Raw genomic sequence first — 264438 nt, 5'->3', positions numbered from 1 at the left:
CAGAAGCGTGTTCCCGGAGACGATGACCTCTTCCTCCTAGATAAGAGTAGGAAGAGGAAGATCCTTTTATGGTCAGAAGTACAGGAAGGAATACCCTTTTATGGTTAAGAATACCAGAGCAAGAACATATGTGATGTCAACCTGCGTACATAGGCTGACGTGGTTGGATTTATATGGGAAGGAGGGAGAGGGTGCCTGGAGGATATATATACTGTATGAAACTTGTCATTTCTTTGGACTTGCTGTGGACTTGATCATGCAAGTGCCTTCTGCTATCCGGAGAGCAGAATAAACTCTTTCTTTGAACCAACCTCGGTGTCATTTGACTTCCTTCCTCCTGTCCCGGAGCAACGCAGACCCAATCGGTGAACTCCAATAAGGCTACAAAAGTTCATGACAAAAATGCTACGCGTAATGTAGAAATGTACACTGTTGCAGGCCAAAGGACCTGCTGCTTCCCAGGTAACATGGAGAGAGGGAGAGGGAAACAGAGAGAAACATAGAAAGAGAGAACAAGATCTTTTGCACATTGAATTGGGCAAATGCATAATGCTTTATCCATTTCAACAACATATATAAATGGTGTAATCTGGCTGCTAGAGACTTCTTTTTGTATCATAAAAGAGGTCATTTTGAACAATTCTGCCTAACAATGTTCGATCAGTAAAAGCTGCCACTGTATCAGGAGGATCAATTGCAAAAAAAGGAAAGGGCTCCCATGCCTTTAATAGCTGTGTGAAAGACAGAAAGTTGGCCAGTTCAGCATCTTCATGAAGGGCTGAGAAAAATGAGGGCATCATTTCAGGATTCAGTAGGTGGAGGTGGGTGAGCAGTGGGGGCGGAAGAAAGGAGGGAGATTTCTGCTGGGAGGCAAGATTCTCGAAAAGACTGAAAAGCCAGCATACCCTATATATCCAATATAAAATTGAAAAGAAACAAAATACAGTGGTACTTCTGGTTACGAACTTAATTTGTTCCAGAGGTCCATTCTTAACCTGGAACCATTCTTAACCTGAGGTACCAGTTTAGCTAATAGGGCCTCCCGCTGCCGTCGCGCGATTTCTGTTCTCATCCTGAGGTAAAGTTCTTAACCTGAGGCACTACTTCCGGGTTAGCAGAGGCTGTAACCCAAGGTGTTTGTAACCCGAGGTACCACTGTAGTGTAAGAGCATTTGTAAGACTCTTGGATTGCGGGTTTGTGGGGTGTTGCTGTTGCTGTTGTTTGTCTCTTTGTTTTAGATGTAGGTGGAAACTGTTTGGTTTGGTTGTGTATTTTTTAATGTTTTATTTATTGTTTATCACTACTTTAGTTATGTTGCAGTTATGTATATTTTCATGCTGTAAGCTGTCTTGTGCATGGTTTGAACTGTGGGAATGCAGCAAACAAAATTATGTATGTATGTATTTGTTGTAGTTATTATTTTATACCTCAGAAATGAATCAGCTACAGTGAACTCAAAAGCAAGTGAATCACCCAGAGAGCAGTTTGGGGGCATACTTTGTCATAGAAACTAACCTTCCAATGAGTAGGCAGCCTCCCAAACACCAGCACCAGGTATAGGGGGTGCATAGTCATTAAGGAAGGTTTCATGGAGCAAAACCTGTGGTCTAAACCACTGCGCCTCTTGGGTTGCCAATCAGAAGGTTGGTGGTTCTAATCCCTGCGGCGGAATGAGCTCCCATTGCTCTGTCCCAGCTGTTGCCAATCTAGCAGTTTGAAAGCATGCCAGGGCAAGTAGATAAATAGGTATCACTGTGGCGGGAAGGTAAATAGCGTTTCTGTGAGCTCTGGTTTCCGTCATGGTGTTCTGTTGTGCCAGAAATGGTTTAGTCATGCTGGCCACATGACCCGGAAAGCTGTCTGTGGACAAACGCCAGCTCCCTCAGCCTGAAAGCAAGATGAGTGCTGCAACCCCATAGTTGCCTTTGACTGGACTTAACCATCCAGGGGTCCTTTACCTTTTAGCTTTACCATGGAGGGAAAGTCTAACAATGGCTACTAGTCATAATAGGCCAACCTAAAGTGTAACTAAGATTTCATTACCACCCACCCAATGCACGGAGTACGTATTGGGAATAAGTGCATAAGATGGACACCAACAGTGGCAGATGAAGCACAACAAATCTTAGGGAATCATATTACAATGAAATTAAGAGGGGAAACTGTAGGCAAGATGGGCCATATCCCCAACCAGTATCATATCCTGATAGAAAATATAAGACTTTTCCAGGTAAAAACTGGACACCAAAAGATAGAACCTTATATAAAAACATGGTTCGATGTAGAGTGTCGGAAAAGTAAACAAGCCTTGGTAAAAGCACCAAGAACCCGAAGAAAACATAAATCTGATGATAAAATTAAAAGGTTTTTACCACAGAGGAGCTTATAATGGTTGTTCCAGGAGCAGAGGAATACGATCTTCTGAATACCAGATGTTGTGAGGCAACAGTGAAGAGGGCTATTGGCTTCACGTCTTGCTTGTAGGTTTCTCAGAGCTATTTGGTTGACCATTGGAAAGCAATATGCTAGACTAGATAAGAGCTCTGTTCCTCCACAACTTGGATCTTCTAAGGATTTATTTATTTATTTTGTTGTTGTTGTTTAGTCGTTTAGTCGTGTCCGACTCTTCGTGATCCCATAGACCAGAGCACGCCAGGCACTTCTGTCTTCCACTGCCTCCCGCAGTTTGGTCAAACTCATGCTGGTAGCTTCGAGAACACTATCCAACCATCTCATCCTCTGTTGTCCCCTTCTCCTTGTGCCCTTCATCTTTCCCAACATCAGGGTCTTTTCCAGGGAGTCTTCTCTTCTCATGAGGTGGCCAAAGTATTGGAGTCTCAGCTTCAGGATCTGTCCTTCCAGTGAGCACTCAGGGCTGATTTCCTTAAGAATGGATAGGTTTGATGTTCTTGCAGTCCATGGGACTCTCAAGAGTCTCCTCTAGCAGCATAATTCAAAAGCATCAATTCTTCGGCGATCAGCCTTCTTTATGGTCCAGCTTAGCTACTAGTTTTAATGCAAAAGCCTAGATATTTATTTCTTGCTAGCTGATACCACAGAATCACATCCCTATTTTTCTACAAAGAAGGCACAGAAAGGTATCCTGATAGCCCATTACTCTGGAATTCTTTTCCTCCAGAAAACAGAAGTCTCTGGGGGAAAGGAAAGTGATGTTTATTCAAGCAGACATGCAGTGATCAGGAAGTCATTGCATAAAGTTAAGGTTGTCTTGTCTGCTCTCTAACTCTCCGCAGCATACCTAACCCAGAGTAACCTCTCTAATATACCATAATGATCGCTCAATATCTTGCAGTTTAACTTGCATTTCCCAGAGGACTTATATAGACAGAGCTTGTTTGCACACTAAACCAGTGCTCCAACATCTGTACTGCCTTTCCAGGCACAGTGCAAGCTGCTAGTTTTTTAACCCACCAAGCCCTGAAGAGTCAGGCTCAGCCCTCTCAAGCTGCTCTTTTAACAGTTGATCTGGGGAGGGGAGGCATTAAATGTTCAAAGGAGGCTTTGGTTTGGAATCTAAAGTCTACTAAACATCTGCAAACGGTAAGAGGAAAGAGAGAGAGAAATGAAAGTGGCTCAGCCAAGCAGCGGCGGAAGAAGCCGCTCGGGTGTCTGGAGTGGCGCGCCCAGGGGTGGGGCAATCCACCCATAGGGGTGGGGTGCACTGTGGGGCCTTCAGAGTCTGCCTGACTCCTCCCACTCAGCCGCCCTACAGCTGGGGGGAGGCAGCAGGCAGTGGTTTGGGCAGCGTGGAGCCTATGCACGCCCTAGCCATCGCTTCTCTCCCAGGAGAGATGCATGGCTCGGGCACACTGCAGGCCCCACGGTGAGTGCCGCACGGCATTTTGTCACCCCCGTTCAGTGGTGACACCCAGGGCAGTCCGCACCTACTGCACCCCCCTTCCTCTGCCACTGCAGCCAAGGCATCCAGGGACTCAGCTATATTAGTAAAAAAAGAAAAGGGGGAAAAAGCACTTTGAATGTGTTCTAAACATCCAACACCAGGTGGCATTGGAGAGCAAAAGATTTTCTTTGCAATTTTACACAGCGGGGGTTTTTCCCTTTTGTTATAAAGATTTAATTTCTGACTTATTTATAGCGTTTTTTCCCCAGTGTGTAGATCCACCCCAGAAGTGTCTTGGTCATGCAGCAGGAGCAAACCAGAACACACACACACACACACACACACACACACACACACACACACACAAACCTTTCCTGCTCTTGAGCAGAAAAGGAAGGCAGGTAACTTCACTGACTACCTCCATTACCTGCCAGCGTCACTTCCTTGACTTTATTGCTTCACATTTCTTCTACCTAATTCTGCTACATATTGGCCATTGTGATAGAGAAGTCTTCATAAAACTGCATGCATTCATTCATTCCTTTTAAATACACTCCACATCACCCTGGGTATGAAGTCAAGGCAAAACAATCCATTGCTTTTAATGGTGGTTATTGTATCTATTTGGATAGGGAACAACTGATTGGTTCAAAATTGGGAAAGGAGTACGACAAGGCTGTATATTGTCTCCCTGCTTATTTAACTTATATGCGGAATTCATCATGCGAAAGACTGGGCTGGATGAATCCCTAGCCGGAATTAAGATTGCTGGAAGAAATATCAACAACCTCAGATATGCACATGACACAACCTTGATGGCAGAAAGTGAGGAGGAATTAAAGAACCTTTTGTTAAGGGTGAAAGAGGAGAGCGCAAAATATGGTCTGAAGCTCAACATCAAAAAAACAAAGATCATGGCCACTGGTCCCATCACCTCCTGGCAAATAGAAGGGGAAGAAATGCAGGCAGTGAGAGATTTTACTTTCTTGGGCTCCATGATCACTGCAGATGGTGACAATTAAAACAAAAGAGGTTAATAGATATAGGAGAGGAATCCCTTGATTGCTGTCTCCCTGCCTACCTCAGGCAAGGGGGATTAAGGAGGCAGAGGAAATATTTAGAGTCTTTAGGAAAGACAAAATGGCTTTTGGATTGCTCTCCTGTAATATTTTAGGCATGTGTTTTATATACTTATGTATGTGTTTTATCTTGTGCAATTATCAACATTTATTCTATATTTGAGATATATTCTATATTTGAATTTCTATAACACATCTATAATATGCCCAAATATATTGATTTCAGGTATTTGTGTAGATAGTCCACTGACTTCACACAGGCTAGCTGTGCTTCTCTGTATACATTTTTTTTCCAGTTTCATATTCAAATAGCAGAAACGAAAGTGGACCCGTTTATGTTCTTTTGCCATTTGTGTGGTAACGCAGCTCCTCTATTCATTTGCCAGTGCGCTCTGGTGTTAAATCCCACACTAATTGTTTCCCCCTCTTATTGGCTTTTTAAGAAGCTTTCAGAATCAATTGTCTCTTGTTTCAGTACTGTCAGCTTTCGCCATCAGGTTCTCAAAGAAGTTAATCAAATTTGTTCAGCATGGCCTCCCCTTCTTATTCCAGCTGCCACCTTGGAGGAGTTCATAACCTGCTCAAGTGTTCCTTCTCTCGCTGAGCTTAATCAAAGACTAAAGAACTGTTTTCCCTCGCAGAAAGGTCAGACTCGTAGACCTATAGCCTCCCCTTGTCTTCCTCATTTTGATATCACTTCTAATGCACTATATTTACTTCATGTTTCTCCCGAGCTGCTTCTTCGGATTTCCTAAGACGTCAGTTTTATCTTCCCCACCCTCCTCGAATGCTGCTGCACAAGATAATAAATGATTATTATTAGTATCTTTTATTTTATTTTATTTTATAAAATCCTGAACTTAATGTGTCAGGCAAAGTAGCATAGTCAGACACTTCGGGTATTATAAATAAACTTGACTGACCTTTATTCGGAGGACATATCAGAAAACAAAGCTGAAGTAAATATTTGCGTACTCTCTCTCAATTTCTGATACTCATTTATATCTCTGTGATATCATGAAACCACACAAAAGCAACTTTCCAAGTTATACGGCCTTTTGTTTCAAAAATGTGTGTACTACCTAGGTAATAAAATTTATATCAATACTTCTTCTGGTAGTCTTGCTTCAATTGAAGAGATCATGCCCAAACTCACTAACCTGAAATCTGATGTATTTTATGTCAGTCTGATATCTTGTTAGTAACATGTAAACATTACATTTATTATTTGATGACATTTTTACTTACAAATGCCTAATATTGCCCACCTGATATTTTATTTGTACGGCTTTCTTGGGCTTATTTTATTCCAAAGCCATATTTATACAGCCACTAAAGGGTTAAAGAGAGACACATTTTACCTCACATCTGCACTTGATGTTTGGTAAAAGATATTTCGACACATAGTCAGATTATACGTTGGGTTTGTACAAATGAAAATTTACCAAGACATAATTTACTGCAGTACGCATGTGAGTTTGCCAGTTGACATTTATCAAGGAGGTATTCCGCTTCATATGTTAAAGGCACGTTCCTCTCCACAACACGCACAACATAATATGGGAGGTGGGTTCTCCACACAGATGCCCAAACATAACAGAGACCCAATTCCCAAGGTATATTCCCTTCAAAAGGAGGAGCTTACATTGCAAATCATTTTATCCCCAACTAACAGGAGATGCCTCTCTGTGATCCCATACAGGTTGGAAGAGGGGAGCCAAGCCACTTTCCCATTTGGCCACAGTGACGCCAGCTATACCTTCTGGCTGGCCACACAAAGACTTTTGGAGCAGATTTGAATCACTGGAGAAAACAGGAAGGCTTCCTGGACTCCCCGGCAGTGGGGTCAAGAGGCAGACCACATAGACGAAGCCCCCAGCTATGGTTCACTCCTAGAGCATAAAAGGAGAACCAGCCAGGTCGCCTCACTTCAGTTTCTTTGTGACTTCCATCTTCCCCACCTACTCTCATCAGTTGTTAGTTGAAGGCTGAAAGTTGTTCTTGTCTCAGGGAATTTGATGTACAATATTACTGTGGATCTCAGTCAGTTGCTGACTGGGGAGGAATTTTATCTGTAGGCAGATTGGCAGTGGTTCTGTGGGGATTCCACCTTCCTCGTAGCAGGGGATGTTTACAAGGTACATTTAGTTTTGTCACAACTTATTCTGGTGGGAAAGGTATTGGGATAATAATATTAATAATAATTATAATTATACCCCGCCCATCTGATTGGGCTTCCCCAGCCACTCTGGGTGGATCCCAACAGAATGTTAAACATGCGATAAAACATCAAACATTAAAAACTTCCCTAAACAGTGCTGCCTTCAGATGTCCTCTAAAAGTCACATAGCTGTTTATTCCCTTGAGATCTGATGGGAGGGCATTCCACAGGGCGGGTGCCACTACCAAGAAGGCCCTCTGCCTGGTTCCCTGTAACCTTGCAGTGAGGGAACCACCAGAAGGCCCTTGGAGCCTGGACCTTGGTGTCCCGGCTGAATGATGGGGGTGGAGATGCTCCTTCAGGTATACTGGGCCAAGGCCGTTTAGGGCTTTAAAGGTCAACACCAACACTTTGAATTGTGCTCAGAAATGTACTGGGATGGGATAAGCAGGGAAGGGGCTCCCTGATTCATCCACAGATTATCCCCTTAAGTGATCTTGAAAGGGTGTCATTACTGTCCAAAATCTAACTTGGAGGCTGACAAGCCATAATTTCCTGACAAAATGAGGACCACCAGAATCAGCACATAGACCCCAAAACAGATCAGGTCATTCCCAGCCATCGGAGGACCTGGGAAACAGTCTGGCAGGAGAATAGTTGACCATCAGACTTGCAGCCTGATGAATGGATCCGTGCCCATGCCATGTCAAGCCAAACTTACTTCTTTGTAGCCAAACAAAGTTGCAGCCATTTCTCACCCGTAACTTGACTTGTGTTTGTTCTTCATGCCTTGTTTGAGCCCACAAATGTATAACTCAGCCTTTCCCAACCTGGTCTGCTTCAGATATTTTGTACTGCAACTCTCACCATGTTGTAGTGGATGGGACTGATGGGAGATATCAACCAAAAACATCTGGAAAGTACCAAGTTGGCATATACAACGTGTGTAACAGCATGCCAAGCAACAAGGAGGAATTTATGATATATTAGGTTTGTATGTGGTAAAATCCTATTTGCTCTCCACAGTAGTTATTTCTAGGTGCTGGTGAAGGCTGGAGGAAACAGGTATTTCTATTATTTCTATTTTTTATATAAAAAAGCATTAAAATGTTTCTAATTTTCATAGGATTAAGGTTGATAAGAATATTTTAGAGGCAAGAGATCTGTAAATGTTGTAAAGTACCTAGAGAGCCACACTCAGTGTATTTGTGACTAGAGGAGACTTTGGGCTGTGTGTGTAGTCTAGTGTTTGTGTAGTTTAAAAGGACTTATATTTTATTTCTTGCTGTTTCCAAATGAATAATATATAGGGTTGCTTTTTTACCACTGATACCTATGGTGAAATTCTGCACTAATATATAGTACATAAAATCACTACATTTTCCGTAGATGTTGTTGTTGTTGTTTTTAAAAAAGCCACGCTAGGTAACACTGTTATTATTTTTAAATTGGCTACAACAATGTTGTTACCTTTCTCCTCCTGAGGTTTAATAGTGTCTGCCGGCAGGTAATGAGTTTTTGGTATGGCAACATCTCTATATTCCTGCAGCGAAATCAGCTGCTGGTGTGAGGAATCTTGCTTTTGAACACAGCTCTCACTGGCAACAAAGAAACAGAATTGCTTAAGAAAAGGAGAAGAAAATGGTTATGAAGCTCCTAATTTAATGCCATGGGTTTTTTGTTTTTTACAAAAAATATTTTAAGGAACTGCAAGAAGCTGGAATTATCTCTAGAAAACAGAGAGAGAAATCAGGTGCTTAATAGAGAACCTTTATGAATAGAAACCATGTAATACAAAATCAGACAACCCATTTGTTTTTTGGATTTTGTTTCTAAAGTCATCTGTTGTGGCAATAAAGTGAATATGTTTGAGGTGATGTGAGTTGAATAGAGAAGGTGCACACATTCACTACACCAAGAGTTTCATACGTGGCCAGATATGGATAGTCACCAGCAGATGTTAGGAAATTGTTCATACATTGCCTAGCACACATGATCCTAATGTCAATTTTGTATGCCGCCTGGCCAATAAGCTTGTCCAGAAACTGAATACAGAGACTGACCAAAGTATATATAGTGGTACGTCAAGTTACAAACACCTCAGGTTACAAACACTTTGGGTTACAGACTCCGCTAACTCAGAAGTGGTATCTCGGGTTCAGAACTTTACCTCAGGATGAGAACAGAAATCGCTTGGTGGCGGCATGGCGGCAGCAGGAGGCCCCCATTAGCTAAAGTGCTACCTCAGGTTAAGGACAGTTTCAGGTTAAGAACAGACCTCCGGAACTAATTTAGTTCATAACCAGAGGTACCACTGTAATTATCCAGCTGACATTGTCTCCTTCAGTCTGCATGTCATCCAAAGTCACATGGGGGACTGATGCAAAATTGACTGGGCAATGGACAAAATGCCCTGTTCATCGTGCACATGCTCCAAAGCTGAATATGAAAATGCACAATCACTGGCATTCGTGTGTGTGTGTGTGTGTGTGTGTGTGTATTCTACATTCAATTTGCACTATATGGAACAGATGTGCTGGTGGTGTCCAAATATACACTGTATTTTATCCAGGGAAGAAAAGCTGTTTTTACAACAGTGATGATAAAAACATGGAACCCACTTGTGTTGTTTCTGCAACTATTGTTTGAAAGTTGGTACATAAATATGTTAAATAAAATAAACATTGTAAATAAATAAGTGAGATAATAAGTGAAATTTCATCACATTGTTGGCATCTGTCTGTCTTGGCCCCTCAAATAATTTATGGGGGGTGGGGGTGGGCAAAGGGACCTCAGCCCCCTAGGAGTTGGCTTCTATAACTGCACTTCTCTGTCTCTGCGTAGCCCTTTCTGATTCCTTTACTTTATGGTCTGTAGTGACCATAATCTATTTTTTTTCTGCTGACCCTTCACTTTTCAAGCTTCAGCTTTTGACACCTTGGCTTGACAACAAGCTCCATCAGTTACTTTGTGGTTGAAAGAGTTTCCTGTTGTTGTCAGGAACAAAATGTTCAGAGATATTTCTGCCTTAGCTCATTTCTCTTGACCAGAGTGACTCCATTTTCCCAACACAATGGCTTGCTGTTAAAGACTACAAATGGCTACAAAGAGTAGAAAAGTAACCGCCAAGTCAAGAGGGATCAGTTGACCCAAGGATCCTCCTTGTCATTTGAAGCTTTTGACTCTGGTATGGCTACCACATTGAGCTTGACTATTTACTTACTATCGGTTTCTGTATGCCACTTTACTACTGCTGTTGCAAGTACAACCATCACTGCTATTACAATTATGACTACTCTCACCGTTATTACTACAGCCGTTATACCTTATATGATAGGAAATTGTTTTCAGAGGCGGGAAATGCCAAATGCTGCTTCAATAGCAATGGGTTTCTTTAGTAAGTTGATTCTCATCCCCACACAGAGCTACGAGACGGTGTCGTGACATTAAAATGAATTACAATATTGCAAGAAACTGAAATGAGCAGACAGAAACACTCTCCAAAATATATGCATAAAAATGGCAGGCTATTTGCTCCATCTGCTGTCAAAATCCAGTAACCACAGCTAAATGTAAACATTCAAATGCACAATAATAAGCTTTGTAGGACAATGATAAGATGGGTGGGTCATATTAAGTGGTGATATGTAAGGATGCCATAGAATAAAGCACTTCAGTGATACTGGAAAGTAAAGCCCTTTAATAAGCATTAATGAAAGGTGATCTTTCTCCATCCTCATTTAAAATTCATGTTATCCAACATCCCTTTCACAAAGGCTACAGTGAAAAATTATATTAAATTAATGCAATTTATATATTTATTGCTTACCTATTTGTTTAGATGCTAATCCATCTGAATTCTAAAGATTGAGATTAAAAACTAAAATCACTGCGTAGGTATACAGTCGTACCTTGGATCCCGAACGCCTTGCAAGTTGAATGTTTTGGTTCCCGAATGCCGCAAACCCAGAAGTGACTGTTCTGGTTTGCGAACTATTTTTGGAAGCCGAACGTCAGACAGGGCTTCAGTGGCTTCCAATTGGCTACAGGAGCTTCCTGCAGCCAATCAGAAGCCGTGCTTTGGTTTCCAAACATTTTGGAAGTCGGACAGACTCCCGGAACAGATTCCGTTTGACTTCCAAGGTACAACTGTATAGATAGATATAGGTATGGCTATAGATATGCACAGCACAGATACATAGATACATACAAATTCTCTCTCTCTCTCTCTCTCTCTCTCTCACACACACACACACACACACACACACACACACACTACCATTAAAAAGTATCTTGTTCATTATTCATCACTAAATAATTGTAGAAAATGTGGGTGTTTTCTGAAAGAAAGAAAGAAAGAAAGAAAGAAAGAAAGAAAGAAAGAAAGAACTGTTTTGCATTACTTCTGGAATGGATTCAAGCTTGATTTTATCATAAGTCCATAGAAAAGGAGACAACAGCCCCAGACATTGTGGTATCCCAGAAAGAAAATTTAAATGTTGGCTCTCATGGTGGTAAAAAAAAGATACAACACTAAACTGACATGATTAACCATTTGTTACTCCAAAATCAGATTCTCTGGGCTGCCTGCCTCTCTCTGCATGTGAATGAAGGGCAGATTGTAAATATTTAAAATAAATAATGACATAGTAGTAATCCCAAAGTAGTGGATTTAAAAACTTAAAACAAATACATGTGTGGACTGATGTGGTATAATAATATGTGAAGGAAAACCATGCTTATTTCAATTAAAATATTTCTCTTCTACAAGGTAGCTGTAGGCATGGCTTGAGTCCTTGGAGTGTTTCCTGTTCTTAGGCACGGGTGAATCTGTTTGTTTCCTGTCTGTGTCTCCTTTGCAAAAAATTCCGTTTTTGTTGTTGTTGTTGTTGTTGTTTTGCACCACACACACACACACACACACACACACAAACATCTCACTGCTGAGAGCTGCACCAATTCACAAAAAAGAATCCACCCTAAGAGTCACCAACCCTCCCTACACATGACAGAAAGAGGGCATGAGCTAGTGACTACACACAGCTGCTGGTAGAGGTCACAACAGCGTCCAGAAAAGGAGATGTAAGCTATGTACAGATCACTAGATTGAAATGTGACAAGGTCATTTCTCTTTGCTTCCTTTCAAGTCCCATTCTGAGGCTGCAATGCACAAGGGGTGGGGAGGTCATCACCCAGTGCCGATATCCTGATTTTTCCCCCCATGCCTAACTCCAATTAACTCCAAGTTGACATCTGTGCATGTGCAACAGTTATCTGAAATGGACGCACCTCATGGCTTCCATTTTTCAATTGGATGGAAGCTGGGTTAAGGGAAAATGCACCAGACAGGATTTCCCAAGAAGCTGCAGGATACATATGGATTGGGGCTAATGCTGTGTACACTTGGCTTCGAACACCAGTGACGGAAGCAGGCTGCACCCAGAGTAATGTGAATGCAGTTGCAGTCTTAAGGTCTATTGATAATGTGCTGATGGCAGCTAGGGAATGTTTAATATTTTGGGGGGGGGGAGGGAGAAGTTGTTATGTGTGTGTACAACCAAGGATGATGTGCTTAACTACTCTCCTGTCTAACTCATTAACTATAAATTCCACAATCCCAGGACTGTCTGCTGGTTTATGGAAAAGCACACATCCATTAGAACAGAATGCGGCTCCTGGGAATGTGAAAATACAGCAGTTCTCAAAACAAATAATCATTCGAACTATAGAAAGGGAAAAACACAGCTATCTCTTCTTCTGAAGCAACCGCTGTCCAAAAATTCTGGCACCTGCCCCGGTAGTTACAAAGCTCTGTAAGATACTGACATTTGACACAGGATAATAGCATATGTGGACGCGGGTGGTGCTGTGGGTTAAACCACAGAGCCTAGGGCTTGCTGATCAGAAGGTCGGTGGTTCAAATCCCCACGATGGGGTGATCTCCCGTTGCTCAGTCCCTGCTCCTGCCAACCTAGCAGTTCGAAAGTACTCAGTGCAAGTAGATAAATAGGTACCACTCTGGTGGGAAGGTAAATGGCATTTCCGTGTGCTGCTCTGGTACGCCAGAAGCGGCTTAGTCATGCTGGCCACATGACCCAGAAGCTGTACGCCAGCTTCCTCGGCCAGTAAAGCGAGATGAGCGCGCAACCCCAGAGTCGTCCGCAACTGGACCTAACGGTCAGGGGTCCCTTTACCTTTAATAGCATATGTAATGGGCTTACGCAACACATGAACCAAGCCACAGGCAGGCCCACAGTCCTTTTAAGGATCACTGACATGGTGCCCATGGCTAGGCCACAATGCTGTCTAACTGTTTAGGGTAAGCGGACTTATCCAAATTGGCTTCTGCAGCCCCTTCTATGGCATTTTACGTGATTTAGTGTGCATATGATGGAGTGGAGAAAACTACCACTGAAGTTTTGCAAGCAGCATTAAAAAAGAAATAGGAAATTGAGGGGTGGGATGGGGTATCAGTGGCAGCAGCATGCCAAACATGAGTGGCTGAATGAAAGTCACCCCAAATGGGGGAAACCGTAAAGGATTCTTTTTTCCAAGTGTGTTATGTTCCAGCACCTCTTCCAATGCGCTACACTGACCACCAATTCCCCACTCCCAGTAAGCAACAATGACCCACTGTGCAACGTCAGGTGAGCTGCTTCTGAACCAAACTAAATACAGCCCATGAGCATTAGATGGTGACCCAGTTGGGTCTCGATAAACCTCCAGTTTTTGCTCCCTACCTGCTAAAATGAGATGGACATCATCAGGTACCTAGCAGACCACAACACATGACCAGCAGACCACAACACACGGCTCAATGTGTTTAGCTCATGGATTTCTAAGAACATAAGAAGAGCTTCACTGGATCAGAGAATAGTCCATCTAGTGCAAGGGTGGTGCTGTGGTCTAAACCACTGAGCCCCTTGGGCTTGCCGATCAGAAGGTCAGCGGTTCAAATCCCCGCAATGGAGTGAGCTCCCGTTGCTTTGTCCCAGCTCCTGCCAACCTAGCAGTTCGAAAGCATGCCAGGGCAAGTAGATAAATAGGTACCACTGTGGCAGAAAGCTAAACAGCGTTTCTGTGCGATCTGGCTTCTGTCACAGTGTTCCATTGTGCCAGAAGCGGTTCAGTCATGTTGGCCATAGGACCCGGAAAGCTATCTGTGAACAAATGCTAGCTCCCTCAGCCTGAAAGTGAGATGAGTGCCACAACCCCATAGTCGCCTTTGACTGGACTTAACCATCCAGGGCTCCTTTACCTTCTTTTTTGACCATCTAGTGCAACAACAGGGGCAAACCAGATTATTCTTATTTTGTCTATTATACTGCCACATCACACCATGAACACACCATTATTTATATGAGCAAACTATTGGATATCACATCTGAACCATCTTATGGCTGATCTTACATCCATAGGTTGTCTGCTTTAGAGGCCCCTTCGTTATTTGCTAATTGTCAATGGGTTGGGGGGGGGATGAAGAAAGAAATAAGGAAGACAAGTGCTCATCATGCAGTTTGTGAGCAGGTGAACAAACATGGTTTAATAACTGTGCTGAGGAAAAGTAACAGGAAGGAATGATGTCCAGAGGAATAGCTGTTTGCTGCATCAAAAACAACCAAGGTTATCATGACTCCTTTGAGTCTCATCAATGTATTTTGGCATAAGCGTTCATCAACTAGATCCCACTTCATCAGATGGATGAACTATTGTCTTTAGCAAGTGTGGAGGCACATGGTTGAGGAGGAGGGTAAGAAACAATGTCAGAAGGAAAGGAAATACAAAAGGTGCAGACTGTGACAACTGTGATCAAGGCTGTCACACAATCAGTGGTCCAAATGTGCAGCACCTATGCACCTGCTCAGGAACTGGCTTCCATGCAAACACATGGACACTGAAGGCCCAGAGACTCCGTTACAGCCACATTCCTATTATGTATGTATGTGGAAACTCTTCAGATTAGTAATGCATGAAAGAGGCTATAGATAAGAATATACATCTTTTTTAAAAAAATGATTTTCATTGAGTTTTCCATATTTAATTACATTTCATTACACAAATCTATAACATAAAGCATTGCTCAGGCAGAGCATCGACTTCCTTCCCTCCCTCTTTCTGACTTCCAAACATATTTTAATAAATTCTTGCATTTCTATAGTCACTTTTTTACCTTATATCTTCTTTAAATAAAAAAAAAACCACCTTCTTATATGTAAATCAGTTCCTTATTTTCACATTACAAAGCATTTCAATTCAAACCTCCAAATGTTTTCAAATGTTTACAATTTTCTTTCATATAAAATATATAAGAATATAAATCTAATATGTCTTCAGTGCTAGCATCTTCACAAGTTTCAATCAGCATTTCATTCTTGGCAACTATAGGTACTGTAAAGCACCTTTGGGTTTCATTTACCGGTATTTAAGAGAACATTATTTTAATTACTAACTGGATACCACCTTTCCTCCAAGGACATCATAATGTCATGTCCCTCCTCTAAGGAAGTTGCAGTAGCATTCTTAAAGATTGTCCCATTTTCTCCTCAGAACAGACTTGCAAAGGTGGATGGGTTAGGGAGTAATGCGCTGCCCAACAACACCTGGTAAATATCATGTCTGAGCAGAGAATTAAACCAAGTATATGTCCAACATGATTTTACCCACACCACACAATTCATCAACGTTGTCATGAAGCTTATATAAACAAAATGTCTGACACAATTTCTTTCCCGACAGTGCACCAGTCAGTAAAAACTAGATCACAAAAAGATTGTTTTCCTAAGCTTTCTAAAGATCAATTTCTTAGCAATAACAAGGCTCTGTTGCAATCTGTTCCCTGACAGACATTTTAATTCCATGTACTGCTGAAACATCATGTAGCAAATATAGTTCTGGCTCAGATCCTATAATGTTTATGGCACTTGAGCACAATTCTCTAATACCAAGAGGTTGCCAAATAATGTGTTTCAGATTGCCTCTCGACCGCCCACGCTGTTGGTGCATAGCACACACATGGTCCGGTGGGTGATTTCTGAATAAGAGTACACAAGTCCAATATGTTCTGTTTAATTCCAGATTGCATTTACGATCTTGTACTCAACAGCCGCTTCAGCCGTGTCTGCATACTTTGACTGTATCTTGTAAAAGTGTTGAATTACATGACAAAAATTTTCCCTCGAAAGAGTGGAAATTCTTATCTGAAATTAAACTTAAGGCTTTGGGATTCTGCAAAATAAATATAAAATTCAAATGGCTGGTCATGGAGTGAATAGGTTGGTTGCTCCTAAGTAGAGATTTTGCTTGTCTCGTCAAAACTCCTTTAGCCTGCCTCAAAGTTTTCAAAGAACAGGAACTTCCACATTTGTCTTGAGCTTCCCATTAGGTAAAATTCAAGGGTACCCTAGGAATGTGTCCTGTGATAAATGTTGCTTGTCTTAATTCTTTTTAAGCAGTTTCCTTTAAAATTGCTCAGATGCATTGCTTTAGCAGGAGTAGCCAACTGAGCCCAAGGAACACAATGCTTTCCAACTGACTTCACTGGTCAAATAGTGATAGAAAAATAGCAGGTGGGAAACCATAGAAGAAGTACCTGTGTCCAGGCACAAGGCTTGGCCTTTTAATGACCGTAGGCTCCACAAAGGGAGTGAGCCCTGGGAGAGGTGGACTCCGAGGAGCACGAAACCAACTCCCAAATCCGCCAAGGTTGTTGGAGAAATGCCCTTCAGCCAAGAGTGCCTCAGGGTGATAAGCAGTCACCCTGCTCACACTAAATATATCAACAAATATTAACATCCAATCATCCAAATAATGAATGCCCTGTGGTGGTGACATGAGCTGTTGGGACCTCATCTGAGAAAAGAAGATAGCACCTACATGTACTGCATCCTCACTGATGCCAGGAAGCCATATCACTGATCAGCCACTCCCTGGCTCAGGCACCCCCAAACTCGGTCCTCCAGATGTTTTGGGACTACAACTCCCATCACCCCTAGCTAACATGACCAGTGGTCAGGGATGATGGGAACTGTAGTCCCCAAAGGGCCGAGTTTAGGGATGCCTGCCTTGGCTAGAGCTTTGGCCCTAGGGTGGATTAAGCTATCCCACCCATTTCTCTCTCTGTAACCAGTGACATCAGCTTGCTTCACATACACATACTCACACTACTTGATTTTTCATTGCTTGATCATTTGGTGTCTTGCAGCTGAATGTGTGAGCTCTAGAAATCATTTCATTTTGAGAAGATGGAGAGTCAATAGGGAAGTTTTCACTTTTTCTTTTCTGGTCTTTAACTGTTTACATATATAAACTAGGGATATGGGGGGAGGAAACTCTGTCAAAATTGTCCAAGCTATTTGTGGGTGGTAACATGAAAGGGGCATTTTCCAGATTATTCTTTGGGCAGGTGTTGTCGTTTTCACATTTTTTAAACTTTTCTCATAAATTCTCTTCTTTCGACTCACTTAATATTGAATGGAAGTCCATTTTAAAGTCATATTGGTGAAGAAAGCGGTCGACTAAGGAGCAGTGGAAAATGTAGATGCCAAGCCTATTGCTTTCTTCAACAATGCCCAAATATTCTCTAACAATTCGAGACGAGCTCAAAACAGAAAACTGACCACGCCCTTCTGCTGATGCTGCAGAACATTCATGTTTGCTAACTTATTTCCATTTGCAAACCAAACTTCGATCTTCACCAGGACAAACTGAAACAAATCTTGGATAAGATTTATGAAGGGGGAAAGGGGTTTGGATAGTTAATTTCTGCTTTATCCATTATTGCCCTTTTCTGGCTCAGCATAATTTAACTCCTTCTCCCATCTGTTCTGCTTTCCAGAAAGATTTATAATGACCAATCCTTATTCATCTGGCTTTTCATTTGAACATGCAAAATAAATAAATAATCTTTAAACCCCCTTAATTTTAAGTTCCAAATATAAGCAAGGCATTGTTTAATCATTATGTACAGTCCAATTCAAACTAATTTGTCATCATTTTCTTTCCAATTATACTCTCAAATGAGTGGCTGTGCTTACAAATACTAATAGACTGGCAGTGTCAGGAGTAGCTGGGACAATTTATCTCCCTGCTCCGGACTTCACAGATAATTTGCATTGGAGCAGCCACTAAGCTTGGAAAAGACGCTTTGTAACAACATAGCATCCTCCAATTATCAAGTCTGCAATGTTCATTTTCCAAACCTGGCGATCTGAATATCTGTAGGCTTTAATAAGCCATCATTATAGGAAGTGTTTGGCTTTTCCCATCAGACGAACGATTTGTGACAGCTACATCTGCATTCCATCAAAGTCAAGATTTGAAAATAGGGAGCTGCCCTCTGCTATTCATTAATGTAATCCAATATACTTAATTAAAACATTTTACCCTACCTCTCCAAAAGCTCAAGGGGTCAGATGTCACCCCACAGCAGGTTTTCACGTGTTGCTCTGAAGGATGACAAAGCAAAGACCCAGCATCTGCATCTAGGAAACCCAGCCAGATGAGCGAGGTATAAATAATAAATTATTATTAAATGATTATTATCACCCAGATATAACCTAAGAAAGGAACAGCAAACATAGGAAACTGTCTCATATCAGGTCAGACTTTCCATCTAGGCTAGCATTGTTTACTCTCTTGGCAACATCTCTTCAAGAACTCAGGTAGAGATATTTCATATCACCTGCTACCTGGACCTCATTTCACAAGAGAAGCTAGGGATTGAATTGGGAGTCCTTTGTGCGCAAAGCTCAAGTTCTGTGCGAGGGATGGGAGAGAGATTCAACTATGTTTGCCCTTAAAGGTGAACGTACCAAGTTTGCACTTTGCAAAGTGATATGCGAACCAGAACATAGACATACAAATTTTGCAATTCAATTCTCGGCCCAGGTACCATGCATAAAAATGCATATATTAGGGGAAAGTATGCACAAAAATACATACACTGGCGAAAATAACACACAAGCTGCATTACATTAGGAGGAATTGCTTTGCATTAAAAAAATGTGTGTATTAGGCAAATAGCATACACAAATGTGCATATTAGAAAAATGTACACTAAAATGTTGACAGATGTTGTTGTTGTTGTTGTTTAGTCGTTTAGTCATGTCCGACTCTTCGTGACCCCATGGATCAGAGCATGCCAGGCACTCCTGTCTTCCACTGCCTTCCGCAGTTTGGTCAAACTCATGCTGGTAGCTTCAAGAACACTGTCCAACCATCTCGTCCTCTGTCGTCCCCTTCTCCTTGTGCCCTCCATGTTTCCCAACGTCAGGGTCTTTTCTGGGAAGTCTTCTCTTTTCATGAGGTGGCCAAAATATTGGAACCTCAGCTTCAAGATCTGTCCTTCCAGTGAGCACTCAGGGCTGATTTCCTTCAGAATGGAGAGGTTTGATCTTCTTGCAGTCCATGGGACTATCAAGAGTCTCCTCCAGCACCATAATTCAAAAGCATCAATTCTTCGGCGATCAGCCTTCTTTATGGTCCAGCTCTCACTTCCATACATCACTACTGGGAAAACTATAGCTTTAACTATACGGACCTTTGTTGGCAAGGTGATGTCTCTGCTTTTTAAGATGCTGTCTAGGTTTGTCATTGTTTTTCTCCCAAGAAGCAGGCTTCTTTTAATTTCGTGGCTGCTGTCACCATCTGCAGTGATCATGGAGCCCAAGAAAGTAAAATCTCTCACTGCCTTTCATACCCTCTTTTAAAGGCTGAATTCCAGAAGCCTGCTACAAGGTTTCTCTATCAGTTACTCATTAACAACCACTTAAGAGAACAAACAATTCCAGAAAGAGGAAGAGTTACAAAAATGATCACCCTTTACAAGATAGAAGGGACACATTTCTAAAAAACTTTCCCCAATCTGGAATATTTGAGGGCTATCATAGAAATGGTTGCTTTGGAACAAAGTTCATGTTACTTACTGGAACAAAAGGGTGGATAATAAATGTTATAGGAATTCTAAGGTCTCATATCTATAATTCATATGTTCATAAATGGACAAGGCAAAACACATGCATAAGTGCAGTGGTACCTCAGGTTAAGTACTTAATTCATTCCGGAGGTCCGTACTTAACCTGAAACTGTTCTTAACCTGAACCACCACTTTAGCTAATGGGGCCTCCTGCTGCCGCCGCGCCGCTGGAGCACGATTTCTGTTCTCATCCTGAAGCAAAGTTCTTAACCTGAAGCACTATTTCTGGGTTAGCGGAACCTGTAACCTGAAGCGTATGTAACCTGAAGCGTATGTAATCTGCGGTACCACTGTATACGATCTGAAACAATACAGGAGAGCAATCCTGAAGCCATTTTGACTCTCCCAAATTGACCTCAAATATTTCCTTGCAAGGAGGAAGGAAATGGGAAAAGCTTTCTAGCTGTCTTCGGACTGCAGGGGCTTACACTTCCCTTTGCAAATACAGTCTGGCAAGTATCTGCTAAGCTGAGCAAACTATCAATATATGTAAGAGATTCAGGAATGAAACTATTTACCATCTCAAAGGAATGGCCAGGATGCTGAGGTAAAAGCAATCAGTGACCATTATTAGGTATCCTGACAGACAGGTTTTCTGCTGTAGACCTCCCCTTCAGTGATGTATGTATGATGTTTTGGGGGGGGGGTCTTGAACTACAGGGAAGGCAACTTCAAATTTCTATATAAGAGCTTGCACTCCATTGTTCTGGGTTCCTCCTGCTTTCTGTATGCCGCCTGCCTCCTGTTGCAAAAGTTAATAAAGATCAGGCTTACTAGCTGCCTTGTTTTTCAATATTCTTTGGTTGGCCTCTGTTATTTTCTCCTACCAATAGAGAATCTACTTAAGGATTCTGTACAGGCTCTGAGATACCCCGTAAAGCAGGCATCCCCAAACTCAGCCCTCCAGGTGTTTTGGGACTACAATTCCCATCATCCCTGACCACTGGTCCTGTTAGCTAGGGATGATGGGAGTTGTAGTCCCCAAAAAACCTGGAGGGTCGAGTTTGAAGATGCCTGCCATAAGGCAAAAGGAGCAGTATTTTTCTTATAACGATATAGAAATACAACTTTCTCTTTAGACTTATTTATGTAATTGTACATACTGAATCCACTTCCACTGCTGTTTCCATATGCAGGAAATTCCCACAGGACTCAACAGAAACCTCTTTTTGCCCCCTGACAAAAGGCAGATGTGCAAGTGCCTCCCATATTCCTTCCTAGCCAATCCCTCTCCATTAGATGCAAGTTATGCACATACAGAAACAAAAATAACTTCTATAAAGGGCAAGGAGGAGGACTGGCTAGGCCAATGAGAACCTGAAATTTTTTACTCAATTCCCGTTGGTGTCAACAGAATTGAGGCTATGCATAACTGAGGACAGAATCAGCTATTATGTGTTATTTCCCCCCATAAATAAATAAAAATAAATTGTTATCCTAACTGTGTCCAACATGTCCTTGGTTAAATGTTTTGTGGTGTTTTTTTAGACATGTTTATCTTGGCTTAATAAATTGAAATATCCACTTGGTGAGTCTGTGTGCCCCTTTTCCTGCCCCTTCTCAGTGAACCTTGATTAATTCTGAAATTTGTCAGTTAACTATAGTTTCCCAGGACATCCCAATTAGAATTGGGATTGCATTAACAACATGACGAGCAATTATGATGTAGTTTTGTTTTAATTAATACCAGATGCTGGGCCAGTACATGGGGAGGGGGTGGTTTAAGACTTCTCTCCCCGGCTGTGATCTGGGTGAGAATCACTCCCCTGCATAACAATTAGCAGGAGTGTTAAAACTCCAAACGACACTAATTGCAGGCAGGTTGTAGCTATTGTTGTTCTTTCTAAATGTTGCATGCGGATGGAACACTTGGTAGCCAACCTAGCAGCTTGAAAGCACGCCAGTGCAAGTAGATAAATAGGTACTGCTGTGGCAGGAAGGTAAATGGCCATCCTGTGCGCTCTGGTTTCCGTCATGGTGTTCTGTTGTGCAAGAAGCAGTTTAGTCCTGCTGGCCACATGACCCAGAAAGCTGTCTGTGGACAAACACTGGCTCCCTCGGCCTGAAGCAAGATGAGCACCACAACCCCATAGTCGCCTTTGACTGGACTTAACCATCCATGGGTCCTTTACCTTTACTTTTTTACCTTTGGTACCCAGTTCACAGCTGGGAATGAAAGCTTAAACGTCCCCTCTCATGCGCTGTGTCTCAATCACCTACACTGGGGTTTCGCAAACTTGGGTCTCCAGCTATTTTTGGACTGGAGGCCCAAGTTTGGGAAACACTTCCTTAATGTAATATGTAGTTGGCCTCTGAGAATCTATGGTTACCATTATTCCAGAATAAGCCAGGGTCTTAAACCAAATTCAAAATATCAGAATGGTATTTTTATTCACATAAAAAACTAACTACAAGAATGCATGAGCATTACAGCATTTAGATGCAAAGGTTGTATTAATCTCTTCAAGCTTTATAAGTAACTCAAACTTCTAGCAAACTGTATACTTTGCTTCTTTCTCTAATGTTTGGTATGTGTTAAAACTTTTTATTAAAAAATTTAAAAGTAAGCCCGAAAAAGAAATAAACAATTACTGTAGTGACAGAACAAATATAACAGCTGAGCTATAGAAGGAAAAAGCAATTTAAGTACACTAAAGAACAATAAACATAGCAAGAGTGGAAACAGTAGAAAGGGACAAATAAGATATACAATGCCAGGCGAGCAATACAAGGTGCTAGTAAACACATTAGGGTATTAATCAAGAAAAATCATAGTTTGGAATTGGATTTGCTTCACAATATAATAAAAAATAAGCCCCCCTGTCAAATATGTTTTTGCCTGCAATATTTTGTGCCCATAGTTGCTTTCGCAAAGGTGAGTACGGAGTTTGCACATCAAATCACTCCAGGTTTCTTTCCAAAATTGCCACAATCATTTCATATGACTTTAAATTTGTGTCACACTTTTGTCTGAGTGACCTCAAAATATTATGTGTGAGATAGGATAATGCTCCAGTTGTCTGTAGAAGCCTTGTGTTCTGAAATGATCCAACAGTTAAAAATCAGTGGAAACAGTTTAGTTCCCCATGGGGAGATGCAAAAGGAACAGTGCTTTGCTGGACCACAAAAAGTTCAATCTCTTCCCAAATTCATTGCAAGCACCCAGCACACACTAGGATCTCACCAGTTGGCCAAGATTTCCCTTCTAGCTTCACCACTGGGATCGAACTGTTCTCCTGTTCCTCCAGTATAATTAAAGATGTTGCTCACGTTCATTATTACCTGGTTTAGAATTCAATTGGGATGTGGGTGGCACTGTGGTCTAAACCACTGAGCTTCTTGGGCTTGCCACTCAGAAGGCTGGCGGTTCGAATCCCTGTGATGGGGTGAGCTTCCATTGCTCTGCCCCAGCTCCTGCCAACCTAGCAGTCCGAAAGCATGTCAAAGTGCAAGTAGGTAAATAGGTACTGCTTTGACGGGAAGGTAAACAGCATTTCTGTGCGCTGCTCTGGTTTCGCCAGAAGCAGCTTAGTCATGCTGGCCACATGACCCGGAAAAACTGTCTGTGGACAAACATCGGCTCCCTTGGCCAGTAAAGTGAGATGAGCACCGCAACCCCAGAGTCATTCGTGACTGCACTTAACTGTCAGGGGTCCTTTACCTTTTAGAATGCAATTGCTCATCTGCTATATTATGAATTGAGCATCATTTCCCATTGTAGGATGTTGTAAAACAACATTCTGTGCATGGGCAGTCAATGTTCAGGCTGACCAGAGTATGTTGTAGGCACGTGAACAAAAGTTATTAACAAAGTGATTGACATGAGTATCGTCTTATTATAGAAGATACTCATGTCAATCACTTTGAAACTACATGCACACTTTTTTTTTTTAACTTGCGAATTATATGACCACACCACCCAACCTAGCAGCTTTTGCTTCAGTAAGCAATCAGGACTAAAATCTAAAGCTTTTATTCATAGAGGGTGGACTTTTTTTCTTTGGCGGAATGCATGGAGCGTTGAATTTCCAAGTGGCTGTGTACCATGGCTAGTAATTCCTTGGAGGATAAGGTTGGGCTGAAATCCATAATCCATAATCCATAATCTCGTTGCCACCACCCCATTACACAGGGTGCAAAGTAACAGGAGGCAGTGGGGGCTTTTTCAAGGGACACGAAAAGGAACTAAAATACGGGGGCTTTCCACTATTCTTACTGCTGGCAACCATCTTTTATTTTGTCTCAGTAGCGATAAGCATTGCCCTCAATTTGATGTCGGGGGGGGGGATATGGCAGCTGCCAAAAGACCCAGGAGTGCCGCTATGACTGTCACAAGGACAGTGGCGTAGCGTGGGGGGTGCAGGGGGGGCCGGCCGCACCGGGCGCAACATCTGGGGTTAGGGCAAATCCATGGGTTAGGGGGCGCAAATCCACGGGTTAGGGGGCGCAAATTACTTGCCTTGCCCCGGGTGCTGACAACCCACGCTACGCCACTGCACAAGGACTATGGAGTCAGTGGTGGCTGCAAAAACAACAAAGGAAGGGTGTTATTTGCAGGAAGATTATATTACACCTCAATTTCAAACTGAAAGTTCTTTTGAAACTTGAATGTTATATCGTTCTTATGTGCTGTACTGACACTGTCAGTGTTCATGCACCGATATCATGAACCAGGATTGAACAGACGAGCTTATTTCTAAGCAACTGAAGAGAAAGATCGTGGCTACTGAGCCAATTCCAAATTAAGCCAATGACAGTTAAATCATTGATTCAAAATCTCTTAATACTGAGAATGTGTGTTGTTGTTGTTTCTTTATCACACCACCTGTAGACCAAGTTTCATGGGAAAGAACCAATAGGAAACAAACTCCATTCTGCATTGCTAATTTAGAAATCTTGCATTTTCTCAGATTATTTTTGCTTCTAGCAACAAAAAAGGAACCTGGAATTTGGTTACAAATTGCTTTTTCAGAAGTCCTCTCCATTTCAATGGGATAATGGCCATAACTATAATGGTATAGAATCAGCTATAATATACAACTGACTTCCAAAAATGTTGCAACCCTCACTGGACCAAGCTTATCCTACAGAGAACACAGAAATGTTTCCCATCCCTTGAGAAAGAAAAGAACTAGGTCAGGCAGTTTTCTTTAACAGTCAAGGAGAATCCTGGGAACTGTGATTTGTTAAGGATGCTGACCTCACAGAGCTAGAAATCTCAGCACCCTTCACAGACTACAGTTCCCATGATTCTTAGTGGCAATGTGCTGCGATGGTGCTTTAAATGGGGTGGATGTGATGGAGCATTGAGTCAAGAGAGGGGCAAACTGATCTGCAGGAACAATTGAAAAAACCACTGAGGGAGATTAACTAAAATGTTACGATGTCTCTTTTTGATAAGTTAATACCAGAGATTAAATGGATATGATTTTTAAGTATCCACTTGAAAAACAGTTGGCTTAAGTTTGCCTTAGGTAAAACAAGACTTATCAGATGATGCATCCCTTGTCCAGCTGGCTAATCTCACACTGCCTGCTTTTGTAATAACATCAAATATTGACTCAGCCTCCTTCAACTTAACATTTCTGAATGCTTACTCACAGAGCATTCTAGATGTCTTTCTATAGATGTATATACCTATCAAAACTCGGAATACAAGAGAGTAATGAAAGCTACTATGTTCATTTTAAGTCCCATCATTTGTGAACAAATGCAATTACCCAAGCAGACAACTAGAGCATTGCAAGGTATCCATGCTTCATTATCTTAATGAATATTAATGAGAAGGCTTTATTGTTTTGAAGGATGAAATGCCTTTCCCTATCCAACTGGTAAAAACTGCTTAATGCAAGCCTGAATTTTATAATTTATTTTTGAATGCAGACGGCATCAAATACATCCCAGATGGCTCTCTACATCCCCTCCTTCTAAATATGAGTTATAAATTCTTTGATATTCTAATTGCATGCCCATGTGTTACATTTTATACCATGCAAGCCCAAGCACATCTACATTTTTAATTCAGCATTGTTTTGTTTTAGAGCTATTTGTGTTAATTTAGAAGGATCCCTTATGTCCACTAGGGATGTATGAGAATAGTTACAAAAACAGAAACAGGAGCAGAAATTGTCAGTGTTTGCTCATCCCGCCCCCCCATGTCCAGAACAGAAATCAATCCAGTGATTGGTTGTTGCTTTCATTCCACAAACAACATTCCACGTTATTTTTCATGGAAAATGAGCTGAGGTGCAACGGAAATGGAGCTTCATGAAACACATGCAGGGCAGAATGGCAAGGCATGTTTTGTTACATCTCTATGGTTTTTCTGTGAGCTGCCCTGAGACCTCTGGGTACAGGGCGGTATGTATGTATATGTATGTATCTATAAATAAATGGTTTACAGACCACTGCTTGTCAAGTACAGTGGTGTGGCATTTGCCCATTCTTTTGAAAATGTCTATACAGGGGGAGAGAAAGAGTTAATGTGTAGACCAATAGAAAAGTCAGAGGCAGAGCCTATCTGTTTATAAAAGGGCTTAGCCCAAGGTTTGAGTTGGTTGGCTTGAGTTGGTTTGAGTTGGTTGGTTGGGAAAAGGCAGTTGGGAAAGCAGTTGGCAGACAGTTGGAATCAGAGAGACAGTTAGTGCAGTTGGTTCATGAGTGAGGGGAGGTAGAAGAGTTACAGACAGGATAAAAATAAGACTAAGAAGGTAAAGAGTAACAACGTTCTGAATGCAGTTGAAGTTTGTTTGTGTCTGCAATAAACTACACTCTTCTTTGTTAACTTAAGAACCTGACTGAGACTAAGTGATTTACCGGGGAGGACCTGGTTGGTGGCAGCGGATTAGTGGTGTACGGGTCAATAGTCCATGAGACGACCGGGGGCTCCGTACGAACGCCACAAGTGGTACCTTGGTTTACGAACTTAATCAGTTCCAGAAGTCCGTTCTTAAACCAAAGCATTCTTAAACCAAGAAGTGCTTTCCCATAGTAGTGGGGGATTCAATTTACAAATGGAACACACTCAACAGGAAGCGGGACATGTTCTGCTTCCAAGGCAAAGTTCACAAACCAAAACACCTATTTCCAGGTTTGCAGCATTCTTAATCCAAGTTGTTCATAAACTAAGCTGTTCTTAAACCAAGGTACCACTGTATATACAAGTTCCCAGTATGATATTGTTCCAGTATTGAGACTGGAACTATGAAATACCACCGTTGACAAATGCACATGCACATGCTTTGGGCCACATGTTACCTCACATGTACCACAGAGGACCTCTGATGGGGGAGGAGGATATGGCCCTGAACCCCCATTGTCTGTTACGAGTTTGGGCCCAGGGACAGCATGAATCTGGCCCTGAAAGCAGAACAAACTAGAATGAAAAGAGAATATCCCCTACTGTACACCAGAAATACAAAAGCTATAAATGAAAGCTATACTATGACATGAACCACATATTGTTATTGGATCCCACATTTGCATATTGATTGAAGACTGAAGAAAATAGTAACAACAATTACTACTATTCAACTTGTTATCTGCAAGAGTAATATTTTGGGACCTTGAACCTATGCATAAGGAATTTCTGTACAAGTACAGAGGTACCTCAGTTTCTGAGCATCTCGGAAGCCAAACGTTTCAGTTTTCAAACACTGAAAACTCGGAAGTAATTGCTTCCAGCTTCGAACATGCCTCAAAAGTCAAACAGCTTCTGCTGCATGTTTTTCAGTTTTCTCCATTGACTTTGGAGACTGCCCTTTGCGCCTTGGTTGTCAAATGTTTCAGAAGTCTAATGGTCTTCCGGAACAGATTACGTTTGATGACCAAGGTACCACTGTATAGTACCATTGAGGGAAGCTATCCAAGCCAAAAAGTGTTTGGGGTTCATGATTTTATACACGTTGTTGATATATGACTATTATCACAATATTAGAGTTCATGGGTTCAGCCATCTGCAGATTTTGAATCAAAAGATTCTGTTCTAGTTTGTACCTTCTACATTTTAAGATTTTTTTGTATCCTTCTTTTTACTTTTTGTGTTTCTAAAGAGGTCAAATTCTACTCTTATCACAAGCTTGTATAAACATAGCAAATGCATTTTTGGGGGATACTATAGCCATTAGGCAAAAGTGGAAAGCATTTTTTATCGATAGCTTTTTTTATCTTGACTTTTCTGTTGTTTGTTCCTGAAACCAGAACCAAATATGACACTAAATCTGGTAGTCCCATATTAAGGTCTGCTCTCCCAACATCCAGTCAGATCAACATATGTAATTTCCCCACATTTCTTTGCCCTGCTGGCAGCAGCCAGTGATGCATCTTTAATGAAATCTAATATTGTGGTACAGGAGAATCTGGTCCCAGTTAAATAAACTCATTTGGTTTCCATGAGCATGCCATACCTATCTCAGCCCCAGCTGCTCTGCTATAACACAAGGACATCAGCAATGACTGACCTCTCAGGGATTGTTGTAAAGATGGATCAGGGTATTGAAGTCCTTCAAATGATGGATAAAAGACCTCTAATAGCTCAACAGTGTCACGGTGGGGATGGGGAGTCATGCATATTATTGGATTTAGCACATGAGGAGAGAACGTTGCGCAATGTGTTCAGAATTCATTTTGCAAAACACAAGGATCCAGGAAATGGTCAGGCCTCTTATCCACATACTTGTCGGGACACATTGCTTTCACATCCCATTAGCCTTAACCTTCTCCATGACAGATTTTAAATCCAGACATCCCATTTCACGTCAAGGCTGTCTAGCATCCTTCACTTTTTTTTTACTTTTTTTTTTTTTACAGCTTGTCATAAACCATACGAACGGCTGCCTCCTTGTTCCTTGTGTCCACCACTGACCTCTTTAGGATTCAACATTTTCTGCAAAGCAGCAGAACAGTGGGTTGTGTTTGTTCTGCAATTGATACTATGTCGCATGTATTTTGCACCCAAGAACAATGATTTGAGCTAAAAAAATGATAACGTGAAGTGTCCGTAAATGAGGGAGTGTGCATGTACCAACGTTCAGCTGTCTTATACCAGGGCAGACTCTTTGTCCTTCTAGTCTAGCATTATCTACTGGAAGCAGTTTCTCCAAAATGCCAGCAATCAGCTTTTTTCCTTTTCCCTCCTCCACCTCCTCCTACTCCTCCTCCTTTATATTTTTTTTTTTATTAAATTTTCTGTTTTACAATTTAGAATATTCTTAAAACAACCTTAAATATCCATGACTTCCCTTCTTGTCTTTCCATGGTTCATTTCGCATAACATAAATCCCTGCAAATTTTACTTAAAGTAAACCATTCAGTATTCCATTGTTACATCCATCCAAACCTATTTACACTGTTGAATTTATCTTAATGCTGCGAACGTTTTCAAGTGTACACAATTTCCCCCCATATATTCAATAAACATTTTCCATGCTTCTTTAAACTTGTGTTCTTTTTGTTCTCTTATTCTATATATTAGGTCCACAAACTGCAAGCATATTCCATTCTTTAGTTGGGACCTCACTCATTTTCCATATTCTTTTTTAACTTGAGATGGCAGAAATTTAATCTGGAATATTTTCCATGCAAAGCATTGTGCTGCCACAGAGCTGCGGCTCTCACCCTATGAAACACTGGATAGAGGCTGACCTCAGCTCCAGAGGTTTTTAAACCCTATTCTAGGGAATACTCAGCTTCTTTCAAAGCTTCAGTGGTCCTTCAATGAAACAATCAGCAGTGTAGACAAGTTGCACTGAAAAATGACCATCACTACTAATGGTGCAGGATAATGTTGGGTGAGGTTTTTTTTTAATGGTGTACATTCAATTAACGTAAACCAGTGCTAAGGATCCTGAAGCTGAGGCTTCAATACTTTGGCCACCTTATGAGAAGAGAAGACTCCCTGGAAAAGACCCAGATGTTGGGAAAGATTGAGGGCACAAGGAGAAGGGGACAACAGAGGACGAGATGGTTGGACAGTGTTCTCGAAGGTACTAACATGAGCTTGACCAAACTGCGGGAGCCAGTGGAAGATGGGAGTGCATGGCGTGCTCAGGTACATGGGGTCACGAGGAGTCAGACACGACTAAACAACAGCAGTAGCAGCAGCAGCAGCAGCAGCAGCAACAACTGGTAAGGATCAACAGGTCTCACCTATGCCCTGCATAAACTGTGCACTTCCTAGACCAGTGGTTCCCAAACTTTCTTCACCCTGAACCACTTGAAAATCCTGGGAGGATTGAAACCTGCCTTGGTTGGGCTGCATTACAGCTGTGCAGATGTCAATTCTCCCGAAGTTTCTCTATTTCTGGTCCTACTGATAACTATAATGCCTAAACGACTTAAAGTTTAACAGAGATTGTTGGGTAAATTCATTCATAGGGGAAATAAAGCTTGGTTATGCAGCAGAGTATTATATAGTAATGGCAACAAGGGGGGGGTCTGGGAGCATATCATTTGCATTCCAAGCCAAGAACTTGGTGTCTTTGACTCAAGTTCCATGAGGGAAACCATGGATTGATATAGAATTGGAAGATTGTAAATTTAGGGCATGACCCTTTCTTACTATTACCCCCAAACCCATTTTTACTCTGTACATTACGTGCTTGGTGAACAATATTCAAGAAAACTACTCCTCTAATCTCCCCGCTGATTCCACTTAGATCCCACCCCAGGTTTTGTGAAGCTGAAGATATGATGCATTTGAGAAGGCTGGGAACAAGCAAGTCTATATATACTCAGGGATTTTTATGTAAATGCCCCCCCCCATGTAAAAAACATATTTTGGCTAAAATTCGTAACGTTACATAGTCATGGTTTAATTTTAATCCATTGTTTTTCTTTCTGTTGAAACCCCATATTCCAGCAGACTGAGAGTGGACTGCTTTAGGACAATTTATGGTCAATGTTCCTGATACCTAGAACATTTTCCCTCTAAAGGAATCAAATTGGACAATGCCAAAGAGGTGGAGGATCAGACCTCAAATGGAAGCCACCAGAGAATGCGGGGAATGGCAAAAATGCTGGTGGTGGTGATGTTAAGGCCAGCTGTGCGCAATGTAGGCCTGGGAATTCTACAGGAGCTCTGTAGGATGGATTTTGTCAAAGCAGTGTGTCACACAAAGCTCTCTGTAATGAAACACACAGCATGGTTGATAGTAAAAGAGGAAATGGAGAAACAGGATCTTCTAGGGGGAAAAGTAGGCCATGTTCAGCTGAAGGAAACATAGAAATGGAGTGTCTACCCACTGTTATTGGAGTAATTGGGGTCCCTGCTGATGGAAAGAGCCTGTTTGAAGTGAGTTTTGTCTTCCCACATTTAGAAACAGATGAGGGCTGCCATTTCCTGGTCTCAGCATGTCCAAGTTGCTTCAAACCAGCAGAGAACAAGCAGTCTCTCTTCACCAAAATGGCTTTGGTTAAGGCTTCGGATGTGATCAGGAAAGAAAATTTCCATAAAAACGTTCAACGCCCTTTGATTTCACCTAAGTCTCCTTGCACAGCTGTTGGCATGCAGTTGTGTTAAACAAAGTCCTCTGATGTTCAGTGTAACATTTGTCAGGTTGAGTCTTAGGTCAGATTCAGCATTCACCCTGCTTCTGCCCATGTCAACAAAGGAGGTTCAAAGACTCTCTCAAGGCAAATCTTTAAAAAAAAGTAGTATCAACACTGACAGCTGGGAAACACTGGCCTGCGAGTGCTCCAATTGGAGAACAGCCTTTACCAAAGGTGTCATGGGTTTTGAAGATGCTCGAACTCAGGACGAAAGGGAGAAACACGCTAAGAGGAAGGCACGCTTGGCAAACCCTCGCCGTGATCAACTGCTGCCAAGGTGATCAGGCTAGGTAGGGGGAGGGACCACCTGCCCACACAATATGGGGAGGATCTTACCTGGGAATCGTCAGTTGGCTCCAGAGCTTCTCCCATCCTACCCACCCTCAGTTAAGCCTTCTTTTGCAGGTTAACCTTTTCTCCACAGGTATGCGGGTGCTACGTCAAGGTCGCTGTTGAAGGGACGGAAAGGAATTCTCCTGCTTTGGCAGGTTTGCCTTTCCCGTAGCAAAACGTCACAACTTTGGTGGTATCAGGCCTTGGGTGGAATCCTTTAGTCTATCTTCCCTAAATGGGGGAGGGTGTGCAGTAGTCACCCATGCCCCCTTCCTCTTTGCAGCAGCGATACCAGGGTTTCCTGTTAAAGGGGTTGTTTGAGGGGAGGCTTTGGCCGTACGCCCAGAGGTTGTCATTGCTCTCCTTTGTGATGGCGGCATAACAGGGGGCGGCCACTCTTTGCTTGAACATATGTTCTCCAGAGCCAGCTCCCCCCCCCCCCCCCCGCACTGGATAACCCTGATGTTCCCCAGATCCCTGGCGGGGGACCGGGATGGATAAACGCCCAATGCCTGAGCCAAGGTCTACCCACATCTGAAACATAATAAAGTTGTGGCCAATTTAATCCCATAGCATGTTGTCTTGAGTCATTATTCCACACGGGGCCGCCCAGGGTTTGGGAGACTCCGCCTGTCCATGCGATGTCCTGCACCTCAGTAGCACCTCACCGCTTGAAAAACTCCAAGCCGAAGTAGATTTCTGTAAATGCCTAGCTCTCTGCATCATCTTTGACACTGTTGTACTGCTTGAGTGTTTATATTTGTCAGCTGCCTCTGCAATGTAAAACAGGAAAGAAATAATGAAAAGGAAAGAAAAATTACTGGAGTAAAAGACAATATGCAGCAAAGAGCAAATACATTACTCACCCCATTGTTAGCTTCAAAAGTGAGTTTTATGTCACTGATATTTCATCCCAAGTGTGTCTCTCAGTGTGTGACTTTTCTATATTATTCTCTGCCTCTTCTTCAGGAAAGCAGAGAATTCCTTCCCAGAGCCTGCCAGACAGCATGACAAGAATAAACAAACCTTGCAGCCAAGGCTGCACTATAATTCACACATTCTCTCTGCCACAGACCTTTGGTTTTAGCTATTTTCTGAGTCAAATGTAATACTTTATTTTTTATTTTTATTTTTAAAGGGGGTTATCTTTTGGTATCAGAAAGCAGGCCACCCTTATTACCTTGATTTCTACTAAGCTAATACAGTGCATGCAAAAATGATGAATAAGCCAGGTTACAGTCATCAGGATGAAACTGGGAAGGCATGAGAGATATAAATCAACTCTCAAAAACCTAGCCATTTAGCATTTTTGCTCTCCTGAAAATATGCCAGAAGATTAAACCTTATTATATTTTTTAAAGAAATGAGAGCAGTGGGGGTAAACTTCGGTCACTTCCTCCTCCTATATGCAGGGGTGTACCTACGGGTTGGCCAAGTTGGTCCCCACCAAGGGTACAGGCCCAAAGAAGGGGTGTGCAAAAATCATGCTTCTCCACTCTGCCTTGGGGTGGCTAGGAGCCTGCCTGCCCATTCACACACTTGCAGGTGGGTGAGTCGAAAAGGCTCCTCTCAGCACTGAAAAGCAATTTTGTGTGTGTGTTTCTGGTCCATGGTCTCTTTCTACTTTGGAAGTGCTGATACAGCTTTTTGCCAAAGGCACAAGGGATGAGGGGGCACCGATACATCTCCATGCCAGGGGCACATGGGAGCCCAGGTATGCCTCTGCTTACATGAGCCAAAAGGCATCATAGCCCCCATATTGGGTTGTGTCCAATTTCAGTCCCACAGAAATTAATGAGCACGACTTATTTAGGTCTGTTAATTTTGATTGGTTTACTCTGAGTGGGACTGACACTGGGTAAAGTAAAAAGGTAAAGGACCCCTGGACGGTTAAGACCAGTCAAAGGTGACTATGGGGTTGCGGAGCTCATCTCACTTTCAGGCTAAGGGAGTCGACGTTTGTCCACAGACAGCTTTCCGGGTCATGCGGCCAGCATAACTAAACTGCTTCTGGCGCAACAGAACACCGTGACAGAAACCAGAGCGCATGGAAATGCCATTTACCTTCCCGCCACAGCAGTACCTATTTATCTACTTGCACTGGTGTGCTTGTGAACTGCTAAGTTGGCAGGAGCTGGGACAGAGGAACGGGAGCTCACCCCATCGTAGGGATTTGAACCACTGACCTTCTGATCGGCAAGCCCTTGAGGCTCAGTGGTTTAGACCACAAGGCCATTGACTTCAGCATAGGCTGCATTAAGAGGAATGAGAGTGGGATAAGAGCGCAGTCTACCAGGTCCATGTTTCTCTGTGCATCAGTTTCAACAACACAGTGGAAGAGCAAGTAGAAGAATGACCAACAGTGGAATGGAACATTGGGTGGAGTTAGAATGAGTGGCAGTTGGAGTGGAAGGAGAGTGGCTGGAAAACAAAGAAATAGGAAATCAGAGAGATAATAAAAGCATATCTGCTATTTAGATTTGCACACTGAGCCTGATGAAGGAATGAGGGATGTCAATATCATCTCCCTCTTGCTGCAACTTGAAAATGATTGGTACACGCCTAATCACATGGTCTCTCTGATGATGCTTCCTATATGTGGGATTCATGGAGATGTAAGAGTTGGGAACCTCAAACAATCCCTGCCCTGGGTCCTATACTTCACTAATGGCAGACCTGCCCAGGCTGGTCAAACGTATTTTGCTGCCTGAGGCAAAACAGCAAATGGCATTCCACCAAATAATGTAGCACCCAAGGCCATTCAAATTATATTGGCACCCAAGGCATAAATTTCCACAAATGTATCTCCCCATCCCTGGCTACACATATGAGTTATGGTGCCAATTGTTTGGAAAATTAGATCATAACTCAAAACTCTATTTACACTGTCAAATTCAATTTAACAAGGGGATGATCACTGTCATTTAGCAAAAGAAAGAAATTTGACAAACATGTTTGTTTTCAATAAGAACGTTAAATCCCTTTCAATCAGCTGCAATAACAAATACGTGCAGAGTCTCATACAGCAGGGTGTTGAAAAGATGGGGTAAATATATCAGTCGTTATAGTGCATGCTCCTTTGAACTAGAGCATGTTAAGCTGTTGACAAATAAAAATAAACAAATCCAAGGTTCATGCACACTCATGTGGGTCTAAGGAGAGTACAGACACACACATATCATTGCACTTCAAGATTCCCCCTGCCTTCATTTCATTCCTTTGCTGCTTGAGGGGGTCTAGAAGGTCAAAGTTTGTTGTGTAAGTTCATTGGGGGAGAGTGGGAGCTCAGCTGTAAAACGTGTGTTATACGAGGAGGTCCTAGATAGGCCTATCTGTTTATTTCAGTGGTGTGTATTGAAAATTTTCATCGGGGAACAGTTAGGGCCAGAGTCTCCAGCTTGTGAGGGCGATGGGTGTGTATGTGTGACGTTGCATGGGTAAACATCACACTGCCATCCCTATGCTGGCCAGAAGCTTCCTGCATTTGGGGAAGGTGGTGCCAGGCCTCTGACAGGATGCTGGAGCCCTCCTGCCTCCTTCCCAAAGCTAGGTGGGTTTTGGGAAGCTGATGGGAGGGGTCTTGGACCCATCAGAGCATCACACCTCCCTAATAATAATAATAATAATAATAATAAACAAATAAATAAATAAATTTTTATTTATACCCCACCCTTCCCGGTTCAGAAAACCGGGCTTAGGGCGGCTAACAACAAATTTAAAACACCTAATTGATGCCACAAAAACCAGCATAAAATACAGTATAAAATGTGAATAACAATAAATTCAGAATTGAAAAATCAATTTAGGAGGGAAATCCATCCAATAAACATCAGATGATCACCAGGGCAAGCTGGCTCATTTAGTCCTATTTGGGCCAGCGAGGAGACCAGGGGAGAATTAGCTGTGGGATCCCAGAGCGGGTAACCTTCATAAAAAGGGGAGGGGGAGGGGAGGAAAGGGAATAAAAGATCAGGCTAAGTTCAAATCGAAAGCCAGGCGGAATAGTTCTGTCTTACAGGCCCTGCGGAAGGAAGTTAAATCCTGCAGGGCCCTGGTCTCATGGGACAGAGCATTCCACCAGGTCGGAGCCATCACTGAGAAGGCCCTGGCCCTGGAGGAGGATAATCTGACTTCCTTAGGGCCCGGGACCTCTAAACTATGATTATTCACGGACCTTAAGGTCCTCTGTGGGGAATACCAGGAGAGGCGGTCCAGTAAATACGAGGGCCCTATGCAAGACAGAAGCTTCCTGGACTTTGGGAAGGAGGTGCCAAGGGCACATTTAGGGGACTACCCTAGACCCCCTAGACCACCGATTGCACACTACTGGTATATTTATAGAAAGTCCACAAGCAATGGTTCTTTCCAGTTGTTGTTCCCCTGACATCTCTAGTCTGCCTGCACACAGTCCTCACCTAGTCATCCATGTGGGGACAATCCCATTAAATGCAACCATGCATTCATAAAATCATACAGCCTATTCCTAGACTGTGTCTAGGATTTGACTGTGCAATTTTAGCAAGAACACTTAGAAAGGTTTGTACATGCAGCCATATTTGGATGGGGCATCCTTCTAGAGATGTCTGGGCCTTCACCCCGCATAAACAGCATGCTGGAATGGAGTATCCCGAGAGAAGGCTTGACTGGTTGGCTGAGACAATGAACAGATGTGCGCCGCATTGCAAAGGGTGATGTGTGTGTTTTGGGTTTTTTTGCAGCTCCCACTTGTAGACTATTCATGAACTGTCAACGGCACAGTATGTACAATTTTATGTAAAGTATTGAGATCCTCTTAAGCTGATCAAAATACAGGCAGTGAGAAAAGGAGAAATAGTAATCAGCACAAATAGTAAAAGTGCAAGCGTTCAAAGTGGAAAATGAGAGGTGAGAAATGAAAATGGGCTTTTGGTTTTGTAAAATACTGCACCGAGACAGGCAGAGTGAGCAGGCATGTTGAAACCATCTGGATCACATTTGTTGGTAAGGGAGGGAGAGAAGATTAATTTACTTCTGCTCAGATGTAGCAAAATTAATCTTAATTGGGTTCTTTTGTCATTTGATAGAGTCCATATGGTTTCAGTAATATACATTCATTAGTTCTTAAGGTTTATTCCTGCTTTAGAGCAAACTTTAGAGCAGTTGTGTTCTTGGTAGTTAAACACTGACATTCTCAAGAAGTTGAGCAGAATATTAGCTCAGCTCATAAAGATGCCAACTATTCTTCTAATGCTCTTGGATCCCTTCATATTCCACTTCAGCAATGTGCATGGTGCTTTATATTTTTTTTTAAAAAAAGTCAAGACAAGTCCCTCACATTTTAAAATAGAGAAATACATTATTTTATGTCATTCAATCTCAGAAAAGTCAGGAAACTACCGTTTGTGAGGTGATGAGGGTAACTGGGAAGCAATTCACTTCACCACAGCAAATTACAATTCCCAGGATTCTCCAGAAGAATGCCTATTAAATCCATAAACCAGGAAACACTTATAGTGGCATGGCCAGAGAGAGATAGGAAAATGTTCACCAATATTTTCATCATGACCACCCATCATTATATGCTCGTGGTGCAGTGGAGGAGAGAATTTTCTGTTCTCCCAAGACATGTAGATGCCATATTCAGAAAGAGATCGCAAAGTGATTGCCCTAAACCTGCAAATGACTGGTCAGTGACTGATTCAAGGTATGGTCATTTTAGCAGCACAGTAGACCCTCTAGAGAAGTGTTTCCAAACCTGGGGTCTCCAACTGTTGTTGGACTACAACTCCCATCATCCCTAACTAGCAAGACCAGTGGTCAGGGATGATGGGAATTGTAATTCAAAAACAGCTGGAGACCCAAGGCTGGGTAACACTGCTCTAGACTAGAGGGTGTTGCTTTTCAGCTCCCACCAATCCTGGCAGACTGTAAGTTCTCCATGCAGTAACAGAAGATATATCTTCTTAGTAAATAGAATCTTTCATATTGCTAATTTTGTATTTTTCAGTGTTAAGAAGCACTAACAGAATTTCAACAGCTATTTTAATTATATTATTGACTGCTGTCTCATACTGAATACTCAAATATTATTCAATATTTTCAATAATATGCTTTTAGGATTCACAGTTATGCCATTTCCCTGCAAGGAAGAGGGAAAAAAAACTGGAAAGAAAATTTGAGGCAATAAGGATTTAATAGCTGGCACCTATACATATTCTTCCATTTGTGTCTGAAGATCTCATCCTGTATTTTTTGATGAAATGTTTCATTGTCTGCATGTCCTGTATTGTTTGGTGAATTGGATTATTGTTCACATCACGGCCTTTGCATGTAATTACTCTGCGGCCTCAGCTTGTATCTCTTGTATCTGTTTATATCAATATTACTTTTTAACTGAGTTCCTGCGACTTGGTCTCTCTCTTTTTTTACTTCTCCCTACAGGGCACTATCACATTTACTTTTGAGTGTATTTTTCATAAACAAGCTAGACGCAGCTCAAGCACCAAAGTAATTCTAACAACAGCAATGGAAGATACTTCAGAGGATGCAAGAGATGAGTTATACGGCAAATTAAAGCCATCATGTTTCTATGATATGCAAGAAAACAGATGCTAAAATTAATTTGGTTCCTGAAGCAGAGTGTAATTAAGACGTACCTGCTTTGTGTGCAGGTTAAAAAACAACCAACCCACCTCAAATCAAATGGCAATAAAAATGCAATGAAGCCTGCTTTTCCAAATTACCTCTAAGTTTTTGGCTGTAAATACTTCTGCTAAAGAATCACACTCTTTTTCTTCTCATGTTTTTCTGGATCACCCAACAACTTTTGCTCTCCGGGTGTCATTATGGCATTCACTACTCCATTTCAGAGTTCGGTGGGGGAACAGCGTTAAAACACATCCCAAACGAAAAACAATCAGCCCAAGGCATTTAGGCAGCCGGATTTTAGTCAAGCACCTGAAGGAATACAATGTTGTGGAGTGACAGATCTCATTTGGAGGGGCATTCCAGAGGGTCGGTGCCATTACTGAAGAGGCCCTGCTGCTAGAAAAAGGGATCAACTCTTCTACACAGCATTGAATTGCTGAACTGAGATGAACTCACCTGTGGGGTGGGGTGGGGTGCTATACAGGCAATGGAATGAGCATTGAGCCCGATCACTATCAGTGGTTCCAGCCCTTTCCCAACATTAGTTATGCTTTTCACCAACCTTCTTCATATTTTCATCTGTTTTCGAAAGTCTATGTTTGCAAAGAACTAGAGGCAACTTTGGGACGCAGGTGGCGCTGTGGGTTAAACCACAGAGCCTAGGACTTGCTGATCAGAAGGTCGGCTGTTCGAATCCCCGCGACGGGCTGAGCTCCCATTGCTCGGTCCCAGCACCTCCCAACCTAGCAGTTTGAAAGCACGTCAAAGTGCAAGTAGATAAATAGGTACTGCTCCGGATGGAAGGTAAACGGCATTTCCGAGTGCTGCTCTGGTTCGCCAGAAGCGGCTTAGTCATGCTGGCCACATGACCCAGAAGCTGTACACCGGCTCCCTCGGCCAATAAAGCGAGATGAGCGCCGCTACCCCAGAGTCGGTCATGACTGGACCTAATGACCAGTTGTCCCTTTACTTTTAGAGGCAGTTTTTAATAATAATAATAATAATAATAATAATAATAATAATAATAATAATAATTTATTAGTTTTTGATTACAATAATCCAGTAAAAGCCTCATTATAACAATGCCAAATTATAATACCATTAATAATGCCAATTATTCAAAAGCCAAATTATACAATTTAGGTGGCCCCCCACGTGCTGGAATTGATGGTTAGATGATTTACTTTATTTCTATGTTCCAAAATCTTATAAATTTCCATTACTCTCCCATCAGAACTAGAGACAGTTTTTAAAAGGCTTTTTAAAAGAAAAAAAAATATTAAAAGAAACCAAACTTCCAGTCCTACTGATTTTAAGGGAAGAGAATGACGCCTATGCTTTTCTTTTGAATTCCAATCCATAGATCAGAAAACTACTTAGTTCACATCATAATGGCTAAAGTTGGAGAAGATTGCCTTAAAGTTCACAACATTAAAACAAGTTTGGATTGCATTTTACTGTTGACCATGCAGAAGTCCCGGCACACTGATCTGAGAACAAGTCCCATTGAATCTAGTGGGTCTGACTTCTGAGTAGACCTGTACAGTATTGAACTGTTCTTTTTAGTACTGCATAGTACTGTTAGTTAAGATAGATCATAATTAATGATACCCCTTTCACCTGAGAATAGGACAAACTCACACTGTTTGACCTTCTCTTCCATGGGTAAATCTATTAGGGAAATATGTGAGTAGAAAAAGCTGAAGTTAAATCAGAGTTTATTAAAATGTCAAAGATATGGAGGAAATATATTTAAAAGAAAAGGTTTAAAGTTTAATTATTGCTCTGTTATATTTTAGCAATCGTTTCAAGTCTTGGGAGTTGTAATAAGAGAAAAACTGGTTTAAATTCCATATTCATAAGTATTATTTATATTTTAAATAGTACTTGAGCCTCGGAAAGATCAATAAAATGGCAATTTATACAGATACATAGACTTGCATAAGACTATTATTCAGCTTTGCAATTCCCTCTTGTTAACTGCAGAAGTCTCTAGAGATAATAATGTTACAACAAAGTTTGTGATATGGCTATTCAGCATTATTATCGAGGCCCAAACAATATTAGTTCATTAATCACATGACTTTTAAGCAATTTAGTCAAGATAAATTTATGAAAACAGACTTCCACTGGATCCTGATTCAGAATTTCCACTATCACCACTTGCTGAGGAATGTGTGGAAAGGAAAACTCACTCTTTACTGCTGAATCAGAACAAATGCTAATCCATAGAAAACCCACTTGACATTTGCTCTGATTTAATGGTAAAGAGCAGGTTTTCTCCAGGAAAAACTATGGGGCAAACAGAAGTTTGGACAAGCCCATAGTTCTGTTGGTATTTTGTGAGCGTTCGTGAAATATTTGGGAGACTCATTCAAATTGTCATTTTAAAAATTAAACAAAATGTGGAATTCTAAACAATGATGTACACTGCTAAACAGTTGTGCTGGATCAATGCTACCATGATGAGATTTCCTCCTCTATGTGTACAATCCCCAAATCTGGTCTGGAGTGTTGGGGAATCTCTAGAACAAGGAGAAATCCTTGCAATTATGGAACCATCTGCTTATTGCTATGTTGAATACAACCAAGAGCATTTGGGAAAGAGCAAAATATAAATAATATCCGTAGGCACATGGCAATGTTTCCAGCCTTTATCTAGTATGAAAGTCCCATGCCCATCTCTCACAGTGGCTTCCAGAGACCATGTTTCATGCACACAGGCTGTTCAAGCTCAGAAGCCAAGAAGAGCCGTTCTAGATCAGAACAACAACCTGCCTAGTTAGCATGCACATCTACCTGAGGGCTGTCTCAACAGCTGTCAGGGACTGGGCAGAGGAGGAATGATGGAGACCACCTCCCCAGCCTGACCCTTCCAGAGAAGAAGAAGACAGTTCAGAATTACAACAGGGGTTTGAGGGAGATCACAGCTCAGAGGTAGATGAGGGGGAAAGCTGGGAAATAATGGGAGAGGAGGAGGAGGCAGAGCAGGAGCAGCTGGCTGACACGTTATCACTAGAAAGAATTCCAGATGCTCCATCTCCCAGAACCTAACCTGGCGAGCCTTAAAAATAGGTCCCAGAAGCAAATGGCCCTCAGCGCCACCTGTAGAAGGGATGACGAATGAGGAAGAGGGAGAGAAGGGGAGGGGAGATTTAATCAAGGCAACGCCATTATTCCAAGAGGCTGCAGTCCCAAGCCTCTCTCTGTAAATATTGAATAAAAGGCAGATGGTAAGAACTTTTCCATGTCTTATCCGTTCCTGGCAACCTGCCGTGGGTGTTGGATCCTCTGACATCTGACAATAGCAGGCATTAAAAGGTGAGGTTTGGAAAGGGATAAATCATATTTATGATAAATGTGTAAAAATGCTGAGTTGAGGATCTGAGAAGCCTTGAGCAAACCTAAATAGCAGATACCTGTCATTTCGCTCTGCACTTCCTGCTCTTCTGCCTCACCAAACAGGCTGTACGAGCCCTTAGATGGACTACAATAAGATGACAAAATCAGCCCATCGGTATGTTGGGCATTGTTCAGGGCTGTTCCGTTCTTCTTGCCCCATCATGTCAACAAGATCTGCTCTTCGATCAAACAGTGCTTGCTTTCCTAATAATATCACCGGGCATCAGGTTGGCCACTGTGAGAACAAAATACTGAACTAAATGGAAGTGAAAGAGAGTTTTCCTTCTAGACTTCAGCACAAAAAATAAACTATTTTTATTCTATTCATTCTGCTCTGTATACATGGAATAAGAAACAAACTGGAGAAGGGATACTTTATACTAAATTCTCTGATTTAAGGAAAAAAGCTACATTGCAGACAGGATGAATTACCCTAGAAATCAGCAGTTCCAGAAACACATGCTGCTCAGTATGAATAAAAAGGAAAAAAAGAACTGCGAAAGTCCAGTATTAAACTCTGCTGGTAATGAGGCCGTATAAATCACATAACTCACTGTGTCAGAATAAAACAAGAGCAATTTCAAGATTACTCATACAATTCAATAAGTTCCAGATCGGCCCCAAATCAAATTCACCTACAAACTGGAAAAAAGGATGTTGAACAGCAAATACTGGTTATTTTTTTCCCAATCAGGGAAACAGATGGAGCCACATAGCAGCCTAGCAACATTCATTTAGCAAGAGAAACAACATCAGAAACAGAAACTAGGCTACCATGTATTCTGAAGGAAGGCTATTAACTGCCAGTGAAGATAAGGGGAGATCTCTCAACTTTCACCACTACAGCACCTTCAATGACAACTTAACCCTCCTAGACCTGCTGGAGTCATCTCCGTTGGGTTGCCATATAGTGAAAAAGTATATGAAGTTGCCTTATACTGAGAAAAAGAACATGGGCCTGTGTAGTGAAGTCTGGACCTCGCAGACTAGTGTGTGAATTGGAATTTAGCCACTCAAGGCTTTTGCATTTCCTGGAAGCTCCAATACAGTTCTTGGCTCAAAAATATGTCAAAATATATTCCCAAATTTCACATGTTGAGAGGAAATATATTGTAAACATATGTGTTTAGCTGCATCTTTAAATGTTTGTTTTCAGCTGAATTAAAAAAAAAAAAGATTAATGGGGAAATGAATGTGAAAATCATACAGAATGGAAATAGAATAATTCTATACATGACGCGGGTGGCGCTGTGGGTTAAACCATTAGCACCATTAGCGCCCCCCGATTCAGCGAGGGAGCCCCGCAAGGGGTTCCGGAGCGTAACGGGAGCGGCGCGGTGCTATGAGTCGACTGCTGCTTCTGCGGGGTGAAGCCGCGTAGCTGTTGCCGGAGAGCGCTGACCTTTTTCCTGTGAAAATTTGGCTGCTAAACGACTATCCGTGAGTAGGTGATTTTAAAAGAACTGGATTTGAAGAGAAAAATTTGAGAATTTGGCACTGAAGCGGGAAGGTGTAAACAGGAAGTCCGCCTTTCCGCTTTGTGAAAGATCAAAGCAAAGATGTTCCTACACTAGTACTTCAAAGTGGTGACTTAAGAACTTTAAATTCAAGCATTAGAACGAAAGAATTCCCCCCCCCCCCAAGATCAGGAGAGGGGGGAAAGAAAGGAAAGTGACTTTATTTCTTCTGGGAAATTTAATAATAAAGCTGTCTTTTGAAATCCCTGGGAACGGACTGCCAGGTGTATGAGGACTGTGACATTTGGACTTGCACTACCTATGAACATTGCTACATTTAAGATTTAACTCTGCAAGGGGATACATTTGAGAGTCTTCTTTGGATTGGAAACTGTTGCTTGTTTATATTGGAGGGGACATGGAAACTTAGGAAAGTACTTTGTTACTGTGAACTTTATGGCTGCTACAGTGTCCCCCTAGAGGACTATTGAAGAGTGCATCTAGCTGGGGAAATTTTCCATTGCTGACATTGGGGAATTTCCACAGTAAAGCCAGACCGTGGGACTGACCTTGACTGAAAGATAAAAAGGGGATGACTGAACAAAGAGCAACAAGATCCAAGGGCAGAGTGCAACAGTCTAGTACAGTCTCCCAGCAACGTAGAGCATCTGTACCCGGCCTCCCTGTGACTCAGGAGGAAGATTCGGGGCAAACCGAGATAAAAGGAATGGCCTCAGAAGGGGAATTTACATCTGTACTGAATAAAATTTATGAGAAATTGGAAGGCCTAAGTAAACAGGTCTCAGACCAATCAACTAAAATTGAAGGGAACACAGCCAGTATTAATTCAAATACAAAAGCTATTGAAAAATTGCTGGAGGAATCTGCGTCTACTAGAAAAATAGCCGAGGAAGCAAAAGAAAAAGTTGTGGCTGTAGAGGAAGAAATTAAACCTATGCGTAAACAGATTGGGGATCACCAGGCTTTATTGTCTATGATCGAATTGAAAGAAAAACAGACAAACCTGAGGATCAGAGCCGTGCCGGAACTTGAAAAGGACAATTTGAGTGATTATCTTACACAGGAATTTGTGAAATTTTGGAATTTGGAGCTGGAAAAAGATTTTAAGATAGTGAGCGCTTTTAGACTTGGAAGAGGGGGGAGGAAAAACAGGGTGAGAGACTGTTTGGTGACCCTCCGTTCGAAGGAAGAGAGGGATAAAATATTGAGTGCACACTTTCAGAAGACCTTAGAGATCAACGATTCCAGAGTTGAGATTTTTAAGGATATACCGAAATATCTCTTGGACTTGAGAACCAATTACGGAGACTTGGTGGCCCTACTGAGAAGAAACTGCATAGCCTTTAGATGGGAATTCCCCCAGGGACTGTCTTTTACCTTTAAAGGGAAAAAGTTTAGAATCAGATCAGTGGAAGACAAGGAAAGATTTTTGAGAGATTTTGAAGAAGACTTACAAAAAGAAGCGACAGAAGTGCCAAGAGACCAGAGACCAGGAGTTTTAGACATAGCACCACCACCCTTGGGACCTGACAAATCAAAAAGAAAGATACCACCGCAAGAACTGGACGAGCTTTTGGGAGCAGTTGGAGGAAACTAAAATAAACACATCATGTCTCTGCAATTACTAAGTTGGAATATTCACGGTTTTAACTCTCCGGAGAAGAGGAGGAAAGTATTTCATATATTGAAAAAGGAACAATTGGACTTAATTTGTTTACAGGAAACCCATGTGGTAAGGCTTCATAGAAAAGTCCTTATTAATAAAAGATTGGGCCAAGAATTTATTTCATCGGACAAAGTCAAAAAGAGAGGAGTTGTTATTTATGCTAAAGAAAGCCTATCACCGAAATTTGTTTTTAAAGATGAACAAGGAAGGTTTGTTGCAATTGAGATTCAATCACAAGGTGAAAAATATTTGATCGTAGGAGTGTATGCACCAAACGAGGGGAAGTCTGAATTTTTTAAGAAATTGCATGAGACATTGTTGGACTATCTGGACTATAACATCATTATGATGGGAGACATGAACGGGGTGGTATCTACAAACATGGACAAGTCGCAGAGACAGGTGGTAACTAAAGATGGCAGATTACCAAAAACCTTTTTTGAATTGGCTGACAATATGGACTTGATTGACATTTGGAGAACTAAGAACCCCCTGGGAAGAGAGGGAACATTCTTCTCTGAAGCCAATATGACCTGGACAAGAATTGACCAAATATGGATAACTAGAGGACTGGCACCTAAGACACGAAAAGTGGAAATTTGCCCAAAAACTTGCTCCGACCATAATGCAGTGAAGATGGAGATGAAACTAACGCCAACCGGTTCCTACAGATGGAGGATGAATGACACCCTATTCAGAGACCAGGAGGTGATTAAGAAGGCCCAAAAAACTTTGAGAGATTACTTTGAGATAAATCTGAACACTACGGTTGAAAAAAGGACAATCTGGGACGCAGGCAAAGCGGTTATGAGAGGGTTTTTGATCCAACAGAATGTAATAAAGAAGAGAACCCAAAATGAGAAAAAAGAAAAAATTTTGGAAAAAATAAAAGAAGGAGAGAAGAAATTAAGAGCAAAACCAAAATCGCAAGAGATTCTGAGAGAAATTAAGTTATATCAAGTACAGTATATGAAAATGATAAATCAGGAGGTGGAATGGAAAATTAAGCAGATGAGACAAAAGTCATTTGAATCGGCCAATAAATGTGGGAAACTGCTAGCATGGCAGATGAAGAAAAGACAGAAATTAAATACTATTACAAATTTGGAGGTAAATGGAAAGATCATACAGAATCCATTGGAAATTAAAAACTGCTTCCAGAGATATTTTAAACAACTATATACACAAGGGCCACAGAAAGAGGCTGAGCTAGACCAATTTCTGAGGAAAAATGGACTACAAAAAATCTCTCAAGAAAAAAAGACAATGTTGAGTGATAAAATTACAGAACAGGAAGTGGAGGGTGCCATTCAGAATATGCAGCTGGGTAAATCTCCAGGACCAGATGGTTTAACCTCCAAATATTATAGGGTTTTGAAAGATTGGTTAATTCAGCCACTAAAGGAGGTCTGCAATGAGATCTTAGAGGGGAAAAAGGCACCGGAGTCGTGGCAGGAAGCCTATATTACACTTATACCGAAAACTGAGTCTGAAAAGACGCAACTTAAGAACTACCGCCCCATATCCCTGCTTAATGTGGATTACAAAATATTTGCTGACATTTTGGCTAATAGGTTAAAAAAAGTACTATTGGAAGAGATCCATAAGGACCAAGCTGGTAGACACTTGTCGGACAATACGAGGAATATAATTAACATTTTGGAGAAGCTGCAAGTGAACATAAATACCAAAGCAGTTTTAATTTTCATAGATGCGGAGAAAGCCTTTGATAATATTTCTTGGTGTTTTATGAAGAAAAATCTTCAGGGGATGGGGGTGGGCCAAGGGTTTGAGAATGGTATAAGTGCAATTTACTCAGAACAAAAGGCTAAACTAATTGTTAACAATGTGGTGACAGAGGAATTTAAGATAGAGAAAGGTACACGACAAGGCTGCCCAATTTCCCCATTGCTCTTTATTTCAGTCCTGGAGGTATTATTGAACATGATTAGAAGGGACCGTTTGATTAAAGGTATTCAGGTCGGAGCCAAGCAATACAAATTGAAAGCATTTGCAGATGACCTAGTTTTAACATTATAGGAGCCAGAATCTAGTTCGAAAAGGGTTTTGGAATTGATTCAAGAATTTGGTCAGGTGGCTGGTTTTAAATTGAACAAGTCAAAAACCAAAGTTCTTGAGAAAAACTTAACACCGATTGAGAAAGAAAGGTTTCAGAAGGAGACGGGCTTAACAATAGTAAAGAAAGTGAAATATTTGGGGGTTAACATGACTGCTAAGAACTTAAACTTATTTAAAGACAACTATGAGAAATGTTGGTTAGAAGTGAAGAAAGATTTAGAGATATGGTCAAACCTGAAGCTTTCCCTGTTGGGTAGAATTGCGGCTATTAAGATGAATGTATTGCCAAAGATGTTATTTTTGTTTCAATCTTTGCAAATTTTGGACAAGATGGACTGTTTCAAGAAGTGGCAGAGAGATATATCTAGATTTGTCTGGCAGGGCAAGAAGCCTAGAATAAAATTTAAAATACTAACTGATGCTAAAGAAAGAGGCGGATTTGCCCTGCCAGACCTGAAACTTTATTATGAATCGGCCGCATTTTGTTGGCTGAAAGAATGGCTGCTTCTTGAGAACACAGACATTTTGGACTTAGAAGGTTTCAATAACGTTTTTGGGTGGCATGCATATTTGTGGTACGACAAGGTCAAAGCTCATAAAGCATTCAAAAACCATATTGTCAGGAAAGCATTGTTTAATGTTTGGCTAAGATATAAAGACTTACTGGAGAATAAAACCCCAAGGTGGTTGTCACCAATGGAAGCAAAGGCACTGAAAAAGTCCAATATGGAGGCCAAATGGCCGAAATATTGGGAAATATTGGAACAAGAAGGAGATAAATTGAAATTGCAGAGCTTTGAGAAATTAAAAGATAAGGTGCGAGATTGGCTGCATTATTTTCAAATAAGAGAGGCCTATAATTTGGATAAAAAAATAGGCTTCCAGGTGGAAAAATCAAAACTGGAAACTGAATTGTTAGAACCCAAAACTAAAACACTTTCAAGAATGTATAACTTGCTGCTAAAATGGAACACGCAGGATGAAACAGTTAAATCTGCTATGATTAAATGGGCACAAGATGTTGGTCATAACATCATGTTTGCTGACTGGGAACAGTTGTGGACCACAGGTATGAAGTTTACGGCATGTAATGCCCTAAGAGAGAATATTATGAAAATGATATACAGGTGGTACATGACACCAGTCAAGCTTGCAAAAATCTATCATTTGCCCGATAATAAATGTTGGAAGTGTAAAGAAAATGAAGGAACATTTTTTCACCTTTGGTGGACGTGCCCAAAGATTAAGGCTTTCTGGGAGATGATCTATAACGAAATGAAAAAAATATTTAAATATACATTCCTTAAGAAGCCAGAGGCCTTTCTCTTGGGCATGGTCGGCCAAATGGTGCCAAAGAAGGACAGAACTTTCTTTATGTATGCAACAACAGCAGCAAGAATTCTCATCGCAAAGTATTGGAAGACACAAGAGCTACCCACCCTGGAAGAGTGGCAGATGAAGCTGATGGACTATATGGAATTGGCGGAAATGACTGGCAGAATCCGAGACCTGGGAGAAGAGTTGGTGGAAGAAGACTGGAAGAAATTTAAAGACTATCTTCGGAAATACTGTAAAATTAATGAATGTTAAAATTATGCTTGGATTGGTAATAAGTGGTAACTAGTGACAAAAGTTAATAAGATTATGTAAAAAATGTATTGATGAATGGTTGGAAATATTGAGGTATAATATGTCATGACACAAAGTCAAGATATTTGAAAAAGGGTAAGAATTTGCTGAATTAAGTATGAAAATGGGAACACAAAAGGGGGGAGGTGTGAGGAGGTCAAGGATACAAGCATATGACTTTGAGGATATTGAGAAAAATGGATTTGTTTTATCTTTTTAATTTCTTTTTTTTTCTTATTTAGTTGTTTTTTGTGTATTTTGTGCGTTTTCTTTTTTGTATTGTCTATTTTTTTCTGTGGTTTTTCTTTTTTTTTTTATTCTGTAAATTTTTATTTTTTTTTCTCTTGTAAAACTCTAATAAAAATTTATTTAAAAAAAAAAAAAATAAACCACAGAGCCTAGGACCTGCTGATCAGCAGGTCAGTGGTTCAAATACCCATGACGGGGTGAGCTCCCGTTGATCTGTCCCTGCTCCTGCCAACCCAGCAGTTCGAAAGCGCATCAAAGTGCAAGTAGATAAATAGGTACCGCTCCAGCGGGAAGGTAAACGGCGTTTCGTGCGTTTCGTGCACTGCTCTGGTTCGCCAGAAGCGGCTTAGTCATGCTGGCCACATGACCTGGAAGCTGTATGCCGGCTCCCTCGGTCAATAAAGCGAGATGAACGCCACAACCCCAGAGTCAGCCACGACTGGACCTAATGGTCAGGGGTCCCTTTACCTTTTATACATGTCTATTCAGAAGTTATGTTGCATTCAGACAGCACTTTATTCCATTTTCTTGACAAACTTAGAAATCTAACGGAATCTAGTGGAACTTTGGCACTCACTTCTGTGTTGATCATTTCCAGAAGAAAAAATAATAATCTGATTGTGACCCCGTTAATTTGGCAATTCACTTGAATTTTGTGTTGGCATTTCATTTGAGGAGATTTGGGGCAGTAACTTGGCATACAGTTCTTTCCCACAATTTAAAATTTAGTTTGACATGATGGTAGATTGGTCAAAAAGCCACCATTCCATAATGCAACAGGAATGTTAGAAATCACGAAAGAAGCGCTGGCATTTTAACTTATGAAACAAACCTAATAAACTGAATGCAGTCTTAATGAATTTGTTTTTATTTGAGTTTATTCAGGTTGGGAAGCAGCAGTAATTTTACCCTCAAAAGGTTGTAAGGAAAAGTCCACATGGCTTTATCATCAGATAAATAAAAGATGCTGGGAGACCTTCTGGTAATTAGAAAATAACATGATTTCTAAGACCACCAGGCTCTACTCAACCTTCTGACTCAGAACCTTCTGAGTTCTGAGAAATCTTTTCTTCTGTTTATTTATTTGCCCATCCCTCCCACACTTCCACCTATATAGAAGGAAGGTTTATTAAGGAGATGTTATAGCATTTTGGGATGCATTCACTCATGTGATTTTTTATTTTTTTATTTTTAAGGAAGGTTAGGGAGTTTAGTCATGTCTAATACAGAAGGTCGAAACATATACTAAATTGTTGAATCTCCAAAATTGATGGGTTTCAAAGTGTTTCAAGGTAGATATAAATTTAGAAGGCTGAAACTATTTCATAGCACATAGCACACAAACTATTAGTCCAGAACATGGTTACATTATCTGGCATTAAAGGAGAACCCCCTGTGGGCACAAGATGTAGGTCACAACATTATGATGGAAGATTGGGAAAAATTATGGAAAACTGATTTAAAATTTACAGATTGTTCCCTGTTGAAGGAGAATTACATGAAGATGATGTACAGATGGTACATAACACCAGTGCAGTTAGGGAAAATGTACAAAACTAGTTCAAATATATGTTGGAAGTGTAAAGAAAAGGAGAGGACATTTTATCATATGTGGTGGGATTGTAAGGTAATTAATTTTTTTGGGAAATGATATATAACGAATTGAAGAAAATGCTCCATTTAACATTTGTTTAAAAACCTGAAGCATTTTTATTAGGGATTGTAGGGAAAGATCTGCCAAAAAAGCTGAAAAACATCTACATGTATGCGACAACGGCCGCAAGAATTTTAATAGCACAAGGATGGAAGACTGAAGAAACCCCAACTAAAGAATCATGACAAGAAAAATTGATGGACTATGCAGAACTGGCAAAACTGACATACAAGCTACAGGACAAGGATAACTGTGACTTTAAAGATGAATGGGAACCCTTTACAAAGTATTTGAAGACGCAACAAAGCGAACTGGACTCCTTGGCTGGTTTTGAATAAACATTCACAAACTTTTTATTGATAATTATCAGCTAAATAGTTTGAGGATCTATACAACTGTGTACATGCAGAAAACAGCATTTTTAGAGAAATCAAAGACTGGAACTGAGGGAAGTCGGGGGGTGGGGGTGGGTGGGTTCTGTGGGGGGAAGGAGGGGAAGGGAGGAAAAATGGGGGGAAATAAGGATTATATGTTTCTGGATAATATGTTTTGTTTTAATTTTGAATAAAAAAGTAATTAAAAAGGATAATAATAATAATAATAATAATAATAATAATAATAATAATAATGGAGAACCCCCTGTTTCTGGCATAATAGGAACATAGGAAGCTGCCTTATACCAAGTCAGATCATTGGTTCACCGATTTCAGTATTCTCTTCACTGATTGGCAGCTATTCTCCGGGATTTCAGAGAGGGGATACACCTGGTCCTTTCTTGGAGATGCCAGAGATTGAACCTGAGATGTTCTTCATGCAAAGCAAGATGCTCTGCCATGAGCTATGGCTCTTCCTCAGTGGGGAACTCTGGTTTAAAACAAGCCAAGATCTCTGTGAAACTAGCAGGTTAGAGGATGATGAGGGAGAAACAGATGCTCCACTTACTGTGTTTTCTAACAAGACCCACATCCAGAGACTGGGGTGTTCAGGTGGCACTAGGGTCACTTCCACACCATACATTTAAAGGCGATTTAAAGCACATGGCTTAGCCCCAAGAATCCTGGATACCATATTTTGTAGAGTTCTGGAAACTCTACAGCTCCTATGTAATGATCCCAGGCAGGCAAGAAAGCTCTGATAAGAATTAATGAGTCTCTGGCAGTTTTAAAAAGGTAAAAGTAAAGGGACCCCTGACAATTAAGTCCAGTCGCGAATGACTCTGGGGTTGCGGCACTCATCTCGCTTTACAGGCCGAGGGAGCCAGTGTTTGTCCACTCTGCAGACAGTTTTTCTGGGTCATGTGGCCAGCATGACTAAGCCGCTTCTGGTGAAACCAGAGCAGCACATGGAAATGCTGTTTACCTTCCCGCCAGAGTGGTACCTATTTATCTACTGGCACTGTGTGCTTTTGAACTGCTAGGTTGGCAGGAGCTGGGACCGAACAACGGGAGCTCACCCTATCGCGGGGATTCGAACCACCGACCTGCAGATCAGCAAGCCCAAGCTGCACAGTGGTTTAACTCACAGCACCACCCGCTTCCCTTCTGGCAGTTTTATGTACATTTATTTATAATTTACATCCAGAGAGCGGCTCCGAGCTTGCCGCCATTGCTATGAGTTGGTCACTCTGAGTCTCCACCCCTTTTGCAGCACGAAGGGTGCCAAAGTCCAGTCCATCCTCTCTTGTACGTCCACTGCATTTTGACCCTTTCAGCTCTTCTAGTTTGGGGAGAAGGTGGGTTAACCCCTCCCCCAGCTATCAAAAGAAGAAGCCTCGAAACACTTCCTTTCTCCTGGTTGCATAGCAACCCCCTCAATGCCATCTATCTCCTCCCCTCCCTCTGTCTGTGAGCTTTCCAAGTCTGGGAACTCTTGATGAAGAGGGGCCGGGCTAACCCACTTCTGCTCGTCTCCAGAGTCAGACGCTATCTCCCTCTGTACTGGCATTCCTTCATCTCCAGAGTCTGGCTCTTCACAGGCGTTTGATTCAGCCACATCCCTGACATCCTAGGATCTTTTGGGGGAAGGTAGGTGCTTTAAATTGGTGATGGTTTAAGTGTAAAACTAAAAGTTTCAAAGTGTGAGTGCAACAAATCCATCATTGTTCTGGATTTCTCAAGAGCACCTAACTGGCAAAGGCAGGAAAACCATCATGTGATGTCCTCATTTCACATGGTATACATCCATGAGGTGTTTCAGGGGAAGAGAAATAGACATGGAGATACAGTTTTCAGAAGCAGTGGCCTGACTTCTGTAACATTTGGTTCCCCCAAAGTGTGGACTTCATGGCAAACCCAAGTATGGTCTGAAATATTCTTATAGCAATAGATCATTGTGAGCCACATGACAACAGTACAAATAATGACCTGTATGTTATATAGGAAACATTATGTATGGAGATCCTCAGGGTTGAGATAGTTATTAGGGTCTGGAAGAAATCTCAGCAATTTCAGGTTTTGCAGAATACTTGAAAGTGGTCTCCAGTACAGGTATGCATTGCGTAACTATGGAAGAAGCAGATCGCCTCCCCAATTTGTAGTTGCTTTTATCGGTCAAAACCCAAATCCCAAATGAATGAAGATAATATGGAACCTCTTTAAAGATGGTGGGATTTGATTCCATACAGAGCTTTTTGAGCAACTGAATTTGATGAAGTCGGCTGGAAATGCTAAAACTTTTCAAACGGTGTTTGAATTTAACAGCATTTAATTTCACTTGGGGCAAATGAATCAAGATGAAAACCAAGGAGACTAGTCAGAGAAACAAGACTGCAGCACGCCAGAAAGATTGAATGCAGAGAGATTAAACTCCAAGCAATCAGCACCTATATATGGCTGCTGAAAGCACAGCATTGAATGAGGCCATCCAAGGACAGGGTGTCAAGGAATCGAGACAAATATTAACTGCAGTGTAAACAAAGAACTGCTAAGAGTTATTTTCATGTTGTGCTTAGATTTGCCTGCAGTTTAGATGACATTTCTTTGAATGCCTCCTCCCCCAACTATGACATTAAATATATAAGAGGGTAATTTTCCTTGAAGCAAATACTGTTGGGTAGAAAAATTATGAAGGTCAGCTTCTTACACTTGCATCAATACAGAGATTTCCAACAAAAGCACTCACTTTTCAACATGAAATCAACAAGACAACAATTCTCTGCACAGTGCAAGATTTAGGGCAGTGTCGGCAGCTCTCCTGTACAGGGTGCCAAGCTGAGGGGGCACAAAAGAATAATAATATCTATACAACTCTCTCTCTCACACACACACACACAGTTAGTTATATGAGTAAATATACAGGTAAACTGTACCAAAAATAATTATTGAGAAAATATGAAATATAGCTGGTTCTCCATGTGATTAGAACTGCCACTCTTGCATTGCAACTTCATCATTGGGTTTATTAAGTTTTTTATTGCCATGAAGAGCAGGCAACGTGGCTTCAAAGTTTAACTTTAGGAACTCAACACAAAGCAGTGCCAAATTGCCATTAGGCAAGACATTCCAAGAAAATAAAAGCCTTCTTTGGAACTATTGCTCAGTGACAGCTAGGAAGCTTCGCCTCGGCCTTATTTCCTCTTACCACTGTGGTCTCTGACAGTGATAGATGCAAATGTTCATTCTTCTGCACCTACCAACTGATCTATAAATTCTGTTTAACACTTCAGTGGGATGGAGGAAAATGTGGCTTTGTGATAAAGGTCTGACATTGCGGCGAGAACATAATTCTTCCTATCACCCTGTAGATTGTCGGACTCCACCATCTATGAAGGCACTGAACAAGTTATTTCAGCAAGAGAGTGAACTTTTGCAGGCTGCTACGTACTAATAAGCTTCTACTGGGATTTTTGTTGCCGCTGCTGTTCCCATCTGAAACCCTTCTAAGGATCGGAAAGCTATCTTCGCTTAATAGCATGCCATAAATTGTCATTTGATGTATTTTCGAAGGCCATAGTAAATTTTTTCAGAGAGTGCTGATGGCACGTACAGGTCTTCCTAGAAGCAGAAGTGCAAAGTAATGGAAGGTCAACCAACAGTTTTCACTGTTTTCACAATGAGGTGTATACTGGAATGCCAATGTATTGGGCGCAGCCGTTGGGACATTGGTAAGATATTCTGACCCTACAAGAAGCATCTTAAAAATGCTTCACAGTTTAGAGGGGGGGAAATCAGCAACAACTTAGGTTGAACTAACACGAAATGCCAGTTGATTCATGATCCATCTCTTGAGGCTGAAGATTCCCCAAATACCATCTGTTATCTTACCCTCCATGTTAGCTTGCATTTGGCACCCCTTCAATCTACTCCACCAGAGCAGTTCAAGAGAAGGTGAATGAAGCAAGCAGGCAGATTTGAGTAGATGTGGGGTACAACTGTGATGAATTCAAGCCTTGAATAGAGTCCTTATCTAGAAGGATTAGAGGTCTATCCTTCTGAGCATAATATCTCAGAGTGGTCAGTATCAGCTGCTTCAGAGAAACAGTGAGCATTTCATAACATTTGGCACAATTGTAAAAAGTGTGAGAATATTTTCAGTCTCATAAAGTAGAAAAACAGCCGTCTTCCTGAAAGAAAAGGTCCTCTTAATTCTCATTAGAGTATCACTTCCAGTTGTAGTTTCTTCTACATACTTCTGAGATTTAGATTTCTGTCTTTTGGGGGTCTTGCATATTTTATTGTTCATTTTCAGCTGTACACTTCAATATAAAACAGCAGCTACATTTTTTCCTCACAGCTGGGGAAGTCACATGAAAAAGAGTTTCTGTGTAATACAGCTGACAAGTAAAATACCCCACATCATTTTGTATGAGGAAGCTGTTAAAAAAAAAAGGAGGGGAAAGGTATCTCTTGTCTCCACCAAATATGTGATTTCATAGGCAACAATCAGCTACCTGAGATTACAAAACCATTTTAGACTGTGATTGACTTTGGAGGGTGGGGGCTTGGATGCCAAGAAGCCAAAGAGATTACTTTAAACATGAACTTGTCATCTTACCCGATAGAAATCCTGTAATAGACTCCATTTCCCCGATATATTTGTAGCATCGCAGCTGCCAGGCCACAAATGAAGATCGAGGCTATTACCACATCCTGTATGTCAAGAAACGGAGCCAATATGCTGCATTTTCAATATACAGCAGGCATCCTATCACACCAGCAAAGTTCTCCGTTCCTTAAATATTTAATGTCAATGATTCAATATGGCTCCTTCAGTTCCTGTTTTGATGGTTTCCAGCATGTATGCTAACAGTCCTAGAGAGCTGTGAAGTGCTTTGTGTTTATTGCCTGAGATCCGTTAAAAAAAAGCACAAGAAAAAAGTCACAAAAAATTCAAGCCGGACTATCCACATTGTGTGTATGCAGATTTAATACAGTTGGCTCCTAAGATCTTGGATCTTCAGCTTCAAAACCAGGGGACAAGGAAGGAGACAAGGGGTATAAAAGCAACTTACAAGAACCACCAAAGCAATGGGTAACTCGAGAGGCAAATCTCCATTGGCTTAAGCAAATTGCTCGTTTGCAAAATAACCTCACTTATAGGGTTGTGTCGATAAAATGGGATGACCTCCTTCATGACCTCCTTCAGTGGAGGTTTAGATATAAACGTGATAAATTAGTGACAGAAGGTGCAGTTAGATTGAAGGGGACTATTCATTCCTATTCAGCCACTACTTATTTCACTTAGGACTGCATATGAATTGCGCTTGGTGAGTTTTGCCTGTAACACTGTAAAAATGATTTAATTTTAGTGACTACGCTTTCCCTGACACAGTCGACATCATTGTCACCCATGAATGGCAAAGAAATTAATATCATATTCTTACATGGAAATTGAAACATGTTTTTTTTCCCCACCAAAGATTTTATTTCATGGACATTAAGGTACACTGCAATCACAAATTAGATCAATTAATTTAAATGAACATGTCTGTTAAACACATTTAACTTATGTTCTACATTTCATAACCCATTGAAAAATGACTCTCAAGGACACAGTTATAAAGACTTATGGCAGTAAGTCAGTCAGAAGGACTTCCTGGTTCCTCAACATGAGCCGCACAAGAAAAATAAAGGCATGCTTTGCAACTGATTTAGGCTATCAAAAGTCAAAATGAATTCAGCTAAATGATGTTATTAGATCAAGTATGCCGAGACACAATTTGTTAACTTCATTCTGGTAGCAATGGGTGATATGAGGCAAAACAGACTATTAAATGATTTTTGCAGAGAGCATATCATATGTAATCAAATATTTTATGTAATCAAATATTTTCTACAAGAATCGCCTGCCAGTCTGTATACAAATTATACGACATGATAGATGATAAATTGTGCTAAGTTCTTCTTTTATTGGTTTCTTTATTAAAATGTGATGTCCTCACTTTAATAAGAGGATATCGTTACTTTGTCCCCTTCAATGGTTAGTCTACGCAGCCCACATCTGCTTATAACAGATTTCTGTAATACTGTGCCATCCTATCCAATTAATCAGAGACCCAACTGAAGGCTGCCATGAATTTTCAGCAAACATGATGTGAAGGCTGTATCTCGAGACCTGTATCTAGTGAATTATTTGTCATAGCATGCACCACCATGTTCCCTGAATGGCATCCACAATTAGCGGTGCAGCTATCAGCATTGGAAGATGAAGGATGTGAAATTCAGATGTTGACAACCTACTTCCCAGTTGGAGGGATTAGCTGCTAGAATTATGGTAACATGCTCTGTGTGGGGTTTCTCCAGTCTGGATGCTGAAGCTGGTGTAGCCAGGTTTTTTAGCACAGTATCTGAATATGTACATATTATACCTGCACTGAGGGGACTTCACTGGCTTTTATCAGCTACTGGGCCATGTTCAATGTTTCCTTGTTAACATATAAAACCCTGAACAGCTCGGGACAAGATTCCCTGAAAGACCACCTTCCCCCTATGTGGACCTGTAAGAACACAACATGGCCAAGGTGATGCTTGTGGGTGTTATGACACAGAGGAATCATTGCATGGACAGGCAGAGTCCCCCCAACCCCAGGAGACCCCCAAGCAGAATAATGTCTCAAGACAACGTGCTATGGGATTAAATTCGGCCACAACTTTATTAAGTTTCAGATGTAGGGAGACCATGGCTCAGGCATTGGGCATATATCCTTCCCAGTCCCCAGCCAGGGATCTGGGAGACTTCAGGGTTATCCAGAATGTGTGGGGATTGGGCTGGCTCTGGAGAAGATATGTTCAAGCAGAGAGCCCGCCCCTGTTTCGCCGCCACTGGAGGGGAGAGAAATGCCAACCTCTTGGCATATGACCAATGCCTCCCCTCAAGACCCCTTTAACAGGGAACCCTGGGATCATTGCCACAAGGGGGGCATGGGTCACCCCTTCACACCCCCCCCCACATTTAGGAAAATAGACTAAAGGATTCTGCCCAAGGCCTGAAACTGCCAAAGTTGTGACGTTTTACTACGGGAAAGGCAAAACCTGCCAATGCAGGAAAATTCCTTTCCGGCCCTTCAAGAGCGATCCTGACGTAGCAGCGCCTGCATACCTGTGGAGAAGTTAACCTGCAAAAGAAGACTTAACTGAGAGAGGGGAGGCTGGGAGAAGCTCTGGAGCCGACAGCCGCTTCACAGGTAAGATTCACCTTCTGTTGTGTGGGCAGGGTGGTCCCTCCCCTTACCTGGCCAGTCCCCTGGCAATGCATCCCCAGGCGGGATTCGGCGATTGGCAAAGGTAGGCAGAGACCTCCAGGTATCCAGCCTGGGGAGGATGAAGCCAGCCCGAACTACCAGGAGCCGCACTGGGATCTGGGGGGCTGTGCGCGGAGCGATCATTCTTAGCTATTGTAACTTTTGCCATCTCCTTCCAACAGGAGTGAGACCTGCCATAGTGACTGTGACCTCTGCAAATATGTATGTTCGGGAATGTGGTGACAGCATGTGTACAAATTCCTGCAGTCCTGACTATCACATAGGCAAACGTATCACAAGATCAATTTGGACTTTTCTTGAACAATGCTGTACTAAGTACACACCGTGGGTTTCAAGTGTCCCTGAACATCGTTTCCCCTGGTCATCTAATGTGGCAATTATTATTTCTAGCCTCTGATTAAATTAGCATTTATTTTTTTTAAGTAAGCAGCGCGTTATGAATATTCTTGATTTCCAAGGTACAACTTTGGTTTATATGCCAATTGGGCAATCCGCCACAGATTAAAAGATCTCTAAATATTTAACCATAAATTCTGCTGTGCAGAAAACAATTTGCAATGTAAATGTGTTTGCAAGGAGTTGCTTCCAGTAGAAGGGCCAGCTATAACAGTAAACATTTTGAATGTAAACAGGTTTTGCTGCTGCTATTTCTACTATTCTTGTGGCATTGATCTATTGCTGCTCTCCGTCAGTTCTTGAGGACTTTTTCTGAACAATTAAAAGTTCCCTGGGTTTAAAAATAGATACAGTGGTACCTCGGTTTACGAACTTAATCTGTTCTGGAAGTCTGTTCTTAAACTAAAACCATTCTTAAACACTTTCTCTAATGAGGCCTCCCTCTGCTGGTGCCCTTCCACCATTCGGCTTCCGTTCTTAGATCGAGGTAAAGTACGCAAACCGGGACACTACTTCCGGTTTTGTGGAGTTCGTAAACTGAATAGTTCATAAACAGGGCTGTTCTTAAACCGAGGTACCACTGTACAGTCAAAAGAGTTTTAAGCAGAACCATAGCGTTTTGTAAACTATTTGTGTGTAGGAGAAAATTTCCACAACTAGAATTGAAGCTCTGTGGCTGGCAGGAGGCTGGAGGCTGTGTGGAAAAATGGCTGCTGCTGCACTACCCCACACATCAGCTGTTAGGTGGGGAGTCTGAGCAGCTTAAACAAAGCTTCACTGTACCTCCAGTCTCTTTGGGGCTTCCTCTACCCTCACTGACATCCTCTTCAGACTCCAGAGAGGGTTTCCTTGCAACTCACAAGGACTCACCAGCTCTCTCCCATCATTTCCAGGAAGACCTTACTGACAGTAAGAGCTGTTTCACAGTGGAATGGTCTCTCTTGGGAGGTTGTGGACTCTCCTTCCCAGGAGGTTTTGAAGCAGAGGTTGGGTGGGCATCTGTCATGGATGCCTTAGCTGAGATCTCTGCACTGCAGGTGGTTGGACTAGATTAGCCCCTGGGTCCCTTCCAACTCTACAGTTCTATTATTCTATTTAATTGTTTCCTGGCACCATGCTTATATGCAGTCGTGTGCAAGTAGAACACGTGTAAGTAACCCATTTCCAGCAGATTCCTCTGACAACACTAGGATCAAGCCCAAGGGTGGGGTGACCCAAACAGTATTTTGGCTCCTTTTTCTTTTCCAAGAAGCCCCACTGCTGGACAAAGCTTAGATCTGGCATAAGTTTACACTAGCTTACCTGACTGAGGGGTGATATGTTATTTGAGTAAGTCCAAAGTTGTCATGAAAGGGAAAAAAAGAAGTCAAATAAAAAGCATAGGTTACTAAAAACTCTCAGGAGGGAAATTTTGTTGAAGCACAAAATGATATAAATTTATAGGGCTTGGTGCTTAAGAATAAGCAGATCACACCCTGGATATTCCAGAAAAATAAGAGTGTGTGTATATATATATATATATATATATATATATATATATATGAATGAATAGAATCACCAAGAGACCACTGATAACCCCAATCTTGCAACAGAAAAAGGAGTTGTGAGAAGAAGCAGGAAATTATGATCCTAACCTTTGCTATGCAAGATCCCTGGCATGTTACTGAAGGATGAGATAATAAAATATCAGAAGAAATATGAAGAGGGTTTCATAAAGAGTAAATCTTGTGTGAGAAATCTATGCAATTTTAGATGAGGTATTGCTGATATTAAGTTGTGGGTAGACACACAAGGTCAAATATAACTTCACCAATTTCAACAGAGTTGCAGCTAAACATTTTCTGGTACTTCTTAGGTTTCAAGCTAGTTAACAAAATGGGATTGTGCTAACATCCCACATGCAAATACAAAAGCAGGGACATCGGGTTAAAATTAATCTGCAGAAGTCATCATTGTGTGGATTATAGCTGAATTAATGTAAGCAGTACTGAAAATTGCAATAGAAATAGTACAGTGCCAAAACTTTTGCATACTATTTTGAGATTTTACTTTTTAAAATAAATTGTCAGCTCTTTTAATAATAATAATATTTTTTAAAAAAATATTTATATCCCGCCCTCCCCAGCCAAAGCTGGTCTCAGAGCAGCTAACAGCAATAAAATAATACAGCATTCTAAAATCAGTTCATTATAAAATCAGTTCAAATAAAATTAATGGCAACCATTGGGGTAGAGTTCTGTGAAGATTACCAAAGAAGGGGGTCAGGCTGTCATGAAAAACCCTCCTCAATCATTATTTGCATTAAATTGGTATTGACAGGGTTATGGGAGACAACAATTGTTCCAGGTATTTGAAGGACAAACATGAAAAAGTGTCAATGGGTCCACGATTTCTGAACTGCCCCTTCCTGTTCTAATATCACTCCTTCCTGCCGTGGGCTCCACCCCCTCTAAATTAAATACAAACCTTATCTAACATGACAACCCACACCTATTCCCAAAGAAAACAGTAGAAACATTTGAACTCTGCTGGTTGCTTTTCGTAACAATTTGTAAAAATATATACCGTAGATGTAACTGAGATATAAGCAGAAACTGTGCATATCAAAACCAAACAACCCAGATGGATTTCTCTCTAGAGAGTTAGAATTGCAGTTTCAGTTCCATGTATTGTTAAATAAAAGCAAAGTGACTTGCGGAACCTCAAATGCTAACATATAACTTCCCTCAGAAATTGCTTTAGTATTTCTGAATTTTTATACAGTAGACCCTCGGGTTACATTACTCTTGAGTAACGTAAACTTCGGGTTGTGAAATCAGCAAACCCGGAAGTTTTTCCCCCGGGTTTCACCACTTGCGCATGCGCAAAAAAGCTCTGCGCACCGCACGCATGCACAGAAGCACACTGTGAACATGCGCAGAAGTGGCGCCTCTAGGTACAGATTTTTCAGGGTGCGCACGGACCCCCCGGAACGAATTAAATTTGTATCCAGAGGTCCACTGTACTTGCATACAGTTAAAAACACATTCCTTGTTGCTTTTTTCAACAGCAAAGCACTGAGTGAAAATCCAAGTTCCAGTTCTAATAATAATAATAACAACTCTGATAATGATTAGATAATTCTAATCATTCATTCATTCATTCATTCTAGAGACATTTGTGAGCTTTGGACATTCTTAGGTTATATTAATCAGCAAGTTAATTTCAAGCTAGAATCCCGGCAAAACAATGGTGTGGGGACCAGCTGACTAAACATGCATAGGATCAGATTGAAAAGAAGTAGACAAATAAGTGGAGGAGAATAGGGGTGTGTACGAGAGAGAAAATTTGGCCCTGCAATCCCATGCTCACAATGCTAGACAGCAGGGCCTCTGAGTAAAGATGCAGAAGGTCAGGTGGTAAGCATCCCCTCAAAGTAACCAAGGGAGCGATCAGGGAAGCCTTTAGCATACATGCTGCCAGGGTGCAAAGATCCGCCCAGCGCCCCCAAATTGAGTTTAGCCGCCCCCAAAGGTGTCAAAGCTGCCGCTGACCCGCTGCCGCATAGCAGCTCAATACAATACGTAACATAATATTTTGATGTAAGAGTTAATTTCGCATGCACGGCGCCGTTGAGAATGACAAGCGCCTCCGCTGGTGCGGCGCGTCTTTGGTAAATAAGTGCACAAAGTCAAAAGTCCTTTAGTGAAACAGTAGGTATACATTTCGGTAATACCTAGGTGTATATGTATTTTGTTTTTCTAGCTTGATCAAAATTATTTATTATTTCATAACAGGTAGACAGTTTAGACCTTAGGCAGCTTCAGCGTTGGGTGCCCAGCAGCCCCCAGAATTCGGTGCCTGGGTGCCCCGCATCCCTTGCACCCCTGGGTAAAGATGGCCCTGGGAGAGATCCTGTAAAGCGTGTTCTCCTTCATGGAGAGCACGTGTTGCGGTGGGGTCTGCTGAGCCACCCCTCTGTTACCAGGCAGGGTCTCTAAAGATGGCCTGAGGCAGTGATTGGTTCACTGGGTTGCTGGGGTAAAAGTTATGTTGCAATTTTGGTGGGAGGGGTAAAATGTTTAAATACTCTGCAGGCAGCCTGGAGCTTTCTCTTTGCTGTGTGCAACGGATCACCCGCCCACCCGCCCTTGAGTAAGGGGTTGTTGCACTGACCTTGCTATGCCTGTAATGGGGTCGTCTGCCGTTGGGGCAGGGGCTTGGTAGGAATTTTGTCCATCTGGCTGATTGGCTGGGCCATTTGGTTTTTGCCTACTGCGTAGCAAATCATCACAACTTGTAAGGTTGCGGTTAGGCATTGGTTATAAATTGGTGGAGGAGGGGTTAGGATAGGCTGGGCCTGCCCCTCCATGGTTGCTGCGGAAAGGGAATTCCGTTAAAGGAATCCTGGGGCTTGCCATCTTTTCGTCCAATCCCTGGAATGGGACTAGGGCCGGCAAGCCTTCGGGGAGCATGCGGATGAGAATTGAGGGTCTGTGACTCAGCTCCATTTCTCCCTGACTTGCTTTCCCCTGTCTTTCGGTGGTGCCCGGAAGTCAGTTCTGTCCCCAGGCGGGGGGACAGATAGTCTTAACCAATGCCTAAACAACCACTCACGGTTTTGTATTTAAATAAAGTTGTGGCCAGAATTATGCCAAAAACCTTAAACAAAAATTAAGTGTGCGTTGTGAGTTATTTGGGGGGTGGCTTGGGGACCTCGACACGCAAATAAGAAGTTGGTGTAAAGCAAGATGGTATAAATTAAGTTGGCATGAAGTGACACCAGATCCAAACGCCAATCAGAAGGCTACTGCCAGCAGAACTGACTCAAGCTTCTCAGAGGGAAAACAAGCCTTTTAAACAGAGCTTGAATTAAACTATTTGAATTATTTGCTAATTATCATTTGTGCATGATTAAACTAAAATGCCAGAGAGCAAGCACCATTAAACACAATGGGACCTATATCTAAGTAATACATAGGATTGTACTGTAAGTGAGTACCAATTAAGCACCCACAGAGAACATATATAATTTACAAAATGATTGGAACTATGAATTTCTTTTATTTAAACTGCATGTGGAAAATCATGGCTAAATAAGACCAGATTGGATTAGTGAAAATTCAGTGAAAATGCTTGACATTTAGTCATTTTTCATTGACATTTTCTATCAGATAGAAAGGCTATGTTTTCAGGGTGTTGTGTAAGTTTAATGGCAAAGTGAAAATTGGCTGCTATTTTCTTCTATTTTCCCACTTTCATATTAATATCCGAGCCCTAATCTTCAATTTATTTACTCTCAAGTAGTCCCTTTAGCTTAAGTTTCATGTGTCCAGAACAAAGCAACACTTTAACCATTGGAGAGGAAGTATTAAAACAGAGATCTTGTTGAGATTGCACTTTTCCCCCCATTACTTTTTATATCGGTCCTGGAGGTTTTGCTTAATATGATTAGGAGGGACCAGTTGGTTAAAGGGATTCAGGTCGGAGCTAAACAATATAAACTGAGAGCATTTGCAGATGACTTAGTACTTACATTGCAAGAGCCAGAAGCTAGCACGAAAAGAGTTTTGGAAATAATTCAAGAGTTTGGTCAAATGGCAGGATTTAAATTGAATAAGTCTAAGACAAAGGTTTTGGAGAAAAATTTGACACAGATAGAAAAGGAAAGGTTCCAGAATGAGACAGGGTTGACTGTGGTTAAAAAAGTGAAATATTTGGGTATAAATATGACAGCTAAAAATGTGAATTTGTTTAAAGATAATTATGAAAAAACTTGGAGAGAAGTGAAAAAAGATTTGGAGATTTGGTCCAACTTAAAGCTTTCCTTGTTAGGCCGTATTGCAGCTATAAAAATGAATGTATTGCCAAGAATGTTGTTTTTGTTCCAAGCACTGCAAATAATTGATAAAATGGATTGTTTCAAGAGGTGGCAAAAAGACATATCTAAATTTGTCTGGCAGGGCAAAAAGCCCAGAATTAAATTTAAGATATTAACGGATTCAAAGGAAAGAGGGGGGTTTGCCCTGCCAGACTTTAAACTTTACTATGAAGCGGCAGCTTTCTGCTGGCTGAAAGAATGGCTACTTCTTGAAAACACAGACATTTTGGATTTGGAAGGTTTTAATAACATTTTTGGGTGGCATGCATATTTGTGGTATGACAAGGTTAAAGCACATAAAAGTTTCAAAAATCATATTGTCAGAAAAGCACTATTAAATGTCTGGGTCAGATATAAAGACTTGCTGGAAAATAAAACTCCAAGGTGGCTGTTGCCAATGGAAGCTAAGGCAGTTAAAAAGTTAAATATGGAGTCCAAGTGGCCAAGATACTGGGAAATTTTGGAAAAGGAAGGGGACAAATTGAGATTGCAGAGTTTTGAGAAATTAAAAGGGAAGGTGAGAGACTGGTTGCACTATCATCAAATAAATGAAGCATTTAAACTGGACAGTAAAATTGGCTTCCAGGTGGAAAAATCAAAATTGGAGACAGAACTGTTAGAACCCAGTACTAAGAATTTGTCCAAAATGTACATTTTGCTGCTGAAATGGAATACACAAGATGAAACGGTTAAATCGGTCATGATTAAATGGGCTCAGGACATTGGTCATAATATTTTGTTTGCTGATTGGGAAAAGTTGTGGACCACCGGGATGAAATTTACGGCATGTAATGCCTTAAGAGAAAACATTATGAAAATGATATATAGGTGGTACATAACCCCAGTCAAGCTTGCAAAGATTTACCATGTGCCTGACAACAAATGTTGGAAATGTAAAGAAACTGAAGGTACATTTTTTCATCTTTGGTGGACCTGCCCGAAGATTAAGGCATTCTGGGAAATGATCTATAATGAACTTAAAAAGGTATTTAAATATACTTTCCCCAAGAAACCAGAGGCCTTTCTCTTGGGTATTGTCGGCCAAGGGGTGTTAAAGACGGATATAACTTTCTTTATGTATGCTACAACAGCAGCTAGAATACTCATTGCGAAGTACTGGAAGACGCAAGAACTACCCACACTGGAAGAATGGCAGATGAAGGTGATAGACTATATGGGCTTGGCAGAAATGACGAGCAGAATCCGAAACCAGGGAAGAGAAGCAGCGCAAGAAGAATGGAAAAAATTCAAGGACTATTTAAAGAAATATCACAAAGTTAATGAAAGTTAGAATGATGTTGGACTGGAAAGTAAATGGTTACTATTAGCAATGGTTAAGACAAGGAAAATAAGGAAGAATAGTCTAAATTTAAATTAAAATAAGGGAAGATTTGCTGAACAATCGATAAGAATTTGGAATACAGAAAGGGGAGGCATGAGGAAGTCGGGGAAGATAGGATATGAAATTAGGATATGAAATGATACATGTTTTTTGTTTTGATTTTGTTTTTGTATGTTTATGTTTGTTGTATTGTGTTTATATGGAAAAATAAAAATATTATAAAAAAAAAAGAGATTGCACTTTTCCAACAGAATTGCCAACCAGCAAACATTTTACTGATCCTATCAACAAATCCATTTTTCTCCCCACCAGATGTTACTCTGGGCCCATAACCTACCATGTTTCACCCAAAATCTGCCCCTCACTTGTTGTAGCTCTTGCCATCCTAGCTTAACTTCTGGACTTGTCTAGGGGGCAGAATTATTTGAATTTGGCAATTCTAAAATTTAACCATGAAGTTAATAATTATTTTCTTCAGCTTATCCTTTGCCCTTATATCCTTATGATTTCAGGCCTTAGACTTAATTGTATTACTGAGAGGGCTGTTAAATGGTTAAATTGTGTGAAGACCACAAAGAACATTTCTCTTTTTCTCCACCTACTCACCATTCCTTCCTTCACAGCTGCTGCTATGTTCCCGATGCATGAGAATAAAGCAAGATAAATAGGCAGGTGGATATAAAGATTGACAGCTGTCATATTCATAGGTTTTGCCCAGAAAATCTTGGCTGGTTCAGAAATGGGGTCATGAGGACTTCAACCTCAAGGTCTAAAATTAGCAGAGCCACTAGTTCTATCTGAGGGACAAGTACACACTTTCAACCCCTCACAGGGGTTGACCAAACCATTGAGTCCCTGGATTCCTTTAATGGAATACCCTTCACATAGGGATGGCGAGAGCATTCTCCCATCCCTATCACCTGAACCAGAGCCTCTCCACAACCTTACAAGTTGTCATGATTTGCTACGCAGCAGGTGAAACCCCAACGGCAACAGCCAATCAGCCAAGTGGAGAAAATTCCTGCCGTGCCCCTGTCCCAATGACACAACACACACGACGGCTTAGCAAGGTCAAGAGCAAAGCCCTAAAAGTAGGGAGAGGTGGGTGGGTGTTCCAAATGCACAAGCCAAAAGAGTAAGCTCTGGTCATGTGCATGGGCATAAATAGGTCCCTCAAACTGTTTGGACTGCATCCCATTGGCCAGATTGTACCCAGCTTCGAGGGACCTACCAATCGGATGTTGTGGCTGACCAATAGTACCCACCCACAACACAGGGTGTCAGTTTTCCAGGTCTCACCACAATACGTGCCCTCTTTAAGGGAGGACCTGATTTATCCTAAAGTATATCCTACTATGATTCGTTAACTGTGTTGTGTTCTGATCCATGTATATGACTCACCCAGCCCTTTCCACAGCATTGGCTACTGATACGGACAAGAAAATGCACAACATGGTATTATTTCAAAGCACAATTCAGCTCTGCGTGTTAGAGAAGAGGAGGGAACATGAAGACACAGCGCTTGGTGGCATTTCCACTTTGACTTACTGTTATCGCATCTTCATTGTTATCTAAAAGAGTAAATGTGTAATGCAAAAGTCCTACTGTTAATTAGAAAATTGTATCTGAATGCCAAATGTACCATCTGCATTCTCCTAATTAAAACAATCCAGAGAATTGCTAACAAACATCACCAATGCCATTGTGCTTATACCACAATTTTACTAAGCTTTATTTGAAAATGTCTCTAATGTGGATTCTAAATGGGAGATGGGGGAGCTGTTAACACAAACACTAATTGTCAATGAAAGATCATCCTTTTTATTTTCATTATTATTATTATATGTAATTGAAGCTTCAGTGACAGACAATTGAAAAACTAGCTTATGCCAAGTAAAATGTAAAAATCCAACAGGTCAGGAATATGCAAGTGAGACCGGATAATACCCAACTGCTGCATTCTGCCCAAACTGAAATTCAGGGCAAGATAATGTACATTGGAAGAACCTATTTGAGCAAACTGTCCCCTCCCCCATTATAAATGAACTGTAAATTGAATTAAATTTGCACTCTAACTCCTGTCCCTCTAACAATGACTCCCAACATTTTTTGAGTTGCAATGTGATCTTAAAAAGTATTTTAGTTTCATGCTATCCAAATCTTTCTCCTCATCCCTTTTTTGTATTATAGATTGATATTGAGATCCTTTGAATGCTCTCTGACAGTGGTTTAATGATTTGCCAGCACTTTCTGTATTGTTTTTTGACTGCTGAATGTGCATGTACAGTGCCATAAATTAATCATCCTCGGCCCAGTATACCTGAAGGAGCGTCTCCACCCCCATAGTTCTGCCTGGACACTGAGGTCCAGCTCCGAGGGCCTTCTGGCTGTTCCCTCACTGCGAAAAGTGAAGCTACAGGGAACCAGGCAGAGGGCCTTCTTGGTGGTGGTGCCCGCCCTGTGAAACGCCCTCCCATCAGATGTCAAGGAAATAAGCAACTATCTGACTTTTAGAAGACATCTGAAGGCAGAGCTGTTTAGGGAAGTTTTTAATGTTTGATGTTTTATCACTTTATTTTGATGATGATGATGATTAATAGTCTGTTGGGAGCCACCCAGAGTGGCTGGGAAAACCATTATTATTATTATTATTATTATTATTATTATTATTATTATTATTTAGTAAAGTGACTCACTGACCATTTGACAGATTCTGGCAGGCATGCACAAAGCTCCAGAAAGCAGACTTTACTGGACCCATTTATGTATAAACATAGAAATAACAGTCAGCATATGCTGTGAAACAGGTTTGGACAAACGCTAGAAGGACTCAAGGAATTTATTCCTTGTGGATTTATTTAAAAAAAAAAAAAAACAGAAATTGACCAGATTTGAACTAAGATGCAGATCAGAACTACACTAGCTTTCATATTTCCAGAATGTTCCAACACCGTTCTTGGCTTTAGATAAAGGATCTAACTACATTAATAAAATATGCAGTGAAGCGAAATGCATTTACAAGTAGGTATTTGTATACACATTAAATTTGAATCGGATGCAAATTGGTAAGCATGTAGATTTTTGAAGAAACGGGGTGGATCGGGTTTAGGAGGAAGTGAAGCAGATCAGAAATAGACTGACTCATCATCCTCATGCATGTGCACATACAGCAAACTGCATATTTATTGAGGGACAGGGGAGACCGTCAGACTCACATGACCAAAACTTGACTGATACAAATACAGTGGTACCTCGGGTTACATACGCTTCAGGTTACATATGCTTCAGGTTACAGACTCCGCTAACCCAGAAATAGTGCTTCAGGTTAAGAACTTTGCTTCAGGATGAGAACAGAAATCGTGCTCCATTAGCTAAAGTGGTGCTTCAGGTTAAGAACAGTTTCAGGTTAAGTACAGACCTCCGGAACGAATTAAGTACTTAACCCGAGGTACCACTGTAAAGCTTAAGATCATACAGAATGCTAAATTCTGGGGTTGCACACCTTACCTCCCACTACCAAACATCACTGCTGTTGCTTGCCAAGAGGGGAAGGGGAGAGGCACAGGGAGTTCAGCGCGGTGCAAGTGGAGTGGCAGGAACATTGGGTTGGCTTCAATTGTTCCACTGCGCCTCCCCCTCTCAGAAGCCAGCAGGAGCACCTAACAATAACAATAACAATAACAATAACAATAACAATAACAATAAAACAATAACAATATATTATTTATATCCCACCCATCGGGCTGGGCTTCCCCAGCCACTCTGGGCGGTTTCCAACAAAATATTAAAATACAATAGTCTATTAAACATTAAAAGCTTCCCTAAACAAGGCTGCCTTCAGATGTCTTCTAAAAGTCTGGTAGTTGTTGTTCTCTTTGACATCTGGTGGGAGGGCGTTCCACAGGGCGGGTGCCACTACCGAGAAGGTCCTCTGCCTGGTTCCCCATAACTTGGGTTCTCGCAGTGAGGGAACCGCCAGAAGGCCTTCGGCGCTGGATCTCAGTGTCCGGGTAGAACGATGCGGGTGGAGACGCTCCTTCAGTGTACGGAATACAAAAGAGCACTCCCTCCCCCTACTGCAAATCTGTTGGAAAAGGGATTGGTTGGAAATGGACACCTGTAGAATGTAGCAAAAGGTTTGGGGTTATCGTTCTCAGCAAACCATGCTGCAGTCTGGCAAATGGTGATGCTTTTTTTGCATTTGATTAAAGGCCAACGAAGCTGTCATTTTGCGCACAAGATTTCAGTACACATAAGCATGTTTCAGGATTTTCTTTTAAAAACAGCTGCATGTTAGCCTTATTATTCTTAATATCCATATGCTGCTTTTTGCAGATTCACAGATATGGGGGAAGCAGCCTCTTATCTGGCAAACTCACAGCCCGGAGAATGTGTAGCACTGTCGGCTTGTCAGTGGAATTAATATAGATTCCTCGCAAGCATCACTCTCTATCACATGATCAATGGCACCCAGCAAAGAACTTGATTTTATCATTAAGCACTTCGGCAACAACACACAACCATGAATAAAATAAATGACGCTGGTCTGGGATAGATAGGCCTCGCTGTCAGTCGATAATGAATTATATTTGGTAACCGTAAGCAATGAACATTTTTCTGCATGGAAAGCACAATAGTAATGCAAAAAGAGAGCTACTATTTGTTATTAAAGGAGTGGCCAGCTCTCTCACAGTGAAAGCAATCATATGGTATAGCTCAGTATGTAATTATCTGTCCTAGCAATTTATGAGGAAGGGGCAGCCATTTCCAAGTCTTCTCTGTTTTTGTGTGAGGAAGGTGGGAGTGAGCATGCATGTATAAATGTATATATCAAGAAAGGTGGGTTGTTGTTTTCCTGGAGATGCTGAAATCCATTTGCTCTTTTCACCAGTGTATGTGCATGTGCGTTTTATATATTAAGTTACTAGGAGACTTATACCCTGGGCTGCTTGGGACTTCTAAGGGGGGAAAAACCACTGCACTTTTGAAATGTTCATTTTGCCATTTTGCTTGGAAACGGCATCAAACTGTATCTAAACAGAAACAAACCAGCTACTGAATCTTAGAAACCAGCATGCAAAATCTGGGTTTTGGTCTCTTAAGAGCGCCCAGATGCCCCACACTCCGCAGGGGCCACTGCCAGTCAAAATAAACAATGCCAGGGTAGGTGAAGAAACAGTCTGACCTGCTATAAGTCAGCTTCCTCTGCTCCTAAACAATCTTACACACCTAGATGTGAGCCTTTGAATGCTAGACCTCTCTCATTTTTGCAGTATTATATTACCATCCAAATGCAATCAGTTCGAGTACCGTTCTATGCCATGTCTTCTGTCTGGAGACACCACACTAGGGTTAAATGCTACCTGAAGCGTTCTGTGAACAGAGCACAAAGCAGTTCATCATCACAGGCTTGTACCAAGAAACATAGCCTAGTAGGGCCATAGTTGGCTTGCTCCAGCAATGCAGATGGCCTTTTATAAATGAACTGCAGAACGAGCATCCAGAGCCCATTCATCTTTGTTGGCACATGAGATATGACTCGCTAAATGTCACTTCCTTTAAAATATTATAGTAAAAAGATTAACTGGGCAAAGTAATTTATTAGGTGGTTTAGCATGAAATATGTCTTATGTACAAGTCCAAGAAAGAGAGAGGGAAAGGGAAAGCCAACTCTCGTTTCACAATAGATGTAATATGCACTCTTCTTGCCTTTGATCCAACGACAGTTTTGTCTGTTGGGTTTGAAAGACCTGAAGTTAAAATACAACGAAACCTGCAGCCATTTTTCTCATGAAAAGATGACAGTGTGGGGATGTTCATCTCTCGGGAGGCAACTTTGAACTCTCTCACTGTGATCCTGCAGTGACCTGTTGTTTCTATGGGAATGAAAGCGTCTTACTCAAACAGTGCCAAGTGGGTTAGCGTGTGATTGCTTCAACTGAGCTTCATGGCAAGATGACATTTCTGAGGTGTGACTTCTCTCTCCCAGTCTGGCAAATGCCTGACATCAAGATTCTTCCATGTGTTCCAAAGCCACCAGATTACCACCTCCATCTAAGAAGCTGTTCACATTGTGAAAGTTCCCGACAGCGCAGTCTTTAGCATACGCACCGCCGGGGTGCATCTGCCCAGCTCCCCCAAAATTAGTTTAGCCCCCAAATTAAATTTTACAATCAAACAATCAATACTTTATTGTGGTGCAAAGACCCACAAAACAATTTCAAAACTAGATACAGTTAAAACAACCAGACAGACAGATGGAAGAAACCAAGGCAGTCATTTTGGCATAATTATCTTTGTTTCTTATAACCCCCGAAAGAAACTTAGCCACAGCCAGTGTAATATCATTTGACCTGTCTTCCAAAAGATGTTTAATATGGGAGGCTTCGGATTTTCCTGGCTAATTTGCCAGTGAGGGTTTCATCAGTTGATCCCTTGCTTCCTCATATTGCCCACAATGCAATAGGATATGCTTCATACAATCAACGTCCTGATACATAAACAACGCCTATTCTGATAGGGGATGCCTCTCAGTCTGCCATTTAGAACTTCCAAGGGAAAACATTTAGTCTGGCTTTGGTAAATAAACGCCGATAGGTAGGTACAAATTTCTAAGGTATGAGGATATCTGAAAGTCATACCCATATTGGGTTCCAGCTGCGACCAGGCTACAAATTACGTAAGATTGGGATAGCAGGTCGCTATGTGAGATGTCCCAAAGCCTTTGCCTCAGGGATTCAAGGGCAGTGTCGTAACTCAGATGATATAAGAGGGATGGTGGCAGTCCAATTAAGGTGGCTTTTCTGGCCATAGTTTTCAGCCATGGGCTGACAAACTTCTCATTGGTTAAATGTACTAATAATCCCTTCCCAAGGCCGAATACTGAGATCTTGAGCCAATATCTCAAGGCAGCCCACCATGCTTTGGTGGAGAATGGGCATTCACCCGACAGCAAAGTCTTTAGAATATGCGCCGCCGGGGTGCAAAGATCCACCCAGTGCCCCCAAATTTACTTTAGCCCCCAAATTAACTTCTATTATGCTTATATCAGACACCACGCTTACGCCTTATCTCTTGTTTACGAAAGGAAGAAAAAGAAACTAACTTTTTCATTTGCTCATTTATTTACAATGCACTTATACTTAAGTATACAACACCACCACATTTAAACTAATGCATTGTTTAGGCACCTACTTAGGAGAAACATCATTCGTGTCAAAGGTGCCGCTGACCCTGCTGCTGCATTGCAGCTCAATACAATACATAACATAATATTTTGATGTAAGAGTTAATTTTGCGTGCACTGTGCCATTGTGAATGACCCGGTGCGTCTTTGGTAAATGAGCGCACAAAGTCAAAAGTCCTTTAGTGAAACAGTAGGTACACATTTCAGTAATATGTGTTCTGTTTTTCTAGCTTGATCAAAATTATTTATTATTTCATAACAGGTAGATAGTTAAGAGCTTAGGCGGCTTCAGCAGAGGGCGGTGGGCGCCCCAAGAATTCGGCACCCAGGTGCCCCACACCCCTTGCACCCCCGGGTAAGGAAAGCCGTGGCTCCTGATAGGATACTGCAAATGTCTTTAATATTTCCTGCTACCAAAACGAAGTGTTCTAAGCAAGCAACAGATTTTCAAACATAACTATAAGAGCCACCTAGGGTGCGGGGAACAATAACTTGATGCTCAAGCTGTTGTGCAATTAACCCAATTAAAGAATAGTCATGTAAATTAGGATTCTGCTGCTCAGCTCCCAGCTTTTACACGGGGAACAATGCACAATTCAGTGGAAGCCTGTCCTTGCTGCAGTCGCTGGACCACTCTGAATGTCCTTTTTTGTGCATTCAGGATAATATGTGCTTGTGACGGTACTGGAACAGTTACAAATTCAATCTGGGGGAGACTTACTGCTTCATTTCCAATCAATGCGTGTCCCATACAGTTTTTACCTTGGATGTCGAACAGAATCTGTTCCGGAAATCCATTCAACTTCCAAAACATATGGAAACCAAAATGCGGCTTCTGATTGGCTATAGGAAGTTCCTGCAGCCAATTGGAAGCCACAGAAGCCCTGTCAGATGTTCAGCTTCCAAAAATACTTTGCAAACCAGAACAGTCACTTCTGGGTTTGTGGCATTTGGGAGCCAAAACATTCGAGAGCTGAGCTGTTCGAAAACCAAGGTACGACTGTAGTTTTCAGCTAAAATCCTGTAACTTTTCATACCACAAATGGGGATTTTCAGGGGGGGTACCTCATATGTTGCATTATAATGCAAAAGTGTGCCTCCAGAATGCAATGAAATTGTGACACTGAGGATGCAGTGCAGAACAATGAATAGAGCGAAGTTATACAGTGCTGTATAAATCTACCACCAACACACCGTTATTCAATCACTGATATGTTGTAGAATATTCCTGAAATTTTTAAAAAGAAAATATATACCAGTCTGGAGAGGTCCTTGCTTAGTCAGAAAACAGTAAGGTAAAGGTAAAGGGACCCCTGACCATTAGGTCCAGTCGTGACCGACTCTGGGGTTGTGGTGCTCATCTCACTTTATTGGCCCAGAGAGCCGGCCTACAGCTTCCGGGTCATGTGGCCAGCATGACTAAGTCGCTTCTGGCGAACCAGAGCAGCACACGAAAATGCCGTTTAGCTTCCCACCGGAGCGGTACCTATTTATCTACTTGCACTTGGACATGCTTTCGAACTGCTAGGTTGGCAGGAGCAGGGACTGAGCAACAGGAGCTCACCCTGTCACGGGGATTCGAACCCACCGACTTCTGATTGGCAAGTCCTAGGCTCTGTGGTTAAACCCACAGCGCCACCTGTGTCCCTAGTCGGAGAACAGACAGGTGTGCAAATGAGTAAACAGCAGCACAGAAGAAAAGAAGCGAGTGGGATTTAAATAATAATAATAATAATAATAATAATAATAATAATAATAATAATAATAATTTTTGCAAGCTACTACGTGGCATCTTCATTACTCAGCTAGTAATCCCAAACAGTGTACTCAAATAAACACTTTTTCTTCTACTGCAAAAGAAAAGATCTGTTTTGTGAAAGATCCAGAATGTTTGGTGTGGTTTGGGACACATCTGTTTTGCACCACTTCCTTCTGACTAGTGCAAGCTGTCAGTCTGCAAGCTCAGTTCAGAGGAGAGAGATTGCAGATAAGAGATGATGGTACTGAGACAAAGTACCACGCATGACAGCAAAGCATTAGCTACAGACAAGGTAACACCACTGTAACCAGGTTCACCGTTCATAGTTCATCTTCTATTCTCCTATACTCCCACAAGATTAGAATTCTAGGAATACTAGAATCCAGAATACTAGACCTTAAATGGAAATAAAAAGGTCACACAAGAGCTATCCCTGTGTACATACCCATAACTCTAACATTTACAAGCCGGAGGTATGCACAGATACCTAAAAACTACAACCACGAAGCTTTTTTTCTATTCAGGCACAAACCATCGTTAGTGTAGGAGGGAAAACCTTCCACTCACTGTCTAATAACAGAAATATGTGACCAAAGGTGCTGACAATTAGCTTGAAATTCTCTCTGAAAAATTCAGGTAGGTAGCCGTGTTGGTCTGACGCAGTTGAAATAAATAAATAAATAATTGTCCAGTAGCACCTTATACACCAACTAAGTTTGTCTGAAGTCTTATCTGAAGAAGTGTGCATGCACACGAAAGCTTATACCAGAACAAACTTAGTCGGTCTATAAGGTGCTGCTGGACAATTTTTTATTTTTTACTTTGACTCTTAAAATATTGGACTAGGCAAGAACGTTACTTGCCCAAAGATGGAAAGAAGAAGTCTCAGTAAAGGAAGACTGGATACAAAAACTTATGGAATATGCAGGAATTGTGAAACGTACTGGAAGAATAAGAAATCAAGATAACAAACTTTTATAAAAGAATGGAAATGGTTTATTTAATATTTACAGATAAATTGTAAACAGATAAAAACACTAACAGGATTTCTGTAATAACCTGCAGCTATACAAGAGTATATATATATATATAGAGAGAGAGAGAGTAGATAAATAAATGAACAAGTTAAGTTAATTTGGATTTGCAGAATAAATTAAAAATAAATTTAGGGAACTGTAGAAAGAGGGGAAAGGAAGTCTTAAAATTTCAAAATCAATGCAAAATCAGTGAAATGTATATATCTGAAAACTATAAATAAAATTTTAAAAATAAAAATGTCGGACTGAACAGCAACTACACCACCATAAATGGTAAGTGTGGATAGGCCACTGGTTGTGTGACAGGGGGACACGGGTGGCTCTGTGGTCTTGGTCTCTTGTGGTCTCTGTGGCACTGAGCCTCTTGGGCTTGCTGATTGGAAGATTGGCGGTTCGAATCCCTCGTGACGGGGTGAGCTCCCGTTGTTCGGTCCCAGCTCCTGCCAACCTAGCAGTTCAAAAGCACGCCAGTGCAAGAAGATAAATAGGTACCTTTAACTTTTACCTGTGTAAGTGACAGGCAGGGCAATCCTACGCACAATAAAGTGGTGTAAAATTAAGTCAGAGTTATGTGTGCTAGATCTAAGCCCCAGTCTGCTGCTCAGTTGGATTTAAACTTACACTGGGGTTCTCATGTGGCCAAACTGAACAGGCTTAGAATCCAATTGGGAAATTGCATTGTCTGGCTCAGGGGTGTTCTGGTTTTTACTTTTTGAAATATGTCAACCAGCTGACCTAAGATGGAGCTAGCATATCTCTAGCTGAGCCGAGGATAGCCTTGCTTTGCCAGGAATCTCCCGGCTCAGCAGGAGACCCACAGGATCCTAAGCCATTGTGGATCTTGTTATAGGATTGCTCCCTTAATGATACAACTGGTACACAAAATAGATACAAAGCTGTACAGGAAATCTTGCAACCTTCATGAAACTGATCTTTGACTTTAAAAAATCCCTTCTGCAAAAGCAGGAGAAAGATAAGACAAATATTTTGAAAATGTAATTAAAATGGTAATGATCTTTTAGCCTTAGAATTCATTTGCCAGTTATATATAAAAAAGTCTTTTATTACTTATTCATCTCTCATTTATGTGGTAAAATTTATAGCTGTTAGTTAAAAATGATTACACGTATTAAATGGGGCTTTGTGTTCTGGACTGAGTTTTCTAGGGAGGCCTAATTGATTCTGTGCTTATTTTCCTATGCAGTCTTTTTCAAAGAGCGGCAAGTTTCATAAAAAGACAAGACTTCTAAATGATATTTCCTGGTAATTGAACTGGCTGCATACTAAACACTTTAATCTACCCCCTTTCAAGACTCGACTTTGTTCCCCCACCCCGAAGAACTGTAAAAAAGATAAGGCGCCCTGTCGTTTATGGGCTGCTGCGGTAACAAATAAGGTGGATAAATGGAGGGAGCGACGCAAACGGAAAGAAATCCTGTATGAAATGGAGATATAAATTGTAACCATGGAAACAGCCGTTGTAATTAGGAATAATTTAGAAAGTCACAAAAGATATTTAATCAGTATGTAAACTAAAAGATGCCCATTATTTCTGGAAAGGTAAAAGGAGCAGGCTCAATAAAAAGATTAAAATAGTTAGTCTTCTAAAGCCACAGTGTCGTGGTGTTGCTATCTTAGGTTTTCCCTACTAAATCAGGGGGGAATCCTATGACAAGAGCCACCAAAATGAGCATCTTAAGATGCAGCAGATCTCCAGCTCAGCCAGGCTCAGCCAACGTTAAGTCCCCAACCTATGCTTAGCTGAAGAAGATAATAATAATAATTTATTATTTATTCCCCGCCCATCTGGCTGGGTTTCCTCAGCCACTCTGGGCGGCTTCCAACAGAATATTAAAATACAATAGTCTATTAAACATTAAAAGCTTCCCTAAACAGGGCTGCCTTCAGATGTCTTCTAAAAGTCTGGTAGTTTTTCTCTTTGACATCTGGTGGGAGGGCATTCCTCAGGGTGGGTACCACTACCGAGAAGGCCCTCTGCCTGGTTCCCTGTAACCTCACTTCTCACAATGAGGGAACCGCCAGAAGGCCTTTGGCGCGGGATCTCAGTGTCCAGGCAAAACAATGGAGGTGGAGACACTTCTTCAGGTATACTGGACCAAGGCCGTTTAGGGCTTTAAACGTCAGCACCAAAACTTTGAATTGTGCTCGGAAACTTACTGGGAGCCAGTGTAGGTCTTTCAAGACTGGTGTTATGTGGTCTTGGCAGTCGCTCCCAGTCACCAGTCTAGCTGCCACATTCTGGATTAGTTGTAGTTTCTGGGTCACCTTCGAAGGTAGCCCCACATAGAGTGCATTGCAGTAGTCTAAGCAAGAGATAACCAGAGCATGCACCACTCTGGGGAGACAGGCCGCAGGCAGGTAGGGTCTCAGCCTGCATACCAGATGGAGCTGATAAACAGCTGCTCTGGACACAAATGCACTGGTTTGTCCTGGTTTAGCCGGCTGAGATGAAACTGACTGAACTGAGGGGGTGTTTCAAAGGCAGGACCAATCTGAATACTCAGGACTCGAACCAATGGCTTCAAGTTTCAAGAAAGGAGATTCCAACTAAACATCAGCAAGAACTTTCTGAGAGTAAGAACCATTTGACAGTGGAACAATGTCCCATGGGAGTTTGTGAACTCTCCTTCCTTGGAGGTTTTTAAGCAGAGGTTGGATGGGCATCTGTCATGGATGGTTTAAATTAGATTCCTGCAAATTTCAGGGGGGGTTGACTAAATGACCCTTGTCTCCTTAAAACTACATGAACTTGTGGAGTCCACTTTTGGTGTTACCCTCCTCCAACTGGTCTCAGCAATCTTCACAACAATTTCCAGATCTAATTCAAATGGTGAACCTTTCAATGACACTCATGCACATTCTGTAACGTTTAGCGCTAACTTTAGTTTCAAGAAACTTCAGAAGAATTTGTGAGCCTAATGCCTATGGGAAATAGAGCATGCTATGTCTAAACCACTGAGCCTAGGGCTTGCCAATTGGAAGGTTGGCGGTTCAAATCCCCGCAACGGGGTGAGCTCCCATTGCTTGGTCCCAGCTCCCACCAACCTGGCAGTTCAAAAGCACGTCAAAGTGCAAGTAGATAAATAGGTACCACTCCAGCAGGAAGGTAAACGGTGTTTCCGTGTGCTGCTCCAGTTTCGCCAGAAGTGGCTTAGTCATGCTGGCCACATGACCCGAAAAACTGTCTGTGGACAAACGTCAGCTCCCTCGGCCAGTAAAGCGAGATGAGCTCCACAACCCCAGAGTTGTTCGCGACTGGACTTAACTGTCAGGGGTCCTTTACCTTTACCTATGTATACGATGCCTGAACCCATTTTGTGATCAGGTTCTCTGAACTGCAACTTCCTCCTAAGAACTCCCTTCTATGGCTCTATGGCTAGTATCTCTTACCAGCTCTCCCTATAAAGCAGAGTTTATATTGGCAGAATTGCATCCATACTGCAGGATTACACATCAGTTGTTTTGCTCCAGATGGAAAACTTTTTGTTTTGACGGAACTACATCTGTATAGAAGTAGATATGAAACATTTTCCATTTGCGCAGCCAGCCTTATAATTCAACATGTCTAAGCTGCCAGTAGGAATTGGGAGGGGGGAAGAGGTCCCTGAAATTGCTTTACTTTTCTGTTGAAGTGGGATGTGAGAATTGTCTCTCTCCTTCCCATTTGCCGTGCCAACAAGTCCCAAAGCAGGCTAGCCTGTAAAAAGCAGGGCTTGAAAGAGCCATGCATTTCCATATGTAGGCTTACATTACACCTGCAGCAAGCTGATAGTGTGGATTGTCTATACACTGCCATTTCTGAAAACAGATGACATATTGAAACCAACTTATTTTGAATGCACATTTGAAAGGATAATGGTCATCTATGGCAAAAAGTTTACCAACGTCTAATTCAGTACAGTCAAATGTTTTGCACGGCATTACCACATAGCCACTTCGGCCCTTCGGAGGAGGTGGGGTTGCAGGCATCACGCCCCCTTCACACACACAGGGGGGGGTGGACGCATCACCCCCTGGCCGGCCAATCAGCCGGCTCAGGGGGCATGGCCTGCCCTATAAAAGCAGGATCTCCCTCTTTGCTGCTCCTCTAAGCCACGCCCCCTATCGGTGACCCCAGGAGAGTTCCTAGTTGATGCGCATCAGCAGGATTCCCTCTACTGGTGATAACCCTTCCCGACCTTCAAGCGGACAGGCTGAATTTGGATATATTTGGTTAGAACCAATGCCTAAGCCAAAACCACTCATCACCTGTAACCAATAAAGCTGTGGCCTTTTTTAGCCCATTAACCTTAATAATTGTGTCATGTGTCTTTATTTCCACCTGGGGGCGGGGGGCGGGAACTTGCCATGCAAACTCTGTCAATTACCCAGCATCAAGGCTTGCATTTTAGGGAGATGATAAAAGAATATTGAAATAGCAACTGCCTCCACAGTAAGACTGTATCAAAGTGACTCTATGAGCTGGACCCTAGCTCAGTGATCTGTGTTGCTGGCAGAAGGTTCAAAGTTCAATCAGCTTCAATTTAAAAAGGACCTTGAGTGGCAGGTGTTGGAAAGGTCTGCTTCATAAGTCCTAGAAAGCAGTCATCCATCAGAGGAGACAGTACCAGACTAGATGGACCAACATACTGATTCTGAATAATGTATGGCCGTATGTTTGTGTGTTTCAGACTCATGCATGGCATATAAGGCTGCCTTAGTACTCCAAAGTTTAAGACCCTTATAAGTTTGAACCTACTGGAGGTGCAAATTTCTGAGCCAAACATTGTATTTTCTCTTAGCTGAGCATCAGCTTCCAGAATTTTTAAAAAATGCAAAGTCAGACAAATATACTGTACTATGCACTGCTGTTACGGACAATGTGCTAAATCTGCAATGAAAGTTGGCAATGTGCTAGGCACAGTCAGATAAAGGACACATTCCTGGTGGTGGACAATGTGCTCAGCAGCCACCATTGATACATAAGGTCCTACGATGCTATTTTAAATAGGACTGGCAGCAGTGGCAGTTCAGCAGTGACAGCTCCATTTTGACTGCGGAGCAAAGGACACAAAGCATACAAAGTTGAGTAAGATTGTAGGAAGAACCATGCTAGAAATCCTACTTACCGTATTTTTCGCCCTATAGGACGCACTTTTTCCCCTCCAAAAATGAAGGGGAAATGTGTGTGCGTCCTATGGGGCGAATACAGGCTTTCGCTGAAGCCTGGAGAGTGAGAGGCGTCGGTGCGCACCGACCCCTCTCGCTCTCCAGGCTTCAGGAAGCTCTGCGCAACCCTCCAGAGCGCGGCGCGAAGCTGCGCAGAGCTGCCTGCGCAGAGCTGCCTGCGCTCCCGGGCTCCGCGCAGCTCTGCGCGACCCTCCGGAGCCCGGCGCCAAGCCGCGCCTGGCTCCAGAGGGTTGTGCAGAGCTGCCTGCACTCCCGGGCTCCGCGCAGCTCTGCGCGACCCTCCGGAGCCCGGCGCTGTGTCGGGCTCCGGAGGGTTGCGCAGAGCTGCCTGCATTCCGAAGCCTCGGGCGCGCTGAAGAGCGCGCCCGGGCTTCGCACAGCTGTCCGCAAGCCTGGGGAGACCGGCGTTGCTCCCTAGGCTTGCGGATAGCAGGCTGTTCTGGGGGCTGGGGTCGGGGGAAGCTCGGGCTTCCCCCGACCCCAGCCCCGTGCCTGGGGGGGAAATATTTTTTTTTCTTTATTTCCCCCCTAAAAAACTAGGTGCATCCTATAGGGCGGTGTGTCCTATGGGGCGAAAAATACAGTAGTTGGTTTTTTTTCAGAAGACATCAATATGCGGTCTTCATCACTCATTTATTAGACCCACAGCCATGGAGTTATTAAGACTAATGGTATTATCCCCAGCTGGCTTATGTTCAGGTTGGAGAAAAACCGCATTCTCCTTGCTTCCATTTCTCCTCTATCTTTCAGCTGAATGGTTTTACAATAGTTTGGTGTATCTGAGCAACATCTTATAAAAGCCAACTTTAGACCTTAAGTCTTCAGGCCTTATTACCATATGCCATCAAATGCAAGAAGCACAAATTTGACAATAAACCCATTGAAGACATTGAAAAGCAGCCACTGGGCCCAGTCCATCAAAATGATTTCTTCTACATGTACTATTGAAGGTCCACCATTCATTTCAAAGAGGGTTGGAGCCTTTGCACAAATCTGTGTTGATTGTTATGCTCATTAGTATTTTTTTTAACAAAAAAAAAAACATCAACAATGGTAACTTCAATTAAGATTCCATTGTTACTAATTTCCATGTTACTAATTTCATGTGATAGTTCTTTATCATCTGGCACGGAAGTACTCCCCCCCCCCCCCGGGGCTACCTCTGTGCTGCCTTCTTAGATCTAAAGGCAGCCTTTGACAGCGTTCCTAGAAATATTCTTTGGGAGAAACTTGCGAAACAGGGCATTGATAGAAGACTCTTATGGCTCATAAGCCAGCTCCATGAAGGTACCCTTGCCAGAGTGAGATTCACTCCAGCGGGCGACCTTACAAATTCGATACCAATAAACAAGGGAGTGCGCCAAGGATGTATATTGGCTCCCTGCCTATTCAACCTATTCATCAGCGACATGCGAGCACCCCTAGTCAACTCATCTCCAAGTACACACGCGCCTAGACTAGCGGATTACCGCTGCCCACTCCTTTTATATGCGGACGACGCGGTAATTCTATCTTATACACATGTTGGACTAACCAGAGCTCTGAAGATCTTTGCCACGTATTGTCAACTCAATCAATTAACCATCAACCATGCCAAGTCCAAGATTCTGATCTTCTCCAGAAGCCGGAGATTATACAAATGGAAGCTTGGTGGAGCAAAAATAGAGCAAGTCCTAAAATTTCAATACCTAGGAGTTATTTTTCAATACAGTTTGGGGTGGAAAGCTCAAATTCAACACCTACTTAATAAGGCCAAAACCTTGTCATATGCGCTCCTCCGATTCTTCTTTTCGGACGGAGCTTTGCATGTTCCCTCGGCCCTAAAGGTGTTCAAGGCAAAAGTGGTTGCTGTGCTTGCTTATGCTGCCCCGCTCTGGGCCGTGATGACAGATCTTGCTCCCCTTGAGACTCTGCAAAGCCAATTCCTACGTCGGCTCCTAATGCTCCCCCTGTGCGTAAGCAACGCAGCCATGCGACTAGAATTGAAGGTCGCATCCTTAGAAACTTGCCTGTGGAAGCAAGTCTTCAATTACTGGTTATCATTGTGGCATAGATTACCAAACCATTACCTTGTCCAATGCTTATGGCGAGATGAATTCTCTAGCCTTTGGACTAGTAGAATTCATGCTAAGCTCCTGAGTTATGGAATCTCTCCCTCAGATTCCCTAAAACTAGACCAAATCACTGCTCAAAGACTGATCCGCCAAAGACTGGATGACATCGATTTACAGCGAAATTATACGCTGGGGGGAGGTGTTTGTTCGCCCCAGAACATTGGTATCACTTTAACTTACTGTGTTCCATCATACCTTTCCTCCCTTTCTACTGTTGCCCATAGACTGGCTTTCACCAAAGCGAGGTTTAATGTTTTTCCCTCTAATGTCCTGAGACATAGGTTCTCAAAGGGCCAAGCCCCCGCTGTGTGCGAATGTGATAAGGTGACTCCGGAGTCGCTCCAGCACATTATGTTCACTTGCCCCTTGTTCAATGTGCCACGGGCAAATTTGTTGGGATCAATCATACAGAAACTAGAGGGTACCCCACCAAAATTCCACCTTGCCCAAATCTTGCAGGACAAGGATACCCACACGACCCTGAAGGTGGCTAGGTTCCTAGTTGCTGTCCTTTCCCAAAAGCGACGCCAAGGAGCACTACAAGCAAATTAAGGCGTAGTATGCCTTTCCATTTTATAGTATTTTATTGTTATAGTGGTGTTTTAGCGATTGTTTTTTTATTTCCCTGTGGCACAAGCTGTTATTTAGGTGTTGTTTTTACCTGTATGGGCCTATGGCCGTAATAAATTTCTCTCAATTTCCATGTGTTTGATGCTCATGCATTTACTAATTATACAGTCTCAGGAGACATTTGTGAGATTTGTAAGCTGTACCACGCCCCACCCCCATCAATTATTTCCTGTCAATCATCCAAGGCTGCCCTATCCCACATTCCTGCTTCCTGCTGGGCTTGGAGAAAACACTGATTTGCCTTTCAATATGTGGCTCCACTCTTAGGCTCATTAGCTATGAGCTAATAACTGGAGTATTTTACAAAATGACAGTAATTTATGCTAAAATCCCGCAGAGCAAACTGTAGGACAAACTCCTGGTAAAATAGATGTTCATTTGTCTTAACGTTGCCTTATAACGGAGTTTTGCACATTGACATGAACTGACAGCGGCAGAACAATGGACTATTAAAACCCTCATATTGTTGTTATATTTTGTATATAGTTAATGACTCTATTTTATTTATGATGCAAAAAAATGCATATAGCATTGCAATGAAATTTCATGGCATTTTTATTATGGCAATTAAAGGGGGGCAAAATCTATGCACCCCCTTGACTAGCATTCAATCAGTCACAGAATTTAAATGGGAGAAGGTGTTCCAGTACTCTCAATGCAACACCTCAGTGTTTTCATACAATAGGAGCCCATTACCTTTCGATCTAGAAGCCTACAGACGAAGTGTTGGCTAGCTAACTCAAACCAAGGTGTGAAATGTATTCGTCTCCCATTCTCCAATGCTTCTTGGCTCTTACTACCCTCTTCGGTTTGTCAGAGCACAATGATGCAGCAACTCCAGAAGCCACAATGGACACAATTTGTCTTCTATGCAATTCTTAAAGATACAGCAGCCCCATCAGGCTCTAAAAGCCAGTCCTGTGCCTGACATCCTTGCGTTTGACTTAACTTTTAACAGCACTGGACCAAAGTGTATAGGACTGACTGCTGAACTCTGAATTTTGAGGGTTAACAACCCCACACATTAGTCCTACATGCATTTTTTCTATATGTAAACACTCCAGCGCTATGTCAAACACATACAGACCAGATGACGCTGGAGGTGGGCAGAGTTAATTTGCTTTCCCATCCCTCATAAGCTCTATGCAGTTGGATGATGATAATGCTTATTAGAAGGATGTGTGGATCCAGAATTGGCCTCCACAGTCACTTACAGACTCATTGTTAAAACCGTGTTTATGGAAGACAATCTTACTCGGCTACGAGTGATCGCCAAAGAGGAAGATACTTAGTAGTAGTAGTGGGTGGCTTGTACAAAAGCACAATAAAACATAAAAAACTTCCCTATACAGGGCTGCCTTCAGATGTCTTCTAAAGGTTGTATAGTTGCTTATTCCTTGAAATCTGATGGGAGGGCATTCCACAGGGCGGGCGCCACTATCGAGAAGGCCCTCTGCCCGGTTCCCTGTAACCTCACTTCTCACAGTGAGGGAACCACCAGAAGACCCTTGGAGCTGGACCACAATGTCCAAGCTGAATGATGGGGGTGGAGACACTCCTTCAGTTATACTGGGCCAAGACCATTTGGGGCTTTAAAGGTCAGCACCAACACTTTGAATTGTGCTTGGCAATGTACTGGGAACCAATGTAGGTCTTTCAGGACTGCTGTTATATGGTCTCAGTGGCCACTCCCAGTATAGCTGCTGCATTCTGGATCAATTGTAGTTTGAGTCACCTTCAAAGGTAGCCCCACGTAGAGCATGTTGCAGTAGTCCAAGCGGGAGATAACCAGAGCATGTACAACTCTGGTGAGACAGTGGGTGATCTTGTCTGAGCTGGAAGAAATGGTCCTTTGAGGGACAAAACAATTCCATGACACCCAACTATTTGTAACACAAAGGAAAAGAGCAAAAAAAGTCGTTGATAAGATATAGATGAGGGAAGGAAGTCAGAAGTGTGGGTCCGTAGCAGAGCCATGCTTTGCCTGCAGAAACGACCAGGTTGCATGTGTTAAGGAAGACTTCAGCCTGAGACCTTGGAGAGCAGCCAAAGTAGTTATGACAGTCAGAATAGACAGTTCTAGGCCAGATGGATAAATAGCTCAACCTAGACTGAGGAAACTTTGTACCTTCCATATGTGGGCATACGTGCATAAACATTCTCCATGGCCTCAAGCAACTACATCAGAGGAGAAAGTCAACAATGGTCTTGCATCGGTTGATCCAGATCAGACTTGAACAAAGGAAGATTTCTAGCAATACCAGAGATTGTGTTTATAAACTTTTCCTTCACGGTGTATGGTTGGGTATGGGAAACTGGAGGCCAACTCTAACCTAGAAGCAATTTTATCTGGTTCTCTAGAGATGAACACTCCAACATAAAAGACAGCCCTAATTTGAGTTTTTTTATTAATATATTTCTTCGGGGAAATGAGGATGGTATTCACTTGCAAGGCTCCCAGACTACTGTATAAAAAAGCAAGCAACCCCTGAGAATGAACATCCTGAACGGCTATCCTTGATCCAAGGCATCATGAGAATAAAATCAACCTTTTGCAGAGCATGTAAGCTTTAGTAATCTTTGACTTGGCACTAAGAAGGAAATAGCCAGGAGAACATTTAAGGGTAATAATACTTCACGTGCATTATGATTTCCTACAAAGATTACCCTAATTAACAAACTGATCAGTATAGCCCGTAAGTGAAGCAAGGAAACTTTGTGAGGCTTATCACCATCTCAAAACTGATTGCTTTAATGGAGATTGAAGCAGCTACATTTGGCGCAGAAGCCAGCCAGCGATATTGCAGTGGGATTCTTTCCCGCTCAGATTAAATTAGCACGAGAAGTTTAATAACAAAAACAAAATTTCCGCGGCAGGCAGCTCAATTAAAGATTATGCAACAGTGGGTGTAAGCTGTGAGTGTTATATTAAAATCTTGCCTTAGATTTGCACTTTTCATGGGCTTAATTTGCTGTTGGAGCTAGCATTCTATTATAGGGTGATCCTAACTCTTGCTCAAGAGCAGCAAGCTAAAGGGGAGTTTAGGGTGAGGTAGAGGTCTGGCTCTGCCAGTAGGGCACACCTTTACCAACCAAACAGTCGCTTCTACCATGGAGACCACCAGTATGCCCATCAATAAGATGTTTCTGCCCAATCTGGGGCGCTCTAGGATTGCCTCAGAAGCAGTCTTGGATCTATTGTCCTTGCACCCTTGGCAATCCCCTGGATTGGTTTTTAAACTACGCCAGTTTGAAGGTGATACTGTTAATTTCCTTCAGTTGGTTTTCTTAGAATACCTGCTCCATGATTGCAGTCATGGGATTGTTGTCTTTCACATGATGGTATATGTTTTGACTCCACAGAGTGGGAAGTGACGGAGACAGGATGTTTGTGTTACTGTGTTCTGTGAAGTGGGACTATTGTCCTTTGTTCTTTTTCTCTTTCCTGACTGATGCTAGAGAGAGAGGGAGCCATGTTGCAGTGCTCCGTGTGTGTTTATATGTAAATAAAGTAGATTAGCGAAAATGCTGAGTTGCTGAGGTCTGTCACATGAGATGCACAAACTCTGCGGATCCCTAAGTGTGCCGATGTCTGTTGGCAGCGGTCGCTGTGATATTCGGGCTGAATAAAGCTTTTGAAGCTCCCGAATGATTGACCAGGAGGGAGGGAACATGCCACTGGGGCATGTGTCTCTGCCATGGTCCTACTCGAGTGTAGGCTGACAGGTTTCAATGGTAGGGATTTACAGAAGAAAAGAAAAAACTGCTCTTGCACCTCCCACCTGGGTCGATCTGGCAGGACTTTGGAAGTGGCAGATGATATGCTGCTTAGCTCTCCCTCAGGCACACATACACTAAGGATCGCTCATTTATTTGCATTCTGTCCCCATTGCATTCCCTCTCATGGACTTGTATGCTGTGAAGCAGCACATAACAGCATGCAGCACCAGCAGGTCATAGGAAATAACACAGAACTGCATAGCTTCGTCAGTGGCAAGCATGTCTAGAGTGAAGCTGTGGGTTTTCTAGATAAAAGACAGGGGGGCACATATTCAACTAAATTGAAATGCTCACATACCCAGGGCATTAAAATACTGTTATAGCAGAGGCATTTATATCTGAACTAAGGACCTGTAACCAAGGCTTTGTCTCTAAATACCTATACACACACAGAGAGAGAAACCCCATTCACACATCTCCCATAGCATTGTGTCCCAATACTGTCTTTGTTGCCCAGTCCAGGAGTTTACTTGGAGAGAAAGGAAATTGACTTTCTATATCCCAACACTCCTGGGATACAGAAAACTCAACTCATAAACACCAAGCCATTCTGAAATTTCTTGTACTTGGAAATTCTCTCTCTCTCCCTCCCTCTCTCTCTCTCTCTCTCTCTCTCTCTCTCTCTCTCTCTCTCTCTCTGCAGTTGAGTTGTGTGTCACTGTTTCTCTGAGGTTTTTCCCTGGATCATAACGTTGCAGGCCAAGGTCCCATGCTCCGTAGTTCCCATTGATTAATAATCACACCAACACGAGCATTTTGGATTATGGGCTAAGACAGACCACAGCTGTGAGCGGTTTGGCTTAGGAATTGGGTGAAACCAAGCTATATCCTCCCACCTGGGTCATTTGCGGGAGTCAAACTAAGGGTAAACCACCAGAAGGGGGAGCCCTATGACTTACATCAAATAGGGACACCTCAAGGGATCCCCGTTGGGATAGTACAGGTAAAGGTAAAGGGGCTCCTGACCATTAGGTCCAGTTGCAGACGACTCTGGGGTTGCAGCACTCATCTCGCTTTATTGGCCAAGGGAGCCAGCATACATGTGGCCAGCATCACTAAGCTGCTTCTGGCAAACCAGAGCAGCGCACAGAAATGCCATTTACCTTCCCACTGGAACGGTACCTATTTATCTACTTGCACTTTGTGCTTTCAAACTGCTAGATTGGCAGGAGCAGGGACAGAGCAACGGGAGCTCACCCCATTGTGGGGATTCGAACCGCCAACCTTCTGATCAGCAAGCCCTAGGCTCTGTGGTTTAACCCAGCATAGCCCTAACCCATGCCCGGGCTTCAGACAGAATCCACCCCGCAGCCCCTGGATCCCTTTAACAGGTGTGTCACTGTTTCTCTGAGGTTTTTTCCCAGGATCATAATGTTGGTACACATGTGCTGAAGTGCCTTAACATTCAAAGGGCTCTTCAATTGAAAACGGGAGGGAGCTGTGTAATCTCCGAGCTAGTTGGATAGTTTGGGCAAGGTCCGTGACTCAGTTAAGCTGAAGCTCAGGCCAGTTCCCTTTAAATACACTTGGTAAGGCCTCACAGTTGTTGACTCTATGGCTTCATGTATGCAATGCATATACTGAGTAGTAGCCCTTAGGGGTTGTGCAGAATGGGTGATATCATGATGCCAGCTGCAAGTCTAAGAAATTCAGAACCTTCCTTCCCCCCCAGAGCTTAAAAACCTTCACAGCAGCTCATTAAATGTTGTTTACAACTTGGAACAATACCTTCCCAGTGAAGTACATCACCCAAACCTCTCACAAAATCGGGGATCAGGATGACATCTGTGTTCGTTTTCTTTTCCTCCTGAAGCTTCAAACTTCTGAAGTCATTTTCCAGAAACTTCCTCAGCTCTCTGTTTATTTTGAAAAATACGAGTGCCACCGCTGGATTAGGGAGGTTTAATATCGGCTGTCATTCAGAAGTTCACATAATTCAGCAGCAAACTGTGACACGATTTGGAGAGGCTGCGACAAAATTATGACACTTTCTGAGTGTCAAAGTTAAAAGGCCCGCTTTGCATGTTGCTCTAATGAAATGATACTTTACCATTACGTGCTGAAGAAGCAGGAAGCCTTCAGCTTGCATGTTCCCTCCTGTCATGAACTCTGATGTGAGCAGTGATGTGGACACAGAGACCGCAGAGGCAGCAGATGGGGAACAATGTTAGGATCAGGGCTCAGAGCTGACTGCATAAGGAGACCATTGTAACTGGGGTGGTTGGACAACAACCTCCCGACTGGGCTCAGAGCTGGGGCCCTCACTGTAACCTCTCCTGAACCTTGAAGAACCAGATGCCTCCTGTATCTCGCCAGTGGTCAGAGAGTTGACCCTTGAAGGCTCTGGAGTTGTATTCAGCAGTGTGGAGAATGGAGGATGTAGTCTGGAGGCAGAGTCTTAAAAGGCTCGCTCTGCCCAGCATACACATACTTGCTGAGCAGATCTATAAACTTGTTGAGCCCAGATGCCCGTTCTGAACCTCCTTCTGTGGAAAGGAATGTAGTTCTGCACCATGGGCACGACAGAAATACATAAATGGCATGAACTATGGCATGAGCTATCAGGTAGAGGAAGATTATCAGCACCCTGACCAACTAATTGTGCTTGGGATTCTTTGAGGGTATCTATGCTAATTAAACTGGCGTGAAATAGGCATAATTCTACTATAACATATTGTCGCACGCCATCCCAATCCATGAGGGATGTGAGATTCTAGGGATGCCAGGTGTTTACCGAGGTTTATTTGGCTCAGAATGAGGGAAAGTGGAAACTGGTGTGTATAGGATACATAGTTTATTTGCACATATACAACCTGAGCCTATGATGCAGAGGCTCACAGCATTAATACCCCAGTAAGGTCATGCTTGTTTTTCTCATATCCATAGCCTTGGATTCCAGCCAGAATCAGGATGGCTCTGTCACTCAGCTGCCTAGCCTGTAGTCAACTTCTAGCTTCTAGGTCACGCATGCAACTCTCAACTCTGGCCTTTTGTCTTTCTACCTAGCAGCTAGTTGAGGGAGGGCGACCCACCCCGAGACCCACCCCCTTGGTTTCTGGCATAGAGATACTCCTTTTGTTACCTTAATGACCTTCTTCTTCTTTGGCGATCACTCATAGCCAAGTAAGATTGTCTTCCATGAACACAGTTTTAACAGTGAGTCTGTAAGTGACTGTGGAGGCCAATTCTAGATCCACATGTCCTTCCACAGTGGGGACATAGGTTTCAGGGTGGGAGTTGATCATGGTGAGGGTTTGCCAAGCGTGCCTTCCTCTTAGCACGTTTCTCCCTTTCGTCCTGAGTTCGAGAGTCTTCAAAGCCCATGACACCTTTGGTAAAGGCTGTTCTCCAACTGGAGCACTCACAGGCCAGCGTTTCCCAGTTGTCGGTGTTTATACTACATTTTTAAAGATTTGCCTTGAGAGAGTCCTCAAACCTCTTTTGTTGACCACCAGCATTACATTTTTTAAGTTTGGAATAGAGTAGTTGCTTTGGAAGACGATAATCAGGTATCCAAACAACATGACCAGTCCCACAAAGTTGATGTTGGAGAATCATTGCTTTGACATTGGTGACCTTTGCTTCTTCCAGTACACTGGCATTAGTTTCATCTGTCTTCCCAAGTGATGTGTAACATTTTTCTTAATGACCTATACTTAGTGGGCCATTACTAGGCAGGCCTGGCTATTCCAGCAATTGAATCTAGCAATTGATCCAGGAATTGGAAGATGGTCCAGGCATAAAGCTTACCCACTCACTCATAGCAATATGCTTATTTTAAAGCAGTTTAGCGTAGGTGCACCCTAATTGAAAAAGACTGTGTGTATAGTTTGCATGTCTTTAATGTAGGAAAACTGCTAGTTGCTAGTGTTGCTTTAACTGCTATTTTTCCAATTTTAAGATGGTGAAATGTGGTTTTAAGTGGGCTGTTGGTTTTATTTTATTTTATTAAATTACTATTATTATTACATTTTGTACACTGTCTTGAAGGGGAAATTACACCCCTTAATCAGCCAGGTGATAAATGCATATTAAATAACTCTGGGTTGCATCTGACCAAGTTCTACTTACATTAGTGATGTCCACTAATTTCAGTGGGCCTCAAACACAACCCAACTGCCACATTTGCATTCCTCTTTGCTCAGCCTGCCTTTTATGTGCAGTTCCTTTAGCTGAAGAAAATTATGCCAGACATGATTCCGAAATCTCCTCGACTAGCACACACATCAGTGAACTCCACACGCCAATGCCTGATACCCAGCTAATCAAGATTAATGGATTCATTTACCAGATGGTTACAATGTTATTAAAATGCAAATGGTTGGTTTCTGTTAATTGTTTAATATCAGATGCAATTAATCAGGACAGTTTTGCGGTTTCTAACAGCCTTGCTACAGTTTGCATGAAATGGCTAGAATCTTTTTATTTTATTTTAAGGGCATAAAAAGCAAAGAGAGAGAGAGAGAGGCAAGAAAGAGAAAGGAAAACTGTTTTATGGATTTCTTGCACTCTCCTCCTCAACCTCTTCCCTTTTTCTTGGTCTATTTCATTTAAAATGCATTAGATGATATAAGATAGGTAAGAAAGGAAGTGCAGGGAGAATAAAGATCAGAGTGTTACTAAACTTAGCACAAATTGTGTAATTACTCCACAAGGCTAATTCTACCAAGATGTTCTTCATTTAACATCCACCGTCTACTCAGTAACTTTTTTTTTTTTTTGTATTTGAAGCAGCAAAAAAAAGTCAATACTGTTCTAGGCTTTATCAACAGAAGTACAGTGTCCAGATCAAGGGAAGTAATAGTACTACTCTAGATTTCCTTAGCTAGACCACACTTGGAATACTGTGTCTGATTCTGGGCACCACAATTTAAGAACGATGTTGACAAGCTGGATGGTGTGCAGAGGAGGGCAACCAAGATAATCAAGGATCTGGAAACCAAGCCTTATGAGGAATGGTTGAAGGAGCTGGGTATGTTTAGCCCGGAAAAGGGGAGACAGAGGAGATATGATAGCCATTTTAAAATATCTTAAGGGCTATCACATGGAGGAGGGAGCTTGCTTGTTTTCTCCTGTTCTGGAGGGTAGGACCCAAACCAATGGCTTCAAGTTGCAAGAAAGGAGATTCTGACTAATCATTCGGAAAAAAACTTTCTGACGGTAAGAGCTGTTCGGCTGTGGAACAGTCTTCCATGAGAGGTGGTGGACTCTCCTTCCTTGGAGGTTTTGAAGCAGAGGTTGGATGGTCATCTGTCATGGATGTTTTACATTGCAGGGGGTTGGACTAGATGTTCCTTGGGTCCCTTCCAACTCTTAAGGTTCTATGATTATATGAAGAATTCAGTTCAGATGATGTAAATTTGACATTTAAATAGCCATTTTAACTTACAAAAGACCTGTAGTTTGTCTTGCATTCCCCTTCACAGAGTGAGGGAGGTCATTATTCCCATTTAAGAGATACAAGGAAAAACCCAGAATGTAGAGGGTAGTTTTAACAGTGCTTTCTCTTGCCCTTCAGAGATGGCATTGCTTTCCACCCAAACAGTGAAGGAAACAAGACAATTGAGGCAGGGAGATAGTAGTGGATTCAACCCCACTGCCCCCTCATGTGTTTATTTAACACACAAACCAAGTGCATGAAGACAGGGTTGCCATACGTTCAGAATTTCCTGGACATTTCCCGCCGAAAATGGCATCTGGGTGGAATTTTTGAAAAGTGGCTAAAATGCTATATCGGCATATTGGAATTGTTGGTTTTCTGGCACTTTTCTTTAAAAATACATTAAAATCTTAATGGGGGGAGAGATATTTTGCAAAATAAGCTGAACAAGTTTGCCATTTTGCTCTCCCCCCCAACAAAAAACTTTGCCAAAAAAAAAAAGTTCAACAGTTTTTTAAATATGGCAACCCTGTATCTTCCTACATTTCTGAGTAAACTTGCTTAAGATCAGTCAATAAGCATATTGATATTGTATGATTTTTCTGACACAAAAAATAATCAAATAGATATAGTAAGCCATTAGTCCAAACTTGATAATGTTCACCAGAGGCATTTATCGCACTTCGAGAGCAGCTATCTAAACAATGTATTAGATTTCTACTGGCCATATTTTTAAGCTCTCTTCAGGGTTGGGGGAATAGAGAGAAACAATTTTATAAATATCGTAACATTTTGGTTAAAATTCATCTTCGGAATGTTCTTTTTCTTATTATCCCCAACAGGATCACCCAAATGGTCCAGCTGATTGTTTTTCCATCCCCAAACCTGAAACCTTTGCAGAAGAAAACATTCATTCTCTGAGAGGTCTTAACCTGCCAGTGGTAAAAGATAAAGAGGAAATACAGTTTTTACATGAGAAAGATTAAAATTGGATAGAGATTTTAGCAGAGATGGCAAAGAGATGTGGAAGTGAAATATAGTCGGTGGGAAAGTAGCTGCCAGAACCTAGTCAGAAACACAGAGAGTTCTTTACTGGGATGTAGGGTGTTTTATTTCAATGCACTGTTTTTATTTTGAAATAGAATATTTCACTCCAAAGGCCAAACACTATTAACATGATTTCATGACTTTTAAAATAAAAAAGGCTAAATCATCACACTTTTATGCTGACAGGTCTTGAGGCACAGAGTGGTAGGCCAAGGTTTTAGTATGGAAGCAAAGGTGTTTGTTTTGTTCTTGTTTTTAATCTAGCACTGCAGTGGTTACTTGTAAGAATGAGAGGCTTTGCTTTCCCTCTTGGGGCAGGTTTGCAGAACCATCAGAACCGCATAGCGAACTTTCCTGAAAGCAGAAAAGGCTGGTCTAGACCTTACCAGTGGCATAAAACAGGAGCGGGAAATGCTTTTCAGCCTGAGGGCTTCATTCTCTTCTGGGCAACTTTCTAGGGACCAGAGGCAAAAGTAGATGGAGCAATGAAAGTGTTATGTATTGAAGTTCTCACCCTGGGCCAGCAGGGGGATACTGTAGACAGTTATGCAAATAAGGGATTGAAAGTGACGTTCAGTGATTGGATAGTTTTAGAAAATTGTTACAGTTACGTTGTACTGGACCTCTATATAAGCAGGCTGACTGAACCCTTCAGTTCAGTTCTGTTCTGGCCTGTGAATAAACAAGAGCTGTTTGAAGAATCACTGTGTCGTCTGATATGTTCACCCACAACTTAACAGAAAGCAAATGTTACCTTTTGTACAGAAAGATTCTTTCTCTACACGCACCCTACTTATATGGACAAGCAAGGTTCTAGACTCTTGTTTACAAAGCTATTGTACTACCAACCTTACTGTATGCTTGTGAAACATGGACCACTTATGAACGCCATCTCCAATTCCTCGAAAGATTCCATCAACGGTGTCTCCGAAAAATTTTACACATCGCTTGGGAAGACAGGCAAACTAATGCCAGTGTACTGGAAGAAGCAAAAATCACGAGTCTCGAAGCAATGATTCTTCAACATCAACTTTGTTGGACTGGTCATGTTGTGCAGATGCTTGATTATCATCTTCCAAAGCAACTACTCTATCCCGAACTTTAAAAATGGAAAGCGTAATGCTGGTGGTCAACAGAAGAGGTTTAAAGACTCTCTCAAGGGAAATCTAATTTTTTTCAGTATAAACACCGACAACTGGGAAACACTGGCCTGCGGGCACTCCAGTTGGAGAACAGCCTTTACCAAAGGTGTCATGGGCTTTGAAGATGCTCAAACTCAGGACGATAGGGAGAAATATGCCCTTTTATTTAAAATGCATCTCTGGGTTATTTGTGGGGCCTAGGAATTTGTTCATTCCTCCAAAAAAAATATAGTCCAGCCCCCCACAAGGTCTGAGGGACAGTGGACCGGCCCCCTGCTGAAAGAGTTTGCAGACCCCTGCATTAGCATATGCCCTATCAGTTCGTCTAAGAGTTAAACATCACCACCTATATTTAAACCAGCATGCAACACTCATTATTTTGATATGTAGAAATAAAATGGGGACTCCATGTCAATTTCATTTCCTCATTTGTCTTCTCCATAGTGGTAGATCAAGACGAAGTGCATTATCATTTGACACATTGCGAAATAATTAGATATTTTTATTACCTGTGGCAGCAAACTTTCAATTGCTTTGGTGGGCAGAGAGGAGAGACAGATAGCAGAAGATAACCGGGAAGAATAAGTAATTACACTGAAATTTTAGCTGAATTCTCAAATGACAAAGATATGCGAGTTTCCCTGTCTTTTTTCATTAAGGGTGTTCGTTTCAGCTCAAGGCCATTTACAAGAGAAATCAACAATGTAATTTCTTTCCAGACTGCATCTCCTTCTGGTATGTCATGTATAAAATGAGGGGGAAAGCTAACAATGGAGCAAATCAAGCAATTTGTTGCCCCAATGTTAACAGCTAAAATGGGGAGATGGGACTTTGCCCCCAACAAATTGAATAACCAGTGTCCCTAGCCATGCCTTCAAAGTGAAATAGTTAAGACTGATGTAATTTTCCAGTTTTTGCATAATAAAAATTTCTAACTTGTGCTGCGCTGGCAGTCTCACTGCCCCCAGTTTCAACTTCAGGATTGCGCTTTTGAAGATAATAAACACTAAGGGTTATATTCAATCCTAGTCCTGTTTAGAGTAGACACATTGAAATTAATGTTGGTCCATTAATTTCAGTGGGTCTACCCTGAGAAACACTTCGATGCAATCCTAAGGATGGAATTCAAAATAGCACTACGGAGATTGTTCCATCAGTGCAAGTTTTTCTGATGATTTTGTTATGTACTGAAGTTCTCACCCTAGGCCAGCAGGGGGATACTGTAGATAGTTTTCACTCAGGTCCCTTATTTGCAAATAAGGGATTGAAAGTGATGTTCAGTGATTGGATAGTAACAGAAAGTGGTTACTGTTGCGTTGTAGTGGAGCTCTATATAAGCACGCTGGCTGAACCCTTCAGTTTAGTTCTGTTCTGGCCTGTGAATAAACAAGAGCTGTTTGAAGAATCGCTGTGTCATCTGATATGTTCACCTGTATGTATGTTCACTACGTATACCATGTATTTTAAACATGTTACCCGGCCACATTCAAAGCATGATCAGAGTCGAGCTGGCTTAACCAGCTACGTCAGCTCGAGTCAAAATAACATCCTTTCTAGAATAGCTCTCCATTTTAAATCAATGAGGCTAGACTTTTAAATCATGATTGTGCCTCCTATAATCTCACCCAGATTGTTTAAATAAATGGAACAGCCTTTTCCTTATTTGGATAAACAAGTTAGATATTTCCCATGAGAAAAGTTAATCAAAAGAGGATTATGTTTTCCTCTGGTGGCATGTAGAGCAAAGACTAGTTAATGTGATAAGATTAAACTAAATTGGCATTGTTAGGGTAGTGACATTAATATTCCGTTTGAACTCGAATGGAATTTTAGCAGTTATGAATTCTTCTAATCAATACAATTAGTTTAGTATCTAGAATTTTGCTCCTCCTCTCCCACTGGGGAAGGCCCTACCCCCCATATTTGCAGCAGATTCTCCTGCAACTCACCCAAAAGGAATGTGATCAGTCCTGTAATTAAAACTAATTGTACCCAATTGAAACTGATACCATAGACTTTACACCCATTGTGACACAGCTAGGATTTATATTTGTATCGCACCCTTTGGCCAAGGAGCTCAGACTAGTGCAGAGCAAAAAATAAATACCGTATTTTTCGCACCATAGGGCGCACCGGACCATAGGGCGCACCCAGTTTTTAGGGGGGAAAATCAAGGGAAAAAAATCCCCCCCCCAGCCCCAAAGAGCAGCATACAGGCTGCGCACAATCTCTCCCTGCCGGATCCCGGAGCTTGTGTGCAGCTCTTGGGGGCTTTTCCCACCTGCCTCCCCCCTGCATTCGCTCCATAGGACGCACACACATTTCCCCTTGCTTTTTAGGAGGGGAAAAGTGCGTCCTATGGTGCAAAAAATACGGTAAATTATCACCTAAACTTCTCAGTGGGTGGCAGTATTGGAGAGGGCATTTAACAAATATCCTTCAAAGGGGAAGGGGGTGGTTGAAATCCTCCAACAGTTTAAAACTTTCTTTCTGTTTTTTGGTGGACTTGGTGTTAAACCAAACTCTGTTGTCTCAGCTAAGCCTTACAAATCAATTTCATCATATATGAGCGAATGCTTCCTCAGAGTTCTACAAAGATCACAATCAAGACAGGATCGGTGGTGAGGCTACAGGTTCTGGTGGACATTTTTCTAACTTTGGTGGGAATGCCCTTCAGTGTTATTCTGGTCCCAAGTTTGTCAAGAAATTTCTAAAATGATTAAATCACTTGTCCATGCTTCGCCACAACTATCATTACTGAAAATGTGGACTGATGACATGAAAGCGTGTTGCTCCGAAGGATATTTGACAAGGATGCTAGCTGCAGCTAGGATTTCAACAACCCAGCAATGGAAAATTGTGTGTGCTCATGATTCCTTCACAGTGGCTATACTGTGTATTCACCTGGAAAAGTTTCAGGGCATTTCTTTTCCCCACAAAAAGTCCAAGAGAGATTCCCAAATTATTATGACTGGTAATTAATTTTTCTTCCTTTAATTCCCACCACCAGTCCTCCATGTTGGGTATTAAATTCTTCCATCCACATCCATGTTAAAATGTTTCCACTGTGGTCACATATTGGAATAATATTCAATTTCTTTCCTCTTAGTACAATAATAATAATTATAATATTTATAATTTATTATTTATACCCCACCCATCTGGCTGGGTTTCCCCAGCCACTCTGGGAGGCTTCCAACAAAATATTAAAATACACTAGTGTGTGTGTGTGTGTGTGTGTGTGTGTGTGTATGTGTATCCTTTGATTCATGCCCAGTTCCATTTCCTGTTCAACATCGCCACCCGACCGCACCCCCACCCATCTTCCCTTCCTCCACCCCCTTTCTTTCTTTCTTTCTTTCTTTCTTTCTTTCTTTCTTTTTTTCTTCTCCCCCTAATGCCTCAACAAATGAAACAGATTTGTAAAAATGTTACATGGAAAAAATATGAGGCATTACACTTCTGTAAAACAAGAAAATCTTTAATAAAAATTAAAATATGTAAAAAAAAAATATGCAGAAAATTCTATTTTCTGCTGTGTTTATGATAGCATCCCAATCTCCGCGTCTAGAACCTTCCATTTTCATTTTTTCCAGTCCTTTTACAGAGAGAGCACTAACCAACTAACATTTTTCCTGATGCAGAAAAAGCAAACAGCAGACTTTGCTCTGTGATGGAATAGACCTGAAGGCGGTGGGAAGACAGAGAAAGAGCTGGAGAGATCTTTCCTTACTGAGATTTAGTAACTTGGTATTACAGTTTGTCTGGGATTTCCTCCCCCCGGCAGGATGCACAACCTGTACAAAATGTTAAGTGGCTGGGATCACAGAGGAGAGAAGGCCCACATCAGGTGTTCTTTAAACATCAGTCCTGAGCAAATTTCACCCCCTCCCCCAAATGAATAGCAACGTTTAAATGTAGACAAGTGAGTCATATAAATAAAACTTGTCTTCCATTAGTGTACATTACTTTGGTTTCCCTACATTTGCAGCTAAGGAAGGAAAGATGGAGTTGCACTTCCTCAACTGTATCAATAATTCATTTATTTTAATATGTATACCTAATTGCTAGGAAAACATAGCCTTTTTAAAATCACCAATTCCTTTGAGACATATTTTATACAAGGGTAGTTATTAATCAATGTACACTAATAAAAAAATATTATAAAAAAGAAAGGAAGAAAATATCCTGGATGGAATCTGGAAATTTATTTATCATATCTCCCCCATCACTTTTATCTCCCTTTCAATTAGTATAATGATGAGATGCTTCATATGTGTTTAAAACATTCTGAACATTTTATTTATATTTAATAAATACAGAAGAGTATATATTAATCAAAAGCAGGGGCAACCTGTCCCATTTTAAAACCTAAAGAGAAATGGAAATGTGCTATTCTCTGCCCCCACTTGAAAAAGTATGTGAATGAAAGTAAGATGGAATTTTTTTGGGTGGAGTGTTTCGTAGTCCAACAACTTAAAAAGAAATGAAACAGCAATATGTATATCAGGCTCTTAATACATTTTCAAAACTGCTAATCAGTCTTGATAATTTAGGAAAGAAAAAATAATCAGATGAAAAAAATTCATTATTGGTACCATGGGATTTTATGAAAGGTCATTCTTAAGCACAGTGCTATGTAACTTGATTCAGTTAAACCACTGATTGCATCAACAATATAATTATTATTTTTTTAAAAAAAGTTAAGGCTTATGCAACCCTATCACTATAAGTGTTTTAATTATGCAAAGTAGGTGTTTTCAGCAACAAAATGTGATGTTGACGTTCCTTGTCAGTAATGGCGCCACAGTCTCCCCCCCCCCCCATCATGAAATTATCTCCCCTTGTTTATATGTGCTAATTACATAAATATTATGTGATCTCATTTATACTTGCAAATTAAATAATTGCTTCAATGCTGATTGATGCAACATCTCATTGAACCACAAATCCTGTAAATGAGAAGCTCAATTACCAGACATCTTTCAAGTGTCTATTTATGAATCAGAAATGATTCACAATCAAAAAATCAGAGTAGGCATGGATGGATGGATGGATGGATGTGTGTCTCTGTGTGTGTGTTTGTGTATGAGTTAAGCACAGAAAATAAATGGACAAGCAAGGAAGAAACAGATATGTTCTCTAGTGGGATGCCAAATTGTGACCAAGGAGAATTATAGGTGCTTGACAATCCTGAGAGAAAGTGGACTGGCTTCATTTATTTTTACATAGATAATTTTGATTGCATCAAATTCTCAAAGTTCCTTTGTATGTTAGTCAGCAGAAAGACTGCTGTGTAAAATCATATCCAACACTGATGTTCCACTAGTGCAGTGGTCTACTTCCACAATAGAACCTTATCCTCCATTCTCGTAAAGGTAAAGGTAAAGGTAAAGGTAAAGGTAAAGGTAAAGGTAAAGGTAAAGGACCCCTGGACAGTTAAGTCCAGTCAAAGACGACTATGGGGTTGTGGCACTCATCTCGCATTCAGGTCAAGGGAGCCGGCGTTTGTCCACAGACAGCTTTCCGGGTCATGTGGCCCGCATGACTAAACCGCTTCTGGCACAACGGAACACCGTGACGGAAACCAGAGTGCATGGAAATGCCATTTACCTTCCTGCCACAGTGGTACCTATTTATCTACTTGCACTGGCATGCTTTCGAACTGCTACGTTGGCAGGAGCTGGGACAGAGCAAAGGGAGCTCACCCCGTCACAGGGATTCGAGCCGCCAACCTTCTGATCAGCAAGCCCGAGAGACTCAGTGGTTTATTATTATTATTATTATTTCTTTTGGGAGAAATTGTCACATTTATTTATTTTTTTAAAAAATGGTATTTATTAAAGTTTCAGAAAAAATTACAAAAATAAGAAAAGGGGAAAAAAAGAAGCAACAAAAATTACATAATACAGAAAAAATAAAAACAATTAAAAACAAATCCATCTTTCCATATCTTGTCTTTCATTTACTTGTTTCCCTGACCTCCTCACACCTCCCTTTTTTGTATTCCAGTTCAGTTAGTTAAGTCAGCAAATCCTTTCCCTCTTTATTTTTATCTTAATCCTTTATCTTGATATATTATAACTTTACATTCTTACCTGTTAACAATCCATTTTTGCATACTCCTTTGTAGCATTACTGCTAAAACCAGTTAACTTCATTCCAACATCATTCTAACATTCAATAATTTATACATCCTATCCATCTTTCACCATATTCTGTTATTCGATTTGCTTTACTTTATCTAACCTTATCTTACCATAAAATACCTTAAAACTTAAAAACTTAATGCTTATTTATACATAACTCCTTATATCATTTCTACTAAAGCCAGACAATTTCGTTCCAACATTCTCCCTAATATTAATTAATTTTACACTAATTCCCAAAATAAGAATTTTTCTTTATAAACTCTTCCAATTTTCATCCAACGTCCCTTCTTCCTGGTCTCGGGTTATGTCAGTCCTTACTATCCATTCCATCTAGTCCATCAACCTGGTAGTCTTATGTTCGAGGCCCTTAAATCTCTTCCACGCCCCTTCTGCGGATCTTCTTCTTCTTGTTTATATTTGCACTTTTCCTTGCCTTTTGTTGGTCTCTTTCTTAGTTTCTTTCCTTTCTCATTGAGGAGTAGGTCTCTGGGGGATTTCCGCCCATACTTATCTCCATCTCCCCTCGTCAGACCCATCCATTCCCCACAGTCCCACTCCCCACAGCCATCAATATAATCCAGAAGATCTTTAACAGCATATTTCAAAATCTCTCCAAAGTTAAGAGCCTCCTCAGCTTCAGACTCCCTCTGGCCCATTCCAAGATCATTCTTCCAAAACAGCGGCTTATGCTCCTGCAGGGCCTCGGGTCTCTCCATTTGTATTGCTTGAGGTACCACCGTAACTTCCTCCATTATTATCTGCCCTTGCATTTGCCCAGTCAAACCAGTTTCCTGGATTGGTCCCTGTATGATTTCTATGTCAGCATTCCCTATTTGTCCACATTCACTAATTACAACAGTCATCAAATCCAACTTCTCATTCATCAAATCCACCTTCTCATGCAGCTGCTCCAACAAAGCACTTGTCTTGCAAAAAGCAAGCACCAGGACTTCTTCCAAACACATTTTTATTCAAGATCACAGTCTGGTCCCACGATGTTAATCTCACAGCTGTGAAGTCCCCAAGTAAACTGCAGCAGCAGTTTGACAAGCTCCCTCTAGAGGATACAATTTCTATTTGTGTCCATCTTTTTAAAGCATGTCCAACAAAAGAAAGTTACTTTCAATTTTCAAATATTTTGCTTCTTTATAATGCAAAAGGCAACACTGAAATCAATTTGTTTCTCCTTTTTTTTCTTTCTTTTTTTTTACTATCTGTCAAAATGTTCCGTTCACAGTCAATGGACGTCTCCGATAATTTCTGCCTCTGACACCCCATTCCCAGGGTTGAGACGATGGAAACTTATTTTCCTTTGCTCCCTCTCCTGCAGGCTTGAACAGTTAAATCCCCCCCCCTTTTCTCCTGCTTCCAAGGGGGTTTTAGTGGTTATAAATGAAGGAAATTTCGACCTTTGTAAAACAACTTTCCAGGCTATTAGCTTACAAGGTTTTTGCTTCAGTCTATTTACAAAAAGCGGAAGGCGGACTTCCTGTTTTGAACCTTCCCGCTTCGGTACCAAATTAGGATATTTCTTGATCCAATTTTCCGTTTCTACTCACGGGTACTTATTTAGAGTCCAATTGTCGACAGGAAAAAGTCAGCGCTCTCCGGCAATGGCAATGCGGCTTCCCTCCGTGAAAATAGCAGTCCGTTCGCAGCACCGCGCTGCTCACCCTACTTCGCTCCGGAGCCCCAAAATGGGGTTCCCCGTGAGTAGGGGAGGCGCTCCTGGTGCTCTGCCGAACCCCACGTTCCCAGGCTTCTTCCACCTGGGATTTCTAGCGGGTCCCCACCTTCGCCACGGCGGGTAGACCCAGTTTCCACGGAGCCAGTTCCTCCAGTTGGAGGAACTCCGCCAGTCCCCGATGGCGCTAACCCGGAAGTCGAGGCTCAGTGGTTTAGACCACAGTGCCACCCGCTCCCTTGGCTAGACAGTGTACACAATACTGATCCAGATGGATCAATGTGTTGATTTCATATAAAGCAGTTTTGTATGTTTCTAGCTGATGGGGAATGAGCATCTTTGACCTCTCAGATATTACGTATAGAGTAACTTAATGTGCCAAAAAATGCCACCCCTACCTACAGCTGCCATTTCTGTTTCTGGCCAGGTTGCTCTTCTTTAGCAGCATAACAGGAAGAAACTGCACAAATGAATCATTCTCTTCTGACTTCATGCCAAAAAAAACCCTTCACCTGCTGAGTTCTGCTGTTACACTGCTAAGGAACAAGAATATTGCTGGAAAATTGGCACCAAGTGGAATGCCTCTCTGCTGGCAGCTTAAAAATCAAGCAGCCAACCCATTCACTTCTTTGGTGAAACCAAATTAAGAGAATGTGCCCAGACATTTGCTTAGGAATGTACAGATGATGAAGTGGCAGTCTGAAATGCACAGAATGAATAGCATCTATCAAAAGGTTGAAGAAAAGATAAATGATGGCTTGCTTCATAGATTAAAAGCCTAGGAGGCAGACATGCCCCAGTAAGCTCATTAGTGTCTGAACAAAAAAGACAGAAGTGAGCTTATGTGAATAGGGAAATAGATTGAGTAATTAACTAAAATTAGGTGCTGTCAGCTGTGGAAATCTGTGAGCGATATACACACGGCATCTTAAACTGGGCACTAAGTGACCTCTCTACAACTAACTCCTTTGCATTCACACTTGTGGAGCAACTGGGTGCAGCCTTGCAGTTTGCAGCCGACAAAATGGAAGTGTGCTATTATTATTATTATTATTATTATTATTATTATTATTATTATTATTATTATTATTTTCTATAACGCCCTTCATCCGAAGATCGCAATTACAATATTACAAGATTACAATATAAAAACAAAAAATATACATACTATAACAACAAATAAAACCACTTATGTGGACTACCTTTACTCTTCCATTGACAAATGTCACCTTCTGTTCAAATTCAGTTCATGGTTCTGCCTGGGACTTGCAACTTTCCATACTTGTGTAACAATCTCTCTCTCTGTCTCTCTGCCTGCCTGTCTGCCTGTCTCTGTCTCTCTGTCTCTCTTTGCGACTCTCATCTCCCCGTCTCTGTCTCTCTCCTCCCCTTCCTTCTCCTCCCCACCTTTGGGCACCTTGCTCCCCTTTCAGTGACTTCTGAGAGATGCAACTATGCTTTGATCCTGGAATGTCCCACTTTTCCTTAGGACATCCCTATTTTCAAAGGAGAAATGTTGAAGAGTATGAAATAGGACGTCCCTATTTTCATAGGAGAAATGTTGGAAGGTATGGAGTTATCCCACCCCTAAGCCATCTGAAGACTGCCCAATCCAGGGAAGTTTTTTTTAAAAAAAGGTTAATGCTTTGTTACGCTTTTATATACAGTGGTACCTCTAGTTACGAACTTAATTCATTCTGGAGGTCTGTTCTTAACCTGAAACTGTTCTTCACTAGAGGTGTGCTTTTGCTAATGGGGCCTCTTGCTGCTGCTGCGCTGCCAGCACATGATTTCCTTCTCATCCTGGGGCAAAGTTCTCAACTCAAGGTAATGCTTCCAGGTTAGCAGAGTTTGTAACTTGAAGTGTTTGTAACCTGAGGCGTTTGCAACTTGAGGTACCAGTGTATGTTGGAAGCAGCCCAGAGTGGCTGGAGTAACCCTGTCAGATGGGTGGTTAATAATAATAATAATAATAATAATAATAATAATAATAATAATAATTAAATAGGACATCCCTATTTTCATTTGAGAAATGTTGAAAGGTATGAGGGAGCTGTGAGCAAACCACATGCAATGAAGCCTCTAACCACATCCAGCCCATGGGCCACAGATTCTCCACCCCACCATTGACGGGACACTTTACAAAGTCTTGTATTTATGGAACCTTGATCTGCACAGTTCTTCCCCCTTCAAAAAAGGAACTGGGCATACATGATTTAGGTGTGCACATATCTTCACATGCAGACCCCATGCCACACACTGTGTGGTAAAAGCATAGGGGTGACATGCTTGCTTCACCACCAAGTCAACAGAATTGCCAGCCAGCAGCTGCTTGGTTGGACTCATAATGTACGTACAGATATTAATATTCATTATGGATTTGCAAGCCAGCTGGTCACTGACTATGGAAAGGTGGCATAGAGCAACCCCAGAACCCAAACTGACAGCTGCTGAACTCAGTAATTTATTGGCGCTCCTTGAAGTTCTGCACAAACCCTCAGAACTGTTCGTGTCAAATGCAAAAGCTGTTCTTCACAAATTGTGAGCATCAATCACGTCTTTCAATACAGAACTGCCTAATTGAGGACACAGAGAATCTGAGTCTTCTAGTCTGGTGTAGCCTTCTCCATTTGTAACTCTGATTGATAGGAATGCTTCAAAAGTTCAGCATTAAAATGTGGCATATATATATATGAATAAATTTCATCTTTAGGCATAGTCTAGGAATTGACTAATGAAAGCTAGTATCCTTGTTCATTTCTTTGTTCTTCTTATCTCTAACACCTGTAATATTTCCACCGACTAGAAATGTAATATTCTCCTTCCCACCAACACATTCACAATCTTCCAATATCCTCCATCTTCCTTTGTTCCGTTACTTAATTTTGTATTTCTCCACGCTGCCTCTCCTTTTGCAGCCGCTATTGTAATCTGACCTATTATCATCCAGTTCTTTTTACTTCTCAAGCCCCTGTTCACAATCTGTATTTTTCACAGAGAGCTCATTTTGTGCTGCTGACCAAGCTAAGTAGCCTGCCTTATTTTTTAGCCCTCGCTAGGGACGTAGTGGACTGCATTGGCAAGTTGCACACTGTGTGCAATTTGGTACGGTGTAAATGTACAGGGAAAGGGCCCAACCAGGGAATGAGATTTGTGTCAATTGAAAAGGTAACACACAGAGCTATAGAAAGGTAGCTACAGATATATGAACTGGCTGTCAGCAATTTTTTGTCTTGCATTTAAATAAGGCACTTTTAAGGTATACTATTTATATACCACTTAATCATTGGGATTTCTAAGCAATGTGCATAAAATGTTTCATGAGAACAAGAGAAACTCAAACACAACCTTAAAATGCTTTCTGTAACATACCCTTCAATATTTCTCCAATCAAAATAGGGACATCATAAATAATAATAATAATAATAATAATAATAATAATAATAATTCTACAGCATATATAAAAACATAGGTAAAGGTAAAGGGACCCCTGACCATTAGGTCCAGTCATGACCAACTCTAGGGCTGCGGCGCTCATCTCGCTTTACTGGCCGAGGGAGCCGGCGTACAGCTTCCAGGTCATGTGGCCAGCATGACTAAGCCGCTTCTGGCGAACCAGAGCAGCGCACGAAACGCACGAAACGCCGTTTACCTTCCCACCAGAGTGGTACCTATTTATCTACTTGCACTTTGACGTGCTTTCAAACTGCTAGGTTGGCAGGAGCACGGACCGAGCAACGGGAGCTCACCCCGTCATGGGGATTCAAATGTTTTATTATATAAAAACATAATAAAACATTAATCACTAAAAAACTTCCTATACAGGGCTGCTTTCAGATGTCTTCTAAAGGTTATATAGTTACTTATCTCCTTGGCTCAGAGGTTGTATAACTCCATACCCTCCAACATTTCTCCAGTGAAAATAGGGACATCCTAAGGAAAAGCAGGGATGAGGGTGGCGCTGTGGGTTAAACCACAGAGCCTAGGACTTGCCAATCAGAAGGTTGGTGGTTTGAATCCTCGCGACAGGGTGAGCTCCCATTGCTTGGTCCCTGTTCCGGCGGGAAGGTAAACGGTGTTTCCGTGCACTGCTCTGGTTCGCCAGAAGTGGCTTAGTCATGCTGGCCACATGACCCGGAAGCTGTATACCAGCTCCCTCGGCCAATAAAGCAAGATGAGCGCCGCAACCCCAGAGTCGGTCACGACTGGACCTAATGGTCAGGGGTCCCTTTACCTTTAAGGAAAAGCAGGACATTCCAGGATCAAATCTGAAACACGGATGGCTTCTGTTTTTATATATATATATATATATATATATATATATATATATATATATATAATATTTATTAAGGTTTTACAAAAAACAAAAGTTTACAGAATAAGGAAAAAGCATTAAAAAAAGAGAAATGAGAGAAAATACAAAAAATACAAAAATACATAGCGAAGAAAAAAGAAAAAAAAATACAAGATACAAAAAACAAGTATATAAAAAAAATTAAAAACAAATCCATTTTTTAATATCTTTAGGCTCATTTGCTTGTTTCCTTGACTTCCTCACACCTCCCTTTTTTGTATTCCAATTTACGTAATCAATTCAGCAAATCCTTACCCTCTTTCCTTTATCTTAACTCTATATCTTAACATATTATAACTATATTTTTTCATCCATTAGCAATCCATTTTTGCATATTTTTATTTTTACCACTTAATTTCAATCCAGCATCATTTTAACATTCATTAATTTTACAATATTTCTGCAAATAGTCTTTAAATTTCTTCCAATCTTCTTCCACCAACTCTTCTCCCTGGTCTCGGATTCTGCCAGTCATTTCCGCCAATTCCATATAGTCCATCACCTTCATCTGCCACTCTTCCAGGGTGGGTAAATCTTGTGTCTTCCAATACTTTGCAATAAGTATTCTAGCTGCTGTTGTTGCATACATAAAGAAAGTTCTATCCTTCTTTGGCACCAATTGGCCGACTATGCCCAGGAGAAAGGCCTCTGGTTTCTTCAGGAAGGTATATTTAAATACCTTTTTCATTTCATTATAGATCATCTCCCAGAAAGCCTTAATCTTTGGGCACGTCCACCAAATGTGAAAGAATGTACCTTCATTTTCTTTACATTTACAACATTTATTATCGGGCAGATGATATATTTTTGCAAGCTTGACTGGTGTCATGTACCACCTGTATATCATTTTCATAATATTCTCTCTTAAGGCATTACATGCCGTAAATTTCATACCAGTGGTCCACAACTGTTCCCAGTCAGCGAACATAATGTTATGTCCAACATCTTGTGCCCATTTAATCATAGCAGATTTGACCGTTTCATCCTGCGTATTCCATTTTAACAGCAAGTTATACATTCTTGAAAGTATCTTAGTTTTGGGATCTAACAGTTCTGTTTCCAATTTTGATTTTTCCACCTGGAAGCCCATTTTTTTGTCCAAATTATAGGCCTCTCTTATTTGATAATAATGAAGCCAATCTCGCACTTTATCTTTTAATTTCTCAAAACTCTGCAGTTTCAATTTGTCTCCTTCTTGTTCCAGAATTTCCCAATATTTCGGCCATTTGGCCTCCATATTGAGCTTTTTCTGAGCCTTTGCTTCCATCGGTGACAACCACCTTGGGGTTTTGTTTTCTAGTAGGTCCTTATATCTTATCCAGACATTGAACAATGCTTTCCTGACAATATGGTTTTTAAATGCTTTATGTGCTTTAACCTTGTCGTACCACAAATATGCATGCCATCCAAAAACGTTATTAAAACCTTCTAAGTCCAAAATGTCTGTGTTCTCAAGAAGCAGCCAATCTTTCAACCAGCAGAATGCTGCTGATTCATAGTAAAGTTTAAGGTCTGGCAGGGCAAATCCACCTCTTTCCTTTGCATCCGTTAATATTTTAAATTTTATTCTGGGCTTCTTGCCCTGCCAGACAAATCTAGAAATATCTCTCTGCCACTTCTTGAAACAATCGATTTTGTCCAAAATTTGCAGTGATTGAAACAAGAATAACATTCTTGGCAATACATTCATCTTTATAACAGCAATTCGACCCAACAAGGAAAGCTTCAAATTTGACCATATGTCTAAGTCCTTTTTCACTTCTGACCAACATTTCTCATAGTTATCTTTAAATAAGTTTAAGTTCTTAGCCGTCATATTAACCCCCAGGTATTTTACTTTCTTAACCAATGTTAAACCTGTCTCCTTCTGAAACCTCTCTTTCTCAATCAGTGTTAAATTTTTCTCAAGAACTTTAGTTTTTAACTTGTTCAGCTTGAATCCTGCCACGGGACCAAATTCTTGAATCAGTTCTAATACTCTTTTAGTACTAGATTCTGGCTCCTGTAACGTCAAAACTAAGTCATCTGCGAACGCTTTCAGTTTGTATTGTTTGGCTCCGACCTGTATACCTTTAATCAGACGGTCCCTTCTGATCATATTTAGCAAAACCTCCAGGACCGAAATAAACAGCAATGGGGAAATTGGGCAGCCTTGTCGTGTCCCTTTCTCTATCCTGAGTTCCTCTGTCACCACATTGTTAACAATTAGTTTAGCCTTTTGTTCTGAGTAAATTGCACTTATACCATTTTCAAACCCTTGACCAACCCCCATCCCCTGGAGACTTTTCTTCATAAAATTCCAAGAAATATTGTCAAAGGCTTTCTCCGCATCTACGAAAATTAAAACTGCTTTAGTATTGATATTCACTTGCAACTTCTCCAAAATGTTAATTATATTCCTCGTGTTGTCAGACAAGTGTCTACCTGGGAGAAAGCCGGCTTGGTCCTTATGTATCACTTCCACTAATACTTTTTTTAATCTATTAGCCAAAATGTCCGCAAATATTTTATAATCCACATTGAGCAGGGATATGGGGCGGTAATTCTTAAGTTGTGTCTTTTCAGACTCATTTTTCTTTATAAGCGTAATATAGGCCTCCTTCCACGACTCTGGCGCTTTTTCCCCCTCCAAAATTTCATTACAAACCTCCTTTAGTGGTTGAATTATCCAATCTTTCAAAGATCTATAATATTTTGAGGTTAGGCCATCCGGCCCTGGAGATTTGCCCAACTGCATATTCTGAATGGCACCTTCTACCTCCTGTTCTGTAATTTTATGGTTCAGCATTATCTTATTTTCTTGAGAGATTTTTTGTAATCCATTTGTTTTTAAACATTGGTCTATATCAAACTCTTTCTGTGGCCCTTGTGTGTATAACTGTTTAAAATTCCTCTGGAAGCATTTTCTAATTTCCACTGGATTCTGAATGTTCTTTCCTTCCACTTCCAAGTTAGTAATAGTGTTGAGCTTTTGTCTTTTTTTCATTTGCCAAGCTAGCAATTTTCCACATTTATTAGCCGATTCAAATGTCCTTTGTCTCATTTGTTTGATTTTCCATTCAATTTCCTGATTCATCATCTTCATATATTGCACTTGGTATAACTTTATATCTCTCAGAATCTCTTGTGACTTTGGTTTCACTCTCAGTTTCTTCTCACCCTCTTTTATTTTTTCCAAAATTTTATCTTTTTTCTCATTTTGGGCTCTCTTCTTTATTGCATTCTGTTGAATAAGAAACCCCCTCATAACTGCTTTACTTGCGTCCCAGATTATTCTTTTTTCAATAGTGGTGTTCAAGTTTATCTCAAAATAGTCTCTCAAGGTTTTTTGGGCCTTCTTGGTGACCTCTTGATCTCTAAACAAGGTGTCATTCATCCTCCATCTGAAGGAACCGGTGAAACACGGATGGCTTCTGTAAATCCAGGATCATCCCTGGAAAATAGGGACACTTAGATGGTCTGACCTCATAAGGAAATGAGCTGGTGCTTTTCCCAGCTGTTGCTAAGTTTAGGAATTCATGAGCTTGCTCAAACTCTGACCCTTCACTGAATCACTGGCGGAGGAAAGGGGTGCGGTTCACCCTGGGTGTCATCCCAGGGGGGTGGTATCGCCAACCCACCCCCTGGGACTCTTGCCCCACCCCCACGGCTGGCTAGCCCCGCCCCCAGGTGCACAGCATGTGTGCCGCTCTGGGTGCCAGAGCAGCCAGCTCCGCCTCTGCACTGAATGTTGAGATTTTGGCAGGATCTGCCCCCCTCCAATTCCTAATAGTACAATTGCAACTTGCCAACCAAGATCTGCAGTAAATCTAATCCTGGGCTCTTGCCTTGCCTTCCCCACTCTCATCTCCTAAATGCATATCCCCTTCTTTTCGTTTTCTCTACGCCGCTGCCCTGCTCAAGAATTCTACCACCACCCCTTTTTAGATACAAGCTGTTTATACTTTTCTGTAAATCATCCATTTGTCTGTGGTTTGCTTGCATGGGGGGGCGGTGGGTGGCACAATAACTAGTGTTCAGTAAAGGATTAATATCTTTGTTGAGAATGTAAGGTTATACCTGCTTATACATAGAAAATGAGCTCAGTGCTTCAATGCTATTTGCAGTGTTCTTAACAGAAATCTATTTATACCAGCCATTTTGCTGAAGACTCTCAAAATATTTTCTTTTAACACAGCAATCAGCATTTCCCCACTTTGGCTTCATTAACACTAACTGTATGTAAGTCATGAGCTAACAAACATTTTCTAACAAACAAACAAACAAACAAACATGGCCTATGTTCAGTTCAGTGTTCTCTCGTGCACAGAAGCCAAACTACCAAAAGTAGTGTTTTTTGCTCACACTTTTCATTTTAAACAGTGCACTTCTGTCCTAGGGTCTCCATGAAAGGATAAACAGTTCCATTTTAAGAAATAAAAATGCAAGAGTCTGTAGAGGGAAGGCAAGTTTAGACTCTCTTTCTGATTTTCCTTAAAAATACCCAAACCACTTTCCCATCAAAAACTGAAAAAAACTTCCCATCACTCATCTAGCTTTCATTCTAGGTAGTGGTACCTCGGGTTACAGACACTTCAGGTTACAGATGCTTCAGGTTACAGACTCCGCTAATCCAGAAATAGTACCTCAGGTTAAGAACTTTGCTTCAGGATGAGAACAGAAGTTGCTTGGTGGCCGCACGGCGGCAGCAGGAAGCCCCATTAGCTAAAGTGGTACCTCAGGTTAAGAACAGTTTCAGGTTAAGAACGGACCTCCGGAACGAATTAACATGAGGTACCACTGTACTTATAGCACATAGGTACAGATCACTGGCACACATACATCCTTCACAAACAAGCACACACACTTCCTGACCCCATTCTCTCTCTCTCTCTCTCTCTCTCACTCACACACACACACCATAAATACTTCTCTCCTCTTGTCCCAAGTGTATCTCCTCCTCTCTCTCACAAGCCACAGATACACACAGACCACATATTTATACTTCCCTCTTGCTAGCCAGTTCTATTTGCTAAATTCATAAATTTTTGAGTTTGCTCAAATTCTAACCCTTCACTGAATGTAGAGATTATGGAGTCCCCCCCCCCACAAAGCCATATTATCCCAACTGCAATGCAGGGTTCTTGCAAGCAATCATAAGGTAAAGGTAAAGGACCCCTGGACAGTTAAGCCCAGTCAAAGGTGACTACATGGTTGCGGCGCTCATCTGAATTTCAGGCCAAGGGAACTGGTGTTTGTCCACAGACAGCTTTCCGGGTCATGTGGCCAGCATGACTAAACCACTTCTGGCTCAACAGAACACCATGACGGAAGCCAGAGCACATGAAAACACTGTTTACCTTCCCACCGCAGTGGTACCTATTTATCTACTTGTACTAGTGTGCTTTCGAACTGCTAGGTTGGCAGGAGCTGGGACAGAGCAATGGGAGCTCACTCCATCGCGGGGATTCAAATCTTCAAGCTTCCGATCGGCAAGCCCAAGCAGCTCAGTGGTTTAGACACACTGCAACATTTATATAACATATATAGGATGGAAATCCATTGTTTACCTGTAGAGCTAGGTCATGATGTGTCAAAGGTGATGCTTTACTTCGCCTCTTAGGTGAGCTTTGCATAATCATGGGCCATGGGGAGTTTATACAACATGATTAGTTTACACAGCACCTTTATGTGACCCTTCACTGTGAAACCTTCCTTACTTCATTCCACCTACATGACAATTTTCAATTAACGACATTCCATCTAATTCCTTATTTATCTCTTCCCCCACCACATTCCATCTGATTCTTATTTTCTATTAGCTTCCCCCACAACACCGTAATCCAAACCCTTAGACCAAAAACTGAAATGCAAGAACTAGGAAGACAATGGCCACCTCTGCTTTTCTCTGTACTTTCATTTGGGTCAGGCAGAATGACATGGTTTGGTGCTGAAAGCTGAAAGGGGATGGGTGGACTGATAGATGGAGGATGCAGAGTGGAGGATGCAGAGTGGGACATAAAACTGTGGACTGGAGCTCTTTACATCATCAAGAGGCAGCACAAGTTAGCATAGAGAGGAGGAAATCCATCTAGCATTCATGAGTAAAGGCAGATAGGATTGGCCTTTGCATTAGGATAGGTCTGTTTGAAATGAATGGTTTGGAAATTATAAGACACAAGTTTCAATGCTCCCAAGATTCAGTGAGGTGCTGAATTTTAAATATATTTAAGAATTTAAAATATATAAAGTTTTACGTAAGATTGACACAAGCTTCAGCATTCCCAAGATTCAGTGGGGCACATGGAGGTTCAGTTGCTAGCAAGCACGATATCTGATAAAACAGATTTACTGCTGAGAGATGTTTTCCTTTATTTATTTCCTTGCGGATCAACTTTACAAAACTATATATGCACTCAGCATTGGACGTTGATCATATAAAAATTGCTCCCACTCCATTAGCCCGCCCACATTACTAGATACATAATATATTCTATTCCTATATATTTCCCTTAATGCATTCTTAAGATTTTTTGTTTCATATTAATGAACTGAGAGGATCTGTTCTCTGTTTAAATTAGTGTAACCCTAGCATCCCTGACTTCAATACAGTCGTACCTTGGAAGTCAAACACCTTAGTTCTCGAATGTTTTGGCTCCTGAATGCCACAAACCCGGAAGTGACTGTTCCAGTTTGCGAACTATTTTTGGAAGCCGAATGTCCAACAGGGCTTCTGTGGCTTCCGATTGGCTGCAGGAGCTTCCTGCAGCCAATTAGAAGTCGTGCTTTGGTTTCCGAATGTTTTGGAAGTTGAACAGACTTCCGGAACGGATTCTGTTCAACTTCCAAGATATGGCTGTAATTTCCTGACTCTCACTGAAGTACTTGATTTCCCAATATTAATGTTGTATAGTATATTTTTGGATGTTCATACATTTTTTTGGCATGGGTCATATAGATAAAAATGTCTGTTCCTAAAAACTCACATAATGACATCATGGTTGTTACATGATTCAATGGTTTAAGCAGGAGCTTGGGAATCTGGAAGCCGATAATTCCCCAAACATTTTACTTACCTGCTTTATACCTGATTAACTTTGGCTCTTTGCTTCAGATCTACACATACCCTGTCCCAAGCAAGGTGTAGAAGGTGGTGCTGATTTGCTGGTTCTCAATGTGAAGGAACTGCTTTGCATACATGCATTCACCTCTGGTGGGTGTTTTGCATGCTCCACAGAAACGTAGTCAAGTGGTTAAGATCACCACAGGAAACAAATGGGATCCTCCTTAATGAGGGTCCTGGTTATGAGCAGGCCCCTAAGCCACCCCCACGGGGAGAGTTGTTGCCAGGCGTGGCCCGAGCCTTAACTGTTGGGCCCCGGGATCATGCCAGGCTGTTTGGGCCAATCGGTGGCCTATAAAAGCAGCAGCGCGGCATAACTGGGGGAACTTGCATCACGCTGCCAAACACCCGCCCTTCCTCCCTAATTTTAGGTGCTGCTGCTTTGGCCTTGCTTTGGATTGGGTCGCCTGCTTTGGAGCAGGGGCTGGGTAGGAATTTTTCCATTTGGCAGATTGGATGTAGCCACTTGGTTTTTGCCTACCCCCTTAGCAATTGTCACAACTTTGTAAGGTTTGGTGGTTAGGCATTGGCTTATTGAAGTGTGTGGGAGGGGAGGTGTGGCCATCACCTGCCCCTCCATGAAGAAGGGTATTCCGGTAAAGTAATCTGGGGGTCCTGGATCTCGTCCGAAGTCCGCTTGAGGGGCTAGGGCCATGCCAGGACCACAGGAACCCCGGGGTGAGCTTTGTTGTTCTTCATCGATGTTGCTCCCTCGTTTGGTGTTTACCCTTCCAGACTTCCAGACACAGAGGCAGGAGTCAGTTATAGTCTGTTGCCAATGCCTAAGCCACACCGCTCACTTTGCTGTAATCAGTAAAGTTGTGGCCTAAATTTTGCCCAATAATTTAAACTTAAATTACGTGTCAGTGTGAAGTTATTTCAGGGGAAGGGCTTGGGGGCCTCGGGGTGCAACTGTGTAGCAGAGATAGCTTTTACTTGGCAAACAAAAATGCACACTATATACACACACTATTAACTGTTGCTACAAGAAGTCTTCACTCTCTGAGCCCAGAGAGGGTCAAAGTCCAGTTGCTTGCAAAGTTCTGCAACTGTTCCCCAAATCCTCAATCTTCTCCACAGTTCCAATTCTTCCTCCATACTGTTCCACATTTTCCCCACAGTGAATGTTGTAACCTGAGCCCCTTTTCTACCCAGCATTACGTGATAATTCTGCCCAGTAACAGAGATAAGATAATCACAAGATGCCTGCAGCAATTTCTGCTGGCTCATGGAGAATTGACCCTTTTTTCACTTTCCTTAACATGAAGTGGTACAACTCAGAAACAGGTTGACCACTTGAGTGGGCCTTTGTCACTGTTTTAATATATTTATTTGCTGCTTAATCCAATGCCAAGACCAAAACATGGGATTCATATACAACACCATCACAATGTTGAAATATTTACCCTGTTGATGATTCAAATCAGCTATGAAATGTGTTCCAACAGCACACAGCTCATCTGTTCCTGTTGTGGCAGGTTTGGGGGTGGGGTTCCAGACAACCTGATGTTTACGTACAAAAGCTGCACTTTGCCTCAGATGTTTCCAACTTCTCCCACTCAGCCTCTAGCATGTTGAGTGACTCAAACTGGGCTCTTAAAGAGCAGCGTAGTCCCTATAGACCCAAGTCATTAAGAAATCTGTGCAAGCTGTACCCCAGCTAGAGGCACAATCTGACTGAATAAAGGCACCCAAAATATGTTTCAGACCAATCTGCCAGTTCCAATAGTCTGCCATTGTGATCCATGCTCAGAGGAAAACAGAAATACTTACATTTGATTGTGATATTGAATTTCATGTTTTAAAAGATCGGTACTGACATCCAAGCAGAACTGCAGGAAGGAACGTTGCAAGTCACTCTCAATTATGCACTCAGCAATCACCCAAATGCACCCTTCATTGTTTGTCATACAATTATGACGAGCTTTGCATGAAAGATTTTCGTAATATTGCTTTACTTCATGCCAATCTTCATTTCCACAGCCCCTTGAGCAGTCTGTGCATTCTTTTTGTCTTGAAGACGGCAAATGTTGCCACTCGCATAATTTACATTCTAAAACTAGTTGTATCTTTGTGAAACGTATTTCGATGGAACGGCACATGGATGCCTATGTGAAATGCTTTAGGGACTGTTGCTAAAGCTTCATGCTCCCAAAGAACCAGAATCTGAAATATGTATGATACCATTGGATGGCTTGAATTGTATCTTCCCTTCTGTGAACTGGACAGAATCCACCTTCAGGGAAATGGGTGTTCCCATCCTCCCCTTCCCTCTGCCTCCTAAAAATCTTTTCCCAGGACTTGTGGGACCACTGGGAATGATGTGGGATAGAATTTGCATGTACAGAAGAACAACTTCCAAACCAAGCTAGTTATTTTTCAGAAGCACAGACACATCATTGCACTATTCAGGAGTCGGGTTCTGTGTCCTACCTTACAGAAGACAGGCCTGTGTTTGAAGGCATTTTTTATTTGGAGGACAGTCCGGGGATATGTCCAGTTCAGGTCCAATTTAAAGAGGAAAAAAACGTGAGGAGGAAGAGCAGGGTCCTTGAAGCTGCCTATTCACCTAGCAACACCACAATTTTCTCCATTATGGTGCAATGTATTGTATTTCTATTTAAATTGCAGTAATTATTTCTAAAATTTGCACCTATAAATTCAAATCAGCACATGTGGGTTTTTTCCAGATTTGTGCACTTGTGAACTATGTTTTTGGTGATGCATTATTATTATTAAATTTATATACTGCCCTATACCAGCAGGTCTCAGTTTATGATTATTTGAGATGTGTGGTGTATAAATGGCTGCCCTACTCAAGAGAATAAGCACACAGTGGGTTTAAGACAGTATCTAGTTAACCAGCTTGAGACAAATGTTATTAAAAGCATATTGGGTATCTCTGCCTTTAGCAGAGAAAAGCAATGACAAACCTAGACAGCATCTTAAAAAGCAGAGACATCACCTTGCCAACAAAGGTCCGTATAGTTAAAGCCATGGTTTTCCTAGTAGAGAGCTGGACCATAAAGAAGGCTGATCGCCGAAGAATTGATGCTTTTGAATTATGGTGCTGGAGGTGACTCTTGATAGTCCCATGGACTGCAAGAAGATCAAACCTATCAATTGTGAAGGAAATCAGCCCTGAGTGCTCACTGGAAGGACAGATCCTGAAGCTAAGGTTTCAATACTTTGGCCACCTCATGAGAAGAGAAGACTCCCTGGAAAAGCCCCTGATGTTGGGAAAGATTGAGGGCACAAGGAGAAGGGGGCAACAGAGGATGAGATGGTTGGACAGTGTTCTCGAAGCTACCAACATGAGTTTGACCAAACTGCGGGAGGCAGTGGAAGACAGGGTGCCTGGCGTGCTCTGGTCCATGGGGTCATGAAGAGTCGGACACGACTAAACGACTAAACAACAACAACAGCCTTCAGCTGTAATTCTAATATAACTTACACACCACTTGCCCTGATTTTGAATAAGCAAGCTGTAGTATATAGGAACCATCCTTTTGAAAAAGAAAGCAAGTGATGGACTTAATCCAATACACCTCTACTCAAAAGTAAATTAGGCATGTGCTGCTTTTTAATGAAAGCTGAGGACTCCCAGGTGTAGAGAAGCTTGGAAGGAAAGCAGGAGACAAGGGGCTGGATTCATTTCTTTTATTTGTTATTGGTTTCCCATTGATAAATCATTGCAAAACAAAATGTAAAATCCACAGAACAGAAGCATGGAAGTAATCCATTTTAATATTTCAGTTAATTGGCAATATGCTCATGCTTAATTCTCCAGACCATCTGTCTTATTCGACATATTTTGGATCCACTTTAGTGGGATAACCATTTTTACTGCAGGTTTAAAATTAAAGTCCAATAAATAAACACAGCTGGAGCATTTCAAAACTTACTAGCAAATAACGTATACACTTCTTGTGTACGCCAGAAACAGCACTCATGGCTGGCCTTTCTGACTGCACATTTCTTTTTTAAAATAAGTACCAAGGGAAACCACCAAGGTTAAAACACTTTAGAAATAATTTATAGATTATATAGTTACAGTTCCTGCACTATAGTGAAATATTCATTCTTTGTAGACACATTCAATACTTTTACAATGTGGGTAATACATGAATTACAATATCCTGTCCCAGTTATTTCCTTGCTTTTAAAAGCTGATGTTTTGAAAATTCATGTCACAACTTATTACAATGATACTCTGCCTACTTTGATCATCCTGGTTTTTAGATTGACTTGGTATCATACTTTGCTTACAACGAAATTGCAAGCTAAAACATGTAAGAATTTGCAAGGAAACCAATAAGAGTTTTCATAGGACAGCAGCTTTTCTGAGATTTTCAACAATCATGCATTCCTATCCAAAGAAAATATGAATACAGATTGATGCTGTGTGTGTGTGTGTGTGTGTGTGTGTGTGTGTGTTTGTCATGTTAAGTTGCTTTGGGAGAAAGGACAGGACAAATAATAATTTTTAAAAATGAGGCGAGGGTTGCAGTGCATAACTTGATGAAGAAGTCAACCCAGTTGAATAAATAGGAAAGGAATTGAAAATAATAATAAAAACTGCTGCTAGAATAATGCAACTATACAAATCTATGGTGCTGTCAGGGAACTGCCATCAGCTCAGAGGCGAGAGGTGGAAGGGCAGTTGGGTTACAGGGAGCCTCCGAAGATCGTGCGAAGCAGCTCTTCCTCCGGATAGGAGGGAGGTCCCGCCTCCAGTGGGGAAGGGATGCAGGGCTCGGAAGATGCTAAAGAGAGCTGCAACACCGAGCCTGAGCAAAGCGAGGGGGAGGCAGGTTCCCCTTTGCCCACGCCCTCTCTGCGCAGTTGGTTTATGCTCAGAGAGGGAAGGTGTAGGATGGGGGTCAAAAGACTGCTATGCTGGGGAAAGTTTAAGGACCACCCACTCCCAGATTCTGCTAGCGATTGAGCAGACATGGACTTGAGACACTCTGCACTGTAAATGTTTTGTACAGATAATAAAGCCTGGAAAAGACCGGTGGGAGTCTTGCCTGTTCACTCTCGAGCAACCACGCCGGCACCTGACAGGTGCATAGTGGCATTATGGTGTGACTGCATTTGGAATACGGTGTATATTTCTTGCCTCCTCACCTCAAAAATGATATTTTGGTGTGGGGAAAGGGTAAAAAAAAGAAGGGCAAACAAAATGACCACAGAGGTGGAGCAACGAACCTCTGAAGAAAGGGTTGTTGCGTTTTGAACTTTTCAGTTTAGAGAAAGGGCAAATCAGAAGAGATACAATAGAGGGATACAAAATTATGTGTGGCATGAAGAAAGAGGATGAAGATTTTCTCCAGCTGTTGCAATAGTAGAACTCAAAGCCATTCAGCAAAGCTGGATTTTGGGAGAGTCAGTACAGACAGATGAAACTTCCTTTTGGGCACAGCACATAGTTAATCGATGGAATTTGCAAGAGGTAGTGACGGTTACCAGCTTGGATGGCTTCAAAAGAGGGTTAGACTAAGGTTACCAGATGTCCCTGTTTCCCAGGGACAGTCCCCAAATTTACAAATCAGTCCCCTGACAAAATCCTTCTGTTTAGTAGGAAGTTGAAAAATGTCCCCGGATTCATTGGAAAAAAAATCTGAGAACCTTAGGTTAGACAAACACATGAAGGATAAGGCCATCAATGGTCACTAGCCACAATGGCTGTGGTCTATCTCCACTGTTGACTCTCAATGGAGTGTTCCTCCAAGGGTGAAGTCAAAGCCCTGTTAGCAGTACTGAAGCGATTTATACCATGCCCATCTGGCTGGGTTCCCCCACCCACTCTGGGCGGCTCCCAACAAAATATTCAAATACAGTAATCCATCAAACATTAAAAGCTTCCCTAGACAGGGCTGCCTTCAGATGTTTTCTAAAAGTCTGGTAGTGTTGTTCTCTTTGACATCTGGTGGGAGGGCAGGTGCCACTACCAAGAAGGCCCTCTGCCTGGTTCCCTGTAACTTAGCTTCTCTCAGTGAGGGAACCGCCAGAAGGCCCTCGGCACTGGACCTCAGTGTCCAGGAAGAACGGTGGGGGTGGAGACACTCCTTCAGGTATACTGGACCGAGGCCATTTAGGGCTTTAAAGGTCAGCACCAACACTTTGAATTGTGCTTGGAAACGTACTGAGAGCCAATGTGGATTATGTGGTAATGTTATGTTATGTGGTATCGGCGGCCGCTCCCAGTCACCAGTCTAGCTGCCGCATTCTGGATTAGTTGTAGTTTCCGGGTCACCTTCAAAGGTAGCCCCACATAGAGCACATATGCCTTTCTAACAAGAAAGGGGCAATGGCCACATTTGAAGCACATTCTTTTCCTCAGAGAATTCTGGGCCCTTCGCTGAGTTAGTTCCCAGCAACCCTTAACAAGCTATGGTGCCCATAATTATTTGAAGGGGGAAATGTGCTCTGGGTGCACTTTAAAGTTTTAGTGCGTACACAGATTCAGTTGGGAAGTGTCTACCTTGAGAAGGCTCCCAGCTGCAGATCAGTAAGTGACGACATGAGCCAACGGCATACAAGTACATCATCACCCCTCAAGTTAATCAGAATTTGAATCACCTAGTTTGGCTTCTTGACTCATAATACAGAAAAATAGTACAGAACATAGTATTCTGTATTCTGTACAGAATATAGTAACGATTCATCTGTTTTCACCTTCTGCCACTCCTGAATAAAAATCCATTTATTCAAAAACATGTAGATCACATTTTTCACCAAAGCTATTTGTTCTAGTTCCAGTCCTCATGTTTTTTATTTTATTTTTTTAAAAACCCGGAATTCTGCAGTTCCCATTATCTATTTTGCACTGTTTAACAAACAGTTCTAATAAATAACGTGCTACATTCTCTTAATGAGGGTGATCCTGACAAATGTAGTGAAACAGAAGATGATGCATTTCTGAAGACACGATTAAACGCAAATAACCGTTTCCCCTGTAATGTAGTAAGATTTTTTAAAATTATTCTTACTGCTGTAGATTTAGTGCCGGTACCATCATCTTTCAAACAGGGAGTCAATGATTACACAATGCGGAGCATTCTCCAAATCCATTCCATCTTTCCGTAACTTCATTTGATCATTAATTCAGAGGCTCATCTGATAGAGGATTCTGCTCGTTCAACATTTTATCAGCTCATCTGCTGATTGCTTTCCTGACACTTTGGCCTCCAGTAATACTTTCTCCCGATTGTCATCCAATCTCCTCCCCAGCCACCTTTCCTCCTTGCTGAAATAGAAGAAGAGCTCTTTAAGCCTCATCTTCTAGAGAGCTGCCTGAAGAATGTCCGGCCCAGGAGGCCCACCGGCTGTTGACATATTTGCACAGCAGCAGTTTCTTTTCATGATGAGAAGAAAGACAGGCACAAAGTATGCACGCTGGAGAAAGGACTGCTTTGAGCTTTATGGCAGCAGCTTCGTTTCTCAAATCAGACCAATACTAAAAAAAAACCACCTAAAAAAACCCAAACACTAAAGAACCAGTGTGCGTGGTTTGAAACTATTGTTTATAACATTTGCTAAAAGGAAAGGATAATGGAAAGCAGGTTACTTGGCCATCAACTCTTATAGGCCACCTAGTCTAACTCCCTACTTAATGCAAGACACCCAGAGCTGCAAAAGATCTGCAAGAGATAGCTGTGACACCTCTGCTTGAAGACCACCAAAGGCGATCCCACCACCCTTCTTGGCTCCAGTGTAAAGTTGCTCTTGTCTTTAAGGTTCTCCTGACGTTCAACTGATGTCTGCCCTCCTGAATCTTAAACCCATTAGTTCAGAAGTAGCCAACGTGATACCACTGAGATGTTGCTGGACTACAACTCCCCTAATCTGTAACCATTGGCCTTTGGGCTGGGGCTGTGAGATCCACATTGGTTATCACTGCATTAAACCTATTCCAGCCCTCTGGGACAACAGAAATGGCTTCCCCATCTTCTGTGTGACATCCCTTTCGGTATATGAAGATGTCTACTATGCCCCACCTCCGTCAGTTCTTCTGTAGCCTAAACATTCTCAGTTCTTACAGTTCTTCCTCACAGAACTTGCTTTCAAACCACTGGCCATCTTCATTTCCCTCCTTTGAACCTCTTTCCATTTGACTTCCTCCTACATATACTGCCGTGCCAGTTTATCTCCTCTTCCAATGAAAGCAAACTCCCATTGATATTTCCTGCTGTAAGCATGGGGGGGCGGGGCGAAACAGTATGTTGATTGCTAGAGTATATCCAAATACATCAGTCAGTTCTTAAGAGAAAAGGGGACAGCTCCATTACATGCTAGCATTGAGTGGACTTGTCACTGCTCAAATTGGATAAAAGCTTTTAGACATTTCTTCTGATTAGGCAGCTTTTAATTACCACACACACAAATGAACATGTTTTTCCTGTCCATTTCATTCTGAACATCAACCACAGTTCAATTATCGACACAGCTTTGTATAGAGTAGATATTTGACTTGTCTAGTCAATATCCTAGCTTGAGAGCCATTAATATGCAGCATTACTATTTGGCCAATATGCTTAGGTATGTCGATTTTCTCCTTTCACCCACTCTGGAAACACTTATCCAATAGGAAATAGTTATCCCAGGAGGTTCTCTCTTCTTCTCTGCCCTCTCCCTCATACAAAACTTGAAGCAACAGCAAGCAGATGATCCAGGCAGCAGCAGGAGAAAGTCCCACTACTCTGCGAAGTAAGGGTGAAATGTGTGGTTCCTGGTTCCCTTTCTCAAGAGCTACGAAACACACACCATGGCATCACCAACCTGGTCTAAATGAGGTCCTAGAATCCTATAAAGACATGCACTGGTTCTCTTGACAAGCAGAGATTCTACAATCTCTGGTAGGGAGAACGACAATAGCCAGAGTTATGTGTTTGAGCTGAGCTAATAGCAGGCTGCAGACGGAAGACAGAGAGCGAGAGCCATGCTTGATTTCTGCTTGAATCCAAGGCTGTGACTATGGGAGAAGCAAGACCTTCCACGGTGTTGATACCATGATCTCTTCCATCATAGGCTCAGGTTGTATCATATCTTTAAGTAAACCATATATCATAAAGACACCACAGTCTCTACTGTCCTTCATTCCAAGGAAACTGAACCCCAAATAAGTGCCTGGAACCCCTGGAAGTGTGCACTGCTCAGAGACTGGGATGGCTTGCAAAAGTATTAATTGCAATGGATCATCCATTTTTTTAAAAAAATCAACAAAATTATTGCAATTCCTTTGTCACCCCGAGGAAGGAAGGAAATAATTTTACCAGCAGCAAATCACAACCTTCCCGCACAACTTGATTGGCTTTCATGCTCACCAGAGGTTCCCAACTGCTGTGGCAGGAAATACTGCACATTCGTAAATATGAAACACATCTGACAGGTTCCATCACATTTCTACTAAGATGCCATTTATGGACCGGATGATGCATTTCAGTGTCAAGGATTTGCAAAGCCACAATTTTCATGCAGTGATGGCAATTACAGCGAGATAACTTGGCTGTTTCTTTTTAACGGTAATACATTTTTCTACACTCGAGGCTCAACTCAAGTTTCCTTACATCCACGTTAGCCTTTGGCAATTTTCTACTGAATACCACTGTTCCAGTATTTACTTTTAAATGGGGAAATTTGTAGCCTCCAACATTCAAGCTATCAGATACTCAGCAGCTTATAGCGGTGATTCATCTCTTCTGGAAAGGTTTTAAATGCAAGAATGTAGACTCGGGGTATGAGCACTAGTTCATCCCTAAGCGTTCCAGAGTAAGAGCTTTGAATCTCAGGTTCATGGGATCATAGGTACTTAATGCCAAAGCCTGCACACATTCTCTCTCTTTCTGGATTTCTATATGTCCTATTTAAATTGAAAGTATCAGTCATTTCTTTCTGCACCGACAGAGCAGTTTAGAAACATAGGAAAGCTACCTTATCCAGAGTTGGCCCATTGGTACATCTAGCTAAGGACCGTCTACACCAGGGATGGTAAACTTGTGGCCTTCTGGATGTCAGACTCACAGCATGGCGATTGAGCAGGGATGATGAAGATTATAGGTCAGCAACATCTGGAAGGATACAGGTTCACCACTCCTGGTCCAGACCAACTGATAGCACTTTTCAGAGTTTCAAATAGGAGTCTTCCTAGTCTTCCCTGAGATGCCAGGGACTGAACCCCAGACCTTTTGCAAATGAGGCAAGTGATCTACCACTGAACCAAAGGCCATCTCGCAAGTCCGAGAGCTCAGGGTGTTTGTCTTCTGAAACCTGAAAACTGGGCAGGAAAGAACCTGTTGTCATTTGCCTGCAGCACACACTCACTCAAAACACCAAACTGAAATGAAACCAAGTGCACAAGTCAACAAAGGAGGAAGCACCACCAGTGAGCACGCCATAATGGCTGTAACTAGCAGGATCTTTTGCTAGAAAAGTAATCAGTATTCTAGCTGAAAAGCTAAACAAGAATACTAATCCACTTAGAGGCCACATGTCTGACAATAATGAGATGGGACAGTGATAAATTCAGCTGACTTCCAATAAGCCTTTCATGGCCACCCATGGGTTGTACTTCTGTTGTTTTGCAATTACATTCCAAAGGGAATCTGTCCTCTTTGGAGATTGCATTCTGGTGAAATAAGCATTTGAGCTGCCAATGGGTCTAGAACAATAATATTTCCTATATATTTTACATAGAAAGTAAAAGCTACTGCACCTGGCAATTCTTTAAAAGAAAATTTTCCTCAACATGTCATCCCCCTCTTCAGAGTATGTTCTCTTAAAGGGCCATGACTGTCACTGAGCATTTAACATTTCAGCTGAAGCTGCCTTGCGTGCCTTCCTCTTATCCAGTCACTCTAATTCAAACCTGCAGCTGAATTAAACAAATTATGAGAATCCTCAGTCAAATGGAAAGAGAGAGAAAAACAGAGGACTGTGAGGGGAGAGGGGGGAGACCAGCCTTCTGGTTCTTTTTCATTTGCCTGAAAATTATTTTTTAAATGTGCTTCTTCTTATTCTTATTTCATCTCTTAATAGAATTGACTGCACCAGCCACATTTGTTGCAGCTTTTAAGAAGCTACAGAAGTGTAGCAGCTGAGCTGTGATCTGTTCCTATTTCAGTTCTCACCTTTGCTGAGGACTCACCAGGTAGCTTTAGGCCTTCATAGCTTTTGTGAAAAGACTGGGAAGAAAAGAAGTAGTCTGGAACATAGAGACTCCCAAGGAGAATGTGCAATTTAAGAGAGCAAGTGTCATTAGGGAAGATGCAATGGTTACATTCCTGGGTACCTCATTTATATGTGAAATTACCTATAGCAAGAAACCCCATAGTGGGCAGAGACCCCGGTAGAAAATGGACTGAATAACAGGAACCCAAGCAAAGGACAAGGAAGGTGTGAAGAGGTAATAAATAAATAAATAAATAAGCCATTTTATACACTTTCTAACCAGCCAATACTTTGTCTGCACTGTCCAGTAAGATGATTTAATGCTCATTTAATTAAAAGATTTACACATTTTAAGAGACTCACACTCAAAAACTATCACCTCTATATCTGACTTAGAAAAGACTGATAGTTTACGTAACATAATATTCAAATGAATATTGCATTCTACCATCTATCATGCAATTTAGACGCTGATTAAAAAATTATACAAAATCTGAAAGATTCATGATTCAGTTGCAAACCCAGGATTTCTTATGCACAGTAAATCTGCCAACCAATAAAATTTGGTTTTGTGTCAATCGTAATGCCTTGGCTGTTGTTTTTCCACTCCTGCCAAAACATCATAAATTTAGTCTACATTCACAAAACAGAATAAATAAGCTAATAGGACCATATTGGGAAATACCGAATTATTTTACAATATATGCAGATTTCCCCAATGTTACTGTTGAATCCAAAAGGCATGCAAAAACATATGCATTGTGATTTGCCAATAATTTAAGAGAATGGCAGCCATAAGGATACACACACTCACAAACACACATGGGCAGATCAGACCTATCATTAGGGTGGCTATTTGCACATCCTCAGAAAAGAGAAAAAAAGAACAGGATACTGAGTTGCATTAAAACATCACGTCCTAACATATATGTATAGCTGCAAAGTTTAAAAATAATTGCTATGATTTAACTAGAAATACAATACACCTCACAACATGGGTGGGAACTATGGGTTGATCTACACACAGGAAAAAAACTGCTATAAATAAGTCAGAAATTAAATTGTTATAACAAAAGGGGGGAAACACTATTGAAAATCACTAAGAATATTTTTTCTCCCCAGTGCCATCTGGTGTTGCATGTTTATAACGCATTTGAAACACTGGTTTTTGACTAATGTAGCTGAGTCCTATGTGACTACTCAGGGGTGACTTGTGTGCCTGCCCAGGTACTAACTGGTGATGAGCAACTTCAGGGCCCCTGTTTTCCCTTCTTGTGGTTACTTATTTTTAAACCAGCCTTGGACTGAACAACCCTTCAAATGGAGAAAGCCTTCAGTGGAGCATCGTCTGACAAAAGCATTCGAAGAAAAGAAAAACTGTCTTCTGGAAAGCAATACACAGAGCCGCCCTACTTACTACTGCCGATATTAATATTGTGCAGCATGAAGTGACTGGAAGCATACTAACTAACTGCTTTTGGAAATAAAGCATTGTCCAGACCTATAAAATATTATTCAAATTTTACTTCAAAACAAACAGAAACATCAAATGATACATCGTAAACATCCATACAATGCCTTGTGCTGTCTAGCACAGACTCAGCATTTTACAAATAAAAGATAATTCCAGAAATCAAAATGGTGTCACTCCCAGATTCCAGCCTGCCTTAGCCTGCCTAAGGCTATGCAGTTTCTTGGAGAGCCATTATCACATCCTTTTTTTCCTCTGAGGCATTCAGAAAAAGACTAACAGTCACCACCCTTTCAAGATGGCAAATTTGCAACTCAATAGCCTCATCACATGATCAAAGCTTGCATTCAGTTTAGAGTAATAGAAAACAATCAACAGGTGATCCTCAACCCATTGAGGAGTTTAGAGCCCCTTAGAAAAGCACTGTGGGAAAACCCCAATGCTAGCAATGCACATGGAACCATTCTCCATGTTAAACCTTCATTCCTTTCACTGTCAATTAAACCAATTATACTTTACACACTCTGATCTCAGGACCCAAGAAGACCGTCAAGCCTGACTGCAACCGTCTAAGTTTGTTGGAAATCACTGCTTTCGATGCATTTTTAATTCAGCTGGGACTTCTGGCCCACATTAACAACTCTGAGTTGGGGACCGGGGAATGATAGTTCTTCTGCAGATTACTCAAATGAAATATGGAGTACACGCGCATTTCAGGTGAGGGAGGGGACCTCCCTTTCTCCATGTTGCTGACCCCCAAAGAGTAGCAAGAGGGCCCATGCCACCTGAGCGAAACAGGCCAAAGCTGCTCTAGAAACCTAGAGCAGCTAAGTCAGAGAAGAGAAATGAGCTGCAGGGTTCCTCTTAACAGCCTGTCACACCCATTCCATTGCACTATCTTGTCCCATGCACTGAGATTTTTACACTCAAGTGGGATTATTCATTCATTCTATCTGGGTACCACCCACATAACTTAGCTATCCGGGCAGTTTACAGAGACTTTAAAAAATAATAAAAAAATACCAATACAGTTCCAGTTTTACTAATTAGCTCCTTAACACTCCCCCACACACACACACTAAAGCCATACTCTGAGCCATGCTACAACTACACAGCTGGTGCCAACTGAGCAGAGTAGGCAAGAGGGGCAAGCGGAACAACAGCTTGGTCATGAACCTCCTCCACTCCATGTGGAGATGAGCAGAGAGGCAATGTGAGGGTCGCCGGGTAGCTCAATTGGTTAGAGTGTGGTGCAGATAACACAAAGGTTGCAGGTTCGATCCCCATATGGGACAGCTGCATATTCCTGCATTGCAGCAGGTTGGACTATATGATCCTCAGGGTCCCAACTCTAGGATTCTATATAGAGCAAAGTCAGAAGATGATAAAGCAGGAGGGGGTTATCATACATTGGATATCATGCAGAAGGGAGGAACCCACAAATACTACTTTGAGTGCCAGTAATCCACACAGAGACTGAGATAAGTCAAGCTGAGGACTCAAGAGAGTCGCGAGAAGACTCAGGTAGCCAGACCAGAGGAGACTAGTATAAAGTAAGCAGCACATAAGCGGCACACAAAACACTAAAAAAACCATTCTACGTTCTAAATCCTATATTAATAATCCAAAAATTGAGAGAGCTATCTACAAGATCTACTACAAAAGCCGCAAACAGAAAACTCATTCAAATTGTGTCCAAAAGGAAGATTCAGTCTTTAAAGGTTCCTTTAGCCAGGCTCCTGTAGATATTGACAAAGGTAAGTTGGATCAAACAGAGTGTCGGCGATGTTACGCTCAAGGGTTAGATATCAGCGAGGATAAGTTGGATCAAATGAAGTGTTGGTGATGTTAAGCACAAGAGTTAGAAGGGAGGAACCCACAAATATTACTTTGAGTGCCAGTAATCTACCCAGAGACTGAGATAGGTCAAGCTGAGGACTCAAGAGAGTTGCAAAAAGACTCAGGTAGCCAAACCAGAGGAGACAGCTATCTCAGCCGGAGCCAGGAGAAGCTTCAAATGGGAGTGCTCTGCCATGGTTTGCAACAAGCTCTGAGCGGCACTTTTTCTTCTTTTTGGACACCAGAATATTTTTCCAAGGAAAATCACATTCAAGAAAGAAAGGTATTGAACAATCTCCCCAGGTTTATTTTAGTTTCTGGTATCTTTTAAAATTGCAATCATAAACGGCAGGGTGGGCATTAAATGACATACTTTTAAATTATACAAGTGTAATTTATTTCCAGTAAAACATAATTATGTTTTTCAATTACCTCTTTAGTAATTCTTGCCATTGTCAATTTTTAAAATTATGGCGGCTATAAATATACTCAGAGATTCACTTTTTTTTGTAAAAAGGCAATTCTTAATGCAAAGAGTACATTTTACAAAATTGGGGCTGCAGTCCTAGGTGCCCTTCCTTTTGTGGGAAGTAGGCTTATGGAATTTTGCTGCTTAATATAGACCTAGATTCAGGTAGGTAGCTGTGCTGGTCTATTGCAGTCAATGTGTGTGTATGTGTGTGTGTGTGTGTGTAAAAATTGTCCAGTAGCACCTTAGAGACCAACTAAATTTGTTCTTGGTAAAAGCTTCCATGTGCATGCACGCTTCTTCAGGTAATATAGACCTGGAATGAAATCAAACCTGAATTGGCCTGCGGGTAAGATTTACCCTAAGCCCTCATGATAGGGTGGGCTAGGTTGCGGCTGATTTCAGTCTTGTGTTGCATTTCTGCTTGCAGATTTAACACACTGGGTGGGATGCAATCACTGTGGCAGGAGTTGTTGCCGAGGCCATATAACACTGGGCCTGAAAGACCTACATTGGCTTCCAGTACGTTTCCAAGAACAATTCAAAGTGGTGGTGCTGACATTTAAAGCCCTAAATGGTCCCGGCCCAGTATTCCTGAAGGAGTGTCTCCACCCCCATCATTCAGCCCGGATGCTGAGGTCCAGCTCCGAGGGCCTTCTGGTGGTACCCTCACTGCGAGAAGTGAAGTTACAGGGAACCAGGCAGAGGGCCTTCTCGGTAGTGGCACCTGCCCTGTGGAACACCTTCCCATCAGATGTCAAGGAAATAAACAACTACCTGATTTTTAGAAGACATCTGAAGGCAGCCCTGTTTAGTGAAGTTTTTAATGTTTTATCGTGTTTTTAATATTCTGTTGGGAGCCGCCCAGAGTGGCTGAGGAGACCCGGCCAGATGGCCGAGGTATAAGTAATGAATTCTTCCTCTTCTTCTTCTTCTTCTTCTTCTTCTTCTTCTTCTTCCTGTTACTCATCAGGTGGGTGGGAGGGAAGAGCTAGGTGGTGGGGAGATAGGCATGGTGCAAACACACTGGCAGGAATGCCAGATTGGCTCTGCCACTGTATTTGCACCATGCCAGCCTCCCCATTACCTGTCCCTCTTCCTTCCAGCAAGCGACAGCACCCCACCTGTCAGAACGCTAGCACAGCAGCTCCAACTCATCTCCCTGGATGTGGAGGGCCTTGAACCCAGAACCTTCTATATGCAGAGCATGTGCTCAGTGCTTCCCCATTCAGGACCACTACATCTTCTGCAATAGCCAAGACCACCATGATTAAAACTTACCATTTCTACAGCATTTTCACATCACTGTGGCTCCTGTCCTTTGGTGCTGACAAAACTACCTTGGGCCTATTGACGACTATTTTGCTGGCTTCTGAATGTCCCTCCTCAATTCTGTACTAAGAGTGGATATCTACTTCCTGTTCTTCTGTTACTAGCTTTTTTATGTTTCCCTCAATTATCTTACGTCTACATGTTTTCTGTTACACTCACCCAGGAACTTCTGTTAAGGTTCCTGATCAATTTGTGTTGACGGAAAAATCATTTGAACGGTGGCATTACTGTTCTCCCTCTCTCCGCTTTCCTATAATGTGTATTAGGAAAATGTGTTTTATGTATGGTAGGAAAGTTGTTTTTTTCTGGTACAGTATGCAGGAGTTCATTTTCCTCCTTTACAGCAGGATGAAAACAACATTCTAATCAGCTGCACAAACATGCAATTACATTCTATTACCCCCAATTAAAATTGCAGGAGGAACATTCTAACAGCTCAATTTAAATCTTTAATAAACCATAATTCTAAGCTACTACTAACAGGATGTGTGACTCTTTTAGGCGTTGAAAAGAAAATGTATGAAACTGTTTGAAACTGGATTCCCAAAAGCTTTTTAAAAATATTTGACTTGCAATCCTAAACACATGTAGACAACATGTGTTCTTTCTGTAGGGTGAAGAGTTATGAATTTATTCTATTAACAGTGTAAGGCAGCCGATATCGCTTACCTCAGAGTATGCTAGGGTATGAGAGCTAATGTTTTGCATGTCAACAGTCTGTTCTTCCCAATTTAACATATTGCATCTAATATTTTTTTTGTTTTGTTCAGAAACTTCCAATTTCGCCTCTGAACCCATTGAGACAAACTTCATCAAAAAATTTACAGACCTAGATTGCCCCAAGGTGATTGTGTTAATCAGCTTTCCTATTAAAATATTTTTGCAGCTAATTATTTTGAACTGGTGTCTCTGTAACCTGAAGGCTTAGTTCCTACCGAGATCCTAATGTCAATAACTCTGCAAGCCTGATGTTTTTTTAAAAAAATCCTCTTAAATTAAAAAAAAGAAAGCCATGTTGCCTGCTAATAATTATATAGTGCCGTTAACGTACTTAAAACAACAGAATGATGGGATTAAACCAAAGGCTTTGTGGAAGAGGTGGTATTTGAAGGAATAGAGTAGTCCAAGTTGTGACATCGATGTGATTCTTCTTCACAACAGAGTACATGGAGCTGTATCCCAAAATGATATAAGCCATTTTCGAATTAGCTAGGCTGCTGAAATTTCAGGTCAAATGGATTTACCTTACAGTAGGGGATGGGGGTGGTCTACTGAAATCAACCTGCCTACTTGCTCGAATGTTTGCAGACCCGGTGACCCATAGACTCATTTCAGGGGCAGAATTTGCAGTATGGTGATGGTGCACAAAGCTGCGCTCTCGTTGCTCCTAGCAAGGCTCAGAACAGCTATGGAGGTGCCCAGTTTTGCGGACAGGTTTGTTTGTAGGGCATGAGTGAAGCAGTCTGGCCATGCCTCCTCAGTATGCATGAGGCTCTTCTCTGCTGAGGTAGGACTGGCTCGTCCCATGCCTCCAACAACAGATACTCCATATCATGGCAGTGAAATTACCGTCGTAATGGAGGAAATAGAAAACATGAACATCTATGCTTCTCTGGCACCATCTAAGAAGAAGAAGAAATAAAGAAGTCCTGGAGGTCAAGGGGGAAAGACTAAGAAACCCAGATCTGTATACCTTCTGCATTGTTACGGGACATGGGTGGTGCTGTGGTCTAAACCACTGAGCCTCTTGGGCTTGATAATCAGACGGCCGGCGGTTCAAATGCCTGCGATAGGGTGAGCTCCCATTGCTCTGTCCCAGCTCCTGCCAACCTAGCAGTTCGAAAGCACGCCAGTGCAAGTAGATAAATAGGTACCACTGTGGCGGGAAGGTAAATGGCGTTTCCGTGCACTCTGGCTTTTGTCATGGTGTCCCATTGCATCAGAAGCAGTTGAGTCCTGCTGGCGACATAACCCGGAAAGCTGTCTGTGGAGAAACGCCGGCTCCTTCGACATCCTCCATAGTCACCTTTGACTGGACTTAACCATCCAGTGAAGCTCCCAAATCTTCCCCAGTCTGAAATTAACAAGATCGGTGAGAGATTGGTGAGAAGGCCAAGTTAGTAAAAGAAGGTCTAGACCAGGCTTCCTCAAACTCAACTCTCCAGATGTTTTGAGACTACAATTCCCATCATCCCTGACCACTGGCCCTGCTAGCTAGGGATCATGCGAGCTGTAGGCCAAAAACATCTGGAGGGCCGAATTTGAGGAAGCATGGTTTAGACCCAAAATTAAAGATGTCTCCCATGACTACTGTAGTTTCAGACACTCCACATTTCCGTAAAATTCTCTCTTACAGCAGCGGCTTCTGCAGATGACCTGCTTCTTCAGCATCCATCCTGATTTGCTTGCAGAAAGCTTACTTGTTGGTTAGACTGTGTCTAGTCTTTACCAAGCATTCATTCCAGTTTGTTTCCAGGATGGTCATACGACAATGAGCCTTTGCCCTGATTTCCTGGCAGGATGTTTACATGTCTTACTGTTAATCATTTGTTCATCCCAGACACCTCAGTGCATTTCCACATCAAATTTCCAAACTGTAAATCTGTTGCAGCAGGTCTTTTAAGTGGATTTATTGCACTAGAATCTTGTTTAAAGTGGATTTTGTTTTAAGCGCATCTGTTACACTGCTAGAGTAATAGCATTCTAACACACAGTTCATTCTATATCATAATTATTATTTTTAATGTAAAATTCTTTAAATGGATATGTGTGCCTACATTTGACTCCATTGCTGTACTGAGGTAACATCTCTGCCTAGTTCCAAAAGTCTCTCTAAGCAGCAGCAAGAGATAATTCACTGGAGAGAAGCCAAAAGTATGATAACAGTAATTTCCATCCAGTGTAGCCCATGGCATTATTGCTAAGTGCCCTGATGTATTTGCCGCAGAAATGTGCACATGGGCCTTCAAAGTTCTGTGCTGCTAATAAATGGCAAGTAATAGGTTCCTTGCCATATCAGATTACAATTCTTATCAGGTCACAGTATCTATTTATCCCTATGTAAATATCAGGGCTTGATCAATCCACATACATTATAAATCTGTCAACAACATTTAGATTTTTATTGGTCCAATGAAATGTCAAGACAAGTTAATATACTACATTAAGCATCAGCCAGTGTCAGGTTTCCCCCCCCCCTGTAGTCTAAGGAGGAGAATGACCACTTGAGTTTGCATTCAGTACTGCATTCAAAAAAAGCACTTCAACCATGAAGGAGTACCAACTTGGCCCCACAACCATGGGTGCCTGTGGCCTTGGGTGGCATGCAGTGTGCATGGCCCTGGCATCAACATTTGTGGGTGCCTGGCCTCTTCATGGGGAATTTTGTGGGTGTTCGGGCACCCAGGGCCCCAGGGAGCTGGCACCCACGACAACATGGTTCCAGCAGGCATAAACTTTGCCCTATACATTTATAGCACACATGAAAGCAACAAAAGAAAGGACTATTGATGTAAGTCTTTGCTATGGATTGAATTAAATGTGACGGGGAAGGTGCAAAAAATGACAATAGCATATAGTAGATCAGGCTTCCTCCAGATGTTTTTGGCCTACAACTCCCATGATTCTTAGCTAGCAGGGCCAATGGTCGGGGATGAGGGGAACTGTAGTCTCAAAACATCTGGAGGGCCGAGATTGAGGAAGCCTGTAGTAGAACTTATTGCCTCACCTACTTTGTCTGAATTTTGATACCAACCATATTCTCTTATCTGTCCTGGTGTTTCTCCTATTCTGCAGCCCTCATGCCGCACAATGGATGGATGTTGTGGATATCTATTTTATTGAAAATCAGCTAACACATTGGCTAAATGTGAGCCCCGTGTCCAGATTTTCCCTCAGCCATAAACACTGTAGGCAGCCATGGGCAAGCTGCAATGCTGACTGCCTCAGTACCCCAAACTGCAAAATGGAGATTGCAAAATTAATCTACTTTACAGGGTATCTTACAGTAAGGCTAGAGGATGTGGGGGCGCCGTGGTCTAAAGCACTGAGCCTCTTGGGCTTGCTAATCAGAAGGTTGGCGGTTCGAATCCCCGCGACAGAGTGAGCTGCCATTGCTCTGTCCCAGCTCCTGCCAACCTAGTAGTACGAAAGCACATCAAAGTCAAGTAGATAAATAGGTAGTGCTGTGTGGGAAGGTAAACGATGTTTCTGTGCACTCTGGTTTCCATCACGGTGTTCCATTGCGCCAGAAGCGGTTTAGTCATGCTGGCCACATGACCCAGAAAGGTGTCTGTGGACAAACGCCGGCTCCCTTGGCCTGAAAGTGAGATGAGCACTGCAACCCCATAGTCACCTTTAACTGGACTTAACCATCCAGGGGTCCTTTACCGTTATCTTTTACAGTAAGGCTCACACGGTGGCCATAAGCACCCTGTTAGTGAAGTGTTTTGAACATCCAAACCATACCACATGTAAAGGTTACAGAATATCATTAAAGAAATAGATTCTTGTTTTTACTAGACCTCTAAAACTAATATAATTTTTCCATGTGACATTTAATTGATCATTTTTGAAAGTGATTTTTGAAAATTTCAGGTGACATACCTGCTTATAATCTTATGCAGGCTGTCAAAGCCAATGGCAACAACACTTTTGGCTGGAGCACATGTATTACTTCAGAAAGGCACTCAACTGATTTACTATAGCCAATGAAATGTTTCCAAACTTGGATTTTATTTTATTTTTTTAAAAAAGCTTATATAGATTCTTTCCCTTTCAGCACAACAAAGAATTGAGTTCGAGTTATTGCTTTGGGTGCTGATTTATGCCTTCAGGGAACGTCTATTCATTTACTCAGCCAAATTCAAGTTGATTAATTTTGTTATCGATCGCCATGTCTTGTTTACTATTACAAGGGAGTTGCAGGTTAATTCCATCCCCTGTCCTCTTGACACCAAGCCTACTAAATTATTGACTTGTGCAAGTATATTGGTCATTATTTCATTTATTCTCTGTAATAGATTTCTTTATAGGCTGCATTTCCCATCAACTCACTATTGCCCTGGCTAAATCTTATTTCAAAATGGATGCCTGAAGTATCATCACATTATTGCTCCAAATGCAATACTGTTCCCCCACCCGAGTGCCTTTCTTGTAACTTCATAAGGGAAGGGCTAAGCTCAGCAAAACACAAGGAACCTCAGAGCAGGTTTGAGGAAGAATCGTTACGGCTGTTTTCTTGTACAACATTCCAAAAATGCTGACTGGAGAGGCCAAAACAGCCTCTTAACACTGTTCAGTTATCTGCTTCTTGTGAGAATTGGTCATTTGGAATATAAGCGCATCCACATTACAGCTCATTTATGTTTAATGGTTGCCGTACTTGTCTAGCACAGTGCTGCTGCCTCTGCGGTTACTGCCATGCTGAATAAGTGGAAACACTTTTGCCTGCATGGTCCGTCCCCACACGCACACACAGATGCTGGGTTGCATTGAACATTGCATGACTGTACTTCTCTTGCAGTGGAACTTTCTTTCCTCTCCAGCCCTGCACCTCAGTGCTCTGGATGCTCCCTCAACCCCCTGGGGCAGATTTGGTGAGTTGTTTTAGGGGCTTGGAGGGAAGAGAGAATGGGGGTACAACCTACTGTGTTTAAATGACCATTCTTTTGGCAAAGGCATTGCTTGCAAGGCATTAGGGGGGAGAAAACGTGGAGATAGATAGCCTTTTTTCTAGGGTTGCCATACACCCAGAATTTCCCAGACGTTCTCGGAATTCGGCCATCGGAAACTGTATCTGGATGGAAATCGCATAAACGTCCGTGAAAATCCAGACGTATGGCAACCCATGTTGTAGTGTAGATTTTGGCGGATTTCCTTAAAAATAGCTCAAAAGCTTGATTGTTTTTCTTGAGATTTTGCAGGAAAAAACTCCACAACTTTTCTGTCCATATTTTCACTTTTTCAAAAATGGCAACTTTTTTTCATAAGCGGTGGACTTGTAAGAAAGTGAGGGGATTTGGGGAGATGATATATGATGAGATATAAAAGATGTTTAAAATGACTATGCAAAAACAACAACCCTGAAGCTTTTCTTTTGGAGGTCATACAGACAGAAGTGACACACACACACACCCCAAAGATGATTAAGTTGTTTGTGTATGTTACAGCTGCAGCTTGGATTCTCTCTGCACAAAAATGAAAAGAAGCAGAAATGTCCCTAAAGAAAAATGAATAAGCAAGGTGATGGATTATGCAGAACTGGCAAAGTTAATAGCTAAAATAAGAGAACTTAATGAGGAAGCTTTTGTGGGCGAATAGAATAGACTTTATTTGCATAGCCAACAGGCCATAGCTTCAAAGGACAGAGAAAAACAAAAATACATTACGGAAATAGTTATCATAAAATAATCTCAGTACTTAAAACTTGGCAGAGGTAATGATAATAATAATAAGATCCTAGGCGAGGAATCCAGGTGACGACACTGATGTCATTCAGATAGCAGCTCTCAGTCTCATTGCTCTCTCGATAAATTTGGCAACCTTCTCTGTTGTCGAGCTGTTCTGGTCGGCTAGGAGTGAGAACAATTTGGCTTCACAAGAGCGGCCCGGGATGGCAGATAGTAGCAGCATGATGGTCTCGTCCCTGAGATCTTTATATAGGGAGCAGGACAAGAGAACGTGTGACACAGTCTCTATGTAACCAGCTCCACAGGGGCAGAGCTGGTTCTCGAATGAATTTTTTTGATATCTATCTTCAAGAACAGCTGATGGTAACATATTTAGTCTGGCCAGTGTAAAGGCCCGTCTAAGTTTTGGAATGGTTAAGGTAGACAAATAAGGTGCCCGAAAATCAAAGTGGGAGGGGGGCAGATAAGCGTACCAAGCACTAAATTTCTTAATATAGGCCAGATTATTCTGTTGCTCAATATCCTTCATGCGCTGGTCAATAACGGTTTTTGCCTTGGGTAGACCCATTTTCAGGAGATGCTGTGCTTGAAGGCCACATGTAAGTAGTTTTTGATGCACTACTTTGGACCGCCGACTTCTATGAGCATCTCGTGCTACTAGAGGTAGTAGTCCAGATGGGTTTAAGTTTAAGCGAAGCCAATAGTTGAATGTTCTTAGCCAGGTCCGGGTTTCGACGGAGAGGAGGCCAGTCTCCAGCCATAGGGCCGCATTTGGTACGCATGGTGGAACGGCTAGAATCTGTCTTAAAAATTTAGACTGGACCATTTCAAGTGTGTGGCAATGATTTCCCGTCCAGATTTGGGCCCCGTAGAGTAATTGCGCCAAGGGTTTTGCTTGAAAGACCTCCAGAGCTGCTGGGATATGTCTGAGCTTTTGTGGGAGAATGGAAACCCTTTTCGGCTTATTTAAAGAAATGTTATTATATGAACACACGAGCAGGATTTGAACTGTGAGCAACTGAAGGGATTAAGGATTATAGCAGTTTTGTTAAGGTTTAAGGGACACAGAAGGTAGGGTGCAGCAGAGGGAGAGAAACAGAAACACCATGGGAAAGGGGGTTGGAAGTTTTAAAAAGGGTGTTTTTAATATGTGTTGAAATGCATGTGTGAAATTTTGGAAAACTTAATTTAAAAGCTTTAGGGGAAAATGGGGAAAAACACATGTAACTGAGCCTTTGCAACAAGGTATGATTTGCATGGGGATGCGGGTGGCGCTGTGGTCTAAACCACTGAGCCTAGGGCTTGCCGATCAGAAGAGCGGCGGTTCAAATCCCTGTGACGGGATGAGCTCCCATTGCTCGGTCCCAGCTGCTCTGCTTTCACTAGAAGTGGCTTATTCATGCTGGCCACATGACCCAGAAGCTGTACGCCAGCTCCCTTAGCCAATAAAGCGAGATGAGCACTGTAACCCCAGAGTCGGCCACGACTGGACCTAATGGTCAGGGGTCCCTTTACCTTTACCTTTACCTTTTTATGATTTGCATGGTGTGTTGAAGGAGCACTTGGAAACCAATGTAGCATTCTCATCTACACTGGGAGAGATGGGAAACCATATCCATATCTAAATTGTATAGGGATGGTATGGACTGCATTGCACAGGTGTATAAATTCCCATCCTGAACAAACACTGCAGTTGAGGGACAATGGAGAAGAAAAGAACTAAGAAACTGGCGCATGCTGGGGACAAACAGGATGCTAGCAAGAGATGCTAGTTAGATAATGAGTAACAAGCTTAGCAGCTGTTCTAACAGCGGTAGTTTTCATTCCTTAGTGTGCTCCTACTAACCCAAAACTAGCAAACATCTAGCAAAACAACAACTAAAGCCCACTGTATACAGCTCTTGCAAACATATTTCTACTGAATTTTTTTTCTATAACTCAAACACTGGCTTTGGTGTGGGCCATTTTGGGAATCAAGTGCCAATGTCCAAAGACATCTGAATTTCAGTGTAGGAAATTGACTGAATATCCAAACCACAGCTTTGTTAGATTGTGTTCATTTATTTATTTCCATGGACTATGATGAATAAACAGAACTGTGTGCTTCTAACATGAGAACTGCTTTCCACAAATGCGACTATGCATTCCACTATGTTATGGATCACGGGAAGGATTGTATTCTGTCGTTTATAACAGGCATTCTCCTGTACTTTCTAAATACTCTTTAATATGCACATGTTTCTATGAGAACTGAGAAGGCTAGAACAACAAATGGAAAGATTATGACAAAACAGATGTGCAGAATCTTAATTTATTCATGTAAACAGGTCTTTTGTGTTCTGGACCAGACCTAAGTATAGTCATCCCAAAACGAATAATGTCATTTATAAAGCCAGTCCTGCAAAGGCAGAGAAATTGTCTTGATATTCTTTTGAGATATATACTGTATACACACATACACATATATATGGTGTGAATCTCCTGCAAATTCTCAGAAACAAATGTATTTATCTGTATGACCCTGAGTACATCTAAGCTGATAATCAAAAACTCATTTAAAAACCAATACTATTTTCAATGGATTAAGCATATCAAATGCAGTGAGGGTTAGTGAATTTGGAAAACTATAGGTTTTGAAGAAGGAAACTGGCATGGCTATGGTCTAGGTCACAGATGCATGGAAATCACTTTATTTCTCCAGGCGTGAGCCTTTTCTCACATATACATGCTGATCGTTTGATGACTGTAACATCCAGTAACGACTTCCCTTTTCAAATGGACCGCCACAGTCATAAAAGCATAAATCAAAGTTTTGTATCATCTCTCATCCCTCAAAAAAACATACTTCTGCAAAATGTGTTTAGGACCAAAGTACTAGTGGGTAAATTAGAGGCGATATTTTTAACAGAACATTACAGAGCCCTTGCCAAACTTGAGGGAGATCAGGCCATTTTATGTTCCCAGTGGTAAATCCAGTAGATTCTCACAGTTGGACTGTGGACAGTGGGGAGGAAAGGATCCAACTTGTTGACCCAATCTCGTTCCCCACTCTTGCTTCAGACTATTTTTGTTATGAAGTGATACTGGGTGTGGTCCACTCCCAGTGGAAGGTGCAAGATTATAACTGATTCCAATAGTTCAGGATTGAACCCTATGCTTACTGAACTTAGTGAGCTCTTCTAAATCCAAGGAAGTATCTGTTCCAATCTTCTTACAATTATAATATTTACAAGCACACTGAGCTGAACCATACTATGTGTGTAAGTTAAACAAGATTATGATTTATTATTTTCTTTTAAAAATATGGATTCTCCTACGCACTGCTGATTAGAAAATGTTTTCAGATTCTGGGGTTACTACTAATATCCATGGACTAGTGTGATAACTCTGAAGATCACTTTAGAGTATTTTGTAGGTTTGTTCATAAATACATATTCATATAATCCATCATGTCAAAAGGAATCTTGCTCATTCTAATCAATTTTATGCAATAAATTTTCATCAGAATTGCTTCACTGCAGATATTGACACGATGCACCATTGTGATGTTCTTCGCCAGAGCTTGTTTCAAGGATTCATAAAACAAGCTCATTCATGTAACTCAAAGGAAAAGCACATTGACTGAACCCAAGACTTGCTGTACTGGCTGATAAGTACATAGCGTGAGGGGTGTAATATGATTACGGTGCACAAGGAAGAAGTCTATTTAAGCATTTGGATGTTTTCCAGTATAAATACTAAGATTGGAAATTATAGTTAAAATGGCTGCAATAATCTATAGATATCACATTTGCTTGGGACGCGGGTGGCGCTGTGGGTAAAACCTCAGTGCCTAGGACTTGCTGATCGTAAGGTCGGCGGTTCGAATCCCCGCGACGGGGATTCGATCCCAGCTCCTGTCCCAGCTCCTGTCAACCTAGCAGTTCGAAAGCACCCCTAAGTGCAAGTAGATAATTAGGGACCGCTTTATAGCGGGAAGGTAAATGGCGTTTCCGTGTGCGGCGCTGGCGCTGGATCACCAGATGCAGCTTCGTCACGCTGGCCACGTGACCCGGAAGTGTCTTCGGACAGCGCCGGCTCCGGGCCTCTTGAGCGAGATGAGCACGCAACCCTAGAGTCGGTCACGACTGGCCCTGACAGGCAGGGGTACCTTTACCTTTACCTTTATCACATTTGCTTAAGTCTTGCCTGTACCATTTGGTGAACTGGACATCCCTTTCAGTTGGGGTGACCAACCCTTTCTTGACCTGAGAGTCACATTGACGGTTGGCCAATGCTCTGAGGGCTGGATGCCAGCAGTGGGTGTGGACAACATACATTGACCCATATGTACATGCACACACACATACTCATCACGCATATATACATTCACTGTATACATTTACTGTATGCTTGTGAAACGTGGACTGCTTATAAATGCCATCCCCAACTCCTTGAAAGATTCTATCAACGGTGTCTCTGAAAAAAATTACACATCACTTGGGAAGACAGGCAAACTAACGCCAGTGTACTGGAAGAAGCAAAGATCACCAGTGTCGAAGCAATGATTCTTCAACATCAACTTCTTGGACTGGTCATGTTGTGCAGATGCCTGATTATCGTCTTCCAAAGCAACTATTCCAAAGTTAAAAATGGAAAGCGTAATGCTGGTGGTCAACAGAAGACACCCTTAAGGCAAATCTTTAAAAAAGTAGTATAAACACTGACAACTGGGAAACACTGGCCTGTGAGCACCCCATTTGGACAACAGCCTTTACCAAAGGTGTCATGGGCTTTCAAGACGATTAAATTCAGGACAAAAGGGAGAAATGTACTAAGATGAAGGCACACTTGGCAAACCCTCACTGTGATCAACTCCTGCCTGGAAACCTATGTCCCCACTGTGGAAGGACATGTGGATCCAGAATTGGCCTCCACAGTCACTTACGGACTCACTATTAAAACCGTGTTTATGGAAGACAATCTTACTCCGCTATGAGTGATTGCCAAAGAAGAAGAATATACACATTCAGGCAAGCAGACACACACATACAGGGACACACACACATTCAGATAGACAACCACACCCTACCAATCAGCAGATCTCCTCCCGGCACTGAGATGGTAAGGGAAGTCGTCCACTTACTTTGCAAAGATTCCTCTTCTCCCACTGGTGTGGTGTCACTAAGACCTACTTATCACTCGGGAAACTGGTTTCATCAGCCCTGCCTTAACGGAACTGAAGTGGGAATGTGCAAAACCTTTCATACTCTCTCTTTGACTATTATATAGCTCATCCAGTCAGTCTTTCAGACACCCTTTGGTATGTGTTATTCCACATATGCAAAGATTTCCTGCCCATGTCCCCTCTTCTGATTGGATCAGAAGTCACAGCACACTACAGGGCAAATTAGATTTATATGGTGGGAAATTACTAACCAGACAGCTGAGAATCAAAGAATTTACAGTCTTTACCTTTTGCTGTAACGATGGATGAGTATGCCTTTTGTTGCAGGACTAAAAGAATGATTGCACATATAGTATTTAAGATGGACTAGCAAGTCTTTTCCTAAAGGTAAGGCACAGAAGAGACAGGAGGACCCTAATACCAAACACAGCGAGGAGAAGCTGGTAGACGCCAAATGGACCTGCATGGAGCAGAAATAGAATTGTGAGATAATTTGGGATGCAAGTACATGTTGTTGAAAAGCATCCTTTCATTTCACATTGCAGCTTTCATGAAGTAGAGCACAAAGCCCAGCCAAAAGCCATAATTTAAGAAAACCATATTGAGTGGTGACCTAATGAAAGCAAAAAAATATGGAATGTCACTCATGAGTCATGCTGCAGTCTGCAATACTCTCCTTCAAATATCTCAGTGCCTGGAATGATGAAGGGAAATTGTTTTATTTTGGAAGGCAATCTTATTTTCAGTTGTGGAAAACATGTTTTGTTGCCAGCGGTCTTGGAAATATAGCACGGCTATCAAACCCAACTGCTAGCAATAACAGAATGTAATAGAATTTAATTCCCCCTCAGCATTAATAAGCATGTGTGGAAATGACAGATTGGACGCACCGCTCAGAGTATGATGCCATCTTACACCAGGCACAGCCAGGGCCCCACCCTCTGCCCTCGCCAAATAAATCCAGGCCTCAAGGTGCCAATATGGATCCCATAGGTGTAGTGGGGCCCTTGAGGACTTTCCATGGTCTGCCCTTTCAGTGACACCCTCCTCACCTACTTGCTACTCCTTTTGTCATGAGGCAGCAATAGTGTTTGCCCCTCCCCTTGAAAAGTGCATTAAATTCAGGACAAAAGGGAGAAATGTACTAAGAGGAAGGCACACTTGGCAAACCCTCACCATGATCAACTCCTGCCTGGAAACCTATGTCCCCACTGTAGAAGGACATGTGGATCCAAAATTGGCCTCCACAGTCACTTATGGACTCACTATTAAAACTGTGAAGGAGGGAAGTTGAAAGATTGGCATTCTGTCCCATCTCATTTTTGTGCTTCTCAAGGTTCAGATCTGCAAATGAGCAGCTGAACAGAAAGTGGAGTGACCGAGAAGGTAAGAAGATAAAAGGGCAAGGAGGTGGAAGTTGTGTAGGAGACTGGAGGAAAGCAGAGTGGGCAGGGGGGAGAAAGTGGGCTGTAACAGAGAGAGAAAAGAAAGAGATGGGAGGAAGAAAGAAGGTCCATGCGAAAACAAGGTCAAAGACCCATTTGAAGTTCCATATTTTTAATGGGTTCTCCTCTCTTCCTCACCACCAAATCGCCGATCACATCCATCCGACTGAAACACAGAAATACAGAGCCAGTGCTTTCTAGCTCTGCCATGATGTGAAAACATGGAACCAAGGATTCCTTGTGGATCCTCCTAATGGTTACAAGGAATCTTTTTGATACCATCACCAAATTCATAGGCCAAGATTATGTGATCTTTTCTTTTCTTTTCTTTTCTTCTTTTCTTTACAAAATAACAAAATAAACCAAAGATAAAGAGCATAACTACTGTTACAGCAGATTGAAAGTGACATAAGGTTGAACATTATCACTGAACTTGTTGTTCCAAAACATTACCCACCAAAAATACCTATTTCCCTGTGAATTAGGTGGTTTCTTATTGCTTTTGTTGCACCCTACGTAAGAATCATGAAGATCCATGAGGATTCACGTCTTAGAGCAATGTGTTTGTAGTTTTGGCGAGCACTGGATCTGTGCTTTTTACTGTGCAATTTTACTAATGTAATGCTTTTGAATTATGGTGCTGGAGGAGACTCTGGAGAGTCCCATGGACTGCAAGAAGATCAAACCTGTCCATTCTTAAGGAAATCAGCCCTGAGTGCTCACTGGAAGGACAGATCGTGAAGCTGAGGCTCCAATGCTTTGTCCACCTCATGAGAAGAGAAGACTCCCTGGAAAACACCCTGATGTTGGGAAAGATGGAGGGCACAAGGAGAAGGGGATGACAGAGGACGAGATGGTTGGATAGTGTTCTCGAAGCTAGCAGCATGAGTTTGACCAAACTGCTGGAGGCAGTGGACGACAGGAGTGCCTGGTGTGCTCTGGTCCATGGAGTCACGAAGAGTTGGACACGACTAAATGACTAAACAACAACAAAATCTTTAGTTTGGTGGTAGTTCCGAAAGTGGGTGTGGGGAGCTCATCTAGCACCATGCAAATTCAGGAGGATTGGTTTTAATTCTACTGGACCATGCATGTTTTCTCTCTTTTTTCTGTCAAGGAGATTGATTCAGGCAAGATGGGATAAAAACAACCAGAGACAGTGGTGCCCACAGCACTGTCTCAAAATTCCAAATGCACTTATGGGCCAAAAAAAGGTGGATGAACTCTGCTCTAGGGCCAGCTCCTACTGCTCTAGGCAACATCCACTGATCTGCCAGACACTACCATTTGGCTACCAGGCTTTGCCCGGAGTTTCAGAATCTGTATTTCAGATGACCTGACGATGCTAAGACCATGCAAGACTTTTATTTATATTTTTCAACCCTGTCTGTCAGTCTTCAGGAAGCTCCATCATGCTGGGCCATAGAGAGGGAGGAAGGGAGATTCCATTAATTTTACAGCAGACATATTGTGGTGTCAGGTGATCCATTAGGAAGATGGGATAGGAAGCAGCCGATAATGATAAGAGAAACAGTGCTATATTGCTTATATATTTTTCTCTGTCCTTTTGGGATCCAGAAAGTGGAAACATTCATTCTTTCATTATATTTGACCTTTCAAGCTCAGACCTTTCTCATTTTCAAGCGGCAGATGTATAGATTTCAAGAGAGCTCAAAGTCTACTTTCCCATCATGTTGGTGTGCAAACTCTTATATTCCTGTGTGCCTTGGAACTTATTTAGCTATGTTATCTGCCCTTATTCACAATTTTCAGAAAAGCCGTTTAAAATCTGAGAGCAGGAAAATACTGGTGGCAGTGTGTTTCTTATTCTGATCTTTGTGAGGGATTACAGGGTTTTATTTCATTATTCTCTTGTAGTTGGAATAGCATGTGGATTCCCACATGGAGAACCACCAACTCCTGTTTTTATCTTTCTTTGCCAGATGTTCACCAGTCTTGCTTTCTGACTTGAAACACCTCTTCCTGTTGGTTCTTTGTGGGGGTGGGGGACCTTTTTCTGAACCCCGTCAAGAAATGAAAAAAGGGAAATCCAACAAATATTGACTAGAGAAAGAGCATCTATTCAAAGCAGCTTTCTTCTTGAGAGAGGCTTCAAACAGAGTTGGATATCAGCCTCACCATGTGGGGTTTCATTCATAGCAAAGATTAACCCCCAGGAGAATGGCAAGGGGAAGCTGTGCTGTAGAAGTGTGTTCCAGTCAAAATTGAATTATACAGTCATGCCTTTCGTTGAAGAACATCACCCGAGATCCTTCTGCTTCTATTATTCTCTATTCAAGGCATAGGCAAACCCGGCCCTCCAGAAGTTTTGGCACTACAACTCCCATCATCCCTAGCTAACAGGACCAGTGGTCAGGGTTGATGGGAATTGTAGTCTCAAAACATCTGGAGGGCCGAGTTTGCCTATGCCTGCTCTACTCAAAAAAATCTCACTTTACATGCATTACATTTATGCATTACATATTTCAAGATGTATTTAAATATTGAACATATGGATGCTTTTCCAACTGCCCTTTCTCTTGGTCTGTATGGTTTAAAGCTGTGTTGTAATGCTTGAAATTCATCCCTAGGTGTCACTGTAGCTCGGTTTGCATTAACAGCAGTAGAGCAGCACCTTGTGGCAGAACATAAGAAAGACACCCTTTGGAAATGGTCCTTCCTTCCTTCCTCTCTATGGAAGGGAAGAGAAACCACCCCAAGCTCCATAAAACCAGACTACACTTAGTTTGTAAAAGCAAACAGCCACGGGGAAACACGAGGGCACAGGAAAACACATGAAAGGACTGTTTATAAAGAACGATGCTCCCTGCAAGGAGCCATGTTACAGATTGGTTACAATACCATCAGTTACATGAAATGTTTAAATTAGATAGAAAAAAATGGTTTTCTGGACCAAAGCTCACAATTCAAAAAAGAACTTTTACAAAACAAAGAGAAACTTTTGTCCAAAATGTATAATTTGTTATTAGAGCGGGAAACAAAAGACAAGCTTGTGAAAGCCTCAGTGACATAAGAGAACCAGAAGAACATACGTTTAGAGAAAATTGGAAAATATTTATTGAATATAGGGGAAATAATTGTGTAATTGTGAAAACGTGGGCAGCATTAAATTCAACAGAGTAAACAGGTTTTGATGGATGCAATCACAGAATACTGAATGGTGTAGTTTCTGTAAAATATGCAGGGATTTATGATACGTAAAATGAACCATGGAAAGAGAAGAAGGGAAGACATTGGAATCTTAAGGATGTAAAAATGAGTATTCTAAATTGTAAAACAGAAAAGTTAATTAAAAAATTGTGTGTGTGTGTGTGTGTGTGTGTGTGTGCTTCCAAGTACAACAAACCATTTCCTACTGAATAAAATCAAAGTGTTCAAAGCTCCACGCAGAGGCGGCCCATACCATTTCGCCACTTGAGGCAAAATGGGAAGCTGTCCACCCCACCAATGCCTCACTTACTGGGGCCATGCAGTGGCAGCGCAAACCCAGTGCTGGTAGCAGGGGGGTAGGTGGGGCACTTGTGGGGGTGCTGCCCCATGGGATTCTGCCACCCAGGGTGGCTACTTCACCCCCCCCCTCGTGGGCAGACTAGCCCTGGCGCTACATATGGAATAAAGCAGAGTAAACATATTTATGTGTTTACAGTATAAACTTTCCCAGCAAACCCAGTTTCCAAAGCAATCTGAAAGCTTAAATCCTACTAAAGTGACTACATTTGGTCAAGTTATTAATCACTTGTGCTGTGTCTGTTGCTCCATCATAAGGAAAGACATGACTGACTGATTTACGAATAATGTAGAAATTGGGAAGTGGGGCATTTCTCCGGGAATTAAACACTCAATAAATATTCTAACCACAGACATCAAAACAAGAAATGGCATTTTCTTGAGGTTTTAATGAGGTTCTATTTCCAGGCTAAGCTGCAGCCTTTATTTGACTATTATGGCTTAAGCTTTTTCTGAAGAATAGCCCGAGAGAGAGAGACTGCTCACACTGCAGCCGTAGAGTGACATCTACAGCATGAAAATGCAGTATATTCTAGGAAAGAAAGCAGGTCTAAAAAAAACAAAAACAAATTTGTTCTGCTTGTGGTGGAAGGGAGAGCATAGGATTAATGAATTGATGGATTGCATAAGGATAAGGGGGAAAGGAAACCAATTTGTTTCTTTAGCGGCAGTACGTACATAACCAGCAAACAGCTTTGCAATTGCAGCAAAGCTGTGAAGCACACCAATTTCCTTATAGCTTTTTACCACCATCTTTTCCCTACTGCCCAGTGCACATGATTCCTCTAGCTTACACCCTTTAGAAAGGAAGAGGGACCTTGTCTGACAAGGTGAAAGCAGAATTGGAAGGGATTGTTAAGGGAGCTGTTCTAGAGGAAGAACTGCAAGAGGAGAGAGACTTTCTGCTGGCCATCAGGCAATGGCTTTTTCCACCTCCAGACCTAGGAGCCTTTCGCAGACCTTGACTTTGAGAACTGTAGAAGCACCTGGGAAGAGAGAAGAAGAGTAGTTCTGGGATATATTTATATATATAGATATATATTCATTCACATATATACATATGCATGCACGTGTATATATATATATATATATATATATATATCCATTAGGGTGTAATAGTAAACAGTAAAATTAAAGCCCAGCAAATAGTAATTAATGTTTAATGTTATCAGTTACAATAAAGAATTACTAAATTATAATCAATAAAAATAATGGGGGGGTGTCTATCTATTTATCTATCATCTTTCTTTGTTTCTCAGTTTGATCCTTTTACATGGTTTTGTATGTTTTGTGGTGTTTTATGCATTGTGACTTACCATTATTTTTATTGATTGTAATTTAGCAATTCTTTATTGTAGCTGATAACGTTAAACTGCTTAATTATTATTTGCTAGTATTTAATTTTACCATTTACTATTATACCCTAATGGATTCCTGAATATTGTTTTATATATTGTTTATTTTAAAGTTATTGTGACTTTTTTATATTGAATCAGATTATTATTATTGCATGTGTGATCTTTGCTGTCTATTTTGTTGTTTCTTCAGCTTGTAAAGTGCCTTGTGTATAGTAATATAGAAAGTGAAGTGAAATGAAATTGTGGATTCATCAGCATTTATTATGCCTGTGAGGCAGAAGCATCTCTGGATACAAATTGTTGGACTGAAAAAAAGACCATTGCCTCTTGATGTGAGGTCTGGGCAACATAAAGCTTCTGCCCAATAAATCTGCTAGATATATAGTGTCCCAGGACAGTATTCTTTGGGTGGGGGGGGGGGAGTACTAGTGGTCCCGTAACAGATATACTGTATCACTATTTATCTACAATGGGGTGAAGAAATTGTGGCCCTCTAGATGTTACTGTGGGACGCAGGTGGCGCTGTGGTCTAAACCACTAAGCCTCTTAGGCTTGGGAATCAGAAGGTCGGCAGTTCGAATCCCCGTGACGGGGTGAGCTTCCCAGACAGCGTGCTCTGTCCCAGCTCCTACCAACCTAGCAATTCAAAAGCACACCAGGGCAGGGAGATAAATAGGTACCTCTGGCTGGGAAGGTAAACTGTTTCCGTGCACCCTGGCACTTGTCCCATTGTGCCAGAAGCAGTTTAGTCATACTGGCCACATGACCCAGAAAGCTGTCTATGGACAAACGCCGGCTCCCTCAGCCTGAAAACGAGATGAGCGCTGCAACCCCATAGTCACCTTTGACTGGACTTAACCACCTGGGGTTTACCTTTACCTTTACTAGACTGATTGGGAACGATGAAGTTGGAATCTCGCAACATCTGAAAGGCCATAAGGATATTATTTATGTTACAAAATAGCCTTGAAACTGGGAAGGTTCCTTCCAGAGGCAGATTTAGGACAATGTGGTTGGTTCTGCCTCACTGGACACTGAACTAAGGGGCAGTGCAGGACATCACAACTATGGACTAATGTAATGCGCTCTGTGTGGGACTACCTTTGAAGGTGACCCGGAAACTACAACTAATCCAGAATGCGGCAGCTAGACTGGTGACTGGGAGTGCCCACTGAGACAATATAACACTGGTCCTGAAAGACCTACATTGGCTCCTAGCACTTTTCCGAGCACAACTCAAAGTGCTGCTGCTGACCTTTAAAGCTCTAAATGGCCTTGGCCCAGTATACCTGAAGGAGCATCTCCACCCCTATCATTCAGCCTGGACACTGAGATCCAGCTCTGAGGACCTTCCAGTGGTTCCCTCACTGTGAGAAGCGAAATTACAGGGAAGCAGGCAGAGGGCCTTCTTGGTAGGTAGGGTCACCCGCCCCGTGAAACTCCCTCCCATCAGATGTCAAGGAAATATGCAACTATCTGACTTTTAGAAGACATCTGAAGGCAGCCCTGTTTAGGGAAGTTTTTAATGTTTGATGTTTTATTGCTTTATTGTTTTTATTAATGACATTCTGTTGGGAGCCACCCAGAGTGGCTGGGGAAACCCAGCCAGATGGGTGCCAAATTTTGGCCTTGCACAGGACACTGCTAAAATTTGAAAGACCCAAGTCCACCCCTTCTCCCTCACACATGGTTTTAACATGGGAGATGGCTCTTCTGAGATTCACCTACACAAGCCCCACCTGCCATTTCTTGTGGCGATGGCATAATTCCTACTAGATAGGAAGAAAAGAAGCATCTCCTAGTCTAAACAGTGACCAAGCTGAGATCACAACCCAACCGGCCTCATTTCAGGCTATTCAGTTACTATAATGATCTTGCATTTCTGTACAGTGGTACCATGGGTTACAGATGCTTCAGGTTACAGATGCTTCAGGTTACACACTCCGCTAACCCAGAAATAGTACCTCAGGTTAAGAACTTTGCTTCAAGATGAGAACAGAAATCGCACAGCGACGGCGCGACGGCAGCAGGAGGCCCCATTAGCTAAAGTGGTACCTCAGGTTAAGAACAGTTTCAGGTTAGGAACGGACCTCCAGAACGAATTAAGTTCTTAACCCGAGGTACCACTGTATCTAAATGATCGAGGAAAAAGCAACACCAACAGAAACACCCAGGAAGCTTATCAACAAGACCCATGACTTTCACAATGTAGCATCACATTGTTATATGTGAAATGCTCCCATTTACAATTGCTAATATGATTATAATTCTCTCAGAGGTATTGTGGCCATCTGCAGAAACTTGATAGAATTCCAACCCCACATTCCAAGAAATCTCATTTTTATTCAGCAGGGCAGCACAATGCCTGAAAGCTGTAAAGAATGTTTGCATTTTTAAGAGCAATATCTAACATCAGCACTCCTTTTGGAGGTGGGGAGTAGATATTTTCAAAGAAAACCAACCCATGAATCTTTAAAACAGGAACCTTCTCAGTTTTGTTTCCTGGTTACACAGGCAAAAGTAGGGAACACATTTTGTAGCCATTAGAGCAGGCATTTTATAAATGTGGTTTCTTATATTTTGAGACCCCTCTCCATTTCTGTTACTACATCACATAACTTAGGACGGCCACTTCCATATGTTTAAAGATCCACCTTATTAGGTAGTGGGTTGTCAGAGAAATAATTACATGAAGAATTACTGATCCGATTACCATTTCCATATAACAGTGCAAAGAATCTTGTGTTCTCTGCATCAGAAATGGGAGATGATAAGAGTTCAGGGGGTGAGAAAACACAGCAAGATGTTTGGAAAACATATTCCACCCTTTACTGAATCCATGTTAAGGTGTTAGCGTTTAAAGCACTGGAGGCATGCACATGATGTTCAGTGACATGTTTTTCTCAGGCTTCTCTGCCCCCCCCCTTTATAAAAAGCAGCCACAGAAGCTAAAAACTATTGTAGAAGACCAATAGAAAGGGTTTCATAAGTCTTTCCCCTCTGACAATTTCCCTGCTAACACCCCCTGCCCTGCAAGCTTATTTCTCTCTCCCATATTTCAAATATGGCAGAGTTTCAGATAAACTTCCCCAACCAACCCCTTGCAGTCAATCCCCTCTTGCTTCCAAAGTTACCTGCCAGCTGGACAGAGGCAGAAGCAGCAAAGTCTCCCTCGCCTACTGCTTGCTGTCAAGGCACCTAGAATGCTGCAACAGTATCATCCCAGGCCCAAGGAACCTGCTAATTGTTCCACACAGCCGGCAGGCAGCAAAAGGTGTGACAGGCAATTTCCACACCTCTTTCCCCATCTCCACACAAACATTTTTTTTAAAGCCTCTCAAGTAGTTGCCTGCCAACTGTTCCATGTAGCTGGCAGGCAGCAAAACAAAACAGAGTTACAAATGCAGGCGTGAAAAAATAAGACAGGAGCAGGAAAAGGAGAGGGAGAGGGCGACACAACAGCTCTTTATTTTTTAGTCTAGACGACCAGATTACTTCTGCATCCATATCTAGCTTCTAAATTTGAATGTTTTCCCAGAAAAGTAACAAGTATGAAGGTGTGATAAGAAGATATCACTTGTTCAAACCTCCTAACTATACTCCAGACGTGCTGTAAAAGAATTCATGCTCCGAGGTTAAATATCATTGATTCCCCTATAAATGGGATTGTTTTCTGTACTCTCACCAGTTATGGCTACAGGAAATTCTTTGCGGCAATCCGTATCTCTGTCACATCCCGTAGGAGCGCCTGGTTAGGCCACCAAGAGCTTAGCATATAGCTGATTTAATATTTGTCCCAAGGCAGCCCATAACCTGAATTCAAAACAGTGATGTGGACGATAGTCAAAATACCCACAATTTCAAAAATAAAAACAGCTGCAGCAAATCCAACTCATAAAAGCAGCAAATTCGAAAATTAAATGCCATTCAACGATGGAGGGAATCTGTCTGGTAAGTGTTAATTGCTTCTCAGGCACATTAGTTCACACATTCAGTTGTGAGTCCCCGAAGTTGAATAACCAGCTGTTATGTATGGAAGTAAAAAAACCAGCCCATACATGCTGTCTACTGAGCTGGATTTAGGAAAGCATGAATGGTGCAGGGAAATTGGACATGTAGCTGAGGAGAGCGCCATCTCAAAGCCTGGTAATAATAATAATAATATATTTATACCCCACCCATCTGGCTGGGTTTCCTCACCCATTCTGGGTGGCTCCCAACAGAATAAAGTGGAACCTTGGTTATCGAACAGCTTAGTTGATGAACAAATCGACTCCCAAACACCGAAAACCCGGAAGTAAGTGTTCCAGTTTTCGAACTTTTCCAGAAGCCGAACGTCCGCCGAACGTCAGAAGCTGTGCCTTGGTTTTTGAATGTTTCGGAAGTCAAACGGACTTCTGGAATGGATTATGTTCGAGAACCAAGGTACCACTGTATTAAAAACATGGTAAAATATCAAACATTAAAAACTTCCCTAAACAGGGCTGCCTTCAGATGTCTTCTAAAAGTTAGAGAGTTGTTTATTTCCTTGACATCTGATGGGAGGGTGTTCCATAGGGCGGGCACCACTACCGAGAAGGCCCTCTGCCTGGTTCCCTATAACCTCCTTTCTCGCAGTGAGGGAACCGCCAGAAGGCCCTCGGAGGTGGACCTCAGTGTCCGGGCTGAATGATAAGCACTTGTCAGGTGTTAGGAAGAAGAGGGGGCTCTGGCAGGGTCTAGAGTTCTCCTGCCTCCTTCACAAGCACTTCCCAGGCTTTGGGAAGGAGGCAGGAGGGCTCTAGGACACCACCAGAGCCTCCTTCCCAAATCCTAGTGCTTTGTTTACCCAGCTTTGGGAAGGCAGGGCTGGGAGGCATCAGATGTTGGACTCACACAGGGCAGCATATTACCAAGATCTGCCCCCGCTGCTTAATCCTCTTTGCTCCATTGGTTGAAACAAGTCCTCAGCTTTACTTAGGCCTGCAGAAGAGCTGGAAAACTTGAAAAAATAGCACCCCAAGTTCTGCTCATCAGTTGGCACAAGACTGATATTGCCCTTCTTGCTCTGTGGTTCTGTGGGGCCAACGTGGCTACTAAGTCCACGTGGCCACATGTTCTACATCCTTTTGCGAAGGATCTAAAGCAGCTTTTACACATGACTGTGACAAGGTGGCAGGCTTGTGTTAGAAAGCCCATAACATGCATATGAATCTCAGTGCTATTTTGCTGGGGAAACAGGTGCTGGAACTCACAGCGGATGCCTCCTTATTTCTGTTATACAGTGGTACCTTGGGTTACATACGCTTCAGGTTACATACGCTTCAGGTTACAGACTCCGCTAGCCCAGAAATATTACCTCGGGTTAAGAACTTTGCTTCAAGATGAGAACAGAAATCATGCAGGAGGCCCCATTAGCTAAAGTGGTACCTCAGGTTAAGAACAGTTTCAGGTTAAGAACAGACCTCCAGAACGAATTAAGTTCTTAACCTGAGGTACCACTGTAATGGCAATGACGCCCACCTGAGAGGTGCCAGAAGTGAGTTCTGGTGAGTTCTGGCTGGGTGAAAAAAGCCCTGCTTATGATAAACAGCGGTACCTCGGGTTAAGAACTTAATTCGTTCTGGAGGTCCGTTCTTAACCTGAAACTGTTCTTAACCGCCGGAGCACAATTTCTGTTCTCATCCTGAAGCAAAGTTCTTAACCTGAGGTACTATTTCTGGGTTAGCGGAGTCTGTAACCTGAAGCGTCTGTAACCTAAGGGACCACTGTACTTAATATGCAAAATGGAGAGGGGGGTCATGATTGCAGCTGGTATCATGATTGGTGATTAGCTATTTTCTTTTGGCATGGCTCCCTTCATTTTTCCATGGAGACTTTTTTTTGTATTCAGTTGTCACCCTTTTATTTTTCATGAGAGCAGACACCTATACTCCTCTGTCACATTTCTCTCATATTATTTTTAATTATCAACACCTAACACAGAATTTAAACTAGCTAAAGCATTAAAGAAGGCAAGCACTTTCTTGGGACGCATTCCCGCTCTCAAACAACCAAGTAGCCTCCTCAAATAACTAAGTAGATGTAACTAACCTATGCATGTTTACTCACAGGTCAGTTCCACTGCATGCAATGGGCCTTAAAAAGGGTAAAGGGACCCCTGACCATTAGGTCCAGTCGTGACCGACTCTGGGGTTGCGGCGCTCATCTCACCCCATTGGCCAAGGGAGCCAGCGTACAGCTTCCGGGTCATGTGGTCAGCATGACTAAGCTGCTTCTGGCGAACCAGAGCAGCGCACGGAAAAGCCGTTTACCTTCCCGCCGGAGCAGTACCTATTTATCTACTTGCACTTTGACGTGCTTGCGAACTGCTAGTTGGCAGGAGCTGGGACCCAGCAATGGGAGCTCACCCCGTTGCGGGGATCCGAACCGCCGACCTTCTGATCGGCAAGTCCTAGGCTCTATGGTTTAACCCACAGCACCACCTGCGTCCCGCAATGGGCCTTACTCCCAAGTAAATATGCATAAGATTGCAGCCTACATTAGAGAGGGTGGGTGCACTTATACAATATACTCACAATTTATTCATAGTCGTTTCTTGTAACTGCTCTTAAAGGTGTTTACAACATATGGATTAATCCATATATTTAATATGCAATTGCTGTAATCCTTAACCATTGTGTTAGGACACACTGCTTAAGAAAATAAATATGCAAGCAGTAAATATATGCCTAATGAGAATTCTAGATTTTCAAGACCACTAAAATATTTTTAAGCTCTCTGTAAAAGCACCCACAGTATAGTCCCTGACTTTTTTTACACTTCGATCTCCCCAAAAGACCATTATGTCCTCTGACAACCGTTAAAGATTTATTGAACAATCAGAATTCAAAACTTTTGGGCTTATACTGCCCTCCAGGGGCATGTTCTGGAAAAAATAATAAAATCCTTACATGGAATTTTTACAGGCACCTAATAAACTACACTTCACCAACAGAAATAAGATCACATTATAAATGGTATATTCTCATAAAGGAAGTCTGAAATGTATTGTGATCTCAATTATTCTGGAACGAAATATCTCCCACACATCTCATCGGTCTCTCTCTTTCTCTCTCTGTGTGTGTATTGTCATTTAAGGTTTTCAAAAATCTTCTCCTATGCAAACTGAACTGGCCAAGAATGAAATATTAAAAGTTTTTGCAACTGTTTGAAGTAGTTTCCACAATATGCAGTGTAAAGTGCGAGACAAGATCTCAAATTAATGTCTATGCTTTTGACATTTCAGAAGCCTAAAAAATCAGTTAATTTAGATTCATCCAAAAGATTGTTTGGCTGAGCTTTCAAGAATACACAGAAATAACTGTCCTGAATTCAGAGAATCCAGCTTGAGGCATGCCTGAAAACTTCAGTCTTCATAAATTCCAATATGAATGGATAGGATTCATATCCCCAAAAGTGATGTTACAGTTGTGCAGGTCCATTAGAGCAGGCTTCCTCAGCCTCGGGCCTCCAGATGTTTTGGGCCTACAACTCCCATGATCCCTAGCTAGCAGGACCAGTGGTCAGGGATGATGGGAGTTGTAGTCCCAAAACATCTGGAGGACCGAGGTTGAGGAAGCCTGCATTAGAGGGTCCCTAAAGCACCCTCAGTTTCTGTTGCTGTGGCCTGAGGATGTGGACAGGACAATTGCATTGGTGAGACCAGCCACAGGCCCTCTCCATTTCTGCCCACCATGGCTGGTGAAATACAGTGGTACCTCGGTTTTCGAATGTCTCGGAGGCAAAACTTTTCGGTTTCCGAGTGCCGAAAACCCAGAAGTAAATGCTTCCATTTTCGAACGCGCCTCAGGAGTCAAATGGCTTCTGCTGCGTGTTTTTCAATTTTCTCCACCGAAATTGAAATTCTCCTTTTGCACCTCAGTTTTTGAACGTTTTGGAAGCCGAACGGTCTTCCGGAGCGGGTTACGTTCGAAAACCGAGGTACGACTGTATACTAAACTTACTGGATGGGTACAAGGAGTGGTTAATGGCTCCCCACATGAGAGAGTTATGCCCACCACCATGAATGAGACTGTTCTCTCTGATCCAGAGATTTTCGAAAACTACCTCACAGTCTCCAATATTTCCATTCTGGGCAAGGTGATCCAGAGGCGTAGCAAGGTCAAGTGGTACCTGGTGCAAAAAATTGTTTGTCACCCCCCCACACACACACATTGCAATTTTTGCGAACGTTGCCCAGAATTATTGAGCTTTTTTATAGGGAGGGTTGGCCGCGAAACAGAAATGCCTGCAGATCACGCAAATCCGACCGACGATTACATAAAACAGTGCAAGCACTGCCCGCCAGGGCTGTCAGCGCCACCAGCCAGGAGTGCGAGCACTGCCCACTGATCACAAAAATCTGACTGCCAATTACATAAAACCACCTGCTGGGGGTGCGAGCGCCACCCACCAGGAGTGTGAACACTGCCTGCCTGAGGGTGCCAGGCTGATCATCAGGTGTGTTTGTGTGATCAGCGGGTGAATTTTCATAACGGCAATTGTGCCAATCACAATAATCTGCCCACTGGGGGTATAAGCGCTGCCACATCGATCCACCCAGGGGGGGATTTTGTTACACACACACACCCCGGCATGACAACCAAGGCAGACCGCACGCCCCGCACCCCCTTGCCACGCCCCTGAAGTGATCAAGGTCCATGTGGAGGAAGCAAATTATCTAGACCAATTTCAATCTAGTTTCAGACCTGCTTTTAGTATTGACACAGTCTTGGGTGTCTTGCTTGATGACCTTTTACTGGAGAGATGCTTTGTTGGTTTTCTTTAATCTCCTAGCAGCTTTTGACACCATGGATAATGGTGTCCTTCTGGAATGACTCAAGGGGTTGGATGTTCATGGCATTACAGGGGTTCTACTTCTATCTCGGAACTGCCAAGTGCCCCGGGGAAAAATGGGACCTCCATTTACCCCCCACAATATCTTTTTTTAAAAGTGTATCTTATATATATCTGTGTATACACACACACACACACACACACACACACATATATATATATATAAACATTTTTGTTAGTTTTTTTAACATATCATTTCCAACAATCATTTAACATAACGTCTGATCTTATACAATATTTTAGACAACAACCTCTGAAGATTTTCCATTCTTTATCACTTGTTCTGCATTTCTTAATTTCTCTGTTACTTATAATTATCATGAACTAATAATTCTCTTCCCTGCAATATTTCATATAGTCCTCCTTATAAAACTTCTTGCAGTCCTAATAGCGTAATCTGTTTATTACAATTGCTTTTCAGAAAGTTCAAATATTTACTCCAGTCTTCTAAGAATCTCTGGTCCCGTAGGTTTTGAATCCTTCCTGTTAATTTATGTAGTTCTGCATAGTCCATTAGTTTCATTTGCCATTCTTCTTTCATCTGTTTTGGTTTTTTGTTGGTTTTTTTTGCACAATAACAGCCATTTTGGGTGCCGCATCCTCATGCTTCACTCTCTCCCCCCAAAAGCACTTGTCTTGGGGCCACAATCTTGCACGGGGCCCACAAACATGTGTTTTGGGGCAAGAAAGAATCATGTGACTTGCCCTTGAAAACATCCCATCCTGGTTTGGGGCTTTAAAAAGGTGGTTGGTATGCCATCTGCAGGGTAATTACCTGAAAGTAGCACTATGGGTCTGCTGCTTGATCCCATAGCTTTGGGGGTGTTGTTTGTCACCCCTTTGGGAGAAAAAGCTGTTTAGGAATTTAATTAATTTTTTTTAAAAAAAAACCCCATATCTACCTGCTTTCGCACTTTCCAAATGCTGCAACTTATTTCTGGGCCATGATAAATTATACATATTCAAAGTCATCATTTCGAGACAGGAAATGTTTTTTCTTCTAATTCATATTGAAATGTGGATTTTGAAATGATCCTGCCCGCGGAGTGTCTCACCAGAGTGGTGCATGCTCTAGTTATCTCTCGCTTGGATTACTGCAATGCGCTCTATGTGGGGCTACCTCTGAAGGTGACCCGGAAACTACAACTAATCCAGAATGCGGCAGCTAGACTGGTGACTGGGAGCGGCCGCCGAGACCACATAACACCGGTCCTGAAAGATCTACATTGGTTCCCAGTACGTTTCCAAACAGAGGGACGCTGGTGGCACTGTGGGTTAAACCACAGAGCCTAGGACTTGCCAATCAGAAGGTCGGCGGTTTGAATCCCCGTGACGGGGTGAGCTCCTGTTGCTCGGTCCCTGCTCCTGCCAACCTAGCAGTTCGAAAGCATGTCAAAGTGCAAGTAGATAAATAGGTACCATTCCGATGGGAAGGTAAACGGCGTCTCCGTGTGCTGCTCTGGTTCGCCAGAAGCGGCTTAGTCATGCTGGCCACATAACCAGGAAGCTGTATGCTGGCTCCCTTGGCCAATAAAGCGAGATGAGTGCCGCAACCCCAGAGTCGGCCACGACTGGACCTAATGGTCAGGGGTCCCTTTACCTCTACCTTTACGTTTCCAAGCACAATTCAAAGTGTTGGTGCTGACCTTTAAAGCCCTAAATGGCTTCGGCCCAGTATACCTGAAGGAGCGTCTCCACCCCCATCGTTCTACCCGGACACTGAGGTCCAGTGCCGAGGGCCTTCTGGCGGTTCCCTCACTGCGAGAAGCCAAGTTACAGGGAACCAGGCAGAGGGCCTTCTCGGTAGTGGCACCTGCCCTGTCGAATGCCCTCCCATCAGACGTCAAAGAGAACAACAACTACCGAACTTTTAGAAAACATCTGAAGGCAGCACAGTTTAGGGAAGCTTTTAATCTTTAACAGACCACTGTATTTTAATATTTTGTTGAAAGCCACCCAGAGTGGCTGGGGAAACCCAGCCAGATGGACAGGGTATAAATAAATTATTATTGTTGTTGTTGTTGTTGTTGTTGTTGTTGTTGTTGTTGTTGTTGTTATTATCGTCATCACTCAGTTTTCTAACAAGTGTGGAAATGGGATGGAATCAGCATATATGTGAATGTAACACGGGCCATCCCTTATTCAAACATACAGAGATTTTGCTTCAAGACTGTTTAGCCACCAGATGGCTCCACTTTTTCATATAATGGGGAAAGTGTTCGGGCATCTGCCTAGCTAAGAAAGAATCAAGGCAGAAAACTCACTGAAATACATACCCTTCCTCTTTTCATTGTCAAAAACAGTTACGCTCATGTTCTTGAAACAAACACCACTGCTGCTTTGTCAAGGACCATTGCCTGAGTCTCTTACTCTTACATATTAATGAAGGCTGTCCTGGACTGGCCCCCTTCAGAGTTAGAATCAAAGAATTACAGTGGTACCTCAGGTTAAGTACTTAATTCGTTCCGGAGGTCTGTTCTGAAACTGTTCTTAACCTGAAGCACCACTTTAGCTAATGGGGCCTCCTGCTGCTGCCGCGCCGCCGGAGCACGATTTCTGTTCTCATTCTGAAGCAAAGTTCTTAACCTGAAGCACTATTTCTGGGTTAGCGGAGTATGTAACCTGAAGCGTATGTAACCTGAAGCGTATGTAACCTGAGGTACCACTGTATAGAGTTGACTGCCATCTGGTCAAACCCTGCGCAGTGCAGAAATGTTTTGCCCAACGTGGGGCTTGAACCATTGACCTTGAGCTATCTTGTGCTGAATTCTCCACTTTTTCTAGTTGACAAAACGGATTCCTGTGTGTCATTCTTGCGCCTATACTGCTGGAAAATAGGGACACTTGGAGGGTCTGTATTGTGAATAATGGAGGAAGGTTAACCTCAGTAAAAGAACAGAAGCCGCCACTTGGGATTAGCTCCCTTGGAAGAGCATGAGATTCTTAATCTAAGGGTTGTGTGTTTGAGCCCCGTGTTGGGCAAAAGATTCCTGGTTTGCCGGGGGTTGGACTAGACGATTCTTGTTGTCCCTTCCAACTCTACATTTCTATGATTCCTCTATATGCCACTGGAAGCCTTATGAAGGATAGCAAGGCCAGTTCTACACCTGGACCCACATAGATGACTGTGATCTTTAAAGGGTTGTTGTCTAGCTCTGTAGCTGCTGGATTTTATGAGGTAAAAGAGACAGAGGTGTTTAGTCTCATATTCTTCTCAGAAGTATCTTCAGTCCCCATCCAGGGAACAGCCAAAAGATCTCCCTAGTTTGCAATATGCCATTTTGTTCTTTTGTTTTCTTTTGCTTTTAAATCTGAAGTTTGTGTTTGCATTATATTGTGTACCTTGTTTCTCTTTTCCTAAGAATTAAATAATTAAAAGCAAGTTTTTTTGAAAAAGCATCAACGCTCACAAAATCGCCTTATACATACACACAAACACAGCTGGTTGGGGCAGGAAGTTAGGCTTTTAGAATTATTATTACTATTATTATTATTATTACATAATTCAATGTCCTTATGTCACCCTTCTTCTGCAGCTTCATTTTATATACTGTTGTTCTGGTTTCATTTTTTAAAAATTTGTTGAAAACCACCTTCAAAAACTAAATAAGAAGAAAAAGGAGGGGAGGTGAAATGAAATGTTTAAAACATCACTTATAAATTGACAACAAAATAATGTATAGAATATTGTAGTGATAATATGAGATGAAAACCATGGAGGGTAAAACCATCATTATCATCATCATCATCATCATCATGGCTTTTACAGACAGCCAATGAGGGTATTTCTGGTTCCTTCTATGATCAGCTAGAAAAAATAAACATTAACAAGAGCCAATGATGGGGCAAACTTCTTTAGCAAGATGACAAATTAGAAGATGGAAAGAAGGTAAGACTTTGTTTTTGGAAAGTCTGGAAAAATGCTTAAGTGTTGTGGACCATTGTTCATATATTGTACTGTCATACTGAGAAATAAATGATAGAGCTGGTTTCTGGCTGAGGGTTTGGAGCAATGAGCTATGAATGAGCACAAGCTTTCTCAGGCGGTCAGTTTATAACCAGAGCTCCCAGGTCCCACTTCGATGTCTTAACAGAATTATTGAACTTTCTGCCATCTCTGTCACACACATTCCAAACAGATGGATCTAATACAGGCATTCACTTCAAAACAAACAAACAAAACAGAGCTGGGCATGAGAAAGCAATAAAACCATCCTGCTGTGATTCTATGCTTCTTAATAATAATAATAATAATAATAATAATAATAATAATAAATCTTGAGATTTCTACAGCAGGCAATTGAGTCTGAATATATATATATATACATATGTGCTGTGAAAATGTTTTAAAAAAACAACATTTAAATATCTATATTGAATTTGCCATTAGCTCACCATCGCCATCTAGTGTAACCTTGGTAGAATGCACTTAAAGCGCACTTAGAAAGTTATATTTGCAGCTGTATAGCTGAGTCCATACTTGCTGAATGCCACCAACCCGAGTCTAACTATATCACATCATTAACTATTTACTTAGAAAACGCAGGTGTAGTATTTGAGTGACTTGTGTTAGGGTACCTACAACCACAAAATAGCAACCCCCTTCGCCGTCAGGGAAGAAGGGACAAGTGAAGATCGACATCAGGAGGGGAATAATGATCTATACAGTGGTACCTTGTGTTACGGACAGGATCCATCCCGGAGGCCCGTCCGTAATGTGAAATGCCTGCAACTCGAAGCGCTGCGTCTGTGCAGGTGCACGGCACGATTTGGCGCTTCTGTGCATGCGCAAGTCGCGGAACCCGGTGTGGCGTTAGTACGGAGCCCCCGGTCATCTCATGGACTGTTGACCCGTACACCACTAATCCGCTGCCACCAACCAGGTCCTCCCTGGTAAAATCACTTCAGTCTCAGTCAAGTTCTCAATTAATAAAGAAGAGTGTATTTTATTTCAGACACAAACAAACTTTTACAGCATTCTAAACGTGGTTGTGCTGTGGATTAAACCACAGAGCCTAGGACTTGCCGATCAGAAAGTTGGTGGTTCAAATCCCTGTGATGGGGTGAGCTCCCATTGCTCAGTCCCAGCTCCTGCCAACCTAGCAGTTCACAAGCACGTCAAAGTGCAAGTAGATAAATAGGAACCGCTCCAGCGGGAAGGTAAACGGCGTTTCCGTGCGCTGCTCTGGTTCGCCAGAAGCAGCTAGTCATGGTGGCCACATGACCCAGAAGCTGTACGCCGGTTCTCTCGCCCAATAAAGCGAGATGAGCGCCACAACCCCAGAGTCGGTCACGACTGGACCTAATAGTCAAGGGTCCCTTTACTTTTACCTTACTTCATGTTATGGGCAGGATCTGTTCTGGAGACCCGTCCGTAAGGTGAAATGCACACAACTTGAAGCACAGCTCAATTTGGCACTTCTGCACATGCGCAAGTAGCGGAACCCGGAAGTAACCCATTCCGGTACTTCTGGGATGCTGTGGGATGTAACGCGAAAAGATGCAACGTGAAGGTATGACTGTATTAGGCCTTGTTGATCCTCCTGCCTGAGGCAGTCATCTCACCTTGCCTCATACGTGGGCTGGCCTTGTTTCAGAGTTAAGCAGTCTTGCCCAAAGAACCTGCAGAACGTGCCCACAGATGACAAATGCTACGCTGGAACAGGGTCTTTCTTGTTCTCCTTTGGCCATTCATTTGCTTAAAAGAACCTCAGCTGCTCGAATTGTGGCTGATTAGGTGTGTTTTGCTTAGCTCCAGATAAGATACCTTGCCTTCTGCAACCTTTGAAGCTTCTGCTGCAGTCATCCACAGTAACCTTTTCCATTCAGCTCGGAGATCTTTCTCTGTGCGTTCAATATGGTTTCCATCTGAGTAATTGATAGCAGGCTTTAAACACCTCTTAATCGGAACTTCAAACACAGGGCTGAAATGATTAAATCTCAGCAGCCTGGAATGTCTTCCATAACTAAAGCGGGGTGGGGCGGTGTGGGGGACGGTACTTTAAAGGCAAAATTCTAATGGGCAAAGAATAATGCATCGAGATAAATGGCTACAGGACTCTGAAAGTGAAGCCCTGTCAGCGATAGCATTCCTGCAGCTACGCTCGCTCAGATCTTTTGAGATTAAAGAGACGCTTCATTTTCAGGCTGTAGAACCAGTGATCTGTAGGTTAATGTGGCACAATTTTGCACTTATTTTCTTAGGACTGTAAATGGTGGAGAGAATAGGCAGAGGTATTAAAATATGTGATTGTTCAGCTAGGGTTGTCGTGCGTCTGGGAAATCCCAGACATGTCCTCTTTTGGGGTGGGGGGGGCAACATGCCCATTTGGGAGGATTTTTACATTTTAAAGGAAATATCTGGGGTTATTTATTTATTTAGGTTTTTGGCTTGGGCTCTTTCTCTCTGTCGCAAAGAACCAGTATGATTTCCTTCAGGAACTCTACCCATGGAGTTACAAATAATAGTTATGATTTTCATGTTGTTGTTTAGTCGTTTAGTCGTGTCTGACTCTTCGTGACCCCATGGACCAGAGCACGCCAGGCACTCCTGTCTACCACTGCCTCCCGCAGTTTGGTCAAACTCATGCTGGTAGCTTTGAGAACACTGTCCAACCATCTCATCCTCTGTCACCCCCTTCTCCTTGTGCCCTCAATCTTTCCCAACATCAGGGTCTTTTCTAGGGAGTCTTCTCTTCTCATGAGGTGGCCAAAGTATTGGAATTTCAGCTTCAGGATCTGTCTTTCCAGTGAGCACTCAGGGCTGATTTCCTTAAGAATGGAGAGGTTTGATCTTCTTGCAGTCCATGGGACTCTCAAGAGTCTCCTCCAGCACCATAATTCAAAAGCATCAATTCTTCAGCAATCAGCCTTCTTTATGGTCCAGCTTTCACTTCCGTACATCACTACTGGGATGTATAGCTTTTACTATACAGACCTTTGTTGGCAAGGTGATGTCTCTACTTTTTAAGATGCTGTCTAGGTTTGTCATTGCTTTTCATGCTTAGGTCTAAATATTGCACAATCACAGCTATAAACAATAGTCCAAATAAAGCAACTGTTTTCCAAATGTTTCTTTTTTTATAAAGGCACAAGAAGAAGAAGCATGATGATTTGTTAAGCCAATTTTAGAGAATCATAGGATGTACAACAGTTGAGACTCTTGAGTAGCCACCTAGCAACACACTATTGCTGTGAAATAATAATAATAATAATAATAATAATAATAATAATAATAATAATAATAATAATTTATACCCTGCCCTCCCCAGCCAAAACCGGGCTCAAGGCGGCCAACACCAATAAAATTACAATAAAATGTAATAGGGAAAAAAACAGTTAATAAAAATATGGGTTGAAATACAATTTAAAATGCAGCCTCATTTTAGTAGTAGCCCATAAATCAAAACCATAAGGGGAGGGAAACATAAGGATCAGACTGAGTCCAAACCAAAGGCCTGGTGGAACAGCTCTGTCTTGCAAGCCCTGCGGAAAGATGTCAAATTCCGCAGGGCCCTGGTCTCTTGTGACAGAGTGTTCCACCAAGTCAGGGCCAGTACTGAAAAGGCCCTGGCCCTGGTTGAAACCAATCTAACCACCTTGCGGCTCGGGACCTCCAAAGTGTTGTTATTTGTGGACCTTAAAGTCCTCTGCGGGGCATACCAGGAGAGGCGGTCCCATAGGTACGAGGGCTTTAAAGGTCAAAATTAGATGGGAAACAAGGATAAACCATAGGAGAACATCTGAACTTGGAACTTGGAAAAATGAATACAGTGGTACCTCGGGTTACAAACACCTCGGGTTACAAACACTTCAGGTTACAGACTCCACTAACCCAGATGTAGTATCTTGGGTTAAGAACTTTACCTCCGGATGAGAACAGAAATTGCGCGCCAGCAGCGTTGCAGCAGCAGGAGGCCCCATTAGCTAAAGTGGTACCTCTGGTTAAGAACAGTTTCAGGTTAAGAACGGACCTCTGGAACGAATTAAGTTGGTAACCAGAGGTACCACTGTACATGCAAATCTGTCTGCAACTTAATTTGGGAATTAATTGTTTGGAAAACCCTTCATTTGTGAAAATTACCTACATAATTTCATGGAGAAATACCCTGAAAATGTTACATCATTTCATAGTGAATCACAAATATCCACAGAAATACAGGTGAAACTCGAAAAATTAGAATATAGTGGAAAAGTTCATTTATTTCAGTAATTCAACTTAAAAGGTGAAACTAATATATGAGATAGACTCACGACATGCAAAGCGAGATATGTCTAGCCTTTATTTGTTATAATTGTGATGATTATGGCGTACAGCTGATGAAAACCCTCAGAAGCATCTGAAGTCAGAAGGTGATTAAGATTTTTAGTGGTTGGTTGCGGCCTGTGTTTTGTTAGCCCAAAAATGGAAAACAAGCGAGGTCCCAACTAAAGAAGAATGGCAACTTAAGCTGATGGAATATGCACAGCTGTTGACCTAACATATAGAATAAGAGAACAAGAGGAACATACGTTTAAAAATGATTGGAAAATGTTTATTTAGTATATGGGTGAAAACATTTGAAAACGTTGGCATTAAGATAAATTCAACAGTGTAAATAAGTTTTGATGGAGGTAATAATGGAATATTTAATGGTTATTTTACATAAAATATGCAGGGATTTATGGCAGGCATAGGCATAGTCCACTGGTCCTGTTAGCTATGGATGATGGGAATTGTAGTCCCAAACATCTGGAGGGCCAGAGTTTGCCTATGCCTGATTTATGGTATGTAAAATGAACCATGGAATGAGATGAAGGGAAGTCACTGAAATTTAAGGTTGTTTAAATGAATATTCTAAAATGTAAAACTAAAAAACTTTATATAGATATGTTGTTATTGTTTAGTCGTTTAGTCGTGTCCAACTCTTCGTGACCCCATGGACCAGAGCACACCAGGCACTCCTGTCTTCCACTGCCTCCTGCATTTTGTTCAAACTCATGCTGGTAACTTCGAGAACACTGTCCAACCATCTCGTCCTCTGTTGTCCCCTTCTCCTTGTGCCCTCCATCTTTCCCAACATCAGGGTCTTTTTCAGGGAATCTTCTCTTCTCATGAGGTGACCAAAGTATTGGAGCCTCAGCTTCACGATCTGTCCTTCCAGTGAGCACTCAGGACTGATTTCCTTATAGATATATAAAGATTTTCAGTGGTTGGTACCATTCCCTATGACTAGCAAGGTCAGAATAAATCATGCAAAATACTGACCTATAGTACTTACACATAACAAGCAAAAGCTGCAACAGAAGAAACATTATGCTAATTTGTTCAATTTGCATGGTTCATGCAGATTGCAGAATTCAGGTGTTCATGGTCTAGAATTTGGATTGCCCAAGTGCAAAACTGCAATGTTATTAGAATAGAATACAGTGGTACCTCAGGTTAAGTACTTAATTCGTTCAAGAGATCTTAACCTGAAACTGTTCTTAACCTGAAACTTAACCTGAAGCACCACTTTAGCTAATGGGGCCTCCTGCTGCCGCCGCGCCGCCACCACACGATTTCTGTTCTCATCCTGAAGCAAAGTTCTTAACCTGATGCACTTTTTCTGGGTTAGCGGAGTCTGTAACCTGAAACGTATGTAACCTGAAGCGTATGTAACCTGAGGTACCACTGTACGCCTATCTTTTATCATAATTACACCATTGCATCTTTATTGGCTGCAAATCATGCTCTCTTTGGGAGATCACCAAGGGGGCTTTGAACTCATGTTTCTGAATCCTCCTGCCACAGACCAAACCTCTTTTCAAATTGAGGAAAGTTTCAGAAGTCACTTGGCATGGGGAGAGCAAAAGTCCAAAGTCCCACCTAGCATGCAGATCTTGGGTGCACCTAAAATAGCTCTTTGGGACCCCAGCCAATGTCTTGTCTCTCCAGAAATTTGAGAGGGTTTATTTGAGAAACTTACACCTGGAGTACAGGTACTATGAACGTCCTCCTGCAAATTTACTATTTGGGGATCTAAAAGTAATTCAACCAAAATCCTCTAGGTGGCATAAATAAACCTGAGATTTAGTTCCCAGAACCAACCAGAGATCATTAAAAGCTGCAGCTTTCCCAGTTCAAAAGGGAATGAGTGGGAAGATGTTGAAAAGCTGACGCACATCTCAGTTCAGAGCCAAGCTCAGGCTTTGGTGTCAAAGCTCTTGTGGCTTCACATTTCAATTCATATTTTTTTCCTCCAAGCAACTATAGTCATCTGGGAGCGCCGGACGTACGATTATGGCAAAACAACTAGCACAAAAATATCTATTTTTTCTCATGTTAGCACAAAAACGGTTATTTGGAAGAAGAAGGTTTTGGGTGAAGAATAGATCACAGCCTATCCAAGTCAAATTCTGTTTGGATGCTAGCCGAGAAGACATCCATCAGTGAAGCAGAAAAGGAAGGAATTCATTCCAGTGCTGTAGCATGGAAGAGGCCACGGGGTAGTTGCCCTGGACAGAAAATTGTTAGGGGGTGCAAAATTTCAACCCCCCTGTACTGCCTCAATACAGCTGTTTGCTTCTGTCACTGGGCTCCATTGAAAATATATTCTCCAGGCAAACCAGGAAGTGATCTTTCTAGACAATGGAACAACTCTTCTTTTCTTATATCTGCAGCTGCAATCTCCTGGATGATGCAGATGCTGTTAGGCAGTTGAATGTGCATGCATACTCTGTCCATTTCCTTCCCTTCCACCAACCCTGTCTGTGCAGTCACGGGCACTGGCAACCCACGCTACGCCACTGATTACTCCTAGCCTCATGCTTCCACAGCTCCACCAAATCTATGAAGCATATTTTATTGTGAGGAGTGGGGACTGCAGCAGGGAGTGGGAATGACTGAAGATTGCCTACCTGCTCCTTCTGCTGACAGGTGCCTTCCTTCTTCAAGTGGATCCTAAAGGTAAAGGTAAAGGGACCCCTGACCATTAGGTCCAGTCGTAACCGACTCTGGGGTTGCGGCGCTCATCTCGCTTTATTTGCCGAGGGAGCCGGCATATAGCTTCCGGGTCATGTGGCCAGCATGACTAAGCTGCTTCTGGCGAACCAGAGCAGTGCACGGAAACACTGTTTATCTTCCTGCCGGAGGGAAGTGCAGTGCCACAAATCCAACTCTATGATGCACCGTTGGAAAGGGTTGATCACTTCTCCTACCTCGGCAGTTACCGTATTTTTTGCACCACAACACTCACTTTTTTCCTCCTAGAAAGTAAGGGGAAATGTCTATTTGTGTTATGGAGTGAATGCCTGCGGGTGGCGGGGGGATCTGCTGCAGTCGTGAGCAGAGGATCCATGGTTCCCCTTCCTTCCCTCCTCCGTGGTTACAAAGCATGGATCCACATGGATCCTCGGGATTTTTCCATTGGGCTACTCCAAACTCACTGTCAGATCACATGTCTGTGGCCACAGCATGAACCACAAAAATCATATATCCACTATTTCATTTAGAATATTTTTTTTCTTGTTTTCCTCCTCTAAAAACTATGTGCGTGTTATGGTCTGGTGCGTGTTATAGAGCGAAAAATACGGTATCTTTCCACAAGTACGACACTGATGCCAAAATCCAGCATCACCTGAACTCTGCGATTGAAGCTTTCTCCCGATTAAAGTGCAGAGTGTTTGAGGACTGGGACATTCACAGGGAAACTAAAATGTTTGTTTACAAAGCTATTGTACTACCAACCTTACTATATGCTTGTGAAACATGGACCACTTATAAATGCCATCTCCAGCTCCTTGAAAAATTCCATCAACGGTGTCTCCGAAAAAAATTACACACCACTTGGGAAGACAGGCAAACTAAGGCCAATGTACTGGAAAAAAACAAAGATCATCAGTGTCAAAGCAATTATTCTTCAACATCAACTTTGTTGGACTGGCCATGTTGTGCGGATGCCTTATTATCGTCTTCCAAAGCAACTATTCTGAACTTAAAAATGGAAAGCATAATGCTGGTGGTCAACAAAAGAGGTTTAAAGACTCTCTCAAGGTAAATCTTTTAAAAATGTACCGGTAGTATAAATACCAACAACTGGGATACACTGGCCTGCGAGTGCCCCAATTGGAGAACATCCTTTACCAAAGGTGTCATGGGCTTTGAAGACACTCAAACTCAGGATGAATGGGAGAAACATGATAAGAGGAAGGCATGCTTAGCAAACCCTCACCGTGATCAACTCCTGCCCGGAAACCTATGTCCCCACTGTGGACGGATGTGTGGATCCAGAATTGGCCTCCAGAGTCACTTATGGACTCAGTGTTAAGACCGTGTTCATGGAAGGCAACCTTACTCGGCTACAAGTGATTGCCAAAGAAGAAAGACCTTGACCCACACATTCTGCAAGCAGAACTGAGATCTTTGTGGTGCCAGTGTGTTGCTGGCATCACTCTATGGACAGAGGCTGGGTCGAGGGCACCTCTGTCTTGTTCAACCCACCTGGCACAAAGTGTTCAGCACATTTCATTTGGGTGTGTACCCTGGAATTGTGTGTGTTTGTGTGAGTTGTGCATTTACTTAATCATAAAGGACATTGTTTTTATTCATCAAACTAAAACTTTACTTTGCTAAAACCCTAAATTTTGCTAAATATCAATTTTTTGCCACTAGGATGTACCTGGGCACATCTGGTACATCCTGCATACACACCAATGTTTGTAGGACATTTTCTGTATTTCAGAATTTCAAAGCAATCATAAGGTAATTGGGGACACATTGGTTGTACATAACTCTTTTAGCACTCACCTAACCTGGTCAGAGATGGCACAGCCTGTTTGGTGCCTCAGTCGTATCCAGTACTTGACATGCAATGTAATCTTGCTTAAGGACACAGTGCATCTGAACACTTACTTTAATGTGTTTGACAGCATGCCTGGATGGAGAAGGTACCTCAGCTGTAATAGACTGACATTGCTCCAAGGTGTTGGCCTAAGAATCACACCTGTGTCTGGGGACTCACTTCTTTTTCTCCCAGATAATTGAGAGTCTTTTGGCTCTTCTGTCTCTGCTAGGAGAAGGGGAAGTTATGGTGGAGCACAATGGAGGAAATGTGTTCCAGTAGGAAGTCGAGACCATTGAGGGAGAAAACCTAAACATACTTAAAGGTAAAAGGTAAAGGACCCCTGGACGTTTAAGTCCAGTCAAAGGCGACTATGGGGTTTTGGCACTCATCTCGGTTTCAGGCCAAGGGAGCCAGCATTTGTCCACAGAAAGCTTTACGGGTCATGTGGCCAGCATGACTAAACCGCTTCTGGTGCAATGGGACACTCTGACGGAAACCAGAGTGCATGGAAACGCCAGTTACCTTCCCGCCGCAGCAGTGCCCATTTATCTACTTGCACTGGCTTGCTTTCAAACTGCTAGGTTGGCAGGAGCTGGGACAGAGCAATGGGAGCTCACTCCATCTTGGGGATTCGAACTGCCAACCTTCTGATCGACAGCCACTGATCAGTGGTTTAGACCACAGTGCCACCTGCTCCCTATAAACATACTTATTAGGGACTTTAAAACCTGTAATTGTGAGGACCGGTGAAATGCTAGCTTCAAAAATGGCCTTCAGAAACAGATTTCAAGTAAGATATGTAAAACCGTTAAGCATTTCCAACATGTAAATACATACAGCGAGACTATTTTTGTTATTCTTCTGTACCCTCAGAAACTTTTCAATGGGTTGCCTTGCTATGGAAGCAGATGCTTTGAGAGGTTTTACAAAATTGCCAACCAATATAGCATCATATTCCCTGGTTGAAATCTTTTTTCACTTTGGTGGGCCATTCTCTGCCCCAAATCTGTAATATGGGAATAATAAAAAAATATTAGTCTATTAATAAAGTGAGCAGTAAGAATTAATATGAAAATATACATAGATCACTTTGACATAAAAATAGTACAATTTAAATAAAATATTTTTCCATGTGTAAGATGCCCCCTTGTGTAAGACGCCCCCTATTTTTGGGGACCCCCAAATTTGATGACTTCAAATTTGGGGACTCTTAATTTGAAGAAAACACCCCTCCAAATTAAGAAAACACCCCTCAGCACTACTTGTGTATAAGACGAGCCCCAATTTAAACCTATTTTTTTGGTTTAAAAAAAAACACCCTAGTCTTATGCACGGAAAAATACGGTACTTACTATTACTAATGCTGCTACTGACCAAAATAAAATATATTATATATCCCATTGTGATAGCAGATTAACTATCTCAATCCAAACAAGGTATCTGCTTAATGCACATCTTTGTTGCTGGGGAATTGGAGAAATAAGATTTCTTCCTTTATACTGTAATTGATATAAGGAGCCCAGAGAGAGGCTGAAACTTCCTTTATTAAGAACTCTGGGTGGGTGGGGAACCAAGAGTGCAGAATTCAGCAGCCAAGTTGCTCACTAGAGCAAGACAGTTTGAGCATATTACACTGATCTTGGTCCGACTGCACTGGCGACCGATTAGTTTCCGGGCCCAATTCAAAGTTCTGGTTTTGACCTATAAAGTCTTAAACAGCTGAGGACCATAATCCTCAAGGACCACCTCTTTCCATCTGAACCAACCCAGACCGTGAGATCATCTTCTGAGGCCCTTCTTCGTGTGCCTCCTCCTCAAGAAGTTCTTCTTCCCAGAGATGTTTGCCTGGTGCCTTCATTATACACCTTTAGACGCCAGGCAAAAACATTTCTTTTAAAGCAGGCCTTTGGTTGATCCAATTTACATCCTATGCCCTTTTGAAAAGTGTTTTTTTTGGGGGGGGGCTATTGGGTTGTTGTTTTTATTATGTATTTTGTGGTTTTATATCTTACTTTTATTTTGTGAACCACCCTGAGACCCCCAGGTATAGGGTGTTATAGAAATTCAATAAATAAATAAAAATTATAAATAAGAGGAGATTATCCAAGGCTCTGAATAGAATGGTCCCTTAAGATTCACACCATCCTGTAGGATCCACCTCCTGCACCTTGTTCCCAAGACTGAATAAAGATCCCACAGTGAAAGAGCGCTTGTTTTGGTTTCCTGTCCTCCACATTTCCACACTTAGAGTCTACATTTTATGAACCACAGCTGGAAACAGCTGTCTCAGTGGCGAGATATGTTGATCACTAGTGTCATGGCAGCCCACAGGTTCCTTTTAGAATCACAACAGATTATTTGATTGCACCTGGAGAAGGGTAGATCATCCTTTGGAAAGAGACTTCAAAAGGCACAAATCACAGGGCTGTTGTTGTTTAGTCGTTTAGTCGTGTCCGACTTTTCGTGACCCCATGGACCAGAGCACGCAAGGCACTCCTGTCTTCCACTGCCTCCCGCAGTTTGAATCATAGAATCATAGAATCATAGAATCATAGAGTTGGAAGAGACCACAAGGGCCATCGAGTCCAACCCCCTGCCAAGCAGGAAACACCATCAGAGCACTCCTGACATATGGTTGTCAAGCCTCTGCTTAAAGACCTCCAAAGAAGGAGACTCCACCACACTCCTTGGCAGCAAATTCCACTGTCGAACAGCTCTTACTGTCAGGAAGTTCTTCCTAATGTTTAGGTGGAATCTTCTTTCTTGTAGTTTGGATCCATTGCTCCGTGTCCGCTTCTCTGGAGCAGCAGAAAACAACCTTTCTCCCTCCTCTATGTGACATCCTTTTATATATTTGAACATGGCTATCATATCACCCCTTAACCTCCTCTTCTCCAGGCTAAACATGGTCAAGCTCATGTTGATAGCTTCGAGAACACTGTCCAACCATCTCGTCCTCTGTCGTCCCCTTCTCCTTGTGCCCTCAATCTTTCCCAACATCAGGGTCTTTTCCAGGGAGTCTTCTCTTCTCATGAGGTGGCCAAAGTATTGGAGCCTCAGCTTCACAATCTGTCCTTCCAGTGAGCACTCAGGGCTGATTTCCTTAAGAATGGAGAGGTTTGATCTTCTTGCAGTCCATGGGACTCTCAAGAGTCTCGTCCTACACCAGAATTTAAAAGCATCAATTCTTCGGCAATCAGCCTTCTTTATGGTCCAGCTCTCACTTCCATACATCACTACTGGGAAAACCATAGCTTTAACTATATGGACCTTTGTTGGAAGGTGATGTCTCTGCTTTTAAAGATGCTGTCTAGGTTTGTCATTGCTTTTCTCCCAAGAAAAATCACAGGGTAGGTCTCCACAAACCAATTTCTCTCTCACACACATGCAAACACACAAACTTTAGGTGCACTTAAAGATTCCACCAGAAACCCACAAATCATATGGCAGCTGAGCTTGCTGCCATGTTGATACCCTGGCAGTTCCAGTCAATCAAGGTCATTGCTAGAAGAGTCTATTAAGCACAGCTCTCACCAGGGGTTCCCAAACTTGGGTTGCCTGGTGTTTTTGGACTACAGTTCCCATCATCCCTTTCCACTGGTCCAGCTAGCTAGGGATGATGGCAGTTGTAGTCCAAAAACAGCTGGAGACCCAAGTTTGGGAAATCCTGGTTCAAATAAGGGACAATAGCTGTCAAAATTAGGTATGCCCTAATACCCATTTTATATACATGAGAGAAGCAGTTGACGAAAGAGATCTTTGTATGAATATTCAAACTAAGTGAAGAATTCCAATAGAAACAGCATTCCTTCCAGGGTTTGGGTGCGATGGATAGTTGGGAAGGCCTAGGAGACTTTTACCAGTCATAGTAGATTTCCATATGAAGTGGGATGGTTTGTTTATAGATAGATAGATACAGTGGTACCTCTGGTTATGAACATAATTAGTTCCAGAGGTCCGTTCTTAAGCTGAAACCATTCTTATCCTGAGGCACACTTCCGCTAATGGGGCCTCCTGCTGCATCCTAGGGCAAAGTTCGCAACCAGGAACAGCTACTTCCGGGTTAGCGGAGCTCGTAACCTGAAGTGTTCATAACCAGAAGTGTTCGTAACCAGAGGTACCACTGTATATATGAGCATCCAGACATGCATTCCTCTTTCTGTCGTCTGGAATGCAATCATCCTTCCTGGACGCTACCAAATGCTGTTTCTGCATATTGGTGTATGCACGGCTAATTTCAGTTCATGCATCTGATGCAATTTATCCTACAGCCTAGAATGTCTTTTAAAAAATTAATGTGGCAGCACAGAACCTTAGAAAGATTCAAACACATGTATACAAAGGAATCCACATAAAGTGCTCAAAAACCAAATCCACTATCCTGAACTGGACTCCAGCAAAATTGTTCTGATGCAATTTTTAATTGACTGGAGGCATTACATATTGTAGCGGCTTCTGCATTATTAATAGGCCGACTTGGTTCCTCTGAGGGAAGGCTGCAAATCCAAATGACATTGTCACCACAAAGATACACAACAGTCAGCTTGCATTCATGTAACAAGGCTTCCCGCGTTCATATTCGAAGTGAAATAAGACCTTTAGAATCTTAATTGTTTCGCTTGTCTTCTTGTCTTGGGGAGAGATGGGCCGTTTTCTGTTTTTAAGCAGCATGTTGTAAGCAAAGAGAACTGGACAAGTAAATCCCAAAACTCAGATTTTATGTCTTAGAAAATAAAGTGACTACTCTTGTAGTTCAATTTATCTTAGAATGGGTAGAGGGGGGAGTGTCAATTTTTCAGACATGTTAAATCTGTCAAGCAATTGACAACAGATTTTTCCAGCAGCATTTCTTTCTTTCTTTCTTTCTTTCTTTCTTTCTTTCTTTCTTTCTTTCTTTCTTTCTTTCTCATTGTATGAACTTATATAAGAAGAGCTCTGCTGAGTCAGACTAAAGGCCTGTCTAGTTCTTACGTGTGGCCAACAAGATGCCCAGTGTAAGAGAATGAAGGAGGCATTCATGGTGACTACAATTCCCATCATCCCTGACCACTGGTCCTGTTAGCTAGGGATGATGGGAATTGTAGTCCCAAAACATATGGAGGGCAAAATTTGGGGATGCCTGAGCTACGAGAATGGTCGGTGAGGTCAACATCCCCCAAACCATACTGGAGCCAAGAATATATAAGGTAAAAGAAAAAAGAAAAGGTAAAGGACCCCTGGACGGTTCAGTGCAGTCAAAGGCGACTATGGGGTTGTGGTGCTTATCTCGCTTTCAGGCCGAGGGAGCCGGAGTTTGTCCACAAACAGCTTTCCGGGTCATGTGGCCAGCATGACTAAACCACTTTCAGTACAACGGAACACAGTGACAGAAACTAGAGCACATGGAAATGCCGTTTACCTTCCCGCTGCAGCGGTACCTATTTATCTACTTGCACTGGTGTGCTTTCGAACTGCTAGGTTGGCAGGAGCTGGAACAGAGCAACAGGATCTCACCCCATCGCAGGGATTTGAACTACCAGCCTTCTGATCAGCAAGCCCAAGAGGATCAGTGGTTAAGACTACAGTGCCACCCGTGTCCCAATATAAATATAATGCCTTTCTCAGCCTCATTACTCCATCTACAACAAATGGCTGCTGTAAACACCACTAATGACTCATGTGAAACAAAGCTTACTGGGAAATGATATATAATGAATTGAAAACAATGTTTAAAATAACATTTGTGGGAGGAAACAACAACAACCATAAGCTTTCCTTTTAGGAATTATAGGGACAGAACTAGTCAAACTTTATAGAAATTTATTCATGTATGCAACTACAGCGGCAAGAATGTTACTTACCCCAAAATGGACAGAATAAGAAGTCCCAGACAAAGAGGAATAGATACAAAAACTTATGGAATATGCAGAAATGGCGAAACTTACTTGAAAAATAAGAAATCAAGATAACATACTTTTTATAAAAGAATGGAAATGGTTTATGGAATATTTACAAAAAAAACTGTAAACAGATAAGAACATTGACAGGATTATTGTAATAACGTGCAGTTTTATAAGAGCATATATTTAAAGCAGATGAATAATTGAGCAAATTAAGTTAATTTGGATATGCAGAAAATATTGAAAATAAGTTTAAGGACTCACAGAAAGAGGGGGAAGGAAGTCAAGGTTTGAAATGTATAAAACTGAAAATCATAAATAAAATATTAAAAAAGATAATGTCTCATGTGAAATGACTGAGTGGATAATGGTCAATATCCACCCTAGAAGTGGGGTGCAATATATATATATATATATCACACACACACACACACACACACACACGAGGAAAAGCCAATGCCCAGACTTCTTTCATTCTTTTTTTTCTTCCACGGTTCCATCTCCGACACACATGATGGAGGAACATCCTTCATCTAACTACGGTAGTGTTTATATAATGATGGTAAACTGTGAGTGCTCTTCAAGCACATTTTTTTCTTGAATGTCAAAACTTTCCTTTTAGATAAATAAGCGCATATGCAGAACAGCTGGAAGATGACTGTTAAGAAACATGCCCTGTCACCAGCTGTTTCTGCTCTGGGTTTTGTGGCTTTCTGATTAATTAAGCATACGTTTCATTCTGGAGATGAACATTCATTAAGGGAAGCGAAAGATACTCAGCAGTCATTTGGAAGCAATGCGTTCTGGTTTGCCAAGGGAGACACACTGCACCAGTTAAATTCCTCATATAGGTCTAAAGAGGCCAGCAACTGCCTTCAGTGCAAACAATGCTTTTCATGTACAACAGAGGTCGCCTCCATTCTATTTTGCAGGAAAGATTCAAGAGCATGCCAAAAATATAGGTTTGCACATTTGACTTGCATACGGGCACCCAGCAGCCCTGGTGCAACAAATCCAATTTTTAAAAAAGACAATACTTTTTGTGCTTTGGAAAGCAATGGGAAAATGCACTGCAAAGTGGGGGATGAATGAATAAGGGGAAAACGTATAAGCAAATAAAGATGAAAGCTGAATGTCATATAACCTCCCATCGAACAAATCAGAGCGAATGTTCGATAAAAACCAGACATAGCTGAACCTCTGCATAAGCTTTGTGCAAACAAATCAAGACAAATACTCCTTAAACAGAGCATCTGGAGGAGCCGAAAGTGCAGTTTAGAACAACAGCAACCAACTGACCCTGACTTCTGCTGGGACATGTAACCAGATACACATAGCATTCAAATCATGTTATCCCTTAACTTTGTGAACTAGTTTTACCAGAGGCAGCCCTGTTTAGGGAAGTTTTTAATGTATGATATTTTATCATTTTTTTTATTCTGTTGGGAGCCGCCCAGAGTAGCTCGATATAAATAAATTGTTGTTGTAGTTGTTATTTCTGGTCTGTCAGCTCTGGAAAGTATATTTTCTCAGGTTTGGCTCAGACTATCATGAGATGGCCATGAGGGGTTTGTGATACTTTTTAAGTATTTGGTGCACAATATGTTCATCTTTTCTTAATTTTTTTCCCAAATACCAACATTCACACACCCTGAAACCCTAAACAAAAAGAAGGTTTGCATTCCTCAAGGAAACAGCCAAATAAAACTTGGGTCCAGAAAACTTCCAATGTTCCTACATACAATTAAACTGACATTGACAACTTCCTGTACCGACGAGATTCAAGATACAAATGCCTGTTCCTCAGCTGTTAAAAGTCTGTGAATGGACTCAGTAGATATCTGAATCTCTCCCCCAATTGAGAGCATGAAATAATCCCCCAATGTTGTCTTTCTTTCCTTTCTTCTTGGCCCTCGTTCTAACCACTGAAGAGATAAACAGAAGAGTGGAAGAGGTGAGTCATTCAGATCCGCCGCTCCAGTCCTTTCCCCCCAATTAATCCGGTTACTGTGCAACTCCACCATTTCAAATTTGCACTGGATTAATTGGCTAATTAGACCCTTTAGGAAGAACACTGCCTAGCGATGGCTTTACCTCTTGCTGACCTTGAATGTTCCAATTTGGGCTGAGGGAATATAAAGAAGTATCATCCCTTTGGTTTGTTGTAGGGGGGTTTATTGTTGTTATCATTTTTGCTCATTATAAAACAGAAAACCCTGTTCATCGCAGCACATGTTTTATGCTGTAATAAAATAAGGAGTGGAAAAGAGGGAACACAGGAGAAGAGAAGCAGAAGAGCAGTCAGGAGTGTGATAGGACATTTCCCAGTTACTTTTACTCCCATTAATGGTGGAATGCATGCTCATTTACTTGGAATAAACCTCCGCTGAAAAGGAAACTTCACCAAGTAAAGATATAATAGGAACAGGATGCGTAGTTGAAACTTTAAGCATGCTTACATGGAAGTAAGGTAAAGGGGACCCCTGACCATTAGGTCCAGTTGTGGCCGATTCTGGGGTTGTGGCGCTCATCTCGCTTTATTGGCCGAGGGAGCCAGCATACAGCTTCCGGGTCATGTGGCCAGCATGACTAAGCCGCTTCTGGTGAACCAGAGCAGCGCACAGAAACACCGTTTATCTTCCCTCCGGAGCAGTACCTATTTATCTACTTGCACTTTGACGTGCTTTTGAACTGCTAGGTTGGCAGGAGCAGGGACCGAGCAACGGGAGCTCACCCCATTGCGGGGATTCGAACCGCCGACCTTCTGATCAGCAAGTCCTAGGCTCTGTGGTTTAACCCACAGTGCCACCTGCGTCCCTTACATGGAAGTAAGTTCTAACAGAATCAATGGCACTTGCTTCTGGGTAGGGATGAAGGATAAATTCAGTTCAGCTCCCAATTAAAGACAATCTTCACTGACCTGCACCAACTACAGGAACACACCTAGCAATAGAAATCCGTAGCATTCACTCTTGATTTTATGTATACAGTGTGATAGCTTACAGAGAGGTGGTCTTTCATGAATGAAAATGAACAAATGATGCACATTGACAAATATAAACCCCCACTTCCACTATCTATGCACTTATTTCACATCTCATAGCTCACTTCTCATAGTCCATAAATAGTGGAAAGAGAACTGCTGGCAGAGAAGCTGTAAATAACTCGAGAACTTGGGAGCATCTTATATTTGTCCAGCTCCAATTCTAAATGTGGCAACATTAAGTGCAATGACTTCTTGGGGAATTGGGCCCACATGCACTCATGTCAAGTGCAATCGTAAATTGTTGGTGCACAGTGCAGTAGCAAACAAACAGGCTTATGGTGGGGAATGCTAACAAGAGCGTCCACACTTATAAGAAGGAAAGAGAAAAGGAACTTGTGGGAAAGTACAGGCAAGACACCAATTTCTTAGCTTTGAGCCAGAGGTCCTTTGGCTGGGTTGGGATGATATGGGATTGGGGAGCCAACCCCCATCTCTTGCGGGGGTGCAATTAGTGCCAGCACCGTCCGTTAAGAGTTTGGATGTAAATCTTCGACACCTCCCTTTCCATGGAGGCGCAGATTGCAGCTATAATAAAGGTGGCATTTTTTCATCTCTGCCAAGCTAAGCAGTTGGCTCCTTACCTCTCTCGCGCTGACCTAGCCACTGTGATCCATGCAATGGTCACCTCCAGGCTTGATTATTGTAAATCACTCTACATGGGGCTGTCCTTGAGACCGACCCAGAAACTCCAGCGGGTCCTCGCCGTGGGATCACAGTCACCGGGTGCTATACCAGCTGCACTGGCTCCCGGTGGAGTACAGGATCAGGTTTAAGGTGCTGGTTTTAACCTTTAAAGCCCTATACAGCCTAGGACCCTCATACCTACGGGACCGCCTCTCCTCGTATGTCCCACGGAGGACCTTACGGTCTTCAAATAAAAACATCTTGGAGATCCCGGGCCACAGGGAGGATAGGCTGGCCTCCACCGGAGCCAGGGTTTTCTCAGCTGTGGCCCCAATCTGGTGGAACGCTCTGTCACAAGAGACTAGGGCCCAGCGGGACTTGACATCTTTCAGCAGGGCCTGCAAGATGGAGCTGTTCCACCAGGCCTTTGGCCAAGACACAGTCTGACCCCCTCTCTCCTTCTGTAATCCTTGTAGAACTCTAGCCCAATGGTTGCCATTAATTTGATTCTGAATTGATTTTAGAATGTATTTTAATTAATTGACTGTGTGATTTTATGTACGCTGTGCTATTTTTACCTGTTAGCTGCTCTGAGCCCGGCTTTGGCCGGGGAGGGCGGGATATAAATAAAAAATTATTATTATTATTTAGGCTACAATTCTAAACATGCTTACTAGGGAATAAGCCCAACTGAACATCCAGGCATCCCTTTTTATTGTGTATTAATGATTATATGTATTCATGATGCTATTGGGGCGGTCATACACAACTGCTGCTTTCAATAGTTGTAACTGCAACAGTGGTGGTCTCTGCTTCATTTCCAGTCTATTTCCAGTCCCCGCATAGCCTGTAATTTCCAGCTGAAATCCTGTCACAGAGTTTTCCTTCTCCTAAATGGGCTGCCTTTCCAGGTGGACGAGCCCCATCTGCCCTTCACTTCCCTCTACAGCATGTGCAGTATCCGTCTTCTTGACTGTTGAACCTACTCTTGGTCTCGTCTGCTCAATCCACTGAAGCCTACCTTCACATGCAGGGGAAGTGCCAAACTCACTGACAGTTTGAAAGCCTTTGACTACCCTCACCTGGTTTAGCCAGCCAGTTGAAGCCATTTCCCGTAGTGTGTCTGCTGTCACATGCTGACAGCTTTCAGGAGCCACAGGTGAGAGCTGAGCACAGGGTGGGGACCAAAGATGCTTAGGAAGTTGAAGTAATTTTAATCTTAATATTTTATTTTTTGTATGTTTTAAAGTAGGGTTGTTAATTTTTCTTGATTTTACTGCTGTGGTATTTTTTTGTTTTTGTTTTGGTAAACCACTTTGCAGGGCTTTTTAAAAATAAATTTTATTAAATAAATAAACAATAAATATACAGTGGTACCTTGGGTTACATACACTTCAGGATACATACGCTTCAGGTTACAGACTCCGCTAACCCAGAAATAGTACCTCGGGTTAAGAACTTTGCTTCAGGATGAGAACAGAAATTGTGCTCTGGTGGTGCGGCAGCAGCAGGAGGCCCCATTAGCTAAAGTGGTGCTTCAGGTTAAGAACAGTTTCAGGTTAAGTGCGGACCTCCGGAACAAATTAAGTACTTAACCTGAGGTACGCACTGTAAATAAAATAACACAAGCCAAGTCACAATCCATCCTGTAAATTTAAGTATCTGTCCATAGTCGCCTACTTGTTATCAGAGGCCCAGAATCCACATTCCTATGTAAGAAAATATGAAATAACGTAAAACCATTTTTGCAGGCAAAAAATAAATAAATCAACATGGGGGGGGGGGTGGCAAGAAATTTTCCACACCAGGTACCACCTGACCTTCCTACGCCTCTGTCAAAGATGGACAAACTACTCAAGAAGAAGCACAACATGTTCGCCACCAGAGGTACTAAAGGTAAAGGGACCCCTCACTGTTAAGTCCAGTCACAGATGACTCTGGGGTTGCGGTGCTCATCTCACTTTACTGGCCGAGGGAGCCGGCGTTTGTCCGCAGACAGCTTCTGGGTCATGTGGCCAGCATGACTAAGCCACTTCTGGTGAACCAGAGCAGCACACAGAACTGTTTACCTCCCGCCGGAGCAGTACCTATTTATCTACTTGCACTTTGACCTGCTTTCGAACTTCTAGGTTGGCAGGAGCTGGGACCGAACAACAGGAGGTCAACCTGTCGCGGGAATTCGAACCACCGATCTTCCGATCGGCAAGCCCTAGGCTCTGTGGTTTAGACCACAGCTCCACCTACGTTCCTCACCAGAGGTACTACCCCTCCCCTAGCACCCCATACACTCCAGCTCTGGGTCCACAATGGCCAAAATCACCATCTTTCAAAACCACAGTTCTTTTAATTTATTGCAATACTGAAAGGCTGGAGTTTTGTACAGAAAGGAAATATGTACTGAGTGTGGGGCAATCCAATGTGGTGAGGCACCAACATGGATCCTTGCCAGCTCTCTAGGGCTTAGCTACCACCTTTATTTGAGTTTTAGGCTTAATTCTCCATTACTCACCAAAATAGATTTTAAGGGCTTTTTTTGTCCAAAGGTTATACCATTGACTAGGGTCAAGTGCATAGCCGAAATCACATTCAAACAGGTGGTCTTGTGCCTTTACTGGTAATTGAGTTAGCCCAAAAATGTGTGAAAATACATGTTTTGAACTAAATGTCCCATGCTTCTCCCCCCCCCCTTTCACAAGAAAAGCATCCCATTATTATGTGTTTAACTTCACTGGCTTTCGCCATTGTCCTTAGTCCAGATCCATTAACAGATATTTAAAAAGTAAGTGTTCCTTCCTTTCAAGACTCAAAGTTTCTTTAGTCTATTTTAATTATCTCCTTTGTCTAGACAGTTGAGTAAACAAATCCATTGCATGCTTATTAGCTCATTGTAACTAAGCCAGATAACTGCATTTTAATGAAAATTCAAAGAATAATGCTGTGCACTAGTGACCTATTTTAAATTACCAGTGCAGGTGCTTAGATTGGCTCTGTAGCCATTCTCTTGAATAATTTTATATGAGGACTGTAAGATGATTTTAAAAACAGTTGATTCATCATCTACCTCTTAACTTTAAGTAATTAGTCCTTTAAATTTGAACAAACTGGTAGATTTCCAAACCCCTGATACTGGTATGTTTTTTGAGCTAACAAAGGAGGTGCAAGATAAATTGCCATTTTATAAATCAAAGCTACTATTTAAAAATAAATAAATGGAAAGGCCATTTTTCAGTGATGTTTGTTTTCCAGAATTTTTTGAATTGAGAAATTTTGCAGTGCAAATTAAGCTTAGTTTTCAATGGAACTTTTTGTGATGCCCTAGAGAGTCATCCAATTAGCATGTTTATTTTACTTTAACTCGCATTTAGTGTTTGTTTGTTTTTTTAAAAAAAATATATGATGGTGCTGGCTCTTATTTTTAACTCCTTCATGTCTTTGGTTTGGCTTCTGAATAGTCCAGCCACTGTTAGGGTACAGCCACCATGCTTGGATGGTATGATGGTGTCAAGTCATTTACACCACTTTTATTCCGATTGCTCCATGATTATGGAATGACCTTTCCCATAAGATCTGAAGTTGCAGATTAACTTGCCTCTTCCCCAAATAGTATTTTATTCCTGTTAGTCAACTCAAACCTTGGAGAGGTAGTACGTCAAATACATGTATTTGCAGACTTTCAGATTGCATATATCAAAGCCGCATCTTTGCAAAATGAAAATAACGTGTTCAGTGATTTGATAAGCACACAAATTCAGTGATTTGATAAGTGATTTGTGGCACACTCTCCCATGGAGATAAGTAAAAAGGTAAAGGACCCCTGACAGATAAGTCCAGTAGCAGACGACTCTGGGGTTGCGGCGCTCATCTCGCTTTACAGGCCAAGGGAGCCAGCGTTTGTCCGCAGACAGTTTTTCCGGGTCATGTGGCCAGCATGACTAAGCCGCTTCTGGCGAAACCAGAGCAGTGAATGGATGTGCCGTTTACCTTCCTGCGTGAGCAATACCTATTTATCTACTTGCACTTTTTGGGCATGCTTTTGAGCCCGCCCCCAAATAATAATAATAATAAACTAATTCTTTAATTTCACACACACAAAGTGATGCTATTACTAATATGAGGTGGTCTTGTAGTAAGGTTAAGGCTTACTGGGAAATGATATACAACGAAATGAAAAGGATGTTGAAAATAATGTTTGTAAAAAACAACCACCAGAGGCCTTTCTCTTGGGAATTATAAGGACAGAACTACCTAAATTGTATAGAAATTTATACAGCAGCAAGAATGTTACTTGCCCCAAAATGGAAAGAAGTCCCAGCAAAGGAAGAATGGATAAAAAAAAAACTTATGGAATATGCAGAAACGACAAAACTTACTGGAAGAATAAGAAATCAAGATAACAAACTTTATATAAAAGAATGGAAATGGTTTATTGAATATTTACAGACAAATTGTAAACAGATAAAAACACTGGCAGGATTATTGTAATAACCTGCAGTTACCTAAGAGTATAGGGATGCGGGTGGTGCTGTGGGCTAAACCACAGAGCCTAGGACTTGCCAATCAGAAGGTCAGCGGTTTGAATCCCCGCGACGGGGTGAGCTCCCGTTGCTCGGTCCCAGCTCCTCCCAACCTAGCAGTTCGAAAGCACATCAAAGTGCAAATAGATAAATAGGTTGCGGGAAGGTAAACGGCGTTTCCGTGCGCTGTTCTGGTTCGCCAGAAGCGGCTTAGTCATGCTGGCCACATGACCCGGAAGCTGTACGCCGGCTCCCTCAGCCAATAAAGCGAGATGAGCGCCGCAACCTCAGAGTCATCCGTGACTGGACCTAATGGTCAGGGGTCCCTTTACCTTCTTTACATAAGAGTATATATTTAAATAAGATTAAAAAATGAGTAAGTTAAGTTAATTTGGATATGCAGAAGATATTCAAAATAAATTTAAGGAACCGCAGAAAGAGGAGGAAGGAAGTCAAGTTTTAAAATGTCAACATGACTGTAAAATCAATAAAATGTATATATCTGAAAAGTATAAATAAAATTTTTAAAAAGCAAAAACGAAGTGGTGCTATTACTATCTCATAACAGCAGCAGACATTCTGCCTTACTGGGAAGAGTATACAAGTTGCCCCAACACTCTCTCTTTTTCTCATGTAGCACACATATATTCCATAGACATACATACATCTGGTCTCTCACTCATACATAAAATAATCATGGTGTAATTTTATATCAAGCTGCATACATCTGACAGTATTGATTGGGGGGCATCAACTGGAAAGTGTGAACTGATGTTTCAATATACACTTGTGGTACAAAATTTTAGGATCAGGGTTTCTTTTTTGAGGGGGAGCAACCAGCTTTGGGGGTGTGCTGTTAATGGAGCTAGCACAGCTGCAAATTCAGAAGCGTTCTTCAAAACCAAAAAATCTGCCACTGTAGGGAATCAAACCTGAACAGAATACATTGTTTTCTGGATTTTCTTTACCCCCAAAGGCATACTCTTCCTTTGTCTCCTGAGACAACGGATGCCAACATTAACATGTGACAGAGTAAAAGTGGTACACACAACAACATGCTGTCATGAATTGAGCTTTAACGGTGACATGTGAAGAAATAAGGTAAAGGTAAAGGGACCCCTGACCATTAGGTCCAGTCATGGCCAACTCTGGGGTTGCGGCGCTCATCTCGCTTTATTGGCCGAGGGAGCCAGTGCACAGCTTCCGGGTCATGTGGCCAGCATGACTAAGTGCTTCTGGCGAACCAGAGCAGCGCACGGAAACGCCATTTACCTTCCCGCCAGAGCGGTACCTATTTATCTACTTGCACTTTGACATGCTTTCGAACTGCTAGGTTGGCAGGAGCAGGGACGGAGCAATGGGAGCTCACCCCGTCATGGGGATTCGCCAACCTTCTGATCGGCAAGTCCTAGGCTCTGTGATTTAACCCACAGCGCCAGGTTTTTCCCCGTCATGGCACGATGTATTGCTATGTACATTTGGAGTTCAGAGATGAACACTAGAAATATACTCTCCATGCTAATGCAGTGGTTTTGTAACAAATCATTATTCTTTCCCTAGTGTCATAGTTTTGCTAGGGGCTTGTAATAGCTTACATTTATTTTGTGGTTGCTGCTGAGCTCATTCCATGTAGCCAGCAGATGGAGAAAAGTTCCACATAATAGAAAGCTAAGGCGGGCAATTTCAGCATCTATAATGAGAAAGCCAGTTAGAGTTCCAGTACTTTCTCTTTTTTTGAAACCTGTGAGAATACACAAAATTAATGCCATAGTTTCCTTGGTAACTTCTCTATGAAGGAAGGAATCTCAGCAAGCATTGTGTAGAGGGAAGAGCCTTTGAAAACGTTGCATTTCTTCAGGACAGGAGTTTTGCAAATATTTCCAATTCAAAGATCTGTGGTTCTCCCAAAAGGCATGAGTGGAATCTCACACTTAAAAGCTGCTTTACCCATGATATTTTTTCTGACTTCAGTCCAAAAACACTACATGCACAGTGTGTGCAAAATAGCCGTGTGTGTTTAATGCAGGTTATGGTATACTGTGGTACCTTAGGTTAAGAACTTAATTCTTCTGGAGGTCCGTTCTTAAGCTGAAACTGTTCTTAACCTGAGGTACCACTTTAGTTAATGGGGCCTCCTGCTGCTGCTGCGCCACCGGAGCATGATTTATGTTCTCATCCTGAAGCAAAGTTCTTAACCTGAGGTACTATTTCTTGGTTAGTGGAGTCTGTAACCTGAAGCATCTGTAACCTGAAGCATCTGTAACCCAAGGTACCACTGTACAATGTCCCCCCCCCCATATAGAAATAGTATCCGTTGAAATCGCTTTGTGTGAACGGCCTCATAGTGCTGGTTTATGTTAGAAAGCACGATAGGAGATGCTTCCCTCAAAGGTTCTTCCATATCATCCTAGTAACTCATGGCTAAAAGAACAATGTGGCTGGATCTAGAAGCAGGGTGTGAGGGAGAAGCCCTGTGGTGAAGGTGAATATCACCATGCCAGGGCCCAGCATGGCCTCCATAGACAGGCAACCTAAATGGGTCCAGTTCACTGCTATGTGAAGGAAGATTGGAGTAGGCCCAGCCAGAAGTGGTTTTAAGGTAGTGCGACTTGTGTGGTTGCACTGGGCACCGCGCTTCAGGGGACACACACACACACAAATGCTGTAGAAAGGAGCACAAGAGGCAAGGGGCTTTTCTAGCACTGCACAGGGCACAGCTGAAATTTGAGAGCCCCAAGTCCACTACTGGACGAGCTTCTGCTTGTGAAGCACACACTCCTTAATAGAAAGCTTTCCAAATTTGTCATGCTGGTGATATACTTTTTAGACATGCATCATTTCGCAAACCGGAGATTAAACTAACCCCTTTCCAGCCCAAGGAGTAGCACAGGGAGTTTTAGCACAACACACCAACACACTGCAGCAGACACACTAATGTGTTGCAACACAGAGTTGCCTTAATTCATGGGCCTTCCATCAATCCACTCTTCATTATGATGGGCATTTTCTAGTGTGTATGTGCATACATGAAGAAATGACTGTCCACAGCTGAATTATTGTCTCCTTTTAATGGTAAACCGCTGTGTTTTCTGCAAACAGTTTGCTGTGCTGGTGTGTCAAGCCCATACAATGGCAAGGTAGTGGTGGCTGTCCCTGCCTTTGCCCCGTGAACCAGTATTTTGGCTCGAGTTTGCACAAGGCATGCTAGCTCATCTTCACTGGAACAGGCTTAAAGGTAAAGGGACATACCTGACCATTAGGTCCAGTCATGGCCGACTCTGGGGTTGCGGCGCTCATCTAGCTTTATTGGTCGAGGGAGCCAGCGTACAGCTTCCGGCTCATGTGGCCAGCATGACTAAGCCGCTTCTGGCAAACCAGAGCAGCGCAGGGAAACGCCTTTTACCTTCCTGCCAGAGAGGTACCTATTTATCTATTTGCACTTTGATGTGCTTTCGAACTGCATCCAAACACCTGCATCCTCTCCTTCCTTAGGTGCTACCGCTTCCCTGACCAGTGTTTACACAGAAGGGCAAATGTTAAGGTAGATCTAGCTGCCCTTCTGCATCCATCTTTCCTTCCTCCTGGTAACGTCTTCAGCACCACAAATTTCCCTGCCACACCACACATCGTTCGCTGTCAGAAATTGAGAAAGCAATACTGCAGGTCAGATACTGTGTATGACCAGTGATTCCCAACCTGTTTTGGCCTTGCCCCACCCAAGCATCTCTAAAATCCTGATACCTCACCCTGACATAAAATTCTTATTGTTCAAAAAGTGGACTCCTATTCACGTGGAGGAAGCCCAAAAGGCAATTAACTGTTAATAACTCATTCTCAAATTTCCCCCCTTAAAAATCAAATTGCCCCCCTGTGGGGCATGTGCCCCACATTGGGAACCACGGATCTAGACATTACCTGTCAGCTCCATGTCACCTGACAAGAGTCTTGGTCTACCCTCAGCTGTGCGCGGCCCCGTGCAACACAGTGCCATGAAGTTCAGATTTCTTTTCATGTGCCACCAGCCACAGTTTGCATACCCTATCCCCATTTCAGAGGCTGTATGGCCAAAGGAACTTTGGGTCCAGATCCTGATGTGTCAGTCTATTCTCACTCAGTCTTTTCAAACAGGCATCAAATTGAAGGACTGAATCTCACACTGTCGTATGTTGGCGTGTGATGTGTTATTGCCCAATACACATAATTTTGATTTCAGAGTTGGGTACATAGGAAGCCGACTTATTCCAAGTGAGAACGTTGGTCCATCTTGCTCAGTTTTCTCTACACTAAGGTAAAAGGTAAAGGACTGCCTGGAGAGTTAAGTCCAGTCAAAGGCGACTATGGGGTTGCGGCGCTCATCTTGCTTTCAGGCCAAGGGAGCTGGCATTTGTCCACAGACAGCTTTCCGAGTTATGTGGCCAGCATGACTAAACCACTTCTGGCGCAACAGGACACCGTGACGGAAACCAGAGCACATCAAAACGCCATTTACCTTCCCACCACAGTGGTACCTATTTATCTACTTGCACTGGTGTGCTTTCGACCTGCTAGGTTGGCAGGAGCTGGGACAGAACAACAGGAGCTCACCCTGTCATGTGGATTCAAACCACCAACCTTCCAATTGGCAAGCTCAAGACTTAAGTGGTCTGGCAATGATTCTCCATCTTCCCCAGAAGATGTTTGCTTTACACTGAGCTACATCCCTTCCCCTCAGGGTACCTATCTGTTCCCAAGTGTAACTCCATAGCATTTTCCTCCTCCATTTTCCAATAACCAGTCTCACTGACATGGGCTACATCTGCCTGAGGGAAGTCAGTGTATGTGTGTATAATTCCTACACAATTATACAATGCTATCTTAACATACGGTTTCAGGACTGCGCTGAGGTGCAGGCATGCCCTGTAGCGGCAGTGTAGTTCCTGTTTAGCATCTAGTCAAAGACCTTTTTAAAACACAGGGAGAGGGGAAATAAAATGTCTTTTCTGAAATTTGGATGAGATTGTTGGGAAATTTGCTGGAGACTAAGGTGATTACCTCATCAGAGATCAGATGATTTCCTCCGCCTCAGGCAGTCTGTGGTTGCCATAGGAACTGGAAAGTACCACAGTGCATTGCTTATTCCCACATGCACACATTAGGTGAATTTTTACACATGTTGCCTAAGCTTTGCCGAATTATATAAAAAAAGGAAGTTCTAAATAAATTGTTTCTATTAGTTGCATTTTCTTTTGCCTGCATTTGAAATTAAGCCTTTACAGAGCACAAAAAAGGAGTTAGAGGCACATTCCAAAGAGACAAATCTATTGCCTGCTGTGTCTGTTTTCTGTGATTAGGCTGGAGGAAGATGGTAGCTTCCCACACATACACCCCAAGCATTGAAGGGGACACAACTGCAAAATCATTATTGCTGGGTGTGCAAACTCATCCTGCTATTGCCTCTGGTGCTTCAAAAACCTGTGTGACTAGAAACAACTGTGGGACGAAAAGAGAAGTCCCCTTGTGCCTTGAAATTCTGGACAGAAGCACCGCTTCGAATGTTGCTGCAGCCCAATATTCAGTGGGCAGCTATTAGGACCGTGCCCCATATTTTCCCACAAAAATTGGGGGGTGGCATGAAAGGTGAAGTTGCAGAGGGTTTCCTAACTGCTCCTTTCATTGCACCTATCTGGCAGTGTTTTACCCACTGTCACATCCCCCTAGGGGAAGACTGTGTGCATCCCCCTAGGGGAAGAGGTGTCATGAGCCCCCTCAAAATCTGCTGGCACAGGGCTGGGCCCCCTCAATGTTGAGGGGATGGAGGAGGCCATTTGCCGAGCGTGCTTCAGTGGCTGGCTCCTCCTGAGCACAAGAGAGGAAGCCACTCTGTGGTGGACTCCGCACTCAGCCTCCTCCCAATGATGTGACATAGCATGCGCATCATGCTTCATGTGCATGATGTCACATACCCAGGCTGTGCACCGGGCACATGACATCATGCAAGTGAGCCGCACACTGAGCCCCCGAGCCCCCATCTTGGGCTTGAGATGGTGCTTCTTATCTCCAGTCTTCTTCTTTGGCGATCACTCACAGCTGAATAAGATTGTCTTCCATGAACACAGTCTTAACAGTGAGTCCGTATGTGACTGTGGAGGTCAGTTCTGGATCCACACGTCCTTCCACAGTGGGGACATAGGTTTTCAGGTGGAAGTTGATCATGTTGAGGGTTTGCCAAGCATGCCTTCCTCTTAGCACGTTTCTCCCTCTCATCCTGACTTTGAGTGTCTTCAAAGCCCATGACACCTTTGGTAAAGGATGTTCTCCAACTGGAGTGCTCGCAGGCCAGTGTTCCCCAGTTGTCAGTGTTTATACTACATTATTTTAGATCTCCAATAGTCACGTCTCATCCCTGTTGCTGTTTAAGCAGCAGCTTTTGCCTTGGCTGTCCTCTTCTCTTGATTAATCTCTCCCTATTTCCCTTGGTTCAAATTGGATTCATGGTTTCACCACCTGGTTTCACCACGTGGCAAATAAGATTTTGCTACATGGAATTCAGAGTTAATAATAATACTACTAATAATAGCAAGGGCTCAGTTATGCCTCTGTTGAAGGTTGCATCCAGCTTTTTGAGACGTCTGCAAAAAAACCCCAAACAACTCTGCAGTTACTAACCTCAGGAGTTACCAATCTGTTCAGTTTACAGCCTCTGGATCCAACCATGGACACTCAGGGTTATATTCACAGGTGCAGAATACATGTGCAGAATGACTACCACTTGTGCTGGGTGACTTTTCTTTCTCTTCTCTCCCACTGCGCACCCTCTAAATTTGTTCTGGGGTTCCCCCCAACCTTCAAGAGCAGATTTGGGGATGGTAGTAGACATGTATATTGAATAGAGTAACATAGCCTGAAGAAAATGGTCTGGGATATTATATATATACAATACAAATCTTCTGAAAGTATCATTGCACACATTTATGTCTTCTTATTTTTTAGGCGTAGGTGGTCATTTCAGCTGCGATAAAAGTCCACGAGCCCTAGCCGTATGAGCTCTTTTCATGTGCAATCCTGTTCCACTCCAAATAACTTTATTTCTTTAGCATTTGAGTTTTGGAGGAAGCTGGGTGCTTAGAAAACCTATTGCTCCTGTATATTTTTACAAGCATAGGGTTAGAATGTTTAGCACTTCCCATTGTTCTCTCCTGAGTATGCTTCTTTCTTCTTCTTTGGCAATCACTCATAGCCGAGGTAAGATTGTCTTCCATAAACAAGGTTTTAACAATGAGTCCATAAGTGACTGTGGAGGCCAATTCTGGACCCACACATCCTTCCACAGTGGGGACATTGGTTCCCGGGCAGGAGTTGATCACGGTGTGGATTTGCCAAGTTTCTCCCGTGCATTCTGAGTTTGACTATGCAGGGCCCTGCTGACAAACAGTATTTTATTCAGTGGGATAAGTTGGCAATGATATATGGGAATACATTCTTAAAAGTTTAAAGTTATATTTAAATTATTGGCACTGTGGTATAGGCACAGGAGATCAAAAGACAGCATCTAACATACAAGCTATAAAAAAGTTATATTAAAAAAAATGCTAGTGCCCTTATAAAGCACTCAGATACTTTATAGTGAGACAGAACTGGGTTAAGCACAGAGGGGGTTTTATATAAGGAAGCAAAAAGGGGGGGTGTATTCATTTCACATAGAATTTTATTTATGAATAATGGTAATAGGAACATTACTTTTCCTTTGCTGTAGAACTCAAAGCTTCCCCTGCCCTCTTTTAGACAAGGAAAATATGTAACTCTCTGGCTTTATTTTCATAGCATTTTCACAGGGGGTGGAGGAATTCAAGTATCTTGGCCACAAGCTCATTAGGCAGGGTTGCCACCACTAGGAATGGAAGTATCTGAATATTTTGTTGAAATTTTATGTACTTTTTTAAAAAAAAAATTCCCACCTCGCTTCTTAATCCTGATGAAAAGCTATAGTTGTAGGTACCTTTTACCACATGTGGTGGACTTGTAAGTTGGTAAAAGCTTTCTGGGAGATGATATACAGTGGTATCTCAGCTTAAGTACTTAATTCATTCCGAAGGTCCGTTCTTAACCTGAAACTGTTCTTAACCTGAAGCACCAGTTTAGCTAATGGGGCCTCCTGATGCCGCCGTGCCGCCGGAGCACAATTTACGTTCTTATCCTGAAGCAAAGTTCTTAACCTGAAGCACTATTTCTGGGTTAGCGGAGTCTGTAACCTGAAGCGTATGTAACCTGAAGCGTATGTAACCCGAGGTACCACTGTATAATGAAATGTTTAAAATAACTTTTGTTTTAAAACCCAAAGCATTTTTATTAGGAATTACCGACATCCCAAAGGATCAGAAAAGACTTTTTATGTATGGAACAACAGCCACCCGGATGCTAGTAGCCCAGAGATGCAAGATGATGCTACAAGTGCATTTTAGGCACTAAATGTGACAGGAAAAACACAGGAAACAGCACCGGATTAATCATTTTCGGAAGCCTACCTCTGCTCGGTATCATGGTTTTCAGTCAATAAGCATTAGTATCACTTAACTGCTGCTGGGTTAAAATAAGGCAAGGCTGTATACATTCTGGGAAGATACAGTTAATGCTCTTACCCAGGATAACTGAGGGATAAAGTGACGACCCACGGGATATTATTGTTTCTCTAACTCTAGCAAGATTGCTAGGAATGATTCGAGATGGATGTCTCAATTTTTCCGGCCACCCACTGATCAATCAAGCGGCCAAAGCAGCAATCAATTGCACGATGAAAAGTTCATTTACTCTGTGAAATGCTTGTACACAGAAGTCCTAGGAATTAATTATCAACAAAGATCCACTGTGACCATCTGTGATTGCAAGATTCTTACAGGATGGATCTAGGTGAACAATTCTTACATAATCCGGCATTCAGAGAGCAGCTTCCAGCGGGGGGGGGGGGGGGGGCTTGGTTTGCATACCAATTCAAGCCTTCTCATTTCAAGTATCTTAATGCATGCAAAGGGAAGAACAAAAACTCATCTTCAAAATCCAGCGCTAACAGCAAGGGGCCTGAATAATTGCCAAATTTATCATAAGGCTTCAAACCCACATAGCCTTTTTATTTTGGCTTAGTCAGTGCTGTTACAGGATACTAATAAAAGATAAGCAAGTTCTTTGTTCATAAATTGCTTTTGTTCACAAGCTGCCTGCAAGTGTTATGCGAGACATTGTTTTCTGCAGTCCTCCTTAGCTAAAACTTTGAAGAAGCAGTACCTACTCTATATTGCCAGCAACACTGTGTATTTGAAATCCTTCAAAACTGTTCTTGGACAGTGTAGCAAAGAGGGCCATCTTGCTACTACATTTCCACACTGGAAAACAGCAATAGAAACATAGAACGCCGCAGCTAAGAAGTTCGCAGTTGGTTTATAGATGCTTGGCTCAGTTAGGTTAAATTGCTCCTTGCCTCTAATTTCTTTTCTTCTTCTTTGTAGATCACTTGCAGCTGAGTAAGATTTTCTTCAATGAATATGGTATTAACAGTGTGTCCGTAGGTGATTATGGAGGCCAATTCTGGATCTGCACATGCTTTCACAGTGGAAACAAAGGTTTCTGGGTGGGAGTTGATCACAGTGAGGGTTTGCCAAGCATGCCTTCCTCTAAGCTCGATTTTTATAGATTTGCCTTGAGAGAGTCTTTAAACCTCTTTCGTTATCCACCAGCATTCTGCTTTCCATTCTTAAGTTGGGAATAGAGTAGTTGCTTTGGAAGACGATAATCAGGCATCTCTGCACAAAATGACCAGTACAACGAAGTTGATGTTGAAGAATCATTGCTTTGACACTGGTGATCTTTGCTTCTTTGAGTACGCTGACAACACAACAAATGTGAGTACAAATGTGAGTACACTAGATGACAACGGTGAGCTATGGCAGATTCAATATATTTTCCAAAACCTTTTTTTAAAAAAGCATTTTCACAATGTTTATATATATATATTTGTGTAGATTCCACCTAACATACCAACACTGTATTTTAAGAGACATCTGATTGGGCTTCCCCAGGTGAATGGTTTGTTTATTTATCATTCATTCTGATTTGCTTGCAAGGTGGTTATTTACAGAGCATCCATCCTTATTTGCTTACAGGGTATTCACATGTATTCGATTCAATGCAATTTCTCCATCATTTTTTAACATGCATTTTTTTTAAAAAAGGGGGATCTGTTGCAAGAGGGTGATAGCATTCCTTGATCCACTTTAATAATGTAAACCTAGAGCTCTGCTATGCATCTGAATTCTTCCCTCAAAATACTGATAGACTGGAGGTACCCTATTTCTTTTGGCCATTGCCTCTACACAGTATAGCGTGTCTCTTATTTTCATGTTACCTACAGTAGCTCCATCAGCTTGTGCATGACCATGTGTTTGATTCAAATAAACGCAGATGAAAATGCTGTCTATCTGCAAGAATTCTCAGCATATACCCCATGTATTATTTAAAATATGTAACACACTCAAATACTGTCACCAGTTTCCTTTCCTGTGCTGACAAAAATATTTATGACAGCGGCAAGCAATGACAAATATTTTGCTGTATCCGTTTTCAGGTGGATATGCTTTTCACTTTGCAAACGATACTGTGGTCTTTCATGACAACCAATCCATTTATTTTTCCAGATACATTTTCCTTCTAAAATTATGTTTTCCAGCAAAGAAGAAAGAGCCTCTTTATTTCATCACTGGAGGAATCAGATGCTTAATTCTCCCATCATGAGAATTCTTACTTCTTTCATAGTGGGGGAGATCATACATAGAATTTTCATATTCCTTGTTTCAAAATGCAAACCTCAGTGACGCATAATGCTAGCCTTAAATACACTGGAGTGATTTTTTTTTTGTCTGTGTGTGGCTCTTATACTTTTACAGACTCCTGAAAAACTCAACGCTACACATCCACCTGCTTGGCCTCTAATCCCTTTCCTCCAGAATTCAGTCTTTCAACCAGTCTCCCCTAATTCATTTACCTTTCTGCTGCTCTGAAAAAAAGTCACACTCAAAACTACAAGCCAGGTGCCAGGAATACTGAGTAGTATCACACTTCCTCTCTCAGTGTATATTCAAAATCTACTTGTGTTTGGGGAATAAGCCATTCCAGAATATGAACAGTGGGGGGAGGGAAAGATTAGCTGAAATGATAAGGGAAACTTCTCTTCACTGGGTCACTGGCTTTATTTTGTCTGGTAGAGCTCCCCCCTCACCACCACCATCACCAAGGAAACCTAGCACATTAACTAAAATGCATAGAAGTGCTGGTTTTGATCTATAAAGCCTTAAATGGCTCAGGACCGCAATACCTCAAGGACCGCCTTTTCCCATATGAACCTACTCCGACCTTGAGATCATCTTCTGAGGCCTTCCTTTGTGTGGCTCCTCAAGAGGTCCAGGGGGTGGCAACACAAGAATGGGCCTTCTCTGCAGTGGCTCCCCCATCTGTGGAATGCTCTCCCCAGGGACGTTCGCCTGGTGCCTTCATTATACACCTTTAGGCGCCAGGCAAAAACATTCCTTTTTAACCATCCTTTGGTTGATCTTATTGACATTATGCCATTTTTAAAATTGTGGGTTTTTGGGGGGGGGCTATTGGATTGTTTTTGTTTTTAGTAGGTATTTTGTGGTTTTAGATCTTGATTTTATTTTGTGAACCACCCTGAGACCCCTGGGTATAGGGCGGTAAATAAATTCAATGAATAATATTAATAATAATAGAAGCACACATGCATAAATTAATCTAGGCATTTGAGTGCTCTTTCAAGGTACTTAGGAGACAGGCAAGATCAGAGCTTTTCCCCCCAAAAGGAAAGTTTTTACCCTTCATAACTAAAGGAGAGAGTCTGGGTTATAGCTGGGTGTGTTACAGTACAACTTCAGATATCAATCCTGGTCCCAAGTCTTTCAATAGCCAAATAATTGGTGATACAGAGTTGCCTTTACTGAATTAGGAAACAGAGAAGATTAAGCATTAGCAAGTCCAAGAGGTACCAAGGCAAGGTTTAGTGCATGGGTAGGCAAACTAAGGCCCGGGGGCCGGATCTGGCCCAATCGCCTTCTAAATCCGGCCCACGGACGGTCCGGGAATCAGCGTGTTTTTACATGAGTAGAATGTGTCCTTTCATTTAAAATGCATCTCTGGGTTATTTGTGGGGCCTGCCTGGTGCTTTTACATGAGTAGAATGTGTGCTTTTATTTAAAATGCATCTCTGGGTTATTTGTGGGGCATAGGAATTCGTTGACCACCCCACCCCACCCCCGTAAAATATAGTCCGGCCCTCCACAAGGTCTGAGGGACAGTGGACTGGCCCCCTGCTGAAAAAGTTTGCTGACCCCTGGTTTAGTGGGTGGGACACAGCCTTTTTCTGTCTCAACGGAAGCTGTCAGCCGAAACTGCATCCTATCTTAACTTGCTGCACTTTGCCTTAATGTTTCCAGATAAAATGGAGACTTCTGAGCCAAGGTCACTGTGTGGAAACACAAAACCAGATGGACATCAGGAGCACAGGTAACATCAGCTTTTCAAGTATTCATGGTAAGAGACCTGCTGAAGGATGGGAGGGTAGGAAGAAGGGGGATGAATTTGGAGGCAAGCAAGGAGGGGAGGAAATGGGTCATGTTGCACACTCCATTGGGTACAACAAGGTCTGATTGGGCTTAGATTTGGGCTTGAAATAAACCAGACGATTATCTGATTTTTTGTGAAAATTCCTTAGCTTGCCAATTGAAATATACTCGGAGTCGAGTGTAGATTTCATGCTCTTTATTCAGCTCATAGTAGTGAAGAATGAAAGTTCCCCCCAAATATCTGCTTTATATACATTATTTACACAATGGGCCGCATGTGATTGGCTAATTCTGGGATTATCCTGTAGGCCAATCAGGTTGCGGATTCACTTCCACCTGGAGCTGGATTGGGTGGCTCCTGTGAACCAATCAGACTGTTGCATTTTGGATCCTATTCAACTCAGTACAAAGCACCAATCCAATTTAAAAACAAACAAACAAGGAACACCAATCACTAGTCACACCGACTGGTAGAGCACATCATTTGCATGCAGAAGTGCATATCAGGACTGTTTTGTACCTAGAGATCCACTGCTAATCAAAGAACAGGTTAGAAAGACCAATGTTCATATCTGGTACAAGGCAGCTTCATATGTTCATATTCATCTTTCAATACAAATGTAAGTGGAGCTGCTCTTAAACTAGGACTTCGAGTCCACCAGAGGTTCTTGGTTTATTATCAAAAGACCGATTAAAGAAATTCTTGCTAACTTACAAACCACGGTGAGTTAAGCACAGATTATTTGAAAAGCAACTTCAGTCACTCCTGGGCATTTTTCCTGGAAGCAGTTAATGGTCCTGTACAGTGGTACCTCGGTTTACGAACTTGATCCATTCTGGAAGTCCATTCTTAAACTGAAACCGTTCTTAAACCGAGGCACGCTTTCCCATTGCCTCCCGCCACCGGTGCCCTTCCACCATTTGGATTCCGTTCTTAGACCGAGGTAAAGTTCTCAAACCGGGACATTATTTCTGTTTTTGCGGAGTTTGTAAACCAAATCGTTCTTAAACTGGACTGTTCTTAAACCGAGGTACCACTGTACAGTGGTACCTCAGGTTACAGACGCTTCAGGTTACAGACGCTTCAGGTTACAGACTCCACTAACCCAGAAATAGTACCTCACATTAAGAACTTTGCTTCAGGATGAGAGCAGAGATCGCACAGCAGCAGCAGCGGGAGGCCCCATTAGCTAAAGTGGTGCTTCAGGTTAAGAACAGTTTCAGGTTAAGAACGGACCTCCAGAACGAATTAAGTACATAACCAGAGGTACCACTGTACTGCTGAACTTATTCTAAGCTACCTGGAAGCCGGATAGCTCCTGCTGAACTTAACAGTACAACTGCGTTTTCTCTAGGTCTCATTCAGCAATTCGCAGCTTTGCTGAAAAAGAACACTGACTTAAGAGTCAAAATCAATCTAATGCCATAGTATTTTAATTGCTATTTGTTAGCAAGGAAATGTCGGGGAGACACATCAATTAGCTTTCTAGAAAGAGAAAAGGTAGAATCATTGTTCCCTTTCATCTCATGCACTTTATTTGAGCAAGAAGGGCAAACAGACAGACAGAAGGGAAAAAAGCGAATTAATTTCCCTTTGAACACTTGCCATTAAAAATACATGAAATTGTGAGTGGAATTTGCTTTTCATTGTAATGTATTGAATTAATTAAAAGCAAACCAGAACAAAACAAATCAGATCTATTGGGTCCTGTTGTAGGAGATAGCACAGTAGGGAGGGCTAGATTCAGAACAAGGAATCTCACTAGCTCAACAGGGATCTCCCCCTCCTCTTTTTTTGCACCCACTGTGGGTCAGGAGAACCCCCCAGAAAAGGACATATGGGGAGAAGAGGGAAAATTGTTGTCTTGGGCAAGCAGAAACATTTGCCCTGGTGAACCATCACAATAGCATAATCCACATGCAAACAATTTTGTAAAAATAAACCAACTGTTCCCATGCAGGCACAAATTTACACCCACGAATCTTAAAAATTACAACCATCACTTCCCTAAAAATATCCAAGGAATTCACAAATCCCCACTACACTCTGCATTTCGGCCATGATCCTGCACCTTCCTGACAGGGGAGGAATTATTTTGGGTCCCCTTTTTTTGCAGCAGATCAACCCAATGCAATTTTCTTGAGCTTTCTTGGATGCAAACTTCTCTGAATTTTGTGGTACAATCTTGACGCAGGAAAAGGGTGTACAGTGGTACCTTGGGTTACAGACGCTTCAGGTTACAGACTCCACTAACCCAGAAATAGTACCTCGGGTTAAGAACTTTGCTTCAGGATGAGAACAGAAATCATGCAGCGGCAGCAGGAGGCCCCATTAGCTAAAGTGGTACATCAGGTTAAGAACAGTTTCAGGTTAAGAACGGACCTCTAGAACAAATTAAGTTCTTAACCTGAGGTACCACTGTACAGGTATACAGGTCGGAGTTAAACAGTATAAATTGAGAGCATTTGCAGATGATCTAGTTTTGACGTTACAGGAGCCAGAATCTAGTACTAAAAGAGTCTTAGAATTAATTCAAGAATTTGGTCAGGTGGCAGGATTTAAATTGAACAAGACCAAAACTAAGGTTTTAGAGAAAAATATGACATTGTTTGAAAAAGAGAAATTTCAGAATGAAACAGGTCTGTCTGTGGTGAGGAAGGTGAAATATCTGGGGATTAACATGACATCTAAAAATGGGAACTTATTTAAAAACAATTATGAGAAATGCTGGTCAGAAGTGGAAAAAGATCTCGAAATATGGTCAAATTTGAAGCTTTCCTTGATGGGTCGAATAGCAGCCATAAAGATGAATGTATTGCCTAAAATGTTGTTTTTGTTTCAAACATTACAAATTGTGGACAAGATGGAATGTTTTAAGAAGTGGCAGAAATATATTTCTAAATTTGTCTGGCAGGGCAAGAAGCCTAGGATAAAATATAAGATTTTAACTGATGCAAAAGAAAGGGGTGGCTTCGCCCTGCCAGACTTTAGACTGTATTATGAGTCAGCAGCATTCTGCTGGTTGAAAGACTGGCTGCTTCTTGAAAACACGGACATTTTGGATTTAGAAGGTTTTAACAATGTCTTTGGATGGCATGCATATTTGTGGTATGACAAGGTTAAAGCTCACAAAGCATTTAAAAATCATATTGTTAGGAGATCTTTGTTTAATGTTTGGATTAGATATAAGGACTTACTGGAAAACAAAACCCCAAGGTGGTTATCACCAATGGAAGCGAAAGCTCAGAAAAAACTCAATATGGAGGCCAGTTGGCCAAAATATTGGGAAATTTTGGAGCAAGAAGGAGATAGACTGAAATTGCAGAGTTTTGAGAAATTAAAAAACAAAGTCCGAGACTGGCTACATTATTTTCAGATAAGGGAGGCATACAATTTGGACAGGAAAACTGGCTTCCAGGTGGAAAAATCTAAATTAGAAACAGAAGTGCTAGAACCTAAAACTAAAATCATGTCAAAAATGTATAACTTGCTGCTGAAATGGAATACACAGGATGAAACAGTTAAGTCAGCTATGATTAAATGGGCACAATATCTTGGACATAACATTATGTTTGCTGACTGGGAACAGTTATGGACCACAGGTATGAAATTCACGGCATGTAATGCCTTAAGAGAGAATATTATGAAAATGATATACAGGTGGTACATAACCCCAGTCAAGCTCACAAAAATATATCACTTGCCCGATAATAAATGCTGGAAATGTAAGGATGTTGAAGGTACATTCTTTCACCTTTGGTGGACGTGCCCAAAGATTAAGGCCTTCTGGGAAATGATTTATAATGAAATGAAAAAGGTACTTAAGTATACCTTCCTGAAAAAACCAGAGGCTTTTCTCTTGGGCATAGTCGGCCATCTGGTGCCAAAGAAAGACAGAACTTTTTTTATGTATGCTACAACGGCAGCAAGAATACTTATAGCAAAGCACTGGAAGACTCAAGATCTACCCACTCTGGAAGAATGGCAGATGAAGTTGATTGACTGTATGGGACTGGCAGAAATGACCGGCAGAATCCGCGACCAGGGAGAAAAGGCAGCAGAAGAAGATTGGAAGAAATTCAAGGATTATCTACAGAAATATTATAAAATTAATGAACTTTGAAAAGATGTTGGTTTGAACTTTGGTGGTCTCTAGCTGTTATGATAAAGATAATGGGGATTATAATTGTTTATGTTATTAAATTTTAAAAAGTTGAATGGAAAATAAGGTTTTATTTTAAAAGGAATGTTAAGAGATTAGGATTTGCTGAATTAATAAGGTGAACTAGAGAACAAGAAGGGGAGGTATGAGGAAGTCAAAGAAACATGTGATTGAAAAACTGTTATTGAAACTGAATTGTTTTTAATATTTTTCTTTTTCTTTTTCTTTTTGTGTTTATATAAAATTGGAAAATCTAATAAATATTCATTAAAAAAAAAAGAACAGTTTCAGGTTAAGAACGGACCTCTAGAACAAATTAAGTTCTTAACCCGAGGTACCACTGTACACAAATATGTATTCTATGTAAAATATGTGCACACAAAATGTGCACTTTACAGATGAATACCTGAAAAGGCCTTGAAAAGTTCATGTCTTCAAATAAAAACATCCTGAAGGTCCCAGGCCACAGAGAGGTTAGGCTGGCCTCAACTAGAGCAAGGGCTTTTTCAGATGCGGCTCCTATCTGGTGGAATGCTCTGTCACAAGAGACTAGGGCCCTGTGGGACTTGACATCTTTCCACAGGGCCTGCAAGACAGAGCTGTTCCACCAGGCCTTTGGTCAGGGCGCAGCCTGACTCCCTCCTTTGGCAATCTTCACAGAACTTTAGCTTAATGGTTGCCATCAATTTGATTTTAATTAATTTTTACAATGAAATGTTTTTAGAATGTTGCACTATTTTATTGTTGTTAGCCGTCCTGAGCCCGGCTTCAGCTGGGGAGGGCGGGATATAAATAAAATTTATTATTATTATTATTATGTTGTGTTTTAAAAATGTGCCTTTTGCATACAAAGTACCCACAAGGTGCATATAATTTGTAAGTGGCCTTTTTGTGCATTAAAAAAACCCCACACTCCTACACACAACACTGAGCTCCAATGAGACACTGTCCCAGTGTAGTGATTCAGAATTAGCTGTGTAACTCAACCCATCCCTACTTCTTGCCTGAAACAGTTCTGACCTCTATTTCCTTGTCAGGCCTAGAACAGAGGGGGTTCCAGATCAACTTTCCTTGAGCGTTACCACATGTGTGTTCCAGATCATGACACTGATGGAAGGCCAGGAAGGAGTGAGGCAGCAGCACCTAGTATGAAGTTGCTCAGTCGGTGCCCAAACACGGCTGAAGAAACATGTTTCTCAGTGCTCCCTTGTGATAGCTTGTTGAACAGCTCCCCATAGAATTTGAAATTTCTGAAAACCTGACAGCTCCAAAAGTAAGACAGGGTATTGAGCCACACAGCGGAGAAACAGGAGAATTTCTATGCCATCTCCAAACAAGAATGTTTTGAAATTTCCCTCAAAGTGACCATGAATGGTCTAGCTCAGGCATCCCCAACCTGTGGCCCTCCAGATGTTTTGGCCTACAACTCCCATGATCCCTAGCTAACAGGACCAGTGGTCAGGGATGATGGGAACTGTAGTCCAAAACATCTGGAGGGCCGAAGGTTGGGGATGCCTGGTCTAGCTGAATGTACTGAGCCCTTACCATGTTTCAATAAAAACAACAAGTGAGGATTCAAAAATGCGTATAAGTCACATAAACTATATCTTATTCCCCCACTGAAAAGTATTCTGTTTCTGAATTATCCCCTCAAAATGGAAAATGAGCAAAGTCCCAACTGGAACTTAAACTGATTGAATATTCACAGCTGGCGGACCTACTCTATCATATAGAATAAAAGAACAAGAAGAACATACGTTTAAAGAAGATTGGGAAATGTTTATTGAATATATGGGGGAAAATTGTGTACATTTGAAAGCATGGGCAGCAGTAAGATAAATTCAACAATGTAAATAAGTTTTGATGGCTGTAATAATGGAATACTGAATGGTTTGGTTTATATAAAATATGCAGGGGTATATGTTACGCAAAATAACTATGGAAAGAGAAGAAGGGAAGTCATTGATATTTTAAGGTTGTTTAAATGAATATTCTAATATGTAAAGCAGAAAATTTAATAAAAATTACAGAAAAAAGAGAGAAAGGTATTCTGTTTCAAGCATGCTTTAAACTGAGAGTGAGCATAGAAGATGTGCTTTGCTAAACCACTCACACACTACTTTTTTGCATGCTTTCGGGGACTCACAAAGAAGAAGAAGTGTTCATTACGTGGCTGTGCAAACACATGAATTCAAGATTTCCATTCAGCCCCTTGAAACTTGGGTCACAACACTCAAGATGTGAGCATCTTTGCAGTGTCATTTGGAAGCTGCTACAGTGGTACCTCAGGTTAAGTACTTCATTCGTTCTGGAGGTCTGTACTTAACCTGAAACTGTTCTTAACCTGAAGCACCACTTTAGCTAATGGGGTCTCCTGCTGCCGCCGCGCCACCAAAGCCCAATTTCTGTTCTCATCCTGAAGCAAAGTTCTTAACCCAAGGTAATATTTCTGGGTTAGCGGAGTCTGTAACCTGAAGCGTATGTAACCTGAGGTACCACTGTATTATGGTACCATCCCAACCAGTCCTCCATAAATTGGTCTATTTTCTAGGAACAAGTAATGTGACATCATGTATCCAGATTAAACTACAAAATATCATTAGGCACGAAGTGAAAGTGTTTCTCTATAACTAGGCCTTTGGCTGATTAAACAATCTATGACCTTTTAAGCATGTTTGTGGGAGAACGGTTATTGCAATGGATCCCAAATGGTGGTCCACAGGCCCCAGGAAGTCCGCGTTAATCCACCCAGGGTGTCCATGGCACCATTCACATAATAAAAGCTGCCCAAATTTTCAAAAGTTAAGGGGTCCATGGCTTGGCTTTTGAAAAACAGGGGTCCACAGTATTTAGCTAATTGGAAACTACTGGGCTATTGGTTTGTTTTTCTTTTATTGTGTATTCTGTGTTACCATTTTGTATTTGTATGTTGTGAAGCACCCTGTGGTCTTCAGGTGAAGGGTGGTATACAAGTTTAATAAATAAAATGATAGATAACTGAAAACAAGACTAATTTGGATCAACAGTCACTAATTGATAGGGGAAAGGATCAACTTTGGGGGGAGGGATGTAGGCCCAGCAGAACAAAAGGAAAATTGCTCTGAACAGATGCTGTTTTCATTTAGCTTTCAAAATCTATTCTGCTTTTATTTAGCTTCTTAAAAGCTTTATTTGGTTTCTGGTTTTGCAATTTTATATGAATTTGTATTGCTCTCCCCACCACCACCCCCCAATCTTGGTTATATTTTATGTAAACCATTGAGATTATTTTTTAAAAAAAATTTGAGCATTATATACATTTTATTTTTTAAAAAAGGTATTTAGGAGGGTCCCAGAGAACATTTGGATTTCCTCCAGTATCCCCTTTTCATACCTAAAATGTTTGGTTGTAAATGTTTGAGAAAATCAAAGTCATATACAGTCATAATTCATGTTACGTTTGCTGCAGGTTGCGCGTTTTCAGGTTGTGTCCCACGGCGACCCGGAAGTACCGGAAAGGGTTACTTCCGGGTTTTGTCGCACGCACATGCACAGAATTAGCGAATCATGACCCGCGCACACGCAGACGCACAGACGCGGGTTGCGTTCTGCTCATGTTACGAACGGGTCTCCGGGACGTATCCCGTTCGCAACCAGAGATACCACTGTAGATATACATGGTATAGTTTCCAGGATTCTGTGTTGCAGCAGTAATTGATGATGTTCTGATATGGCAACAATGTGGTCTGGGAAGCAGCAGGGGAGGAAGTTGCCATGGCATCCACTTGACACATGTTTCCTGGTTCCAGACATTACTGCTACAGACCGGAATCCTGACCATGTCATTAACCTCTAGCAATAAATCTGTGATGTCTGATTCACACAAGCAAGTTTGCAACTTGATGCTACAGGTGAGGGAAATAAACATGGTTGTTGTGCAAACCACCCCAAAGTACAGTAATTTCTCGATAGGAAATTAAGGCAACTCATCACCAATAGATTAGGTCGCTATGCTATCCTCTGAACAAACCTTTCTATTTTGTTGAACCTGGCAACGTACGCAGCCTTGTATAACCTGATTGTTTTTCCAGAATCTTGATCAGCTGTGGAAATCTGTTGCTATAGTTTCAGTTGGGAAGCAAAATAGCTTTCACTGTTATTATAAATAAAGCATAGTGGAAAAACTCCCCCGTTATCTCCCAAGAAATAAGCACTGTGCTTGTAGGTGAATTCAAACACATTAAGGAGCATCAAACTGTAAAAAAAGGGGTGAAATGGACACTAAATTTGACATTTGCAGATTCTTACATGAAATGACCTAAGCTGCATCTCTTAGACCAATCTGCAGGTTAAAAAGTCGCTATCCACCAACTTTTGCAAATGTCACAACACCATTTGAACATAACAAAATATGCCATTAAATGCATGTTGGCATACATATTTAAAGACATTATACACACACACACACACACACACACACACACAGGTACATTTATTGTATTCACTTTACATTCTGCCACCCAAAGGAGCCTAGGTTGGCAAACATATCAATTGCATTAAAAAGAGTTAAAAACTTTCTAAAAACATCTAGAAATAATCACATCACATCAGTCAATGGTTTCAGAGTTGCTAGGAACAGGGTAAAGAGGAATGTGCTTACACTTCTGCTGAAAGTCAACAATGACAGACATTAATGCACCTCACCATAGAGGGCATGCCACAAACAAGGAGCCACCACTAACTAGGCCCTGTCATGAGGTCAATGCCAAAAAGGCCACCCCCAGTAGAAACATATAGGAAATATTGGTACAAACATATGAAAAGATATTGGACCAGAAATTACCCCTTCCTAATTACAGTTTGCCTCCCCAGAATACAGGTAGGCCAGACCCCAAGAACATCAGAATCTGGTCCAATTATACTGGATAATGTGCAGTGGGGGGGAAATGATGACTTACTCCCCTTTTTAGGGCCATCTCTGCAAATAACCAAGAAGACTCCATAAAAATACTTCATCAATGGATTTTGACTATAGTCAAAAGAGTTGGTTACTGTACGCTTTGGAGGGAACAGAACGAGAAAGGAATCTATTGGCATATGTAAATATGTATACAAAATTTGGGAAAAGGTGAAGGAAATTTCTGAAATCACAAGGCATATCAGTGCCTTCAGACCCCAAATTGTGTCTTTGATCAATTTTGGTAGGTTGATTTAATATAATATGTAAACCACTTTTTTCTGCTAGTAGCTGTGTAGACCATACACAGGACTGGAAGGGGTTTTTCTTCAAACATTTGGTTTTAAACAGTGATGTTCATCTTTATTTTTGAAAAACTGACTCATAAATTAGGGGTCTCTCAGAGTGAAGTTAAACCTATGGCAGCCACTTGTTATTTATATGGCAAGTCAATCACGGCATAGCAAGTCCTGATGAAACATGACTTTACGTGGTATTCATAACATTTGTTTTGCATTCTCTTTGTATCAGGTCAGTTTTTGTTATAATTTCTAATTTATTACGTAGTCTCTTGAGAACAGATGTGAACCCAGGGGTTTGGGGTACAGTTTTTTCCTCTTTTTGTTATTTTATTTCATATTTCTTACTGGGCTTTTATTTTAATTGGATAAGAAAGCTTTAAAAATGAAATAAAAAAGAATCTGGTCCAATCTAAAATAAATGATTTTAGCCATAGTCCTCACTATTCCCCTGCAGCATTTTCTCATTTACACCACCACAACTGATGCAACATGATGAGCCAAGGGAGATTACATCCAACAAGTGCGGCATCAGAAACTGAAGACCACTTCACCCCCTAGAAGCCTGATCCATCCTCAGTCTAATGCAGAGTTTTTCAATGAACTAATCTCTTGAATGAGAAGAAGTGTTCTGAGCAGTGCAGATTAAGGGTCCAACTTGTTATAGAGCCATTCAATACAAATCCCTTCTTTGAGAATGGAGCACTCATCTGGGTTTTCCTTTAATAAGAGACAAATGTGTGTTTCATGTCCGTGCCAAAGATAGTTTCACCTCAGGTCAAGGGAAAACATCCATCAAGAGAAAATTGAGATGACAAATTGCTCCCTGAATGAGAACAGAGAGGGAGGGATTACTATATTGTTTGATTATTTACCAGTTTCCAGATGAAATGCTGAAGAATCCCCCACTCTCTTTCCTCCTCCTCCTCCTCCCTTTTCCTCTTCCTAAGGCCTCCTTGCTTATGCCTACTTTTAAGAATGAACACTTAAAACCATTTGGTAGTTGGCCCAGCTATCTTTTTACATTGCCAAATAATATCATACCCTAAAGTTACCAGATTTTTTTCAACGAATCCGGGGACACTTTTCAACTTCAATGGATTTTGTATGGGGACTGATTTGTAAATCCTGGGACTGTCCCCGGGAAACAGAGATATCTGAAAACCTTATCATGCCCTCCAAGTGTTCCTATTTTGCAGGGACAGTCCCAGATTTACAGAAACCATCAGTTTCTGATTTGATCCCAGAATGTCATACTTTTCCTTAGGTAAAGGTAAAGGGACCCCTGACCATTACATCCAGTCACGGACGACTCTGGGGTTGTGGCGCTCATCTCGCTTTAGTGACCGAGGGAGACAGCGTACAGCTTCCGGGTCATGTGGCCAGCATGACTAAGCCGCTTCTGGCGAACCAGAGCAGCGCACGAAAATGCCGTTTACCTTCCCGCTAGAGGGGTACCTATTTATCTACTTTCACTTTGATGTGCTTTTGAACTGCTAGGTTGGCAGAAGCTGGGACCGAGCAACAGGAGCTCACCCTGTTGAGGGAATTCGAATCACTGACCTTCTGATCGGCAAGCCCTAGGCTCTGTGGTTTAGACCACAGTGCCACCCACGTCCCTGTTTCTTTAGGATGTCCCTATTTTCATCAGAGAAATGTTGGGGGTTGTGGTGGGATGTCCCTATTCTCATCAGATAAATATTGGAGGGTATGGAGTTATGCGACCCCCGAGACAAGGAGATACAACCTTTAGAAGATATCTGAAGGCAACCCTATATGTTTTAATGTTTAATGATTTATTATGTTTTTATATATTTTGGAAGCCACCCAGGGTGGGAAATGGCTGTCCCTACTTTCACTGGAGAAATGTTGGAGGGTGAGCAATATGCCTTTGATAGTATGTACATTTGCCAAGCATGTTGCCAGCACCTAGAAAACCCCACAGTGGAGAATACTGGAATCAAACTTTGAACTTTCCATGCATTGATTATCCAAAGTACCTCATCAGTACAGGTCCATCCACTCTTGTTGGAGAGCTGAGGTTAATAAAGCAGAGTTATAAGTCATCACAATCTAATCAATGTGCATCTTTTGGTTTGTATATATATCAGTTAACAGTGGTTTGTTGAGAGAGGGATTTTTTTCATTGCAACAATAAGAAAAATCTGCAAACAGCTGATTAATGAGCTATGACATCCTTAGTATAGATTTCAATATGTAGATTCATAAACCCTTAACTGTTGGAAGATAATTTACATTTAATTTAGTGGGATTTTAAAATGCATATCTGCTATACATTCCAACGATGACTGATTTCAGTCTCTGAGAAAATGAAATAATATTCACTTTGTTTAGAGTAACTTTGCCAATATTAATCCCACATGAATGGCTACATAAATATTAAGGCATCTTTTAAAAAGACAAGAATACTTCATATCAGGTTTTGTACCCAAAAAAATCACACTAAATTAATTTAAGGGCAAATTGACTTGTCACTTTATTGTTGCATAAATTTGGTTTTCAGTCTCCAAAATGCAATTTTTCTACTTCTTAGGTGGCACCAGAGCTTTAAATCCATCATAAGAACAACAAATTGCCATAGACACTATGCCATAAAGAAAGTGTTATGGAAGATTTGTATGACAATGTCATGAATTTAAAGGATATGGAACTGGTAAACACATTAGACCGGCACAAGGACTCGGTAGGCTGAGCTCATTGTGTGTGAACTGAAAATGTCTCCTTGAAAAGTACCCTGGCCATGATGGGCCTTGTATTTGTGGTTGTTCCCATGCTTGCCATGATCTTTGTAAAGCAGTGCGGGGACTTTTTCAACCCAAGAACCACAGTCCCTTCTGGGAAAACCTTTGAAGGGTACATTCCTTTTTTTTCTTTTTAAATCATTTTCAATTTTTACAAACATTTTAACAAAAGGTTACGAGACGTCTCCGTTTCCCGGGGACAGTCCCCGGATTTACAAATCAGTTCCCTGACAAAATCCTATCATTCCTACTGAAGTTGAAAAGTGTCCCCGGATTCATTGAAAAAAATCTGGCAACCTTATTTTAACAAGGAAAACAATGTCTTTGCAAATCTAATTAACCTTCCTCTCGACTTCCTTCCCCTCCTTTCTGTGGATATTTATTTTAAATATTTTTATTACTGCATATACAATTTAAATATATTTACTAATTTTCCCTTACCTTCCCCGTAATTATCTCTTACTGCACGTGTTTATATCAGTCCCACTTACGTTTTGATTTGCTTGCAATGTATCTTCAAATAGTCAATAATCTCCCCCCTTCTATTTTAAAAAGTCTCTCCTCTTGATTTCTTATTCTTCCAGCGAGTTTCGCCATTTCTGCGTGTTCCACTAATTTCAATAGCCCACCTTCCTTTGTCCGAACTGTTTCTTCCTTCCATCTTTGGGCATAAATCATTGGAGCAGCTGTGGTTGTTGTTGTTGTTGTTGTTGTTGTTGTTGTTTAGTCGTTTAGTCGTGTCCGACTCTTTGTGACCCCATGGACCAGAGCACGCCAGGCACTCCTGTCTTCCACTGCCTGCCGCAGTTTGGACAAACTCATGCTGGTAGCTTCGAGAACACTATCCAACCATCTCATCCTCTGTCGTCCCCTTTTCCTTGTGCCCTCAGTCTTTCCCAACATCAGGGTCTTTTCCAGGGAGTCTTCTCTTCTCATGAGGTGGCCAAAGTATTAGAGCCTCAGCTTCAGGATCTGTCCTTCTAGTGAGCACTCAGGGTTGATTTCCTTAAGAATAGAAAGGTTTGATCTTCTTGCAGTCCGTGGGACTCTCAAGCAGCTGTGGTAGCATACATAAACAAAGAAAAGCTTCTGTTTCCCCCCACAACAGTTACCTTCATCACCCTCCCCTAGCTCATGATAAATCATTCCCCAGAAAGCTTTTGCTGTCTTACATAACCACCATGGGGGGACACATTCCAATGCTGAACAGGACCAGAAGCAGAAGTGGGCATAACATTAAATGTGGATTTTACCTTTGTAAAGAATACTAGCTTTTGCACACACACAAACCCCTCTCTATTCTCCATCTAGTCAAGCACAAGGCATTATCAGTGTTCAAGGATCTATCCCTATCAGGCAAAAATGCTCAAGCAGGAAGCAAAGTGAGGCTGGGGAAGAGGGTGTGTGGTCTGGGGAGACTTCTAAGGACCAGATAGAGACCTAGAGAAATACATTTACCCTCCACCTAGGCCTGAGGTTCCCCACTGGTCATGTTGTGCAGATGTCTGATTATCGTCTTTCAAAGCAACTACTCTATTCCGAACTTAAAAATGGAAAGCATAATGCTGGTGGTCAACAAAAGAGGATTGAAGACTCTCTCAAAGCAAATCTAAAAAAATGTAGCATAAACACCGACAACTGGAAAACACTGGCCTGCGAGCGCTCCAATTGGAGAACAGCCTTTATCAAAGGTGTCATGGGTTTTGAAGACGCTCAAACTCAGGACGAAAGGAAGAAACATGCTAAGAGGAAGGCACGCTTGGAAAACCCTCACCGTGATCAACTCCTGCCCAGAAACCTATGTCCCAAATGTGGAAGGTTGTGTGGATCCAGAACTGACTTCCACAGTCACTTACAGACTCATTGTTAAGACCGTGTTCTTGGAAGACAATCTTCTTCAGCTACGAGTGATCGCCAAAGAGGAAGAAGAAAAAGGTTTTGGCTCACATGGGACCCCTAAGACTGTATTAAGAACCTCATGCTATTAGTATATCTTACTACATATCTGACTGATGCTTGGGCAGAATATGCTGCCAGAAGAAGCAAATGGGCCAAAGCTTTTACAGGGACACCCGCATCCCTCTCCAATTGTCATGGAAGCAATAAGAGATATAGCTACAGTCATGGTGGCTCAGGCTACATATGGCAGGGATCTAATATGTCATACTCTGTAAATCAACTATGGGCAGGGATTCTGCTATTAAACATCACTTCTCGCTGCTGTTGAAAGCATCCAGCTGTGGATTAGCTTTGTGCAGGCGGAAACAGTTCAAGGAAAATCCTAAAGGTCTTAAAGAATTTCTTCAAGTAGCGTTGCCAAGACTTCCAAAGCCTGTCCAAGCAAACAAACATACAAACAAACAAACAAGCAATCAAACAAAGTGATCATGAGCTAAATAGCTCCATATTTTGTCCACTGCAGAGACTTTGGCAAGGAAGCCCTGTAGCATCTGCTTCTATTTTTTCTAAGCTTCCAACCAAGGCTTACAGCATTTCAGACATACAAGCGGAAAACAGACTTTCCCCATCTATTAATATTCAGTCTAATATTAATTTAAAGCTTCACGATGGGCTAGTTAGCAAACCTCTTTATTGTTTCTTCAGATTGCTCTTAAAGGCCTTCCCAGATGATTAGCTGCTGGAAGAATAAATGCACACTTGCTGTCCATTTTTGTTATGCAGAGTTGTGCTTCCATTTTGGGATATTGCATTTCCTAGTGCATACTATAATATTTGGGGGAAATGCAGTTCTCCACCCATGCACACAAAACCCAGCTGGATCTGGGTAGAATTACGATAGTGCTTGAGACATACTGAAGAGTTCTTCTTCTTAAACATCAGGAAGCCCCTAAATCATGGTGCTTTCAGATCCAAATGGCAGTTGCAACCACAAATGAATAGTAATACTAAACAGAATACAATTTGAGTGCTTAAATACTTCACAAACATCATCTCATTAATTCTTACAAGGGGGCAGGAATCAGATATATATGGTGATCTAGTTCTTTCAGAGAAAGCTTCCCCAAAACAAGACAAATGCTTTGCTCTTCATTCTGGTCAATGGCTTAGAAATACGTGGTTGGAAGATCATATTTCCATCAATAAAAGCAACCTTATCCTTCAGAAATAGGAAGCTGCCTTATATTATGGACCAAACTATCTGGTTGGTTACTTTGAGGACAAGATGTTGGTCTACATGGGCCATTGGCCTCATTCAGCAGGTTCTACTTACGTTCTAGGAATACCATTAAAGGTATATTTGCATTTAATGTGCATTAAAATAAAACAAAAACCCACAAATAGCAGACTGAGGAAGGGGAAGGGATCATTATTAGGATCACAGCAAGCAGAAGGGGTGGGTTTTAACCATTTCCTTCCCTGTTGTACTCCTGGTGGGAAACTGCTATTTGCAATCAGTTTTTTGCTCAGTGCAAATCTTGGCAGCTCAAAACATGTCAAAGCATGCATACAAATACAAATTTTGATGATGAGGGGGAATGCAATTAAATAATATTTTCAGAGAATATATACATTTAAATACGTATGTTGAGAGATAATACACATTTAAATATGTATTGAAATACAGTGGTACCTCGGGTTAAGTACTTAATTCGTTCCGGAGGTCCGATCTTAACCTGAAACTGTTCTTAACCTGAAGCACCACTTTAGCTAATGGGGCCTCCTGCTGCTGCTGCCGCGCCACTGGAGCACGATTTCTGTTCTCATCCTGAAGCAAAGTTCTTAACCTGAAGCACTATTTCTGGGTTAGCAGAGTCTGTAACCTGAAGCGTATGTAACCTGAAGCGTATGTAACCCGAAGTACCACTGTATATGTATATTTTGAGATGCTTTTTTCAGATCAAGGCAGAAGCAGAACTGCATAATACTAAAAATCATGTGAAAGTGACATAGAATAGAAACGGTCAGATTCGCCCTGTGTGAATCCGTTTAGGCCCAGAGTGAATTGATGGGTTGTTGTTGTTTTTAAGTCAATGATGTTAACCTATCTAATCTCTAAAACCAGAATATACATTACATGCATGGAACTAATAAATGCTGTCAAGAGAAAACATTACCCTTGGCTTGGTGGAGTTGGGCAGGAAATGTAATAGCCGCATTTACAGACTCTGATCACAAACAACAAACATGACGCTCAGGGCTTGATTCAGAAACCTCTGACAGCTGCTGCCCACTGAACCTTCAGCATGTCTAGCTGGGCGTCAATGTCAATCTGAATTCCTACATCTCAAACAGACATTCGGAACTGGCTTGGAGTAATTCAGCCAGCTTTTACCTCATAACATATTACTACACACACCAGTTTGCTTAGTGACTGCTAGCTGGTAACTGAATTAATACAAACTTGACAAATCTTCCTCTCTGAAGGACTTTCGACAAGCACTGGAAACAAATGCCATTCTGCATACATTCACCTATTTCTAATAACTAAACAAATGTGATTTAATCTGCTTGAATCAGAAGATCAATCAGTTAGGGATTTAGTTTATTAGCCCCTGGGAGCCCATTTAAATCAACAACGGCTAATCTTAATAAGTGGGGACTGTGAGCTAATGGTACAGCTTCTATGTCTGAGGCAATTTTGGCCCTTGTGTATTCCTGCAGCAAGGAATTAAAGAGAAGATATAGAGCTCCAGCCTCATTTACACACACTCTCCCCATGATGTGAGAACGGTTTCTCCATGGTACCAGACTCTCCAAGTGTCCCTATTTTCCAGACTCCTGGATTTACAAAAGCTGTCCTAGTTTCTGATTTGATCCCAAAATATCCCATGGCCTTTCCATGGCCACCACTGCTGGCCTCATCCCTTGGGCAGCTCATACCCAACTCCATTGTATTTATTTACTACTGCTACTACTACTATTACTTCACTACTTCTCCAAGGAGCTCAAGATGGTTATGTCCCTCCTTCTTTATTCCTCAGAACAACTCTGCAGAGTAGGCCATGCTGAGAAGCAATGAGTGGCCCAAGGCTACCCAGTGAGATTCATGGCTGATTGGGGATTCGAACCCTGCTCTGCAGGGTCCTAGTCCAACCTCTAACCACTGCACCACACTGGCTTGCCCACTTATGTCCCCCTGTAGCAAGAATACAGTGGTACCTCGGGTTACAGAAGCTTCAGGTTACAGATGCTTCAGGTTACAGACTCCGCTAACCCAGAAATAGTACCTCAGGTTTAAAACTTTGCTTCAGGATGAGAACAGAAATCACGTGGTGGTGTCATGGTGGCAGCGGGAGGCCCCATTAGCTAAAGTGGTACCTCAGGTTAAGAACAGTTTCAGGTTAAGAACAGATCTCCAGAACGAATTAAGTTCTTAACCCGAGGTACCACTGTACTGGAGAAAAGAAATAGCCATCACCCAAGTGGCTGCAGGGGGAATGGGGTGTTTCCCTTCCAGGGTCTTGTTCCATATGTTAACTGGAATTCCACCATCCTAGGGACAATGTTTGGTCCCAGTGTTTGGCCTTCCTTCCTGACAGAGCCGTCTTTCCCATAGGGCTTAGTGGTGCGTCACGCCAGGGCGCCGGCCTCTCAGGGCTGCCCCAGCAAGTGGGGGAGCTGCGCGGCTTTGCCGGCGGCCTCCCCTTTCCCTGCATGCACGCCAGCTGTGCCCCGCCAACCATAAGGCTAGCGGGCATGCAGCTTCCCTCCCAAGCCTCTACTGGGATCGCTCTCCTCCCATGGAGGCTTGGGAGGGAAGCTGTGCTCTCCTCCCGTGGAGGCTTGGGAGGGAAGCTGTGCTCTCCTCCCGTGGAGGCTTGGGAGGGGCGCAACTTCACTCCCAAGCATCTGCGGGGATAGCTCTCCTGCAGCAGCATGCGGGAGAGTTGTGCCCCCCCCCCGATGGCTGGCAGTGTGCAGCTTCGGCCACCCCAACACTCTCCGTGGTAATTTGGGGGCACTGGGTGGATATTTGCACCCCAGCACCACATCTGCTAAAGACGGCCCTGCTTCCTGAGCTGGAGCCCATCTCTGATATAATCTGTGCTTGAGCTTGGAAAACACTGCACATCCCCTATCTCATCTCCCCCTTATAAATGGAGCCTCAGTCCCCACCCCCCAGGAGCTGCAAGGTGCCAAGAGTTCAAAGAAAGAGCAAACGTTTGCCGCCCTTTAAATTTATTGCGCAGCTCTGGGATGCTAAGGCGTTCCTAGGGAGCGATTTCTGCTGCTCCAAAATACCCCTTTTGCGTCTTCCTCTGCCTATTTTGCTTCAGGGTGTCCTAGACACAGCCGTTGCTAAGCAGCCGGGCTTTCATCTTCCCAATCACTATGCAGCTGCTGAAGCTCATGCAACCCCAGCGACGGGCCCTCGCAGAGCTCGTGTGACCTCTTAACAGCGCTGCTTGCAAGAAAGCCCCAAAGCTGCGGCCTACCTGTCACAGCGGTGCATGCAAATTGCTCATTAGCATGTGCTAATTAATTCCACGCACGCAAAGCATCTCCCTCGCTGGAGAAATGCGATGCCGCAGAGGCATACGGAGACTGACAACGTGTCAGGCAGAATGGCACCAAGTCTGCTGGTAGGGGAAAGGGCCAGGGGGAAGGAGACTAGGTCCCCTGAAACAAAGTAAAGGGAGTGACAACAGGCAGGACCTAAGAAGAATGATCTCTTCTTGCCCTTTCTGCTGAACAAATATGGCTATGGGTTGGCATTCCTCAGCTCAGCCTGACATTTAAGAATTCACCAGCCCTACCTGTTCAGCAGAATATTTGCTGTCTGCCATAGTAACAAACAAGAGCAGGTTTCGGGGAGCTGACATTAAGGATGGGTAAATTGTGTCTGCTTCCAGTCCATGACACTCATTTTTGAAATCTATCATTCTACAGTGGTACCTCGGGTTAAGGACTTAATTCGTTCTGGAGGTCCGTTCTTAACCTGAAACTGTTATTAACCTGAAGCACCACTTTAGCTCATGGGGCCTCCTGCTGCTGCTGCGCTGCCGGAGCACGATTTCTGTTCTCATCCTGAAGCAAAGTTCTTAACCTGAAGCACTATTTCTGGGTTAGTGGAGTCTGTAACCTGAAGCATATGTAACCCGAGGTACCACTGTACTCCACTTTTGCATTCATCCGCAAGATGTACATACGTTCCTCTGAAAATGTGCATTATCATAAATAGGTATCAGTACATTTTAAAATGTGTGTGTGCTTAAAATATATGTTTTGTTATATTTATATCCTGCCAAGAAATGTGCTACAGCAGTCAGCGGAGCACAGAATATAGTGGGTAGGTAAGTTTTGATCCACACATGCTATTTGGCTACATAGAATTGTATGCTAGTGGTATTCTCGGCAGTGTGGTGTGGCAGTTTAAAGGTTAAGGCAATTCGAAGCTGCAGTCCTAAAACATGCCTCAGAATATTATAGGGTGCACAGGGTTCTATGACAGATATGTAGGAGTTCCTCAGCAGATAAGTCATTTCAGAAAGGGCTCCCTGGAAATAAATTTTTTGACATCTACTGTCTGAAAAGATGCATTTCTTTTTTTAAAAAAACCTCTAACAGGCCAGGAACTGTGAAGCATACTTTAGTAGGAAAAGAAAAAAGCTCGTGGCACCACAACGAGTAGCATTTATAGTACAGTCTACAAAAACTTATGCCTCGGTGTTTCTGTTAGGTTTGGTGCCTTCCAAAAGCGTTGGACTACAAATCCCATCAACCCCAACCAACACAGGCTGTTTTAAGGTATCACAATGCTCGGTGCTATTTTTCTAGAAAAATAGGTGCCGGAATTCCCCATGAACACCTTCCTTGTTCTCTTATAATCGTAATGGCCGCCACCTGAGAGGTGCCGGAACAGAGTTCCGGTGAGCTCCAGCTGAAAAAGGCTGTGACAACACTGCTGTTTTTGTTCTGACTAAGACAGCTACCTCATGGAAGAGATTTTAGCAGAGTAGAGGCAGAAGCAGGTAATCTTTACAGCAGGGATGGTGAACCCATGGCTTTCCACATCCATTAGTGGGCAGTGGGGTTGGGCATGATTTCCAACATCAAGGTGATCTCTGCATTGGGAAGCCATGTAAACAATGCCACCCCACTCTGCTCTAGCAGAAGGACTATCCAGATTTTGTTGGACTCCAGTTCACATCAGACCCGACCAATGCTCTAGGGTGGTGGGAGTTGGAGCCCAGAAACATCTTGAGGGCCACAGGTTCCCCACCCATGTTTGCAAGGTATCTGTCAAAAGGTTGCGAGGGAAAAATCCGTATTCCTACAGCCACAGTTTTACTTTGGAAACTGGAAACCGCAAGTACAATGTGTGGCTTGATGGGGACACCCTTGAAAAATAATCACCTCAGAAACCCACTTTGTGACCAAGGGCATCTCTTGTATTTCGAAGGCTAGGCTTGAAATCTCATCAAGAGCTGCTTTAAAAATAACTGCCTTGTCAGCTTGAGTCAGTCACTTGGCTCTGGAGAATTCTGATACTGCACAGCATTTCTCTTCAAGGAAAGTCTCCAGTAGGCTGTCATTTTGGATTACAGACCTGTTACACAGATTCTACGTCTCAATGAAATCTGTATGCCACAGAGCTCCACCAACTGCATACATGAAGGCATCAAAGAAAAGAGGCCATTTAACAAATGTGGAACACATTTTTTCAGTTGTAGGAAACCTCGGGAAATGAATTTGTCCCATTTGTGCTAGTTCCGGTATGAGAGGAAAGAATAACAAATGCTCCTGCCGAGGCTATTGAGAACCCAACCCTTCCATGACCTTCAGCCCCCTGATAAGAGCTGGCATAAGCATCAAGTATCTGGGCAGCTGCCTGGGTCTAAGCACACCAGCAAGGCCAACCAACGCCAATGCCTCCCTCCCCACTTGCTTTGACTCTTCCGCCCACCCTTTCACTCAATTGCAGCTGTATCTCCTATAGACTCATGGAAACACTAGTTTACCCCTCACAGAGCTACTATTCCTAGCACCCTTAAAGCCACGTGCAGTTCCCTCACTGTGAGAAGTGAAGCTACAGGGAACCAGACAGGGGGCCTTCTTGGTAGTGGCACCCACCCTGTGGAACACCCACTCATCAAATGTCAAGGAAATAAACCACTATCTGACTTTTAGAAGACATCTGAAGGCAGCCCTGTTTAGGGAAGTTTTTAATGTTTGATATTTTGTCGCTTTTTTATTATTAATAATATTCTGTTGAGAGTCACCCAGAGTGGGTGGGGAAACCTAGCCAGATGGGCGGGGTATAAATAAATGATTATTAAATGTACATTGAATGTGCCTTCTGGTGGTTCCCTCATTGAGAGAAGTGAAGTTACAGGGAACCAGGCAGAGGGTCTTCTCCATAATTGTGCCCGCCCTATGGAGCGCCCTGCCATCAAATGTCAAAGAGATAAAGAATCATACAATGTCAGGGACTTGCTGGATGAGGAAGAGTAAAAGTAAGTAAAAGTAAAGGACCCCTTGGCGGTTAAGTCCAGTCAAAGGCGACTATTGGATTGCGGCGCTCATCTGGCTTTCAAGCCAAGGCAGCTGGAGTTTGTCTGCAGACAGTTTTTTCCGGGTCATGTAGCCAGCATGACTAAACCGCTTCTGGTGCAACGGGACACCGTGACGGAAACCAGAGTGCACAGAAATGCCATTTACCTTCCCATCGCAGTGGTACCTATTTATCTACTCGCACTGGTGTGCTTTCAAACTGCTAGGTTGGCAGGAGCTGGGACAGAGCAACGGGAGCTCCCCCCATTGACCTTCTGATCGGCAAGCCCAAGAGGCTCAGGGGTTTAGACCACTGTTGTTGGGGGTTTTTTTGAGGAAGAGTAGTTGGCGCCAACTGCCCAAAAGCCCCCCAGAGATGACATGGAAGAATAAGACTTAGACCCGGGGTCATGGTGGTGGGACACTAAGGAGCAGTCTGGGAAAGGGACGAGCTGGGATGTGCTAGAAGCAGGGGGGTTGAACAATCAAGGAGCATCAGAAGAAGGTGAGCCTTCTAGGACAGGGTTACAGGCTGAAAGTCAAACTCAGAGAGGAATCAGAGGTTTTCCTTGCTACCTGGCAGCAGAACAATCCTAGTCCTGCTGGCTCTCCTGAAGGCAGCCCTGTGTTGGGAAGCTTTCTAATGTTGGTAGCTTCCCAGAGTGACAACCCAGTCAGATGGGTAGGGTACCAAAAACAAATTACTACTACTTTGTTGTTGTTTAGTCATTTAGTCGTGTCCGACTCTTCGTGACCCCATGGACCAGAGCACCCCAGGCACTCCTGTCTTCCACTGCCTCCCACAGTTTGGTCAAACTCATGCTGGTAGCTTCAAGAACACTGTCCAACCATCTCGTCCTCTGTCATCCCCTTCTTGTGCCCTCAGTCTTTCCCAACTCAGGGTCTTTTCCAGGGAGTCTTCTCTTCTCATGAGGTGGCCAAAGTATTGGAGCCTCAGCTTCACAATCTGTCCTTCCAGTGAGCACTCAAGGCTGATTTGTCTTAAGAATGGATAGTTTTGATCTTCTTGCAGTCCATGGGACTCTCCAGAGTCTCCTCCAGCACCATAATTCAAAAGCATCAATGCTTCAGCCATCAGCCTTCTTTATGGTCCAGCTCTCACTTCCATACATCCCTACTGGGAAAACCATAGCTTTAACTATACAGGAAAGGTGATGTCTCTGCTTTTTAAGATGCTGTCTAGGTTTGCCATTGCTTTTCTCCCAAGAAGCAGGCGTCTTAGTTTCGTGACTGCTGTCACCATCTGTAGTGATCATGGAGCCCAAAAAAGTAAAATCTCTCACTGCCTCCATTTCTTCCCCTTCTATTACTATTACTACTACTACTACTACTAAAAGTATGACACGGCTCTACTCCATCCCTAAATGTTTGCCTTTGGAGCCTCCTCCTCTAGTTCACTATTTCAGTGAAACTGTTTTCAGTGTGGAGCTAACTGAGTCACGAATCTATGCTACAGCTATTGCGTTAGTAAAGGTGACAAGAGGACATCTAGAGCTGCGAGGGATCACATAGTTTTCCCAAATGCTTATGAAATCAAACACAAGCTCTGTTTGCACATTGGCCAGTAGCGGGAGAGAAGGCTTATCAGAGGATCTTAAACAGCACAAATTTCCCTCCTCCCTTTCAGCTTAAGATGTGGCAGAGGAACCAAAAATAAATGAGATGGGTGAGAGATGTGTTAAATATAGGTAGGCTGGCATGGCAGTTTGAAAGAAGTCTGTTGGGTTATTTGAAGGTGAGTCGCATGTATGTCCAGGTATTCCTCTCTCACCCTTGAGCTTCAGAGATGAAGAGAGAGAATATATGTGTAGCAAGAAAGGAACAACTTCAAATTACAGTGCATATCTTTCAGAAAGCAAATTAGATGGACAAAAGGAACCAAGCTATTCAGAGTCAGTCATGCTTCCCTTATTTATCATCCCTCACTCTGCTCCTGAACCTCTATGAATTTGCTTTCTAGGATAGCAGCACAAGGGAAGACAATGGATCCACATCCTTTCAGGCAGGCTAATGTTATAACCGCAGCTTTTCACTCAGAGCCTTGGAGCCAAGCACTGAAAAATAAAACTGAGAAGTTCAATAATATATATATATATATATATATATATATATATATATATATATATATATATATAAGCAATGCAGTCATTCATATGCACCAGTGATAAAACCTGGCATAAGAGGCTTTTGCTCATCAGGTTACATTTCCTCTTCTTTTTTATTTTTTACTGGTGCTGTGCTGAAGATATTTCAGAGAGAATTATAATCCCCAAGGTGAATAAGTAATATGTGCCCAATAGGCCTAGGAATAACAAGCTCTGCTTCTCGTAAAAACCACATCACCTCTTTTATGATTCAGGTGGCAAATAGTGCATAAATAACTATAAAACCCTTACTCCGATTATGCTGGACAAAGATTGTCATCTCTAGGGAGCGCCACTGATCAAAATATTAGGTATCGTGGAGAGATGCCTCACTTGGAGATTTTGGTGTGCTTCTTCAAATTGAGATGGGCAATAATGGTCTAATCCAGACTGTGGGAACCTGTGACCCTACAGGTTCAGTTGAACTTCAGCTCCAAACAGCACCAGGATTCATAGCCAATGTTCACAGATGATGAAAATTGTAGTTCAAAACATCTGGAGGGGGACATCTCTGTGGTAAATCTTAGAAGCCTGTGAAGTCCAGGGCATTCTGGGTAGGAATCTCCACATCAGTTCTCATGAGCATTGTAACCCTAAAAACATGCCACTAGGGTCTCTCCCCCCCCCCTCTCTTTTTCCTTCCCCCAGAGTTGGTGGGAGCAACTATTATATGACCAAGAATAGGAGAGTCTTCTCTTATGGAGTGACTGTAGAAATAAAACAATGAGAAGAAAAATGACCAATATATGCCAATTTTTGAAGGAATACAAAATTTGGAAACTGAATTCTTCTGAGCAGTCTCTAACCATTCCAAGTTAAAAAGAAAAATCATCTTGTCAACATGTTATGAAATCCCAGCCCTTCCAAACAGAATGTCCTTGAAGCATGACATTTAATGGAATGAAGGGGAAAGACTGGAATGTGAAGGAAACACAGGATCAGAGACTCCACTCCATTCTCCTCTCCAGTTTTCCATTGCCATTCCAGACACACAAGACTCTGGGTCCACCAAGCCTTCTTTCTAAAGGGAGGAGTGGGAGCAAATGGACCCCATCTTAGTGGTGGGAATGGCATTCTGGCAACTGCAGACAAGGCAGATGTCCCATCATGTCCATAATGCAATTCATGGACACAGGTGGCGCTGTGTTCTAAACCACTGAGCCTCTTGGGCTTGCTGATCAGAAGGTTAGCCATCCAAATCCCCGTGATGGGGTGAGCTGCTGTCCCAGCTTCTGCCAGCCTAGCAGTTTGAATGCACGCCAGTGCAAGTAGATAAATAGGTATCGTTGCGGCGGGAAGGTAAGCGGCATTTCCATGCGCTCTGGTTTCTGTCACGGTGTTCCGTTGCGCCAGAAGTGGTTTAGTCATGCTGGCCACGTAACACGGAAAGCTGTCTGTGGACAAACGCCAGCTCCCTCACCCAGAAAGCAAGATGAGTGCCGCAACCCCAGAGTCGTCTTTGACTGGACTTAACCGTCCAGGGGTCCTTTACCTTTATCTTTTACCTTAGCGCAATTCATCCATCTCATGCAATTTGAGGGCTCATTGTGCTGAGAGGGAAGTTATCATCAATGCAAAGGAGCAGAGAAAAAACCCTTTGAGATCTCCTAGAGAAATAGCTGTTCTGCTGCTATTTTGTGTAAATTTGCTCACATATATACTCAGAGTGCTACAAAATCATTGTCCTGTACACTAGTACCTACCTAAATGCAGGTATTTGTGTTTATTTACAAATAGGTTGCTGTACAATATCTATAGCAGCCTGACACAAGTTTTAATAGCATCCTAACAACGTTGAGGAGTTGCTCTCCAGAACATTCCAGGGAATATTTCAAATGCCACAGTTAGTCTTTTAAGAGAAAACTGCACATAAGAAAATTATTTACAGCTACTGCACTGAAGAATTCAAGGATTTCCAATGGGTTTATGCAATGATTTATTGATATATTTTGATCAAGGAACTGGCTTATGACACACAGAATCTCTGCAAAGCATTCTTTCCAGCTCACAGCAGGGCTGCGCGATACAGTTCTAGGTACACTTTACGTCAGAAACTGACCTAATGCCACTTCACCAGAGGAGGTAGAAACAAACAAATTGATGTGGCAACGCAAATGCTTGGAGGAAGGAGTTTGAGATGCATCATCCATAATCTTCAGCTTCTCCTCAAAATTCCTCAGATGTTTCCCTTGAGCAAAGCCCTTGAAAACCACCTCAGTTCCTTGCCATGGAAGAAATGGGGCAGCGCATATTCAGCAGTCTGCAAGGTAGAATGGAACTATGTATACGTATTTATTTTAAATGGAATTATTATTATTAATAATAATAATTGTTATTATTTGTACCCCTGCCCATCTGGCTGGGTTTCCCCAGCCACTCTGGGTGGCTTCCAACAAAGATTTAAAATACATTAAAATGTCACACATTAAAAACTTCTCTAAACAGGGCTGCCTTCAGATGTCTTCTAAATATCAGGTAGTTGTTTATCTCTTTGACATCTGATGGGAGGGCGTTCCACAGGGCGGGCACCACTACCAAGAAGGCCCTCTGCCTGCTTCTCGCAGTGAGGGAACAGCCAGAAGGCCCTCAGTCCTGGACCTCAGTGTCCAGGCAGAATGATGGGGATGGAGACACTCCTTCAGGTATACTGGGCTGAAGCTGTTTAGGGCTTTAAAGGTCAGCACCAACACTTTGAACTGTGCTCGGAAACGTACTGGGAGCCAATGTAGGTCTTCCAGGACTGGTGTTATATTGTCTTGGCGGCCTCTCCCAGTCACCAGTCTAGCTGCCGCATTCTGGATTAGTTGTAGTTTCTGGGTCATCTTCAAAGGTAGTCCCACGTAGAGCGCATTGTAGTAGTCCAAGAATATCCATGGCTTCTGCTTGCGAGGTGGTAGCAATATGATGCGAGAGTCACTGGTCAGCTGCTTAATATAAATATTATTCCACAACTCAAAAACAAGAGCTTGCTTTCATACTAATCAATTATGCTGGGCATAGCGGCTCCCTGTATTGCAATTGATTTTCCCCTCTCTGGGGCAGAAGTGCAGTGTAAGCAACTTGTACATCTGTCTATTATTTAAATTGCCATTATGATTCTCCGCATAATCATTTAACTATAAGACTGGAAGAGACCCATCTTGTCCAAGGTATGATCTATAGCACCCAGAAGGTTGATGAGAGATATTAATCACCCCCTTTTTTAACCCAGCTAGCTACCGTTAATTAATCACAACTTTAAATTGGAAGTAGGATCCAGTGTGAATCCCAACTGCTTTATTCTCTATTCTATATTGATTGAAAATGTATTTGCATTGTAACTGTATTGTAACTTTTGAATAAATATTTTTGGGGGGGAATCTATGAGAATGCAGTGTTGCTGCAAATCTATGAAAACTCAGGCTGTCAAAGAGTGCCTTACTTAAAGGGAATTAATTAGCAGAATATGCTCATTGAATCATATTACACCAATCTCTGGCCCAACTGCAAAGGCTGCCATTTCGTTTCCAGGCTGAATTCAAACTTCTGATTTTGAGCTATAAAAATGGCTAACTGTGGGAATGTTCAGGGATGCAGGAGAGGATATATTGTCTGATTATATCCTTATCCAACTTGTGTTAACAAATTCCCCAATTTCAGTGGAGTAAAACATTCCCCTTTATTTTAAGTTTGCAACGGCAGCGTTTGCTCAGGCTCGCTAAAGCCTCTATAATAACTATTCTGGTAACTTCCCCTTATTCCCTCATAAAATAGAAGAGACGACACAGTCTTTTACAAAAGTATAAAAAGAGTTTACTCACATTCTGTTCACAATCAGATCCCAGAAGGCAGACTTAAGCTTAATGAAGTAACATGCATTTGGAATCTATCTTATAAGAAGACAGTCCCTTTGTCCTCTCTTGGCTGGGAGCCGAGAGGGCATCTTTCACTCAGTAGATGTTGCTTCTTCGATGCATGTGGTGAAAGAGAGATGGAAGAGAAGGAAGAGAGAGATGACTGCCCTGCCCTGTGCTTTTATCATTACCTGCACAGGTGAGGCCACACCCACCTCTAGTGACATGTAGAGGAAGTCTGTCCCAGCCCAGAGGGAAACAGGAAGTTTACCTGCTGGCTGGACAAACATCCCTCCCCATGTTTAAACATGTTCACTCTAGGAATGTTGTACTTGACTGCTCTTGTGTTTTACATCCCACACTAATGACCTCAATACCTCAAGGATCACCTCTCCCCAGATGAACTCTCCTGGACCTGTGACCATCATCTGTATTGTTGTACTCCTTTCACTAAGCCTGCTGTTTTATGCACACTGGATAATAAGCATTCTTGAACAGAGAGGTGTTTGTTTCTAAACAAGAATATGATGCATATAGGAAACACTCCAGAACCTTTAGTAAGTGACTTTGCAAGGCAAACAGTTCCTATAGCAACCTCACCCTTTTTAATACACCCCCAAAAAGTCTGGATCGAATCAGGTAAACTTGCAAATCCTACCTTATTTACTGCCTCCCTAGGCAATTTTGTTATTTGCTCCTGTGATTGTTTGTCACACCTTGCCTCTCCCTGAAGGCTTCATTTCTCTCAAGTGTGGTCTGGCTGCAAATAACATGGGAAATAATATGTGATATTTAAGTTTTGGATCCCAGAAGGAATAAAGACACAGAGGCACGGGCAAGAATGACATTTACAAGCTACCCAAAGAGAGAGCATTAGAAGTCATATAATCCATATTAACTGTGGCATCCAGGCCAGACCAAGTGGAATAAAAAACTGTACAGATTTAGTCCTCGTTTTATAGAACACTGGTCAACAACAAATTTGTTGTCTGCGTTTTTTCAGTTGATTTAGGATGAATCTGATGCACTGAATCCAAAAATTACATTGGTTTTGCTCAATAACGTCAAGTTTTTGAGCTATGGTCACATGTCATTTTTTTTACATTTTTGTTCACATGTACGCTTGTGTGGAGAATTTTAGAAGAAGTTGGTGGGGGTAAAATGCCATGTTGAATAATAGTTTTGATTGGAAATGATTATTTTAATGACAAGAAGTATTCAGGTCCGATAGTTCTGGGTGATTATGTCGAAAAGGGATCAGTTTGAAGTCATAAAACCTCAAAATCTTCCATAAATTGGTGCGGCAAAGCATAAAGTTGGGGGATCAAAACTAAGTTAATGGGGCAGCCGCCCCACGAAGTATCCTGATCTTCAATCAGCACGTCGTCCTGTAGCTCATTGTGATGAAATTCCAGTGCCTATCTTCGGAGAACTTCCTGACATTAGTGACGAAGATGCCTCCAGTGTTGAATGACATGCAGAAGAAGTGGTTCTTGAAGATGATGCTCCACATCCATTTTCCCAAAAGGAGTTGAATGATCTAGTTCGCGACCTCAGCTTGTCAAAGGACTCTGCCGAACTGTTGGCATCCAGATTGAAGGGAAAAAACCTCCTCTCTGACAGTGCTCGCATCAGCTTCTTCCGCAACAGGCATCAAGAGTACCTCCGTTTTTTCTCGGAAGAGAAGGACTTGGTGTACTGTGCAGATATTGCGCAGCTTCTGCTCAAGCTTGGAGTGCCACAGTAAGAACCCAAAGATTGGAGACTGTTCATTGACAGCAGCAAGCGATCACTGAAATGTGTTCTGCTACACAACGGAAACCAGTTTGCCTCTATACCACTGGCTCACTCGACTACACTGAAGGAGAACTATGAAGCGGTGAAGTATGTGCTGGAGAAAATTGGTTATGATCAGCATAAGTGGTTTATTTGTGTTGACCTGAAGATGGTGAACTTTTTGTTGGGACAACAGTCTGGCTTCACCAAGTACCCATGTTTTCTTTGCATGTGGGATAGTAGGGACCGTGCTCAGCATTACATGAAGAAGGACTGGACTGTGCAGGAGGAATTGGTGCCTTGCAAAGAAAGGAACGTCATCAACGACCCTCTGGTGGACAGAGACAGAATACTCTTCCCACCGCTGCACATCAAGCTCGGCTTAATCAAGCAGTTCATCAAGGCTCTGGACAAGGATGGTGACTGCTTCACTTACTTGTGCAAGGCTTTTCCAGGATTGACCATGGAGCAGTTGAAAGCTGGCATCTTTGACGGTCCTCAGATCCGTCAGCTCATCAGAGATCCAGAGTTCGGAAACTCAATGAACGAAGTGGAACTGGAAGCGTGGAAGGCATTTGTTCTGGTAGTGAAGAACTTTCTTGGCAACAATAAGGCAGAAACTACGCAGAACTTGTCAACAACATGCTGAGTGCTTTCAGAAACCTGAGCTGCAACATGAGCGTCAAGATGCACTACCTATTTTCACATATGGACCGGTTTCCTGAGAACCTGGGTTCAATGAGTGACGAGCAGGGGGAGAGATTCCATCAGGACATGAAAGAGATGGAGACCAGGTATCAGGGTCACTGGGACGCAGTCATGATGGCTGACTACTGTTGGACTCTGAAGAGAGACCTCCCTGCCGCTGAGCATTCCAGGAGTTCCAAGAAATGGAAGTTCAAGCCCTGAAGTTTGAAAAATGGTGAAGCAACATGCAATTTATGTGTACTTACCTTTATCAATGCCCACCATTCAGTTTACAGTAAACCTGACCTGATGGAGAGAAATGGATGCCATTTCCTGATTCAGCAGTGCAAAAATACCCTAAATTAGTTGTAGAAATCTAGACAACATTCAAAAAGTAAAAAATTGTTGCCCAGTGTAATCTTTTAGAAAAGAAAGCCACTGGATTTAATGTATCTATAAGAAGAGTTTTAGGACAGATAGTAAATACTGCTCTCATCTAGTTCTAAGCGCTCTGTCCCTAGAGAAGTCTGTTCACATCCTATTCCGTCTGAGGATATATTAAATCCCATGGAAGCTTCTGTATGTGAACGGTAAGCATTTTCATAAGCACATCTTAAGAGAAGCTGAAGAACTTTAAATTATTGTTTGAAAAATGTGTCCTGCATGGAGGGTCTTGAATCACCAAGGAGTTCATTTTTAACAATTTCACAGCAAATGATGCACTTTCTTGCTGCTAATGTTCTCTCAATATATTGGTTTTGCATGCACACCTCAGTTCTTTGGGTGAGACAACGTTCCAAGGGTAGCCTCTACAGGGTCTCTTTCCTTGGAGACAAAGGGAACTGTCAACTTGCGTGATTATTATATCTGCTATTTACAAAAGCATATGTTCAGCATGGGAGAAGACGAACACAGGCAAACAGTGCTAGTTTATAAATAGTCTCAGTTCCCCCAGAAACTAACAACTTGCAGTTGGATTCCCCTCAAAAGACTTGCTTTCAGGCAGGTACATAACTCACTCTCCACAGAAATTAAGTGTATGAACCATTAGCCAGGGAGTCTGTTGTTTAAACCTCACCTTGGTCACAAATCCAATAGGTGGGGACTCATGGAAATAATACAAACAGCCCCAATAGGGTATTCCCCTCTAATTGATTGTAATGATGCTCTAGCCAAACTTTAACTGCTTTTTCTCACACCTGAATATATAGGGCTTATCCTAGATCAAGGCTCTCCACAACTTTTTTGTGCCCAGGGGGAGATTTACACATCTAGGGGACTGGTGTGAGTTAATAGATTAATAGAAAGAAGCATGGACAATTTTACCTGTGTATACAATGGAATCTGTATACACAGAAACTACCTGGATACAATCCCAGTCACTGTCACCAGCAGCTAAGAGCATGCCCTCCAACATTTATCCAGTGAAAATAGGGACATCCCATTCCATAATGATAATTTTACTATTTATACCCCTCAAATCTTACTGGGTTGCCCCAGCCCCTCTCGGCAGCTTCCAAACAACAATAAGTTATTACAAACATAATAAAACATTAAACATTTTTTTAAAAAAAATCTTCCCTATACAGGATTGCTTTAAGACAGCTCAGGGGTCGGATAACTCCATACCCTCCAACATTTCTCCAATAAAAATAGGGACATCCTAAGGAAAAGTGGGACATTCCCGGATCAAATCAGAAACCGGGACGGCTTCTCTAAGTCAGGGACATCCCTGGAAAATAGGGTCACTTGGAGGGTCTGTGTGTCGCCACTATATTTTAGATAGCAAATAGCAATTCAAGGCTGCAGGGCCAAATCAGACCCCTAATGAATATCACTTTCCAACCCAGAAGCAAGAGAAATTATATATAAAGGGTGGGGAGGTGGGTAATAGAAATGGGATGTGTTAGCAGTCAAGCACAGGGAGTGAGTGGTAATGTTATGGCCTATCATCCTCCTTGCCTTCTTCTCAAAGTGGTTTACCTATAATACTGGTTATTGAATAGGGCTTAAAGGGAACTATTTCTGCAATATATCACAATCTCACTAAATATGACAAGTGGAAAAACACTCTGGAGAAAGAGCTATTCTCACCCAAGTCTAAGTGGCCATCTTCAGTGTTGGGAGGGGGGAGATTAGCCTCTAAAATCTTCCTGATAGCACTGAACTGTTGGCCATTATTCCTTTATATGAACCCACCACTGAACTTTGCAAAATGACAAGCTCTGGGCTTCTTTTCTTAACCTACAAACCTCTCTACGATATGTACAGACAGCAAATGTCAGCAAATACCAGCAAGGATCTGGGAGGTAGCATAGGCTAGATCAAAATATCTCTCTATATATCACTGAAAGTCATAACAATAAATTCAGCATCGGCTCATGTAATGAACTTTAAAAACCTAATAATTCAGAATTCTGTTATTGTCAAAGCTGTGTGGTGTTTTTTTTAAAAAAAAATCCCAGAGCCTGAGGGGAAGAGCAGGCAAGGCAAAGTAAATCCATATAATGCTAAATCGAAAACTGAAAACAGCTCTTCCTAACTCTCAGGAAAATTATGAATGCCCTGCTGACTTCAAAGTCTAAATATAACTGGGAAGGGATATGCTAGTCATCAAGACCTTCACCTGAAAGGTAGGTGTTCAACCAGCATGTCACAAGTCCCCAGTTCATTGTTCACTCTGATCCTTAAATCTTTCTTGAATTTGCTGTTGTCTAGCCTGCTTTTCTGTATTTAGCCAGAGTCACTTGACCTTCAAAAACAAAGACCTACTAGCTCTCCAGATTATCAGTAACATACCAAATGTTTAGTTAATCCCTAGGACAGGGGTGGGAGATTTCATTCAAGGGTTATATTTCTTCATAGATAATCTTCTGGGGGCCGTATCCCAGGGGCGAAAGTGACTAGAGCAAAACATGTGGCTCTTTCCTTTTTTGTAGTAGGCTAATTTCCAGTCCCAAAATAACCCCTGGTGGGCCAAGATCAGCCCACGGGGCAGAGGTTCCCCACCCCAGCAAAGAATATTGGATGATCCAAGACGTTGAAATATACATTTAAAAAAAACCCACCAGAAGTATTTTTACTTGGTATTATAGGTCAGGACATTAATAGGCAAGATGTTAAATTGTTTTTATATGCAACAACTGCGGCAAGAGTATTGTTAGCCCAGAAATGGAAACAAGAAGAAATTCCGATGAAAGAAGAATGGCAGACAAAATTAATGGACTATGCAGAATTGGACAAAATGACAGGAAGGATTCGAAACCTGCGGGACCAGAGATTTACAGAAGATTGGAAGAAGTATATGAATTTGAAGAGCAACTGTAATCAGCAAATTACGCTAGGAGGACTATAAGAAGTTTTGTAAGGAGAAATACACAAAGTGTTACAAAGTAGAAAAAGATAGAGATATTGGTTATGAGTTTGAAATGTTAATAGGGAAGATAAGAAATGCATACTGAGAGATTAGATTGGAAAATTTTCAGACAGGATTGATGGAAGTCAAAAATTTGAATAAGATGTAAAAGTATGTTTAATTACTGTTGAAAATGATATGTTAAAAAAAACTAATAAAAAATTATGTATATATAAAAAAAGATTATTGGATGATCCAACTGAGGTTTACATAGTTTGTGACCCACCAAGATGAGCACAGTGTACTAGATCTATAGGAGATTTCCTGTTTTGCTGTCCACCTAGGACCACAATACAAGGAGATTCCCATGCACTTTAAAGCTCATGAAATGTGCTTGGCCTGATAGGTCGCAAGTTGTGCAAACACAACATGCTTCTTTAACAATGTTATAACCCTTTAGCTACTAAATAACAAGCCAGTCAGGGTTCCACAAAGCTTGCAAAGATTTTATGGGCTTGTGTTAAGTCTCCAAGACAAAGATGCTCTATAGCTGCAGAGCTGCTATCAGACATTCACCTCTCCATGAGATGCCCACACGCCCATTAAAAAAATAGAAAAGTATGGTTGTGATGGCTTCTCTTGCTCTCAGGTCTAACTAGGCTGGGCTTGAGGCAGCCAGCTGAATACCCCCAGGAAGCATGTCTTTAAGGCTTGGACCAATTACAGATGTCTCATTTATCCTAAACATGGTCCAGCCATAGATGTAGTTGTGAACATTTCAATGTGTGAATATTTTATTGTTCGCATAACGTGAATTGCTGTCAAATACTAAAAGAACAGCTTTTTAGTATAACAGCTGGATTCATTTTTAAAAGCTACTGTTGAATATTTTGTTCCAAGGCTTTCGTAAATTCATCAAAATGCAACAGCAACATTCCAGGCTTATCCTCTTTCTCCCAAAGTCAAAATTAACACCCCATGATTTGGCTGGGTGCATTCCTTGTGGGATAAACAACTTGAGCATGAACTGCCGCCTGCTTCTGTTTTGTGATGAGCCACTGATTACGCTTTCTTGCAGATGTGCACCCAGCAAAACAAATTCATAAAGGAAATGAAAGTCATTCCCAACAAATACTGCTAACCTAGGGCTCAGTAGCAATGTTTGGTACTTTAGGTACCTAAATTGTGCTAGTGTCATGAAAAAGTGAATCTATCAGAGGAGAAAGGCGGTGTTGTGTACAAAACATTATGTTGGTACATAAAGAGAATCACACTAGCAATTTATTTTAGAACGCAGAGAAAATCAGCCCCAGGTGGTCAAAAAGCATATTTAAAATAGAGTCAACCTAGGTGAAAATCAATGTGCACATTCCAGAGGACGTTAAACATAATTTCCATCAACATAAATTGAGCTTTATCCCATTGATTAAAACAGCACTTAAGTGCGTGGCTCTAGATTGTGACTAGCAGGGTGCCTTCTGCAAACCAAAATACAGCACACTTGTCTGTCTAGCACCCATTACTGAGGCAGCAGCTAAACCAGCCCTGCAAATCTGTGACCTTCCAAGCCAGGCACAATACACCAGCCACGTTCACAACTCTTCAAGACTTTGAACAAGCTGGTTCAAAGGTTTTTTGCATGACTAGGCCATGCTGGTTTTTTGCATGACTAGGCCATGACAGACCCAGCCCCCCAGGGATCATAGGAAAGGAATAAAGACTCTGACAATGTGTTATGGAATTAAATTAGGCCACAACTTTGTTAAACTTCCGAATATAGGAAGACCTTGGCTTAGGGCTTGAGCGTGTATCCCCCCCCCAGCCCCCCAGCCAGGGGAACTGGGGCACATCAGGGTAAATGAGATATGGGGGTGCTCTGTGAGACGTAAGTGTAGCAAGCAGCCATGCCCATATGCCCGCATGTAGGGTAGTTCACTGACAACCTTTCGGTGTATGGCCAGTGATACCCATTAAATAACCCCTTTAAGACGGGGACCATGGAATAGCCACCACAGGGGGGTGAGCCACCACTTCACGCCTCCCCCCCCCCATATAGGGAAGAAAAAACTAACCGCCATAACCGCCAAAGCTGTGATGAATTGCTACGGGAAAGACAAAACCTGCCAATGCAGAAAAATTTATTCTCGGTCCTTCAACAGCAACCAGCCAAAGACCACAGCAGCGCCCACTAAACAGGAAGAAAAAGTTTGTTTTTTTTTAAGATATTTATTGGAGTTTTCAAAAAATAAAGAAAAAACAAAAGAAAAATTTAAAAAAAAACAAAAACACACATAGGATTTACATTCCTTACTTTCAATAACATATTTCCCTGACTTCCCCACACCTCCCCTTCTTGTATTCCAGTTCAATTTTTAGTTCAGCAAGTTCTTATCCCCAAATTTTACCTTATTATATTTAATTCATTTTAGTTAACCAATTTTAACATAAACCTCAGTCTTTATACGTCAGTACTTATTCTTAATATCTTTTTCTAAGGTCGACCCCAATTCCCTTCCACGAATTCCCCATTTTATATAAGTAGCAAAACAGAATACAAAGAAACAAACTATAATTGTACACCCTTTGGATTCCCAAATCCCCACTCCCCGCCTTTCCCGGTTTCGAACCCCAACAAATGTCCATCAGTCTATCTGCTGTCAGCCTGGTGACCTCACGTCCGAGGCTCTTAATTCTCTCTCAATTCCTCTCTGCCGGTTTTTTTGATAGTCCTTTGTATTGGACACCAAATCTCGGAGAAGCTCTGTCCCAATAAGGTCCATGTTTCTTCCAGCCAGACCTCCATATTTAAAAGTGTAGCCCAAATCTTGTTTCTTACTTCTTTTAAGTCCAAATGTCCCAAAAACTCCAGCTTCCACTTTAATCAAGTTTGTAATCCATAGGTCTTCAGATCTCCACATTAGGAGATCTCTCCATTCCTCATTCTTCAATTCAAACCAGATTTTCATGATCCCATTCTTATTTTCCTTTATATCCATCTTAACAGGCCTCTGGCTCTCCTTAATCATCTGCGGCATTGTAGCTCCTCCTTCCTTTCTCTCCAAATCATCATATATCTCTTTCCCCACTTTCTCAAATTTCTCAGATTTCTTTTCTTGTTCAGCTGCAAAGATTTTTAGTTCAGCTACAAAAGCTTTTTGTTCAGATGCAAAGACTTGAGTCAAGTCCCTTCCAGATTCAGTAAGTTTATTTACTGTTTCATTCAATGTTGTGACATTTGTAGCCAAAACATTACTTTGTTCTTGTAACTTTCCCAAGAGAAAGAAAACCCTCTCCAGTTCAGTCAGTATTTTTCCACTTGCAGCCATTCTTGTAATGTCCCAGAACCCCCGCTAGAGGAGTTCTGGTTACTTAGTATTCCTTCCAGTTCCAATCCAAAAGTCAAATTAGCTTTTTCTCTTTGTTTTCAACAATTTATTGCCTGATTGTAACAAATATAACCAGCAAAGACAACAGAAACAAAGTTCTCTTTTTTTTCCAGCTTTGACAGCTAGTTTGACAGCTGTCAAAATCTTCTATGTCTCTTCAACAGGCTCTCTCACGGATCGCTCCCGGTTCCGGGGGGGGGGGTGACAGTTCCACTCTCAAAGTTAACTCTTATCCTCCAGCAAAATCGCTTATACTGCCAAAACGTGAAATTAATTACTTTCATCCACTAAAAAAGAAGGTGTTCTCTCAACCTTAGTTATCTAGTCCTTGCTTTAAGATGTTTGCAAGGCGGGGAGACGGACTTCCTCTTTGCGCCTTCCCCGATCGTGCCTAATCCAAAAGAAAAATTTCCCCTCTTATAAGTCCAATTTCCGTATTACTCACGGGTTGTTACTTTTAGTCCAAATGTTCAAAGGAAGAAGTCAGCGCTCTCCGACCATGGCATGCGGCTTCACTCCGTAGGGGAAGCAGTCGACTCACAGCACCGCGCCGCTCCCCGTCCCCCGTTCCGAAGCCTTTAAAAAGGCTCCTTCACGGGTCGGGGGGCGCAAATGGTGCCCACCGAGTCACCAGGTCCACAGGCTTCAGCGCCTGTGGTTTCTGAGGGTCCCCGCGTCGCCGCCGCGGCAGGACCCGTCCCCTACTGAGCCGATTCCCTCCGGAGCTCGGAGGGAATCCGTCATTAGGCGATGGCGCTAACCCGGAAGTCTAAACAGGAAGAAAAAGTTAACCTGCAAACAAGAAACATTAAACAAAGGGAGGGTAGGGTGGGTGAATCTCCAGAGCTGATTTCCTGGCTACTATCGGCTCCACTCCCTATATATAAACAGAACTGGCCCCACCTCCCAGCAGTGAAATTTGACTACTGAGGCTGGGCGTGAACCTCCAAATAATAACATTGAGAGGCAGGCCAGTCCCTGTTTGCCAGTAAGCTCCCTGGGAACTCTAGCACCACGTGCGATACCACAAAGGGCACCCACAATATAAAGTGTGAGTGCTCATTCTACATTCTTAAGACTGCAAAAATGGGGGAAAGAGGCATGTGTGCAGTAACTGAGGGGGCATAATGCACACAATAACTACACACAATACACACCCACATAATACACTACATAATAAACAAAATAACATTAATCAAGTGTCCAAATAGGTCCAAATACCGTCAGGAAGCTTAAGCATAATACAGTGGACTCTCGGGTTGCAAACGTGATCTGTGCGGGATGCACGTTCGCAACCCGAAGCGTTCGCAACCTGCGATTCAGAGCTTCTGCGCGTGCACAAAGCGCAATTTAGTGCTTCTGTGCATGCATGCAGAGCCTGGCACTATGTCCCGAGTGGGGTACGGAGTGATGCAGACTCAAGGACAGTAGGAAGTTCTGGTACTTCCGGGTTTCAGCAGTCCCCAACCCGAAAAAATGCAACCTGAAGCAGCTGTAACCCGAGGTATGACTGTACTGACATAATATAAAATGCTGTCTGATATCCTACCCTCATAGCATGGAAGGGTATAAATGAAGAGCAGCTGGATTACTCTCTTCTGTGTATACTGCCAGGATATGTCAGAATAAGATGTCAGAATAAGGAGTAGTGAATCATTCATAGATGTAACCCAGTACTGTGGTACCTCAGGTTACAGACTCCGCTAACCCAGAAATAGTACCTCGGGTTAAGAACTTTGCTTTAGGATGAGAACAGAAATTGCGCGGCGGCAGCGGCAGGCCCCATTAGCTAAAGTGGTACCTCAGGTTAAGAACAGTTTCAGGTTAAGAACGGACCTCCAGAACAAATTAAGTTCTTAACCTGAGGTACCACTGAGCTTATGAATTACAATAGTATTAAACAGTGCTCTGGAAAATCCTGGGATTCTTTGGAAGCTTATCAAGGCATTGAGAAAATCCAGTGTTGGCTAAACATTCCTAAAATGTAGCTTACATAGCACTACTGATCTTTCTCTGCAATGTCTAGACACTAGGGGAGTGCTCCAACCAAAAGGTTCAGTTTGGACCTAGATTTAGCACTTTAGAAAACAGTCTTGAGAGGCTGCCTCATTCAGCTTAGGATCTGCCTGAGCCTGCTTCCATTCACTATTGGGAAATTTTTAAATGGTTCTGTCAGGGAACTGCCATCGGAGCCAAGAGTGGAGGTAAGGCTCCCCAACGATGCAGGAGAAGGGACCAGCAGGGAGAGAGAGAACACTTCCTTTGGGGAAGGAAATCGGCGTGACACCAGGAAGAAAGGGGAGCAGGGAAGGACTTCGGAGAGATGGCTCCAAGACTCTTCCGCAGAGACCAGCGGGGAGAGCCCAGGACCTCCGCTGGCCACGCCCACTCTGCGCAGAAGACTTCCACGCAGGGAAGCTAGGCGGAGACTTGGCGTCAAGCAGCTTTTATGTTGGAAGAAGTTCAGGAAACACCCACTGACGGATTCTGCCAGTGACTGACACAGCCACAGAGAAAGGGCTGTCCAGCCAGGGAAAGGTTTAGCCAGACAACGTTGCCTAGAGCAGCAGCCCCCTTACGCACGAGCAACCCCAATTCCCTTTACAGGTTCTAACCTTTTTTGCTTTTGACAGAAGTGGATGGAATTTGAAAGCATACTAGCCCTTCTGCAGTGGATAAAGCCTGTCAAATTACAGGCAGATAAGCTGGGGCTTCTGTGCTGGGCTCAGAGTTGATTCGGGGTGTTTGAAGGAATAAAAGAGATTTGCTTCTGAGGAAAAATCATTCCCTTTTATTGCAAGTTTGACTTGCCAGTTACAACCGATCTCTCTCTCCACCCTTTCCCCACTCTAGTGCCCTCCATTCACACCTTGGCATTCTAATGAAATTCCTTTTGTTTCCAGTATGAGTATGTAGTCAATAAATGCTTGCCTTAAAAAATAAAAATCCCTGGGTGCATACCATAATGAGGTGCTTTGCATGCACCTACAATATTGTCATGAATTCTACTCAATATTGATAAAGAGCAGAACTCCAACGTATAGTTAGCAGAGTAAAAACTTAAACACATTGCAGGGTTCCCAAAAAATAGACCAGAGGCAGTCTTTACTGCTTTATTGCTATTGAAGGCAAATGAGTATAACGGTCACAAATCCAGTACATTCAGGACTGGCACTGCCCATAAGAAAACCAGTTGCAGCAGACTTAACTTAAACTTACAATAACTTATAATAAGACTAAACCTTAGCACTATATACAGAACACCACACCAGAAGGAAAGAGATAGAAAGAGTGAAACCCAGGCTTCTTCTGGCTTTACTACAGTGGTACCTCTGCTTACGTCTTAATTCGTTCCAGAGGTCCGTTCTTAACCTGAAACTGTTCTTAACCTGAAGCACCACTTTAGCTAATGGGGCCTCCCGCTCCTGCCACGCCGCCGCCGCACAATTTCTGTTCTCATCCTGAAGCAAAGTTCTTAACCCGAGGTACTATTTCTGGGTTAGCGGAGTCTGTAACCTGAAGCGCATGTAACCCAAGGTACCACTGTATTACAGTCAGCATGACCTTGACCAGGCATAGGTAAACTCGGCCCTCTAGATGTTTGTTCATAAAAACTTGGGCTAAGGGGAGACAGGCAGCCCCTCACACAAATTTATCTTATGATGTTACTTGAATGATGCTGCCCAGCACACCACAGAAATGTTGTCATGTCAGTTTTGGGCAAGTTGAGAGCCTCAGAGCTCAGCCACTAGGCAACTCGTGAAAAGTTCATGAGAAGTTCAGGCTGTTTTCCAAGCTTGTGAAAGCATGAGAAGTTCCTCCCAATAACCCCTCACTGTCTTTTTTGAGAGGAGGTGAGAGACAGCGTAGAATAACGAGCCGATCAAATGATTTTTAAAGTAACCACTATCACCATCTTCTTCCTGATCCTCTTACCTCTTTGCAGCCATGAAGTGTCACATGTTGATTAGACTCTTCTGGTCACCTTACCAAGTAGGCCTTTGACACCAGAGGTGGCCAATATGTGGCCTTCCAGATGTTGTTGATCTTCAGCTCCCCTCATCCCTCTGACCTAGTGCCTATGCTGTCTGGGGCTGATGGGAGCAGATCTCCATCCCTACTCTACACATCACAAAGGAAAATAAGGTTTCCCTCCCTCACTAAGCTGCCAGAACAAACATGTCATGTCTCAGCCCAATCTGGGAAGTGTGATTTGGTGGCCGCATGATTCATTGCCAAAGTTTACCTGCCTTCTCCCAAATGTGTCAGAAAGCTTTAACAGGTGGTTGTTAAATTCTTTCCTCGCACAGCATGAAATGATTCTGGTTGTCTCTTTACTAAGGATCCAATAATTACCCTTTAAAATAAGGTATTTACTTTTATTTTGCTTGGATACCGGCAGTTGGATGTCCTCATGCTTGCATTTTAGGAAAGAAATATTTTTTCTCCAAACACAACGGAAATGTCACAATTGCCCACATCTCCCTATGTGTCACTCTCCCTACATGTACCTGCAGCAGAACAGGAATGCTACACGAAATGTAATGTGTAAATTGCCTTTAAATGTTTTGCAGACATTAAAGTGTGGGGGCAGGTGTGTATGTTGTGTTTTATGCATTCCCGTGTGATAAAATAAGCCTGTAATTAAGCTAATGATGCCACTGCCGAAAGCTGTGCTACTTGTCGGCTCCCAGGAACACGGATGAGCTGCCTTGCATGTTTACATAATTCACAACTTAAAGAGCTCCCAAGAGACAACATCACTTGCCTGTTGTGTAAAATGCACAAAGAAGCCCAAAGATGTATACATTCATTTTTATGCATCAACACTAGTGACCTAAGAATAAAGCAGCAGCAAGCACACAATGGTCTGGGGTGTGCATCAGTTCTGTGCGCAACCCAAACTGTGGGGTGAACACAGGAGATTTGGGCAAGGTTTCCCTATGCCTGAGTCAGTTCTGCAGCATTAAGAATGCATCTCAAGGCAGATCAAGGACTCCCTAGAGCCGGCATCCCCAAACTCGGCCCCCCAGGTGTTTGGGGGCTACAATTCCCATCATCCCTAGCTAACAGGACCAGTGGTCAGGGATGATGGGAACTGTAGTCCCAAAACACCTGGAGGGCTGGGCTTGGGGATGCCTGCCCTAGAGTAGCAAGTCCCTTAGACAGGCTTCACCCCCACTCCTCCAAAGGTTTGACCATGCCTGAAAATTGCATCAAATTCTGGCAGAAAATAAAGCAGTCTTTGGGTTTCCTTGTCTTTTTAAAAGCAAATTTCAAAGTTGCCCTGTACAAAAACCCCAAAAAACTCTTGGATAATTTGCCAGGCTTGTGTACTTTGAAGGTGTTCCTGTGCCTACAAATTTCATTCAATTATGTGAAAAAGCAAAAAAGGTTTCGATTTCCCATTATAGTAAACGAGGGGGTCAACAGTGCTTTATTTCTGAGATATCTAATAGATCCTAAATGATGAGATGAATTCTAAAGACACAGAGTAGATCTGAAGCAAATTAGGTCTGTTTCACAAAGCTACCGATACAAGTTCAGTCTTAAAGCTTTTGCATAGCCCTAATATTTTCAGCCCAGGACGTGGGTGGCACTGTAGTCTAAACCACTGAGCCTCTTGGGCTTGCTGATCAGAAGGTCGGCAGTTGGAATCCCCGCGACGGGGTTAGCTCCCATTGCTCAGTCCCTGCTCCTGCCAACCTAGCAGTTCGAAAGCACGTTGAAGTGCAAGTAGATCAATAGGTACCGCTCCAGTGGGAAGGTAAATGGCGTTTCCGTGCACAGCTCTGGTTCGCCAGAAGTGGCTTAGTCATGCTGGCCACATGACCTGGAAGCTGTACGCCAGCTCCCTCAGCCAGTAAAGCGAGATGAGCGCCGCAACCCCAGAGTCGGCCATGACTGGACCTAATGGTCAGGGGTCCCTTTACATTTAATATTTTCAGCTAGGCAAGATACTTTGGGTCCGAGGGGTAATAAGGAGTACAAGTTTAGGCCTATGTTTTAGTTGGACAAACTCTATTATCAAGGTGCTGTTTCATGGGACTGGCCATCTCTATAAGTGGTGGAAAGGCTGCTGGACTCCCACTGGAGACTTGGAGACAACTGGAAACACATAAAAAGAACTAGATTGCAAGTGGTATAAGACTTAATCTGACTGATTTAGGCTCATCTGTAGGCCCTTGACGTGTCAGTGGTGGTGGCAAAGAAAGTTTCCATGTTTAGCTGAGCTGTTCTGGGAGTCGTAGTATCGTTGCTGAGCAACAACATGCAGAGTTCCGTGGAGTTGGAGGCCAGCCAACTAGAAGAGTATCTGAGGTGTACTTGCCTGGAGGCAGAGTCAGTATCCGAAGTCAGGTCCAGTCCTAGGGGCAGACGAACAGCAATCTGCATGGGCATATGGTCCAGGGATCAGGGAATCCAATGTTCATGGGGTCAAGGTTCAAGATGAGCAGGAAGCAGCAAGGTAGGGCCAGGAAATACAAACGTCCTTACCAGCATCTGACTGCCGCTGGAAGCTCTGCTCAAGAAGGCTGAAGCCAGCTGGTTCTCAGCAGCACCTTCTCCTCTGAGTCCTTGAAGGCCGATCAGCTACAGGTGGAATCACTCTGTCTTCCCCTCCTTCAGGCTGCTGTTCAGCAGGCAAAGCTGACCCCCAGCCCACGACACTGAGTGATGAAGGGACATCTATGTCTAAGGGACTATCCACGAGGCGGCTACTGATTTCTAGGGTTGCTTTGATTCCTTTTTTTGCTAATCAACTAGCTCAAATTCATAGAAGTCCATACAGGTCTAAGCCCTGGATCATTTTGGCATTGTCCCTGGTTTCTCGAGGATGGGGCTAGTCCAAGGCACTTTGCTGACTAAAGGCAAAGGACAAAATAGTATCCCAGGACAGAGACTGCCTAGCCTCTGCCAATATTTTGTGGGGTGGTCTCTGTAGCGAGAACCAGAGACTTTAGCTCCCAGGTGATGGTATGAGCACACTGATAAGGTTCGGAACTGCTCTGTGTTTTATAGCATTTCTACAAGTGTATAAAGCTTAACTCTAGCAGAGGGCCTCTGACTGCTGAGCATGCTTTATGGCTCTGTATCACTTGTGCTGTTGACCGTCGTATTTAGTGCTGCTGTATTAACTTGGTTTCCTTGTTAGAGCTTTATTGTACTGGAAGCTACCTCAGGATTCAGAGATGTGAGGTATAAGCAGACAAAATAAATGGTAGCATGGTCCACAGGTTATATGTAGTCTACTTACCTGGAGCATGCCAAATTTTAAAAGGGGGACCAAAATGTGAAGCCACTGAATTAAGCCTCTTCAAGAGCTTCAGAATTATCTCTTGTTGACTGAACTGAGACCAAACGTTGTGTGTGTGTGTGTGTGTGTGTGTGTGTGTGTGTGTGGTTTTCTAGCACATGAGACATGGTAATTGGCTTACCAATGCCAGGATGCCTGTGTTATCAACATCTTTTGTAAATTACCACTGTTAAGCGCTTGCCACCATCTGTCTTTTTCTGCATTTCATTTTCCTATGGCTTCACTGTTTATGCTGTTTTTCCTGCTGCAAGAAACTAACAAGGCTAGGTAAAGGTAAAGGTAAAGGGACCCCTGACCATTAGGTCCAGTCGTGACTGACTCTGGGGTTGCGGCACTCATCTCGCTTTATTGGCCGAGGGAGCCGGCGTACAGCTTACGGGTCATGTGGCCAGCATAACTAAGCCACTTCTGGTGAACAGAGCAGCACACGGAAACGCCGTTTACCTTCCCGCCGGAGCGATACCTATTTATCTACTTGCACTTTGATGTGCTTTCGAACTGCTAGGTTGGCAGGAGCAGGGACCGAGCAACGGGAGCTCACCCCGTGGTGGGGATTCGAACCGCCAACCTTCTGATCAGCAAGTCCTAGGCTCTGTGGTTTAACCCACAACGCCACCCGCGTCCCTTTAACAAAGCTAGCACTCGACTAACTACAGTATGCCTGTGAAGTAGTGGGAAAAGTAGTGGAAAGAGTTTCACTACTCCTCTTCTTCCACAGACATGTAGATCCATGACAGAATTCTCAGTACTGACTAATCGTTGTTGGCATCCATCTGTCTTGGGAGACAATGGAATGTGCCTCCAGGGATAAAGTTAAACTGCTGGAGAAGCACAGCACCTGCTGTGGCTGCAGAGACTGGTAACTCATAACTGCTGCCTCACGTGTTGTTTTTGCTGTGTTAGCAGCACCGATGTGACCTCCCTGGCGCACAACCCAGGGCAGTGTGTATGGGGGTCCTGGGCTGTCCAGAGGACAAGACATCCCGGCTTGGCCTGTCTGATGTAGTTCAAAGGAAAACAGAGCGATATGTTTAGCACCAGCTTGGCTGCAGGAGGTGTCGGGAAAAGGTTTACGAGGTGCCATCCAACCATCTTAGGGACTCCACTTTTGTAAAGGGTTTACTCCTTAGCCTTTTCTTTTCCCCAAGATACCCTGCAAGGCAGCAGTTACAAATCAGATATAACTAGCTTACCATTAATTTAAATGCAGCTAGTGGAACTGTACCCATTTGGTCATTGGTATGAGTCCATTAAGAATGAAGAATCAACAGAGAGGTTTTAAACCTAATCATGGTTCATGTAATTATTTGATAATTGCCTCAAAAGCCAAGCTTATTATATAATTGAATTCCTGGAAAATTGATTTCCTATATTTTTCCTTACGGTCACTTCCAGGTTTAAAATGCAGCAATATTCTGGGCTCACCAACAGATTTAGGGGGAGGGGGGTTCCACTGTGTTCAAGTGCCATAAATCAACAAACAAAGATTTTTACAGTTTTCAGTAATTATAAGTAACAGCAATACCAGCAGGGATCCAAATTCATCATCATAGCTCCACAGTTCAGTTCAGTTCCTTTCATTTTACTGCAGACTGGAAATGCCAGATGATCAGTCTTAAATTCCAAATGAACTAAATATATGGGCATTAGAATCTCCCTCCCTCTTTCAGAGACTGATAGAGAGAATGAGAATATAGAGTACTGTGACTTCACAGTATAGTCAGACAGCATGACTTCCCAACAGGTTATTCTGCTTTCCTTTGAACGCACCTTCTAGGGGACTGTTAAAAGTCCTGATGGCCTGTGATAATTGGGGTTTTCGGAGCCTTCCATAGAATGAAACGTTCCTTGAAATGAATGTTGTGGAAAGCAGCAGGAGACAAATCTAGCTGTCTCCATGGTAGCAAGGCCAGGATGGGAGAGTGGAAGCAATAGATGTACAGTATCTCCTTGATCTTCTTCTTACATCTGGAAATGTGGTAATCTCTACAACAGGAGTGGGGAATCTGTGTCCCTGCAGACATTGCTCGTAATCCCTCACTGTTGGCCATGCTGACTGGTGCTGATGGAAGTTGGAGTCCAATGACATCAGAGGACCACTGGTTTGCCACTTCTGCAATAGAAGTAGAGAGAAATAAGGGTAAAGAAGGAAGAATGTGGGAAAATCCCATGACATGCCCCTGGTTACCACTGGTCGGCAGTTTGAATCCCTGCGACGGGATGAGCTCCTGTTGCTCTGTCCCAGCTCCTGCCAACCTAGCGGTTTGAAAGCACAGCAGTGCAAGTAGATAAATAGGTACCGCTGCGGCAGGAAGGTAAATGGCATTTCTATGCACTCTGGTTTCCATCGCGGTTCCCGTTGCACCAAAAGCAGTTTAGTCATGCTGGCCACATGACCCGGAAAGCTGTCTGCGGACAAACGCCGGCTCCCTCAGCCTGAAAGCGAGATGAGCGCTGCAACCCCATAGTCACCTTTGACTGGACTTAACCATCGAGGGCTCCTTTACCTTTTTTTACCTACCATTGCAGATGATGTTGCAAACCCCACTAGGGTGTAAGGAGTGCTACTACCTGTAGAGACTCTTCAGATTTCCCCAGGCTGTCACTAAATTCATTGCACTACTTCTCTGTGCATGAGAAGCTATTAGAATACTCACACAAACCTTTTAAAGACTTTTAAGAACATAAGCCGAGCCTTCTGGTTCAGGCCAGTGACTCATCTAGTTCAGAATCTTCTTCTCACAAAGGCTAACTAGATACCTAAAGGGAAACCTACAAGCTGGACCCAAGCATAAGAGCTCTCAGTACCCCTGCAGTTTCTATCAACTGGTTTTCAGAAGCTGCTGCTTCTTCTTTGGCAATCACTCATAGCCGAATAAGATTGTCTTCCATAAACACAGTTTTAACAGTGGATCCGTAAGTGACTGTGGAGGCCAATTCTGGATCCACATGTCCTTCCACAGTGGGAACATAGTTTTTTGCCAATTGCCATGGGACTTTTGGGGTTTGGTCTTGGAGTGGGTTTTTGGAAGATTCCTCTGCATGAATTTGTTTTATGTGTAGATCAGTGCATGCTGACCAACGCACAGTCTTCGCAGTAAGGCTCTATTCCAATGGCATGAGTATCACAGTGACCAGTAGATTCTTATCTGCATTGTAACATACCACTTGTTATCTTTCGCCTGTTGAGGACTTCTTGGATCATTCTTTGTCTAGCTCCTCCCCTTTGACCTTACCGCCTTGGGTGACCCTGATGGGAGTACGAAACTCCCGGCGGCTTCGCTCACAAGGGTCATAGGAACGTGCAAGCCCACTCACCACAACAAGGTGATGATCCAGCGAGTGAGTATTCAGAAGCATACTGGGTCTGACAGTGGAGATGAAGTATAGCTTTCAGGGATAGTAGCCATTGATAACCTGAGCCAGTTGTATATATTTCTAATAATCCAATTGTCTTTTGACACACATTCTTTGCCATGCTTATTTACCAAGATATTTTTCTAGAAAAAGAGGTGATGGAATGCACTTTGAACACCTCCCTTGTTCTCTTATAATGGCCACAGCACCCATCTGAGAGGTGCTGGCTGGGAGGGGGAAAAAGCCCTGCTTATTTCAGTTTGTGATTCTGTTTTTTTTTTTAAATATTTTTTATTCGAGAATTTTTTCCATATAGACATAACATACATAAACATACAAAGACAAAAACAAAACAAAAAAAACATGTACCATTTCATATCCTAATTTCTTGTACCTTTCTTCCCCGACTTCCTCATGCCTCCCTTTTCTGTATTCCAAATTCTTATCGATTACTCAGCAAATCTTCCCTTATTTTAATTTAGATTTAAACTAATCTTCCTTATTCTCCTTGTCTTAACCATTGCTAATAGTAACCATTTACTTTCCAGTCCAACATCATTCTAACTTTCATTAACTTTGTAATATTTCTTTAAATAGTCCTTAAATTTTTTCCATTCTTCTTGCGCTGCTTCTCTTCCCTGGTTTCGGATTCTGCTCGTCATTTCTGCCAAGCCCATGTAGTCTATCACCTTCATCTGCCTAGTTTGTGATTCTGTATGATCACAATAATAGAGATTATTGTTGTTGTATTCTGCTGGGCCCAAGCAGCACAGTGGTTTAACCCACAGCGCCACCCACGTACCCATCGAAAGGTCGACAGTTCAAATCCCCACAACGGGGTGAGCTCCCGTTGCTCTGTCCCAGCTCCTGCCAACCTAGCAGTTCGAAAGCACCTCAAAGTGCAAGTAGATAAATAGGTACCACTCCGGTGGGAAGGTAAATGGCGTTTCCGTGCGCTGCTCTGGTTTCGCCAGAAGCGGCTTAGGCATAACGGCCACATGACCTGGAAAAAAACTGTCTGTGGAAGCGGACAAACGCCAGCTCCCTCGGCCTGTAAGGAGAGATTAGTGCCGCAACCCTAGTGTCATTCGTGACTGGACTTAATTGTCAGGGGTCCCTTTACCTTTTTTTATTCTGCTGAGCAATTGCCATTTAAGGACAGAGAGGAAGGAGGAGGATGTTGCTTATATATTTGTCATTAATTGACATTTTTACCACTATACTAACATATGGCATACGTATATAGAAACTGCCAGATGTCAAGGAGTGTAACTAGTACACCATGTTCCTTTCTTTTTTCAATGCTAATTCACACAATGTGTAATATAAGCCAACAAACCTTGCAAAGCATTAATGCTTGATAACTGCAACCTGTTAGAAATCACTTCGTTGTGGCTTCGTGATTTTCATTCCTTAGGATCAATACAGCAAGCACACACACAAATCTGTCTAGAAGCCAAACTACTGTGGTGTGGCTCAAGAAAGATGAGAGAGCAGACAATTTCATTGCCGTCTTTCAATCTGTTTTCCCCCCAGGGTGTTGTGGGTTGCGAGTTATTCTTATCCAGTCTGTGGCTGAAATATTTTAGAATCACTTGCCTCCTCCCTCCTTTAGTGGACAGCGTACCATCATTCATCTGGTGCCACAAAATTGTAAACGGCCAATGCCTTTGATGAGTACCTCACTCTGCTCTTGGCTTCTTTCCTACATCGCAAAACAGCAATAGATTACCTGTGTGAAATGATTTAGCTTTAGTGGGTTTTTCTTTGTCTCCCTACACCCAATAAGATACCTTCTTCCTGGCCTCCCAAGATGCATGGGATAGATACATCGTCATTCTTTTGGAAAGCAGTATTGTATTATTATATGATTAAAACAGTTAATGGATAGAATCAGAGAGAGAGAGAGAGAGAGAGATTGCCACAGTGATTGAGAGGCTGTTTAGGGCTTTCTATCAGACCATTGGTCCATCTAACTCAGTCTACAGTGGCTATCAGCAGGTCTCCAAGATTTCAGTCAAGGGTCATTCCACCCTCCCCCTTGAAGATGCTGAGGATTAGACATAGAACCTTCCACATGCAAAGCAGAATCTCTTCCACTGACCTATTGACCGGTGCATGCTACATAGCAAACTCTGTGTTCCACAAGGTAGCCTTCTGCTCTCAGGTGTGGTGGACAACGCTGACCCATTGCCAGATCTGAAGTCTTCTTCTTCTTTGGCAATCACTCATAGCTGAGTAAGATTGTCTTCCATAAGCACAATTTTTACAATGAGTCCGTAAGTGACTGTGGAGACCAGTTCTGGATCCACACATCCTCCCACAGTGAGGACATAGGTTTCTGGGGGGGAGTTGATCACGGTGAGGGTTTGCCAAGGGTTAGCACATTTCTTCATTTCGTCCAGAGTTCGAGCATCTTCAAACCCCATGACACCTTTGGTAAAGGCTGTTTTCCAACTGGAGCGCTCGCAGGCCAGTGTTTCCCAGTTGTCAGTGTTCATAGTACATTATTTTTAGATTTGCCTTGAGAGATTCTTTAAACCTCTTTTGTTGACCACCAGCATTCTGCTTTCCATTCTTAATTTGGGAATAGAGTAGTTGCTTTGGAAGATGATAATCAGGCATCTGTACAACATGACCAGTCCAACGAAGTTGATGTTGAAGAATCATTGCTTTGACACTGGTGATCTTTGCTTCTTCCAGTACACTGGCATTAGTTCACCTGTCTTCCCAAGTGATGTGTAAAATTTTTCAGAGACACTTTTGATGGCATCTTTTGAAGAGTTGGAGATGGCGTTTATAAGTGGTCCGCGTTTCACAAGCATACAGTAAGGTTGGTAGTACAATAGTATGCCACATGGCAAGCTCTGTACTCCACAAGGTAGTCTTCTGCCCTCAGGTGTGGTGGACAATGCTAGCCCATTGCCAGATCTGAAGTAAGGCTACCTCTGCACCATGCATTAAAGCATTCCTATGCCACTTTAACAGTCATGATTCCCCTCTAAAGACCCACAGCAACTGTGGTAATTTAAAGGGCTAAGTGTTGTTAGGAGAAGCCTCACAGAGCTACAATTCTGTGGCTGTGACCTAAAAGTCAGCTGCCAATCCTGTTGGCTTCTGAACATGAAATGGGTGGGACACCATCTTGTCCTTTGCCTCAGGCATCAAAACATGATGGACCACTTACACTTTGTATTAATAATGTTTACATTGGTTTAACATCACTAGTATTGGAGTGGTATGAATTCAATAGAAATGCTTTAATATAATAGATTGTTGAGCCACTTTACTAATATTTACATTCTGTATTTTCATATCACATATCATACTTGGGGAGGCAAAATACCCTGCTGTATGCTGACAGTTGTCCACAGCACACTTGCTATGTCATAAATTTATATTTAAAATATATGCACGCAGGCCAATTTATTCTGAATTAAACTGGGTACAAAGTCAGGCAAGTTTCCGCACATCTTCACTACCAAAGGAGGATTAAATCCATTTTACTGCCATGGCCTCTCCACAAAGGACCCTGTGAAGGACAGTTGTGAGGGTATACTAAAAATGTAAGGGACCAAAATCTCCTCCCAGAATGACGTTTCCCAGTGAGGGAAAACATCCATGACAATTCAGGTAATTTTAAATCAGGTCAAGGGTACACCATTTGAAGTTAAAGATCTGATTTAAATGTGTACATATTTCAACAGAGTAGATCTGCATAGAAGACTTCTGAGTATTGTGGACTAGGGTCATGCTGAGTCTAAAGCATGACTTCATGGTGTGAAGCTGCAGAAGTGTCTGTAGAATTGAGAGAGAACTATGCTACGAGCAGCAGCAGGAAGAGGAATTACTGCACCCAAACTGAATTAACCCATCAACAAAAAGTGGCACTCATAGGTCTCATCACATCAAACTGCTGAGATACAAATCACCACATCAGCGCTTTGCCAGACCAGCAATCTTCTCAGCAAGGCTTAGTTATTAAGTTGGAAATTTGCAAGCCTAGCTAAACAGCATGACTTGCCAGACCCTTTCACGAAATGCAGAATGTTAGGTAAGCAACAGTAGATGCTAGCAAATAAAAAAACCAACAACAGTTCTTTATGAGTGGCAGTCGTACCATTGCATAAAGCTGCAGTGCAGAGATATCTGCTTGCCATTTGGATCCCCTACAGATGTCAAATCGAACAAAACTCCCTTTCCAAAATTAAAAAAGTAAAGCAACCTAAAAATCAGCAGTACACTGAGAAAAATGAAGTCAGCACCAAGAGTTCTATATTAGATGTAGTAGGAAGTGTGAGGATCTGTATCAACACAAGAGCTGATTCCAAAACGTACAGTAATATAATATAACAACAGAAAAAGCAGTAGCTGTGAGCATGTCTTTATATGCAAATAGGCCTTCATTGCTGCTGGTGTTAATTATTCATGCTCATTGTCATTATTAGTTGTACCGATATCCCAATATTTTTTCCAAAAGGGAGAACAGCAAGGCAAGCATACAATGATTTGTTCCATTGTGATAGCCTAGAGGTCATTGCTACCTTGCTTGGTGCTTGTTTGCTGACAAAGCTACTCTCAAGCTTGGTTCGTCAAGCTTCAAGCCTATCAGTAATCATCTGGGAATAGGAATGTGCAGATTTGATTCAGGTCACATTTAAATGTTCACTGTCCAAAATTATATGAGAACCAAAACACAGCCATCCTTTGAAATTCACACTTCTCTGAATATTCAGTTCTTCACAGAATTTGCAAGTCTCCAGCAAGGTAATGTGTACAGAAATCGATAAAGTGTGCATGAAAATGCATATATCGGTGGAAATGATGTACCAAAAAAGACATTGGGTTAGGGAAAATTGCTTTGCAAAAATGTACATGTCGGGCAAAAATGCTTACAAGCATATGTACGTTGGGAGTAATTCACACCAAAATGGTGATGAATTTTCAGGTTGACTTTTATGGGGGGGAAGTCCACAATCACAAGCTGTTGTGGAAATATGGAGAATTAAACCTAAAACTGGAAAAATGCCAAATCCATGACTTCTGTGTATAAATGCTCATTGGACTTTTATAAGTAGAGGTACAGGAACTCAGAAAATAGGGAATCAGAGTGTACTGTACAAGCCAAACAATGGAAAATTGCTTTAGAATCTATATGGAATGTTTCTCTAGATTGGAATTTGAGACTGATCCAGCAAAAATTGTTTGTTTGTTTTCAAGTATTTTGGAGTCCACAGCATTTTGTATAGGAAGTCGTTGTCGAATCCAGATAAATGCTGAAGGTGTTGTGCGGAAAAGGCCTCACTGAGGAATAACTTGTGAGCATGTTCAGTAATACATTTATTATTATTATTATTATTTGGTCTGAAGTTCTTGTCCATATAAATTTCCTACTGGCAAAATATTTGATATTTACAGAGGTTCGTGAACTTTTAAATTATATCCCTTTTGACAGTAGGACAACAAAAGTTGGTGCTGTGAACCCTTATGGTTGCCAAGAGACATACACTTTGAGCCTGGAAGGATAAATCTCCCACTCAGTGGTCTGATGACCTCACTGCCTTTGCTGCATTTGAACAAATTTTTAAAATAAACAGTTTTGTGTGGGTATCTATATGGATGCCTGGAGGCCTTATATTGACTTAAATGTTTAATTTTAGAGGGAGGTATGGATGGCTGTTGTATTCTCAATGTGAGCTAACAGTGCATATTGTTGTGATGGTTTTTTCTGTCTTTTTAAAAAACCTGTTTTTGCTTTCCCCCCTTCTTTGCTAAATTTGCCATATATAAAAAACTGATTTGTGCATCCCTACCTGGGAGTAAGTTCTGTTTAATCCATTGACTTCTAAGTAGACCCATATAGGATGGTGCTTTAAATTCAGAACCGAGGAGGTGAAAATACCTTGAAAAATCTTCCTACATTGAGTACATTTTTATGCCACCATCCTTTATCCAAGGAGTTCACATTGGTGTGATTTATCCCTCTCGCCTGTGTTATGCTTACAACAACCCTGTAGGGCAGGGTAGATGATGTATTGTGCAAGGTCACCCTGTAAGACATGTCTGAACAAACAGAGCCAGTGTGGTGTAGTGGTTAAGAGCAGTAGACTCGTAATCTGGTGAACCGGGTTCGCGTCTCTGCTCCTCCACATGCAGCTGCTGGGTGACCTTGGGCTAGTCACACTTCCCTGAAGTCTCTCAGCCCCACTCACCTCACAGAGTGTTTGTTGTGGGGGAGGAAGGGAAAGGAGATTGTTAGCCGCTTTGAGACTCCTTCGGGAAGTTATAAAGCGGGATATCAAATCCAAACTCTTCTTCTTCTTCCTTGGTCTGAGACAGGCATTCCTGCCACTGCAATACACAAAATTATATAAACCCTGATATAATCGCAATAAAAGAATCTCCATGATTCTCAATGCCTCGCCCTTGAACCAGGCAGCATCATTTACTTCCCACTAGATCAGATTCCAATCTAATAATAATAATAATAATAATAAGAAGAAGAAGAAGAAGAAGAAGAAGAAGAAGAAGAAGAAGAAGAAGGCCCTCTGTCTGGTTCCCTGTAACTTCGCTTCTCACAGTGAGGGAACTACCAGAAGGCCCTCAGCGCTGGACCTCCGTGTCTGGGTTGAACAATGGGGGTGGAGACACTAGAAGTCAGGTACAAACCAAACGGGGTTCCCCCCTAACAAACTGTCTGATTTCTGCTGACAACCTCTTACCTGTACTTGCAATCCACACCCAGTGATAGAGTTCCTTTTCTAAACTCTTTTTCCCTATTGACTTGTGTGCTGTTGGTAGAAAACCAGGACCTCCTGTCTGAGCATGCATAGTGACCATGCTAATGCTGTATTTGTTTGGACCAGTGATGGGGTTGCAATATCTTATATATGAACCACAAGCACAGAGAAAGGAGAGTATGAGAAACTGTTTGCTTTCAATATTGATGTTTCTCCTCCTTGCAGCTACAGCCCAACAGATGGTGCTGCTCACATCCCTGATATCTTAGGAGGAAGACAACAGCTGATTGCTACAGCATCAAGTTCAATTAGGCACTTAATGATCTGGACTCTTCCGTTGTGATAACAAATTAGAGAAACAGAAAGAGACCGTGCGCTGCTGTACATATGGGGAAAACACAGCTGAACATGGCAAGGGCACACGGGGAGAAAAATCAAGAGGGAATCTGTGTAGTGAAACTTGAAGCAGCTCCTTTACTCCTCATTAGGTAGGCAGGTTGGTTAGGATTACATGTGTATTTGGGCAAATCATACTTGGCAAACATATGTATTGCTATAAGATCCTAGATAATAAAAAGGGAACAGTTACAGAATTATAACTCAAAATGCAATCCCTGGTGCCTTTCTGGTCTGGTCCTGAGCAGGTTAGCTCCTGCAAAGAAAGGTGGTAAAAAGAGGAAAGAACGATCAGCCATCAATGAGGTGGTTACTGAGGAATATACTATAAACATTCACAAACGGATCCATGGCGTGGGCTTCAAGAAGTGGGCTCCTCGTGCTCTCAAGGAGATTCAAAAATTTGCCATTAATAATAATAATAATAATAATAATAATAAATTTCATTTATATCCCGCCCTCCCCAGCTGAAGCCGGGCTCAGGGCGGCTAATATAGTGCAACATTCTAAAAACATTTCATTATAAAAATTAATTAAAATCAAATTGATGGTAACCATTAAGCTAAAGTTATGTGAAGATTGCCAAAGGAGGGAGTCAGGCTGACCAAAGGCCTGGTGGAACAGCTCTGTCTTGCAGGCCCTGCGGAAAGATGTCAAGTCCCGCAGGGCCCTAGTCTCTTGTGACAGAGCATTCCACCAGATTGGAGCCGCAGCCGAAAAAGCCCTGGCTCTAGTTGAGGCCAGCCTAACCTCTCTGTGGCCTGGGACCTTCAGGATGTTATTATTTGCAGACCGTAAGTTCCTCTGTGGGACATACCAGGAGAGGCGGTCCCATAGGTACGAGGAGGGGGGAGATGGGGACTCCTGATGTACGCATTGACACACCCACTTGAACAAGGCTGTCTGGGCAAAAGGAGTAAGGGATGTTCCTTACCGTATCCATGTGCGTTTATCCAGAAAACGCAATGAAGATGAGGATCCACCTAATAAACTGTATACACCGGTCACATATGTGCCAGTTTCCATTTTCCAAAGCCTACAGACCGTTAATGTGGATGAAAACTAATCTTTCCTTACAATAAAATGTTATGACATTTTTAAAAAATGCAATCCCTGGTGCGAAATGGTCTGTCTATCACTCTCTCATTTGAAGGGACAGCATCATACTTCACATAACCACATGACATCAAACCCCACATTTCATGCCAAATGTGACTTACAATGGCCATCATACATGGAATTTGACCTTCTCTAAGCACAGGAAGGGTCGTGGATTGATGGTAGAGCATCCGCCTTGCATGCAGAAGGATGGTCCCCGTTAGAAATTTTCCAGAACTATGTGATGCTACCAGGACCATCGTTGTAACTTGCCCCTCCATACACTGGGGAGAAAACCTATATGTGTGGAAGACAATATAGTCTCACTCACTGTAGTCAGGACTGGAATAGGGCAGTGAAAATGGGGTGAAAGATCTGTGAAGCTTCCCTTCTGCTCCAATGGAAACTGCATTAATCCATTTCAGATACATTTCCTGCTGCTGGGTTTTTTTGAGGGTGTGCCATCAACATACAGGATTGCAGTCAAAACAATGCTAAATCACTGTCCCATCAGCACAATGGCTGTCCTCTCCTCTCAGTGGCGTAGCGTGGGTTGGTGGTGCCCCGGGTGCCCATGTTTTATACACACACATCGGTGCACTGAGCAGCAGCTCAGCCCGTGCAGGAGCGTGGCATGGGCAGGTATTCCTTCATCAGCCATGAGGAGAAGGAAGCATCACCCCAGCCTCAAAGGCCTGGCCAGGGCCCGGCTTCCCTCCCTGTATCTCTGGAAGGTGGCAGAAGTTCAGCCATGCAGCCTTAATGAGGAAGCTTGTTGTGGGGGCACCTGGTTGTGCCCGTCTCATAATTTTGCACTCTGGACCACAGCTCCTTTGCCCCCCATGCCACTGCCCCCTCCTCTCCCTGTACGTATCCCTAAATCTGTTTTGGGTGCCCCTCCAATCCTCTGGATCAGATTTCAAGCCCCCGGATGTGCATTGAGGAAAGGAAGGTGAGAAGGTTCCATTGTGCAAACGGAAATCGTCCCACTGACAGGACATGGTAGTTGGATACTGCCCTGAGGCACTTTAACCCTCACTAGTGAATCAAAAATTGGCTACCCCACCTGTGCCCCAGGAAGGTTCATTTCAAAACATTTTCAGCCAGGTTTAAGTGCAGTCTTAAAAATATTTTGATGTTATGCAATTTATTCTGCTTTGCAAGATAGGATGGGCTATGGTTTGTCACCATGGATGAATGAAGTAGGCTGAATCAATAAATCTAAATCAATCAAGATTTGATAAGGGCATGTTTTCCCCTGACTTTGGGTTACATTTTTTTTTAAAAAAAGCAGCTTCAAAGCCAATACCATTTCGGTTCATCTTTAATGCAATATCAGCGTTCCCCTTGAGTTGTTAGCGTCCTGGAGAAAGAGTTATAAGAAAACCTTTCAGTGAAACACTGACATTACAAATAGAGTGGCCAGATTCAACTAAATGCATACCTAATTTAATTTAAAAGACAGGGCATTAAATTGAGTTACAATAGAGCCTCTTGTTGTATATTTTATTTCCACAACCTGATTCCACTGCTACACATTGGTAAAAGCTTTGTGTCCACCTCAAAGTAAGGAAGAAAAGGCAGCCTTCAACATCTCCAGTCATCTACAGTTCCCTTTGTTACTTTTCAAACCTTTCCTTGTATTCAAAACAGCACCATATGGTGTTACCAATAGTTTTTGTGTTTTCCACATTAGCATAGCAGGTGAATCAGGTTGATTTATCCTGACCTTGGAGCCATCCCCAAAACAATTTGATTGATGGGTTTTTAAAATGTTGTCTTTGACATATTTGGCATGGTGGACGAGAAAGGGAGAAGCACTGCATCTCCTTCTCCCTTGCCCCCTCTGACCAAGACCAGGCAGGTTTAATAATAATATAATAATATTTTTTTATTTATACCCCGCCCTTCCCGGTTTAAAAACCGGGCTCAGGGCAGCTAACAGCAAATATAAAACATTGATTAAAATATGACTTAAAAACAGCATAAAACAGCATAGAATACAACATAAAATGCAGCATCAATATCAATAAAATTCAAAAATTCAGGGGTCATTTTTTTAGGGGGGGAAACCCCAGTCACTAGACATTGAATGATCACCAGGGCTAATTGGCCAAGCTGGTCCTACTAGGGCTAGCAAGGAGACCAGGGAAGAATTTTAATGTGGGATCTCAGAAAGGGTTTCTTCACAGAAAAGGAAAGGGAAAGGGGAATAGAGGATCAGGCTAATTCAAATTGAAGACCAGGCGGAATAGCTCCATCTTATAGGCCCTGTGGAAGGAGATCAAGTCCTGCAGGGCCCTAGTCTCATGGGACAGAGCATTCCACCAGGTCAGAGCCATCACTGAAAAAGCCCTGGCCCTGGTGGAGGATAGTCTGGCTTCCTTAGGACCCAGGACCTTTAAGCTATTATTATTCATGGACCTTAGGGTCCTCTGCTGGACATATCAGGAGAGGCAGTCCCCTAAGTTTGATGCTGTGTGGTGTTTCATTACATAAACACATTCTATTAAGGAAGGCTGCTTGCAGAAATGTGTCTGTTGGGATAAAACCATGCTAAAATGCGGATGGGTTTTCATGAGGTCTTTTAAAATGAATGAAAACCAACATGGAACTTTTGAGAACCTAACTTAAGAGTGGAGAGACGGAGAAACGGAGAAAAACCACAATTAAGACATTCACCCACCATTGCTGAGCTACCAATTGCTTGGAGGAGCTTACACAAATGCAGCCAGCTCACCATCAGATCTTTGAACAGACTTGGTGCATGTGCAACATTGAAGGCAAGGCCAGGAGGGCAGTCCCGCTCCCATTCCACTCCATGCAAAGGGTTCACACCTGAAGGAGGCTACAGTGATTTACACAAGCTCCTGGAGCAGGCAGGGCTTAGTGTCATGTCACTTCTGAAGAAAGAGGATATAGTTGTCTATTTCCACCTGTAATGACTGTTACGAAATGTCACTTATTTGGGTCAGTGGAGATTCTAATATTGCTCGTTCAGTAAACAGTATTTATCCGTTTTTGGCAATAGTAACCTTAAATATCCGGGATGCGGGTGGTGCTGTGGTCTAAACCACTGAGCCTAGGGCTTGCCGATCAGAAGGTCGGCAGTTTGAATCCCCGTGATGAGGTGAGCTCCCGTTGCTCGGTCCCAGCTCCTGCCAACCTAACAGTTCGAAAGCACGTCAAGGTGCAAGTAGATAAATAGGTACCACTCCAGCGGGAAGGTAAATGGCGTTTCCATGCACTGCTCTGGTTTTGCCAGAAGCAGCTTAGTCATGCTGGCCACATGACCCAGAAAAACTGTCTGCGGACAAACACCAGCTCCCTCGGCCAGTAAAGCGAGATGAGCGCCGCAGCCCCAGAGTCGTTCACGACTGAACTTAACTGTCAGGGGTCCTTTACCTTTTTTTAACCTTGAATATGTCACTTCAGAATTATGAGTGTACCAAGAACAGACTAGATTTTCAGAAACACATACGGCACAGTCATCCAGAAGAAGAGTGGGAGATTGTACAGTTGGATCTTTTACTTCTATACCAAAAAGACACCACATCAGGGGAGAGAGGAATTAGGCTACAGTTGTTATTCTTGAAAGTCTAGCTTTCTGGATGCCGATTGAAGTTATCAGGAGAACTGGAAATAGAGAAACTATAGGAGGATTGACGCAGCCCAACCAAGGAAGATTTAGATCCTCCCAGGATTTGTTTAATAATAATAATAATAATAATAATAATAATAATAATAATAATAATAATAATATATTTATACCCCACCCATCTGGCTGGGTTTCCCCAGCCACTCAGGGTGGCTCCTAACAGAATATTAAAAACACGATAAAACATCAAACATTGAAAACTTCCCTAAACAGGGGTGCCTTCAGATGTCTTATAAAAGTCAGGTAGTCGTTTATTTCTTTGACATCTGATGGGAGGGCGTTCCACAGGGTAGGCGCCACTACGGAGAAGGCCCTCTGTCTGGTTCCCTGTAACCTCACTTCTCGAAGTGAAGGAACCTAAGGATGAGTATCCATTTTATGATGTGGAGGAAACCTTGTTTCAATTATTAGCTTGCTCAAAGAATGGAATTTTGACCCCAAAAAATCCCTTTACAAATATGATCATTCTGTGTCACAGGGAAAAATAAATCTATCCATGCTGGAATCAATGTGAACTGAACATTATTCCCTAGTTAACATAGCGATTGGTAGTGCAATTTCACCCAATCACGCATTTTCCACTTTAATTAACTTTAAATGCAAGATCCATCAATACTGAAGTTTATTTCACAACACATTTTCCCCACTTCTAGACCTTATTGACAGTGTGATCAATGCAATATATCAGAACCAGAGTGAAGATATGCCACTACTGAAACAAACAGATTGATGATTTAAGACAAAATAATTATTTTCCTCAGTCTTAACTTCAGACTGATTAAAAAGTTCCAGCTAAGAGATCTTTAAATCACTTTGTTCCATGGGATTTCTCCACACGCACCCTGCAATCAAAAACAACTTTCCAACTTTTAATTATGGTTTGTTTAACACATATTGCAAGAAAAGCTCCGGCTTACAATTGCATGGTTGGATGTTCACCTCTGTCCGTAATATTTTATTAACTATAAATCACTAGAATACCAGTAAATATTATGATAGCCACAAAAAAGAAAAAGAAAATATACATCATTGGATTTCAGAGCAACTCAAAAATAGAAGTTTTTGGGAAACAGACAGCTTGCAATGGTCATTCCAAACAGGGTTGTTATCTGAGGTTTGTGGCATCCTTGTTGGGTTCTGCTTCCCACATGAAGAAATTGGTTCAGGCAGCCAGAATACAGCCAGCAGCCACCATTTTCTTTTCACTCATGCCTTACATCAGTTTGGGGCACTGAGATGGGAAAAATGGGGAAGACCATCGTGTTTTGTGGCGTCCACCATTTTTTCTCTGCAGTACCCCAAACTGACAAACAATCTGAGGCACTGTGAGGGAAACGAAAGAGTGACTGTTGAATGCTCCATAGGAAGGTTAAAAGAAGAACTGCCACCCAACTCCACCATCTATCTATCTATCTATCTATCTATCTACCTCTCTATCTATAATTTTCTAAATTACATTTCAAAATATTCATTTAAAGGTAAAGGTAAAGGGACCCCTGATCATTAGGTCCAATCGTGACCGACTCTGGGGTTGCGGTGCTCATCTCGTTTTATTGGCCGAGGGAGCTGGCGTACAGCTTCTGGGCACATGGCCAGCATGACTAAGCTGCTTCTGGTGAACCAGAGCAGCGCACGGAAATGCCGTTTACCTTCCCGCTGGAGTGGTACCTATTTATCTACTTGCACTTTGACATGCTTTCGAACTGCTAGGTTGGCCGGAGCAGGGACCAAGCAACGGGAGCTCACCCCATCACGGGGATTCAAACCGCCAACCTTCTGATCGGCAAGTCCTAGGCTCTGTGGTTTAACCCACAGCGCCACCCGCGTCCCATTCATTTAAACAACCTTAAATCAATGACTTCCCTTCTTCTCTTTCCGTGGCTCATTTTGCATACCACACATCCCTGCGTATTTTACATAAACTAAACCATTCAGTAATCCATTGTTACATCCATCAAATCTTACTTACACTTTTGAATTTATCTTAATGCGTTTTTAAATGAACACAATTTTCACCCATATAGTCAGTAAACATTTACCAGACTTCTTTAAATGTACATTCTACTTGTTCTCTTATTCTATATGTTAAATCTGCAAGCTGCACGTATTTAAGTTGCCATTCTTCTTTGGCTGGAACCTCTGTTGTTTTCCATTTTTGGGCTAACAAAACAGAGGCCCCAGTAGTAGCATACCTGGGAATTTCCATCTGAATTATCCCCAACAAAAAGGACTCTGGTTTTTTTGGAAAGACCCACCCAACTCCATTACAAATCTTGGTGCACTGTTCTTCAACTAGCTAGTATTATCCACTTCAGTCTCACTGCTATGTAAACTTCTTTACTGTTTCTATATAGAAAAAGCTTTTTACGTTCATTCTTCAGTAAAGATGTCACTCAGTAATGAGGTGTTGTCGTCTTCGCCTGGAGGCGATGTCTTAAATTTACTACAAATCTACCTCTTGCAAAGGCGGGTGCAATAAAGACTTTGCAGAGAGTGGCAGTGTTTTATAACTTGCCAGCCCAGAGGTGAGAATATAATGCAGTAAACTTGGATTTTCCAATTCATGCTTATTAGACAGTACCTGCCAGTGAAATCAGCAGAGCATCTGAGCTTACATGCACAGGAATCCTCTGCAAGAGTCAGTGTGGTGTAGAGGTTAAAGTGCTGGACTAGGGCTTTGGAGATCAGGGTTCAAATCCCCACTCAGCCTCAAAGCTCCCTGGGTGACCTTGGGCCAGCCATTGTCTCTTGCCCTAACCTACCTCACTGGGTCGTTTTGAAAATAAAAAGGAGAGGTAGTGTGCACACCCCTTGAGCTCCATGAAGAAAAAGTGGGATAAAAATGTAATAATGGATACATGAAATGCTGATCCACAGAAAGTCATCTGCATTAAAGGTAAAGGTAAAGGACCCCTGGATGGTTAAGTCCAGTCAAAGGCTATGATGGGGTGCAGCACTCATCTCGCTTTCAGGCCAAGGGAGCCGCCATTTGTCCACAGACAGCTTTCCATGTCATGTGGCCAGCATGACAAAACCGCTTCTGGTGCAACAGGACATTTACAAATTGAACTGAGTAACACTAAGAGGACTTGGAATCAATTTAATTGGAAGCATAATTGCATAATTGCTCATCTATCTTCAGCTGGAAGGAAGGATGAAAAGAGTCTGTGAGCTGCCAAGGAACTGATAAGGTTCTTTATTGAGTCACCTGCAGTTTGACAGACTGCTCTTCCCAGGCTGAGAGGAAAAATGGAGACAACAGTTTATTTTCTGGGACGGAGCGACTTTTGCAGCTGTTGTTAAAGTTCTCAGTGCAAAACAACAAAACACAGGACAGAGCAATGGAGAAATTTCTGGAACAACAATGGGATATCAGCTCCGCCCAAGGCATGACGGATAACAGCTACAACCGGGGGAAAGAAAGACATAGCGTCTTACAAGGACAGGAAGAAACACCATGGACAGAATAATTGCCACACACAAGAAGAACACGGATATAGTTTCAATTTCTTACTTGCAGTTTTAAAAATCATTTAATCATGTGTCAACACAAATAGAAGTTATTAATATTGCATTTGTTGCATAAGGGATTATTATGACTGGAATGCAATAGAAACTAATAAGATTTTAGAATTCAGGAATAAAGAAAATCATCAAACCATCAAATATAGCACACTGGGAGCTACTTTTACTAAATTATATAATTCAGTATTTGAATGATTGGTATAATTGGAATAATTGTATAAATTGGTATTGTTATAATGAGGCTGTTTTTGGACTGTAATTGAAAACTAATAAAAATGTATTACATAAAAAACTAATTAAAAATTATTACGAAAAAGCCCCCCCCCCCCCATTTATGCTGCAGGCAGATCAGAGGCAAGATTTTTGTACCTCAGCATGAGGATGGTGAAAAGTAGATCTTTGATTTTTCACTGTGCTCAAACATTTCGAAGTAATGTGAGCTGACATTCTGTCAGACAGGAAGGAAACTGCTTACACCTCACCTTAAAGTCCTGGATGTACCTGCTGAGCTATGTCTCCTGAAATTTAGTTGGACAGCATCTCTAGATGCCTTAAGCTTCAATAACCAGAAGCTTACTAGGTGACAGCAGTGAGAGCTGACCCTGCTGATTCAGTGTTCCTTTAATATTTCAAAAGTTTTCTATCCAGCAGTCACTATCTCATAAGTGATCCCTTCAGTGATGGAAATAATTTATTTGACACAGATCATTGGGGAGTAGTCTCAGAAATATGTGTCATTGTCCACTTCCAATGGTTATTTAACATTTTAAAGATAAATTCCTAATAACTGCTGGAAGTGCAAACAAACGGATGGTTCTTTTCTTCATATGTGGTAAGAAAGTAAATGATATATTAGATTTTAAAGAAGTTTAAAGTGATTATACAAAAAAACAAAACAAAACCCTGAAGCTTTTCTTCTGGGGATTAAAGGGACAGTAGTTCCCCAAAATGGTTAAGTTGTTTATGTATGTAACTGCAACAGCTTGGATTCTTTATGCACAGAAATGGAAAGATGAAGAAGTTCCCACCAAAGAAGAATTGATAAGCAAAGGGATGGGCTGTGTTGAATCCGCAAAGCTAACAGCTAAAATAAAAGAACTTAATGATGACTGTTTTATGGAAGAATGCAAACTGTTTTCAGACTATTTAAAGAAATTATATGATGAACTTGTGAGCAGGATTTAAACTATGAGCAAAATAAATAATTAGAAATTATTGTATTACGGTTATGATATAAGAGAGTGAAGAGAGGTTGAAGCAACACCGAGGAATTCCTTCTGCCCATGTTTTTATGAAGTTGACCAAAGATGATGGTGGGACAAAAAGAAGATGTGTTTATGATAATGGCAACCTCATACCACCTTCAGTTCTCTTCAGAGTTCCTATCTGTCTCTAAACTTGCCTTCTTCACCCATCACAGCAGAAAAGGCCTTTCTTAATTTATGAGGGGAACAAAAAGAACAGCTAAAGGTGCCTCTGTTTGTTCTCTTTGTCATCTTAACAGCATTCTCCGGGTTTCGATGAATCACTAGCGATATGAGAAAGCAAAATGCTGAGGAATTTCTCCATCTTTGAGAATATCAGCTGGCACACAAGCACATTAAAAATACATGGCTAAAAGACCATTTCTCATTAAACTCATGATGATAGCTTACAGTAATTTTATTTTATTTTTGAGCAATACAATACACTCTTTACTTGAACAAAGCATGTTTGTAAGCAAGTGTAAAACCATTTACCCTCCTTAGCTTTTAAGCATCAGGGGTCAGCAAAAGTGACAGACAAGTAATTGTGCAAAATTATATTACTAAGTACAGTTGCTTATTTCCTTTTAATAATGGATGTCTGAAAAGGCAATCTTGGAGCTAAGGGCTATGATTTCCGTGCATTGCTTAGCAACATGTGCAAATATAGAAGCACAGATGCAAAACCTAGTGACCTTTCCTTTGTGCTCAGCTCTGAATGCTTAGTTATTTCTGTGCAATGTATGAAAAACCAGGATCCACCCAACAATAAGATGCTCATTTTTTGTTTGGCGGTTTAAAACAATTAAATCAAGTGACTGCCATGAGCATCGCAGAAGCTGAAATTGACTTTTTTTATTTAAAAAGCTGCCCTAATTGAGTTCTGCTGATTGAGAATCTGGTTTATAAAGAATACAAATAGCAAATGCAGCCCATTCAGCCATGCTAAAATCTCTCTTGTTTACACATCCTTGGAACAGACCAAATGAAGCCAGGAGCATTTCCTAATGCAATTCTAAAGGGGGGTTGCAAAGCCATTTGTGGTAGTGACTAACATCATAAAGCCACCATTGAGGTTCACCATATCACATGGCCAGACAGAAACTCACCACCTCTTGGGAAAAAGATGAAACATGGTTTGTGGCCATAGGTGTTAACTAAACTATTATCTCATTATAAAAGGTAAAGGGGACCCCTGACCATTAGGTCCAGTCACGGACGACTCTGGGGTTGTGGTGCTCACCTCGCTTTATTGGCCGAGGGAGCCGGCGTACAGCTTCCGTGTCATGTGGCCAGCATGACTAAGCCGCTTCTGGTGAACCAGAGCAGCGCACCGAAATGCCTTTTACCTTCCTGCCGGAGCGGTACCTATTTATCTACTTGCACTCTGAGGTGCTTTTGAACTGCTAGGTTGGCAGGAGCAGGGACCGAGCAATGGGAGCTCACCCCGTCGCGGGGATTTGAACCGCCAATCTTCTGATCGGCAAGTCCTAGGCTCTGTGGTTTAACCCACAGCGCCACCCACATCCCTATTATCTCATTATAGGCCTGAGCATTATGGGCAGCAGGCAAAAGAAAAGAAAAGAAAAAAGCAAATTATAAGATGGTGGCTTCACCATATCCGTCACTGACACAAATGATCATTTGTTGCTTTTGACTCAGTGAAGGCCTCAAACTGATTGTTTGTATACGGAGCCATTTCACTGGATAGAATTTCTGAAAGCATTTCCAGTGCTTCCTAATTAATCTAATGCGAGGGTGGTCAACAGATTTGGTTTGAGGAACAAAGGTGAACTGGTACACAGAGCTCTTGAGTCTTTAGTAGGTGAAATTATTTCTGAATTTTGCTGGAGGTTCCTGAAGGATGCAGCTTTCTTCAGCAGATTCATGAAATAGTTATCTGTACAATCCCCCGTGATAAGCACATCATCAAATTGTGTTGGGAACATCCTTCTTAGCATTTGTTTTATTTGTGTGCATGGTTGTATTTTCTTACATGAGAAGCCACACTTGTAAACATTTCCTCTTCTGTATACCAAATGAAAGCTACAGCAATCCTATCTTCCTTTTATACTTTGTTGTTGTTTAGTTGGGTCTGACTCTTTGTGATCCCATGGACCAGAGCACACCAAGCACTCCTGTCTTCCACTGCCTCCCGCAGTTTGGGCAAACTCATGCTGGTAGCTTCGAGAACACTGTCCAACCATCTCGTCCTCTGTCGTCCCCTTCTTCTTGTGCCCTCAATCTTTCCCAACATCAGGGTCTTTACTTAGTAACTCTAATTTGGGGTCTCCAAAAAGAATGGCTCTTCTGCAATGTCCTGTCTTGGCTGCTTGAGGATCACTCGTCTGGGACAAAATCTGGTGGGGATAGCTTACAGCTGCAGAGACAAAAAGCAGTAAATAATGGAAGTCAATAGCTGGTTAATGGTAAGGCAGTTAGAAAGGGCAAGCAGCATGAATATAACCTGCAGAACAAAATAATTTGCTGTATGTCATATACAGGACCATGGATAGCTCTCTGATTGACAGCTTGCTCCAATACATGCCAGAGCTGGACTGAGCCTTTATATATTGGAACAAGCTCTCTGTTTCTGAGGCTGCCATACGTCCATATTTACCCAGGAATCGGGCTGTCAAAATGGCGTCCGGGTGGATTTTCGCCGAATCAGCAAACCTGGACATATGGCAACTATGCTGATTTTTTTAAAAAGAAAAATGCTTTTAAAATCCCAGTTTTGGGAGGGAGAAAAGCTGGACAACTTTGCCAACCCTACCACGGCTAGGAACGACAATTATCAGGAGTCAGTATGGGAAGATGTATGCACAGTGCCTCATCGGTGTGTGTGTGAAAACATTACAGGATATGGGAGAACAAGAATAAGAAAGGTGAAGTTTTTCCCCAAAACATCCATGAAAAATAGCTCTTAGTTGCCAGGCTGATTCCAAAACAAGCTGAGGGAAATTCTGCCATTACTCGCCAGTAAAACATGTTATACAGGCATTTTTCCATTTTTGCAAACTCTCTCCGCCCCCTTCATACTCCCAGTTTCTGAGATGTAAAGATTGCAAGATTTTGGAATATGAAAATACACTTATGCCACATATCACATCCTATGTATTGTGAGGATGTACATTTCAGGCAGAGGGCCTTCTCG

At 42.2% G+C, this 264438-nt stretch overlaps 3 long non-coding RNA genes across 3 annotated transcripts; 2 read left to right on the top strand and 1 right to left on the bottom strand.

The window, feature by feature from the left end:
* Window positions 1-31847: 31847 nt before the first annotated feature.
* On the bottom strand, window positions 31848-170007 carry LOC310767181. Its single transcript, XR_014550667.1, has 3 exons — window positions 169940-170007; window positions 142118-142217; window positions 31848-31864 (listed from the first exon to the last, which is right to left on the bottom strand). It is a non-coding gene; the product is annotated as an uncharacterized lncRNA (long non-coding RNA).
* LOC310767241 lies at window positions 34269-38677 on the top strand. The gene is made up of 2 exons (XR_014550788.1): window positions 34269-34571; window positions 38377-38677. It is a non-coding gene; the product is annotated as an uncharacterized lncRNA (long non-coding RNA).
* Window positions 170008-243036: 73029 nt separating the features above from the next.
* Window positions 243037-248641, top strand: LOC310767281. Its single transcript, XR_014550836.1, has 3 exons — window positions 243037-243200; window positions 244480-244605; window positions 248328-248641. It is a non-coding gene; the product is annotated as an uncharacterized lncRNA (long non-coding RNA).
* Window positions 248642-264438: the final 15797 nt, after the last annotated feature.

This window comes from Podarcis filfolensis, assembly GCF_964270895.1.
Source record: "Podarcis filfolensis genome assembly, chromosome: 7".
Lineage (NCBI taxonomy): Eukaryota > Metazoa > Chordata > Lepidosauria > Squamata > Lacertidae > Podarcis > Podarcis filfolensis.
This window is presented reverse-complemented; position numbering and strand designations above follow the sequence as displayed.